This window comes from Stegodyphus dumicola, chromosome 2, assembly GCF_044657685.1.
Source record: "Stegodyphus dumicola isolate Sdum_Otavi_A_Nest chromosome 2, ASM4465768v1".
Classification (NCBI taxonomy): Eukaryota; Metazoa; Arthropoda; class Arachnida; order Araneae; family Eresidae; genus Stegodyphus; species Stegodyphus dumicola.
The window spans coordinates 118,864,061-119,152,418 of NC_140769.1; the positions used below are offsets into that span (position 1 = coordinate 118,864,061).

At 33.9% G+C, this 288,358-nt stretch overlaps 1 protein-coding gene across 2 annotated transcripts; it reads right to left on the reverse strand.

The window, feature by feature from the left end:
* Positions 1–2,676: 2,676 nt before the first annotated feature.
* On the reverse strand, positions 2,677–203,573 carry Vdup1 (arrestin family protein Vdup1). Of its 2 annotated transcripts, XR_004757158.2 has the most exons (7): positions 203,266–203,573; positions 94,975–95,106; positions 40,932–41,170; positions 30,345–30,527; positions 16,370–16,555; positions 6,579–7,040; positions 2,677–3,318 (listed from the first exon to the last, which is right to left on the reverse strand). XR_004757158.2 is itself a non-coding variant. In XM_035352386.2 (6 exons), exons 1-6 carry the CDS (start codon positions 203,384–203,386, stop codon positions 6,867–6,869), a joined length of 1,035 nt encoding a protein of 344 aa, XP_035208277.1. In that variant the 5' UTR covers positions 203,387–203,573; the 3' UTR covers positions 2,677–6,866. The 2 variants fall into 2 exon arrangements, 1 of the variants encoding a protein (XP_035208277.1); XM_035352386.2 differs by having other exon boundaries at positions 2,677–7,040.
* Positions 203,574–288,358: the final 84,785 nt, after the last annotated feature.

Consider the following 288,358-nt stretch of genomic DNA (forward strand, 5'->3'; position numbering starts at 1 on the left):
ACTTGAAATCAATACTGATGATTCCCTGAGCGATCAATATATGGTCTTCGAAATGACAGATTCTTGTCTTCAGTATGGAAGAGGGGCCTTGGTATCGAGAAATATTCTAAGAGTCAACAGGCTGTGTAAGAAGATTAAAGTCAATATGATGAGGCTTGGTGAGAGAATTAGTGTTGTAAATAACAGCGAACAATTGAATTGGTGCAGTAAACGATTTTGGAATGTTGCTTCAGGTGAGAATAGATTGTGATCTGCTGATACAGAGAAAGACTCAAAATGTAATCTCATGGTGGACGCTCGAATTGGAAAAGGTTAAAAAACGTATCCGTGCATATAGGAGAAGCTCACAGGTGATTAGATTAGATGATAATACTAGATATTTATGAAAGATAAAGTACAAAAGAGAATTGGCTATTTATAAACATTTTATTAGGAAGACCAAGAGCGTACATAAAGAGAATTATTTTTTAAGAAATGTTGTTTATTATGATGGTCTTTATAAGACGGCAATAGGAAAGTGAAATTTACAGCTGAAGGTGAAAAGACCTGATGGAATGGTGATGAGCAAGATATTAATACTGTGTACGTTAAAGAGGTGCTTAATTTGGGTGAACCAGAAGATATACATATTTTTGAAGATGATGTTTTGAAATGTAGAGAGAATGACTTACCATTCACATATGATGAAGGTAAGAGGGTAATATTGGGTTTGAGGAATATGGCTGTTGCAGGTCCGGATTGCATACATTCTGTTTTGATTAAGAGATTATTCTTCTATTACCCAGACTTTTTTGTTTGCCTATATAATGTCTGTCTTAAGTTTACTCTTTTCCCAGATTGTTGGAAAATCGGTCGAATTGTTTTGATCCCTAAGCCTAATGGAAAGCATAGACCCATTATGCTTTTGAATATTTTGGGTAAGGTCCTAGACAAATTGGTAACTAGTAATAGAATTTTACACTTTATTGTTAATAAATGACCACTTAGTGAGTTTCAGTATGGATTTACCTTTAGAAGAAGCACGGAGTATCCACTTTACTGGGTTGTTGGATATGTCAAGCGTTTTAGGGGTGAACAACACGCTTTGATTTTTCTTGACATTTCGGCTGCATTTGACTCTGTTGATTGGTCTTCCTTGTTGGATAGTTGAATTGATTAAAAAATACCTAGAACTCTGTTGATTGGTCTTCCTTGTTGCATAGTTGAATTGATTAAAAAATACCTAGAAATTTGTTTTGTTTATTTGTCTATTTAAAAGTTATTTTAGTAATAGAAAAATTGTTTTTAATTGCTTTGAGGATAAGAGTAAAGTATAATATTTATAAGTATAATATTTATAAGGGTTAAGTGTTATTCTCAGTTAGGGCATCACTGACTTTTCATTTTGAATGGACTCTACATATTTCTGTGTAGTACTGGTAGGATATGTATATACAGTCAAATACCGAAAATCAGCCAACTCCTGAAATCCGCGTTGCCTCTCAGAATATAAACATTCAGTTTATAGGTTCCGGAAACCGCAACATTGAGTATGAAATATTGAAGAAAAAAATACTTACCGAATAAATGACGTCATAATTGCCGAATAATAATGAGTCAAAACGGGAATACCAAATTATTGATATAGAAAAGCTAAAAAAAAGATAAAATAAATAAGATAAGTTTTTTTTCCTTCTAACATGCATCGAAGTAAAAAAACAGACGATTCACTCAACTCTTTGTTCAAGTTCACGATTCACGTTGTATTTTCGGAACTTTGTTATTTCATTTCACGAGATTGTTTAGTGCCGCCTTTTTTTTAATCCGGATATTTTGTTTATAAATTAAGGATATTTTTAATTTCAGCCTTTTTTAATCCAATGACAGATAAGAAACGCACTCGTGATTTTACTGCTTGCAACGTTGAAAAACGTAAACACGTTGCATTGACGGTAACGCAAAAAGTGCAGAAGATGGAAGCAGGTGCTACTCCTGGATTTATAGCAGAATGGTATGGAATTGCAACACAATTGTGTATGATATACGGAAAAATAAAGAAAAGATGTTGAAATTTTACAGCAACAGTGATTCTAACACTGGAATCCGAAACTGGAAATCTTTGCATGGGGCGAAATCGGCAAACCTCGATGCTGTGTACATATAATACAATGAATAATATAATCAATTTATATATGTAATAATAATTTAATGCATATAATAAATTATTGCAATAATGTATATAATAATTTAATTAAAGGTATCTAACACACCTTATTCATTTTAGTCCGAATATTATGCTTTATCTTTTCTGTCCTGAAATCCCACAACCTCTGGTCCCAAGCTTTGCGGATTTCTGGAATTCTACTGTATATATATTAAATCTTTCAGCCTGCTAGTATTTTCATCGTTTTAAGCAAATTCTGCTTGAAAATGCTGTTGTAATTTTATGTCTGTAAATTCTACAAAATCTATGAAGGTAATTTTATACTGAAAGAAATTTCATTATAGCATTAAAATACAAGTACTTTAATGTTCAAGAATATCATGTTCAAGAATGTCATTTTTATGTAGTAGCATGGAAGAGGGGGAACCCTTGGCTTTCAAACGTTTCCTGGCATCATAGTTCCTCCTAATTTATTATTTTTTAAATATATTTTTAATGTTACTTTCTGCACAATTGAAAACAATTATAAAATATTTTTATTATTTATAAGCCATTTTATTAACAGACTATTAGACTTATGCAAGAGAACAAGAAGAGAGTAAAAATACATATTCCTACAGACAAAACATGTTCACAAAACTTTAACAACACTGGTTTAGATGTAGCAACACTTTAAAAATTGTCAAAAATCAACAGTTATTTAGAGCCAATTTAAAAGTAAAATTATATTCCCTTTTTAAATTTAAATTGGCAAAAATTAATATAAAATTTTTAACAATTTTTAGAGGTTATTGTATGCAGTTAGTATCATTAAAGCAATAACATAATTTTCAATTTTGCAAAATTTCAAAGTTAAAGCTATTAAATAAAATTTTGCTAAAAACAGTAATGTTTTAAAATAAAAGAATGCAGTTTGAATTTTTAAACAGAAAACAATATAATCGTACAAAAATTAGTTGTGATATCATACAAAATATACTACAAATAGTAGAAACTGGAATGTGACATTAGTAAATTTTTCTTTTAAACTATCTTTTCTTCTAAAAATACTTATAAACTCCAATAAATTTCCAGTAGGATTACAGACACTTGATATCCTTTCTGTGTAATAGTATCCACCGGGATCACAAGAGTCCTTGACTGATCTTTATTTTTGCAACCTTTTTTGTAATATGCTATCAAATAATAATAATAATAATAATAAAAAGACAATAATTCATGTTTTGGCATTTTGAAATTCAATGAAATCAGCTTTATAGAAATTATACTTTTTATACGATCTCCAGTCTTTGTACTTATATTAAAAAAATAAAACTCAATAAGTTTGGATTCCTGTGCAACAAAAATTGATCGAGGTATTTAATTTCAAAATTTGTGATATTTAACATCACTTCCAACTTGCCTTGAGGGTTTAATTAACACATTTATTAGAATAATTCAGGGTAGAATTTTTTTTCTTTCTTTAATGATATTCTTTTGTGATTTACTAGTGTGCAACATTTTTAAATTTATAATTTTGTTAGAACTAATATTTAATTAGTTAATTATAAAATAAACAAAACTAACAAAATTATAAAAATATTCAGATGCTAGATGTAGTAATTTTTTTTTAATGTTCAGTACTTTTCATGACAATATGAATAGAAATGCTCATTAATTAACTTAACGCATTAATTACTCGGTACCCCAAAATCAATGAAATTGCCGATTTTTAAATTTTTTGCTGAAAAAGTACCTTAATGCACTTACTACACTGAAGAGGAATTTTGAAATGATCTGACGATAATAAATGCTATAAAAAGGTTTTTAAAATTTTGACACCGCTTTAAATGCCACACCCCCCTCAGTGTTTATTTTTTTTACTTCTTATTTTTTTCAGTAGCTTACTAAAAATAAATGTAAATGAAAAGGAGTGTAATTAAATATGACTCCAACTATCAAAAAACTCTATTTACTGATATATATATATACGTATATACTGATATACGTTTATACTGAATTATTTAAATACAAATTAAAGTTGGAAAAAACATTTTTTTCACCTTTAAACTGACAAGTTTATATATTTATACTGAGCTCAGCAAATAATTTTATATGTATTATCAGTCAACAAAAATGCCATGTTTATTCAAAAGTTGAAATTATCTGTGATTAGATACGAACAGAAAGAGGTGGTGTAATGAAAGTGATCAGATTTCTGACCGTAGCATTATTGAAATAGTGGTGGAACAAACATTAAACTTTTTAATTAATTAAAATACACATAAATTAATTTAAAATGCAATTTATATACGAGAACAAATGGCTAAAATAAGAGAAGAAATCACATAAGCTGCTGAGTGGTTTTAAATAAAATGTTTTATGTCCGTTAAAATTTCAAATTTTGCTTTTTAAAAAATGAATAAAACGAAAAATTAATATTATTAATAATGATTATAAGCGTTTTAGAAAATATATTATAATTAATTCATGCATTAAAATTGTTTTGAGCGTGTTTTAAAAAACAAAAACAGGTAAAGAAAAATTCTACTTGCATTTTATGATATTTTTGCAATATTTCTAGCCAGATAAGGTTTTAAACAAAAGCTTGTAATTTATATTCATATTAATCAATTGAGCAGTATTAAGTTTTATTATATATATATGTATTGAAATTCAGTAATAAAATTTTTAAGAAATTGGAAATGATTTAATGACCGTCTAGACAGTTTACATTCTTTAAACTGCGATTTCTCAGTTTGCAATTTTTTAATATATCCTTTTACTTAAAATCCTAAAACTTATTCAGATATGGACCAAATTATTTAATAATTTTACTGCTTATTTAAAATTATATACTTAATAGAATCAAGGATGGGATTTGAAAAATAGTGAAAAGAAAAATTATTGGAAGTAAAAATGTTACTGAAATCATATTTTTATAAAGTTTTTATATAAAAATGTGCTTTTTATTTTTTTTCTCAGAAACTAATTCATTAATTGAAAAATCGATCCGTAAAGTTATGAAGAACACTATTATAAATACAATATAATAATTTGAAGCAAAAATATTGAAAATTGTGGAAGAAGAAAGAATTTTTAATTGTTGAATTTAAAAAAAAATTTTTTTTTCAGCTTAAAACCATTTTTTCTCAAACCATTTAATATTATTCATAAAAAGCAGATGAAAGTGCTTAAATAAAAAAAATCATTCAAAAGGTACAGAGTCCCCTTAAGAACAGAAAGTTTTTTCTCAACTCTTATTCTATTTTTAATTACCTACAAATGCAAACATTTCGCTTTTCTATTTGTGTACGGCCTCTAAATACAGTCAAGAACTTTAATATATTATATACAGGAATTGAAATTTGTAGTACAGGAATTGAACGTTTTGTATTTTATTCTTTATAATGCGTATAAAATTTGCCTAAATGTAAGTTAAAGGACTGTGGGAACACATAAAATATTAGGTTTCAAAAGTTTTACGAAACTGATCATTTTGAATTTAAAAATTTCAGAACTAACATACTTCTGTTATTTGAAAAACTTTTTGTAATTGGATATATAGGTAGGTCTATACCAACAGTTGCGAAATAAAGACCGGGAAATAAAAGAGACATGCATGTCAGTTATGAAAAAACCTGCAAAGGGCAATGTTTTCATTAAGTGAGAAAGCACTCTTGAAGACACAGTATTGTACGTTAATAGTGTCTACAACTTCTGATATTTCCATCAGATCAAGAATACTCTTTTAGGAAAAGGAGAAAGGGGAAGAATGATTTTTGCAAAGTTGGGCTGAATAATGAGAGTTTGATACAACTGAATCTTTGACTTTCTTTCATGATATATATGGAAGACCAACGAATGTGCCTGCAATTATGTAAGACCCGGATATTCTGTTTAATACCATCAACAAATGGAGTTCTCATGGAGTCAAACTGACAATTCGCTAGGGAACTACATGAAAAATACTATTCTTTATAGGTAATTCTAAGGTCTAATTAATTCTTTATAGGTATTTCTAAGGTCGATATTTTCTTGAGATTACTGTTTATGCGTTCTATTAAAAAACCAAATGCCCTCGAATGCAACTGTAATTAAATAATGTATATAACAATTGTTTGTAGAATTTCCTGTGATTTTATATCTTTGTGGGTGAACTCTGTTACGTACAATGCCTATGCACCAAAATTTGCACTTTTCTAAATGCTTACTGCCTTTTGAATAATCTCATATTCAGCTATTATGTTATATTAAAACATCGACATTTATTTTTATGTTAATAATGTTTCCCTGATACTAATTTAAGTAACAGAAAAATGTTATAGCTATTATAACATCTTTCATTTGAAATAAAATTAACAAAGTGCCTTAATCATTTGGTATTTCAAATGATAAAAGCTTTCCATGAAATTGAGGAATAATATCCAATTCACAGTGAATATCATATGCATACCTTGTTCGATATTAGTTCAAAAATTCCAGTTCGGTCGGAGGATTTCCCGAAGTATATAATAATTTAATTTTCTTTGATATTTTGTTGACTTTTAAAAAACGATTGAAAACTGCCACATCTTAAAGCAAGTATACCCTTACTGTTACAATGGCTGTGGCATTATTTCAAATATGAGTTCTTGAAGCAAGCTGTCCATAAAAAAAGTTATACAATTAGCGCAATGCAAGCATTTGTTTAGAGAAAACTTGAGTGGCAGCACTTGCGTAACATGAGTCGCATATTACTACATTATTTGATCTTTCCAGAGTTCAACCATGGGCGGAAGATTGGTAGCGTGGAGGGATAGCTTGTTCCTTTTCGTCTTTGTAGAGTTCCATCATTGTTTCGGATAGGATACGTGGCAATCATTATTGGCAACTGTAATTTAAGGATCCTGTCCATTCCTTTTGGCTCGAGAAAAAACTACAAGAAAGAAGAAGAAATTATGATGCATACTCGAATTGACATAACTTTAAAATTCATAGACATTTAGATGCAGATTATAAGTTCTTACTCATATTTTGCAAGCGATGATTTTCATTGCTTTTATTTAAGTATGAAAAAAAAAAAACTTTAATTTTGCTTTGAAAGTAGCTAATTACCAGTATAAAATTTACGTAGACATATAGATACAAACTTATAGAATACAATACATAGTTATATATAATAGACAAGTAGCTACAAAGTTAAACTAAATTAGATTATATTCACTTTTAAATTGTGCGATAAATATCTATATATTTAGTTTTGCTTATCAACGTCATTACCGCCTTAAGCGACCGGCAACACGGGCAGTTGCCTGGGATGCCATCAAGAATCTCCAAAAAATAGTGGAAATAATAAATACAAAATTTTTTCCAGTCTGACGTTTTTAACACCTTTGTCTAAGTATCACTTGTGTTCAGTTTCTGACACTCTGAGCTATAGAATTTCTTAATGCTGACTTTATTTTCAGATATTCACTTTTCGCTTAAAAAAATAGGTGTTCACACATTTTTAGAACGATTTCGCGACCGTTTAATTAAAGTTTAAAATGTAATGAGTATTTTTTTTAACTCTTCGATTTCATAAACTTTTTTCTCTACTGTAAGTCTGAACCGTGATTTTCATGATAGAAGGGCTTTTCATAAAATCTCCAGGGGTATTGATTTCTATCTCTTTCCCATCACTTATCAGAGTCCATAAATTGTGGTGTGTTTGCGTTTAGAAAGATCTCTTTTCATGAGATCGAAGGCACTATAGTCCATAGGTGAAATATCAGGCGACTTCACGCGAATACGTTGAAAAAGTATATATGCAATTGGAGAGTGGTATTAAGTAAAAATTACGGCTTTTTATTTCCTAGAAAGAAAACAGTTACTTTATCGTAATTATCAGAATTTTGAAGTGAAGTTATAATTACGATAAAAAATCAAATATTAAATCAGCTCCAGCAAAAATATCAAATATTAATCAGTTATAATTACGATAAAAAATCAAATATTGAATCAGCTCAATAAAAAAAATCAAATATTAATCAGTTATAATTAGGATAAAAAATGAAATATTAAATCAGCTCGACTTTTTCATGTCGAGCTGTCACCTAATGATTATTATAGGAATAAGCAATGCTTTTTTTAAATTTTTTCTCCAGCTTACAACGACCACTCGCCTCTTCCAAACAAAGATTGATAATGTGCTACAATGTAGAGAAGCATTTCAAAATGTTTTTTTGAGAACACTCTGCAAACTTAATGTCTGTATGATGTATATCACTTCCATCCACTATCAGCCGGTGTTCGGGAAGGAGAACCATGGCCCACTTCATCTCCCTTTATCTTCCCTTATTCCTTTATTATCCGCTTCGGCACTTTTCTTTAATCCAGGGAAAAACTCATTTACAACACAACTCCAATTATTCGAATCACTTTCAGAATTTTTAAGAATCAGCTGAAGAAAAGAAGGAAAAGGAGAAAAAGGAAAAAGAAGTTCAAGAAAAGGAATGGGAAGAGACACCAGATGAGAATGACGTGTCCCTTGAGGAATTAAGAAACATTCTTTTGAAAATGATGTTCAGAAGTTAGCGCTGAGGATACAGCAGAAAGGATAGTGTGTGATTCATCAGACCATGGGTCTCAAATTCTAAATGATGAACTTGTTGAAAGTATGAGAGAAGAAAGTGTCGAGGAAGAAGATCACTGAAGTTGAAGCAAACGCAGGACCATCAGCTAGTGATGCGTTTGCCGGCCTTAAAACTGAGATGAAGTGGATGGAACGTCAGCCCGAGTGTGACCACATGCACCTTCTCATTGTCGAGCGGATGCGTGACTGGGCTGCCTGAAAATGGATTATGACTGTCAAACAGCTTACTTTGACCGAGATGTTCAGCAAGCAATGACTTTCAACACTTGTACTGTACAGTACCTTATATAACATGTAGGTAAAACTTTTGCCTCTTCATTTTAATTAATTAAAACCTGTTTTTCTTTAAAAACGGGTTTGTTTTCTTTCATTTTCAACATACAGTGATTAATTAAGTGTTCGTAGACCCGCTCTTCGGGAAAAATCCAATTATCCGAATTTTTTATAATCCGAATGGTGTTCGGCCCAATTAATTCAGATAATTGGAGTTCTGTATTTCTAATCAAAGAACTTGTTTCCGTTGCCTGTATAGGAGTGCTTTTGTTAAACATAAGATAAACTTAATCTGCCACTCTGAGCTCAATTTCGGACAAAGAGATTTACCAACAGTGTCTAGTAAGGACTAGGAAATACCCAACATCCCCAGGAAATCCTACTCTAACTAGCCGAAATTTCTGCTAAACCCGTTTCATTAAAGCACCGCATAACTGAAAGATAAATGAATGAACTACAAACAGTTTTTATCACCCACTAACACTTTATTCTGGATCTGAAGAATGTCTTTTTCCAGTTTGGGTTTTATAAGCGACGGAGATGAGTTTTATAAACAGTGGTTTTTCTATTGATTTGTATACAGGGTGTTCCGTAAATGTTGCGATAAACTTCTGGGGGAGGTAGGGCACATCATAAGGATTAAGAATTGCATAGGAACCCATGCCCGGAAATGTCAGGGGTAAGTGGTAACAGAGGTAGAAGATGGGAAAAGAAACAAGAGTGATTAATTTTAAACATTTATTGGACATGAATACAAATAGTGTACGGCAGCTTGAATGTGACAACAGATGCTCGAAGTTTGCACCATCAGACCCTAAGCATGCCTGACACCGACACACCATTTATTGGCGGAGATATTCAAACACACCGGGAGTTTCTTTGATTGTAGTAGCTGCGCAGGCGAGTCTTGCCACGAAATCCATTTCAGACACAACTGTATCGTGATATACGATACTTTGATGGCTTCCCACAAAAAGAAATCAAGGCTCGATAAATTCGGTGAGCGTGGAGGCTAGGGAACTGGTCCATCACGCCCAATCCATCGATGCGGGAAATTATCTGTTCAAATGGGTTCGGGCATCCAATTCAAAATGAGTCCAATTCTTAATGATCCGTAGTCGCACAAATTTTGATGCAGACCTGCAAACAAACTGTGGTATGGTTGATGTCTGTCGGAGAAGCGTTCTCGATAAATGCGTGCAGCAGTTCGTCTATTACCCTCAGCTATTCCATACACTAAGTGCATGTCTGCAAGCTCCCGGTTCGTATACTGTTCCATGCTCTTCATATAGTACCTACCACTCGAATGAGGCAATCCTCACTCTCCACTTTCTCCTGTACAGCACTCCCTGGCGGCGTACAGTGACGTTTCTGGGCTTGGGTTCCTATTGCAATTCTTAATTCTTATGATGTGCCCTACCTCTTCCAGAAGTTTGTAGCAACATTTACGGTACACCCTGAATATGTGTTTTGGTTCCTGGAAATTTGAACGTAATTAAGCGGCTGAATTTATTAACCAGTGAATTTAACATTTTCTTCCTCTGAAAAATTTACTGCGTCAAGTTGGCGGAAACTATAATGTTTTCTTCTAAAACCATTTCATCTTTTATTATACGTGCAAAGTTTTTAGTTCTTTTGTTTATGCAAATCCAATAAACTGCATTTTCCTTATTTCTATGCCGAATTCTATATTAATAACCTCCGGAAAGAAGTAATAAGGGGCTTTCTTCACTTTCTAAAAAATGTCTAAAGCATCCGTACTCATTTACAAGAAACGAAACAAGAAACGAAAATAACAGCTAATATTGTAACAAAATTACAAATAGAATGAAACTGAAGATTTCGAGAAGGAGACTGAACTAACATATTTCATCAATCTAAACATACCGATGCGAGAATTCACTTTTATTCATAAAGAAACAACCAACACCTATTAACGACTAATCGTGACATCTATCTAGGAGAAGGCTGCGGCGGATAACCCTCCCTTGGGACAGTGACTACTCGAGGGTGGTTGCAAAGAGCCATATACACCTCTCAAAATGCTTTTATAAATAAACGAAATTCATAAAAACCAAAGGAGATATTATTTCCCAATTTTATTATTGAAGAAAGTCTTTTTGGATTTTCTTTTGCTGGACAAATTTGAACGCAGTATATGGGTCTTGGCGACATTTATTATGGCCAAGAAGAAAAGTTGTCTAAAAGGGATTATACCGCACGTACATTTTACATAATTTTTTCAAGATGTGGTGTAATATTTTCGCATAACAGTGTAATGTTGCGCGCTTCCAACCTGCACACAACAATAGTGGTGACTGCTAAGAACTGGAAAGTCTTGAGAAGGGTTTAAATCCCTTTTTATTCAACTTTAGAAGTTACAAATGCGTGCTCTTGACGCTCACAAACTACGCCGACCCGGCGGTAAAATAAAAATAAGAAACTAAGAAAAGAATAGTAACAAGTGACTAACTACGAGGCTCTCTAAACGTAACTAACCTCACCGCGTTCTAAAATACCGCTGATAATTCAGCAAACTTCTGAATATTACGTTGAAAGATTAACAATCTGCCGAGGCAAGCACACAGGCCGAAACGCGTGGTTCTTCAATTTCTAACTAGCCACCTCCACGCTCGTGAAGCAAGAAAGCACACTTTCGAACTCGTTTCCCTTCTATTTAACTCAGATTACTTCCGCTGACAATTTGAATCCTTGCGCGTTCTACTAAAATTTACATACTCTGGCATTGGCAATTCCAGGGGAAAGTAAGGCTTGACAGGGAAGATAGTTTAAACTTAAAATAAATGTTAGTTAAAATAAACATAAACCCTACTACAGAATCAGAAAATATAATTTTCTTGAACTTTATATCGTCTATTATCTGCGTTTTATAGTGAAGAACAGAGCTGTAATTCTTTACAAATTTAGTGTTATAACCATTGTTTTCAATGCTTTAATTAACTATGCCTGTGCTCTGTGCAAGAATTTGTATTTAGACTCCTTAAAATCAGGTTTGAATATAATAAAACAAATATCTTACAATACAACAAATACATACACGATTTTTAATAAGATTTATCTTAATTACACTTTTCTGGCTTTCATTCGAGTGAATTCATTAATAACATCATAATAATTAATATTTTAACGATGTTGTATTCTATTGAAATAATAGAAAGACAGGATAATCATTCTTGTTACATTTGAAGCTTTTCTCAGCTGATCTTGTTTTATTGCAAAAAACGTGCAGTATTATAATATTTATAGTTAAAACATATTCTTTTCTGTAACATTAAATGCAAGTGAAATTGTTTTGATAACATCTAGTTCAGTGCCAGCTTCTTCCACAATTAATCTAAATTTGTTAATGCTTTGCTGACATTGATTCTCAAGCGCTAACGAAATATTTATATTTAACTGGTAAAGTTACCAAATTTTATAAATTATCATTTTTTCATGGTAATTTCTAAAATTTGGTAAATTTACCAGTTACATGACATCAATATGCTTTTTTAAATTTAATCTGTATATTATTTTCTTTTACTATTATATATTTATTTTCTTTATTACTATAGCCGCTATGGGGAAAGAAAAGAAAATTAAAAGCAGAGGACATACCATTTTAATGCTGAATGGGACGAACAATTTTCTCTCATTTAAAGAAAAATATGTGTGTCTATTATGAAATTAAAGAGTAGCGATTGCTTAATGTTACATGAAGAAATATTTCATCACTGTTTCGCTGCCCGTCGAACACCTGCATTTCTGTAATATGTCCTTCTAGTAAAAAAAAAGGTTTCCGATTCCTGCTTTTCAGTATTACAACTTGTAATTATAATCACTTTCCAGTTTAGCCATTTCTTTAAAAAATAGGTTTTTCCTCCTTTTTTATACTTTTCAAATAGTTTTAAAATTTATACATGTAAGATATAATCAAATACGATGGCTATGTTAAGAAATAATTGGCAACCTCAAAATTAACTACTCCAAATTTAGTTCTTCCCCCCTAAATTCATCTGTTCTCCCAAATTCGAGATCTTTCCAGATTACATAACACTGCTTGACAAAGGTTAACCAGTCACGGCTTCGGCAAACAACACTGCGCCGCTATGATTCCCTACCTGAAATGACATCGTATCTTTTTTCTTGTTATATCAAAATTTATTCTATTCAACGATGACTGAAAAGTAATTCGTCTTGATATGCGTAAAAATAAAGAAGGGGATTCTTCAATTCCATTTTGTTAGCTGCTTCATCAAGCCTTCACTTTCAGCAGCCACTATTGTCTTCGAATGCCAGAAATTAAAGTACCTAAGTGAGTGGTACTGATTCAGGACCACGCACTTAAAATATTACATCTAAATAGAGTCAACAAAGATGTGTACCTGCTGCCTCAACTCCAGTGGAAATTGTGTTGACTCCGGAATCAAGAGTAACGATCTTCTCGTGATTAAAAAGTGTACCGTCGAAAATTATTTCCATCAGCAAAATCATTGTGCCTAAAGTGCAAATATTTAAAGTCAAAAGAAATCCATTCTTATAAATTAATCTAGCGTAGTGAAAGGGAATTAATGTGTACGAAGATTCCGAGTTTATTTCAACAACACAATGATTTTGAGGTCATCGCTCTTTCTGTAAATAATTTATTAGTACAGCGATACCATCATGCAATTTATGCGTCAGCAATCTTGTCCATTAAAAGTTAGTTCAAAGTTGCTTTTCTCGTCCAAGATGAATTGCAAGATGGGAATGATTTTTCTTGCACGATTTATTCATCAACTTCTGTCATATGGATTTTTTTTTTCGCAAAGGGTTTTATTGAGTGCAGCTAAAAATATCATATTGAAATTGCTAATTATTATTTATTATATTGAAAATTTGAATACATATTGTTGTTTCTTCTTGTATTAGATTAAAAGTATAGTATTGTTTTACGAAAAATGGTATTAGAAATTTTAATTCTAATAATTTAGTAAAGTATGTAAAGGATTGTTAGATTTTTAATTATTTTCAGGGAAGGCTATTAAGATAAATAATTATATTTTTGATTTTGTGTTGAAAATTTTGAATAAGAATTTTATAATTATTTAAAAAATGAAGTGGATATAAAAAATAAATGAAATTATTATAGATAAATAATATGACTGTATGGTAAATGCATTAAAATTTATGGGTGACTGTATGTTAAGTATAGAGTATGTTGAGGGAGTACTGGTTCCGAAACAGAGGTTGTTCCTTTTACCCTCTTCATATAAAATAAAGTTGAAGGCTCTCATTTTATGATTGAATGTAATTTATATATATATTATTATTATAATACTTTTTTTTATTATGGAATGTATTAGTGCAGTTTACAAAGGCCAGTTACCTTATGCAAGAGAAGGATGTCTTTTCAAGCAACTGCCTAAACATCCCTGAGTCACTAGTTGAGAAGAACACGCTGGTTAGTTCAAGAGGATAGCCTTATTGATGAAAATGTTTGTTTAGAAGCACTGTGAGGCCTTCCAATTTGGTAAAACCAGGAATTGCAAATGAAAAGATAATAACGGTGAAACCATAATTTCTGAAAATGTTACTCCTATTATATTTATGGTGTTAAAATATCATTTATCGATATGGAAATTAGTATCAAATATTTACGTGTTACATTAAATTATAAATAATGATTAAGTAAAAGGTTTGATTTGTGATACTCTGTGATAATAAGAATCTTCCGTGAAGAATTATAATTATGTCAACTCTCAACCAAAAATACATTTGGACTAAAATTCTGAAAAATATAAAAGCACTCTAAAATTTAAATTTATTAAAAAAATTGATATTAAAAATTTATATAGTTATTTAATTAATTATAGTGATCAAAATTTTATGATTTACGTTTTTCCTCATTTGCTAGTGCTTTTAACGCTTTTTCTTTAAAAAGGCTACTCTGTCGCTACGCCCTTTTTCTCCTTGGAGGGGCAGGCTATGTAAGATATAAATAAAATACGATGGCTAAATAAAATACGATATAATAAAATACGATGGTTAAGAAATAATTAGCAACCACAAAATTAACTATTCTAAATTTCGTGTTCTCTTTCCTAAATTCATCTGTTTGCCCAAAATCAAAATCTATCAAAATTACATAACACTGCTTGAAAAAAGGCAACTAAAACTAAAATTAATCAATCACGGCTTGGCTTTACTTACGCACCTACGTAGTATAAACACTGGCCGCAAGCAATGACGTCCCCTTTTTTTCCTGACTTCTGCCACCTAAACAACGTTGCGCCGCTATGCTTCCCTGCCTGAAATGACGTCGTATCTTTTTTTATCCTGTTACATAAAAATGTATTGTACTCATTGATGATTAAAAAGTAATTTGTCTTATAAAGAGATGATTTGATATCTGTAAAAATAAAGATGGTGATTCTTTAATTCAGTTTTATTAGCTGCTTCACCTTCAGCCACCACTGTCTTCGAAGGCCAGAAGTTCAAGTACCGGATTCACGACTACGCACTAAAACCATTACATGTATATTAAGGTAATTTTTGTTGTATACTTTTCAAACAAAAAATAATTCGATCTGAAAAGAAAATGTATAAAAATATTTAAATATGAATGAAATCAGTTTATTCCTTCCGAGCAACAAATAATTCGTAAATAGATTTTTTGTTGCCAAACCAGGGGAAAAAAAATCGTTTGACACTTCAGGTATGCGTATGACGTCATGATTTCAATTTAATATAATATAACAAATATTTTCAATAGCAATAAATGAATTAGCGTGACAATAACATATCGTATCAATTATCCTAATCTGAAACAAAAAAGTTGCCAATTGCAGCTGTTTATTTAAAATGCTGACATTAAAGAAAAATTTTCGACGTGCAAATGAAGTCACATGCACCAGCGAGCAAGATTGTTTGCTACTCGGAAAAATGAGTGCGAAAATTACCGTTTCCAAAGTTTTTAATTAATATTTCGGGTGATTAAAAGTCGTACGAAAATGGGAATGATCGAAATGGCTCGGGGATACCACTTTCGAAACTCAATTCCCCGTGTTCCGGAGGAGATGATGTCACAAACAAATAAACAGACAGACGCGTACAGATTTTAATAGTATAGATAATAAGTTTATAATAATTTACAAAATTAAAAATAATAATTTATAATAATAAGAAATTTAAAATTTATGCATACTGAGATAATTTTGAACATTAGTACAATATCATGTACTATGTTTAGTATTTTATCACCATATTCCTAAGAATGCTTGCTTTCATGGATAAATAGAACAGTAGAAACTGGAATAAACTTCTAATTATGAAGTTTATCAGGATTTATAATCAGTGTCTAATTTCATATTACTTACGTAGACATCGTATTGTATTTTAATAAGATGACATCCCCGAAGATTGGTCGGAGGAATGGGAGGGATATAGAGCATTTCATTCTTCCAATGATCTGTAGTTCCAGGATCTATTCGACCCTTCTGAAGGGATGCCAGCTCCCTTGTTTCGGACTGTACAATCTTGCTTTTGGCCGTATACTGAATTGTCTGAAATTAAAGATAGATGAATTGGTTAAATGGCAGGGAAATACAATATTTATGCTTCATAACATCGTTGAAAATTAAACTGTTTTTAAGAGATTTAAAAAAGTTGCTGAAAATTTTCTCAGTAGTACTTTCCTATTATTGAGAAAGTTAAAATAATTCACATATTAAGAATACAGTTTGTAAACATCTGAATTTCAATGCTATTTCCTTCTGTCCAGTCATAGTTCCAAACGTAAATTTCCACTTGTAAATTCTAAAACTGCGGCTAATACTACTTAAATAATTCAGCGTTATTCAGATTGCGCAACAGTTTGAAATAGATGAGCTTAGCAGACAAATAACAATACTTGCGAAGAAAAGAAAGGTTTGATTAAGTTCTTTATATATATAAGCGGCTAAAATGTGTGTCGCCGATAGTTTATTGTTGCCACTCGGCAAAATGAGCGCGGAAATTAACGTTTCCGCAGTTTTTAATTAATATCTCGGCTGATTAAAGTCGTACGAAGATGAGAACGGTATCGATGGATTCGGAGAATATTTTGGAATCCGAGGATACGCGTCTTGAATTTCAACTCGGCGCAGTTCCGTAGATATTCGAGAAAAAAGAATTTGGCAAGTAACCAAATTCCTCTAATAGGTAAAACCCAAGAAAGAAAGCGGAAAATGTTCGGAAAACGTACGGGAAAATTAGTTTTTAATTAATATCTCGGCTAATTAAAGTCTCAAGAAGACGCGAATGGTCAAAATGGCGTGCCGCGGACCTGCGGAATCCAACGGTGTGCTTCGCTAAGCCCGGGAGCCAGCCGTTTCGGAGGAGATGATGTCACTTTACCCCATGCTGTTACTTCACACAATGCGGCTTAAGTGTTTGTTGTCGCCGATAGTTTATTGGTTGCTTGCGTAACTGTACTAGCCAATGGGATGAAGTTGCCACGGCGCAGTGTTGCCGTTTCAATTGAGACGTAGACAATTTCCTGTAAAACTTGCCTTTGCTATGACCATCAATAAGTCTCAGGGTCAAACGCTTAAGCGTGTTGGCATTTTTTTACCTGAGCCTGCATTTGGACACGGTCAACTTTATGTCTCCTGTTCAAGAGTTCGTGAAAGAACTCTAAATTAAACGTGAACTAACGCAAAATTAAAAATAATTTATGGTCCTCTGCAAGGCGAGCTTAGAAATGATGGAAAGATCTACACAAGAAATGTCGTGTACAAAGAGATCTTTGACATGTGAATTAAAATTTTATTATTTAAATCACCTTTATTTATTGAGTTAGCAGTGTCTCTTAAGAAATGTACCGCCAGTGGTTTCCTTCCTTGCACTCACTTTAAACAATTAAGCAAGTAGAAGGGGGAAACCCCGTGGGGCAGTAAGCAAAGGGGCTTCCTCGCCGCCTACCCTGGGTTTACATACAATAATTACATACCCTGGGTTTACATACAATAATTAATTACAGTTTAAACTAGCAGACACCTTTGCACAAATCATTTTAATTACAATTTGTAATATCTAGAAAACCGGTCATTTCGTATGACATCCGAGTTTTCTAGTTAGTTATAATTTGAAAGTATTGTTTAAAAACATTGCATTTAAACGAAAAGTAAACTACACTCCAAGGCTTTAAGTCAAACCCAACTAGTTTTTATCTAGCGCTTAGTTTTTAAAGATACGTTTCAAGGTTCGAGTGAATAAAGGTCTAGAACACGGATTCTGAACTGGTGGTACGCAAGAGAAAAATAGGTGGTACGCAAAGAAGGAAATTAGTTTTAATTATTAAATTCAAAAATTAAAATCCCAACATTCTGATTGAGTTTTTTCTCTAACACTCCTAAATTTATGCGGTTTGAGCTTTGTTCAAGAGCAGTGGTGGTACTAAAGATTTTCAATTTTTGTTTAGATGATACGCGTTAGACCAAAGGTTGAGAAACGCTGGTCTAGAAAATCTTCCCTGATATTGTACTTTGAATACAAAGGCACAGAAAAGTTCCGGCAAAAGTTTGGAGAACTTAAGTTATTATTCGCTCCGCACCCTTAATTTGTACCCTACAAGCATATCTTCATTATAACCTAGATTTGTTTTAATTTTATTTTCCTCTCCTCTCCTAAAGGTAGCGAGCTTGGAAAAAAATAAGAATGGAAAGCTGCGCTATATTTAGGATTACAAATAGTAAAATTTTAAAAAATAATATGAGGAACTAAATCTATTAACAAATTTGAAAATTACATTTGTCCGATCATTCAGCGCAACACTTATGAATCATAATTAGACTATTAAATACCGACAAGGCCACTTGTTGCCCTAAAAATTTTGGATGAAGATAGGTACAGTTACAGAGAGTTATATGAATACATATATGTAAAATAAAATTTCTAATAGCTTAATACAAAGACTTTATTTTCTAATTTGATCCTTCCCTTTTTTCATTCTATTATTAAAATATTTATAATACATTTTTCTGAAGTTCACCATTTAAAAATTAATCTCCATTATATGATTGTTAGCCCAAAAGAGGTTGCAAATTGTTAAAACCAAATATTATCGCCCAGTATTATTTTTAAAGAACTAAATAATGAAGAATTTTCATGAATGTTTTTAGCAGTGTAAAGAAACGACACCACCTAGAACCATCAAATTTTGAATACTTGAACTTGTGCACCTGGAAGCCTGAATTTTGAGTTTGTTTTATTACCTCTATTTCATACTTTGAAAAACTATAACGGATTTCTGATTAACAAACTCAACGATTTGAAAACGAGCAATGGCAACACTGCGCGCAAAAACCGAAAAGAACAAGTCCTTCTAACACGCTTACGTATAGGGCACTCTAGGATTACTCATCAGCACCTGCTAAAAGGGGAGAATGCCCTCAATCTGTGCAAACTGTAACCCTATCAGTGTGACTGTATTATCTGTGATCCATATTTTAAATGCCTGTGCAAATCTTCAATCTCTTAGGTTGAAACGTTTTGGTTCTTTCAACCCATCTCTATTTCAGTTAACTAGAATACACCCTTATTTCAATTTGTGTCACTTTTTAAAAGCTACAGGTTTTCATTATAAACGGTAAAATTTTAAATGAAAGTTATATTTTTAATCCAAAGTAAAGCGCTTTTAACCTTGTACAATTTTTATTATTATACTAAGGATATTTGTACAATTTTTATTATTATACTAAGGATATTTGATTTTCTTCTCTACATTATTCTTTCAGACTTAATGGCAGTCTTTAGAATTCTTCGACTCCAGCTTCTATTATCATCGCATGCCTATGTACTTTGGCGCATCAAGCAGGTTATGCGTCATAAAACACCACCATTTTTATTGTTACGTAAGTTTGTGGGAGTATGTTAGGATCAACATTTAAACGAAATTCGTTTAACATGCATAGTAAGACAGAAAATTAATTTAAATAGATTTGGTAGGCTTCTATTTTTGGTCTGTGCTTCACGCTAATTTGCATTTCAATGCTGTTGACTCTAGTGTTTTCTCACGTCTCATTTGGTGATTTCTGTGCTTCAGTAAGGTATAAGGCGATTGGATTAAAAGTTTTTGCTCTAGTTATTCTGAGTTATGGAAACACATATTTTAAAACAACGTTCCTATAATTTGATGATGTGTTAGTGTTACTGCATCGATTTAATGCTATTAAATGATAAAAGTACGATGAAACCAGCATATTTATTCTGCTCAAACCGAGGACGATCTCTCAGACCCACGACGTCCATCTCCAGTGGATCCCATAACATCCCACCCATCATATTAATGGTAATGAGATCGCTGATAAACTGGCAAAACAGGGTAGTGAAAATGAAACGGTCACTGGCTCCTCACTTACTTACCAAGAACTTTATTCGAAGGAAAGATAATATGGCGTATTCCACCTGCGCACCAATGGTACACAGGAACATTCCCTGGCTCCCTACTGGAAATCAAATGTGACCGTGGCTCCCAGACTGCTCTAGTTAGGCTAGCAAGAAGCCACCTTAAATGTCTTTCCTTTGATTAGTGGCAGAAAAATTCACCTCGCTTGTAAAAAATGGTGTGACCATTCAGCTTCACCGGATTACATACTGGATTGCATCGAACTTTCTAAAGGAGACTTGACATCCGATCCCCTCACTGTTATTGATTTTTTGGCGGTTAAGAACCTCCTGGAGCACCAACAATGACTTATGTCAGATCCTTCGAGGATAAGCAACAACAGCAAATGATAGAAACATTCGGATATCTCTGCAATTAAACATCAGCTATCCAAATTGAATTGACAGTGGTAAATTTCACGAAATCGATTTCCGTATTAAAAAAGGTGACTGTTTTAAGTAACCATTTATTCTGAAACAGTATATTATTTATTTTAGCAAAATTTTTTGAAACATTCATTATTTCATTTCGCCAATCAAAAAAATTTTTTTAGCAAAACGCAAAATTGTAAAGCCGATAATAAACACATATAATTATTACTTTCCTCAAAATCGGTAATAGACACATATAATTATTAATTTTTTCTCAATATAATCCGCAGGTAACGAACGCATTTTCTGCTTCACGTTCTTTTTAAGCAGCTGATTTAATTCAGAACATGTTTTTTTCCCCGAGGCATTAAAACATTTACGAAGCTGACTTTTCCATATAAGCACAAAGTCAGAAGCAGGTGATAGAAACAAGCTTGAAATAATCTAGAGGGCTAAAATATAGCTGTTTTATAGGTCTATGACCTGACTTTATATTTATTAAGTTACGAAACTGGGTTCCAAATCGTTTTGCTCATCACATCTGTATGGTAATTCTCAAGTTTTGTCAGAAGCATCGTCAGTTGTCCAACAAGTTTTAAGAAAATTGGGCAAGGGAACGCTTGGATAATAATTTTTGGATAATCGAAGGCCTTTTGCATTTAAAATTGGCATAACACTTATAAAGTATTTCTTCCGCCTTCTTCGCATGCCTTCGTGGTGTGATGGTCTGCACGCTCAGCACTCAATTGAGAGGTTCGTGGTTCGATTCCCGGCAAAGGCGTAGCAAATTTTTCATTTCTCCTGCTTCCAAAAAATCCTAATGACTCTACAGTGGCGCCCTGCTCACCAGCGGGCGAGCGGTAAAATCGCTGAACACTGGTAGTTCGGTCCGAGGTTCGAATCTCGCGAACGGGCTGGTTGCATGGGCGCTTTCGTGGTTTTCCCCATGTGTAACGTGTATACGAACCAGTTTCCCTTAGAAAGTTCTCCACGAAGGCATAAATGCCCTCCCCTTAGGCAGATAGTCCTAGTGTGCTTTGCCGTATTCTCAATACACACATAGACACACACTACAGTGGCGCCCGAACTAAAAACGGGTGTTAGGTAACGATTCTCATCACCACGATTTGGCGATCGGGTCCCTTAAAAACCCCAATAGCCCTTTAAAAGGGGGAGTATATAAGATATTTCTCTCGCCTTCTTCGCATGCCTTCGTGGTGTGATGGTCTGCATGCTCAGCGCGTAATTGAGAGGTCTGTGATTCGATTCCCGGCGAAGGCGTTGGAAAATTTTCATTTCTTCACTTCCAAAAAATCCTAATGACTCTACACACTTAGTAGAAAATATTTAGCAGATTTTTTTCTTTTCTTTAATATGAACTTGCAGTATGTTTTGAAAATATAAATGCATTATAAAATTCCTGGTATTTTAATATAAATAAATTTTAAATACCATTTATTTTGGGCAGATAAAACAACATAAAATTGTTTGACGTAATTAACATGCCAGCGAAATCGATAACACTGTCTGTTGTATTTATTTTAAACCTCTGTCTTCAACAGAGCAATATGTTATTAAAAAATATGCTAAACTTAGCTCAGTTTTTGTATTAAAACATGTCAAACATTTCGGGCTGTCTTTAATTTAAGGAATGTTTTTGCTTGCTAAAAGTAAATGTTATTCATTCATTGTTTATGACGTCAGCGTGACACACGAAGGAAGGATGTTAGGAAAGAAACTGTCACCTTTAGGCAACAAAGCATAGGAAAAGAATTTGACGTCACAGGCTAAAAATTCCTCTAAGAACAGTTAAAATTTTGAAGCGCATTTTAATTTTAATAAAAAGACATACTATTTTAATATTTTATCTTACAGTGATTATAAATGCAAACAATTTTTGTTTTTCATTAAAAAAAAACCTTTTTAAAAACGAAATAGAATCCTTTTTTCGCTCCTAACGTTTCTAAAGAAAAGGTAAAAAGAACACTTTTTTAAGATATTCGTGTTTAAAAAGAAACTGAAGGTGAAGGTGATATGTGTTAGGAACAAATATATGTCTTTTAGCGCTGTCATCATACACCAATTAGTATCATTAACACATAATACGCACTAATCCGTTTTTGTGTGTGTTTTTGCATAAATGTCGGTTTACAATTTCAGAAGAATTTAAAAAAAAGAACAGTTAAAAATATCGTCGAGAAACCAATCATGATTAGCAATGGAAGACTTATTATTATTTTTTCCCCTTGACATAAGATTTAAGGCCTTAAATACAAAATGTTTACATTTGACCGCTTACGTAAAGTAAAGCGACAAAGATTACTGTAAACATTGAAGATTTTTAATCTAATGTAGGCGTTTAAAGCATTGCGACGTAAAATTTATTTGTGACAGAGAGTTTTAAATTGCAGAAATTTATTTATCACAGAGCTAAGAACTGGAATCTGAATTTAAAGCGTGGACTTTTCTATAAACAGAAGTGAAAATGGGATGACAGAAAGATTACAGCTCGTTTCTTAACGAAAGAAAATCTGATATAATAGCAATACATTTTTCTAAAAGTGTTATTAAAAGCTAAAGAATACGTATCTTCGTCAGTATCAGCAGCTACTTACTCGGCAAGAGTGGCTTGAAAAGAATGAGCATTAATGACACAAAAGACATAAAAACAGAAAAAAAAAAAAAAAAAAAAAAAAAAACATTTTGCATTTAGAAGTATCAGGAAATTGTGCATGAGGAACATGCTATGTAATCCTCATGTCAATCCTTGTAATTTTTATATTTAAATAACACAAATAATGAAGAAAGAAGTTTCTTTGATATTTACTAAACCTCAAAGCTTTAAAAAATATTTATTGAATAATTTATTCTATTTATTATATTAGACAGTATCTTAATAGACAATTCTATTATTTTTGAGGTGCGGTACGACTAGTATTACGATTTACTTCAGAAATCAAGAAGTAGACGTCTTCGACTTCTATTGTAACCAGTCTTGGATTATAGTCTTCAAATCTTTCTTCTAATCTAAGTTTCTTTGTGGTTCAGAGCAATCGCCTTCCAGCAGTCTCTCTATTGACTGTTAAATTGCCCCGATCATCGACTCATGGCAAACTGACTTCATATCTATCATCATAATTTTTTTCTCAAGATCCTACGAAAGTGATCCAATACAGGCATTTCCAATTCTACACTATCTTTTATTTCACTGGGATCAATTTTACCTAAAGCATCTGATTTCCACCAATTTTCTAAATTATTTCTGTGAATTAACAAACTGGATATCAAAGATGAAGCACTTTGAGATGAAGTTGTTTATCTTGCCTATAATAGTCCAGCCCAGTAGTGCTGTACCAAGGATGGATAACAGCACCAGATTGCAAGTGGAAAACATTCCCAATATAAAGAATTTCCAGCACAGTCAGCTCCTTTCAAAAGTTATATAGGTAGTGAGTGTTTTCCTATATCAGTAATACTGATGCTTTTATCCTGTAATTCAACCATTAAAGGTCCTTCTTGAACACTAGGAATGAACTCACAAATAATTTGCTGGTCCAGAACTTGGATTTCACAGTTCTTCTTTAAAATTACTTACCAATAGTTCGTAGCATTTATGTTGCTTTTTACAGCTAATACCACCAAACACAACATGTGTTAAATTTAAATTTCGTTGAGTAGTCGTCCCCATTTGGTTCATAGTAGATTTAAGAATATACGACCGATGTGATCCAGTACCAAATAAAGCTTTTACAGTTTTTTTCCCCCACCTACTTCAAAAAAATTCTGTTTGGCTTTGGTTAGATATAGCGTTACATTTTCATGAATGTGAGGAGTCTCTGAATTAATTTCCTTATCAAAATTAGACACTTCAGGATATATATAGGATATACAAAGTCCACTGTTTTTATTTTCCGAATTATACATCTTAAATTAGCCTTGCAAATTTTCGAATCATTCCTGATTTTGAAACATACAAAATAAGTTTTATTTTCCCTTCAAATATCCTTTCCTCCCGTCAAAAGGCATTTTCCCCCCTTTAAAACAGTCTTAAGAACAAGTCGATTTGCCACAGTATATATAAGCAGGTTTCATTGCTCTAGTACCTGATAATACTAGATCATTAGCCGTCGGAACAGATTATGTTATTTTTATTTGAAACTTCATTTGACTTGAAACTAGCTTGGATAAAGAAGTTCGTTCTTCAGCTTCCACTTAAAAAACAATTATAACTGGGAAAGTTTATCACAACAGGAGATTTTTCATCTCTATTTATCACTGGATTACGCAACCAGTCCTTTAAATAATTTTCGAATTTGACCATCAGGAATAACATGGCGGCATACCTATCAGTAGTTACGCCAATCGAATCTAAAGACCACCTCAAATGGGACTCCATTCTATCATACAGCTGCATGATTTTCATATTCGTTTTGGGTTCATAGCTATTTTACTACCAATGCTATCAGTTCGAAAACATAGTACACAGCAAGTAGTTCTTCGCGGCCAAACCTTGTTTTCAGGCTGTCAAATGTTTTTGTATATCAGGAGCTGGCAGATAGTTATCTGCAGTTTCTCAGGCTCTACTACTAACTATAATGCACTGAATGAGAATACTGAAATTTATCTTCATAGTCAACTCCAAAATGTGAGCAAATCTTAACACTTGTCAGTTAAATTTAACCAGTTCTGTTTTTGGAAGCTTTAATTTTGTTTTGTCACCTGTTTCGACGCCAATGGTTCGCAAAAATTTGAAAGTTTATCAAGACATGCTTTATTACGAATACGAGCTACATGTAAATATCCTTGTATTCAAAACTAAATCTTCAGATTTGGCGTCTATTAAAGTAGTAAAAATTTTATCATCCAATTCAGCCAAATCTGTAGGAGTCCGCTCCAAAAAAGAAAATTTAATTTCAATTTTCTCACGTTCTGCTTCATTTAAAGACGCTAGTAACTAATTGTATCGCTTCCTGAATGTTGCTTTAAAATGCGTTCTTTTTTTTCCATGTTAAATCAAATCTTATATTAAAGTACATTCAGATTGGAGAAAACAAGGTTTCTTTCTCATTCCATCTGTTTTCATGAGAGGAAGAAATTAAAAAAAAAAAAAAACATTTAGTAATTAGATATTATTTTTGAGGGAAATTTTAAGTTACAAAAGTAATAAAGTTCTTAAAATTATTGAAGCGTTCAATGAAAATATTTTAAAATAAATTTGCAATGCAGATCGCCGAATAACATTGGAATCAACGTAGGAAACCGTCATTAATAGCTTTAAATAGCTTTCTTCAGCATTATTTTTATTCTTCTTCAAAAGAAGTACTAACATTTTGTTTCTTTGCAAATGATTTTCTATCATAATCTAAGACATGAGTTTTAATTAAATACTTACTTCGACAGAATATAATATGTTACTTTTAACAACTTCTCCATAAAGTGTTTATTCTAATATTCTAAAAAAATTAAGAGGCAATTTATTTAAATAATTTTATGTACAAAATATTTATTTATTTTGATAATGGATGAATGGTTTTCAAGTAATTAATTATTCTAACGAAGGAAATAGCGCCTACAACTTTCTATTGCTCAGTTTGTTCGTTAGTTGACTATTAATCTTCTAAAGTATTTCTCGTGTTCTCAACAGCTACAAAAAATCTTGATAATAAAACTGACTGTTTTTCACTCGATTTGTTTTATAAAAATACTGCTAGGGCGAAGGTACTTTTAATTATTCTTCATACCAAAATCTGCATCTGCATTTCATTACGGTGAAGAATGCCTTTCAAAGGAAAAGTATTTAAGGCTACGCTTTGTTATGGTAATTTCGATTAGCCGAAAGCGTATGCGATGAAAGAAGCAGGTAAGCAAAACAGGCACCTCTCTGTCTTCTTTAATGACATTTTATACAAAATGCTTTGCTGTAATCTCATACATAATACATGAGGACGAAAAATTGCGATTTCTCTCTATAAGTCCTGGCAGATGAGATCATTTTAGATCTTATTAATTTGAAGACTAGAATTTTATTTATCACCTTTATTAACCAGCTATAAAATTGATATTCATAAGAGTTGTATGCATGAACATATGATTTGTTAAATAAATATTGCTGTTGCTATAAAAAATATGGAACAAAGTTGTTAATTTGTTCATATATTTGAAAGAAATTTCATGTACTTACAGCTGAAAACTGAATCTAATCTTGTGTTTTTGCAAGCGATTGCAGTAGCAACTAGCACCTATGAATATTACCTTTTCTGCGTCTCTGGCTCCGGATCTTTTGACCTGATCTATACTTCTTTTCCCTTGGAATACTTAGTAAACACAAAAAAGGAATTTTTCATAATTTCGAGATCTGCATAATATTTTATTTACCGTATTTACAATAATAATTCTACTTTCTGGAATTAAAATTCCTTTCTTTGATAACTAAAACAAAGAGTTGAAAAAGTACCCCTGAATATTGAGTCTAATAATAAATTTAATTTATTAAATGAAAATAATGATGCTAATGTTGAAAGTGCTAGTAATACTACACCTAGCCAACAGGCAGTGCAGCAGAAGCCGACGAACAGCCAAGAAAAGGTTATCCCCCCAATAATGGTGAATCCGGGAAAACTTACGCATGAGGAATTCTTAAAAGACTTATCACTTAAGACTGAAGCCAAATTCCTCGGAAAAGTGAATGGGGAATTGTTGAAAATCCTACTACGGACTTCTGATGACCACAGAATACTGAGTGCTCTGTTTCAGGCGAAAATGATTGAACACTATGTCATAAATTCAAATTACGCCAGACCAATAAAAGTAGTTTTTAGAGATTTATCCTCCACTACTACGACTGATGACATAGCCAATGCATTAGCAGCTAAAGGTTTCGCCATAGGTAAAGTGACTTAACTCACTAGACGCAGAACGAAAGCCCCTATATGCCTTTAATTCTCGTGTAAATAATGAAAAATGATATCTCTGATAAAATCTTCTATGTATCTGATTTATTACTGTTTGCTGTGAAGGTGGAAAAGTACGCGTCCAAGAATCAGGTGCCACAGTGCTATAATTGCCAAAAGTAGCACCATTCTTCGGAGAACTGCTTCTTTAAAGTAAAAGAAGCAGCTAAACCAAAGTGTGTAATGTGTTCTTTAGAACACAAGGCGATGGATTGTCCCAACAAAGGAAGAATAGAAGAACCCAAGTCTTGTAACTGCCTAAAAAAATCATGTCGCGTCATATCGGGGTGCGGAAAGCTCCAAAAAAATAAAATTAGTCAGCAGATTAAACACAGTACTGTAAAAAGTGGAACCACCTTCGCAGATGTGGCGAAAAATCAGGCTTAACACTCTAGTAATAAACCTAATGGTCAACTCCCTAGTTCGGCTACTGCTGCACAAAATCAGCCAGTGAAGGCAAATATTCAATTTAATGTATCTGATATTAGCAATGCGTTCAAAAATCTGAATGTTTCAAATGTAAATAATCCTAAGCAAAGCTCTTGTGCAAATAATTCCACTAGTTCTCCACAGGAGAAAAATCAATATTCTGAATTTATAAGTTTTATTAAGAATGTCACTGATTTCAACAATATTTTTGGAATTAACAAAATTAGAATTATGAATAATGTCTTCAAAGCGTACATGCCCAAAATGAAAGAGTTAACTGATCCAGGTGATAAAATGTTTCTATTTTTTTGAAATAATTAATGAAATCAATAATTTAACTGAGTAATCAAAGCACGCCCTTTTCAATCACAGCATGGAAATTGTTAACGTAAATTTAAATTGTAATTCATTGTAATTCACCTTCAGTTAAAATCTGTGTTTTGCCAATATTATTTTGAATTTTAAATATCTCCCCACTTATTTTTGTTTTTATCTTCACTTATTAGATGTTTAGGCCACCCATTATTCCATCCCATGATCTTTTTACTTTAAAATACATTTTAGTTAACTTTACATTTACTCTTATGCTTATTACAATATATCCCCTCCCCACCAATACCTGATTTGCAAGTAGATGCACTTCCTTTACAGGATTTCCATTGGACAAGCTAACCAGTAGCTCCACCCCCTGCACTGAGGTATCGACTTAGGAGGAGTAACTAACTCGTACATATACGAAGATTTATTCACAGCACTTTAACGAGATTTCATCTCATCTATGGACATTTTCCACGTTATGGTAGAAAAGTAATGCATTTTTCTAACGAGCTCTACACAGGATGTGGCCTTTTGGCCCGGGCGCCTGTCAACAAGTGTTTCCAACACCTGAGTCTTCTTTGATAACTAAAATTATGAATCATGCATATAAGAGAGGTATTCAATAGAAAATTAGTCGAAGGTTCTGAAACAACAATGATTTAAAGTTTCTCAAAATTATTTACCATTATTATTTAGATATTTATCGCCATCGAGTCATCAAACGTTAAACAGCGTTTTCATAAACGTCCTTAAGTTGCTCTTGGAACCGTTTCCGAACACTCTCCTTTTCGTTATCATCTGGCTGGAATAGTTTTTCCCGCGCAACATTCTTTAGCACACCATCCGAAATTATAGGATGAAATGTCTGGACTGTAAGGCAGAATATGATGGTTAAGACTTCCAAATCGTATTTCTGATCTATCGTTCTATACCATTTCACATACCATTTTGGAATAGATTGTTACATAAAACACAAAAGTGCTGTTAGAACGACTTCAATCATCGCAATGAAGTCAGTATCTTCTCCTAACATTATGGATTAATCTTAATTCTGTGTTCCATGAATTTGAATCAGGTATCACCTTCTTGTCCAAGAGAATTAATGCACATTCAACAGAATTAATACACACAATAGAATTAATACACATCTGCTGTGTATAATAATTCTCTAACAAAATTAATGCATCCAACAAAATTAATACAGAATGAATATATTTGATTACCACTATCACTCACAAAGCAAACTCTAAAACACAAGTCATCTAACTCTTTGAACAAGCAGTCTTTGTAATTACTCAGAATTAACTGCTGATTGACTGCTGGCTGTCGGAACCCTATATAAACGGTATTGTGAGAGTTTCTGAAAGCTTCGAGAATATTGGTTTCTAGACATTAGAAAATGAGTTTATCCAAAATTTACGAAAATTGCTCGGCTGGCGAAAGATTGCGAAATCTTGCCATGGCCCGTTAGAAGAGTTTTTGACTACATCTAAGTTTCTATTTGAACTATTTTTACAATTTAAACACTGTTGGATTCAAAATCGAAAGATCTAAATTTTCAAACAAGAGATAAGCATTTACATACAAAATGCGTAGCCAGGAAATTACACAAAAATAAACTCTAAAATTATTACCTAAAAACGTAATGAATAAACAAGCAAATAAATAAAAATAATGTAAATTATTTTAACACACAAAAATAGTACAGTAAAAAGGATTTAAGTATAGACGGATACTAAATATAATCTGAGATAAGACTGACCACAAGATTCAAAAGTTTTGTTATCTGATATGATTTCATTAAAAATGGAAGCACAATTTGAAACTTTATTTTCCAAAGATATATGCTTTAACTTACTTCTGTGAGGATGGCTTTAGTCTTTTTTATAGTCACTCTACTTCCGTTGTCTATAGTTGCAAAAATGCAGATGCTTTCTCCAGGTACATAACCTCCTCTATCTAGTCTGACTCTACAGGATACGGGACCAGAATTTAGGCAAGGTATACCTAGGGTGTCTTCTATTTCACAGTGGAAAGGTTGCTGTTGAAGAAACAAGAAACTAGTAAAATTAATTGTGACAGTCTCATACAGGCACATCAGCAGACATTAAACACAATATTGTTACGAATCCATTAAAAATTGCTGACGTTATCCAAGCCTTTTAATTATACTTAAACTCTTTGTTCCTTTAAATCATCGAAGATCTTTCTGCCATTTTTTTTCAGGACAAAATTTGGTAAAATATTTAGGCTATTTATTTGACAACAGTGTTCCTGCAGCAGGTAAATCACGATCTTTACCTTCCTGAAGAATGCATTTGGTAAACAGAATCTTCTGTTTCCTTCCATCCGCTAAACCAGCCACTTATAGTTATAAAATAATTTTCCCCAATTTTTAGAGCTAATTCATCAGCTTTTTGCCATTTCATCAGCTTTTTACAATGAACCGATGACTTCCACATCGCTTTTATGTTCTTCAAAATCCCGCATAAGAAGGATTGACATATTTAATATAAAAGCATCATTCTGTTGATTTATTTTTGAGAGTTGGTCGCAGCGGTTCCACAAGTCGATTTTATTCCGTGGCCTCAGATTATTATGCTCTTTGCTAAAACTTCATTACAAAAATAACTAAATAAAAAAAGTAGTTTTTTCTAGAATAGAATATTCACAAAGATGTAAAGCTCAAAACAAGCGAAGAGAAATTTTAGCGCGAAAATACAAATGAATTTAGAATGCCGTTTTATTAAACTGGTTAGTCCCGTCTAGTTTCTTAAAATTCAGAAAATATGTTTATCTGTACATGGTTGGCTTGAATAAAAATCAAACTGTTTAGTGGCTTAATCCCTTGCTTGATGATATATCTGTACCATTTGGCAATTTCTATATCCTATTTTTGAACTTATTCCTGAATTTTGTCTTACGGAATTGTCTTACGGAATGAACTTATTCCGGAATTTTACTTCAATTTTAAAAATTCATTCTGTAATATTTTAATCACTTTAAGCGGCGCCTATCGGAGGCGTTTTTCGAGTAAAATTTAATAAATGAGTCTATTTGAAGCTCGATTTAATATAGCTTGAGAGCAATCGACCGAGGCGAGAGCTGTACTTTAGTGTTTTGCCGTGAAGCTCTCTTCACCATTATAGCCTGAAGCTGTATAAACATGTCTTTCGAACTGTCCTGTGTAACAGCGCTTACTGGCGAATAAAAGGTGTTTTGATTCTTCATCAAGTGTTATCATCAATTACTCCAAATTCACGAGTCCGTAGAACGCAACAACTGGTGTCAGACGTGGAATTTGTGAGTGAATTCCAGTGACTCGCCTACAGGAAAAGCCAAGGCGGAAGAAATGAAGACTTTGATGGACTTGTCAGCAGCTGTAAAGGCCGGACAAGCAGAGACAAAAGGCAGACATGAGTAGATGAAAGCTGAGATGAAGAGCGAAACAAAGTCGGGTAAGGAAGAATTAAAAGCCGGACAAGAAAAACTGCAAGAACAACACCAACAGGTGGAAGTGGAACGATGTGGAAGAAAGATTGAAGAAAATTGAGAAAGTTCCGGAAAGAAGTATATATTTTGAAAGAAAACTAGACTCAGCCCAAGAACAAGCCTGAAGATTTTAAGTTTCCAGTTCCTTTTCATACGGTAATGAAACCAAACACATACGATGCAAAATCATGATGGAGTGTATATAAGACCTAGTTTTCGATCCTGGCGGAAACTAACAAGTGGGACTCCCACGTGAAGACCTCGCGGTTGGCTGCATCACTCTGCGGCGATGCTGCAGACATTTTAGGAGTTTTATAAGAAGACCAGATTTAAAACTTCAGAGCCTCTCGAATGCGCTGGAACTGAGATTCGGGGGAAATGTGTAAAGAACTGTGTCCTCCTACAGTTGAAAACTTGTTAGCAGAAAATCCCGGAAAGTCTTCAAGAACTGGCAACTGACATTAAGAATTGGCGCATCAAGCACATCCGGGACTGTCCACCTGATGTTCGCAAAAATCTCCCATGATCTACGCCATGAAGTTCGAGACAGCTCAAGAAGCAATTCGAAAAGATTGTCATCCTATTAGAGCGGATCAAATAGAAGATCAAAATTTTGATGTCGCAAAATTGAGAGAAGAAATAATAGAGATTCGGGAGATAATAAGAAGGCGGAACTCAAGTAACATAGAAAAGAAAACAATCAAGTGCTGGAACTGAGGACTGGAAGAACATCTCCCCACGAACTATGATGTAAACCAAGACCGGGAGAGAGCTCCTGTGAAACCAAACCAGAGAAACTAAAATGCGACAATCTCACGGGATGGAGGGTGCAGGCAGAGATGCCCTTTGAAAGCTCTACAGATCTCTTCAATAAGCGGCGGAGATAACAGACTGTTCGTCGAAGGATACGTGAACAAGCGTCCTTGTAAGATGATCATCGATACGGGAGCAAATGTAACCATCGTTAGAACAGATGTAGCTCGGGAACTGAACGAAATTTTGCGCTGGACTCCGCCTTGTGTGGCTTTACGGACAGTGATTTGGGATAAGCGCCCAACCGCAGGTAAAATTAACATCACCATTACCTTCGGAAATGAGACCTACCAGCACTTGGCTTTCGTCGCTAACACTGCGGACGAATTAATACTCGGACTGAACTTCTTGCGGAAGCAAGATTTTAGACTGAACTTGAAACATGGTGAGATGCACTCTGCAAAGGAAAATATAGTTGTGTTTGAAATGAAAAATACCATTCCTTCAGCTCACCAAATAACAATAAAAACAGGTGTCACCATCCCTCCGACCCGGAATTATTAATAGCCGGCTCCACAGAAAACAGAAATAGCTTTAAATTTGGAATAATTGAATACCCCGAAAATAATCCAAGAGATTTATTAGTGGCCTTGACATTAGTAGACCTTTCAAGAAACTTCATCTTTGTGAGAGTGGCGAATATTAACCACAGACCGAAAACCAACCAGAAGGGTGAAGTGCTAGCAACATACGCTCCAGTCACGTGCGTTTACAAAGCTTCACCTGCAATTCGACTGAAGCAATTGGGGAATTACTGGAAGAATTTCTGTAGAGTGCAAACGTAACCAACGAACAAAGACGTTAGCAGAGAAAACAAAGAATTTGAAGACCTGTTTTCTAGAATATCCAAATATCTTGGCAGCACAAAACTGACGCAATATCGAATTCATACGGGGTATCACTCTCCAATCAAGCAACATCTCATACGTCTGCCATTCGAAAAACAGGAAGAAGTTGGAAATCTTCAAAAAAAGATGCAAGAAAACTGACATTATCGAACCATCCACAAGCCTATTGGCATCTCCTATAGTTCTCGTCCGGAAAAAAGTGGTGTCGACAAGATTTTGTGTCTACTACCGGAGACTAAATAATATCATTAAGAAAGACATTTACCCTCTTCCTAGGATTGATGATACTCTTAAGTACCCTATCTCGACACAAGTGGTTTTTCACTCCGGACCTCAAGAGCGAATATACTAGCAAATGAAAATTCACAAAGATGATAGACAGAAAACTGCGTTCACTATCGGTAAAGGACTCTGGCAGTTTAAAGTTATGCCATTTAGACTCTATAAAGCCCCTGCAACATTTGAACGCCTGATGGAGACAGTGCTTCGTAGCCTATCGTACGATTCTTGTCTGGTCTACCTAGATGACATCATTTTAGTAAGCCGTAGTGTCGGGGAACATCTAGAAAATATCAAGAAGGTTTTGCAGAAATTGAAAGACACCAGTGTCAAGTTGAGTCCGAAGAAATGCAAGTTGTTTCGCAGGGAAGTCACCTAACTGGGGCACATCATCTCCGTCGAAGGTTTCCGCACAGATTCTGAGAAAGTGTCGGCAGTTAAGGACTCGGAACAGCCTATGGATATCCATCGAGTATGGAGCTTCCTGTGACTCTGATCCTATTACAGAAGATTCATGAAGGGATTCTACAACATCGTATGACCTCTGCATAAATTAAGAGAAAGTACACAAAAATTTGTGTGGACTGAGGAGTGCGAAACATCCTTTAATCAGTTGAAAGCGGCATTAACATCATATCCCCGGACTGAGATCGCATATCCCCAGACTGAGAGACATTAACCTAGATGACATCATTTCATGTTAGACCAAGATGCGAGCTACGAAAGTGTGAGAGCTGTCCTTTCCCAAATGATTGATGGTTAAGACAGAGTAAAACCCTATTGGAGTAAATGCTTGTCTAAACCGGAGAGGAATATTGCGTTACCGTAAAGAATTGCTCGCTATAGTAAAAGCCATAGAACGTTTCGATTATTATCTTGTAGAGGTTACTTTAAGTTTCTAATAGTTATTTTAAGTTTAAACATGGTTTACTGTCTATTCTGGTTTCCCATCTACTATTCCCTACCAAAATGAGTTTCTAGTATCGCGTTTTATGCAAATGAGTTAGAAGGAGTATTTAAGGAAGGTTCATATTACTTTGAGAGAAAGAGAGCGTAGGAGTTCTTAGTGGCACGTGTTAGTTATCCAGCTACTTCGTTCTCAAATCTGCTACGCTCAGCCGTGTACGTGCCTGCTGATAATCGCCAGCTAGGTTACATTAAGGGTCAACTGCGTTACGTATTTTTGTCTAGCTTCGGCTAGGTCTGTTTAGCATCAGATTAGTTTCTTATTTTCTTATCTTGAGTTAAAAGCCCGAGTGGAGGCTTTCCTGTAAGCCCGATAAGGGACTATCTGTTATTATTTCATGGAGTGAATAAAAGAGCATTTTAAACCTTCCCTAGACTTGGTTATTATACAACAGTGAACGCAACTATAAGTCGCTCCACAGTTCATTAGGTTCCTTTACGTTATATATAAACAAAGTAACGAGGAACATTATAATCTCTATGGCAGAAAATTCTTATTGAGGACCGATCATGCTTCCCTAACCTGGCTATTGCATTTCAAAATTCCTGAAGGACAAAGAGCCAGATGGATTCAAAGACTCCAGGAATATGTCTTTGAGATAAAACATCGTAAAGGCTCCTCTCACGGAAATGCGGATGCTTTATCCAGGAAGCCTTGTCCTGCACATTGTAGGCATTGTTCAAGAGCCGAGGCTAAGTACGGGTTGGCGAATCCTAGTATCCGGCAAATAACATCTTCAACATCAGCCGATCTAGATCCGTGGAGTAATGAAAACGTTACAGAAGATCAATCGGCGGATCCTGATATTAAGCCACTAATAGACCTGAAGGAATCATCCGGTTTAAAATCCAAGTAGCAGGACATTTCCATCTTCAGTACTACAGAGTACTGAGCACTGTGGGACTCCCTCGACTTCCGAAATGGAGTCTTAAATCGACTATGGGAAAGTGACGCTGGAACTAATAAGAAATGGCAGCTGCTGCTTCCTCGAAATTTAATACTCTGTAGAGACATTACGATTTATTTTTGGAGGCCGGAGAGATGGAAAATTAGCAAGGCCTTCGCCAGGAATCGAACCACGGACCTCTGAAATACCGGCTCAGTGTGCTGACCACTACACCACGAAGGCACGCTAGGAAGGCGGGACAAATAGTCGATGTTGATTGAAGGAAATACACAGCAGCCTAACAGGAAGGTATTTCGGCTATTTGAGGATCCCAAACAAGGTTCGAGAGCGCTTCTTTTGGAGGTCGACGAGAATCGATGTTGAGAAGTGATGCCATCTTGCGATGCTTGCGTAGCTAAGAAAGGCCCGAACGGAAGTAACCGGGGAAGGCTTCAGCAATACAACGTACGAGCGCCTTTCCAGCGAATTGCTCTCGGCATATTTGGAGCTTTGTCGCGGACCACAGATGTAAGCAAATACATCCTCCTTGTCGCGGATTTTTTTACGAAGTGGCCCAAAGCGTACCCAATTCCAGGGCAAAAGACTGTCACGACAGCTGAAGTTCTGTTACAGTTCTGTTCAATCTTAAGTTATAACACCAGTAACAGGAAAAGATATCCGCCAGTCGCTTTTTGAAACAAATCCAAGTCCATCACGGGATACACTTCTGCAAGTGACAAGTGAAAAGTGACGGAGGACGCGGGCACTGTCCCTTTACCATTAGGTTAATCGGTATAGCACCGCGTCCACCCCTGTCTAGAGACAACAACAAAAAGAGGAGATCTACACATGAGAGCCCCCCGCGGCGCCGAAGCCCAACGTCGGATCCAGGCCCCGTGCCGTTCGCTACCCAAAGAGCTACTGGGAATTTATTAAAATCAAATAAAAAATTACATGTCTAAACAAGGGTAATAATTACAAAAGAAATAATAAACATAAATATTATATGAGATAATATTAAATATGCTTAAGTTAGCCAGATATAATAAGAAATGGTTGAAATAGTAAGTAACTATATGATAATAATTAAATACAATAAATATGGAATTATGAACAAATATGGAATACAAGAAGAATTATAATAACATAAAGGTTTTAACATGGGGGAACGGCACCAAGAAGGCATGAACGTTACAAATAGCATTAGAAGTATTGAAGTACCAAGGACATTAAAGGTTGGAAATTAACATTCCAACTGGGTAGGCGGTTTTGTTAAAATGCAATATATAAAAGATACACATCACTATAAGTACAATATAGATGGTATATACCGACGGCATACTTTCAACTCCAACAGTGCAATAGAGATAATAAATTAAAAATACAATGCAGGTAATGTGTGCACTAGAACAAAAGTTTCAATGTATAAACATAGTGAGGATATATTTAAAATTGTAAGTACAAGACCATGTTGATGTAATATATTCTGTCGTTTACAATAATTAAGCAATATATATACTATTATTTACACAGAGATTTAAAGCATATATATTTAGTGCAGATACAGATAGTATTGCAGGTGGTACCAATACAATAAATACTTGCAGTGAATATGCGGTGAACAAATACAACACTTATGTAGGTAAGTACCAGAATGATGAATATACAGATATGTATGCATTATCAATAAAATACACAAAAATAATAGGCGTATACATATGTAAACAATACGTATACAGGGAATATACCTATTATATTAATAAGTACATTGCAGAGAAAAATTGTGGTACACATAAAGATATATATGCTAAAAGATCGGAGGTGTTTGTTTTCCTGGTTGATACACATAAAAGAATACATAGACTGCAGTTAAATACATTATACATAAAAATAACAATAAGAAATATATAGAAAAATATATAATACGAAATCAGAAGGATACCAGAAATATATATAATGTAATATTCATACCATACTTTAAATAATAATAAGTGTATACAGTACGATAGTCATACGAGACTTTAAATACCCAAGACTGGGAATACACACATATAAACTTAATACCCAAAAATTGTGCATAAAAATACCAAAAAGATATATAAGACAATAATAATACTATATATTGAATATCCTGAAGTATACACTATACAATATGCATACCCTACATTAAATGCCTAGGACTATGAGTGCGTGCCTATAACTTATTCCCCATACCATTACAATATAGAGACAAGAGGTGTAAAGAAAGAAATATATATAATACAATATTCATACCATACAGTAAATAACAATCAGTGTGCAAACTTTACATTAAATGCCAACACTAAGAATGCACACATTAAGCTTAATACCAATAAGTTTTGCATAAAAATGCCAGAAATATATGTAATACAATATTAATGCCATACATTGAATATCATGAGGGATATACGAAACAATATACATACTATGCATTAAATGCCGAGGACTATGTGTGCATACATATAACTTAATCCCCATACTGCGACGAAATGGTTACGATGTAGATACGAGAAGTACAAACAAAGAAATATGTATAAGAAAAGATTCATACTAGATAGTAAATAACAATCAGTATTCATACAATACATTAAATACCAACGCTGGGAATGCACACATATATATTTAATACCCATAAGTTGTACATAAAAATGCCAGAAATATATGTAATACAATATTAATACCATACATTGAATATCATGAAGGATATACTATACAATATACATACCATACATTAAATGCCGAGGACTTGGAGTGCATACGTATAACTTAATCCCCATTACTGCGATTGAATACGTTGCAATGTAGATACGAGAAGTGAAAACAAAGAAATATGTATAATGCAATATTCATGCAATACAGTAGATAACAATCAGTATTCATACCATACATTAAATACCCAACACTGGGAATGCACACATATAAACTTAATACCCACAAGTTCTGCATAAAAAGGCCAGAGATATATGTAATGCAATATTAATGCCATACATTAATACCATGCATTGAATATTATGAAGGATATACTATACAATATACATACCATACATTAAATGTCAAGGACTATAAGTGCATACGTATAACTTAATTGCCATACTACAATTACCTAAACAAAGACTTACAGGTCTTTTGTTGAAGCAATTCAATAAGTCCATTTGTTTAGTGATAAGTATAGGGAATATATACAAAATATGCCGATATAATGTTGGCAGTAAGATTATAAATACAATTAAACATAATCAATGATATAAGGGTATGGTGAAGTTACAATAAAATTGTGTCAAAGAAATTCTTACATTACAATATAAATACATTACAATATAAATTTAAAGAAAGCATGTGAAAGGGAGAATCATATACAAATGAACAGTTTAAGACCACTGCTATACCTCGAAAACATAAAGATTATGCAGTTTGGCATAGATCAACACCATAGTCGAAAAGAAGAGACATTATGGAAGATATCTTTTTGACCAGGTGAGGTTGTTTCACCATAAATTTGGCAAATGCCTGTACATTAGATGATGGCATCTTAATATGATGAGCACGAGTGAGTTCACACGAGGTAAGATAATGTTCGGGAGTTCCCGTCTCCTCACAGACGCATAAGTCTGTATTTGTTGTACGGTGTCTGTGAAAGTAGACAGGGAACGGCCCATGGCCAGAGATGAATCATGTAAGGTGAGGATTGGTAATCTGACGAGCCGGATCTACGTAAGAAAGATGGTAATAAGTTCTTCTGCCCATCGTAGCAGAGTCCCATTCAGCCTGCCACTTGGACACAGTTTGTAAGAAGATTGCATGTTTTATGTAGGAATATGGCCATTTTATTTGTACTGATTCAGCTTGAAAATTGGCTGCAGCTTCTTTTGCAAGAAAATCTGCAAGTTCGTTACCGGCATTGCCAGAATGGCCTTTAGTCCAGATTAAATATGTGGGCGGGCAGTCATGATCATGCAAAAGTTGTTGTATCCTATGTATAAGAGAAGAGTAATGGCGAGGATTAAGAAGTGCGAAGAGGGCTGACAGGCTATCTGTAAAAATATTGACAGAAGACGCTTGTAACGTTGTGGCATAAGCAATAGCTTGTTGAAGGGCCAAGCATTCTGCTTGGAAAACACTGTTATTGGAATGCATATGGCCCTTCCAATGAAAGATGGGGACGTTATCCGCATAAGTAGCGTAAGCACAGCCTGTAGAATTATCAAGTTTTGATCCATCTGTGAAGATATTAATGGTGGTTGCTGGAGGTTGACATTCTCCTTTCAAGAAGACTGATAAACCTTTCCCAAAGGTTGATGGATGTATAGTAAGTGGATGCGCTGGGGTATCAAAAGAACAGGCGAATGAAGAATATCATCCAAATAAGACGGCTTGCTGAAGTTGTTTAACTTTAGTGATTGTAGATTCTTGCAATGCTTTAAGATGCAAAGGAATGACGCCAGCGAGTACACATAAAGCGTGATTAGAAGTAGTACAATATGCCCTTGTCATGGCAAGGGCAAAATGACGTTGAATAGACTGCAGAAGGCGTACTTTGCGTGCTTGCATTGGTTCAACCCAGACCGCTGTAGCATAGGTAATAATTTTTTCTATGACGGTCTGGTATAGAATTTTCAAAATAAACGGATTTAAACCCCAGGTAGATCCTTGCATTTGACGAAGGCGTTTAGCAATGGTAAGAGCTCGCGTTTTAAGGTGAAGAATATGTGGGATCCATTTTAGCTTTTCGTCGAAGAGAAGGCCATTTCATAAATGGACTTTACCGTAACATTTGCAAGCAATAAACTATTAATGTTGTTTTCTCTAATTAGAATGCTGTGAAAATAAATATTTGTATGCTCCTAATTTTATTTATATTAAATTAGTTAAATTACACCGATTATTTAAGATTATTTTTTATCGCTTAGTATTATCTATCATTTGGCTTATGCTATCAAAATATTCATAAACAAATGTGAACACATTAAGCGGCGTCATCTGTATATCAGTAGTTTAGTGAAGCTATAAAAAAAGATACGGTTGATTGATTAGCAAACAAAGTCGGAAAAAAGGTGCTTTGAAAAATTTATATTATCATTTGCTACAGGAAAAAATGCAAATGAACAGAAGCTGGCTATTTTATGGATCGGAATTTCTTACCATTAACAAAGGTGGTTCCAAGTTTAAATCTATGGGATTCATAACGATGAACACTTGTTGATTTTTATGTGTAAGCCCAGACGGTTCCTTCAAAGCTGTCTTGCAATAATATTGAACCCAGCCGTGCTTTCCAAGGAAAGTTGAAGGTAATCCTAGTGGCAAACCTAACTTGAATGGAAAAGAATGTACACCGGGAGACAGGATGATCATGCGATCCGATTCAACAGTTCTCTCAGATCCTGAAATAAATGGCATAATATTAACAACTGTCAAACATAATTTCGGAAATATCCATTAAAAACCCAAGTTCAGATTATTATCATGATTTTAAACACTTAGCTTGTTCATTTAGCTTGTATGCGTAAAAAAATGAATTTCAACATATTCATATACGGCATTGCTTTAAAGATGCAACAACAAGGCTTCAGATTTCCTTAACACATATCACTCACATATGCTGAACACTTTAAGATGCTAAGCTCTATAAATTTGGATGCTTGACTGAAATGGAGAAAAGTAAAAGTAAGAAAAGTTTGGTGGGTACGTGATTGATATGGAATAGAATCCATTTGCATTAGGAAAAAACGTGACCACATAGCTAAATATGACTAAAATTTTCCAGGCGAAACGTTCGGAATGAAAATGCCATCTCGTATATTGTTTTCAGAACAATTCCAAAGAAATATCATCTATAAGGATTTCGTACAGAATTCCTTCAAATGTAGTTTGTTTGAAGGAAAGTGTATTATAAGAATGGGCTTTAATCAACAAGTTTTCAGGATTGATTGCTCAGGAATTTATACTTCAGCAACAATATTAGGATAAGGTAGAGATATATTGCATTATTAGTTTTCAGTGACAGTGCTTCAAGCATTCTTATTTTCTGCAAAATGAAAAATAATGGAAAAATATTATCATAAAGCTTTACTCAGCCTATAATCAGAAGTTTAACTTTGCAAAAGGTAATAGAAGCCAAAAATCTGTTTTTTAGTAAATAGAAAATATAACTGTGGATATTTATATAGTTTTAAAACATAAAGATTAAGAATGGTTTAATTGTAGGTGATCTGGGGTTAATAAATACGTACAAGAGTTAAATCTTAAAATCTTAAATGTACATTTTTGTCTCTTAAAATCACCTTTTCAGCTATTCAAGGAATTACGATTTTCTGTTGTGTGTTCGGACTTATCTCACTTGTCTAACAGTGACCTCAGAACAAGCTCACGAAATCCTTCGGAGCAAGGAGTGCAAGAATGCGCTTGTTGTTGGTAAGAGCCTTGAGCACCATGCAGTGACTAAAATTTTCGTCCTGCCCCCCAAGGTGAGAGCACTTCGAGGAGGAACGGGTGCTAAGGTCTCCCACCTCTCTTTCCCTACCATCAACCTCTCGAGAGGACTTTCGGCTGGACGTAAGTTTAGAGTTTAGAGCACACCCTTGCCGCACAGACACTATACATTTACAAACATCTATGCCAAGATTCGAACCCGGGCCCTTCGGTACGGAAGTCAGGGTCGCTAACCACTATTCCGGTTGGGCGGCCTTTACGATTTTCTTTTTATGTTAACAATGTCTTGCACCCAAGAAGTTGATTTTTCACATGAGTAAAACATTTTGTAAGTTATTAATTGTCGTTCTAGCGATTAAGTTCTTTCCTCTTTTCAATATGCATGTGAAATATTTCAGAAAATCTGAATGCGAGTAAAAAATCTTAAATGTATATGTCTGTCGCCTAAAATCACCTTTTCAGCAATACAATGAATTAAGATTTTGTTTGAGTGTTAGCATTATCTTGTATCCAAGAAGCTGAATTTTTAATAAGTTCACATTTTTAAAATTGCTCGAAGTTAATAATTCTCGTTCTTGCGATTAAGTTTAATGCGATTAAGTTCGCTTCTGTTTTCAATATGCATATAAAGTATTTCAGGAAATCTGAATTCTTATCATATATGAATGAAGCAATACAGGTTAATCTTTAGATTATGGTAACTTGGTGATTTTTTGGCGAAAATTTGGCGACCAACCCTGCTACAGCAACCTGCTAGCTTTTTTTTGGACGCCATTTTGTTTTCACGAAGTAAAGGCTTTTTTTTTTTTTTTTTTTAACTCAACATTTTTTTTCTAACAATCTGCTAGCCGAATTACACTTATGCTAGAATTTTTATGGAACAAAAGTGCTTAATCATGACGAAGATTAGGTGCGAAATTGGGAGAAAGTGCAGAATCGCCCACTGCTTGCCGCATTTTTAAGAATTGCACATACACGGTATCCATGTACACGTCGACCTATTTTCACTTAAAAAAAATATCCCAGAATTGCACAAAAATGGCACTGCGCACACTCTTGACTTTATCCATGTACACTGCTAAAGTCCTAGCTAGTAACCTTTATCGCCTTACCAAAATGTCGCAAAACTACCTGTTACCATATTCCAAAAATTAGTCACAATACATGTTAAATAATATTTGTTTTACTTAAACAACAAGCTAACAACAAGCTAATTATTTAAACAGCATGTGTTTTATTTAAACGGCATGTGCGAGCTAATTTTATGTCGAAGTTATTGCAAAATGAAAGATTATGGAAGTAAACATAATGAAAACGAAAATCATACAAGTAACTAAATGAAATGTTTTATATTTAGATTGCTCAACTAATTAATCAAACTGGTAATGAGAATAATTTTAATTCGACTTAAAATACACAGAGCACACAGCATTTGAACACAGAGCTTGCTTCCATGGGCCATGACGAATATTTTTTGCTAAATTGTTGTTGCTGTGATTACTCTCGCTTGTCTAATATTCCACCAAGACCACGAAACTCCTCGTGGCAAGGAGGCACGATTGCGTTTGTCGTTGGCAAGAGCCATGGGCACCATACGGGTAAGAGTACAACTTTACTCAGTTCCACCCCCCCCCAATTTTGAAGGAGAGCACCTCGGGGGGCGAAGGTGTCACGCCCCTCCTCCCCCACCACCAGCCTCTCGACAGGACATTCGGCTCGCTGCATATTTAGACGACAAGTGGACATGCCGTTCAATAATGTCTTTACAGTAGTAATCATAGATCATGGAGCCATTTTATAGCAGCTGTATCTCAATGCAATCGTTATTCAGGATGTCACTTCACGCCCCGTAATAATACCTTTCCGAAATAACTTTTCTGTTGCTCTTTTTATCCGTTTCACGCCAGATGAATTGAAATCAGGAATCTGACTGGACACTAAATATAGTTCTAATAAAGTTAACGAAATTAGTTCTAATCTAGTAAAGTTAATGAGAGGCCCAGGATTTGTGTTAAGCCTTCATTGGAGAACAAGACGTATGTCTGATTCTGCATCATCCAGCCTGATACCATTGCAAATTCCTTCTAATATGCTCTCTGGTAAGTGCCAGATGAACGATTTATAGTATTCGATTATACAGCCCCTACTTAATTCAAAAATCAAATGACAGCTGCACATGATATTTTAGTTCTTGTGTGCTGCAACGAAACGGACCTGAAAATGTCATGAATGATTAAGTAACACTGATTTAGAATTTATGGCAAATGCAGTTCTTCAATGGTATGATATTCGTTTTCCCCGAATAAAAGTTATCACGTGAACCCTCGCAGAATTGGAAATTTTTGATATTCAACGTGCCATCTGAAGCGCAGATTCGTGCAAATCGCAATAAATCGATTAGTCAATCTCAGCGATGATAACTTTCCAAAAGGACGTTTATTCTTAAGTTTTACATATGCCTTTGTTTCATTAGAACGAAATTATAAATAAAGCTTTCTAATAGAGTTCAAAATAGAATGAAAACAGCTAAGTTTTACTCCAACTGACTTGATTTAGTTTTAGAATTAAAGTGTAAGAGAACTATCTGGCTAAAGGGGGGAGATGCCTTCATAGAAAACATCTTAAGAACAGTCCTCCATAAAGGTTTAAAGAAAAAATGGCAACTATTCGTTTTACAAGTGGGAGAAATTACGAAATGATCATGCAGTCAACTCGTTTGGCCTTCGGAAATATTACGATCATTATACTTCATTTAATTAAATCTACATGAAATAAGGAGAAATTACAACTTGAAATAAAAATAAAATAGGATTTGTGCTCTGAAAGGTTAGCGAACAAAATTGTATTAACTCTTAACAATCACAGTCACAATAATATGACTCTTCTGCAATGCAGTCTCAGGTGACTAACATAAATTATTTTCACGCTGAAGGTACAATCAGTCTGAAAGAATGATCAGTTTGCTTATTAATTAATCAAGATATTAAATGCTGATAACTTAAATGTGAGTTTATAAGGTATTTTCTCCCTTCTACCCGCATCCCTTCGTGGTTTTAATTGAAGCATATTCTACGCGTATTCGGAGGTCCCAGATTTGAGTCCCGGCGAGGACATTGCACATTTTCACGCCTGCAGCATAGAAAAAACTAAGAACTCTACAAATGGTACCCGAACTAAAAGGGGGTGGATCATAATTTGTCATTCCCAGGATCTGGCAATTGGGTCACCTCATCCCCAGTCAGCCTTTAAAAGGGGAATCATATAATGTATTTTCTTCCGCATGCCTTTGTTGTGTAACTGAAAGCACACACGACGCATATTTGAGAGGTCCAGGATTCGAGTCCCATCGAGGGCATTATTCATCTCCTGTTTCAAAATAACCTTATGACTCTACAAGTAGGTATTAAATAAGAATGTCATTTTCCTTGTTGATATGAAGTTTCAAGTATAGTGAACACTTTGGCAAATACTACGCTTTGGGTTGAGAAACTGCTTTATGTTGATCAAGTCAAGATTAGTTAAAAATTTCAACAGCTCTCGTATTTAGAAATTTCTCTAATAAGGAACAAACTTAGTGCATATTTACGATTGAGATCCATGATAGTAGTAATATTTAAGAGGAAAAAGAGACAGACAGGTAGACAAGTCTTGTAAATGGTGCTAAAGCGACACATCAAGTACATCGTATATACCACAACCTGTTAAACAACATATACAGCATGACTTAAAGGAATATAAAACAAGTAAAGACAAGTTTTGTTTTCGAAAACGAAGGTGACTGATCTCACTGTTCTCAAAATTTGAAGTTAACGATCTCACGAGAAAACAGCTGGAATAATAAGAAACTATCCCATGGCTGTTGCTGCCCACGTGCGAGCTTTAAAAACCGGATTACCTCGCATAAAAAGTGCATTCGCCCACAAGCAGACCTTGTGCTTCAGTTGTGTTTTGGTAAAATGTGCCATCAGGCTTCAAATGGTTGTTGCGACGCTATCACTTTTGTTGCGACGCTGAAACATCTTCTTTCGGCAGGAAACCCTTATAAATTGACAGGAAAACAATGTGGGAGAATTTTAATGAGAACGGTAGAAGAATATTAAGAAAACAAAAATCTGATGTGTACACCACATGACATCCTTGTACGGAATATTAAATTACACGCACTTTTTCTTGCATTTCATTTAAACTTTATTGGTTTGAATTAAATCTACTTTGTCGATAGCCCATAAAGTACAACAGAATAAATGCACTCTTTAAAATTCACTATACTTGTTTACCATTGCGATACTCTGGCGCTAAGTTCACTTAACAGCGTTGCATTTCGTTCATATTGTAACTTAGAATGTACAAAATTCATTTGAAGAATTATCTAATTTCTACCACATGTTCTATTCAAATACCATAAATAAATCTACAACGATGTATAAAAGAAATTAAGCAAACAAAACAAAAAAGAAACAGTTTTTCACAGACGGTTCAGTATTTCTCATTCAATTAATTCAGTTCTCACTTCGCGCCAGGGAAAAAATACATAAAAACTCAAAATATATATATTAAAAATTATGAAGTAAATTTTAAACACTTATTTCCTCGAATAAATTACAGAATGGATTAAGCATGATTTAATTCGCAATAATAAAAGAAAGCGTTATCTTTGTTGTTGCGAAGCTTAGTTTCTTTAGATTGGCAACAAATCCGCTATTCTGCCAATTTTCAAATGTAAACAAACACCGCTGCCATGACAAAAATAATTAGCTTTAGCCGCATTTAAACTACTTTTAAATTGCTGATAACTCTGCAAATATTGCATGCAGATTTACTAAAGGCATAAAAACCTGAACCGAAAGATAAGAACAACATAATTCAATCATTTTTAAAGCAAAAATTTAATAATTTACAAACATATAAGAGTAAAGAAACTGAGATCACTGAACCGGGTAACAGAGTGGATATATATATATATATATTTATATACTTTAGGTGCGGCAACTGGAACCAAACTACGAGGTGCACATCTGCATGTTATAGCAGTCCTATAAACAGAATTTCAACGTTCTGAGGCTACTCGTTATTGTGTTATGCGAGATACGTACATACGTACGTATGGACAGACGCCACGAAAAATTCTCATTAGAATTCATTTTAAATCAGTTTTATAATTTTTTGGGGGGAAAAGAGTTTTATTCTGTCCTAACGTACAAATGTCATGCAAAAACATCGTTAAATTGCATTCGATAGTGGTCAAAATTGATATTTTCTTTGAAATATGATGCCTGAAACTTTTCAAGATTACAATTCTTCCTTTTTACTTCGTACAAGGAAGTAAAAAGGCAAATGAAAAACAAAGTGCAAATAAAAATAGAAAACTACATCTGAGAATACACGAACCTGCTTTCAGAAAAGGACACTGTAGATCCAATAACTCAAATTCTTATAAAACGAGATTTTAATAACTGCTTAGTTCTCAGAGATTCAAGATAACTTTAAAATACTGATGAAAATTCAAAATTGAATCACTCTTAATCCTTTAACGACTAGCTCCTGTTATATTCGGCATAAATTAAACCGGAGGGGGATTAAAAAAAGAAAAGAACAAGAAGAAGAGAGGGACTGAGTAAGAAAAGTCTACTAATGAATGACCTTGATTAGGAAAGATGTCATGAAAATGAATAATATATGAAAACAGCACATCGAAGAAAAATAAGCCCAAGGGCAAATTGCACACAGGCTGAATATACCACCTGAAAGCGGCTGACGGGAAAAAATTAAAAAAAAGTTACTACATATTTGTCCAAAAATACGTAAACAGTAATAATAAGGATGAAAAAAAAAAAAAAAAAAAAACTCAAATTTATACTAATTATTTTTGTCTGACATATAAAGGCTCAAAAAATCTGCAAGAAATGTTTGTTGGTTACATTTTACAATTCAAACCTATTGTTACGGTTTTTGTATTTAGTTTGCTATTTTTAGTAGAATTGCTTTTAAACTGTTTCATTTCCCCGTGCAATGTTGCACGCTACAAGTTTTAAGAGAAAGCTACGCTGAAAAAGTAAAAATACAGGAGCACGCGCATTTAATAAATAGATATCTCGTAATATTGCTATCCAGAAAATAATACTGCTTTTGCTATCCAGAAAGTACCAGAATGTTCTCATGCATCATTAAAAAGCTTATAAAAGCCAGATTATAACATCTCAGTTCAGTTGTTTACTTAGTTCTTGTTGTTGATTGTAACGAATTTGAGGGGAGATCGGGTTAGCTATCTCTGCTTTGAGCTGTGTTCTATTTAACGTTTTAGTAGTTTAAAATATGACTACTGTGAGATATTGCACGAATATCTCTGAGGAAATTTCATAATTTTGTTTTATTTCTTGAAATAATAATAAATTTTATTAACTTTTTATCGACTCGTGCATTCAATCCATTGCGAAGCGGTACGCACGCAACAAATATTGACAATTATTATAAGCATTAAATTTTCAGACTACCATTTATTCAATCCCTTCTAATATATCGATATAACCGCTAAAATGCTTACGGAAACTAAAAATAAAGATAAAATAATAAAAATCTCAAATCTTTCAGATTTTATATTACGCCCAAAGGGGCGCATTTTAAACATTTTGTGTGATATCTTCTTTGTTAAATATCATGTTCTTAGCACGTAAACCTTAAAATTCAATTCAAGAGAAATATCACAAAAATATAAAAAAGAGCATACCTTTAGAATTTCTGATACATAGTCTCACACGCCGGAGATAAAAATATTTTTTTTTTCCGTGCAATGTTGCCATTGCTCGCTTTGAAATCGTTGAGTTTGTTAATCAAAAATTAGTTAAAGTTTTACAAAATATGAAATAGATAATAAAACATATTCAAAATTCCAAATTTAGACTTCCAGATGCCCATACTCGTGTGGAGGACTACGCTATTCAAAATTTGGTGTCTCTAGGTACTGCTATTTTTCCACAGTGCAAGAAATATACATACATTCATGCAGGTTCTTCATTATTTAATTTTCTTAAAATATAATGCAGGGCTCTAATATTTGGTGGCAGCAATTTGAAAAGTGAATCGCCGTTTGTAGTGAATCAACGCAAAACGAAATTAATAGCCCTTTGGGCTAAAAAAAAAGAAAAAATTCTCCAGAGGGACAAAACCTGAGACTAAATAATGACAAACTGTTCTCTTTTTTTTTATATATTTTCTACGTTTTTCTGTGGTACAACAACAACAACAAATACATATTTGTTTAATTCATAGTTTATAGATTTCTTTATATCTTACTACAGTTTTCAACCTCATAGCATTTCATTTTTTATAATGTTTGCAACTTTTAAGAAAAATTACTTGAAAGTTGGTATTTTTCTTTTGAAAAATATAAATAAAAATTAACCAAATTTGTATATTCAAATTACTGGAAAAGATTTATATCATTCAGCAAATAAATGAGCTGCAGTTGTATATTTTCAGCAGCAACGTTTGTTTTTGGTAATGAAAATAATGTAAAGCTTGACTGCAAAGCATTAAAATCTTGATATTTTCTTCAAATTCTTATCATTTAATGCTAATTTATAGATGGGAGATGTATTCACGGACGGATGCGGCCCGCCGGCCTTCAGTTTCAGACCACTGGTGTAAAAGTTAATGTGAGACAGGAGAGGAAAAAAAAAAAAAAAAAAAACAATGTTATAAATCATAAGCAAAATTTTTACCTGCATTTTTGACTTTTATTTCTTATATAATTATTATTTCTGACATTGAAAAGCTTAGTATGGTCATGACTCAGTTATATGTCCTCCTCTTTTCTATCAGCTATTTCGGGGTGGAAACTTTCTCCTATGACGTAGGCAGTAAGAACAACCAATCCTTTCCAGGTACAAGAGCATTGATGAAACCAGATAATCTCAGTAATTCCGTCAGTAAAACGTTCATATCCTAAAGGCATATCTTCCAGACGTATTATAAAGATGTAATGAAGAATTATATGAAAGGATCATGAAATTTAGACATGATTCTTTATATAGACTGCTTATATAGTATATATATGCTCATACATATACTACTCATGTCATACATATACTCAAAATAAATTAACAGTAATTTAAAAAGCCTATGACATGCGCTAAAGCTGCAAAGTAATAAAGCAATAATTCACAAAAATTTATAAATAAGGAAACTTTCCATATACCATCTCCAAAGAACACAATTTCAATTTAAAACCAGGAATGAAAAATATTTTTAGTCAGAATTTTAATTAGTATTTTAAATTAGTATTTTCAATACCTCTTTGCTTAAAAACATAAATTCTGATAAAAAAATCTTTAATAATATGAACTAATGTTAAATGAACTAATGTTTTTATTTGGATCGAGTATTAATTGTTACCTATGATTTGGATATAGCAAATAATTTGATGCTTACTTGGAGTAAGATGAAATTTTCATAATTTAATTCATAATAAAATCATAATTTAATTGTTAATTGATGGTAGATTGGTTTACCCCCTTGATAAGTCGATTAGTCTGCAATCAATGACATTAGCTACTTTTTCAATAGTTAAAATTTTTATTTTTGGTTTTGGTATTTTTGCGATTAAAGATTTCTCTTAGCAGAATTTTATGTTTTTAAACAAGAAGGTATTGAAAATATTAATTTAAAATATTAATTAAATTTCTGTTTTCATTCGTGGTTTAAAATTGAATTTGTGTTCCTTGGAGATGGTATATGGACAGTTTTCTTATTTTAAATTATTATGAATTATATATACTATATACATTAATAGCAGAATGAAGTTTTCAAACTGAAACGTAGTTCTTGTGTTTCAATTAACTGTAATATATTTCTTTTAAAACAGAAAAATTATTAAAATAGAATTTTTTTAAAAATAGAATCGAATGCTGAGGCTAGGAATATAATAGAGTAATCGATTTTAGAATCGAATGCTGAGGTGTCTGTTCACACGAATAGTTTCATTCACCTTTTTATAGATATCTTCTGTGTAACTTCAGATGAAAAAAGGGCTTGAAGAAGACGGGAATCATCACTTGCTCGTTCACGTCCTTTTCCTAAACTTTCTTGCCAAATCCACTATTTTTTACTCTATTTGGCCCAAAAAGGGCGTTAACCCAAATGGGCTTTTAAGTCTCGAAACAGGATTTCGCATTGAATCACTATAAACGGCATAACACGTTTTAGATCGTTGCCACGAAATATTATTTTTAAAGAAATTAAATAACGAAGAGTCGGCATGAACGTATGTATGTTTCTCGCATTATGACAAAACGACGGGACATACAGCCATCAAATTTTGAATAACGTAGTTCTCCAATTGAACATACCATCTAGAAAACCGAGTTTTTTTCGAATTTGCTTTATTATCTATTTCGTCATATTTCGTCAAACTTAAATGAATTTTCCATCAACAAACTCAACGATTTGAAAGCGAGCAGTGGCAACACTGCACGGAATAAAATATTTACCTCCAGCGGCCGAGACTGTCTATCGGAAATTCTAAAGATGCACTAATTTTAAATATTTTGTAATTTTGCCGTTGAATTTAATTTTATGTGACGTAAGTGCAAAGAACGTGATGTTTAATAAATAATGTTAACATATAAAACTTTAATAAAAAAAAAGACAAAAAAAGTTCCGTAAGCCATCTTACTAAACAAGCTGAGCACTGATATAAAGACTGAGAAAAGACAGAAAAACAGAAAAAAAAAAAAAAAAAAAAAAGACGCATATATATATAACCTACTTGACAGACGTACATCTTTACAGACTTCTTACTACATCTTTATATCTATATCTCCAGATCGCGCAAAAAATATTTAAAAACAGCATATCTTTAGAATTTCCGATAGACAGTCTTGCGCGCTGGAGATAAAAATGTTTTACTTCCTACTGTGTTGCCACTGTTCACTTTGAAATTATTGAGTTTTTTTAATAAAAAATTTGTTAAAGTTTTATAAAATATGAAATAGACAACAAAACAAATTCCAAATTCGGGCTTACAAATGCCTATGTTCAGATGCAGGTCTATGTTCTTCAAAATTTGATGACTCTAGGTACCGTTCTTCTTTTTATACTGCGAGAAACACACATACATTCATGTAGATTCTTTATTAATCTAGTTTCTTAGAATATAATACATGGCAATAAATAACATTTGGTGGCAACAATTAGAAAAGTAATACAGCCATTTATAGGGTTCGATTAAATGCCAGCGGCTCCTTAAACTAAAGAGAGAGCCCGCCGTCCATTTTTGATCTTTTTAGCTTTGTCATTAAGCATAATTTTAAATAATGTAAAATTTAAATAATACATAATGTGAAATGCTGTTTCGAGACTAATAGATCTTCTGGGCTAAAAATGTATGCCAACATTTAGCACTACATCTTTGGTGTTGAATTGTATGTGGCGTAGGTGCGATGACAATTATGTTTAATGACAAGGCTAAAAAGATAAAAAAAAATGGACGGTGGGCTCTCTCTTTAATTTAAGGAGTCGCTGGCGTTTAATTCCTAGGATTACTAATGGGAGGGTGAGGCTGTTATAGAAAAAATAAAACAAGCGAATGATTTTACACTCACATACATTTTATTTTTTATTTATCACATTTATTCATTCAAAAAGACCCTACGTAAAGTTAGTCGATAATATGATAAATAAGATATATAATTTAAGATGTCTGCAGTTATATTCCTGATAAATGTTAAACCCGTAGAGTCACTTGGTTATTTTGAAGCAGGCGAAATGAAAAATACGTATTGTCCTCGCTGGGACTTAAACCCTGGACCTCTCGAATACGCGTGGAGTAAGCTTCCAATTACACCACGAAGGCATGTGGAAAGGAGAGAGAGAAACCTTATCAATCTATAAATGGACTGCCAAGTGTAAGCTTCCAGTTACATCACGAAGGCATGTGGAAAGGAGAGAGAGAAACCTTATCAATCTATAAATGGACTGCCAAGTGTACTTGGATAGTTACTTGGAACCACAATTGAGATTAAAATTAATCTTCAAAAATCAGGGCCTTCCATTGTGTTTGACGTCTGCATTAAAATCTTCCATCTTAATAATAGGAACATATAATTCTTTTTTACAGTATTGCAGCTTTTCCAATAACTACAGTAAACTCTTCATCGATCAATAAAGTATTCTCAGAATATTTAATCAATGCACTAAATAAGAACATTTTCAAATCTCCTGAATTAACAGTTCGATGATATGCGGTTGATAGAATAAATCTTGACTTTCCATTAACAATTACATCAACTGTACAAATATCGCTTGCTTCTGAATCCTGAATTATTTTACGCTACCTTAACAATAAATTCTATTGATACACAGTCTGCTACACTCATTCGATTGCTATGAATCGAAGCAGCACTTGCTTGGCGAAATAAAATAAAATACAGCAACCACCACCCGAACACATTGACTGTCTCCCAGACGACTTTGCCACTCACACGCGGTTGCGCATGCGCACGGAACTTCTCCAAAATTTCGCTAATGGATACACAGGAAATCAATGAAGATTTAGATGATGTCTGAATTATTGCTTTGGGTCTTTTAGGTCATTGTTGAAGTTCATTATTTTTATTAACAGGTTGTCCTTTATTAATTAAACTTTTACCCAAAAGAGTAGATTTAACAGATTTGATAGATTTTCCTTGACTTTCTGAGGCCAAATCATCATAAAGCAAAAGTCCAGCTATCAGGACCTGGAACTTTATAGAAGGTTTACGATTCATGTTATTTGGGATTTTAGAACAAAGTTTAAAATTTCTGGCGTGTTTTAATCCACAGTTATAGCAGCAGAGTTAGGATATCCATTTCGTCATATATTCTGAACTTTTGTGGCCCTAACCACACTTGACATACCTCGGAACAAGTTACACTCATCGGAGGAGGTGTAGAAATGCTGGAAATTGTGGCATTGGGCCATGCCATCCTTGAATTTATATGGTTCAGCATCAACTCCAAAATACTTGAGATTTTTTAATTCGTAAATGCCCTCAGTCCAAGACACATTAGCTAACTGCACCTGAAAGAGAGTTATCAGTACTCTCGTTTTATCTGTACATAAGATTTAGTTTAATAATATTCAGTCCTAGGACAATTAGTTCGCTTTTAATGCCATCTGTAGGACAATCCGAATTTAATCCTCTTACTACAACCTTTACTGCTCTTATTGCTTTCGGATGCAGTATGTAATGATGGATGCTATTCAGTTCGAAATATCTGGAAATGTCTCTATGGGCATCATCAGAATCAGAGGATTTAAGAACTCACCAGAAATTCCGAAAATATTCCAGAACATTCAGGTCCTCTCGTACATTTTTCACAAAAATCGTTAAATTTAAACGGCGGTATAACCATGATTGGTTTCATTCTAGGCTTATATTCTGCGTTCTTCTGAGGGGCATTATTGAGATCAACATTTTCGGAATCATGTGCCACATTCATATCAGAAATGGATCATATGTTACCTATTAGAAATCATACTATATATCACCGATTAGAAATGGAAATATCAACATTATTCTACAACATTTTGCTCCTTGGAGCGGTCTTCTGCGGGAAAGTAAAGCCGTCTTGCAAGCACGTGGCGTTATACTTGAGCGCGATTTTTAGTCCTAAATTTTTTTCTTTTCCCCCTTTTTTGCGAGTTTAATCAGCCGAAGTACTGAGGGTTACACGTATGACTTTCATCACAGCTATTTTTCAGAAAAACAGACATTCATAAAATTATTACAAGAAAAAGTAGAATCCGATTGCTAATTTCCCGAATTACTACAGCTAACATTAGGTTGGTATCACATATCCATGTATTTCAGATGTACAACTGTTTCAAATGATTAAAAAAATCATTTGTAACAGTTGTTAATTTACCATTTAAAGAAAGATGTACGACATTTCCAATCCTCCTTCATTAACCATCATTTGTACTGGAGATCTAGTTTTCCCTTTACGTGATAACCCCAAACGATCCACGATCTAAAACCATCCAAAACATTGCAAAACGACCACAAAATATTTCAAAGCGATCCGCGGATTGGCGGTTTCATATCGTGTGACAAAGCAGAAAAGTTGTTCTAAGGAGTTTTTCTTTCGAAATGGTTTAAATGTGTGATATGACCTTTAGAATTATTACCAGAAACATTAGAAACCAAACCAAAAGCGTTTCCCGAATTACTTCAACTAACATTTTTAGAATTATCACAAGAAACATTAAAATCCGGACTACAAACATTTTACGAATTACTGCAACTAGCACCATTAGATTCACTACCAGCATCTACGTTAACAACACTATCTGACTTATTACCACAATTCATCGTCAGCATATAATACAATAACAAGAGACTGGAAGTTATGGAACTTAAAAAACATGCAGTATCATTTCATGATGTCGATGTTCTTCTTCTTCACTTTGATAAGATGAATGTTTTCAATTAAGATGCGTTCAATTAAGTGAAGTATATTCGGATCACCTTAAACTGTGCTTATATATTCATCCATATACACTGCTGGCCATTAAAATTGCAACACCATGAAGGAAAGCAAATATAAAAAAGATATTTATTGTACGTAAACATTATGACGTGACGATAAAATGACTAATTTGTAAGCAGTTTGGGGGTTTACAGGGATGCGAAATTAGTAGAAACAGCTGCCAACCTCTGGCAGCTAAAACGGCCCTTACCCCGTTAGGCATGAAGTCGAATTGGGCTTGGATGATAGAAACGGGCAACTCATTCCATGCTGCTTCAAGTCTGTGCCACACTTCTTCAACTGTGTTAGCTGGAGAGGGGTGGGGACAGTCTCTCAGCAGCCCATAACCAGATGTTTTCATTGCGTGATAGATCTGGATCGTGCATGCCAGGGCAGCAGTCAAATATCCTGTGTATCGAGGAAGCTATGTCCTATGTTTACTGTAATCAGGTCCCCTGTGGAAATGGGCGCTGCCAAAACCAACAAGCTCTATAATGAACATAACTTCTTGCAGTGTAAATAATCTGTAACCATATGTTAATGCTATGTCCTATGTGTCGAAGTATGTTGTAACAGTATGATGTTCTATGTCTTATTTGTTATTAGTACTATGTCCTATGTATACCTTAATCAGGTCCCCTGTGGAAGGGGCGGTACGCCAGAGAGGTAGTGCATGGGGGCTATAGCATTTTTGTCAATGGCGAAGGTGTGGTGCCACCTGTACTTGTTCCTGTCCTTTCCTGTGTATCGAGGAAGGTCAGAACATGACGTGCAACATGTGGTCTTGCATTATTTTGTTGGGAAGGCAGCATTTGGCAGACCTCAAAGATAGGACACAATTACTGGACGTCAGAAATGTACCGATCTGCATTCAAATTACTGTCGATCTGAAATAGAAATGTGCGTGTCGTATCCTCTATAGCTGCCAAAAACATCACACCAGGTGCAGGGCCCCTATGCTGATATCGAATGCAAATAGGCAACGTGCGGTCTCCTCGGAGTCTCTAGAGACGTATATGGCCATAAGAATACTGCATGCAAAATCGATAGAAGACATTATGCCACTCCTGTATCCAACTTTGTCGTTCGGTGCAATAGAGTTGCCGCCTCTCTCTATGATGCAATGTCGAGGGAAGCCGAAGTAATGGTCGCCGTGCTGATAGTTCACGCTGCTGCAAATGTCGATGCACAGCACGAGCAGATAGTGGGCTTGCTACAAACATGCCCATTTCCTAATTAATGGTCCGTGACTTGTACGGTTTTGCAGGTCTTATCTCACAATATGCCTGTCCTCTCGGGCGTTAGTAATGGGAGAGCATTGAGATCCTGCATGCCATTCAGTATGACCCTCAGCAACCCATTGCTTCCATATGCACATGGTAGTGGTTGGATGTCGACCAGTGTGACGAGCGATATCACGGAACGACAATACACACTCTCGATAGGCAACGATCTTGTCTCTATCGAATTCCGACACTTGCTGGCAAGCATTTCTTCTTATTGTTCGAGGCATAACACGATGTTATGAACAACCTCCGAACTTACAAACTGCTTTCTGCATGAGAAATCCGCTTCACAACTTTCCTTTTATTCAGTGCTTCAGATGTCGTTTCTCCCTCCTGCGTCGTCTAAATGCAATGAAATACTAATTATTTGCATATCCCAACCTCTTCGTCCTTCCAGTTGATTCTGACGTTAGTCAGATAGATCATTACTTCCTGGTGTTGCAATTTTAATGGCCTGCAGTGTACTTGCGAAATTGAAGGCAGTAATCCATAGAGGTCTCCATAGGGGACTATAGGATAATCCATAGAGTAAAATCAATAGCATTAACAAAGTCCGTTTTGTCGTACTTATCTATCGCTAATAATGATTTAAATAGCTCGTCATTATTCCCTTCCGATTTAATTTTATAATCACTCATCCTAGGGAGATTATTTCACAGTCATCATTGCTAGCTATTGAAGCACATAGCAGGAAACCTTGTTTCCGCATAGCCACATCAGGACGACGCACAATCTTGTCTTCTACTATACGGTAACATGACACTTACCCTAATCAACAGTCATTAGGCGCAAGAGGGAATGTAATTTTCCTCTCAAAAACAAAATATGATTCTCATTCGTTTTGATAATTCTGTAATATTTGAATTCCGTCCATTAAACATGAGCACGTTAATCAAGATTTAACACATGAAAAATTTATTACCGTTTAGAAAATTTCTTTTTCGTGCATTTGTAATTCAAACGAGAACAGTTATTATTCTCTAAAACATTTTCTTGCAGAGTTCTAAAACAGAAACAAGATATTCCAAAAAAGTACATTTACCGCGACAGTTAATTCTAGGACAATTTTAACACAAAAGACTCAAATGAAGTCTTATAACCATACGATCGCATTCTTCAATAAAGAACTTGAAGAATGTGCATCAAAAGAACTCAGACATATTTTCTGCGAAGAAGAAAAAAGTAAAAAATGCGTTGCGTGCTAAGCATCACAAAAGAAAAATTGACTTTTGGGAATTTTTCCCCCTACTCGTCAAAAGCCCTAACACTGAAGTTCAACTTGGCCAACATAATAGGAAAAATTTTTATTTTTCTTCCCTATTTACAGGGGAGCAAATCTAGGGTAAATTTTCTTGTCAAGATTCCATATATTCCTTGTTTTCACCTCAGTCGTAAGACGGCTCTTCAGGGTATGTCAAAGCCAGAAGCCCGTTTCTAAGAAATTAAGAAAGAAGGTAGACTTGACGTATATAGCTTTTCTATTCAACTCCTCGTGTTTCTATGTTGCTATTTAAGAACCTTTGAGTGGATATTGAAGCTATTTTTTTCTCCAATAAATATAAATATAAGTAGGGTGGCTGTTTCTTTGAAGTTTATTTCTTTTGAAATTTAAGGAGATGGGAAGATGTTTGAGTGAGAATAAATGTTTCAAAGCGTAACTTTATGAGTTATTTTTCACCAGTTGCTTTTAATATTTCTAACATTTTGTTCTTAAGATTTGGGAAACTTCTTTGATGCACAGTTACACACATTTAGTTCAGATAATATAATATTATATATTATGTAATCTAAACAATAATATATATAAACAGTATTAATATAGTAATGTAAACAGTACAGTAAATTAACAGTACAAATCTAATAGTACTCTATAGTTACAGTACTATTAGATTTGTACTGTCTAATATTGACTGTTTGATTTGTCTGTACAAATCTAATAGTACTGTATAGTTAATATAGTAATCTAAACAATCTACTGTTTAGTTAATATAGTTACTGTATTGTTTAGTTAATATAGCAATCTAAACAGTATTAATATATTATAAATCTAATATTCAGTTTAGATATCATAATTACTAATTCAGAAGTCAAACAACAAAAATCAGCGTTATATTTACAAAATTTTCACAGGACTAGTTTCGATGGTTTTACCGAACCACCATCCTCAGCTGCAAAAACGCTCAGCTGGCGGTTTTGCAGCTAAGGATGGCGGTTCGGTAAAACCATCGAAACTAGTCCTGTGAAACTTTTGTAAATATAACGCTGATTTTTGTTGTTTGACATCTGATTTAGTATTTATTCGGCGTGTTATTGTGTCTTAATTATATGATAATTAATTGAAGCCATAAGTAATGTTATACTAAAAGTACGAGAAAATTTACCCGCGTTTCCCCTAAGCATAGAAACTGTTATCAATGAGTATTTTTAGAATTTAGTTTTACTGAATCAGCGTTTCTTAAACTGTGGGTGGCGGGACCTGCAAGACGGGTCGCCAAAAATTTAGCAGTTTTAATATTTCTTTAACTTATAACTTTACAATTACCAAATATTTTCACACAATGTATCTGAAAATAGATAAAGATAAGACAATTCAGACAAAGATAAGAGAATTCAAGCAAAGATAAGGCAATTCAGATAAGACAGTTCAGACAAAGAAAAACTTTTGGACGCATTCTTTTTATAATTGAAACTTTCATATTACTTGCTTTAAACGTCACGCTGTCATTTCGTCTGTTACTTATTTAAAATTTTCCCATTATCTTATGCCTTAAAGGCCCACCAGCGTCCGAGCGGTAGAGTCGCTGAACTCTGGTAGTTCGGTCCGAAGTTCGAATTCCGCGAACGGGCTGGCTGCGTGGGCGTTTTCGTGGTTTTCCCCGTGTGTTACGTGTATACGAGCCAGTTTCCCTTAGAAAGTCCTCCACGAAGGCATCCCTCCCCTTAGGCAGATAGCCCTCGTGTGCTTTGCCATAATTAAATACACCACACCACATCCCCTCGACGTTTTCATTCATGATGTATTTGCAGCGATGTTTTCGGCGGATACCATTATTTACTTATATACAAAATTCGCAACAATACTTGCCGGTCAGAGGAAAGGCCTTATTAAAAATAGTATATATAGCGTAATTTTCCCTTCTAATTTTCAAGCGGGAAAATTAGCATGAAAACGGGAAAAATAAGTAATTAAATGCGATATACATGTTTATGTTTGAAGCAGAAAATCCAGTTAGTGTCAATAATAATTTTTATTGATTTTTTACTGATATGATAATTTTTTCTTAATAATTACACTTACTGGTAACTATTAATAATTATGAACGAAGTTTGGTTAATGTGTTCATTTAAGAATAATAGGTTTAAACTCCAAACTCTAACGTAATTTTAATATCATTAAAGTGCATGAAATTATTTACATGGACAATTTTATCAGCAGTGAAATTTGATAAATGTTATACAATAATGATTACTGTTATTTGTAAGATACTTTCATTATTTATTACATCAAGCAATTTACATTAGAAACAAATACCTTAAAGGGACAAAAAGTTTAATTACAAATTACAATAAAAATACGGTATTGTTTGTTACATTTCTAACAAGCAGCAAATTGCAAATAAATTACATTACAAATACAACATTATTATATTTTCAGCATTTTATTAATTTTGGAAGGAAGAGCTTCTGTGGTATTTCAAGTTACAAAGGGTTTTTTAAAGTTTCTCACTTGCATAGACCTGAGTTGCAATTACTTGTACAGTTGCATTATTAAAATCTTTGACCACCTAAATGGAAATTCTTACAAGACATTCTCTTAGACTTATTTCAGTCATCAAGAGCTGAATCAAAAGCTTTCTTGCAGATAGTAAAATCTTTCATCCTGTAGAGTTCGTTTAAAATGCCGTGTCTTGCACCTACTTTATGTAAGTTTTCATTTTACTTAGAAATTATGACAGCTATAATACGCTTTTCTACCTCTGGTATCCTTATCCGAACCATTTCTCCTGCATTCGTAGTCAAAAAGTTTAGCTTCAAAAGCCGTATAATTTTTTCCGCTATCTTTCTAGCAGACTGTTTAGCAAAGCGTCGAGTTTATTGATATTTTCCGAGACTTAATTGCCCAAGAAGGGTTTTCCTTGTTTTCTTCACAATATTCCACTTCAACATCAACGAAACTTTTGCACTTCTCTTTCCCTTATCAGTGTTTTTCTATTTCAAAATTACTTTTATCCGATGCTCTTATTTCTGTTTTGGACTAGACTTGTAACAGTTATTTACCTTCGTGTCTCCAATCGTTTGGATTATTTGATTATGACAAAGTATTTGGAGGGTATCTGCCTAAGATGGAGAACGCCTTCGTGGAGGATTTTCTAAAGGAAACTCTCTCGTATGCACATTACAGATGCAGAAAACTAAAAAACGCTCATGCAGCCATCCCGTTCGTCTAGTATCGAACCCAGGTTGAACTGCCAGTGTTCATTGACTTTACCACTCTGCTGCCTGGTGGGTCAATCTTCAGTCCAATGCACTTCCATACTGTCATTATTTATTTCACATATATCCGTATTTTCAGCTGAGATTAATGTCTGAAGCTAAGAATCATTATTAGACGGGTTCCATCAGGACGTCAATCATCCATGAAGCAATTAAGTAAATCTGAAATTATTGATCTTGTATTGTTGTTACGTTTTTCTTTTCTGACACCAGTTGTTACGTTATTTTCTTCTTTCACGTTCGTACAGGGTTCGTGTGGATTTGGAGTGGATAACGACGACACTTGATGAAGTATCGAAACACACTTTATTGGCCGGTATTTAATCAGGACAACTCCAAAATCTCGTTTACAGTCGTCGAACTGTTATAAACACGCTGACACGTTCAGCGACACAGCCTTCACACTGTCAGGCAATAACGGTGGAGACAGCTTCACTGCAAAGCACGCGAGTATAGCTCTCAATTCTGCTTGTTCGTTTTCGGAACTCCACGTACTCTCGAGACTCTCCACGCGATGCACTCGACGATACACAAGAGTATAGCTCTCGACTCAGCACAGTCTAAGACAAAACTCGACGATGCACTAATTCGCGATGCACTAAAAGACTCGATGCACTCGACGACCAACTCGGCGCTAGACTTCGAGACACTCGCTCAATGACTGACTATCAGCTCGCTAGACGAGGCACACACACTGGCTGAGGACCAGCAGAGTTTATATAGCTTTCGGCTTGTGTTCGAGAACATTCTGGGCTCAACTGGTAAGAATTCGTTCCAGAAGATTTTCCAACCGTCCATGGTATATAATGCCAATTTTGTCACCAAATGGGCGATTTCTCGCCAAATGTGGCAACCCTGCTTTCATTTGCGATTTTATGGCAACCCTAAAACTGCTTTGCGGGGAAGCCATCTTACCGCGCCTGTACATTTCGTAAACAATATGTTCCATCTATGACCAGCTCCTTAGACCAGCACAAAAGTGATCCTTTCTGGCTACCAGATAGTTTTTTCATGATTTGCTGTAATTAAATGGCAAAAATAAGAATAAAATAAAATGAAAAGTGAAACGGACATTTATAGCGAACCGATGCAAAATGCTGTTTATATGGAAAATGCGCTTCTGTGCCTAACGCTCCTTTGGGCCAATACATAAAAGAGCTAGCTATTTTCTTTTTTAGGGTTAACTTTATTTTCTGTTTATTTTTCCGCTAATAAATTTACTAATTCAGTTAATATTTTTCCATTTAATTTCATTTCCGATGAAATTCAACGGTATCTTTAATGGATTTTGTTCATTACTGTTTTTTTACCTTGTCTAAATTGGCTCTGGTAAAAGCAAGTAAATAGAAGTTTATGATTCGTTTAATAGGAAATTTAACACCCAAAGCAAGAAACCAAAATCTGGATAGCTTTTATGTCTGGTTTTGTTTTTAACTTCACTACGTGAGGTAATTAAGCGAGCTGTTGAGAAACAATTTTGTCGTTTAGTGTTTCTTAATCCATACAATATCCTCTCCATTAAAATACGAAATCTAAACTAAGTTAGATAGGCTTCTTTTTCAGATAAAGGCAATTCTAAGCAGAATTTAAAATGTTGCGTCTATAAATATTTCAGCGTGTGTAATATTTTGTATTTATTTCTCTAATATTTAATACTTTAAGTGCTTCTGGCTAAAAAAGGCATTTTCTTCGTTAAAAATCTTTTCTCTCATAAGGGGAAAAATAAAACCGTTGAAACTTTCGGAAACTAACCTCACTCCATCATAATATTTAATGTAAAGGATCCTAATATCCTAATATTTAATAAGCAGTAATTTTTAATGTAAAGGATTTTTAAACTTTAAATATCTGAGCTGTAATTTTATAGCAATGCGTAAGGATGTTTTAGGGATTAGTGGGTTAGAAACTTAACCATATTATACCAAATCTTGGATAACCTTTTTCCCTGAATGACTGAAGATCAGTAACATTTTCAGGCTCATAAATAAGCCATATTGATGCATCCGAACTCTTGAGTGGAGCTAAGTAATTATATAGTGATATTTTATTCTTCAGTGCATGAAATAATTTCAGTTACTGAAATGAGATAGTTATACATCTTTAATACTATAGACTAGTTTTAAAGGCCTTGCAGAGAATGTTATATATAATTTAAACATGAATAATTGAATAGTTATATTATAATATGATACGAAATGCTGATTTTTCGAAAACCTACATTATCTCAATAACATCGGCATATAAAAAAATACTTAAATAGCATAAAGCACTAACAAAATATCAAACAAAATAAGCTTAGATTGTTTCATCACTAAAAAATATATTCCAGTCTATAAAAACAAAGTTTTTCTTTATGTTGAAGGCACTGAACTGCTAGACATTTATAGTAATAATATCAGGCATTTTCCTGTTATATTCGTGCTGATTACGAACTAACAATATACGAAAATCTTAGACTGAAATACTCACAATAGGTTGATTGTTACCTTGTGCTCAACACTGAAATTGCAGAAATAATTTTACAGGTATCTTTTACGTTTGCATAAAATAATATATCAGTTTGCTCTCAAGATAATACAGAAACTAGGAAAATCGAGCAATTTCTAAACTGAAGAAACCAAATCCATTATTTTATAGACAAAATGAAAAGCAAAACTTTTATTGCAGGTTTCATAAATAATTGACTAAAGAATATGCAATAGATTACTTTCAGTACATAATCTTAGCAACTTACATGAATAAGTTTTGAATTAAGTTTTGTTTTTGAAATAAAGATTTATTAAAATGAAGGTTCCCTCCCCCCCCGTCTTGTAGAAAGAACTGGCTGCACGAGCGGTTTTATAACTACGAGTATATTAATAACACGTAACATATTATGTGAAAATTTAAATTATTGTAAGTGCAATTAAATACGAGTCTGTTTCCTTTAGAAAATTCATCCACAAGTAATCTTGACCATCAGGCAGAGAGTCTGAATATGTCTTGCTATAATGAATTAATTAATTTAGTTAGATGCTTATCAGTTTGTCCGATAATTGTCATTAAAAATGTAATATTGGCGAAATAAATTTGAGTTTAATGCATTACCCCCAGATTTTTCACATTTATTTTTAATTCGATATTTTTGATATTGGTCTTAAAACGCTTTTTAAAATAACACTTTTATTTACAAGAAAAAACTCTCATAAAGGCAACAGGAAATCTATTTCAAAAAAGGTTATTTTTGAATTAATTCTTCCAAAAAAGTTTCAAAACAAAAGAAAAAAAAAAATGCAAAATGTGTTTAAAAAAAATATTAAGAAACTGCATACAGAATAATTGTCTCTGATAGAAAAAAAATCTTAAGAAAACAAACATGATCTTAACAATAAAACAGGAAATGTATACATACAAAGGTAGTGTAATGAAGTTATGATTGTTAATTATGACATTGCAAGAAACAAGAAACTGTTTTCTAGTAAGATTTTCATTTAGCGATAGGGAAGTTTTGTTGAAAACAGTTTAGCATATAGCTTTCAACAAAATTTCATTACAATTCTCACCCTAGCATTCATGATGATTCATATGATTAAAAGGACGAATTAAGTTTAATTAACGCTTACTTATGAACAAATGTTTTAAATTCGTTATTTTTTATTTTACATATTCTTCATTTTTAGTTCTTATATGAAATAAAGGAAATATTGTAATCGCGAAAAATTTCTGGTATCATATCCCAACGAAAATATCCATTTTGACCGCTCTCAAATCCATTTGAAACATATTTTTCGCGTGACATCTCCACGTCCGGACAGAATAAAGGGTTCTTTTCTCTGTAAAGGATTGTAAAATGGATTCAGAACAGATTTTTTCGTGACGTCTGTACGTTCGAACGTATGTACATATAAACCTCGCATAATTTAGAAACGAGTAGCCGTAAAACAACGAAATTTTCTGTAGCGGATTGGCTATAACACGTAGTAGCGCATCTTCCTTTTTCGCTGCAATCGGCCGAACCAAACGTATATATGTAATGATAGGACAAATTACATTCGATGACGCGATATGAATGATTTGAGTATGAATGCGGCACAAACTTGCATTATTAAAATTTTCGGTGAAACAGGACTTTTTCACATGATTCAAAGTGAACATAGAATACCAAAACGGTGTAGATTTCTTCATAATTAAAACTGGCCAAATAAAGTTTTCCAGATATGAATGATGAACTTGCAGATACTATTTTAAAGAAATCCAACTGAGAAATAAATGTTCTATTGAGGCTAGTAGCACCTAATCCAATCCTGTAACCACTAAAAATGTAATAAAAGCACAATTTTAGAAGCACTTATGTAAGAACACTGAGACGTAGATGCGTAGAAATGCTGAATGTGATGATACTTGATGCTTATAACGCCCATCCATTTCGAAGAAGAAACAGTCAAGCCGGATTAAATTCCATATTTATTGAAATTCTCATTTGTGGCTACAATTCATTTGGCTCTCCAATCGTGCCTATTTCCAGAACATTTACAAATTTGATACAATTGCGATAGAAGTGAACGTAGGGGATTGGAGCGTCTTAAAAGGATGAAAGCGTAAGCGAGAAGATAGAGAGTATCGCAGTAGTAATGTAGAGGAAGAAGGGGAGGGAGTCAAAAGGTTTTGATTTACAATTACTTAGATTGGGCAAGAGATATATGCGTTAAGGATTGTGTAAGATTGCATGATTAATTTGAATGCCGTAGTTTAGACTTATGGCGCTACTTTTAGACAGAGAGAGAAAGTTTCCAAATTAAATAAAATTAAAAGAGGTTATAGCCAATTAAAATTTAGAAGTTTGCTTTTATAATTTTTATCTTTACATATATGTTTATATATAATTTATTTACTAGTAGATTATTGAATATTGGAAACAAAAAGTAGTCGTTAAGTAATGAAAATAAAGTAGTTAAGTTAAAAATAACGTAATTAGAAATCGTACAAATAATTGGAAAATTACTAGAGGAAAATAAAGCTTTAAGTTAAAAATAAAGTAATTAAAAATTGTATAAATAATTGTAAAATTATCAGAGGAAAATAAAGTAGTTAAGTTAGAATTCTATAAACTGAAAAACAAAGTTAGATTCTATAAGTTGGAAAATAAAGCAGTTAAGTTAGAATTCTTAATTAAGTTAGAATTCTTAATTTAGAGTTCTTAATTAAGTTAGAATTCTATAAATTGGAAAATAAAGTAGTTAAGTTAGAATTCTATTGTAATAAACTTACACATTAACATATTTAAAATTGAATTACGTAATACGAGAGCGTAGGGAAAAATGAAAAACCGGAAGTGCAACCAACAAACTAAGTAATTATTGCTATTGACGGGAAATTAGTCGACTTTTCAAGCGGAACAAACTAATTTCCGAGCAATTAACAAGAATTAATAGAAGCGAAAATATTTCGTCTTTTACTCAAGTAAGAATCAAGACTAAAAAAGCTGTTCAGTAAGAATGAGTTTAAAATTACACAAATTGCTAATTAAGAATTACTAATAATAGTACAGAGAAAACAATTGGTTGTTCTAATTTACTTGAAATACAATATGAGAATCGAAACTTATATTTAAATTAGAATAAGCTGAATATTTATAAAAGTATTGCTAATTATTATTATTATTATTATTAATTGATTGAATGAATATCTATTGCATTCAACAAAAGCAATATTGCATTGAATTCACATTGGCATTCATTCAATAATGTAGGATTTTTGCTTTCCTTTTAGCAAAATACTTTTTCCCGATTTTTTACTTTACTGCAAATATTTTCCACTACTTTTTTTTTTATCCAAAATTATAATTAGCAGTGTCCAAAAACGTTTTAGCAAATACACGTTAAGCAGAGATTCAAGGTTGAAAAAGTAAAAATATTTTTCATTTTTGAATTTGTTTTGTTTTCGAAGTTCATGCTTATTATATAACGGAGCAATTAGCAGTCAATTCTTACTTTTGTCTTAAAAGTGAAAAACTGCATTTCCGATCGTCTTATTACTTCTTTTAAAGATAAATTTGTTTTGATTTTGCAAGATTGAGGACGATGAGCCTTTTTGATTAAATGACTCCTTTTCGACCAGTATCACTTCTTTTGTACTACTAATGGCTCCAGAAAGTTTTTCGGTAGCGTCTTATTTCACTTCCCTAATAAAAGAAAGTTTCGAATGGCCATTAATGAAAGGTCTTGCAAAATGAAGATATATTAAAAACAAAGAACGCAAGGACAGCAGTTTCATCAAGTTTCTAAATGTAGAATGGCGAAGGCAGACATCGTATCAGGTTAAAAGCAAATCTAGGTAGATAGCTGTGTTTGCTTTTATTCTCGTTCTTCGAATTAGAGTTGAATGGTGTAAAGAACGAATGAAGGTCAATTTTTGTGCAAACAACGGTCAGTTTAAAAATAAATGTTGATGCCAAGGATTGTACAGTGTTTTTTTACCCAGTATTAAGAATACAGTAAAAAAAAAAAAAAAAAAAAAAAAAAAAAAAGCCTTGGCTTTTTTAACGCCAATTTATTTGCCAAAAAAATAATATGCTTTCATATTTTATATAATGCACAAAGGGGTCGTTTTTCTAACGTTTTGTGTGTTACCCATCATGTGTTACATCTAACGTTTTGTGTGTTCTTAGCACTTAAACTATAACATTCAGTTCAACACAATATCATAAAATAGTTTAAAAAGAGCATATCCTAACATTTTTGATGCACAGTCTCGCGCGCTGGAGATAAAAATGTTTATTTTCCCGTACAGTTATGCCACTGCTCACTTTAATTTAAAAAAAAAAGTTTTTTAAAAAACAAACTTTTTTTAAAAATTAAAAAAGTTTATTAATAAAAATTGTTAAATTTTTACAAAATATGAAATAGATGCTGAAACAAATGTCAAATTCCAAATTTGGGCTTCCAGATGCCCATACTCGAGTGGAGGACTACGATATTCAGAATTTGATATACCGTTGTTTTTTCATAGTGAGAGAAACATGGATACATTCATGCAGATTCTTCATTATTTATTTCTTTTAAATGTAATGAGGAGCTCTAATATTTGGTGGCAACAATTTGAACCGTGTGTAAATACGCATATACATTCTTTGTCGCGTTCGCTAATAATTTTAAAACTCAATATTCAAATCAAATAATAAATTTCGCTTACCCGTCAGACGCAGCAAGGATTCTCGCCTTTTGTCATTTTATCCAATTCTTATTGACGACACAAGAAATACATTTACAATAAAGAAGCATATATAAACTTAGTTCGCAATTCGCACTTAATGTAATTTCTTGTTACATCACTCACAATCATCAAAGTTCTGAAGTCCTCAAAGGAATTCAGGCGCACACAGCGCCATCTGGTTCAAATACAGTTTCTACACCGTGAAACGCCGTTTACAGTGAGCCAACACAAAATATCAAAACGAAATTAATAGCCCTTCTGCCCCAAAGCCCCCAATAATGTTAGTATTAGTCGTTGTATATACTCTTAAGTTATATTTTGTAAATAATTTTGCAGATGAAATTATACCGAAATAAAGTGTAAAGTTTTACCGTTTAGAATATGTTTGATATAAAAGACCCACGAATTCCCACGAATTTTTTAAATCCGGGGGGGGGGGTACCTCTCTCGAAAATCAACCTTCCACTGTTCCGGAGGAGATAATGCCACAAAGAAACAAACAAATAAACTGTAAGATCTATCTCAGCTTTTCCACATCCACTAACTTAGATCCTACAATGAACCTGGCGAATTCTCGCACAGGCGTGAAATAAATACCAGCACAGAAGAAGGGTGTAAAATAACCCTTTATTAACTCAAACTAAAATAACAGACAGCAGGGACTTCGTGCGTTACAAAAACACCGTTCACTTGTGGCGGTAACTAAACGTAGACTACAGAAATCTAACCGGCGTGATATTAAACTGATGAGGCCAAGGGACCTACTCAAGTGACCGCAAAATAACAACGAAACGTGCGCTAGGCTAGCGAAACACGCTCTGAATAAACTGAGATAATCACACGTTTAAATAGCACTTCACTTAACTTTAAATTTACATCCTGGAGAGAGAATGTGAGGGGAAGTTTGAGAAGTTCAGAACAAGGAAAACTTAAAATAAATCTGTTATGCAAATTAAGAAAAACACTACAAAACAAGTAGACAGACGCGCACAGATTTTTAGCAGTATAAATTGACCAAAAGAACGATTTTTCTACAGTTATTATACCCTGCCATATTTAGTAACGTTGTAATCAATCGGTGTGGCATAAAATCTTTAATTTATTTAAGGGAAAAGTAAAATTTTGTAAGCATAACATTTAGAGCCGTTTTAAAACATAAATATCTTAATAACACTTCTGTAATTTACACTGGAAGCCCGATTATTAATGGAACATTTAGTTTTGAGTCATCACTTCCATGCAATGACTTTTATAAACATTCTGACCATTTATTGTAATCAGAAAAATAAGCTATAGTGTTATGTAGCAAGTAACAATTTGTGCATGTATTTCTCTCTAATTCATCTACAGATTATCGTTTACAGACTAATGGTGCAATATAAAAGAAAAGCGAACAGAAAGATTTCATTCACTGAAGTTATTTACTACCTTATTTTAATAAGAGTTTTGGCTTAACTTTCATCATGAGACTAAATCCATTGATGCAGTATGTTTAAATGCATTATGATTGTCTATTTACCAGACATTTGAATAACAACTTTATAAATTTTTAACAAATTGGTGATTCATTTATGCAAGATGATTGTATATCTGAGGGTAGCACGGAAAGCTTTTAAATCTACGAACCTGGAATGAATCACGGTATCTCCCTGTCGCTGTATTACGTGATTCTATGACGTGTAGTAGAACTATGAAAAATGAAATTTGGATTTTCCCTATAATATATTGTTTTCCGCATCCAGGATTCGATAGGGGGCAACCCCCGGCGTTCTAGCTAGGACCTGTACTTAGACAGATTCGGATCCTGGGGCACATAATCAGTCTTCACAGTGACTAGAAACATCGATTCTTCGGTGGTAAGATCAGACTCGGCAGGAACCGTACTGGTATTGACTTATCGGCCTCTTGGTTGTGGGGATGTTACATGGATATCGAAGTTTGGTTATCCCTTGGGGGTTTGGATCTCTTTGGTCAACACTGGGGAACAGTCTTTGACCTTTCTCTTTGTAGGTGACTGCTACCGCCGGTCGACACTGACTTATATTCTATAAACGTGGACTGCGTGCAATTTGTTTTCCTGAGTTGATCGAAGAGTTTATGCCTAATTGGATCGCCTCTAGGAGTTTGGGGCATCAATAACCACGTTAAGGGCTTCAAATAGCCCAGGTCTGGAAGTCCCTTCTCCCTAGTGTATTGTACTGTACTGTATTGTATCGGTATGTAACGAATGTACTTAGCGAATGGTATTGGTATTTGAACAGAAAAATGGAATTAACGCGAAAATATTTTCAACTGATGAATGATTTTTTTATACATTTATCGCCACAAATATCTACGAACGAATACGTTCTGTATTTTAGACTGAAGCTCTATCAGGACTTTTAGTTCTAATGAGTTCCGTCATGGATGACGAAAGCTGAGTTACGAACAATGTGACGGTCGTCATGTAACTGAGACAATATAGAAATATAGGGAGTGTGCATTGCTTAATTATAGGAAACAAGCGAGTAACATAAGCAGAAATTTCGACTTCACTGGATATTGATATAAGATGTATTCACACGATCTTGCTCGTCATCTGGTTGATCGAAAGCTTTGTTTCATACGGATCCTCCACGAAACGTCCGTGGCACAAAAAGAAATGCACGCCAAATAGCTTACAAAATGTTAGAAAGATTTCATCAAAGACGTCCACTTTAGAGTATGACATCGCAATAAATGATGAAATTTTAGTATACTTTCATGAACCCCAGAACAAACGGTCACATTCAATGCAGTGAGTCTTTCATGAATGTCTCCCAACAAAAGTCAAGCGGGATGTAGTATTGACAAACAAATGGTGCTCTGTTTTTCTGTCGGGCAAGCACTGCTGCGATAGTACTGCTAGAGAAGTGTCGTATTATTACTGTCAAATGGTACACAGCAGACTGTTTACCTATAGTAATGTGAAAAATTTGGGAAAACGTTCAAATCATTGTTCTTTTCAATAATGCTCCAAGAAATCCCGCAGAAATAGCAGGGCTATTTTCCGTGGCCCAGGCATAAAAAAGTAGATACTCGTTTGGCTTACGACCCTGAATTTGCTCCTAATAATTGTCGTTTATTTTCAAAGAAATCAAAGAACACTTTGCTGGGAATTCATTTCCGAATCCCGACGCAGCATTTGCTTCCTTTATTTAGTTCATTGCGAATATGCCACCTAACATGTAGGAGTAATGCTTTAAGGAATGTTTTAAGAGGCTGCGACTTGTATGAATTGCAACGGGAGACATAAAATATATTAAGCAGAAGGTTCGCAAGAAATAAGTTTACCACTTTAGAGGGCTCTAGAATGCCAAATGAGATAAAATTTGAACTAAAGGTAATTCGAATAATTCGCCTAGCATTTATTAAATAAAGTGCAGTACGAAATTCCGCTGATAGGTGGCGTTGTAATACGCATAAAAATTTAATGATTTATAAATTTAAGTTATACAGAAAAGTAGCATTATTATAATTGCTTATATATCTCCCATTCATGCTCAACAATGTGCTCTGATCGCAGAACCATATTTGCTAACCGGAGTGAGTCAGCAGGAATGTCGAAAACATGGTGAGTGAGTGCACCGCTATGGTGGCTTCCGACCACGGACATGAACCAAACGGAATTATATACCATCACGGCGGGGAAGACTCCAGAGTAATAAGGTTGAATATTATAAACTAATAACAGTTTTTACATATTGTTAGCTGCAAGGCACTAAGCGTTATTCTGGTTATCTGCTTTAAGTTCTGAACTTTTGAAACATTATAATATTATCCACGGTTGTTTCTGCTTAGGCAGTGTCCTGAGATTTTCTCTATTTTATCAAGGGCTATTCTGTTTTTGAGTGTGTTAGTCGTCCACATTGCCCAGGCACAGTCCGCTGGTTTCTTGGATTTGCCACAGATGCGGGCCTTTCACGGTAGATATTGTCCTTCAGGAAACCCCACAACCAAACGTCGCAGGGGGTGATATCCGGCGAACGAGGATGCCATGCTGCTGTAAAACGCCGGCTGATCATCCGTTCATCTGAAAAATGCTGACTTAGTAATTGCTTTACATGGCGATCAGTATGAAGAGGTGCGACATCCTGCATGAAAATGATGCGCTGAAATTTATATCCATGTTAATAAAGATGTGGGATTACAAAATCCCTCAGCATATCGCGATGCCATTGTCCAGTGACAGAACTGGTTTGGATTCCATTTGCAGTTCCCTCTTAAAAAAACGTCCAATGGTAAAGGTGTAAGGTTTTAAGTTAAACTAACCAAGTTTCTTTTTATTTTAAGTTACCCTTTCCTGTAAACTCTTATTTCAACTTCCCTTCAGAATGAGCGCACGGTTCAGCTTTATGCTAATTTGTTTTGGAGCCAAGTTTTGTATTTAAGGTTAGTGAGAAACTTCTCAAGTGTGACAGAGCTTTTAGTCTCAGACCATGTCGGCTCGGGGGATGTTCGCCAGAATAGTAGTATTTAAATTCTTACGCCTTAGTGCTATTCCTCAAATACTGATGGAAGTGATTTAAGTGCGTTAGTACTTAGCAAATGCTTGCTACGCACCATAAATAGGCCAATCTCGCGTTTAAGCTCTGTGACAACAACTATTTAAATGTCTACTGAAGTTTTACTTTTAAATTGCTTGATTGTTCAAGACCCAAGCGCGATTATTATTTCTTCTGTTATCACTCCCGAGTTGGGAGTTGCTGTAAATAGTGATTTCAATAAAAGGATCTTTTACAACCTTCTTACGTTGTAATTCTTCTAGCACTCTTAAGAACATAGCTGCATTTAGCTCACTGTTCAAGTCAGGACGTTGATACTAGCACCATTATGTTTGCCAAAAGTATACACAGAATATTAAATCGTGATAAAGGTAGCTGTAAAATCACATCATACAGCCATTTTTTCAGGATGCAAGTGTTGTTCCTGGACAGCGTAAGGGCTATGCAGAAACCAGCAATCCTGCCCCAATTCGACAATTGTTGGTGTTAATTTGCCCACTGAGGCAGAAATGGGTTTCGTCAGTCCATAGAAGGTTCCAAGGCCAGGTGACGTCAATCACCCTTCGAGTAGGGAAATAAAGGGCAAAAGTTTTACGAACCTCTGAGTCCCCGTCCTGCAATTAGTACACAGGCTTGATTTTGTAAGGATAAAAATTTAAAATCTGCCGTAAGAGTTTTCGGAGGACATTGAACCTCTTCGTATCTGTTTCATACAACTGAATTATTTTTCAACTGCACACGGGTTCTGCTGATTCTGGTAGAACAATTTTACCAGCAGCAGTGTTTCTTGAAACGCAGGCATGATTAAGTAACTAATGCTCGTGCAGAATCCGCCTTCTTCTCATCCAATGAATAATGCTAACAGGCATACGCTTTAACGCAAATGCTGTTTCATATTTTCAGTTTATGCAAATAATTACCGTTTGTTTTGCATCGTTATCTACCGACGAATTTTGTACTAGATGTTTTATTTAATAAATTTCAAGCGCATTCATTTGAGTTATCTATAGTTCAAATTATATCTCATTTGGACCAAACAGAATGCATTCTAGAAGAGGAAAACTTATTTCTTGCTAATCTTTCTATATGGGTCTAAATACTTTACTTTTGTATGTCTGAAAACATTCAGTGTTACACATGTATAAAATTGCTTCATTACTAACTCAAATCATAATTTTTACTCTTATGATCATCTGTTCAGATTAAATGGAAACTACTAAACGAATATTTAAACATTAAAACTAAACTTGAAAACTATATTCAGAGAATGCATTTCGAAAAAATATGAAAGAGATATCTTACCTTGAAGAAATATAAATATTCTATGGAAATTAGAGATCATTTTGTCAAACTCCTTCGAAATTCATAGAGTATTTCTTTAAAATAAATGCGGCTTTAGAGAGGGATTTTGCGAATTTTACAAAGAATATTTATTTTTAAATTTTATGAATGAAATGAATATTTATTTATGTAAAGTTATTGAAGCAAAGGCTTAAGAATTAACCGAAGTCATACCAGGAGTAAACAGAAATCATACCGAAGCTAATCGAATGAATATTTACTCAGTTAAATATATATTCATTAAATTTGAAGCTTTATTTACTTACTAAATTAAATACCTTACTTAAAAAGTCATTCATTTAATTCGTTCACTAATTAAATCTTTTGGGTGAAGAATTTATACATTTTTTTGCATAGTAATTAATTTTATAACTGTAAGTTCTTCAGTGCTCGTTGCGAAAGAGGAAAATGGAAATTCTAAAATGAAAAGGATTTTAAGATAATTTACCCAAGATGTAATAAATGAAAAATATTAATTTAATAGCTTAATGGGTTAGTGACTTTACATTCTAATTACTTTAACGGTATCGAATAAAACTATACAAGAGGGCATTGATAGGGTTTGTAATTAGAAGTATATCGAGAGCAAGTATAAAAAAATCTGATGTGAACACCACATGGCATCCTTATACGGCCTATTAAATTATACACATTTTTCGTTGTAAAGTTGAAAATGACACCCAAAACTGAGAATTTTGAAATTGAATATTTCGTTCAATTTTTGTCGTACGGGTTTCAAATTTCTTACAATTTTATTTTGTTATAAAGCTTTTAAGCCGAATGAGTGGGATGGGTAAATACCCCCCTGATTCGGTATACATAATAATACATACATATAAATCTGGTATTGCTGAATGCAATAAAAAAGAAAGGTGCATAACTAGACGTTAAAGTATTCTTATATACAAAATTCCAACGTTCTGCAGCTAATCGTGTTTGAATTTTGCAAGATACATACGTAGGAACAGACTCAGGAAAAAATCCATTTTGATCCCTTTTAAATCCATTTTACAATGCGCATTGGAAAACAGAATCTTTATACTGCTTGTATGTACAGACGCCATGACGTAGGCAAAATGGATTTGGGAACCGTCAAAATGGATATTGTCGTTGAAATATGATTCAGGCATAGTCCAGAAGAAGGATATCAGATCGAACATTTAGAAAAGTATTCTTTACGTTTTAAGCATTCATTGAACAACCCTGAAATCATTCTAAAAGTGTGTTAACACCCTCCGTAATTCAAAATAATAATAATAACAATAATAATAATAATAACAATAATAATAATAATAACAATAATAATAATAATAACAATAATAATAATAACAACAACAATAATAATAACAATAATAATAATAATAATAAAATTATACAGTAAAAATGAAAAATATACTTTTGTTTCCGTTAAACAAGTCGCAGAATAAAGGTGTATGCTAATACTATGTTTTATTTGCTAAAACATTACTAATTGTAATTCCAATGTCAGCTATAAAAAGTGTGATGCAAGTGCTGAAGGTTTGAGTGGAATGTTAATGTAGCGTGGTGAAGATGGAAAATGTTACTGTTACGAAATGTACAGGCGGGGTAAGATGGTTTCCCCGCAAAGCAGTTTTAGGGTTGCCATAAAAAGGCTAAAGAAAGCAGGGTTGCCATATTTGGCAAGAAATCGCCCATTTGACAACATTTCGCTACAAAATTGGCGATATGCCATGGACGGATGGCGAACTTTCTGGAACGAATTCTTACCGGTTTAGCCCAGAATGTTCTCGAACGCAAGCCGAAATGTATATAAATCCTGCTGGTCCGCAGTCAGTTAATGTGTGCTTCATCGAGAGGGCGAGTCAAAGTGCCTCGTCTGGAGTGCGAGAGAGTTAGTATAGAGTGTATGTCTCGTCCAGCGAGTCAGTCCGTGAGGAGTCGATCGAGTCGAGAGTCTGGGAAGCGAGTGCCGAGTGGGTCGTCGAGTGCACCGAAGGAGTCTGTTAGTGTATCGGGGTTAGTGCATCGTCGAGAGAGCGTGTTGAGCTCCGGGAACGACTGAACCGAAGAGTTGGGAGCTGTGCTCTGTGTTGTCGAGTGCATCGCGAGTTGTAGCGTGGAGAGTCTCGAGATTACGTGGAGTTCCGAGAACGACCGAGCAGAGTCGGGTGCTGTATTCTGGTGCTTTGCAGGAAGCTGTCTCCACCGTTATTGCCTGACAGTGTGAAGGCTGTGTCGCTGATTGTTCCAGCGTGTTTATAGTAGATCTTCGACGACTGTAAAAAGTGTTATTGGAGCTGTCCTGATTAATATTGGCTAAATAAAGTGTGTTTCGATACTTCATCAAGTGTCGTCGTTATTCACTCCAAATCTACGAACCCCGTACAAACGTGAAGGAAGAAAATAACGTAACAATATCTTCTTTACTATGTTAGTAGAAGAAGTGAAAGCAGAAGCAAATTACCAATCTAGTAAATTGGAGTTGATGGCAGTGACTTTGGACAGACTGGAGGCAGTTCTTAATTGGAATAAAATTTACATTTATCACCGAGAGCCAAGCTGTTGTGCATATGAATACCACGAAGACTACGAATCCACAAAATAGTGTGTTGGGCTCAGTTTAATTTAAGAATATAATTTCGAGATAAAACATAGGCCAAATAAACAACGGTCTCATGTGGAGCTTCGAGTAGAGCCTCAGTATCCGAAGCTGACGGCACCATGACGAGCATAGCTGAAAATTCTGAAGTTTATTAGACTCCAACCGAAAACGAGCAAATACTTACAATATAACATTCTGAAGAGAACGAAAAACAATTATCGACAATTTCAAGAAGAAAAAAAAAAAAATGAGCAGAACAGAAACAAATAGTGTTTAAACGAAATACAGTGTTTTGGAAAACCATGTTGGTTTCCAAAGGTTTGTTACACTTTATAAAACCGTTAAAAGATTTTTGCTAATTCGTATGGTCATTTGGGTCATTATGTGATAATTATTTTTATGTGTTTTTTATTGTTGTGTAATTGTTTTTATTTATTTGAAGCATTTTGTGCAATGGTCTTACGTTTATTTTGCTTAATCTTGAATTTATAGCCATTTATTCTGCTTATACGTATTTTTTTCCGAAGTTATTTTTTAGAACTTTTAATTCTGAGTCCATTGGACTTGTAAAGATAGCTGTAGTAAAATCGGAGATATAGGCAAATGTTTCCACAGTGAATCCTGAAAACCATGTTTATCGCGCTGTTGGCAACATTTGGCGACGTCTCGCCAACCTGGAAACGTTTTGAAAAGTCCACGAAATGTATTGTTTCAAACCCTTCAGTGTGGTTTTTCTTCAACTTTTTCGATAAGGCCTTCTCTTTCTCGTTGGAGTCGGTGTAAAAAAGATTCTGAGCAGTCAATCAGTCGATTGAATCAACACGTGTTGTTGTGACGTAATGTTATTTGTTTGACAGTAACATCAGAACAAGGTCACGAAATTCGTCGTGGCAAGGAGTGCAAGATTGCACCCGTCGTTGGCAAGGACAGGCACACGTTGGGGAACGAGTCCGAGGGTCTCCCATCCCCTTCTTCTCCTACCACTGACCTCTCCAGAGGACTTTAGGCTCGCCGCATATTTAGAGTGCCCCCATGCTACACAGGAACTATACATTTAAAAATAGCCATGCCTTCTCAGGAAATCGAACCCGGGCCCTTCGGTACGGCAATCAGCGACCCTAACAATTATCCCCGCTGGGTGGCTGAATCAACACGTTTAGTCAATTACAGATTGTTATGCTATTCAACTTATCATTTGTTTATTACTGATTTGAACTTTGCTGTGTAAGCGATTCTGTGATCTGAAATATATTTCGGGACTTACAGGAATTTCAGTCTATCAGCTTTCGAGTGCTTAAAAGACCTAAACATTGTTATTTCGACTTGGGTTCGAACACAGGTGAAGGAGATAGCTGAATGGGAAATTCTATGGATTTCTCTGATTATAACATGTATATAATCCAGTTTACCTTATAAAAACCTCCATGAAGGCCATCCTCTACTTATACAGAATTTACTTCCTTTTGCTTTGCCTTATTCAAATAACCGTGCTAAGCCTAAGAGGAATTTTGGCTTATATGAGTTCTCTTTGAACTAATTTTAGTTGTTTCACTTATCTCGAGATGGAATAAAGTTTAATTATTTAGGGAAATCTCTACGAATTCTTATGATTCTTGAGTAATTATACACTAGCAAAGCAAAATAACTGATGGAATTTCCAATAGTGAAAAGATCTCGAAACGAAATAAAGACAGTTCCTATATCCGTTATAATGAGATAGCAAAAAGTAGTTAATATAAAACATGCATTTTCTTATTTTACATTTCCCCGTTCATTTATGTCACCCGTCCTTAAAACGTTCAAATCACAAACTGTAGTTCGCAGTTTTAATGATAATTTATAGTTCGGAGTTCAAAAGCTAATTTACTCGGAGTGGTCAAAATACTAGCTTACGTTGCATAAGAACCATCGGAATAAAAAATTCAGAGTAAAACACAGATGGGTTAAAAACGATCACTGATTGTAAGACCAAAAGCATCTGCAACAGGCATAAACTTTATCGGCATCATACATGGCATTTAACCTTTATATATTTCGTAAAATATTTCCAATCCATCTAATGCGTCTCTCTAATAGAAGTTAACAAGAAGGGTAACACAAATTCCCAGAAGAAAAAGAAAAACAAAATTATGAAAAGATTTCCTTGTCTCGATTAAGCCCCAACACCTTACTTCTGCACAAAAGAACGAGAAGCGGAGACGAAAAGAAGACACAAAAATCTAGTTTTTGGATCGCTTACTCAAACGACTCTGAGAATATTAAGGATACTTTTCTTTTATCGCTTCCATGAATAAGGAGCAAAGTAGATATTTTTGGTTTTAGTGACTACGATCACAATAAAGGGACACGCTTCGAAATGGTTCCAACAGCATAGCAAAATGTAACATAAAAAGAAATGAGACGAGCAGATACAAATTGTTTTGTCGATAACCAATTTTTACCCGATGTGCAGATTCGGAAGAAAAGTAACATTATAACTCCCAAAGCATAAATGAAAGAATAAGCGGAAAATATTAAATCCAGGAAGCTATACGACGAAACTGGGACATTACGATAGCTGTAGATGTGTTTAGCTGTTTTATCTTTGATCCGGATAACAATTTCGGAAAATGGAAGATTCCGATAACTAGTCCCAAAGCTAACAATGGATTACCACACAGATATCAAATTTATTTCAGCATAAATTAATAAAAAACTGATATAATTCGTATAATTTCTTAAAAGAATATTCATAAATTCATGTCGGTATTAAAATAGTTTCTTCTAAGCTCTCGCATATAATTGCTGCAATAAATAAGGCAAATTTAAATGTTACATACGATTGAAATCAAAATATGTATGCATATAACGAAAAATTTTGAATCTTTGTCATAGGTGAAGAAGATGATGCCCACGAAGAATTTTCTTGAACTACAGACAGCTTTTGGACTCGCAGAGATCATTTTCGTGTAAACATAATAAATAATGTGATACAGTCAAGCAATGGAAGCGCTGTGAGCTGTTCAGTAATTATGCGCATAAATTTTACGTAGTCATAGAAATACATCCGACAATAACAAGAATTTGCGGACATGATGTTAGCAGCATAAAGATATCTATTCAATTTATTTATTACATGGTTACACACCAAAAGAGAGGGATACCCCGTGAAGGATGATTTTTAAGGGAAACTGATTCATATCCACGTTACACATGGGTTAAACCATGAACACGCCTCTCTAGCCAATCCGATCTCTGGATTCGAGCCAAGGAATACCAGTGCTCAGCACGGTTATCAGCATGGTTTTCTGAAGAATGTTTTGCGCATGGTTGCCAGTTTGGCACATTTTGAAAGTTTGGCGATTTCTACTAAGGTGATTGCGATAACACGTAAGTACCGATTTATTGCAACAAAAATATAAGTTAATGAATGGACGAAACAAAAGCGAAAAATATATATTTTATTGTTAATTAGTAATGAAAAGTTAAACAAAACATAAAAAAAAGTGAAAAATGAAAAACAGAATGCAAGAAATTCTCATAAATTATTTTACTGTGGAGAGATGTTTGGTATTGTAGTTATTTAGCGCAATATGTGATATTAAATACGCTGATTGCGGATTGAACTTAAGCACAAATGAAGTGCAATAAAAAAATTTCAAAGCAGTAATCTGTTTAACACCAGTTGCAATTAGCGAAATGAATCGAATCATTTTCAAAAAGGCAAGACCAACGGTGGTCGAGCAGTGCAAAGCTCATTGTGAATTGAAATTACGGCAAGCGGACTAGCTGCAAGGAAGGTTTTGTGGTTTCCCGCAGAAATACCGTGACTACAAACCATTTATTTTAATAAGCCTTCCGTTTCTTTTAAATCCTTTCTACGATCACCATACTTTTGGAGCTCTTTTTCCCAATCAGTAAAAATATTACAAATTTTTCTTTTCCCTAAATTATTTTAGACATGTAACAAGCATAATTTGTTTTAAATCTTAACGTTATACCAGAATTTATCCCCTTTTCCTTATAATCCGGTAATACATATTTCAGACTTCTCCTCCAAGATACTTTATTTGACAAAAATCTGTGAATTCACTCTGAGATAGATTATCTATTTCCTTTTCAGAACTGAAGTAGCAAAGATTTTTTTCTACTACTTTGCAAGCAGTAAGTTCCTTTGGACTATCATATCTTTTTATACAAGTATCTCAGAAGTCAGGTTTTTTAGTTAAATAGTTTCTTGCGCAGTTTGGTGATTTCAGAAGCTTGGATGCGTAATCATGTCCAGGTCACATTATACGTTTTCATATTACCTCCAAATAAACATAAAAGTTTAGAACGAAAAATAAAATTCCATGTCTCCTAAATTTTTAGATAATCAATTTGACTGCTGTTGTTTTGATTTTTGAGGTTCTTGACAGTGATATGCAGTATGGTAAAACGTGATTCTCTACCAAAGGAGTAAGTCAACAACCTCTAGACTTAACTCAGGTATCTAGACGGTACTGAGTAAGTACATTTGCTGTAAGTTGAAATCATAAGATTTAATGGGCCCTTTCATTGAGTTTAACAAAACAGATAAACATATCATGCCAGATTATGACACGTTAGTAAAACCATATGATGAATAACAGAGGAATGTACTTGACTGTATAACAGAGTTGAGTCTACCTAACAGTTCATTTAGTTAGTTTCTTGGCCGCGTAGTAAATTATCCGTAATACTGTGGTAGATTCTTGGTACAATCTAGTTTTCCACAGCTATATTCCACTGCAGGTATCTATGCTTTGAAATCGCCACATCACGGTGGAATGATTCGCGTTTGGCCACGTCGACAAGTCACATCGGCAGGATACATAGCCTTTCTTGGATTCTACCGCGGGATTATATGCTTTACCTTTTACGGTTCAGCGCAGACGTAAAGGAGGATTGCAGATTTCCCAAGAACTGTAAGTTGGGGGGAAAATATATATATATAATGAAAGGAATCAGATTTTAATGTCACATCAGAGGATTTGTTAAGGTTTCTTATGCTCTCCCTGAGCATTGCAGGTTACCAATCTTCTCTTGCTCTTGTTGAACACAATCTTTAGAATTCCTGATAGAGTGTTAAAGGTTGCCATACTTTTTTTTAATATTCTCTATGCTATTGCTCTGAAAACTAGCCGCTCGAGGGGCCAACGGTCTAAAAGAGTTATAATGAAAAAAAGAAATAATGGAATGATTTTAATGAATCTAGCTAATGTCATTTCATAAAAATATTTAGTATTTATAATTGGATATCTTATGATTTAAATGCATTTTTATGCAAATCAATCAGACTAAAAAGTAACTGATGGAATTGATGATGGGCTAAAATATTTGTAAGATTTACGTGTATTGCTTTTCAATCATTCGGTTTGCTACACGGTAACAGAAAGATTAAATTTGAAAGTCAAATATCTTACGATTTACTGAATGGCAACACTCTGGTGCGTGGAGATAATAAGTATTTTGTTTGAGGAAGGTAGGCGAAAGCGGTTTTGGAAACGCGGGAGGTTTACATAGGTTATTCAGGTATTGTTACGGAGCCCAAAAATGTCTAGGAAAAATACCCCTGGTGTCTCAAAAGCACTGCATCGGGACAGTTCATTTATTTATTCATTCATGAAAGCATGCAATGCCATGCAAGAGTTAGTTGTATAATGTTGCAAAGAAATGCAAAGGAATAATATTTGCAAATGGTAGAGAGATAGTATCTAAACATAAGACATGGATATTACAAGATGAAAGTACAATACGAACAATTATACTAACAAGTGGTATATCAATAAGCATCAAATCATACAACTCTGAAACATCAAATATAGAGACAGATACTAAATACTAAAATATTAAAACACTGACATAAACAAAAACTGTTATCAGCGGTGCAAGCACTAATTATACGTAAGCCGTATGCATGTTATGTACTGTGTGCGATGTGTTGCGTATAAAACAAATACTGGATACATGTTATGCTAAATATACGAATTCCAAGGACATTAGTTATGATACATATTTTTGCATGAAAGATACAGTTTATACATGCGTATATGCCATTGATTCACTGTATGATTTTAATACTGTTACGAAATGCGCAGCCGCGGCAAGATAGCTTCTCCACAAAGCGGGGTTTGAGTTGCAAGGGAAAGCAGGGTTTCCATATTTGGCGAGAAATCGCCCATTTGGCGACAAAATCGGCGATATTTCATACATGGATGGATAACATTCTAGAACGAACTCTTACCGGTTTTGACCAGAATGTTCCCGAAGGCAGCCCAAAAGCTATATAAATCCTGCCTGCACGCGAAGTAGCAGTCAATTAATAGTGAGTGAGTGAGTGAGTGTCTCATAGTCTAGCAGTGAGTTGATCGTCAGTATATCGAGTTGTTCGCGAATTAGTGCCTCGTCTCGAGTTTTATCTTGAGTGTGTTGAGCTCCAAGAACGACCGAACTGAGTCGGGAGCTGTACTCTAGTGCTTAACGTCGAGTGCATCGCGAGTTGTGTAGTGGAGAGTCTCAAGTGTATGTGGAGTTCCAAGAACGAGTGAACCGAGTCGGGAGCTGTACTCTGGTGTTTTGCCGTGAAGCTGTCTCCACCGTTATAGCCTAAAGGCTGTGTCGCCGATTGCTTCAGCTTGTTTGTAGTAGTTTTTCGTCCACTATAAACGTCATTTTAGAGCTGTCCTGAGTAATACTGGCTAAACAAATTGTGCTTTCATTCTTTATCAAGTTTTTTTTTCGTCAATCACTCCAAATCCACGAACCCTCCCCCCCCCAAAAGTGTAACAACTGGACTTGTAATCTCTTCCTGTCCGGCTTTTATAGCTGCTAAGAAGTCCGTGAACTCCAGTTGCTGCGTTTTTTAACGGGTTTGTGGATTTGGAGTGATTGACGACAAAACTTAATGAAGAATGAAAACACAATCCAAATCCAGTTAATGTTTATGTAAGTGTAGAGGGCAAATTTACTGAAAAACTCCGAAAGCGTTTTCGATTAAACATCAAAAGTTTTAGAAATAAAAAGTAGCTACATATTCTTTCTCTCATTTAGAAGTATATAATATTAGACAAAAAGCGCTGTTTCAGAGATTTGAAGAAATTAAAAAATTTTGTCAGAAAATCTCATACTGGAGTTTAAAAATCCCATATTTAACAATTTTTTAAAACTTTCTGTAGAATGTCAAGAGCCAATTATTTTAATATTACGTATCTAATGAGTTGATTCAAATATATTGTTTGAGAAAAATTTAGTTCAAATTTGGAGGAATTGTTTATGAAGGATCTTTTTTTTAGGTAGTTAATTTACCACACATGGCAAAATTTCCCCAAGTTATTCACGCAGCTACTTTAGTCCGTTGCCAAGTTTTGAAATTACAACGAACTACAACTGTTCGTTGGTCTTATCAGCTCAATCTATAGTTAACGCTGGGCAATGTAAAAGATATATGTAGAAACATATATAAATATAAACTGTATTATAAGCCTAGTTTTTCTGTTTTTAACGAAGAAAAGGAAATTACGAGTTACTATAAAGCCTGATGATGTTTTTAATAACAATGTCTTTTGTTTACAGCATAATATCTTCAAAATAAATTTGCGATCTAATTTTCTTTAGTTCCCAAATATACATTTGAGGTTAATTTACATCTTTGCAGTTGACTGCTCAATTAAAATTTCATGTTCATATTTTTGATACTCAGAAATACTTACTTTTAAATGCATATAATATATAAATTATTAAAAATTTTCTCGGCAACGTTTATTGTTAACATCTACTATAGTCTTGTGTATAGGTAATTAAAATATAAATAGTTGACCAATTATCAAATTATTGGTTCAGAACTAGTCAGCTAGAAAGATCTTATTTATAGGTATTAAGGGTCGCGGGTTGGCAAAACATCCTTATTTAGAGAATGCAGTTTTTGCCACATAGTAAAAAGAGTGATGCTTGATTCGAAGTATTAACAACTGTAAAATGTTATTTATTTGTTAAACACGAATGAAAAATTTACACCAGATATTTATTATTCTCCATAAAAGGTATGGCAGAGTTATAAAAATCATGAATAAATTTCCCTTAGAACTTTCACGAAGGCATCCCTCCCCTTAGGTAGATAGCCCTCGAGGTTTTGCCATAATCACATAAACCAAACCAACAACAACATGCTGAGGTTTTTATTACATGCTTCGTTTAGTTTTGATTTATTTCATTATGGCAAAGTGCATGAAGGTTATCTTCTTATTTGAAAGATTATCTTCTTATTCTTATTCGAAAGTGCTTTTGTGTTTTTATTGGAAAGTGTTTTCCTAAGGAAAACTGAGTACACATTTCGTCTAGGAAGAACTCCAAAAATAGCGCCATTTCGCCTGAATTTTGTTCTTTATCGAACTATCAGTGTTTACTAGCCTTATCCTTTCCGCCACTGGTGATCGCTATACGCCTCAATGTAATCTGAAAGCTCTGCCGTCTTAATAGGAAAGAAGGAGCTAAGATCGAATAATTTTTTTTATTCAAATGGCTAATTTAGAAGTCAAACAACAAAAATTAGCGTTATATTTTCAAAGGACTAATTTCGATGATTTTTACCGAACCATCATCCTCAGCTGCAAAAGCGCAAATGAACAGATAAGATATAATGATTAGATAAGATAAGAAAGCTTGGACAGGAAAAAATCCTTCTACTCTAGTTAACGACCCTAATTCCAATCCATCTTTGCCTTCAGCCTTTAAAGAAATAATGTTTTAGTTCTGGTTTGATCAACAGATGGCGCCAGTAGCTTATCTCCTGTCCAAGCTTTCTTACCTTATCTTATCTAATCATTATATCTTACCTGTTCATTTGCGCTTTTGCAACTGAGAATGATGGTTCGGTAAAACCGTCGAAACTAGTCCTGTGAAAATTTGAAAATATTACGCTGATTTTTGTTGTTTGACTTCTAAATTAATATTTTCTTGGCGTGTTATTGTACTTAATTATTCAAATGGCTGTTAAAAGTCAAAGTCACTTTTTCTAAACTGTACAAAGGAAAAACAGATTGAAGGAAATAAATAAAGAATAATAATTTGACATCTGACTACAATGAGTGTCAAACAAAGCTGCGCGAAACAACACCCTGTTAAATGTAAATAAAACCATAAAAGACTCCCTTTTATTAAGTGCTTACTCCCTTACTTAATAAGATAAAAATCGAACAAGAATTATATTCAGCCCCATTTCATTTTAAAAATCACTCATCTAAGCAATTCTGCATCACCAACTTCTCTTCCGAAATCAATCTCTTGATTTTTTACCGACAGATATTGGAAAAGCACTGAAATAAATGGCTGGAAATAGTTCTGAATCATCATTTACGAACGGCTCTACATTCTCGCAATCTTCTATTTCGGAAGCATTTGGAATACGCATAGCTAAACATATTTGATATTGCATTCCTACGAGTTAATATGTGTAGAACATAGCCGATGTTATCGTTAGCTTTAACTGATGTACTAAATAGATGTGGAATTATAACTAAAGTGGTACTAATATAGATCAAACATAGCGCTAATTAAATTGAAATGTTTCATGGTATGCTTAATTTAATTGATTTTAATACAGTATGTGAGAATATATCGTTCTTAAAAACGATTTTAATTATAAGGCTTTTTATTAAAAGAAATGAAAGATATTGAAAATAAAATGAAATTTTCCTGTGGTTTTATTTAGTAGCTAAAATGTAAGAAAATGAATGAAAATAAGTAGAAATACGCAATTTTGAATCTTTCTGAAGCACAAAAATTCAGCAATCACGTAAAAATTAATTTTTGAAAAATTTGTTTTATTATTTAGTTTTTATCTTATTTTCTCGGAATAATATTGAAAGCGATTGTCTAATCAACAAAAACATATCTGAAACTTTAAAAAAATATATTCTTTTGAATTCTATTTTGATTATACTCACTCGGCTTTTGTTTACATCAGAAACTTACTAATTACAATTATTCTGTTGAAAATGTTACTTTTTTCTATTTTCAAAATCGGTTTGACTATACATAAGATTCTGTGATACGTAAAGCAAGTTTGCCACTCATTAAAAATATCAAATTTCAGTTTCTAACGAAAACTAAATTAATTTGGTAGTTATACATTATGACAACAACCTTCCCATAGTTTGGTGAATTTTACGGAAGAAAAAGAACATTATTTTATAGTAAAAAACTATATATTGCACACATTTCAACAATATATTTATTCCAAAAGACAAAACCTATTTACGAACGAGTTTTTGCTTTTGTTGTGTATTTTGTTGTGTAAATTTCGTAGCGATCGCTTTAAGAAAGAATTCGAAGCATTGTTCCTTTAGAGATTTTGCAACAAATAATGTATTATTGCAGAAAATTCACTTCTCTTTATTTTAAGAAAATCCTAGAAACACAAATCTTAAAATAGAGTTTAAGACAAAAATTATTAGTTTTCTATAAAGGCCGTTGGAACTTGGAATACAACAAGCAAAACGCATACGAAAATGGTGACATTGGAAGCTGAATATTTGTCATGCGCATGGTTGCCTTAATAACTATTATGCACGTGGTTACCATAGTTTGGTGTATTCTGAAGTTTTAGCTATTTTTAGTAAGGTGGTTGCGGTAATATGTAAGTACCAGCAATTCTGATTTTAAAAGGATTTTGTTTGACAACATACAGATGTATCTATAGCTCAGGGGCGATATCAAACACTGCCCATTTTTCTTAGTATAACACGTCTATTGTATACAAAAAGAAATATAATTGAGCATAGTTAGGTAAATCGGTGTCTTGGATTTACAAAACAGACCTAATTTCATCATTTCAACATCTTGAAGATAACTTCCATGACAATCAATATATTATTTCAATCTGCCATGGAGACTTGGGGTGATGCGACATAGAATATCCATTTTCTGACGGATTGCATTTTTAAGGAGGTTAATGTAAGACGGGCTGTAAATGAAAACTTTACGTTGCAGAATTCTTCACTGAAGAGTCTGATGCCTATGATGACAATCAATGGGTCTCATTCCATTCCTAAACTTTCATACAATAGATATATTTTTATGCGGATATTTGAAAACTCAAGTTTGTTTCTCACTTTCTCAGCGACTTTAGTAACCTTAAAATTGAAATTTGCAGGGATTGTGAATATTTTACAGGACATTCTACATCGCGTCACAGCAAATATACTTGAGAAACGGCAGCAATGCTTTGATTGTCATGGAGAACATCTTCAAGACGCTGTATTGAAGAAGTGAGGTCTGCTTTGTAAATACAAGACATAGACAGATTTACCTAACTGTGTTTATTTGTACTTATTGTTGTATACAAGTACAATAAATGCACTGTCCAGCTTGGAAAATGAGTGACGTTAAATGTCGTGCTATGTGTATCAGGGTATAAATTCAATCCCAACAGTTTGAAAGAAAAAAGGTCACATCTCATAATAGAAGGAAGTTTTTCTCGTAACAAGGGAGAATGAATAACAGAAGCATTTATAAAGGCTTAAACAACAAATACAAAGCATATTCAAATTTTTAGTACTTATGGCCTGTATTATATATATTGTTGCGTACGTTTCGTTACGAAATGAATGCACAAGTCCGATGAAAAATGAAGAAAATTTATTATTATCACAACAAATATGATTAAGTGTCCTCAAATAATCGTGCAGTATCACAATATATCACAGTAGTTATCTTTTAACTACTCAAACGTTCAATAGAACTTAATTCAAAACAGCTAAAGAAAGCTAATCCGCGAATTCGCTACAGTCAACAAGAGCAGTTTTCTAAACAACAACAAACTAAGTAACTACTACGAACTCCAAGTGCCAAGTTACACTTATGCCGAGATTATCAAGCATTCTGCTTGATGTGTTCTGACTGTCATCAGATGTTTGCTCTTTGAGCGCTGAAAAGAGAATAAGTTCGAAGTGTGAGTCCAGAAGGGAAGAAGCTAATGGCGAAGGGGCGTGACCAGTTATCACGTGGGCTGCAAGCTGACTTATCATTGGTTGCGAGTCATCTGAGAAATACCTCGCTAAAATTGCAATTAAATACAGTACAAAATATATATGAAAGTAGAAATAGTAAAATTAATTATATAAATCAGTTTTCTAAATTATTTACATATGAATATTAGTCCAAGATCAATACAAAATTGTTGGAATTCACAAATTCGATTATGGAGGCCATTGACGTTCCAGGAAACGAAACGGATAGTTGTCAGCCGTCTGGTGTAATTATCCATGAATTTGGGAGTCTGGATTTCGTTCCTGATGTGTAGTTTTTTCATCAATTAATTTCTTGCACAGAGAAGGAATTCCAGATTCCTTAATGAAGATGACCAACATACTTAGTTGTTGGAACATTTGTTTGGCCTCTGTCATCATTTTCATAGCTTCCGGAGCGAGTCCCGTAGTTAATGCCTGAGCATATGATTTATTCGTCACTATACGTTCATTGAACGTTTTAGCTTTGGGAGTCACTTTCTGCTGTGGAAATTTCTCACATCCTTTATACTTGGCTGTGTGTCCAACTTGCAAACAGTTGGCACATTTCGTTGATTCAGATTTATCCTTTGAACAATTGTTTCGTGCGTCTCAGCGCAACGAACACAACGCGGCTCGTGATTGCAGTTCGCTTGCGAGTGGTGGAACCCTTGGCAGCGATAACACTGCGAGGGTCCCGCTCTGCTCTTGTAATCCTCAACTTTGATTTTCATTCCCATAAGGAAAGATTCTTGATGGATTCTCTTATTTTTGTCATTTCTCTTAAGATTAATGAGAAAGAGGGGGAGGTTGATTACATCACCATTTCTTCGTCTTTTCAATTGGTTGACACGGATGACGTCATAAATTTGGCGACTAATTCTTCAGTAATTTGATATGTCTATGTGAGCCGGTAAATGCCGGATTAATACTTTTAAATTTTTAGATGCAGGTAGCTCAAAACAGTGGACACTCACCTTTTCATCTTTCAGAATTTTCTGGACTTGTTTAAAAATAATTGGTATTTTTACCAATATCTTGAATCAGTCCTGGATTTGCTGACCGAAATAGTCACTTTCAGAGTATAGTCTATGCTTCTTTCAGAGCGCTCTAGCTTTATTCCAGTTGAAATTGGTATCTTATAATGAAGGGCGGAAGCCGTCCGCCATTCTTGTTAGGATTTACTGATTCCGGTGGAATTTCATCTATTTTTCCATCATCAATGGGTGCTGTTTCCATGGATTCTGGTTCAGCAGTGCTGGGATCATCTACACTACGAATTGAGAGGTTTTCCTCCTTTTATAATATTTTAAAATCACGCGCGAGAATTTTCTAGTACTTTCTCGAAATCAAAAAGAGATATTTATTAAATGTTACATGCACGCGCTCTTGTATTTTCAATTTTCCGGCTTAGCTTTCTTTTAATATTCGTCCCGCGCTGCACTGCGCAGGAAATAAAACCATTTAATTTACAATTCAACTAACATAAGCTTTTTAAATACCAAATTCGTAACACTGCCCCCTTCCCAAGGACTGCACGTCCCGGGCAGTACAATCCCTGGACAGGAAGCCAAACTTACAACTAAGACATAAGTGCAATACTAAGCATTACGTTACAATAACAAACAACATGAACAATAAATGCAATATGCAATAACTAGCTTTAAACAAATCAAATGCTAAATACAAGTCAAATCATATACACATTTAGAAACAAAAAGGAACATGGTATTACACTATTTATAAATATTTACACTACGAACTATGGCCACAGTAATGAGCTAACCTGTCGTAATGAACGACTTTAGGTTTAGAGTTCGAAGACTTACGAATCCGAACCACGACGTCATTCAGCCTGTTTAGGGCTGTGTACGGGCCATCCCAAGATGACTGTAATTTCGGACAGAGTCCTTTCCGTCGAGTCGGATTCCAGAACCCCACCTTGTCTCCTTCGTGGAATTGATGTTCAGCAGCTCTTGTGTCGTAGCGGGTCTTTGCCTTCTCCGTCGCCAAGTTGACTCGCTCTCGTGCAAAATTGTGCATCACTTCAAACCGGGCCTGGAGATCTTGAATATATTCCTCAGGCGATGAAGGAGCATCCGGAGGGCGACCAAACAAGAGATCACAAGGCAGACGAAGGTCACGACCGAAGAGCATCTGTGATGGGGAATAGCCGGTAGTCTCGTGGACAGCACTGCACGCCAGTAAAAACAGTGAAAATTTCTTGTCTTGTGTCTGTTGGTTTCTGGAAACCACTAATGAGAGGTTATTAAGGATGGTCCGATTGAACCTCTCTACCATGCCGTCCGACTGGGGATGTAATGGCGTCGTTTGGGTTTTGTCAATGCCGAGTAGTTTGAAGAGTTCTTTGATTACTGCCGACGTAAAATTCCTTCCCTGATCGGAATGTAACTGAAGAGGCACTCCCGACCTGGAAATCCAATGCTGTACCATCACCTCAGCTATTGTGACAGCCTCTTGATCAGGAATAGGGTACGCTTCAGGCCACTTGGTGAAGTAATCAATGACAACGAGTATGTATTTGTTGCTATCAGCAGTTCGTGGCAGAGGTCCCAAGATGTCAAAGGGAATAAAACCATTTAATTTACAATTCAACTAACATAAGCTTTTTGGTGCTACATTGGTAGACGGTTGCACGGATTTTTGGCGATTTACGTTGGCGCAATTGTTGGCGCTATTTTTACAATCATCAGCCATCTTGAAAAACGCTGTTTATACGCATAGTAAAGTATTCGTAACTTAAAAAAAAATAAATATCGTTAAAAGTAATGGATTAATTTTTTGTTGAAAATGTCGTTTTTTAAGATGGCAGGCAAGTGTAAATAAATACATTTACTATGAGTATAAAATACTAAAGTAATGTTATTATTACTTTCATACAGCAAAAAAGAGAATAAAAACGCCGCTATAAAAACATTGTGCCAACGTTTAATTGGATTAAAATATTACTGAAATTGAATATCGAATTAAAAACCATCATACCAACATTTAAAAGACTTAGAATATTATTAAATTCAAATACTTTAAAATACGTTATATAGAATATAATTAACATTAAAACATGTGACAATAATTATCTCAGCAATTTTTGAAAATAGTGTATTAATTTTTTTTAACAAAATTTGAAGTATACAATTATAAAATAAAAGAAAAATATGTACTTACATATTTTAGAGTCATTTAACCTGTTTTTTATTGATAAGTACCACAAAAAATCGGAATCATAATTGAATCGGCTCCTTTAACCATCTTCATCTGTGATACACATTTCTAGCACTTCATTGAAGAAGCAATTAGCGAGGTTTCCTCCAAAAATTTAAAATAAATTTCCTCTGACGCTATTAACAATTTATAAATAAATCTTTGATTAGGAAAGACAGGTTGGCCAAAATAGGGTCTCAAAGGGCAATTTTTTTATTCTAATACCAATAATTTTTGGTAATTACCAATAACAACACTCATCTTCGGACATATCCATTCCATTTGAAATCTGAGGAATTCGAAGAGATTAATAATAAAATTTTAAAATGGCGCGGTAATGCACAAATATTCAGTAACCAATCAGGGAGCTGATTAAATCACGCATAGAATTAAAATTATTTAAATAATCATTCATAATAAAATCCTTTTTAAAACAAATGCAAAATTAAATTGTATTTTAATATTTAACAGCCATAAATAATGTTTAAAACATTAGATTAAATTTATAGATATTAATAAAACCAATTACTTTTTAAGTAAGGTGAAGTCATTGAGCTATGTTGTGTCATTTTAGCTATGTTGTGTCATTTTAGCTAATATGTGAACATATCGTTGCGTCGCAACACAACAGCGGGTTTTTGACGTTTGAGTATAAAATCAAAAATCAAGACTGAAACAATCGTTACAGACAACGAGTTTTATATTACACTCTTCACTATTGATGCACACCACAAAGCCACTGCGCTGCTGGACCGTAAGAATACCAAATTTCATACATATAAGGTCCTGTGTCATAAAGACTTACAAGTTGTAATTAGAAGTCTTCCAAGCTTTACTAATGTATATGAAATTCAGGATGTACTAATTGCCGAAAAACTTCAGATAAATAAGGTCATTAAAATGACTCGACGCAGAAGCCTAGAAATAGTCAAAATGCCTCTATTTCTGGTCATGCTCCTCAAAACAGAGCACTGTATTGATGAGCAAATTGACAATGACAAATTTACATACTACTTATCTAATGCATTTCACGATCTCAGTGGAATCATATAAGCGCCGAAGAGGTGTTACACAATGCTTAGATTCACCGCATTCTTTCATGCTGAGGATCAGCAAGGTGTGTGAAATGCAGGAGTGATCATGAATGGAAATCATTCCATAAACGCAAAATAGACCCCCCCCCCCCTCTTAACACACGATGTGCCAACTGTGGATATTTTCATACTTCAAGTTTCAAAGGTTGCCCTGCTTAACCTTCTTCGTGAAAACACGACCTACGAGGATCGCGCAATCAATGACAGCAAAGTAATAATCAGGAAGCAGCCAGCTACCCATGTTGACGAGCTTTCCCAAAAATTTGAGAAAGCAAAAATCGTCGTTGGAAAACTTACAGCAGCCTTTGTCAATGCTTAATGAGTTTGCTGCTCTTAGAGGTAAAAGAGTCCCAAATTTTCTTCCGTCATCAGTTCCCTCGCCGTGAACCTAAGGATGTTCTAACAGTCAAACCCTAAATGGGACTCTTTCAGGATCTGGTAAGAGCGGTTTAGTTTTTCGCCGAAAACAAGAATAACGCGCAAACCATCAAAGTATCAAACAAGCATAGGAATTTTGGTATCAAACAATCATAGAAAGCGGGGAATACCTAGTGCTCTAGATTGCTGTGAGGATGTATGCTATATGATACACCAGCAATAGTGACGGTAGAGCAAACAACTACTTTAGTGGTACCGACAGTAACAATGAATAAGAAGTGCTTAACGTAGAAATATATTCATTTTGACGAGTAACAGGAATTTTTTTCTCAGAGTGTGTGTTAAGCAGTGTTTTCATTTTAGCTACTTAACCACCTCCAAAATGAAATAAAAGTATTATAAATATTAGACAAACTATCCGCAGTTTATCTTCGAAGAGATTCTTTGTTAAAATTTGGGGATACGGTTAATAAACGTGACAATGCGATAATTCTGAACATAATTTCTCAGTTATAAAAACATTCATTAAGTATATTATGCGTAATTGATGATATAGACGAAATAATTTGCGTGATGATTTTCATATATAACAGCTAATATTTTCTATTCCCCCCTCCCCATTGTTCAGGAAACATGCTACTAAAGACAGAAAACGTCTTTACTCTGTCCCCCTCTCTCCCCACAGAAACACTATATATCTGAAAGACATAAAATGTTCCCTGTAAAAGTTAAAACAGATTTCCTTCGATCGTCATGTAAGAAACTGTGGATACAAAGAAGATTTTAAGAAAATTTTCTATTTAATGTACAGAAGTTTCTTACATGACGTTCGAATGGAATCTGTTTTAATTTCTTTCAAATCTGAATTATGTGTTAAGAAAAATTATTAAAATTTGAGGGCTCTTGATATTTATTGCATTTTTACAAAATTTTCTAAACTGGGAAAAGTATTTAAAATATTAGACGAAAATAATTTACAAGTTCTTCGCATAAAAAAATGTCTTTTATTCTAGCCTACTTTCTTGCATTCTCATAATTTTGAATGCTTTCATTCTTAATCATATTGTTTTATAGTTGTCATGATCTCTTATTTATACATAACATGGAATTAAAATATTTCCTTTTAAAGTATTACCTCCTCTTCCATTGCTTTCTCCAAGAAGTTTCATCCTGAAGTCGATATAGTTTTCTTTGTCATTATAACTGCTACCACTACCTCTGTCACTAAGTCTTACAACACCTTCTCCTACTATATGGAAATACAGGCCTGAAAAAGGAAACAGAAATTGTTAGGAATACAAAATGTTTGTATTTTATATATTTATATTTAAAATTGAATAAGATTGTTAGTATTTTATATATTTATATTTAAAATTAAATAAAAATATTTGTATTTTATATATTTATATTTAAAATTAAATAAAAAATATTTATATTTTTTATTGCAGATAATTTGATCAAATTCGAACTTAAATAAGAAGCAAAATTCTTTATATAACTATAATCTAAAGCATTTGAAGTTCCTCTTTTGTAAAATTAAATATACATTTCTGCACTTAATTGGGAAAATGTTGCCCATTTCGCACCACAGCCAGAAAAGAATAATCTTTTGTCACTGTTTTTAACGCGAAAGGAAGTTACTATATTACAATTTAATAACACAAATTTTATTTTTCCTTAAACATTTATATGCTAAATATATGATAAATTAATGAGCACCAAAATTCCTCTATTTGTAGTATCTATTACATTTTTACTGGATTGAAGTAAAACATAGTTAAATTAAACTTTAGAGCTTTTAAATCGATTTTTTAATTGAGTGAATACTTGAATGCAAGGGTATTTTTAGGAAAGAACAATCTTTAGATGTCAAACGCTTCTTTTGTTTAGAAAAGCTCTTTAAATGCTACAATTAAAGACGTAAAATAAAATTAAATAGCATTCTGAACATATTGTTGTATGCGTAGGAGTTCGTAATAGATTAAATGCACACAGAACCGATGATAGCTTAACAAAATTTATTTTACCAAAAGAAACACTTTACAGCACTGGAACTTTCCACAAAAGTGCTTGTATAGCTCTTCTCAGTATAACAGAACAGAATCAGTAATTACCACTTCAAACTACTAAGAACGTTAAATGCAACACAATGCAAAGAACGAAGCTCACACAATTTCTCAAGCCAGCTCTGAACTAAAAGCTAAGAACTGATGCTCTTTCTGGGTTTACATAGTCACCCCCCGGCTGGAAAGCGAATACGGTTAAAGTTACATATAAAGCCCGGATATGGTTACAGTTACATATAGGGATCAATTACAGTACCAGTTACATATAGGGATCAATTACAGTACCAGTTACATATAGGGATCAATTACAGTACCAGTTACATATAGGGATCAATTACAGTACCAGTTATGCAAGGAACGGACTCAAATGCTGCCAAATGGTTGCCTAGTTTGCCCACTTTTGGTGGTTCATCGCCAAATTTGGCGAAAAAAATTAGTGGCCAAACCCATCGCCAATGTCCGAAAGTATAATTTAATTTTTTAAATAAAAAAGCCAATTACGATTCTCATGTTGAACATTTTAAGAAAATACAATTTTTATTTAAACTAGCGTGAACAAAATGAGATATATGAGATCAGTAGCTTGCCTGGTTTTTGCTCATTATTACAATCATTATCTCAGTAATGATAGTTCAATAATATACGATAAAAATAAGGAAATGAAAGTTAACTTTTCAGCAGTGAAATGGTCTGTTTTATTTTAATAATTCGGAAACGCAGATTTACCATTTTAAAAAGGGAACGGATGTTTTTCGAGCTGGAATCAAGTAGGGAAGCTAGGGGTTAGTTGTAACAGGGGTAAGTAGTAACAGGCGGTGGTTTAAAACATTTTTTGTCAAAATTTTCATTAAACGTTATTATTATTCCGAGCCCTATTATATAAGCACAATCAATATCTCACCTAAACAGGTAGTGAAAGATTGTGTGCACGTGCTCCATCTCAGATAGTTAATGGGAAAAACTATTTCGTAAATTTTGATTTAGAGTAAGTTAATTCATCTTTTTTTAAATGGTTTTACCTATTTATTTTGTCTGTGAGTTAAATTTTAAAATGCTGCTTTAATGCTTTTTACTAATCGTAATATTTTTTATAAATCAACATAAATGTCCTTATCAAACGTAAAAATTGCTTGTTTATCATAAAAATGCACGCAAGACTATTTCCTCTCTCGTATACAGACAATCTTTCATAGAAGATTTTCTGAGGACAGCTCTCTTTTAATTGCAATTCAAGAAGAACACGAAAATATTGATAAGGGCAAGTATCTTTTTGCATAGAATGAGTCACCTTATATCCACACGCGAAAATTCATTGAAGAAATCCCGAAGTCATGTGTTTCTCTTCTGCATGGAGTTATTTATTTTAAATTGATGCAAGAAATTGGCTAAATGTCTGAAATTCTCCTTTAGTGATATGTAAAAAATAAAATCTGTTAATCCGTGGTTTACAACAGCCCAATTCCCAAAGCTTGTATTTGATCGAATAAAATTAATTTATTAATAAGTTTCGAAGTTCTAAAAACCATCAAAAAGTGATTTAAAAAACTAGCCCTTTTATGCTTAGTATTCGCTATTAAGAAACGTCAACAGATTTTGAATGAAAAGACTGAATGTTAACACAATGAATATGTTTAGATACTTCAAGAAAAAGATCGGAACATTTTCAGAACTTTCGATATCAAATTATTGATTTTTGGAAGACAAGAAAAGAATAAAAGCGGTGATTGGGACAAATCTTCTTTCATCAGTTGCGATATCATCAATCACCTCTATCGATGAACTATTTTCTTCTTTTCTAAGCTTTTCCTTCAAGTCTCTTCAAGGGAGGGAGGAAAGCTTTTCAATTTGTTTTTGCTGATATATTTTTAGTTCCTCAGCGGAAATTAAAAGCTTGAACAGTCTGAAGTTACGTGGATTGTATTACGGAAGAGAATTTTTGGATAACAGGAAAATCACTTTCGCTTCTGGAAAATGTCGAAAAATTCAAATTTGAAAGTGAAACTTTCAATCCCAAATTAAGTCCCATTGATACCATAGTATCTATTTATAAACGTGTCAGAGCATTGTTTCACTATAAGCTGCAACTGAGCCAAGACTTTTTATCACTAAGTTAGGAGTTTGATAGCTTTTCATTAGAAAGCAAAATTTTATTAAATATAATAGACTACATTTCTGACTATATTGACCTTTTTGCCCATTATATTTTCTCATGTGAGTTTCAATTAGATTAGAACATGTAGATTCTTAACTGTAATGGAATTTACTCAGAATAAATTTTTCGTTAAATTATCATATGCGTCCAGACTTCCGATTTCTAAAGCATTTGCAGAAATCGAAAATATTTACATATATCTGAAGGTCTTTGTATTAAACTGTAAACAAAATCTATTTAATTTTTGCTGCGTTTTTTTGCTATTTTCTCACCCATCATTATCAAAAAGTAGTTTAGGATTGTGTAATATAGATTTAGGGTTAAACACAAACGTCAATAAAAATAATAAATAAATAAATAAATAAATAAATACATAAAAAAAAACTTTTGGTTTATTTTAGTCTTATTTTCCCATGATAAACAAGGGATTTGAGAATTCCATCTTTTTAAATTAATCAAGCATAACACAGAAAAAATATATTATTTTATGAGTTCATTTTTTTATACCAGGCTTAAAATATTTTTATTTATTCTCGATGGTTTAGCTCCCATCTGTAGCTAAGTGGTAAAATCACTGAAACTGGTAGCTAGACGGGCTCATCTACAAGGGAAGAGTTTTCCCCATGTAAAAAATGTCAATAAAAGAGAGCTTCCTTTACAAAAATCCTTCATAAAGGTAACATTTTTTTTAGGCAGATAGGTCTTGTCTGTTTTATTCGTAAAAGACAAAGTGAGTTTCGTTAGTTTCGTTTATTTGATTATGGCAATCTGCGTAAAGGGAGGGATGCCTTCGTAGAGTACTTTCTAGAGAAACCGCCTTGTATACACGTGAAGCATTAGGAAAACCAACCGAGTTCCAGTTGAAATTGAGTTTTAGTTAATCGAACCAAAGCATAGCAAATCGTGTTTCTGTTTCACTGTTATCATCAGTGTTACTCTCATAATTACAATTTTTATTGCTCTTCAGATCTGGACTATGAATTATTTCTTTGTCATTCAACAGTTGAAAATGTAGCTCGCTGTTTTCTACATTTATACGTTCTGAAATATTTTGTACAATTCTTTTATATCATTTTATGCCCTGAAATGTGTTTACGAATTCGTGGTCAGTGAGTGATGCTTTCATCCTTCATATTATATCACCGACATCTTCTACCTTAATGGATAACAAGAAGTTTATGGAAACACCACAAATAAAAAACATCTATAGGTAAGAGAATTCGAAAATATTACTGATTCTCTGCACTCTTTCTACTGTTACTTACATGTTCCGAAGAATTTCTTTAAAATGATTGATTTATATGATAGGTTTTGTAAAACTTACAAATTTTTTATTCACAAACTCTACTATTTGAAAACGAGCAGTAGCAACGCTTTTTGAAATAAAGCATTTTTATTTACAACGCGCGACACTGTTGCCACTCGAAAAAATGAGTGCGAAAATTAACGCTTTCAGCGTTCTAAATTAACATTTCGGCTGACTAAAATCGTACGAAGATGGGAATAGTCAAAATGGCTTTCCACGAATTTTTGGAATCGGTAATAATGTATTTAATGTTTGGCGATACTATTTTTATTTCATCGTAAAACTTAAAAATTTTTTATTAACAAACTCTAGGATTTGAAAGCGAGCAGTGGCAACACTTGTCGAAATAAAGCAGATTTTTATTTCCAGCGTGCGAGACTGTTGCCACTCGGAAAAATGAGGGCGAAAATTAGAGAGGTTTTAATTAATATCTCTGATTTCGGCTACGTTTGTTTCGTAAAAAGTAGACATCGACCTTTTCCAGGACCCAGAAAAGAATTGTAGAAAGTTTGGTGACGATAACTATAGTAGTGACTGAGTTATTAGCGAATAAACAAACAAACTTTCTTATATATATATATAGATGAATGGTACTCATTATATTTTTATAGAAGTCCCAAAAGGAAAATTGATTAAACTTTCTACACCGTTACTCCCATGCTTTGCATTTTGTTTCTTACTTTTAAAAGAACATTACATAATTATGGTCCGCAGAAAAGTGATTGTAGCGCCTGTTTGCTTTTGCCTGTAGGCTAATTTTGTATTTATTAATGAACACGTCGTAGCACAATTCCCGTCTTTTTAAATGCTTCATTGCGCAATGAATACGTCAGTGATATAGGGCTACACTAGATCTTAATATTTTACTTTTATAACCCTAACAGGCGTGAAGCGAGTTATCACTATGTCTGAGATAACTGACAGTCTTAAGAAGGTTATATAATAACCTTTTTATTAAAGCAGAATAAAGGAAACTACGAACATAACGGCACGCTCTTGTGCTACAATAACCACAACTGGTGGCTATGCAAATAAATAGAACAGTCAAATTTAAATTAACGTTGGACAGTAATAAAAGACTATATAGTTAAATACTATATTAAAAGCTGGCTCAATAGCTTCACCGGCACGTCAGAATTAAAGTATCGACAGCGAGAGATCGCAAAGCCGAATAATTACAACTGTTAGAGCTGGCAGGAACTAGCAAAGTAGCGCGCACACGAGGCTAGAAACACCCTCTATTTCAAAAATCAAAAACCTCAGCTTAGATACTCACAACTAATTTGCATACCGGTAAGGAATACGGAAAGGAGAAATTATAGTATTGGTTAATTAAAATAAGATACCCGACAAGATAAGATAACATAAGATACAAGTAAAAGATTGAAACTTTACATACATAATTTTACCACATAATACTGCAGTTACGGAATTCATTAACAAGCTGGACGGACAATTTATAAGAGCTATAAGTGGAAAAAAGAAAACCAGTTATATTTCTTAAAGAGATCCAATTTTTGGTGTGCATTTGATTATGGTGTTAAATATAAGTTTATGACTATGTATCCTCCGATCGCCAATAGATGGCAATAGTGTTTATTTGTAAAAAGAAACTGCGATGTCATAATTATGGATATGTATCAGTTAGTCTTTGGTGTTCGTCAATAAACGTTGTATGGAATAACGCTCTCTGTTTATTACTTTAAATTCGATCCAGACTGATTTATTAGAGACTTACATACATTTTGTTGGCAAAGCACTCCAAGGCTATCTGTCTAAGGGAAGGGATGCCTTCGTGTAAGACTTTCTAAGCAAAACCGGCCGCGTATGCACGTTAGGCATGGGGAAAACCACGAAAACGCCCATAGAGCCAGGCCGTTTGCGAGATTCGAGCCTCGGACCGAACTACCAGCGTAGAGCGACTTTTACCGCTCGGCCGCTTGTGGGTCCTCTCAATCTTCGGCATCCAACAGTGTGTTATATAATATGATACAGTTAACAATATTAAAATGGGTAAAGCATTAATATAATGAAAAGAGATGATTTGAATACTAATACAGGTATTTAGACTGAAGCTTATGAAATAAAAATTAAATCTCTCCAAATGAGAAGAAATAAAAATTAAATAAAGTGAAAGGAAAATTAGAAACAAAGATTACTGTATCGGTGAAAGCTAGAATTCTCTAGCCGGCAGAGAACAATCATAGTGACCAAACTGTAGAAATTAGAAAGGTCCGTGTGATTATTTCTACATAGGCCGGTACTGAACAATATGAACTGAATTTTAAGTTTCTGATTGCCTCAATTTAAAAACAAATATAGCAGATGATCATTCTAAGTTGAAATTTGCAGTAAATAACAAATCAGTGCTCATCTTTTATGATAATCATATTCTGTTAATATTATATGATCGTCTTATTTTTATCATCAGCATCGTATTGCCCCCCTTGCGAATTAAAGCAGCACGATGCACCTTCTTACCATTAAATTTTTGCTACCTCTTTGTTTTTTAATTTAATCATTTAATTGCGTTTCTGAGGGCTGTGAAAAGATAAAATGAAATATATTTGCTTCTTCACTTTTAACATGGAGCCTCATTAAATATGTTTAGTGATTTCAGACATCTGTGGATCACAGTCTGAGAATATGATGTTTTAAGGAGTAAATTTAGGAAGATAAATCTTGAATATTTTATCACATTTTGTTGATACATTTGAAGTAAAGACAAATGTATCAACCATAAGATAAAAAAGACTTAATTTTAGTGAAATATAAACCACAAAGCCTGTGCAAGAAATTCAGTTATTACTTAATTAAAGTTACATCTAAAATGAAATAAAAATACATTTTATAAGCCCAAACTATTCTAAATCATTAACGTACCTCAGCGGAGAAAAGTGAATAAAAAAATCAAATGTCCAAATGTCGGTTCCCTTGTATGGCCTATTATATCATATACATTTTTGCTGCATTTAATTTTAAACTGATTTCCTCGAATTTCATTACAGATATATTTCTCATTCAATTAATTCAGCATCTCGGCAAAACAAAAGTACATAAAAACTCAAAGCAGCTTCATTAAAAATTGTAAAATACAAAAAACAAAATAAAGTTAAAACAGTTTAAAAAATTACGAAGAGTTTTTACGCATAAACAAATTATTCGGCTAACAAGAAGGCGTATTTTTGTGTACAAAACTGAACGTTTACTTTTGGCCCCAATCGGCAAAAAGACACAGAAGGTGCAGGAACTGAATTCACTCTTCTAGTAAGAATTTCAAATGTAAACAAATGGCAGTTCGTTAGGCTTAACTCGCCACTTAAAGCTTTTAAATGACTGATAATTCTACAACAAAGCATGCAGATTAACTAAAGGCATAAAAACTTTAACCGGAACATAAAAACTACATTATTCAATTAATTTTAAAGCCAAAAATGCACAATTTACCAACATATAAGAATAAAAATATTAAGCTCATCGAGTCAGGTAACAGAGTGGGAATATATATATATATGATTGGTGCACCTGATTGCAACGAAACACGGAGTGCACAACTATATGTTATAGTAGTCCCATATGCAAAATTTCAACATTCTTCGGTTATTAGTTTTTGAGTTATGCGAGATACATACAAACATATGTACGCACATAGACGTACAAAAAATCTCTACTGAATCCATTTTACAATCGTTTTTGGCAAAAGCTGTCCTTTTCTGTCTGTACATTGAGATGTCACGCTAAAAAACATCGTTCAAATGCTTTCGAGAGCGGTTGAAACGGATATTTTTGTTGAAAATATGATACTCTAAATTTTTCGGGATTATGATACTTCCTTTACTTCGTATAAGAATTTTTTTTGTCTAATTTATTTTATTGGTTTGCATTCCAATAAATGTTTCTAAGCGAAAATTCATTCTTTAATTATATAATGGCTTCTACTGTCCTAAACATATACCATGGAGAGGAAGAACTGGCAATAAATTGCCTTACATGAATACACCTTTTTTTATTCATTTCCCCAATGAATATCCATTTATTTCCCCAACGATGACATAGCGTTTTCAACAAGAGACAAAATATCCGTTCAGTTGCAAAATTCCATCCGCAAAGCCAAATATAATCTTATCTATACTCTTGCGGAAAATAATGTACCCCCTTTTCTACAGCCTTTTTATTTTATTTCGTCCAAAATGATACATATCTGGAGAATTGCTTAAAGATAAACGCTCAACATTTCCGGTGGAGATTTTTCTAGCATTTCCTGAATGTAATGTGGTAATGTTTCGTCTATGGAATGGAATATAATTTCTTATTTTATAAAATAAGAGACTTCGAATTTTCAGAACACGAGGGATTATATTTTCCTTTTGGTTGTCTACTTTCTTGAATGTAACTTATCTGAGAATATGGTAAACTTAGTTCGTCCATAAAATTAGAAACATTTTTAATACTCCATTATCTGCTTTCTCTTCCCCTTCCCTCAAGGAGCTATTTATATTAGATCTGGCTGGATTTACGATATCTTTCTGCATTATAGTAATGCATAACACTTTTATATTTATCTAGCCTATTTCAGTACTCAATACGAGGAAGTATTACATACATCTTATTAACAACAAAAACTATTTGCAGCATTAAAATTGTTTTAGTTCACTTAGAAGATTGAGATTATTTTAAGTATGAAAATTATTTAGAAGATTGACCTCTTTCATTCAGCTTAGCGTACCTTTCTGTATTATTCAATATTGATGATTCACTAAATGATTTAAATTCAGAGTGGAAATGATCTGAGCTTGTCTCATACACTATTTGTTTTATCATATGTTATAATTCGATCCCTGGCGAATGGGCTGGCTTCATGGTTGGTTTCCATGGCTTTTCTCAATGTGTAGCACGAATATGAACCAGTTTCTTACAGAAAAATATATCCCTTCCCTCAGACAACCTTCTAGCACTGACCCATTTCTATAATTTGACCTACTCGCTTTTAAGTAAAGCAATTCAAATTTCAGAGTGCCATCTAGACGGCATAGTAGTTAGGGAAGCCTGCAGCACCGAAGGGCCCGGGCTCGAATCCCAGCGAATGCAAGGCTTGGATGTTTGTAAATGCATAGTATCTTTGCAGTATGGAGGCACTCTAAATATATGTCAAACCGAAAGTCCTCTTGAGAGGTCGGTGGTAGGGGAAGAGACATGGAAGACCCTTGGACCTGTCCCCCCCCGAGGGCGCTCTCCATTAAAATTGGGGGCGGAACTGAACAAATTCGTATTGTCACCTGCATAATGTTTAAGGCTCTTGTCAATTACAGACGCAATCTTGCTGTCCTTGCCACGATGAAATTCGTGGGCTTGTTCTGACGTTACTGTCAGACAAGTGAGATAAGTCTCAACACAAATTTCAGTGTAGCCTTTGAAGAACAAGAGCAACAGAAATTTTTCAATTTTAGTTATTAAAATAAATATTCCTTTATATGTATAGATGTTTAAATATTGATTTATGTTACGATTATTTTTACTTTTTGCATCTTAATAAATAGAACTGAACCATCTTTGAGGGATTTTCTTCCTTTTTAGTTCCTAGCATTTTTTCCTGTTTTATTTTTGCTGAAACACGAAGGAACAACGACTCCATACAATTAATTTGTATCTAAGGAACAGAGAATGATATTCTTATCAGGCTCTATAGTTATCATATAAGCAAGAACTAACGGACAAAGACTTTGAAATTACTTTGGACATTACTTTGAAATACTTGCTCATAAGTACTCACAATAATAAAATGTGAATTAAGAGTAAAAATAACAATATGTTACGAACCGAGTAGGTAATAATTCTAAAGGTTACGATAGTGCTTAATAAAGTTTGCACTTAACTTCATCAACTGTTTAATATTCATAGGTCAAAGAGTACCTGATGGAAAAGATAAAACAAACATTTATTTACTACCCACAGAATTGAAAATTTCATGATCTATAAGTTTCTATAATCTTGAGAATACTAATACAGCAACATTTTCATCTTCCGTAAAAGAGACATATTAAATTATTTAGTTATGATTTTCTGTTATAGTAAAGACAATTTCAGATTAATGGTTGTAATGTTAATCTACTACCAATAAAAACCTAAAAAATATTTGAATAAAACTCTCGGTTTATTTTCTGACTAAATTTTAAAGACAGATAATTTAAAATAACTATAAATTTACGATTTAATTAATAACGTTTTCTTGTTATTCTGTATAAACTAATTATTTATTCATATAAACAAGACGTGACTTATAATCAGCAGTTTACAAGAAAGAGACTAACTCATCACACAGGTTGTATAGGAATCAAGATCATGATGCTAGGTAAAACAGGTTAGTAAGTCTTACATTCTTAGCATAGTGTGACAGGAAACTCAACAAACTCTTAAAGGCTAGACTAGAAGAGAAACACGCTAATGTAACAATCAAAATCGTAAAAACAACCTTGTATTTAGCGTAAGTATATTGAAACACTCAATCGATTTCGAGGGCAGCTAAAGGTCCCTCCTCATCAGAAGAAAGAAATACCTAGAGAGAAGAAAATACAGGAGTCACAGAAACACGTGGTCCTTATTAGCACTGCACGTGGTTATAACTAGATTTTTAATCAGAGTTGCACTGGCCGCCTACTTTTACTGAGCCAGGCTATCTAATCAAACATCTAACACAAAGGACAAGGAAAAATTAGCGAAGTTAAAAATAGGGAGCGAAGGGCAACTGCACCTTCACGCTCAAAATCTGAACTTCGAATAATGGAAAGCAACCACTGAACGGATTTTTATACCCTCTGGTAGTACCAAACGCGAGGAGGTAACACCATCTATCGGCAAAAATAACTGAATTAAGGTAGTAGAATTTTAAAGGCATTAGGAAGGACTGGATTGGACTCCAAATCATTAACTAAACATGCTAAATCTTTGTAAATATGAAAAGCCTCAAGAAAATCCAAATCACCTATGGAAGAAGCCTTTTGGATAATTTTTGCAGACCCAAAGTCAAAATTATGGTTAAATGTCCAACTATGATACGCAATTGAAGACTTGTTAATTTCGTCTTTTCTGACATAAGATTCATGTTTCTTGATACGAAACTTCAACGCTCTTTTTGTTTGGCCAATATATCTTAAACCACACTGGCACGATATACTTTAAATTCCCCAAGAATTCAAGACAGAAACGCAATCTTTTAGAATCGAAGGGTGAATTTTATTAATAGGGGAGAAACCGACTTGAAAATTAAATTTCTGGAGAATCCGTGCAATTTTATAGCTAACAGAAGGATAAAATGGAAGCACGAGAAGGTCATTGAGAGGATTACCCATAGCCAATCCTTCAACTTGACGAAAATATGCATTTTGGAAAACAAAGTGGGTTTGACTTAGAGAGACTTTAGTAAGCAAAACCATCTCATTAATTTCAGTATGTGTGAAGTGAAATTCCCGAAGCCTAGTTTCAAGACAATTTAGTGCTCCTTCGACCGGAACATTAGTAAACAGTGATTTGACATCAAATGAAACGAAGTGGAGAAATATTTTTAAGTTTATCAATGACTTCAACAGAATTTTTTACAGTGTGAATATTGTTAGCAAGTAGAGGAGAAAATCTGGAAACTAAATATTTGGCCAAAGGATATGAAGTAGTACCTATGTTGGAAACAATTGGTCGAAAAGGAATACCGGTTTTGTGGACTTTTGGAAGAGCATAAAGCCTAGCGCAATTAGTAATAGGTGGAATAAGTGATTTCTTCAACTGCGTTGGCAGAATAATAATAATAAAAAATTCTGTTGAAGTCATTGATAAACTTAAAAATATTTCTCCACTTCGTTCCATTATGGTTTCATTTCCTTTATGGATTTTGAGCGTGAAGGTGCAGTTGCCCCTCGCTCCCTATTTTTAACTTCACTAATTTTTCCTTGTCCTTTGTGTTAGATGTTTGATCAGATAGCCTGGCTCAGTAAAAGTAGGCGGCCAGTGTAACACTGATTAAAAATCCGTTTAGAACCACGTGCAGTGCTGATAAGGACCACGTGTTTCTGAGACACCTCCCCTTTATTTTTCTTCTTTCTAGGTATTTCTTTCTCCTGATGAGGAGGGACCTTTAGCTGCCCTCGAAATCGATTGAGTGTTTCAATATACTTACGCTAAATACAAGGTTGTTTTTACGATTTTGATTCTTATAGGCTAGTATCTATTTCTGCAGTGTTCTCACGCTTGTTACAGAGCTAGATAGGAAGGTAAACGTTCATTGGGCACTTAATCACAATTTTAACTTGATTCTGGAAAAATTATCCATAAAGCTTCTTCATTTATTGAAGTGGATTTCTCTAGAGCGTTTTACATTCATAAAAAATTTATCTTCTTTAGTTAGTGACATTAATACAACTGAGTCTTTCGGTACTCTTTAAGAATTCTAACATCTTAATTTTTTTCGCATTCCATTACTATTTTTGTTGAAAGATGGAGCTACATTCGTGTTCTCTTTTCTCCACCCATTGCGTTCAATATAAAAGCGCTGGCCCTTCCTCTCACTTTACAAACATCAAGCAGCTTTCTTGGGTCTACATTTGGGAGTGTGACCCCCACCACTTGACTTTGAACTGCACAACTTTGTGCCTTTTTCTAATTTGTTAGGACTCTTAGTATTGTTCCTGAAGTTTTTCTGCTTAGGGCATGATGGTCACTCAATTATACTATTGCTCTAGAATATTTATATTATTTATTGTACATGCATTTCGTGACTTACTTTTTTTAATAGAAACGAACCGAGCCTACCTGACGTGTCTACTTGCTCACGTTACCATGGTTATTCTCTTTTCCTACACTTGTTCATCATGGACTCAGATCTTGCATTTATCTACTTCAAGGCCCGCAGTGGGTAACAATTTAGGACAGACAGAAGACGTCGTGCAATACGTGCACGACAATCGCGGCGCATCATCGGAAGTTGGAATTGGAAACTCACTTTGCAATTTTTTTTTTGGGGGGGGAATTCCTGAAGAAGGGGGTGTTCATTCCCTTTTCCACTCTTATGAAAGAAGATGAGCGCCTGGAAGCGATCCCGAGCGTTGATTTTCCGCAGCTCAGCGTCAAAGCCGAACAGGTGGACGAGAGCGGCTCCGACAACCAAGCCAATGCACCTGCTATTTCTAGAGTGACCTAGCTTGATATCATAGATGAAAAATTCATAAATCTACAGGCTGAATATACGCATTACAAATGGCTTTGAATTTGAAGATGGCTTCGAATTTGAAGAAACATAGTGATCCAGACGACCTGATACTGCCATCGACCGAATTTGAGATCTTATAAAGCAAGTTAAGGCCAAGCTGGAGTTTAAAAGAAGGGAGTACTGAAGTTTTATAATGCATGCTTTCCTTAATGTTACTATTAAATTATCGCTCTAAACGCCAAAGTAATAGTGCCCTACATGATTTTGATAATAAGAACGAGATATTAAGATAATAAGATTACGAGGGATTTATTTTGCCTACTAAAACAGCAAAATTCCTCAAGTGCGATTGTGCAAAAAAATGACTTCGATAAATTCAGTGCCTTAAGCATTCATAATAATAACTATGTATATACCTCGAATCTAACGGCACACGCACAGCAAACTCTGGCGTAGTCGTCGCTGCCCAGAATACCTTTCGTAACGGTGAAACATGAAAGTAGTTGCCTTAGGATTCGGATCTGCTAAATTTATCAAAACTAACACAAGTTAAATTCTTATGCCGACTTAAGAAACTAAAATATCCCCTAAAGTAGGAAATGATAATAAAAATCATATAAATCTTTTTAAGATAAAACAATATAAAGAATTATATCATTTAATACAAAAATTAAAATATCTATTAAAGTACTTCATAGAAGGCTTTTTTCTCATATTTAGAGAGAAAAAATGTATCATATTTTAAAATAAAAAGGTTTTATCTGAGCACCAGGGGACTCAATTGACTAAACGTTACACTAAGGCATCTATGCTTCCCTTAATAATCCAAATTTCCCCCAGTGACGGATTTGAAAAGAAAATGAGTTAAAGGACTTGCTCCATTTCTCAATCCAGATCGAAAAAATTATCTACAATGATCAAATGCCTCGATGCCATAACTGCTAGTTGCGGCATTATTCACTGATACCTGCAGCTTAAACCCAATTTGCGTCAAATATTCACAGGAAAACAAGAGCTAACTAAGATTGTTTACGAAAAGGACAGATTAAATGATCCAAAATGCTCTAAACGTGGAGCTACACGGCATCCGGCATCATAACCATTGTTGCACCAAATTTCTAAAAAACAGTTCAAAAAACACTGCTAAATCTGGAGTCTGCTTTTCTCAAACGCTTTACGGTTAAATGTACGAGTATTACGCGTCAATCCGATCTGTCATGTTGATAGGAACAACTATTTACAAGATATTAAAATGATTAAACCAAACATAATATCAATTCTAATACAATAGTAATTCCAGCGTTGTATTCATTACTTTCTAAGTTGTAGGGTTTATATTTATTTTAACTAACATTTATTTTAAGTTTAAACTATCTTTCCTGTCAAGCCTTACTTTCCCCTGGAATTGCCAATGCCAGAGTATGTAAATTTTAGTAGAACGCGCAAGGATTCAAATTGTCAGCGGAAGTAATCTGAGTTAAATAGAAGGGAAACGAGTTCGAAAGTGTGCTTTCTTGCTTCACGAGCGTGGAGGTGGCTAGTTAGAAATTGAAGAACCACGAGTTTCGGCCTATGTGCTTGCCTCGGCAGATTGTTAATCTTTCAACGTAATATTCACAAGTTTGCTGAATTATCAGCGGTATTTTAGAACGCGGTGAGGTTAGTTACGTTTAGAGAGCCTCGTAGTTAGTCACTTGTTACTATTCATTCCTTAGTTTCTTATTTTTATTTTACAGCCGGGTCGGCGTAGTTTGTGAGCGTCAAGAGCACGCATTTGTAATTTCTAAAGTTGAATAAAAAGGGATTTAAACCCTTCTCAAGACTTTGGTCTACTTTCCAGTTCTTAGCAGTCACCACTATTGTTGCGTGCAGGTTGGAAGCGCGCAACATTACATTGGCGCCCGAACACTTGTCGAACTGAAATGGCCGAAAATTGGATGGAAGTTGCTACACAACAACAAGACATGGCAAGCCAATTGGAAGGATTTGGATACCTGGTCCAGACGATGAGAGCGTCAATTAAGCCAAACGTCAATTTCGACGGAAAACATTCGGTGACGATATTTCTAGAAGGCCTAGAAAATCACTTCCAGCTCTACCCTGTGCCTGAAGGACAAAAAGTTGCCATCGCCACATCTGCACTAAGAGGACAGGCCGCGCTATTGTGGAAGAATATAGTCAAATTTTTATTAGGGGAATTCGGAGGCCAGACATATACATTTGAAAATTTCAAAAAATCGTTATTAAAGGCCTTCCCCATAGTGAAAGATTAAGCAAGGCTAGAAGCCGAACTGTATAGTTTTTATCAACGGAATATAGAAGAGTTGACGGACTTTATTCTGCGAAAAATTAAGCTGACGGATATGCTGTATGGGAAGAAACCCGACGCGAAGATTATTGAAATAATCTTATAAAGATTGTTACCTGCTGTTCAAGACTACTTCGAAATTAGATACCCAAGCACATTGCAGGAACTCTTCGAATTGTTTCAAAATCGCAGAATAGCGGAAAAAGCTAGAGGGGTATCGTATTCTCAAAGTATCCGAAGGCAATCTTCAAATGAGCAGACCAGAAATGCAATCGCTCTTATGGGGGAAAGAGCTATCAAGCTAACTCATCGAAGCTCCAAGGTCAAGGCCCAAAAAGGAAGTTTGAAAACTAACGTCCGCGTACCCAGAAGGCAGAAGTTGAAAGGAAAGCTTTAAACGAGTAGAGGGGCCTGTGAAAGCGAGGGTCCAGACCCCGGAAGTTTTAAAAAAACCCTCAAAAAGACATTTAAATACGGTCATCGTAAAAAACTCACAGTTACCAATTATACAAGTCCTGGTTGGCGATGTACCAGTAGAAGCCCTCATCGATACAGGAGCAGAAGGTAATTTTATGAGTGATATTTTTTTAAAGAAGAACTTTAATAGGTTTCGATTATTTAAAAATAAAAACACAGAAATCATAGTAGCGCAAGGACAAACTTGTCAATGTATAGGAAAACTATCTTTAAAGATACAGGTCCAAAATGAAAGCCTTAAAGTATTAATTTTTGTAATAAAAAATTTGCAAAATCCACTTATTTTAGGTATGGAGTTTTTAAAAGCCGCGAAGGCCAAACTGAATTTTCAAGACAGTTCTATTGCGCTGGAGATGGACCGGAGGGTGGTGGAACCAGTGGAACAACCGTAAGTCGACCTTAGCCATTTGAATGACCATGAAAGTCAAGCAATCCAGCAAGTGGTGAGTACTTTTTCAAACTTGTTTTCAGAACGACTTGGTAGCTGTCAAATAGTTATGCATGAGATACAGTTAACTGCCGACAAACCCTGTAGGACTAAACCTTATCGCTATGATAAACAGAAAGAGCTAATCATAGAAGAACATATTCAGGAAATGTTAAAGAACAAAATAATAACGCCCATAAATAGTGAGTACGCGAGTCCAGTCGTACTATGTAGGAAAAAGAACGAGTTTCCTCCTTCGGATAAAAGGGCTTGGAGGTTTGCTATCTATTACAGAAAACTGAATAATATTACTAAATTCACAGTTTACCCTTTGCCGGTTATAGAGGAAATTATTAGAAAGATTAAATCTACTAGATACATGACTACTTTGGACTTAACGTCTGGCTACTATCAAATAGCTATGAGACCCGAAGACATACATAAAACCGCGTTTATAACAAAATCGGGCACTTATGCATTTTTACGCATGCCCTTTGAGTTGTGTGGGGCCCCATCAACATTCCAGAGAGCTATGGACATTGTTCTAAAGCCTGTCCTAGGAAAATCGACTTTAATCTATCTAGATGATATAATTATAACGAGTAGTACGTTGGAACAACATATTAAAGATCTAGAAGAAGTTTCTAAATTATTAAAAGAGGCCGGTCTTACAATTTACGCCTCAAAATGCAAGTTCGCAACTAAAGAACTTAAATATCTGGATTATAAAATTTCGCAAAAGGGTATAGAAACTCAAGATTCAAAAATAAAAGCAATCAAGAATTTCCCACCTCCCAACACCGCCAAGAAACTTTCTTCTTTCCTTGGGTTATGTTCTTATTATCGGTCATTCATAAAAGATTTTGCTAATATTGTTGAACCCTTGTTTGTAATTAAAAGAAAGAAAAGTAAATTCACGTGGACAGCAGAAGCAAATACCGCATTCGAAAGGTTAAAAGAAGCGCTTATCAATGCCCCTGTTTTGAAATTCCCGGAGGGGGACGAAAACCTGGAAATTTCAGCAGATGCGTCGGACTATGCTGTGGGTGCGGTTCTTACGCAAAATGGCCATCCTTTGGCATTTTTTAGTAAATTTAGTTATATCATACACAAAGGAATTATACAGCTACAGAGAGAGAAACATTAGCCGTATTAATGGCTGTACACAAATTTCGAGTTTTCGGCAAAGCGCCAGTAACAGTCCTTTCGGATCATGCAGCTGTTGGTAGACTTTACTCGAGGAAAAACCTAACGCCCAGGTTAATAAGATGGGCTTTTAAACTCCAGGAATATAATCTCATAATCAAATATAAACCGGGTAAGGAAAACAATGTAGCTGACGCACTTTCTCGTATAAAACTGGACGATGAAGGCAATGAACTTCATCGTCCAGTTTGCGCTGTGCTGACTTCAAAAATTTTAGATTCTAGAGATACAATTATTGCTGAATTGAAAGCTGATCCTGAATTTGGAAGTATCTATGCATATTTGAAAGACCCCGAAAGCTTTGTGCACACAGATATCCATGCGATAAGAAATAGAGCAGAAAACTATGAAATAATAGATAATTTATTATTTTATACGAAAACAACAAACGAAAATCTCGAGTACAAACCAGTCATCCCAGCCTCGCTTCGATTAAGCATTTTGAAAGAATTACACGACGCGAAAACAGCGGGTCATTTGGGGGTCAGAAAGACTTTAAAAAGGGTACGCGAGGCGGTATATTTCCCGCAATTATACAAAATAGTAACTGCGTATGCCAGGTCCTGCAATCAATGTCGGTTAATAAATGATATTAATTACAGCCCGGCCGGGTACTTAAATAGCTTTCGCGATACATTTCCGAATGAAATTTTAGGCATAGATCTTCTTGGTCCCTTCCCCCAGAGCGAGTTAAATAAAAATCGTTTTCTTTTAGTAATAGTAGATCATTTTTCAAAATGGACAGAAATTGTTCCACTTAAACGCGCGTCAGCCAAAACAGTCGCAGATGCATTCTTACACAGATACATTTTAAAATACGGTGCACCGATAAAAGTCATTAGCGATAACGGTAAACAATTCGTTAGTCAAATATTTGAAAACATATGCACTGGACTTGGCATACGCCATATCAAAATGGTTCCGTATAAACCACAGGCAAACATAGCAGAAAGAGTTAATAAAAACATTGTAAAAATAATTCGAAGTTATGTTAGCACAGATCACAAGCGCTGGGATGGCTACATAAATGAGTTAGCTTATGCTTTAAGAACGGCAAATCACGATACTACGGGAAAAACCCCAGCAGAATCATTTTTAGGACTGAAGTTAATTACGCTATTTGATAAATTATTCTTTGTGCAACAAAGAGAGCAAGAATTTAAACAGAAAGACGTGCAAACACTTATTGACCAGGCGGTTAAAAGCTCGGATACGGCAAGAAATAGACAAAAGTTATATTATGATAGAAAACGCCGTGAAGCAGATTTTAAAATTGGAGATAAAGTGTTGAAGCGGAAATTTTCTTTATCAAGTGCCCCAGACAATTTTACTGTAAAATTAGCTCCAAAATTTGAAGGCCCCAATGTAATTCAGGAAATCAAGGGAGTCGTATTGTACCTTAAGAACGAGAGAGGGGAAATCTGTAAAGCACGTTCCGACCAGGTGAAAAAATAATATAATCAAAATGACTTTGAAATCCTTAAAAGTTTCTTGCAGGACTCAAGCGTAAAAGAAGTAGAAGGTCCAGAAGTAACGTCCCCCGTTCCACCACCCAAGAAGCAGAGAACTGAAGAGAAAACTAGCCCTTCTACAACCCATGCGACGGTACCGGAAAGAAGAAATGAAAACTTTCAGACTCCAGCATTTAAGTAATAAAAGAAAGCAAAGCCGCCGCGTAAAGAAACCTTGGTAAAGAGGAAAACAACACTTACAACGTATCGCAGTAGAAATTCTACATCGAGGAGAACGCTTCCAGGGCCAGAGAGTCAGGTGCAAACAAGGCCGCCGTTCCCGAGAACGAAAAGACAGCAGGAGGAACGAAAAGACCACCACCAACAGAAGAAATTCAAGCATGATTCCAGACAGGAGGACGCCAAGACCAGCCGTCCAGGGGAAAAACGGAAAAGACAGCAACCCGACGACTACCACTCCAAGAGGCTAGCATGCAGAGGGCGAAAAAGAAAAAGCAACGTGGACGACACTCGGAGGACACTATGGAGAAGACTGACGTCGATGAAACCTATAACGTGGGAGCAGTTGTGCCAGAAGAGGATGTCGGAGTTCCAATCATCGAAAACTCAAAGATAAGTTAAAATCTTCTATATTTTTTTTCTTTTGTTTCGAAATGTTATGCGTAAATACGAAGTTCTATGTTTTGACGGAAGTCAATGTGTCTCGGTTGAGACTTAGTTTTGTTTTACTTTATTTAGCTAAGGCAAAAGTATTATTTTCTTTAAGTATAAAATCTAAGAACAAGCAGTTTCTGTTGGTCGAAAGACTAATTCTGTTATGTTAATGCCAAAATTTGGCCGAAGATAAAAATAACTTCGTATTCTTGTATTAATAAGAAATTTAGTTTCAGTGCCGCCAGCTTGGCGAAGAATAAGTAAAGTAAAAATTTATTTTTCTCTTATTCATTTTATGGTAAATTGTAAAAATCATATGTATTAGAATTTTGTAAATATAGGTAAATACTTGAAAGTTATGTAAAAGTAGAATTTAGTCTAGAAGCATAAAATTTTAGATGTTAAAAGTAAATGCTCAAAAGCAATGAATTCAAATTTAAGTATTAAACTGTAGGTAAAATCATGCTTTAGAGCGAAAGCCTGCATGTCTAGAGATGAATGAGGGGGAATTTAGAATGAATGTGTTTTTTAGGGTTCTCCACCTACACTTGAATTTTAAGAATGTTAAACATAGCTCATCGAGTTTCAGTATGTTGGATTAAGATGTGTCAGATTTGGTCGTTTGAATTCCAACAAATCATTGTGGTTAGGGGAAGTGTTGCAATACTAAAACACGAATATTCCCGTTTGACACCACACATGGTGGAGAGCCAGGGTAAAGTTAAATTCATGTTTGAATACTTGAATGAATGTGAATTAAGCAGTAACTAAGAAAAATAAATCGTTCAAAAACAAAAACTTATTCAGTGTCAAGAAAGTGTAAATTATAATGTATTTAGAAATATACTGATACTTATTCCTTCCAGATGCTGGAAGGAAGAGAACAGATTGATTGCTGAAGTCCAGGAAAGGTTGCTGTAAGAAGAGAGAATTAAATAAGTATCTACAGAAATTTATTCTACCTTTTGTGAGATAACAGATTTTTTTTTTATGTAAACGAGGCTCAATTTAAAATTTAGTTCAGAATTGTGGAAACTTTTCAACAGGTCGTTTCTAGGACCTGCTTCCAAGTTTACCAAATTCTGGCAGCGGCAAATGTAGGGTTTATATTTATTTTAACTAACATTTATTTTAAGTTTAAACTATCTTTCCTGTCAAGCCTTACTTTCCCCGGGAATTGCCAATGCCAGAGTATGTAAATTTTAGTAGAACGCGCAAGGATTCAAATTGTCAGCGGAAGTAATCTGAGTTAAATAGAAGGGAAACGAGTTCGAAAGTGTACTTTCTTGCTTCACGAGCGTGGAGGTGGCTAGTTAGAAATTGAAGAACCACGCGTTTCGGCCTATGTGCTTGCCTCGGCAGATTGTTAATCTTTCAACGTAATATTCAGAAGTTTGCTGAATTATCAGCGGTATTTTAGAACGCGGTGAGGTTAGTTACGTTTAGAGAGCCTCGTAGTTAGTCACTTGTTACTATTCTTTTCTTAGTTTCTTATTTTTATTTTACCGCCGGGTCGGCGTAGTTTGTGAGCGTCAAGAGCACGCATTTGTAATTTCTAAAGTTGAATAAAAAGGGATTTAAACCCTTCTCAAGACTTTGGTCTACTTTCCAGTTCTTAGCAGTCACCACTATTGTTGCGTGCAGGTTATAAGCGCGCAACATTACAAAGTCATTAATGAGTTTTCTGAAATTTTTGACAAAAATTAATTATACCTTGTTACCTCAGTCTTAAATAAATATACGCCGTTTCAAATGACCTAAACTAATATTGCCAACAAATTTTACATTGCTCTTCAAATATTTGCTAAGCTTAATGATAAATACCAATTCATCTCAGAACGAGTCAGGTAATTAAAGGGAACGCAAATCATTTATTCCTAGAAGTTGAAGAACGTAGGGATTTTACAGATGAATATAATCCTGATATACCTTTTCTACAAGAATGCGTGCTTAGTCCGCATCGTACGGTTAGAATTTGCAACTTCGACTTCTAGCGTTTCAAACGAAATCGCAGAAACCGCATCACTATCACCATTACTCCACGCACAGCGTGCTCCAAAACTTTTATACGTGCTTTTTTTATACGTACTTTTTTTTTACGTATCCCACATAACTAAACTCCTCTTATATTGACTTTTATTTACAAGCAATATCAATTGTTAACAATCGAATTATTATAGGAAGACTGTAATGCGCAACATAGCGATTGGGATAATCGATACAACTAGTATTTTTCCCTCCTTCTAGCACGCCTTCGTGTTATAATGGTTAACACACTAGGCCAGTATTCGAGAGATGCGCGGATCGAGTCCAGGCGAGGGGACGCTCATTTTTTACATCTCCCGTGTCCCACCCCCCAAAAAAAATTGCGGACTCTACAGTGGCGCCCGAACTAGAAAAGATAGTGGATGATGATTCTTCATCAACAGGATTTGGCGATTGGGTCTCCTCATCCCCAGTCGCCCTTTAAAAGGGAGATTATAAAAGGTGTTTTCTCCCTCCTTTCTGCGTGCCTTTGTTGTGTAATGGTTAGCACACTCGGCGCGTATTCGAGAGGTCTGTGCTTCGAGTCCCGACGAGGACATGGCTCATTTTTCACGTTTCCTGCTTCAAAAAGCCTGATGGCTCTATACGGATACACACCTTAAAACGTTGCTTCTAAGGCTAAACTTAAACTTGCAGTTCCTGAATTCCGAGCACACTATAGCGAGAATTCGGCTAATATTATCGATTTCTTTTTATTAAGAAATGCTGATGTACTACCTTATACTACTAGCGTCGATGGAGTCTTATCAGATCACAATCATTTTGTTAAGGATACTGATATTAGTCGCTATAATCAACAGTCAAAACAGCCTTAATCACCAACTGGTGTAATTACAGCATAGTTCTTAACAACACCCAGTACAGGATACCTATAGTAGAACAGAGAAATGAGTCGGACGAGGGTTTCCCAAACTTTTATTTTCGTGAGCTGGTTGATTTAATATTTTTTTTTTTTTTTTTTGTAACCCAGTAAAACGTTTTATGGACTTCTGTTAAATTAAATTTATTTTATTGTTCAAATATTTTTCCTTCGTTGTGAAAGCAACAAAAATGTTATATTAAAAGGAAATATGTAATTTAAATAAAGCATGAAAAATGCAAAAGATTGACCTATTTTACAGCGTACTTCAATCGGCTTCACATAATCTTCTGATTACTATTTTCTCAGACTGAGAAATATCTTTATTAGTTCTCGTTCTTTGATTTCAATATGGAGAGAAAAAGATTTTATGTTATGTTAGAAGAATTATTAATTAATCATAATGAGAATGATAATTATAAAAGCCAGAAACAAGAAAAGCTGAAATCGATAAACTTACAAAATTGGTATTTTTCTTGGAGTGAAGCCACAGAAGGAGAAGATTCAAATACTTATGAAATTACGAAAAAATCAAGACTCAAATGGAAAAAGAAAACTGAATTGAATTATCAGAGAACACCTCAATTAAAGAAAATACTGCCTAATCTAAGGCCTAACAAACAGAACAAGCTAAAAGTGGTAAAACGCGCAATGAATGTAAGGCTAAAAATGTTTCTCAGGCTTTTCATTGCAGAGAGCTACTAAATGTTTGCGGAAGTGATTGACTGCTAGCCTTTTTATGACGTCTCATCTAATGTGAGCAACCTTGCTGACGATAGAATGTTGAAGGTCATGTAGTAGTTAGTACTCTTCGAATCTCAATGCGTCATGGTTGAAAGCCTTCTTCCATACAAGACATTTAGAACTTCATTAACACATCACCTGTACAATGGTTGTGTAAGGGAAGATTAGGCGATGCACTACTGTCAATAGTGCTTATTCATGCGATATTTCAATTGTATTTATTCAACAAGAAGATACCAAGATAAACAATACAGCGAATTTTAATGATTACACCTTGAGAAAAGTTGCTAAAACAAAAGGGGAAAGAAAAATAGCATATTTTTGAAGCAATAAGAACGCGGAAAAAATTTCTTTAAATGAATTAATTGTCCTTTTCAAATCTTCATAATCTTCATAAGTGATAATGATTATAAATATCCACTTATTATTTTAATTAATATACATATGTACACATAGAAAATACTTTGTTCATATCGTGCATTTATATATGCATTTAGCAACCTGAAGTAATTCTGATGGATTATCCGAATTTATTTTTATCTTTTTTTATCAAATATGGTTTTCCTTGTGTTAGTTCAGATCTGTTCTCAAGCTACAATCATAATTTAAGTTTGCAATAGTCCCTGAAATCTCCTTTTTAGTTTGGTTACTTCCCCTTTCTATCCTAGAAACTACAATACGCTTATGAAAGTGTTTCTGAAGTGATTTATTTCATGATTAATCCCTGTTATATAATCCTTATACGAGTATAATGTTAAACGCATTTACATAATAGCAAAAGGGAAAGTAAAATTTTTTATCCATTTATATTTAAAGTGTAACTTTTAGCGAAACCAACAACTGTAAAGCGATACTATGCCACTCTTCTGAAAAAAAAAAAAAAAAAAAAAAAAACCTTTATAGTGTCGAGATTTATATTTATTTTAAATAACCAATTTAGTTTAAGTTAAGATTTTCTTTCCTATAAGCCTTCATTCCTCTAATTGTCAATGCCAGAATATTTAAATTTGGTAGTGCGCATGAAGGAATGCAAATTCTACCTAAAAGAAAGAGTTTAAAAACCGAGATTCAGTAGGAAAGTTAGAGAGAGTTAGGCTATTGCCGTCACCTTCGTTCCGTGAGCTTGTACTCTCGAAGTTATTGCGGGTTCGCGTGGCATAACTTCATTTAATAGTTGCCACTAGTTTCGACGCGGGTTTAAAAAACAAGATTTATCTGAGCCCTGTAGCTTATTTCTACTATTTATGCATATCTTCGAATTTTTAATTTCGTTCTGTGATTTCAGTTACCGCCCAAGGAAGGCGTAGTGTGTTAGCGTCGAGTTGACGCACTGTAAATTTTAATCAGTTAATAAAGGGCACTTTTAACCGTTCTCCTATGCAGTTACTACTATGACATTTCTCAGAAGTTAATCAAGTGAACCCTACAATATATATAGTAACTTTACATAAAATATGTATAGTACTTTACATTTATAATTTTATAGTAACTTTAATCTTACATCAACAGTATCATCTTCGCTTTTCCCACGCTTGCTTTGGACCAATTAATATGTAGTCTGCCGTTTTTCTCATCGCCATTCGTAATTCTATTACTGAATAAACGGCCTATTATAATTATGGAATAACAAGGCGTGCTTCTTGTGCCGGTATAGATTATATGTGTTTACGGCGACAATGCTACGCCATAAATACAGTATTTTTATCAACCGGCTATGGATGAATATGCCTTGTAACCGACTATGTTTCATCATCAATGTCAGAAACAAAATTTCATCGGATACACATCTTTGAGTTTCTAGAAAAGGGCTAATACCCAGCGAAAATGTATACTAATAAATATACAATCCCAAGACTAAAAAAGTGAAAGCACAAGACTATAGGAAAACATACGTTATGTAAAAATATCATAGTCATACATACGTGCCACTGTTACTGTTAGTAAACTGAAAATTAATGCGTCTTTGCTTATTTTATTTATTTATTTATTTATTTTTTATTGAAAATTTTAAATCCTTGTGCACCACATAGTATTACACAAGGCTTACAGAGGTAAGTAAAAAAAAATACAACAACACAACACAAAATAAAATAAACTTACAAATTCACAGATGATACGTAAGAGATAAATTTACAGAAAAAAGAGAAAGCCATTTTATGTTGGACAAAAACATGAAGAGGGGGAGGAAATGTAATATTCAAAGAGTTTAACTTAGAAATGAGTTCCTTTCGTCCTTCCTTGAGCTTTAGCAATAGAACAACAAATGTTCGACATTTTGAACTCCCCCGAAACTGCATGAACACAAGTCTGTACTAGATAATCTAAATCTCTTCAGATATGAATTGAATTTACCATGTCCAGTTAGAAATTGAGTAACTTCAAAATTGCAGAAAAAGTGTTTATTATTCAGTCTGTGAGGAATGGAAGGAAAATATAGTTTAGTCAAAGAGGCAGTAGTAGAATTCCTGTACAGTTCATTCCACGCGAGTATTGTATCATCCCTACTTTTGTTCTTGTAAAATGACTTAGGAAGTATCATTGGAGTAATTACTTGAAGATGTGTAGCTTGTTTTGCCAACCAATCAGCTCGTTCATTTCCTAGATTGCCAGTGTGGCCACGTACATGAGAAAAGATAACATCAACACCTTTATTATTAAGGTCTTTAAGAAAAGCATGGGAAGTCACAATTAATTAATTATATGAGAAGATATTCCTAAGGGAAAATAAGGATGAAAGAGAATCAGTGCGAATAAGAAATTTAGCACTTAGCGAACAGTTGTTAGATATCCACTTAATTGACTCACTAATGCACAGTAATTCGGCTTGGAAAACACTGCATTCATTGGGAATTCTAAAGAGTTTGTATTCCAGTTCAGAACCATTATGGAAAATGACATAAGCTAATCCAACTCGATTATTAATTTTACTGCCATCTGTATAACACACAACAGGGAAATTATCATCAACAAAATTGTCATAAATGATAGTTTGAATTGGCAAACGATTGGCGGGATGAGGAAGATCTTCAAAAAACACCTTGGCATCGAACATAAATTTGCTGATGGTATCTTTAAACTTTTTGTTATTCAAAACATGAAGGTCAATCGGAGGAAATCCTGAAATTGCGAAACAGGCTTCATAGCTAATTGTTCTGTAGCCACGCACAACTCTTAGTAAAATTCTTCTTTGAATTCTGCGAAGTATACGGGAATTAATCTTCTTTTCTAAAGCTGTTCCCCACACTCTAGAAGCATAGCAAATAAAGGGGACAATACCCTGCTTATAAATCATATCAATAACATTAAATTTTAAACCAAAAGTATTGCAAAAGACACCATTAAGTCCTCTAAGTATATTTTCACACTTATTGGATAAATACATAATATGATTTTTCCAACAAAACTTATGATCAAGAATAACGCCTAAATATTTAATTTCATTTACCGTCTCGAGTAAGGTATTATCCAAGTACAGTTGTTGGTTTGTATAGCTGACATGCTTTCTTTTAATTATCATAATTTTAGATTTATTAGGATTGAATTCCAATTTCTGTTCTCTGGACCAATTGGAAATAATATTAAGGGTGTTTTGAGCCGCATTAAAGAGAGTAATGGGACACTTCTCTTGAAAGCAAATTAGTAGATCATCAGCAAAAGCAATTGTTTTACAACTCGAACAATGTGAGAGTCTATTGAGTAGATCATTCATAATTAAATTCCACAATAAAGGTCCGGAAACCGAGCCTTGAGGGCAACCTCTTTCCAAAATGCGGGAGGAAGAAACGTGGCCAAGGGAGAGCAATGCAGATCTGTCATGCAGAAAATCTTTAATAAGGTGGTAAATATTACACGGAATACCAGCTTTCCTTAAAAAAACAAGTATCCCAGGCCACCAGGCGTGGTCGAAAGCACCTTTGATATTAAGAAACACTAAAACTGTGTGTAAATTTTTCTTCTTACCTTCGTCCACTATGTCTTTTAAGTACAAAAGGGCATCTTCACAACTCTTATGAGGGGTAAAAGCAAACTGTGCTTTATTTAGCAGTTTTTTATTATGCAAGAACCAGGTAATTCTATTAACAAACAGCTTTTCAAGGCATTTTCCTAAACTGGGAAGAAGACTAATGCATCTCAAGTTATCTAAATGTGGGATACGAGGACCACTATTCTTAGGGATTAAAACGACATTCGCTGTTTTCTAGCAACGAGGAAATGAACCAAGCCTCAGACAAGTATTGAAAATTTTGGAGAATAAATTTGGAAACATTCTATGAACTTGCTTCAAAATTTCGTTTGAAATAGAATCAAGACCAGGAGCTTTATTGCATTTAAGTTTTTCTATAACACTATTAATTTCTGACATAGTAAATGGAGGATCTGGATTAGCAACATAATTTAACGAAGCTTCAGCCCTAATCATTCTATGAAACGAATTATCCGTGCTAAAATGGTCCGTGGGAAAGCTTCTGTTAAGAACCTCATTAGCAGTTTCTTCAAGCGACTTTGTACAATTACCAGATGGGAGATAAATTCCACTGACTTCAATTCCTTTCATAAAATTTTTCTTTATACCATTCGTATATATTTTTTTTCCAAACATTCCTTTCATTTATACTCATTAGGAATTCTCTCCAAGACTTTAGCTTTGCATCCTGGAGCTTTAAACTGTAACTATGCCTTAAGTGAAGATATTTTTGTTTATATAACTCTCTAAGAGTAGGGTTATGATTTCGTTGAAACCTACGTCTACCTGCGTTAACTTGTTTTCTCATACAATCGATTTCAGTAGTCCACCAAGGTACCTTATGAACCCGTGACTTTTTTAGAGGCATGGAAGCCTTAGATGCGTTATAGAGAATCGAGACAAAATTTTCTAGTCGAGAGTTTAATGCATGCTTATCCGTACAGCACTCAATAAACTGCGAAAACTCATCAATCGACTGCTTACATGTATTGTAAAAAATATTCCAGTTAGCTTTCTTTACACTGAAGACAATTTTGCTGTTTTTTCTGTCATAGAGAGTGTTATTAGAAGCTACAGAAAGTTCAAACTCAGTCGCACAGTGATTAGAAAGGGATTCATAATCTGGTTGACACCAACACAAAATATCTGCAAGAAGATCAGATTCCACAACCGTAATGTCAATATAGCTTGAACCTTGAGTACTACAGAAAGTAGGACCACAGTCTTCGTTTAGAACGAACAAATTATTCATACTTAAAAATTCACAAAGTTTAACCCCTCGAGAATCTGAAACTGGACTATGCCAAATTTCAGATTTGCTGTTGGCATCCATAGCCCAAATCAATCTATTACAATTTTTTGAAGCTAATGCTACATGAATTTTATGCAGATCCAAGTCAATATTTCTATTAGATTCAAAATAATAGGAAAAAAAGATAAAATCTTGAGTATTGAGAGTAACATGAATAAACACCATATTATAATCAAGATTATTAATATCAAGCAGAGTAGACAGCTTTTGATTTCGTACAATAATAGCAGCTTTAATGGTATCACTATTAGCATCAAAGTAAACCCGGTAAGAGGAAGGCAAGTTGGGAAGAGAGCATTTATAAGAGTGAGGCTCCTGAACAAGAGCGATATCAATGTTAGAATTTTCCATATTTAAAACAAGCTGCTGAGTAGCAATTTTCGAACGATGAAGATTAAGTTGAATAATTTTAAGAACAGAAATGGGAAAGTTAGCCATAATTAATTTGAGAAATTATTCTATTCTTCATAAAAATGTGAGAAGGACAACTTTCCGAGAAAGGCTTATGCTTGATATCAACTTTCTTGCCAACATCCTTGATTTTGCTATTATAACGAATGCAATTTACACAAGCTTGGCTTTCTTGAGTTTGGCAGTGCTCACTTTTATGTTCTTCTGCACATTTGAAGCAAGCAACAGAAATTCTTTGCTTATTTGAAAAACGTTATCTCCATAAACTAAAGAGCATTATTTAGGTACAGTGAAGGGTATGTTTAGATCATGAAGATAATTTAAACGAACTTTTAAATGAACAAGCTGCATAAGTAAATAAAAAAGAAGTTTAAAGGCATTAATTGGTTTTTTTTTGTTAACCTTGCACTAAGCTGCCATTAAAATTCTACATTGCATTAATTAAATGGTGCGGAGAAATATCAAAATCTTAAGAAAGTATCGCTTCGTTTACTGACAAAGAAAAAATAATTTTTTGGAACTGACATGATAAATTAAGATATCTGAAGTCTGGATAAAGATAAAAAAGGATTACTATGATATTTCCAAAATTTGTAGATCAAGCGTTTAGAAATGTATCGACTTATTTATTTTAGAACGAAGTTATGCAAGTATAAATAGAGAAATAATCTGCATTAAAGACTGCTCATCTGAAAACATTTGTGCAAATGTATATAAAGCATATAATTTCCATTTGCCAAAAATGAATGAGTCGATTGAAGGTTTTGCATGGTAAGATGCTATTTCTCTAAAATATAATAATGCTGTGCTTCCTAGATAATGAAGTTCGAAGCTAAATCCCTTTCCCCCCCAAAAAAAAATACCCAGTAATTTTAAGTTAAAATAAGAATAAATATATTGTCCTTGCTAAGTTTCAAGACTCATGCAGTAACTAAAATTTTGAAACATTGTAAGTTCGTTTCAGGTTCGATTACCAATGGACAGCATACAGGAAACTTTTGTTGTTTTCTTCGTATGTTACAGAATCACAGATTTCATTTTTATAAAAAGTAACACGACAGGTTTTCTTTACGCAGAGATAGCCGTCCAGTGTTATGCCATAGTTAGCTAATTAACAAACTAAAAGTCGGTAGATGTTACTTTTCACATTTATTGACATTAGCATGTTCTACCCATTTGAAACCGCACATTAAATGCTGTGATTTCAGTTCATTCAAAGCAGCGCGGTTTTGAAGGAATTTATTACTTTTGCGCTTCTGTTGCCTAAACCGCGTCCTTCAAAAAGCGAAAATTCTCTACTTTGACTCAACCTTTTGTTGAATGTCTCACAAACAGCAAATCAAGCAGCTCCAAGAAGGAGTCGTGAGTAAAACTTCTTTAAGAAGGCGTTGGAAAGAAAACAGGATGTGGTGTAAGAACTCGGTTGCAGTCTTCGTATGGATCTACTACGTATATTTCAAGAGTATCAGGTTGTGAGAAATGTATAAGTACGTGATATGACAAACGAATTCAGGCGTTACTTAATAAGCATGCATAGCTATGCATTTTGTCAAGTGAACTTAGTGTGCTTTCATAAATAAATGCATAAATTTAGGTATTTTTCAGTTTTTTAATAAACAAGTTATATTTTATAAAAGTTTTAAATAGATGTTCAGTTTCTATTCAGCATAGAAATAACGAGAAATCATTACAACAACGTTATGCTAATAAACTCAGATTTAATGTTTAACTATTACGTTTTATACTTCAGTTTGGTAGACATTTTTTACTGTGATTTTCAAGTTGGACACAACTGAAATATTCAAAGACATCATTTACTAGTCTATAGTATGTCTTAAGTCTCATACATAAAATAACATGATGCCTTCATTAACATTAACTATGCAGTGTTCTTCGAGATCTGATCTTAACCTTTGAAAACGGGCTTTTTAGTGGCCGACTGTATATGAGACCGTTGAACATAGATAATTTGGTCAAGTCCAGAACGGTGAGAGCGGAATGTCTTCGAAGAGTTTTCGTCGTTTCCCATGTAAATGCTAGTTAGTTTTCATTAGAAAGTTCTTTACAAAACATCTAACTTAAAACTATAGTATCAATAAATTTTATTTCTGCTTTGTTACAAAAGATAACTCTTAGACTTCAGCGTTTCTCAAAATGAATTTGACACCCTTCACTTGTGTAATAATTTTATACAATTCTGTCTCAAGTTTGCATTCTATGATTATCGGTGGTAAAATGTTAGTCCGAACAACTTCAGATAGATGGAATCTACAGGCTTCGAAGCGCTAATAATACCTTTCCCATAGTATTACCTCAACTCAAAGCCTCGATATTCTAGAGTATCTAACTTCTCATACAAGTACCTCATTCTTCTAGCGTTGAAATTTCAATTTTATCTCTTTGCTGTTCTAGAACTATACAAAAACAATGTGCGCATCTCAAGCGATTACATAAAGTTAAACACTAAACATGAGCTATCAAATCGAACTATCAGCTTCACATGATTAAAATAATTCAAGAACCAAAACAACCAAATCCGAAGAGTTATACGTCATCTTGCTTCATTTAAACTTAGATACAGCTAAAGAAAGTTTTCTAACTAAGCTTTTAATTTTAACTAACTGGCTAGATTTTAATTATGGTTAAATTCATCTGGAGCTGTCTTATCTTTATCTGGAGCTGTGAAGCAAATTTACCACTAAATTTAAAATAGTACATTATTATCTGCGCTCATAATATGATACAAACTCAAATATAAATTACAGTTTGAAATTCTCTGCTACTCGAAGCAGAAGGTTTTAATTTTCAGTGTAGGTTTAATTTAATTTGACAAATCAAACTAAAATCAAATTAAAATCTTGGCTTTTAAAATCTTTCCCTGCTTTACGTGCTAAAACATCTGAAACTTTTTATTTGTTATAAATCTCATAGATTTTAACGCATGTTTCTCAGGAATAGAAACTATGGCTTATCACAGGGTATCTTGTGAGTCGCGACCCCCCAGGGGTCGTGGGACCTGCAGCAGGGGTTCGCCAAAAATTTCAGCACTTTTGATATTTCTTTAAATTATTATAATAATTTTACAATACCAAATATTTTTATACAATGTATCTGAAAATAGATAAAGATAAGACAATACAGACAAAGGAAAAAGGAAAAAGTTTCGACGCATTCTTTTTATAATAGAAGCGTTCATTTCATTTGCTTTGCACGTGACGCTGTCATTTCATCCTGTTACTTATTTAAAATTTTCACATTGTTCTATGTTTTAAAATTATAAATTAATGTTGACCTAAAACAGCAATAGTATATTACAGTACAAGTGAAAAAACTGACAGTTTCACACACGCATGTGTCGGATTTGCGCAATGCTTATGGGGTCCCACGAAATTTTCGTAAATATTATGGGGTTCTGGGGGTCGCGAAAAAATCTCAGTGATAAAAAGGGATCGCGATTGAAAAAGTTTAAGAAGCCTTCTTGTAAATTAAAGGTATGCATTAAAGAAGAGTTGCTTTTTACTTTCAACGCAATTTTTTTTCAGCACATTCTGTGTAAATGCGATATGTTATTTGTCTGTCCACTCATTATTACGCTTCTCTTTGAAATTCGACTAAACATAGAAATCTTGAGTTGAATTAACTTTAAGGAATCATCTTACCACAGTCGTCGCTTAGCAACGGAGATCTTCCGAACCGCAAAGGAATACGGTGTAATCCTATCACAGACCACTGAACTCAGAACTGGAAGAAGAAAAGAAAAATGAAATCCAACCAATGCCCAAATGGCGTAAAAATACGTAGAACTTGTTTCACTCCCAAAACAACACATCACTTTTGTTCAATTCTGATCGCCCACTTTGTGGAAAATTAAAGAGGGATCTTTTAATCGACGGAATCAAGCCCACATGATGTGGACTTCGATTATATTTTTCTGCATAGGTGGTCCATGAGCGACTGTTACAGATTAATTCATTGCTTAATTTTACTCAAAATTGTCGTAAGACTCTGATGTTCACTTATGCATCAAAATAAGCTACCAGCGTATCACGGACTCTGGAGACTAATAAACATATTACAAAGTATTCATTATTGCTGAAAATAAGTTTCGATCTTAATTATATAGAGCAGTCCTGTATTAAATAACAAAACATTCTTTTTAATAATATTACTACATGCTCATCTTTTTGCTAATTCTGTAAGTTGTTTTGTTGCCACTTCCAAGAAACAAAACTAAAAATAATTATTAGTGGCCAAATGACATTAAGTAAATAAAATTAAATGAAAGTACGTATAAAATACAAACTACATGTCATATGAAATCCAACATATACGGCAAATCCAAATTTATTATTAGAACATGTATTCGAGTTATATAATCCAAATCCACTGGCTGAAAAAAAAATAGCTATGCAGCATTAAATTAGATAAAAAAACTTCTATTTAAAAGCAAGATATATGCATGAGTTATTTCATCTTTTTTAGCTTTGTAAACATATTTTATCTTTGTAAGCTCTGACTTCAATCATTCTCATTATTTTAAATTGGTTTTACGACTAATGGAGTCTAGGTACGAGTCTGAGAAGAAAATGTTTATATGGTATTGAATTCTGTTTTGAATTCTGCAGACGATTTGTTTTATATTCTGCAGATGAATACTATCAACAAAATACCAGCAAATATTAAGAAGGGAATTATTTTTTTTTAATATTTAGAAATAGAATAATAGCTGTAACAACAGACAGAAGAAGAACTTACAGTACAGCCATGAAAGGTCTATTATGTTCAGAAATGAAAATTATTTTACTAAAATTTGTACCGACTGTAAAATGTATGACAGGACCGAATCTATTTACACATGCTGAAATGGTTACGGAAATTTGAAAACCTTTATGTAAATTTATTCTTTTACAAAATTTTTGAATAATAAAACGTAATGGGCAGAAGTTTTAAATACAAACTATTAATTTGTACTATAACTTTCAAAAGGAAAAGTGGGCCACGTTTTAGGTATTAGGTAATTAACTATGGTCATTAAGATGATAATTATATCAACAGCTTGTATAAGGAGTTAAAATCTTTTATATAATTATTTCTATTTGCTAAAAAATGAAGGCGTTAAAACCGGTTATGATATATTGTAATGAAGATCTGAGACATGCAGAATAAGACTGCCATTTTTTATGTTTAATAAATGTAGTGGGACAACATCCTTTTCCTCTTTTGGTCATGTAACCTAATTCAAAGTAGGCCGCTTAATAGTGACAATGTTTTCACTCACACGTGCAGAAATTCTTCTGGGTCAACAGATCTATTTGTGCAACGTTTATAAGACTCGTACTATTGTAGAAAGGAAGCGGTAAAATATATTTTAAGACATGCATTCACTGTGGAATTGATACATACAGCAATAAAAAGTACTAAAAATGTCTTAGCAGACGAATGCTTTTATAGTAGTACCACATGCATCATTTATTTGCGGAATCAAGACATTATATGTAAGCTATTAAAGGTAAGGGAGTTAATAGTTTTATTGCCAGGCATGCGCAAAAGCGAGTGGGGCATTATTATTTCAAAAGGATGAAAACTCTCGTTAAATGGTCTCGTCAAGTGTCGTAGTCGCTTCAGATGAAAGCGTTTCATAGCATACAGGATTTTATTTCAAATGAGCGAATATTCCTTTTAAAAGCCTTCTATCATACCTTTGTGGAGACTATTAATGGCAACACAGAATATGAATAATCAACTAAGGCTTCGTCAGAATTCGAACCAAGGACTTTCCAAATATCAGTTGGATATGTCAACCACTTACACCATAACAGCACGTACGAGAACGAATGTGATTACTTCTTACTTTCTACCGCCACATAAAAGGTAACTGGAAAGAGTGGGAGACCCAACTGAAAAAAATCAAAATAATGACGAGTTATCATCTATTTAAAATCTTTAAAATCGTGTGCTCTAACTAAATTATTTATTCACGAGTAACGAGCTAGAAACTGGTTTTAAGAGTAATGGACTTTTCGGAATGGGAAACGAGAAAAAAAATAATAGTACCTTCATCGAGATTCAAGCCACAGATCTTCAATTTTATTAGTTGGTTATCTTAACCATTTAAACATCGCAAGAACATAAAATTGGTTTCACGAGTAACGAGCTAGAAACTCGTTTTAAGAATAATGGATTTTTCGGAATGGAAAACAAGAAAAAAATAATCGTACCTTCATCGAGATTCAAACCACAGATCTACAATTTTATTAGCTGGGTATCTTAACCATTTCCATCGCAAGAACATAAATGAGGGAACTAGATTTCTGATAACTTAGTGAATTTAATTTTATGTAAAAATAGAGTAAAATGCACATTATTGCTTATTTTTTACGGCACACTTTTTTTTTATTTAGTTAACAAGAGTGCCAATTTAAAAAATGTAATACATATTACCAGACCTATATTTTGGATGCTCCTGTGAATGACTAAATCTTTGCCTCACACTGTAGTGAAGAGAAAAATAATAAAAGATAATATAAAAAAGTGCTTTGTAATGCATTTCATCGCTTAGAATATTCCTAAGAATGCTATTTGGAGTATTTTGCTCTATAATGGTTTTTCACCTCTTATCAGCTAAGAGCATCAAAATACTGGCAAGTGTTCTCTCTTCCTTTGGCTTAATATGACAAAGCACTGCTTAAGTGGCATTTCAGTTATTCGCCAGCAACAATATGTTGGTCTATGTTTGAGCGGAGGACAACAAAATGTTGGCAACAAAGTTCATCAAACTGTTGGCATCTCAGCATTGAAATATCAGTAGGTATAGTCATCTTATCATTTTAACGTCAGCAGGTGTAGTCGTCTCAGCATAAAAATGTTTTCAGGTGTAATCTCAAAATTTTGATAAGTATATTCACTCAGAAGTCAAAATATCGGCTTATATAGTCACATCAGCATTAAAATATATCCGTAGCTGCAGTCATCTCAGTATCAAAACATCCGCAAGTGTAGTATCTCGGCCTTAAAAAATGTCGGCAATTTGAATCAACTGAGCATCAAAATGCAGTCAGGTAAATGACCACAATGTTAAAATGTCGGCAAATGTTGCCAGAGGTTCCTGCTTTCATTATATGAAAGTTCTGTTTCGGTAGCATTTAAACCATTTGAGAAATCTTGGGTGACGTTTTGGTTCGTATAGTATAATACCTATTGCAAAGAGTTTATGAACTGATATAAAATTGTATATTAGGTCTTGAACCTCAGTAAATCAGGATTCATTTATCGGGATTCTACTTTACTAAGAAATCTTTCTATGCGAAGAAAAAAATAGCACGTTCTGGCTAAATGAATTAAGTTTTTGCTCGATAACTTTCCAGTTGTATTGTTGCGTTTTTCTTCTGACACCAGTTGTTACGTTATTTTCTTCCTTCACGTTCGTACGGGGTTTGTGTGGGTTTGAAGTGAATAACGACGACACTTGATGAAGTATCGAAACACACTTTATTGGCAAGTGTTCTCAGGACAGCTCCAAAATCCCGTTTACACAGTCGTCGAAGAACTACAATAAACACGCTGGAACAATCAGCGACACAGCCTTCAGGTTATCAGGCTATAACGGTGGAAAGACAGCTTCATTGCAAAGCACCAGAGTTCAACTCCCGACTCTGCTCGGTCGTTCTCGGAACTCCACGTATTCTCGAGATTCTCCACGCTACAACTCGCGATGCACTCGACGACACACAGAACATGGCACCCGACTTTCGGTTCAGTCGTTTCCGGAGCTCAACACGCTCTCTCAACGATGCACTAACCGCGATACACTAAGAGACTCCTTCGGTGAACTCGACGACCCACTCGGCACTCGCTGCCCGGCTGTCAACTCGATCGACTCCACAGGGATTGACTCCCAAGACGAGACACCAAATCGATACTGATTAACTCGCACTCTAGACGAGGCACTCTCTATCAGCTCGCTAGGCAAGGCATACACTAACTGACCGCGCGGACCAGCAGGGTTTATATAGCTTTCGGCTTGTGTTCGAGAACATTTTGGGCTAAACAGGTAAGAATTCGTTCCAGAAGATTCTCCATCCGTCCATGGCATATCGCCAATTTTGTCGCCAAACGGGCGATTTCTTGCCAAATGTGGCATCCTTGCCTCCCTTTGCCCTTTTATGGCAACCCTAAAACTGCTTTGCGGGGAAGCTATCTCACCGTGCCTGTACATTTCATAACAATATAAAAGTTAAATATCTTAGGCTTAACTGAATGACAACATAGTAGAGCGCGAAAAGTTAATATCATTCTATTTCCGGCAGTGGAAACACACTGCTTAGACGAATTTGTTGATTAAAATTCAAAGAGAAATATTTTAGACTGTTACCATTTTTCGAGAGCTGAAGATAAAAACATTTTGTTTTCAACGGCGTTTCTTTGTATCGCTTTCTAATCACTGAGTTTGTGTTCTAGAATTTAGAACTTTTTCATCTTCATTACCTAGCTACAGAATGGCTCATTGATATGAGATGAATCACAAGAAGAGTCCCTAAATCAACAGCCTTTTTAAAAATGCGTACCAGTTTTATCATACTGGTTTCATGTTGAGGTTAATTATTTCTTTGCAATTCAGTGGTTCATTGCAGGAACACCATTTACAATTTTGAAAAGAGACGTTTAAGAAAATTTTTCATTAGATATCTAATAAGTATTGTATGAATAATTCATTTGTTTTGGCACTATAATTGTAGATTACCTGTAATTCGAAAGTAAAGTTCGAAACAGAAAGCCTTTAAGCAGGTAGACACAATTTTCTGCCAAACAATGTTTTCGAATGAGCATTGCTTAAAAATAGATTCAAGCCAGACATACAGGTAACGCCATGCTAATATTTAAATATGAAATAATTTAATAACTACATTACTGATACTTGTTTTATCTCCAATAATTAGGCAGTATTATAACTTCAATGGTTTGTAGTATATTTGGTCTTGACGGGAGTAACATTTTGTGGTTGACCTAATCAAGGCAAAGAAAATATAAATATTTATCTGGCATTTATACAAAAGTACTTAAATAGTTTATGAGGTGGAAAGAGGTTGATAAGGTATTTTCTCCCCCCCTTTCCGCAGGCTTTCGGGGGTGTAACTGGCAGCACGCTCAACGCGTATTCTAAACGACCAGCGTTCGCATCCCGGTGAAGTCAATGTAATCATTCCAGAATTCATACTGGATGAAAGATTTATATTTTGATCTTTTAAATTCCTGGCAGCAGAAAAAAACTTCGAACCTTCTCTGCAAAGAAAACATTGAGCCAGATGAAAATAAAGCCTCATTCAGTTTCCAAATATATTATTAGGTTTAATTTTTTAAATTTTTCTTGCAATGCATTATTGCAAATGAAATGGATAAATGTAAGGTGAGTTGCCATGGTTGAAGAAAGAGAAAGATTTGTGATTTATGCAAAATTTTACATTTCCCCACGTATGTAAAATGTGAAAATACAATAATAGCAAATAACTTAAAAGATTACGTAATAGTAATATACCGTTAAAACAAATTTGTTAGAAATCTTTTTACATCCAAAGTATGGAAAAGCACGATATAAATGACCGGCTTTTTAATACGAACTTTACAATTCTAAAAATCGTGTCTTCTTTGAGAATAGTATCTCTAGAATGGAACTAAAACGAAACCTTAATGAAAATGAATACTTATACTTTACGTTATCTGTATACATAAAAAAGAAAGTATGTGTGTTTGTCATCTAATAACTCAGTCACTACTATAACTGTCGTCACCAAACTTTCTATAATTCTTTTCTGGGGCCTGAAAAGGGTCGACGTATACTTTTTTCAAAAAAAAAAAAAAAAAAAAAAAAAGCTAAAATCAGAGATATTAATTAAATTTTCGGAAAAACGATAATTTTCACCCTCATTTTTCCGAGTGGCCACAGTCTCGCAAGCTGGAGATGAAAATATTTATTTCGAAAGTTGTTGCCACTGCTCGCTTTGAAATCCTAGAGTTTGTTAATAAAATTTTTTTTAAAGTTTTACGATGAAATAAAAATAGCATTGCCAAACATTACATACATTATTCCAATTCCAAAAATTTGTACGAAGCCATTTCGGCTATTCCTTTCTTCATACGACTTTAATCAGCCGAAATATGAATTAAAAACTCTGAAAGCGTTAATTTTCTCGCATTCATTTTTCCAAGTGGCAACAGTGTCGCGCTTTGGAGATAAAAATACTTTATTGCGAAAAGTATTGCTACTGCTCGCTTTCAAATCGTAGAGTTTGTTTATTAAAAATTTGTAAATTTTACAAATTCTATACATATAAAGAATAATGTCTGTTTGTGTGTTTGTTTGTTCGCGTTATTGATTTCTGATCAATTATGATAAATTTTTTGCCACATTTAATCGACTCAAATTGAATATAGGTGAAATACTACATGGAACTTGAGTCTTTACGACCACTTGATTAGAAGACGAAAATCATTGAAAACATCATGCCATTGTTGCGTATATAATGAGAGAGAATTAGCTTATTTTTCTATCGATATTTTTTATGTGGGTTCATATCGCATCAGATGGAAAATTGTATGACTATGAATCGTATTTTTTGCATCGTTATTAGAGACGGATTATAGCGGTATCGTTTTCTCATGCATTACTCCCAATCTAACTTCACTGGCATCGGGTACTTCCGCTAGTATTTGAAAAAATGAATAGAGAAGAACCTAGAATATAATAATTAAATGAAGCATATTCTTATTCATATTGATTATTTTTTAACAACAGAAATAATAACAGCAGAAAACTAAGAAGTAGAGCTTAAAGTATTACTAACAAATAATTGTTTTGAAAACATAATTATGCTTTCAGAGTTTTTCTGTGTAACTTGCAAAACCGTATCTTTTGGAGATTTTGAAAGGAAAATACCGAGTACATATAAAAACATTGTACAGAAGTCGTTCGCACGTTTTTTAAACGATTTTGATTGTAGTTATAGGAATATTTTACATAAAAGTTTTATATTTTAAATGTTCTATTTGATAATCCTTATTCTTCACTATTTTTATACACAGTAATTTTCAAGAAAATAAATCCTTTTGTAATATTGTAAGAGTTTTTTTTATCCCATTGCCCTTGAACAGCTTTCCAAAGTCTCAGGAGTTTGGAAAAACCATTTTCTAAAAAACCTAAACAGCAAAAATGCACTGCTGATACATCAGGAGATTAAGTATGGATATGAGTGAAGTACACTCGTTTCTTGTTCCATTTTTCTTAGGAAATGAACAGTAGACGTTTATATATAACTGCTTGCTTTGCCTTGATGCAGTCCTACTGATTGATTACGCTGTGTGTTAACAGAAGTTATTTCATATTTGAAAACTGAGCATAAAATATGATTTTGATAATATGTGGAGTTACGTTTAACATTTTTCTCTAGTCTCTTTATTTTTAATTTGCCGTTATATGAAAAACCAGCAACAATCATAAATCCATTTGAAAAACTTTTTTAGATTCCTTGAACCATGTTTTTAAGAATTTTCTCCCCTTTGATAAGAATAAATCGATCTCTTTCTATTGCAATCCTTTCAGTACATCCAACATTCGTTTACTGTAACAACATTTTTCAATTTTTGTCGGGATAAATGTTTCTCATAAAGAATTCCGCAGCGCGTTCTGAGTTCGGCAAAATGTCGTGAAAAAGACGACGCTCTTTTTAAGATTCAAATCCGTATTAATCACTTTGTTTACTGCTGACACTGAGTATTTTAATGATTTTGAAACTGTCCTTTAATCCGGTGGATTTTCTTTTAAGATTAAAGATCTTACTTTTTCAGCATTCGAAACAGTCCGTTTTTTCCTGAATACGTATTTGGAACAATTTTTGCACTTGAAGCTAAATTCTGACCTTATTTTTTCCCTTTGTTGTTCGCAACATTACTTATCGTAGCATTAGATATAAAAAAACTATGACTTTCACGACGAGTTTTGACAACTAGATACGAATAATTTTCTTCGGAAAGAACTCAAACATAGCCTCCCATTCATTGCTTCTTTAAAAGCGACATTTTGCATGAAAGTAAAATCGTCAAGTAGCAGACGATAATTTATGCTTTCAAAAAAAAAAAAAAAAGGCTTCAGCTAAATAAAATTTGAGCAGAAGACTTTTTTTTTTCTTTTTACAGCAAAGCAAAATCGTCTAAAAAATGTGCGAACAGTTTGAATTTTCATTCATTGTATAAACTGGACCATGCCTTTCACCTCTGAATGAGGACAAAGGTTGCAATGCCAGTTTCTTCTGCAATGGAAATGATGATATCTCGTTCAGCGCCAGGTTTTGAACTTGATATCAATTACCGCCTTTTTTTTATTGCTGTTTAATTATGTTTATTGTTCCACTTGCATAAATTGCTTGTTCCACTTGCTTAAATTTTCAAATTCAGTAACTTTTTTCCCCTTTAAAATTCCCATTTTGCTAACCTTTAAAACTTCCGTTGCTAGGTGGTATGGGTATGTTGAGAAAGACTTTTTATATGAGGGACGTTAATGAGATCTATACTATGAGGACTTCTTGCAACTTAATGTGTGTGAATATTACAATTAAAATGCATTTACTGAGGTTACTAAATGAGTGTTTTCAAATCATATCAGAACAATCTGAGATACTTTAATTGTACGGCACGGAAAATTACTTTATTTGCATGTAAACGGTGTAGTTTTGCAAAAAATGATCTATTCGGTTCTAAATAGTATGTTTTTTTTTTTTTTTCTTAAATCACATTTAAGCGATGTGGGTTCTAAAAAATGCATAATTTGGTTATAAATATGTATTTAAACTAATAAATGTAACAAATACACTCAAAAACATTCTTCATTTGTAAAATATAAATTACTTTATAAATGAATATACCTTTACAAAGTATTAAAAACTCTCAAACAAAAGCTTGATTTTGAATTTTATAAGATAAACTAAATCATTTAAAATTAGACAATCATGCTTAATTTTTGTAAATACTTTTTGGATAGCTAATTTTCTTAACTCAAAAAGCACTCAAGAAACTTTTGGCAAAGGGTTGATTTCCTTTTAAATAGCACAATTATCGAAATATTTTTTACATTCCTCGTTCATTATTTATGTTTTCTATATTACATTTTCTTCGTATTCGGTAAATAATTGATGAGATATGATTTCATCCAGTCTTCTCTACATAAAAATTATGTACATATAACTTAAGAAAGTATGGAGAAAATCTTGCGCGTATTTGAACTGCAAAATATTTTGCGCATTTATTTGAATCTGTACTATACGTCCTAATATAAATCTGCATAATTTGACAATGCGTGTTTCTTTCTAAAGCATACACAAAGCTTATATTTAGTTTACTCCTTTTCTTACACTTTTGTTTAATGTATTTTGGAGTTAAATGTAATGGCTTCGAGGAACTTACATGAATCACATTTATATTAATTATGAAAACCGCATGAAGTTAATTAAGAATAAAACGCAATAATTTATTAGTGTTACGTACAATATTGTTGCGTTTTGTACGGGTTCGTGGATTTGGATTGATTGATGACAACACTTAATGAAGAATCAAGACAAAATTTATTCGTCAGTATTTCACAGAACAGTTCCAAAGACGCGTTACAGTCGTACAAAAACTACGATAAACACGCTAAAACAATTAGCAACACAGCCTTCAGTCTATCAGGCTATAACGTTGAAGACAGCTTCACGGCACATCACCATAGTACAGCTCACAACTGTACTATAGTGATAAGTTAATTAGTTACTCTTAAGTAACTAATGGATGAAGACTGTACTATAGTGTTAAGTTAATTAGTTAATACTTACTTATTAAGATTACTCTTAAGTTAATCTAAAAGCACTACTGCTGAACTTAACTTACTCAAGATACTCTTCAGGGTAAAACTCACGATACACTGCTATTCCGTATACAGGCAGCGTTTATATAGCCTCTGAACTGCCTTCTAGAACATTCTGGGGCAAACCGGTAAGAACTTGTTCTAGAATGCTCTCGTTCCGTCTATGGTATATCGCCGATTTTGTCGCTAAATAAATGGGCGATATCGAGCCAAATCTGGTAACCCTGCATATCTCTGCCATTTCCTGGCAACCCTAAACCCGCTTTTACTGGGAAGCTATCTTACCGCAGCTGGGCATTTCGTAATAATATATTGCATGCTCAAAATAATAAAAATAGTTGCCTTACTTTCAGATAAATTTAAGTTTAAATTTAAGTTATGAAAAAGTTATGAAAACCAACTAAAAGTGCATTAATGAAAATACAACTAAATATGTTTTTTCAACTTATATCATTACCACATTTACCAGTGAAATTTTACCCAAATTAAACGTGAACTTTGGTACAAAACTATACCATCTTAACAATGTTGTAACTATTAATGTTAGAATTTGAGTTTAATTAAACGGTTAGATACTTAAGTTGCTTTTTACTTTCTTTCCTGATTTTCTGAACCACATCACTCACTTATGTTATCACTTATGTAATTAAATCAAAATGAAAGAATTAGACGGTCGAAATTAAGGTACAAGATAATTTTACTGGGTTAGGGACAATTCTAATACACTTTGAAAGACAAAGTTGGTAGATACTTTATTCAGACCTACTATCAGAAGTTGACTTCAGCAGTTTTATACAGCTATTGTTGTTATCAAATCTGTACGTAAAACATGTTAACAAGTTAAAATTTAAAAAAAAAAAAAAAAAAAAAAAAGAAACATAGTTTTGCTATGATTCAAAAATTCAGTTTCGTGTAATTAATAGGATGTTAATTACAAATAGAAATTGTTATTTTTACTTAGATTTTTTTTAATGTGTAGAGTCATAACCTTTTTTTTTCGGAGCAGGAAACGTGAAATAACAGCATTGCCTTCTCCGGGATACAAACTCCCGCCATCTCGATTGCAGAACAGAAATGCATTCACGACGGCATCCAGTAAGAGATAAACGTTCCTTACAGGAGGTTTCAAATTAAGGTTTTGTAGATTTGATAACCAATCTGTAATATAATGAAGATTAGACCTCAGCAGCAGAATTATAAGGCAGACTATACGGCTGGAAAGGATGCATTATGTATGGAAATGATGTACGTCCTGTATAAAAATGATAGCATGCCTCTACGTAGGCAGCAACTGAGCGGTAAAATCGTTAAACACCTGGTAGTTCGATCCGGGGTTCGAATGCCTGCGAGCGGGCTGCCTGCATGGGCATTTTCGTGGTTTTCTCCATCTGTACAGTGCATAAGAGCCAGTTTCCCTTAGAAAGTCCTTCATGAAGGCATCCCTCTTCTTAGGCAGGTAGCCCTCGAGTGCTTTGTAGTAATAAATAAACCAAACCCATGCGTAGGCTTGTCAAGACTACTATTCCTTCTAATTGGCTTGGGAAACATCTAGTAATCCTGAATGGGAACAGGGAACTTACTCAAGCTATGTTCGTGTGTGCGTGGAAGAGACAACACAAATGAGAACCCTTTATTTCTCACAGTGTATAGGTACTCTCTCACTTCGGGACACAAAGATCAACACTTTTAGTCTAAAACGTGGAAAATAAGAAATAAACTAGCTTAACTATTTAAGAATTAAATTTAAATGCTTTACCGAGACTATTAACGCGAAGATTGCCTTTTGACACTGCGTATGTAGTGAGAGAAATGCAAATTCTACAGTACGTCTTACTATATCAGCAGGAACTAAGTTCTGGCATTAAAAGAAGACATGAACTGACTGAAAAACACGCGCGTGGCAGGGCAGCATGCGACACGCGACGGAGGACGTGGGCACCACCCCTCTACTAATACGGTTAATCGGTATAGCGCCACGTCCACCTTTATCTATTGCCTAAATACATAAGAACATACGGTGGCTGCAGATAGACTGTGCAGAAAATACATATATATTCAGATGCCTAAATACATGTTACGTAGGAATATGGTGTGCATGAGATGTATAAGGGGACATTCATATGAACATATGTAAGGTGACACACATTGGGTGACGTACACATACTTATGAATGTAACATAGTATATAGGTGCAGAATAAGTTACATGTTACAGGATGTTGCGAGGTATGTGATACAAGATGTTGTGGATACAGATATATGCAGATGCCAAGATAAATGATACGAGGTACAGAGTGATATAAGTGCCAGGATGCATGGTAGAAGGTGCGAAATAAGATGCATGATACAGGATTATGCAGGATATATCTTACACTGTGCAGAAGATACAAATATTAGCAGATGCCAGGATGCATGATACGTAGAATATAAGGTGCAGTAGATACGTAAGGTGACAAATATAAGGACATGCATAAGGTGGCATACACATACTTAAGAACAGAAGGTTCAAAATAGGTTACATATTAAAGGATGATACGAGATAATATGATACATATTACAGGATGATACTAGAAGTATGATATATATTACAGGATGGTACGATATACAGTGGTGTGCAAAAATTAAGGACGAGACGGTTTTTTCAATATAACTTTGTACAAAAGCTTTCCAAACCAACACATTTAATACCGTAAGATCCCCAATACGTAAGGACATGAGTAATGTAAGCAACACTTACTAAAAGAGAAATCAGAGGGATAAAAAGAAGCTTTATTGAAAAAGTAGCATGGAGCGCAATGCGACTGAAGGCCGAAACATCCCTGTGATGGGTCTCCAGTAAGAAACATCCGGTCTTTAATAGGGGATATGGTCTCCCCTGACTGCTAGGCAGGTTTCACAGCGTCTGCCCATGCTGAGAATGAGGGTGTCAATGAGTTGTTGAGGCATTGCTGCCCATTCGTCTTGCAGCGCCAATCGAAGCTCCGGAATCGTTACTGGTGGTAAGGTACAAGCTGCCAAGCGTCTGCCTAGAAAATCCCATACATGCTCGATGGGATTGAGATTGGACTAAGCCATACGTTCAATATCCTCACTCTCTAAGAGCTGTTCGGCAGCTACTGTGCGATGACATGGTGCATTGTCGTCAATGAAAAGGAAGTGCGGACCCATAGCGCCTCTAAAAAGACGCACATATGGAAGAAGAATCTCGTTACAATAACGGGTCCCGTTGACTGAACCTGCGTCGAAGATGTGAAGGTCTGTACGACTACCAAGCATGATGCCTCCCCAAACGAGAACACCGCCACCTCCATACCTGTCCCTTTCAATGATGTTCGAGGGATGATTGCGGCTTCCCCGCTCTCTCCAGATGAGTATGCGACGAGAATCGCTACTCAGACTGAATCTGCTCTCATCTGTAAAGAGTACTCGTCCCCATTCATTGTCTCTCCAATTCCGGTGTTCCCGGCACCACAGAGAATGCCTTCTCCAATGGGCTGGCCTTAGAGGTACACACCGTACAGGGCGTCGTGCAAACAGACCACCACTGTGCAGTCTTCTGGCCACGGTAAAACGAGATATCGGTCGTCCAGTCGCCTGTGTCGTGTGTCTAGCGATTTCTCCCGCTGTCTGCCGCCTGTTTCTTCTGGCCTGTAAGGCAATATACCGGTCATCTGCGGGTGTGGTTCCTCGTGGACGACCACTACTAAACCCCGGATAGCTGTTCCTGTAGTTTGAAATTGTCTCCAAAGTCGTGAAACGATGCTGTGAGCAATTCCGAACTCTGCAGCCACACTTGTCACACTGCGGCCTTCCTCCAACTTCCCAATGATTCGACCTCGGGTAAAAGCATCCAGATATCGTCTAACAGATTGATTATTCGCCATTTCTCTCTGAGGCAGCAACTCGGTGTGATTTTAACTGCTATACGGCGTGCAATCTCTTTGCCAGAAATACTGATCTTACACCGACAACACTCTTTATACTACTCAGACACTCCCCCATTACGTCTACCTGCATATCTGCGCATGTGCTACCGTACATCACCTTACTTAATCTCCTGATTGGTCTTTCTGTCCGCTCTGCCTCTTCGTTCAGCTGATATGCTAATTTTTCGACTTCGTCCTTAATTTTTGCACACCAGTGTATTTGTTGAAACATACAGGGTTACATTTTACAACCTAGGTTGCGTATTGCAGGATGTTGCAAGATATATGATACAAGGTGTGGAAGATACTAATGTAGTAGACAGATACCAAGATACATGATACATAATACATATTAAAGAATGATACGAGATATATGAAACATATTACAGGATGATACGAGATATTTGTTAAAACATACAGGGTTACATTTTACAACTTCGGTTATGTACTGCAGGATGTTACAAGATATATGATACAAGGTGCAGAACATACTAATATAGGCAGATACCAAAATACATGATACAGGAAGGCTGTTCTCTTCTCTTGACTAGAAAACACTTCTTATATACCTATACAGTTTGCAAACTCATTAACATAAAAACTGTACACCCGCTTATTTTGGCCGGAAGTGGAAAATAAGAGAGGATAGCAAAGTTTTAAAATAAAATAATTGTTAGCAAAACTTAAAATTCTTATTGGCTGATTAAAAACAATGTTTTATATGCCCATTAAATTCGAAAATTGGCATAATTAGGATTAAAATAAATGTTTTTTTTATACTGGCGTCATAAGTAAAATGACTGCTTTTGGAATTAATTTTGACTCATGTATGAATTTACTTTGCTGTAATTTTCATTCATGTGCGAATTTATTTTACTGAAATATTTAACCTTTTCCTTTACTCTTTAATAACTTGCTATTTATAATCATGTAGAAGTAAAAGCCAACTGAAAAGAAAGGTGATTTAAGATTAAAAAGGAAATAAATACAATGCGTTACAATTCTCTAGGTAATACTGGTAATCAAAATTTCCATATTCTTACAGTTCTCAGAAATGCAATTTTTTGTATGCAATAAATCACCTTTTCTCCCAATTACTAAGACATAGGGTATTGTTAAGTGAGAACAAAAATGCTTCCTTTGAGGCTTCAAACTATGAGCTGTTTTTCAAGGGCATATACAGCATCATAATAAGTTGAGTGTCCTTGTAACGAAAGGAAAAGTATGCTGCACTGAAAATGCATTTTTATTTTAAACTGGTGATTGAAATCCAGTTTCGTTCAAAACCTAGCATAAAAGGAATACTGTCTTTTCCCTTGTTGAGGAGAATACTTCATATTTTATTTTCCAATACAAAGTATACATTTATTATGAATGAAATGTTCCATGATTTATCTCTTAATTCTTACGTTATAATTAAACTCTAGCATTCGAAGCAAACATCCACATTTTAAGAAAGAAAAATTAAATAGCTGCTTCAGTTCTGAAATGGAAATGAAGTTTAAAATCTGAATGCATGAAACAAAAACAATATTTGGCGTTAAGAAGTTGCACGTAAAATAAACTTTTTTTATTCCATGCCTACCATAACAATACTTAAATTATTAATGCTATTGTTAGAATAAATTAGTGCCACTTTTGCATAATGAAACTCGGCAACGTCAGAAACAAACGAGCGCCAAACGATATATTGGCGAAAGAGGATTCTACCTAGTATGTTTTTTTTTAAATGCAAGAAGTTTTGTATGCCTGAAGTTATTTAAATGATTATCTTGTAAGTTTTCTATTTCAACACTTCGAATTATATATTTGTTGTTGATTTGTATTCTATTTGTGTCAAGCAAACACTATAACTTGTTAAACAAAGATTTCATAATTATCCTTTCTTATAATACTTTAATAAATCTGTGCTAAATACAGGATAGTGTACTCAAAAGCCTTAACTATGTTAAATGCACTACATATCAGATATAAACTAAATATTTGTCTTTCAGCGACATTTTAGTGGTGAAGTGACGTTCTAGTTGTTGCACGATGTTCATCGAATGTTTAGAAATGTTCATCTGTAGGATCTGGGGTCTCTTACGGTGGATAATGTTCTGTTCAACGCTCCTGACTCTAATGCTTGGTTAAGTGGCACAGCTGAATTAGCTTTTCGTGTTATATGACCATTAAAGTAACAATTAATCGCTAGTGATAATTAAAAAAGAGCATTAAGTGAATAAATTCGGAGGAACGAACCAACTACTGTATTTTTGAAAGAAGTATTGTTGCGAAAGCCCAGCTGCGGTGAGACAGCTTTCCCGCAGTTTGCCAGAAAGTGCCAGGGAAAGGCAGTGTTGCTAGATTTGGAGCGAAATTGTCCATTTAGCGATATTTGGCGACAAAATTGGCGATGCAGAGAGAGCATTCAATCGTCAATTTAAAATCTGTAAAAAATTCCATAAAAAAAATTTACAAATCCACGAACCCGTAGAACGCAATAATATTAAGTAATTTTGGAGCATTAAAAAAGGATTATGGTTTGGCTTATAAGTCTTTTATATATCCTTTCAGTACACTTTAAACCATGTCATCTGGAATAAAGTTTCATATTAAATGAATGAAATTATACGGTTTGCAGATAAATTCTGTTCGATTTTTAAGGCCTATTCAAAGGGATTAAATAAGTGCATAACTTAATAGCACTAACACTGAAGAAGATGAACTTCATTAAGAAACGATAATATGTTTTATCATATAAATTACAATTTCAATTACTTTTTCTGAGTTTTTTAACTGTTTTAATAAGTCGACCCTTCTTTTCTATGCTCTGAAACTTCCGCACCTCTTTATCAAATGCCTGGAAATCGCCCATTTTTAATCAGTGTGACCAATTATTTTTCTCATATTCTATTGATATAATACATGCATTGTAGGTGATGCTTGAGAAAAACATAGAATTATAAGTTATTTTTTTAATAACGGAACTACAGGCATTGTGTACTCAAATATTGATCTTACAGTGATTCAGACATGTCCTTTCAAATACATAATTTCTCAAAACGAGATACTGAAATTTATAAGAATAATTTTTAAGAGAGAAGGAGAATTTTCTAAGTACCTATAGTACCAATCGATTAAAGATTTTAACATTAAAACATTTATTACTCAATTATAAAATAAATAAAACAGTATCTTTGTATAAAAATGTCGCAGATATTTACTCCCAAAAATGGTTAACTTAGCGCCTTTTACCCGTTAACTTATTTCCAACAAATTTTCACCACATCTATGGAGAAATTACAAAATAAATGTTACTCGGTTTGGTGATTAATGTTTCCCTATTGGGTAAAACAACATTTAATTAATCTTGCAGCTGTCCGAATTAAAATACTAATCACTGACATTTCTATCAAATTTGCACGTAAATATATAGAATAATTTTATTTAATTTATCAAGGTATAGAGAACAATTTATCCTTTGGAAATTTTGCTCTACGCTGATTGGATTTTACATTTACAATTCTTCCACTTCCAGTGTTGAAATAATTGCCATGAATTTTTTTGTCTCAGTTCAAGGAGCATTGTAATTAGAACTGTATGTCGAGAATCAGTATTTAAGGAAATAAACCCATAACCCCATTTTTCAAACTTTTTACATTAATTAGAATAACTAAAAATTCCTTTTAAATTTCTCACAAAAAAAGTTAAATTAAAAATACTACTATTAAGAAAGAATATCAGCAAAATGATATTAAGTGATAAAGGAACTTTTCATAAATTGAATTGCATGTTATGAGTGTGATCACTTTTTCCATCTAATCTCAACGAAAAATATAGTTCTTAATTTCTATTTTGAAAATATAGGACGTGACCCTCTGATTTAATATTTATTCAGTTACATATCCTTACAATATTTTTCGTCCTTATGCATGTTATAATTTTGTAGATGATAAAATCAATTACTTAGATCATTTACACCAATAACTTAGATTACCAATTACTAAAACCAATTATCTTAGTCAAAGCAAGGATGTTAAAGAGATGTAGCTACGCACACAAATAGATGGATGGAACCACAGTTAGTTGGATGTTTACCACATATATGTTTCCTTCAAGAATAATTTCTTAGGATATATTATCAGGTTCTGTGTTCCTCCTTACTTGCTTTGGGAACATTAACTGTGACTCGGAACAGGGAGCTTACTAAAGCTTTGTTCAATAAATTTGGGAAGTAGAGAATACACGCAGGAAGGGTATACGAAACCCTTTATTTTTCTCTCTTTAAAATGATTTCCGGACTTCGGAATACAGAGACCAACCACTTGTGGTCTGAACGTAAGAATATAAAAATATTAACTAAACTCTAACTAAACTAACTTTGAAATAATCAAACAAGGGCCTAACTCCAAGATTGGCCGTATATTAACAAAAAGCCGTATGTAGTACAGAGAACTGCTAACATTACGATACGTTTAAAATTATCAAGAGGATTAAAACTCTGGCCTTGAAGGCAACCAGCAACCGAGTAAAAAACTATGGCAAGCGGCCTGCTTCTAATAGCTCCTTCCACTCTCTTTCTTGGCAAGAAGCCACAACTTAAGTACTTGCCGTTAGCAAGACAAATTTGCATAAATAAGTTAAAGCTTTTAATTCTGGCCTGAAGTAGTAAATAAGAAGTGATAGTAAAGATTGAAAATAAAATAAACGTTAGTAAAACTTAGGATCCTTACAATATATAATTTTGATTTGCATATTGTATTATCTGAGAATTGCTTGGCGCCAGAGAGGAATGTTGGCTAATGGCGCATGCGCCGCCGGAATTGGCGTTGTAATGTATTATGTGAAAAACTTGATTTTGTGGTACATTGGAAGTTGCGATTTATATGTTACGCTGTAAGGTGGAACCTAGCGCCTGAGTGTCGCTATGGAAAATAAATGTATTTAAACTGTGTAATATGTGTGGAGTTATTTTATTATGATATACAGCTATCGACAGGAAATAGAATAAGTCATTTCAAGTTTTATGGCTGATCAGAGCCGGAACAGCTAATGAAGTTTTGAGACTGTGATATTACTTTCGGTTTGTGAAATGAAGAATTATATAGGATTCTTCAAGACTGAAGTTCTGTAGAAACAAAAGGGTAAGTACCCTCCTCCTTTTTGAAGCTCTTTTTTTGTTTATTGACTTTTGCTAATTAAAATGTCACTAAAGGAGATATTAGCGAAAAAACGTACATTAAAAACACAGTTAACAAAGTTAAAACAAAAGGTTGCGGACGAAAATGTCTAAGGAAGTGATTTGGAAGTACTAAAGAATAAATTTAAAGTGTTTGAGACAGAAATAAATTCTAATTTCGATTCTTTGTTCGGGTTATGTACGGAAGAAAGTATTGATGCTTATGTAAAAGAGAAAGAAGAGATTGACGATATTCTCTTAGCTGTAAGTCGAATTAAACCGTAAATTAGCTAAACTTTCCAAAGAAATTAAGTCGGAACTTTCGGTTTGCACGAATACTGAGAACAATGTTAAATTACCCAAAATTAATTTGCCAACGTTTTCGGGTAACTTACATAAGTGGCTTTCATTTAAAGATATCTTTTTAGCCAGTGTTGATTCAAATCCTAATTTAACAGATGCAGTCAAATTACAGTGCTAAAAATCTGCCCTAAGAGGAGATGCTTATCGTATTGTGCAGTCAATATCCATAGTTGACTCTAATTATAAATTAGCCTTTTCATTACTAGAAGAAAGGTTCTATAATCACCGCGAACAAGTGTATGCTCATCTGAGACGATTTATGAATATGCATCCTATGCAAAATGAGTCTGCGTCAGCAATATTAAACTTAATTGACATTACAAATGAATGCGTGAGATCATTAGAAGTTTTAAATCAGAGTGTTAACGGTTTTTCTTCCAATGTATTTGCATACATTTTAGGGCAAAAAATAGATCCTAACACCAAAATATGGTGGGAAAGAAAATTATAGAAAGAGAATTTGCCTAATTTAACAGATCTTATAGAATTTCTTAAAGATCATGCAAGAACTCTCAACGCTTCAAATAGTGTGACTAGCACAAAAGAGGTTACACATAGAGTTACCGCTGTCATTTCTAACGCAAATGAAAAACATATTCAGAATTCGTGTAGGTTATGTAATTTGAGCAATCACAAGCTTTTTAATTGTCCTAAATTTCAGAAATTAAGTGTAAAAGAAAGGGTAGAATTTGTGAAAAAACAGAATTTATGTTTTTGTTGTTTTAATTTGCACAGTGTGAGAAATTACCGTTCTAATTACTTGTGCAAGAAGTGTAAGAAAAAACATAGCTTTCTCTTATGTTATCAAAACGAAAATAATTCCGTTGGCACCACATAGAAAGAGCAGACACTTCAGATCAGGAGTTGGGTGATCAAAACAGCCATGCGTTAAATGTACACGCACCTGCATTTCAAGCTAGAACTCAAAACGAAACCTTTTACAGCCGCTACGGGTACTAATAGTGGGAAAAACGTGATTTTATCTACTGCCTTTGTATTCATTGAGACTAATGATGGAACTTTAATTAAGGTGAAAGCGTTATGTGATAGTGGAAGTGTTTCTTGTTTTTGTACCACTGAATTAGCGGATATACTTAATTTAAAAAGTTAAAAGACAAATATTTCGGTTTGCAGTATATCAAGTATTTCAACTACGATAAAAAGAAAAGCAGTTGCCCTTATCTGTAATCAGGAACAAACGTATAAAAGGAAATTAGAGGATTTGGTAATTCCAAAAATAGCAGGTTTAACTCCCGCAAAGTTTATCGATGTTAGTAACCTTGTGATTCCTGAGAAGGTGAATGTAGCGAATCCGAAATTTTATAAACCAGAGAAAGTAAACCTGTTGCTCGTCGCGGAAGTTTTTTATGATATGTTACGAGCTGGTAAAATCTATGTTCCTAACACAGGCTTGATATTACAAAATAGTGTGTTTGGATATATAATTAGTGGAAATGTAAATGATTCACGGAGAAATAATTTATCGTATTGTGGGTTAATAAATGATAATTCAGAGAGTGAATTGAAAATGTTTTTCGAACTAGAATCATTAGGCATTAAAGATGATACTTATTGTCATGAGGATGACAAAGCATTGGAAATATTTAATAAGACAGTTTGTTTTAAAGTTGGTCGCTACGAGGTTACTTTACCTTGGAAAAGGGACTGGAGGGAATTAGCTGATAATTACCGAGTAGCGGAAAATAGATTAAAAACTCTTGCAAAGCGAATGAATTATGACAAAACACTGTTTTATGCATATAGGGAAATATTAGATGATTATCTCAAGCAAGGCATCATTGAAAGAGTGTCAGATGGAAATATACCTATAGGTAAACCAGTATTTTACCTACCACACCAACCGGTATTTATAGAAACCAGTGCTTCAACGAAGACTAGAATAGTGTTTGATGGCAGCTCACATGAGATCGGGCAGCTACCATATAACGATTGTCTATAGACAGGGACAAATTTAAATCCTAATATGTTCCATCTGATAATTAATTTCCGATTAAATAAAGTTGCAATTTCGGCGGATGTAGAAAAAACATTTTTGGCAGATTGATTTGGCAGAAAAGGATCAAGACGCAGTGCGATTCCTGTTTGTGGAAAACACACAATTAAATGATCTAAAACTAGCTACATATAGATTCAAGCGCGTAAATTTTGGGATTAAGTCAAGTCCGTTTTTGTTGGCTGCAACAATTAAAGAACACATTAGAAAATATCGAGATGAGCAGCCAGATGTATTTGAAATATTGAATTCTTGTGTTTATGTTGATGATTTTATTACTGGACAGGACAGTACAGATGAGGCTCTAAGCTTATCGAGTAAAGCTAAACAAATTATGAGTGCAGCAAATATGAACTTGCGTAAATGCGTATCCAATGAACCTGAGCTGATGAGAAAATGGGAAAAAGAAGATTTCGAGATCCACCCACATAAAATCAATGACTCAAACGAGACACTTAAGACCTTGGGAATATCTTGGGATACTAATGAAGACAGTCTGAGTATAGACACAGTCAGTTTGATGGAATTCCTTAAGAATAAGCGTAATACAAAACGGTTCATCTTGAAAACTGCCGGGAAGATTTTTGATCCCTTTGGGTTAATAACTCCATTTACTGTTAGACTTAAATTCTTGCTACAAGAACTTTGGGTTCGAAAATTGACATGGGATGATGAACTACCTACAGATATCTGTCAAGAGTGGGCAAAGTGGTGCTGTGAGTGTCATCATCTAAGTAAAATTGCAGTTCCAAGATTCATTTTGAATCCCGAAGTCGATTCCATAGAGATCCATTGCTTTTCAGATGCCAGTCAGAGGGCGTATGGTACTGTTGTCTACGTAAAACTGCGTAAGCAAGAAGAAATTTCTGTGAGTTTAGTCGCAGCAAAATGTCGTGTTGCACCTGTGAAAAGAATTACGTTACCTCGTCTTGAATTACTTGGTGCATTACTAGCTGCGCATTTAGGTTCTGGAGTGACAAAATTGCTCGATCAAAAGAAATCCTCGAGAATATTTTATTGGACTGATGCCAAAATAGTGCTATGCTGCATTAAAGGTACCAGTACCAAATGGAAATCTTTCATCGCCAACAGAGTTAACGAGATTAGGAAGTTAACACAGCCGACAGAGTGGTTCTATTGTTCAACAAAAGAGAACCCAGCAGATGTTATAACGCGTGGTGTTCCAATTGACTTTCTTGTGAACTGTTCCAAATGGTGGTCATGCTGTGACTTTCTAACATGCTCATAGATTTCTCATCAGGACTTATCAATTGAGGTAGTTGAAGAAGTGTGTCCAAATGAACTTAAAAAGGACAATGAACTGCATAACGATTCTAACTTAGTTTTAATTGCATGTAATGAACCAAACCTCTTTAATGATATTCTTAATTTGTCTTCTAATTATACTAAACTTAATCGTATTGTAAGTTTCATTTTCAGGTTTATCCATAATCTTAAGAACCCTCAGGTAAGGAGGTACGGAGTACTTACTTTAGAAGAGATAAAAAATGCTGAGGTGTATATTTTATTAGAGGCCCAGAAAAGTGAGTTCCTAGAAGAAATAAATCAATTAAAAAGAGGTAAGTGTGTAAACCTCAAAAGTAAATTAGCATCACTGAATGTGTTTCTTGATAACATGGGGATAATTAGAGTGGGCGGACGATTGTCCTATTCGGACCTACCCGCTAATAGTAAACACCCTATAGTTTTACCTAGTAAACATAGTTTAACTACTATTATTTTAGAGCATTTTCATTTGAAGTACTTTCATTTAGGATCACAATCACTCTTACATCAAGTAAGACAAAGTTTCTGGCCACTCAATGGCAGAAATAATTGTAGAAAGATCATCTACAGATGTGTGACATGTTTTAAGAACAAACCCATCACAGTTCAACAAATAATGGCCGAGTTGCCCAAAGAGCGTGTCACACCATCATACTCATTTAACATAACTGGTGTTGATTTCTGCGGCCCGTTTGCAATAAAGTTTAAGAATCAACGTAAGGGAGTTTTGAAAAAAATTTATGTCGTAGTATATGTATATATGAGTACAAAAGCCATACACTTAGACTTTGTGACAGACCAAACTAGCCAATTTTTTATTTCGAGCTTAAAAGTTTTTTCTCTAGAAGGGGAAAATGTACTGGAATAATGAGTGATAATTCTAAAACCTTTATTGGTACTAATGTAGAACTAAAAAAAATGCAAAAGTTGGTTGAGTGTCCAGATGAGAATTTAGCGAGTTTTTATACCACTGAAGGTATCGAGTGGAAATTTATTCCTCCAAAGTCGCCAAATTTCGGCGGAATTTGGGAGGCCGGGGTTAAATCACAGTTTGGCTTATAAGTCATTTGAAGAGAGTTATTGTTAATCAGTGTTTAACTTTAGAAGAATTTTTAACTGTTTTAACTGAAATTGAAGGAGTATTGAACTCAAGACCTCTTACTCCAATTTCAGCTGATTACAATAATTTTGAAACTTTGACCCCAGGTCACTTTTTGGTTTATAGACCTATCACAACTCTAGCCGAGCCAGATTTATCCAACATAAATGAGAACAGACTTTCTAAATGGCAAAGAATCACTAAGTATACAAAAAAAATTTGGAAATTATGGAAACGTGATTATCTTAATAATTTAAAAGAACGTCACAAGTGGAAATTTTTAAAGGATGACGTTCAGTTGGGAACTCTTGTATTAATAAAAGATGAAAATTTGCCTTCAACCAAATGGTTAGTGGGGAGAATAGCTGAGGTTTTTCATGGTAGGAATAACAAAATAAGAGTAGTAACTGTAAGATTGCCTAATCAGCATTTGCTGAAATGAAATGTTCGAGATATATGTATACTTCCTGTAGAATGATGGTTTATTTCTATTATAAACTGGTATTTGTTGCAATGATTTGAATGTATATTTTTCAATATTGTGATTTGTTATTGTGAAGTAATTTATTGTAGTGCCTTTATATTTACATTTATTTAAATAATAGTTTTGAAATTGTGAATTTTAACGCCGGGAGTGTTTTGTATTAGCTGAGAAATGCTTGGCGCCAGAGAGGAATGTTGGCTAATGGCGCATGCGCCGCCGGAATTGGTGTTGATATGTATTCTGTGAAAAACTTGATTTTGTGGTACATTGCGAGTTGCGATTTATATGTTACGCTGTAAGGTGGAACCTAGCGCCTGAGTTTCGCTATGGAAAATAAATGTATTTAAACTGTGTAATGTGTGTGGAGTTATTTTATTATGATATACAGCTATCGACAGGAAATAGAATAAGTCATTCGGCGCATGCGCCATTAGCTAACATTCCTCTCTGGCGCCAAGCATTTCTCAGCTAATAAAAAACACATATGGGTAATTGCTATGGGTACGACAAGCACCCCACAATTCTCTTATATATTCTTATCACAGATGATCACTCCAATATATATCACACACAATCATAGACGCTTACAATAGATATTACACACAATCTCCAATATATATTATATATTGGATATATATTACACAATATATATGTAATATATACTCTCCAATATATATTACACACAATCACAGACTCTTATCAATCCAATATACACTTTTATCACATTTTTAACTAGAGGTAAAATCGCTGAACAATGTTTGTTCGACCTGGGTTTGATTTCAGCTGAACGGGCTGGCTGCATGGGCGCTTTCTTGGTTTTTTCCATGTGTAACGTGTATGTGGGACTGTTTCCATTAGAAAGCCCTCCCCGAAGGCCTCCTTCCTCTTAGGAAGACAGCCCTCGAGCCATAATCAAATAAACCAAACTAAACAGCATTATAAAAAAACAATAAATACAGCAAAACGGCGAGACACGCATTAGCAAGCGAAGTAATAGTAGCAAAAGCTAATGCGCACTTCGTCAAGGCTTATATTCCGATCCCGAAGAAAAAGAAAGTTGGCCAAGAACTCTACGCAATGCAGACAACATAAATGCGGTTAGTCTTTTTAAGTGACGTAGTTTAGATTACAGGAAGGGGACGCAGCAAATTAAAATGAGTAATTTTGCGTTTCATATTTTTCTTGACATTAATGCGGTTAGTTAATTAAGTGACGTCGTTTAGATTACAGGAAGGGACGTTTTGTAAGTCAGATTAAAATGAGTAAAATTGAGTTTCATATTTTTTATAAATCTTACACACACACACACACACACACACATATATATATATTAAATAATAACGAAGGTATTTATTATCTCACGAAACAACTTCTTGGGATCTATTGATACAGTCAATTGCTGATTAATCACACGCGGATTAACCGGGCCCTGTAAATGTAAAAAAAAAAAAAAAAAAATGTTCGAGTTTATTTATTACGGGATGATAGGAAAACTGCAATCATGTACGGTCTAAAACAAAACTTTCTACGGAAGGTAAAAGAAGGAAAATACATGCATGGGACTGTAGCAGTGATAGCTGTTAGATGATGATATAATTTTTTTTTGTATTCTTTTTTCCACAACAGTACGTAATTTATCGAACTGTTGTATTTGAAGAATGTACGGTAAAAAACAAAAAGTTCTAACTGAAATTATTATGCGATTTTGAACTCAATGAGGTTACTTATGTTTTCTTGCAAACACTACTTTTTAATGTTATGCATATCTCAGTTTCTTCCATTTCCGAGGATGTTTTCTTTTTTTTTTTTTTTTTTTTCCTAAGTCCAGGTTACACAGATTGATAGTTCAAGTAAATTGTTAATATCACTTTTCTGCCAATTATAATAAGGATTATTCTTGTTTCCTGTTTAATTTAACTGTCCTCGAACCAACCACGATTTTGAGCTAGACATCGACACCGCTTACCCCAATAAATGCCGAATCTACTGTATTCCCTAATGAAATGGCACCATTGCGTGTCAAATGATAATTTTTCGGTACGAAAGACTACAATAGTTATTTCTTCATTGTAGCTGAATGGGCGGTTGCAAATTTCATTCGTATTTTGGCCGTAATTAAAAAATGCACTGCGGTTTTTTACGTTCACTGCGAGGTTTTTCACGTTTCCTGCTTCAAAAAAAAAAAAAAAAAAAAAAAAAAAATCCTAATGACTCTACAGTGGCGCCCGAACTAAAAGGTGGTGGATGACGATTCTCCACCGCCAGGATTTGGCGAATGGGTCCCCTAATCCCTAGTCGTCCTTTAAAAGGGGGAGTATATAAAGTATTTCTCCCGCCTTCTTAGCATGCCCTCATAGCTTAGTAGTCAGCACGTTCGGCGCGTATTCAAGAGGCCCGTGGTTCGAATCACGGCGGGGGCATTGCTCATTTTTCCTGTCTCCTGCTTCGAAACAACATAATCTCTCTACAAGTTTCTCTCAATACATGAAAGTTTATAAATTCGATTAATCCTAGTTGTGAGAGAAAGGAAATCACTTCAAAAAGTCGGGAAAATTCAATCTAAGAGTGTTTTTCTGTAATGTCTTTTCATTTTAAGAAATAATCAAACATGAACATTTTAAATTAAAAAATATTTTTTCCCAAATTTTTGCAAAAATATTTTTGTATATTCCAATAAATTAGATCTTTCTTGATTTTAAATATCGGCACACGCTTTCTCTCTTAAGTTTTCATTATATTTTTATTCAAATTAGTTTATTAAATGCTGTTAATGCATTTTAAAAAAGGCTTAACATATTTCTGTTTAATTTAATTTCAACAATTTCATTGCATAATTTCAGAGCCAGTATAATCCACTATTAATCCATTGGATTTTTGCTACTTTAAAATTTCTGCATTATAAAAGACAGACCTCTGAAAATAATTTTAAATAAATGTTTAATGAATTTAAGAAATTAGTAGGAAAAACCAAACTTGATGGACATTTTTCGACAGCCGTAAGAATAAATATTTGAACCAATTCTATGCAAATTTACTTATTGCTTCTGATTTACTAAGTTCTGGAGATCGGAGAAATATTCCGATTAGATGTTTTGATGGAATGTTTTTCTCGATTGAACGCCCCAAATGAATGGCTGCGGAATAACTCGGGAACTTTTCCGGTCACACGGTTTACTTCTTGAAATTAATCATATTAGTTTCTGAAAAGCGAAATCAGATCTATAATTAGCGCATTTCATTCGGCATCAAAGAGCAGAAGGAAAAATCACCAAAATGATTAATTAAAACTGGTGCAGCTTCAAGAAAATCATATCAGCTAAGCAATTATCTTGCAGTTTTTCCGCGAAGAAATTAGAATTAATAAGATTACTTTATTTTATGGCATATTCTTTTTCTTAGATTTAATTTGCTTACAAATGGAATACAGTTGAAATGAACCAATCTTTTCCTGTTTTTTTGCCATGCAGTGTGAATTGAAGGTGAATATTATTAGGCGTTGTAATTAATGATAATTTAAGTGCATAAAAGCTCTTTAAAATTCTAGACATCCATTTACAACTCTAAAATTATATGCGATAACGGTTGTCATTGAAATAGCCAGAAGAAAAGGTGGCTGGATATGAAATAAAACTTCTGAGAAATCTGCCGGACTGCTCAAGATTTTGATATATGAGATATACAAAGCTTAATACTTTAATTTTCATTTGAGGAGAGCAAATATTAACGATAAATTAGTATAACCTTTACTTACTTCATTATTTATTATAGTTTCTCCTAATTTCAAACTACTTTGCATTCTAAGAAAAATCTTCACCATCGTCTCTCTTTACCATTATCAAACATTCGATTCCAAGCTTTGTACGTATGGTAATGTATTCCTTTGATTAGTTTCAGTATTTGTTTACATTTAAACGCAGACATTTGCTGAGATATAAAGCAAAATTGAAAGTAATGGGCTCATTTATATCTCGTTGTTGGGATGAAAATCGCTCAGAATAAGCATTTGATGTAAAATAACTTAGAATACTCAGAACTGTAATATGCCATGAGTTTCATTAGTTCAAATATCCCATTCGAAATAATTTATTTGGAAAATTTTATAAAGTTCTTCTGAATGACTGAAAATTATTCGTTCACTGGAATATTTTCATGTACTTTAAATGTTTATTCTTCAAATAATTTACATATGCATTAAAAATTAAAATTAAAACGACATTTGAGGACGTCCTGGTTTACAAAACGATTTACTAAAAGCTAAAATGTTTTCCAACATAGTACATGAGATTGATACAAATTACATTTCATGAGAAGCACATGCCACATAAAGTATTTCATGACAGTTCATAACTCAACATTTTTAAGTCAAAGGTATTCAAGCAAAAATTACATTTCTCCATTTTGTATGTTGGTTTTTATGATTTCAGTTTCAGTATGAGTTGTATAAAATATAAACTTACATATATTAAACTGAAATCATACTTTTTCCCGAAAGGAACTTAGGAAAAAAAAGACAGGGAGAGAGACTAAAAAATTCCTTTTCGATTTATCGATTCTTATCAACATTTCTTAGTTAATATATAATATTAAAAATAATATTTCTTAATTAATATGTGAGATTGTATTAAAACATTTAATACGTTAAAAATTTAAAATGTTTCTTAATTAATAATAATATTTCTTAATTAATATGCAAGATTGAATTAAAACTTATAGTATGTTAAAAAAATTTAAAACTTTTTGATTAACAATAACATTTCTAAATTAATATATAAGATTATATTAACATTTTTAATATGTTAAAAGATTTTAAAATGTTTTTAATTAATAATAATATTTTTTATTATTAATTAAATACCATTGTATTAAAACTTGTACTGCCTTAAAAGCTTTTAAAATCTGCTTACATTTCTTATATTATGTATGTATTAATAATATATAAGATTGTATTAAAACTTTACTGTCTTAAAAGATTTTAAAATGTGCTTACAATTCTTATATTATGTATCAAATAATTTTTTGAAAAGAATTATTTTAATGTTAACAAGAATTTAGTTTCCTTCTATGTAGTTAACTGAGAGAATATGTTAGACATGTTTTAATTCAGATTAAATTCAAAAAAATCTTTAGATTATAGAGCTAGTTTGATATATTCAGAATTCGGAAAAGTTTCAATTGAAAAATAAGGATTCACATCTAAACATAAGAATGGAGGAAATGATAAAATGAGATTGTTATGCATAAGATATTTTTTAGAATTTGCTGAATACGTATGCTTGTATATGTATAACTTGCTGAATATTTAGTACGTCATGTAGTGCATAACTGACGAGGTACTAAAAATATTACTGTATTTATATTAAAAATGGTAAAAAATATAAAATGTTTTTTGGATTTATTTATTTATGTTATTTTAATGCCGGCTTATATCTCTGCAGCTTTATAAAAAATACATATAATATTTTAATAGGTTAATTTTAGTTTAGTAATAAATTGACTTTCCTGTTTGAGTGATGAATTATAGTTCAAGAGTTTGCAATTTTATCATATGACAAAACAACTTTATTTATAATCCAGGTGAAAAAGTGCTGGTTTTATTTTTTGAAACGAAGTAGAGAAATTTTGAATTCAGTTTCATTTCTTATTAATGAAAGTTCTTCCGAAAACCCTATTATACGAGGGTAAGTTGAAAAATAAGTTTTCCCTGTCGACTGTGGTCAGAGTTGTGTATGAAAGTCAAAAAATAGAATGAGACATTAAAGATATGACATACCTTTATTTTTCCACATAGGTACCAAGTACATTGAGACATTTGTCATATCGCTTGATAAGCTTCAAAAAGCCCTCCAGGAAAAATTCAGGGCTTTGCATATGCTTGTGTGTCGAGGTCAATTGTCGGGGCACCCATCGTGCTGACACTTTTCTGTATCGAAGAATGTCGTGGATGATGTTTTGAGCTCGCTCATGTGAGATTCCAAGTTCTTCCGCTACTTCATCGATGGTGATACGCCGGTTCGCTCTAATCATGTCATCCACCTTCCTGACATTTGCATCTGTAGTGGCCGTGCGCGTCCGTCCAGCTCTCGGTATGTCCTCCACTTGCTGACGTCCATCACTGAATGTGCGACACCATCTCCGCACCATTTTCTTCGACATCACACCTGGCCCATAGACTTGCGGTTATGAATTTCTGTTCCTGATACTCCACGTGCCCATTCATAGCGGATAACTGCTCTCACTTCCTCCTTTGACCACGAACAAAACGCACCTTCTCTCCATACCTACCGGGGCTCAAATGAGAGGCTGGTCTCCGCTTTGCGCAGGCACTGCAACAGCGCCATCTGCTTGATTTGCAGCGACCTCTACCCAATGGTGTATCGGTGACTTGCGCGTTTCCTGCTGTGTCGTCTTTCACCCATAGCCGTTCAACGCTTCTTCCATATGCAAAGCGTGAATTTTTCTTGGAGTATATGCTTGTGTGTCGAGGTCAATTGTCGGGGCACCCATCGTGCTGACACATTTCTGTATCGAAGAATGTCGTGGATGATGTTTTGAGCTCGCTCATGTGAGATTCCAAGTTATTCTGCTACTTCATCGATGGTGATACGCCGGTTCGCTCTAATCATGTCATCCGCCTTTCTGACATTTGCATCTGTAGTGGCCGTGCGCGTCCGTCCAGCTCTCGGTATGTCCTCCACTTGCTGACGTCCATCACTGAATGTGCGACACCATCTCCGCACCATTTTCTTCGACATCACACCTGGCCCATAGACTTGCGGTTATGAATTTCTGTTCCTGATACTCCACGTGCCCATTCATAGCGGATAACCGCTCTCACTTCCTCCTTTGATTACGAACAAAACGCACCTTCTCTCCATACCTACCGGGGTTCAAATGAGAGGCTGGTCTCCGCTTTGCGCAGGCACTGCAACAGCGCCATCTGCTTGATTTGCAGCGACCTCTACCCAATGGTGTATCGGTGACTTGCGCGTTTTCCTGCTGTGTCGTCTTTCGCCCATAGCCGTTCAACGCTTCTTCCATATGCAAAGCGTGAATTTTTCTTGGAGGACTTTTTGAAGCTTATCAACCCTGCTAAAAATGCCCCGTAGAAACCCATAAAACGGGTACCCGTACAGCTCTGTGGGTACCCGTAGGCCAAATCCCCGTAAAAACCCACAGACAGAAACCCGTACAACTGTACGGTACCCGTAGGCCAAATCCCCGTAAAAACCCATAGAAAGAAACCCGTACGGTTGTACGGGTACCCGTAGGCCAAATCCCCGTAAAAACCCATAGAAAGAAACCCGTACGGTTGTACGGGTACCCGTAGGCCAAATACCTGTAAAAACCCATACAAAGAAACCTGTACGTTTGTACGGGTACCCATAGGCCGAATACCCGTAAAAACCCATAGAAAGAAACCTGCACGGCTGTATAGGTACCTGTAGGCGAAATACCCGTAAAAAACCTGTAAACGGAAACCCGTACGACTATACGGTTACGAGTAGGCCAAATCTCTGTAGAACTGTAGGCACTATAAACAAAATCCCAGTAAAAACCCATAACCAAAAATCAAAACTTTATATGCATATCCATTGGCCAAATTTCCATTAAAAAAATGGATATTCCGTAGGTCTATGCCTTGTAAAAACCAGTAAACAAAAGCATGTACACGTATACAGGCACCCATACGCCAAATCCTGTAAAAACCACTACACAAAAATCCACAGACCAATAAAGGTACCTCTTGGAAAAATTGCTGCACAAAACCCATAAACAGAACCAATAGCATTATACCATAGTGGAGTATCCATACATAGAATCGTACATAGAACGGGTATCCATATACAGAATCCCTATAAAAAACAATACACAAAAATAGAACTGTAAATCAAATTTCCATAAAAACATAAATCAGCAGAAGTACATAATTAGCACTGATGAAATGTACAGAACTAAATTGCGGAGAAAGCATGTAAAGTAATTTTAAATAAAACTCAATGCGATTAAATAAAAATTTTAAAATATCTAGAAGCCTATGAGACCGTCCTTCTTAATGCACGTCAATATCTATAAACATATTACAAAATATTTTTATAAATTCTCTTTACAAAATTTTAAACTACCTTTATATAATTCTGAAAATAAAATGAATAGAAAGATAATAACCAAAGTCATGATTCACAACCATCGAATGATATATGTACATATATATATGTAAGAAAAATAAGGAATATGCAAAAGATTAAATTAGCAGCGTAAAATTAATTTTCCTTCTCTATTCTAAAAACAGTAATCTTTCTGCACTGCATCATTTGGAGATTAATTCATGTCATATGACTCTTACATAATTTGATGTTGTAAAAGAAACTAAAACTCAAACAGCCAATAGTAATTTTACAGCAGTATTAACTATCAAAGACGAGTAAAAATGCATCAAGAACCAAAATTAACTCGGTCTGAATTAAGATTTCACCCTTAACGTAACGCATTTGCTTTTTACGCTTTGTATTAGCTGGATTGCAGTCTGTCTGCTCCTTGTTTCTTACTACACATTTATCAAAAATGTTAATTTTTGGAATAGGCATAAATAATGTGCCAACTTGTTTGTGGCTGCAACATATTTGCTGAAAGAAAAGTTGAATTAAATCTACCTCGACTGCCAAATTTCTTATTCATTGTGGAATGGAGTTTCAACATCTCTAAGCCATCAAAATTCTTGCTGTTCATTACGGATTCAGCTGCTTGTATTCAACTACAGAATCTATTACATATATATATAACATCATTTCATTTGATGGTTGCGAATCATTACTTTGACCGTATATATATTATTGATTTCATTATAAATATATACATATAGTACTGTACCTCACTGCATATATTTGTATTTCAGTTCTTTAATTGGGAAATTAAACAATTGTATTTAATCACATCAGCTTGTTTAACAATTTGATACCTAATGAGAAATGTATTGCCAAAGGATGGTACTTTCTAACATCTGCTTAAATTTTAAGTTACCTACAATGCACTAAACCAAATTAAAAAACAAAACTAGAAGAAACCCAAATTTTCAGGAAGAGAAACATTATTAACAAGCAAGCAAAAAGAATACGGGACTTGCAAATTAGAAACTTGACATAGAGTTCAAATTTAGCATACTTGCTATCCCCTTAAAACTCGCTTACCGATGATAGTAACACCCTGCAGCTTATTATGACATGCATACACATAGATGTTTTGCGTGGAAGAAAGGATGAATCCAAGAATATAATGTAGTGAAGAAATAATAATATACAAACACTCTGTCGACCCCTTATTACAATACTTTGAATGTTACTTGTATCTCTCAAAAGATAAATGAAACATGAAGATAACATATAATAAACTTAATAGTACCCAAAATACAATAAATTATATTGTAACAAAATGAATTTAAAAAAATTTACAAGTTTAAACAAATACCAATTCTCAACGCACAGTTCGGGAATTAAGAAAATATCTCATAGCGTATAATGTTTTATTCCGTATCTCACTTTTAGTGCTATATAATCTTCCACAGATTTTATATAAATAAAATCTATAACATAATGGGTATTTATAGTATATGTAGTTCTTGATGTAAAAAAGATAAACTTTCGTACTGTAAAAATTCCATCTATGTGAATAAGTATGAATATACTCATATACACATAATTATACTAAATAACTAATTTAATGAAACTAAATTCCTATAGAAAAATGGGGAAAGTGTAGAATCGCCCACTGCTTGGCGTGATTTTAAGAACTGCACATACTCGGTATCCATGTACACATCGACCTATTTTCACTTAAAAAAAACATCTCAGAATTGCACAAAAATGCCATTGTGCACTCCTTTGACTTTATTCATGTACACATCAACCTATTTTCACTCTAAAAGTCAAAAGAAAATTGACAAAAATCCAATTCCTTTTACTTTTGTACAAAGTGCCAAATAAATAAGTGGGCGATTCTGCACTTTACCCGAAAAAATATATAAAAATATTATTTACCTATATATATTAATAATTTATTATTACACAAGGTTTTTCATATATCATCTCAAGGGAACATAAATTTAATTAAAGCGATGCATTATTGGAATAAATTTGAGTCAGTGTTTTAGGTGCAAGTTATTTAGATTTCTATTGTAGAAAGAACACTTGAAATAATGTATAGAAATATTATTTTGAACCATAAAAATTCTCAATAGTAAAATTTAAAGTACTGAAAAGGTAGCTATTGTTTTTGACAGTAGATTGATTATATAATATAAAAATACCTCATGCTGAGCATTTTCTGAAATTACAATGCTAAATGAAATTGATATAGTGCAGTATTTAGCAATAATAACTTTTTGTAAACAAATGTGGCTATATTCGCTTAATTGTAATGACAGTAATTTTAACTGCATTTGTATAAGGCTGTACAGAAGATTTATTTATATGGGTTTTCATCCGCAGAGAACAACCGGATTCCCTGTGGAACTGATTCCGAAAATAATGTTTAAATATTACTCTAACTATATTTGAAAGCAATGCTATAACAGTGCCCTTATAAGACTCGTGATCCATAAAGCTTTGGTTTTAATTGTCTGGTAAAATCTTTCAATTACTTCTGCAAAATTCATACCCACGTAAAAATTACTACACTGAAGTCAATTGATTATTCAGCAAAACTTTCCTAAAACAATCAACTCCACAATTCGAGATAATGCCAGTTTCCTGTAGCCTGACAAAATTATGAGTGATTTTTTAAGTCCTGTTATTTAATTATTGTCCTGACAAATGTGCCATTATCAGAGGTGGTCATTTAAGAAAATAACCACTATATGAGGTTTCAACTAAATGTAATTTTTTTCAAATAAATAATTCACTTTTTATACTCCCAAGACTAGTATATTTAATATTACATAAATCTTATTCACAAATATACTTCTATTTCAAAAGCAATTTATGAAAAACACATTTGAAATTTTCTTCATCAAACTAATAATAATGAAAATTAAAGTATGCATAAAAATGATTATATGTGTTTTAACAAAATAGCACAAAATATTTAATATAAAAATGTGGTTCTAGTCTCATACTTGTAAAGAAAAATAGACCAAACAGAAAAAACAATGTAAGCTACTATGATCATCTACATTTTCACATAATTTTAGTAGTGGAAAAAAGATTCCTTAAGCTTGTATGTCTTGTCTACCCCATTCAATAAGTAATAAACACATTAAATATTTCAAAGTTTATTTCATTAATAAAACTTACCTTTTTTGCTCGCGAAATATAATTAGTACATTTTTTAAAACGTAAAAAAACATTCTTTTTGCTCGGCCACATCACATTAGTCGAAAAATTCAAAATTGAATCATGCAAGATCATTTTTAAGTAAGGTATGCTCAAATTTATTAGTACATAATATTCAAATGATAAAGCATCTACATGAACAAGCTTTAAAAAAGTATTTCTAAACTGTAATCAAAAAAATAAATTTTCCAAAATACAGTTTCAGTAGAATGCAAAAACTACATTTCTGCATCTGCACACTCAAACAAATTATCAAGCCTGAAATTATCACTTTTCAGTCTTTAAGCACATTGTTTTTCAGGATAAAAGTAAAGATGGAAAATCAATTTCACGCTCAGAAACTCCATTTCACAACTAGTCAGCTATCAGCAACGTTCTCTCAAACATTAGACACGATTACACGTGCATGGCTTTAGTGGTATATTCATAGTCAGTGCTGGTATTTTATTATTTATTACTAATTTCTAAAGAGTAAAACATAGTAAAATTTGTAATACAGTAAATCCTAGTAAATAATATATTGCATTACTACAACCACGAAGAAAATAACACCACCATCACACAACAATAACTAGAGCGGCGCCATATTGCTTGTTTGGGAAACTTCTGAGAGTGGGAGAGGGAGGGGGAATTTTTTTCTTCACGTCTGCGTTAACAGGGAGAAAAGTTTTGCGATTGTGAATGAACTTGTTCGCGTTAAAGAGATGTTGGTTGATACCGGTGTTTATTTGTAATATCAGAAATGTAAGTGCTTATGTGTGTGTATTCAGAGAACCAACTCGTAGCAAAAACCACTTCCCTAAGACGACCGCCTCTGAAAGAAACCAGTATTTCTGAAAACATAAGTATACTTTGGTATTGAATATTCCCTCTGTAAGGCGACCATTCACAAAGAAAATTCTGCAAGTGTGGTCGCCTTAGAGAGATTCATTCCGTAGATGCAATCTCCCTAAGACGACCACCTCTAAAAGATAAACGTATCTCTGAGAACGTATCTATTGGTATTGAGCATCACCTCTCTAAGGCGACCACTTGCAAAGATGAATTTTTATTTGCGGCTGGTCGCCTTGGAGAGACCTCGTTGTGTGTGGTGTATATGATTACTGTTATTGTTTCCGAATAAAAAAAATTAAATAAAAAAATAGCATATTTAGTAAAAACCCTCTCTAAAACGACCACCTGCGTTTACAGGTTACTCTGGTGGTCTTAAAGAGATCATATTTTTATTCTGTTAATTTTATTGTTTACAAGATGTATATTAACGTCAGATAAAAAAATAGCACAAACCCATATAAACCAACAGAAGATTTATTATTATATTGATACCAATAAGAAAACCAGCAAAAGTCAATATAAACCTATACAAACCAGTACAAAGTTTTGCCATTGAATGTTGGTTGTATGGGTGTCAATTGATACCAGTAAGAAAAACCCACAGAGATCAATAGAAACCAGTAAAAGTCAATAGAGACCATCAAAAAATCTATAGGTACCAGTAGAAAGTTTTACTGGTTTCTATGGGTCATTTTGAAACCAATAAAAAAAACCCACAGAGACCAACAGAAACCAGTAAAAGTCAATAAAAACCCATAAAATCTTATGGGTACCCATAAAAAGTTTTACTGGTTTCTATGGGGCATTTTTAGTAGGGAAGCGATATGACAAATGTCTCAACGTACTCGTGCGAGAATAATAAAATAAAGGTATGTCATATCTTTAATGTCTCGTTCTATTTTTTGACTTTCATACACAACTCTGACCACAGTCGACAGGGGAAACTTATTTTTCAACTTACCCTCGTATATAATATTATTGAATGTAAGGAATTTTCAGGCATGTAAAGAAAATAAAAACGTTTTTTTAATTCTTAAACAATATGCATGTTTTAAAGTGCCTACAGTTAAAAAGAAGTCCGAATTATTATCTCTTGAAGTCACGCAAATTTTAAACGTCGTGCTGTGATTCAAAGCTGTAGTTTGCCTATCGCGTTTTCAGAGTAGTTGTAGTTATGTGACATTATAAGCATTTAACAATGGTTCTCTTCGATTCGGACCACTAATCGTGAAAATGATTGCCCGTTTGGTTAAAGCAATTATCTATCAGAGTTTCTTTCTCCTCTACCATGATCTGCGCAGACCCAAATGCTGTCACGCATTGGTGACTGCGAAATCTATTACCAGAAAAAGTGGTGGGAAAACTGAGTATTATTTGTATGTTTTTTAAACTTTGGCTTGCGGAAAAATATACGTTTATCTCCGGAACAAACCATCTATCACTCGAAATATTGGGAGATATAATTAGGCATGGCAAGTTTGCTTCACACGTGAACGTTATTTTGTTCAAGGTTGCTACGTGAAACAGTGTAGCATGGAGGCAAAATATCTGCTTTTGTTTTTATGTAAGATTTTATTTAAACTTATTACACTAACAGCAATAAAACTCCAACTCAATTCCCTAATTTGATATTACTTATTGATATTGTTGCAGACAGATAACCTTTTCCTGAATTGCCTTAGACCTTGTTCAGGATTATTAATCTGGTGTTAGATCATGTTTTTGAGTGAAATACGATTCCCAGTTTTGATTATAAAAATTAATTTTCCCAAGTTTCAGTATCTATGTTATTTAGAAAACAGTAAATATTCTGAATTCTTTCAAAAACAGTAATCTTTTAAATGCATAGTTCCTAACTAACAATTTAATGGAAGATGAATCAAAAACCTTAACTTTCAAGTGGTAGTTAAATTAGCCAAATCACGTGGATAATAAAAGTGTAGGGCGTATGTAAACTCAATGGGAGGGTAATGTGCGGGCCGTTATGTAATCGCAATGTAAGGGCTGAAGAATTTTCTAAGACTTCGTTGAGACATTTTCAAAATTAAAGTAGGGTCGAAATAAATAATTAAGAAATACATAATCGTGTGCACACGGATTCGTAACGGATTGAATGCACACAGAAACGATGATAGTTTCATAAAATTTAATTTTCCAAACGAAACACTTTAGAGTTCTGGAACTTACCACAAAGGTATTCGCACAACTCTTCTCAGTATGACAGAGCACAATCAGTAGTTACCTCTTCAAACGAATAAGAACGTTCAAGCAATGCAAAGCGCATCTAAGGAGCGAAGCTAACACAGAGATATCTCAGTACTCCGAACTCAGAAGTAAAAATTGAAAGCTGATTCTCTCTCCAGTCTTATACAGTTTCCACCCCGGCAGTAGAGAAATTTTCAAGTACCTTCCATTTCTCGAACTTACTGGAAGGCCTACTCAGTTTAAGTTATATATAAAGGCTGGATACGGTTCCAGTTACATATAGCGATCAATTACAGTACCAATTGCAATTATACAGGAACCGGACCAAAATGTCACTATAATAATCACCAAGTACTTCGATTTTTGGTGATTTTTTACCAAATTTGCGGACAAAAATTAGTCTCCTAACCCACTGCCAGTTTGGCGATATCCATTTAGCTAGATAGCCATTTACCGTCAATGTTAAATAAACTTGCCTCCGTAATCTTATTGTTCCGCAGAGCTTTCCATTCTTGACGCATTTCATGTTACATTATACAAGACATACTAAGATTTTACATACAATTTCAACCACATTATTTACATATATACAAAATTTGTAGCAATGTTTGTTGTTTCTACACCTCTCAGTTTTTAAGCAGTTACAATTTGTAAGCAAAGTAAAAAAAGGGGGAGGATAATGCATAAAGTAAAAAAGGAGGGTACTAGATTTCACGTTGTATAGAAGTTAAGATAAAAAAAAAAAAAAAATTAAACTTTCGTTTCGCGCACTGACATCGTTTACCAAATTCCATGAGTCATAAATGCATAGTAGTGTAATGTAACTTGAGAAAGAAACTTTGTAAAGCGTAATCTCCACTTTAAGTATGAAAACAAATGCATGTTACATTAAGAGATTTAGAAAAGTCACATGACGAGTAAATAACATTTGAAAAGGTCAGAAAAGTTAACACAAATAAACTGATTAAAAACAATGGAAGCATAGAATGCATAATTATTACTTCGTAGAGCCACTAGGTATTTTTTTAAAGTAGGTGAGATGAAAAATGAACAATTTTCTCGCCGGTACTCGAACCACGGACTCTCGAATACGCGCCGAGTATGCTGACCACTACACTACGAAGGCATGCTGAGAAGGCGGAAGAAATACCTTATTCTGGATACTTAATCTGGAAAAAAGTTCGATTCTTTATAAAAAGCAGTGGAGTTTTCCTTTATTTGTTCCGTTAGTATTAGAACTTTCAATGTTTAATCTAATTGAAAAGACGAATCTTAGAGCCAGTCTTTTTAAAGTATGCTACGTTGCATGTTATTGATGTTTAGGCACGCTTGCTTTCCAGACAGATGTTGCCTTAAATTATATCAAATGTGTGTTGACAACATCATTAATATTAGCTTATAGACCATTGGATTCAATGGATTGAAATGTTTAAACCTGTAATGCGTAAGTAAATAAAATCCAAATGTATTTTAAAAGTGCTGCATAGACCAATTTAATAGATATGTGCGCAGAACGGCTAATCTAGACAAATATTTTTTTGTTGAAATTATAATAAATCTCTGTCATTCAGGAAATAAAACTAATTACAATTTTAATAAATGTATAATCTAATAAAAAATGCGAAAAAAAATCTTTAATCTTGTAAATTTTTGTTATTCAAACGATTTTAATGTTTTGAATCCTTGAAAATTTATTGATATACAAACTAAAATTAGGGCTTTAAGTGTATAAATGTGAAATACATGAGAATAATGCTGCTCAGAAGCTTTCTGAAATTTACCTAGATTGCTTTTCATGCTTATTATCAGAGAAAGTTTCTGAAAATGCTGTAAATATAAAATCATTGAACATCTACAAGGATTTTCCCTGCTTTATAACCCTTAGATATAACCTCACCGTCTATCAAAAATTTCCGAATCTGAAGGGGCATCTGGTACAGCAAAGATGCATTTCAGAATAAATTATTCATCAAAATATAATTTTATGTGAATAACTGACAAGATAGCGTTCTTAACTTGCAGTTAATATCGAATTCGCACTATTGGAAAAGGAAGTGACAAAAGTTTTAAGCTCATCATTTTATAAAATTTTTACAGCTTTATCTAGACTCTAATGTATCCATTATATGTGTTTTATTAATTTTATTTTTAAATGTATTACTTCAACGAATACTTTACTGCGAAATATAATCGGTGGTTTTCTTAATTTACTTTTTTCACAAACATAATTGCCATGTAATTAAAATTCGCGGTCCTTACAGTAAAACTGTCAATCATTTGTGAAAGGATTTATATTCGGTGAAAATGAGACTATGATTCAGATATGGGCAAGTGTTTAACCGGAAATTTTATCATTTAGTATTATGAAAATCTGATGGGGACACCACATGACCTCCTTGTATGGCCTATTACATTATACACATTTCTCGCCTCATTCCATTTAAATTTGTTTCCTCGAACGTAATTGGAGATATATTTCTCATTCAATTACTTCAATTCTCACTTCGCGTCAATGCATAAAATCTCCAAATAGCTTTTCATTAAAAATTGAAAAATATGGAAAAACATAAAACACCAAATACAATTAAAACAATTAAAGAAACTAATTTTTACAATTAAAATTAGAGTTTCCACGCAAAAACAAGCAATTCGGTTAGCGAGCATAAACGCTGATTTACTGAGTTTCAAATGAAAGCAAATAGCGATTCGTTAGGCTTAACTCGCCACTTAAAGTTTAAAACTGTTGATAATTCTGCAACAGCTGCATGCAGATTAACTAAAGGTATAAAAACCTTAAACATAAAAATAACATAATTCAATCATTTTTAAAGTTAAAAATGCGCAATTTACTGCCATATAAGAATAAAAAAACTGAGTTCACCGAGCTGAGTGACAGTGCTCTGTTTCTTTCTCTGTCTCTCTCTCTCTATATATATACTTTTGGTGCGGGCGATTATAATCAAAAAGGGAGGTGCATAACTACATGTTATAGCAGTCCTATATACAAAATTTCAACGTTATGAGGATACTCGTTTCTGAGTTATGCAAGATACACACAAATATGTACGTACGTACGTAGAGATGTCATGAATATATCTCTTCTGAATCCATTTTAAAATCCGGTTTGGAAAAAGAGTCCTTTATTCTGTGCCTACGTAGTCACTCAAAAACATCGTTAAACTACATTCGATAGCGATTCAAATGGATATTTTAACCGAAATTTTCGCGACTGCAATGTTTTCTTTACTTCGTACAAGGAAGTAAAAATAGCGAGCCTTGAATAAAATAGTATTTTTAGGTATAAATTACTTTATCAAGAAAAGCGAATTCTAGCATAAAAACACTTCTAGCAATTAACAATTTAATCAGACATATAATGTTGTTTTAAGTTTTCCGCTCTTCTTTTAATTTCATATGCTAATTTTGGAGTGATGATTCTTAAAACTGCTTTAAATGACTATCGATGACCCTTGATCATAAAACGTTTGAGTCTTGACAGAAAATATTTGTTTACATACGTAGTTTGGTTAAGACGTAATCGGTATTCCTCAAGTAAGATTCTCAAGTTTGTCAAATTTGTCCGAATTAGCAATATTGAAAAATCCGTAGATTTCTTCACGAATGCGCTGTTTTCTTAAATCAGTACAATATATTGAGTCATATAAAAAAGTCTTTTTTGGTACATTTTTTGTACATTTTTTAACAAAAATTTTTTTATTGAAAATTAATTTTAATCAAGTACATATTGACGATTATTATGTATGATCTTTTGCCATTTTTCGGGTAGCTTCATAATTCCATCGGTGTAGTCGAAAAACATGGGCGAGTGATTTCAGCGGCTTCTTCGGTCGGCCAACTTTTTTACCATCAAGAGTTTTGCAGAGACCGAAGAAAATGGTAGTCAGACGGTGCAAGGTTCGGATTATATGTTAGATGCGTCAAAACTTCCCAACCAAGTTCCGTCAATTTGTTCCGAGTCATCAAAGATGTGTGTGGGCCGCGCATTGCCATGATGGAACTCAATTCCATTTCTTTTGGTCAATTCTGGTCGCTCTTTTTGTATTGCTTGGTTCAGACGATCGAGTTGTGCACAGTACAGAACCGAATCGATGGTTTTACCAGGTTGCAACCTATGTGGCACCCAAACATTGAGCTTCTTTTTGTAGCCTGCTCTTTTCAAATGATTCCAAACTGTCGTGTGGTTGATGTTTAGTGCGTCTGCTATTTTTATGACAGCTGAGTGCCGGTCCTGCTCCACCAGTTGCAAAATTTCAGCGACTTTTTCAGTGACTTTGATATCGAAATTTGAGGAACGGAATCGAGAAAACCACTCCTGGATTTTTCGTTCACTCACAGCATTCTAACCGTACAATTCACAAATTTTTCGACATGTTTTTTCAGCCTTTTCACCTTTTTTACAGGAAATAAAAAACGTCACATAAAGTATTTCTTCAGATATTTAATTCATTTTCAAATCAGTAGAAAATTTTACACAAGCAACGAATTAAAAAACTATTTTCACAAACAATGGAAGCTGAATGTCACTTTTTAAGCACATGTTCATTTGACACAATCGGCTGCGTGTTGCCGGATATATTGGCATCAACACTCTCTAGTGGCAAAAAAATCAATTTTTCTTGAAAATGAATGGCCCATGCCAAAACTTTTCCACTTTTCAAAAATCGCCAGATCTTCCTAACGAAGGATGATATACCACATTCAAAACTTTACTTTGATTTGAACAAAACTAGAAGTTATGAAATAGTTCAGAAGTTGACAAATTCAACTCCATTATAAATTCAAATTAATTTTATTACAGGAGGCATGCAAAGATAAATATAATGTAAGAAATATAAATATTGCCCTAGTTTGCCTTAGCGAGCCTCAGTTTGCCTGAGCTTGCTGTGGTTAATAGGAAAGGAAGATATTTTCCGCTTTTTAGTTTTTATTACAATAGGGCTTAATCAGTTCAGTGACTTTTCAGTATGAATATTTTGGGCATTTACTATGGTCGCAAAGTTATAACTTCCAGGTGACCAGTTTCGGTCAAAACTTAATGATGCCAATAATTCTGACCATTTCACTCGCAATGTGCCGTGAGCAATAACACAACATTTGTCATCATTCAAATGACTGAAAGTCTTACACGAAGGTTAAGGAAGTATTAGTAATGTGTCTTCCTTCTAGCTGACTTGAGCAAATTTAAACTAATGTCTATTATTTTGTCTTACAACATCTTTATGGGCGTTTAAAAATCAGTTATGTGTTATATTTATTTCTCACATTTTTACTCTTCGAATGTATGTACATAGTTGGCAATTAAAACCAGAATATTAGCCAATTTTGTGCAGAATGTTAACCAGAATTTAGCTACTTTTAGAATTGGCCAGCTGGCGAAGCCACACAGGCCGAAAAATAAAATTTTTTACTTCCTTAGCTGGCTGTTCTGTTTTAGGTTCTCAAAAGAGCAATATAATTTCTAAGATTCATATTACGTCCCTTGAACTTTCTTAATACTCATAATATATGCCGAAAAATTGGAACATTATTCACATACATTCTGATTGTTTTAAGTTAAATAATTTAAAAATGTTTAGATAGCGAAAGAGATATGAGTTGTAAGTAATATTTAATACTAACCACTACGCGGCCAGCCTTCGTCTGGCTTTTAAATGTACCTTAAAAATGCCCAAAGGGAACACCAAACATTAAATTTAAAACCTACACAGAATTTTACTCTGTAGAACAAATTTATCAAAAATAAAAAATTCAACAAAAATGTATTACATATTAAAAAAGTTACAATGAAATAAGCAGTATCCCTTAATACAAATATTAATTATCCTGATAAATAAATTAACCAACTTCCCGCTGCAAAATGCTAAGAATTCAGATGATATAAAGGAAGTTAAGAACTTTGTTTCCTAAAAAAACCATGCAAAACTTTTTATATAATTAAAATTATATATAATTAAAACATAATATAAAAAATTACTATGAAATAAGCAATAAATCTCATATTTTCAAAAGAAAACAGTCAGCAGTCCAGTGTCCAAAGCAATGAATGAAAAACCGTTGCCAAAAAGATAAAATAAAAAACATTCTGATCTGAATTTTGAAAAACTCGCTTCAAGATTCACTGGCTCTTGCCTAGGTGCACCTATGTACCAAAGTTCGCAGCCCTGGGTCTATTAGCTTACGTGCAGCACGAAAGAAAGACACACACAAACAGACTCTTACTTTTACTGCATGTAGAGATACATTAAGCAGTTAGTAGTAGAACTAATATTGCTTTAACAAATAAATAAGAAAACTAGTTTTCATAGTTATTAGTTTGATTGTGTTAGTGTTAGATTCATGGTTTTGGTGTTTTGATGTTCAATGAATCCATAGGGAAATGATGCACTAGGATGCTTGTTTCTTGGGTTTTCGAATAAGTATAGATTTTACAGAACTCGTAAAAGTGGATGTATTTAAACTTCGTAGATATCTATTTCTAAAGGAGGAATTCATCTCATAATATTTATTACTTTTATTCAGAGAAGGCTCGCTCTTATTACGTATTTTTTATATGCTATGACTTCTCTTGAGCTAACTGTAATACAGATCTTCGGTAAGTATTCATTCTAATACTCGTATAATGGTTAAGATACTTTTATTTTCCACAGGAGAAACCAACGCTACTTGTGATATTTCTTGCGTATAAATATGTGGGAAAGGGGCCATGGTCTGTAATATATTTGTTATATAGGGTGTCCGAATCAAATGTACACTGCTCAAAAAAAAAAAAAAAAAAAAAAAAAAAAAAAAAAATGGGACAGTCCTATATCTCCCGATCTACTGGGCCGATTGACAAAATTCAAATTGCGTTCTTCAATGTCTCGAAAGCGCGACTTAGGATATATATTAGATTTATATATAGCAATATTCTAACATAGGTATTTTGACACAAAATCGGACTTTTTCTCAAATAACATACCAATGTTTTTACATATTTCGATTCTAAGACTCAAATTACGCCTAAATATGAAATTTTGTAAAATTTGGAGCGAAATTTACGGAGAAATTCACAAATTTATGTTGGCACTTTTTTGTCAGTTTGCGCCAAGAATACTTCACTTAGCGAACTTCTTAATATATGGCAACCTAGTTTCTTTTCCCGTGAGAGGAAAAAAAGTCACCATCGTTCCTTTTTTCCAAATAATATTCTTTATATTATATTTTTAATTATAACTTATTATTTTAAGTAATTTTTTCTTTTTCGAATTTCATTTTAATTGTTTAAGTTGCACGTTTTTTTTCGAATAACTGTTTTAAAAATTTCTATTTACCTATTCGAACTGCGTAAATAAAGGTGCAGCGTTTATTTTTTTTCAAATAGTTCTCTTTATATATATTTTTCGTCATAGTTATTATTTTAGGTAATTTTTAAATTTTTATACTTTTATTTTAATTGTTCGTGTTGCATTGTCTCTTCAGATAATTGTTTTAAAATTTTCTATTTATTCCTTCGAACTGAGCATTTTAAATATATTTATTAATATCAATTTTCCAGAATTTTATTTTATTTATTGGAACTGCGTTTCTTTCGGAAGAATACTTTGTAACCCAGACTATGATGAGTTTGGAAACTGCATACTATATTAAAAGAGAAAATACAGTAAAGCACAGTTTTACACGACTTTCAATGTTCCGTTCAGAAAAGATATATATAAATAAGAGAGATGTATAACCGACATTTTAACTTAGGATGACTTGCATACACTGCTTTAAACAGTTTTATCATTGTGGCCATTGCTTTACACAATTTTATCCTACATTTGGTTTCTTAAAATGTTATTCATATTTTAGTCAAATATTTTATTTTTGAAATCGCAAGAATCAAATATCATAACATTGAAAAGTTTTAAATTAAAAAAATACAAATACTAAATTTTACGAAAAAATTTATTTTTCTTCTCTTTTTCTTTAAGCATTCTGAAAGTATATTAAAAAGATCCAACTTTTCGAAACATTTTGGTATTTCTGACAATCATTTTAAATAAAGTTATCGCCTTCCATTTCATAAAGGCCCACAAACGGCCGAGCGGTAAAGACGCTGATCACAGGTAGTTCGGTCCGAGGTTCGAATCCCGCGAACAGACTGGTTGCATGGGTGTTTTCGTGGTTTTCCCGATGTGTAACGTGTATACGAGCCAGTTTCCCTTAGAAAGTCCTCCACGAAGGCATCCCTCCCTTTAGGCAGATAGCCCTCGTGTGCTTTGCCATAATTAAATAATCCAATCCAATCCAATCCTTAATTAAATATAATTGATTTGTAACTTCTACTAGAACTGACGTTAAGAATTGAAGTGCAAATAAATAATATCCTGTGCAATCTTGATTAATATAAAATTAAAAATATTTGCACAGAAAAATATTTGCATTCAGACAGAAAGTTTTTTGAAATATTTGCAATTACTTTATAAGAAGGATTTATTAATAACCGTAATAATTACTTATTATATTACTGATGATTAGAAATCAGTTCTTGACAATTACATTCTAAATTAGAATTTTAAGAATAATTAGAATTTTAAATTAGAATAATGAAAATACGCTACGCACAAAAATACATTTTAGGATAAAAAATGAGTTGATTTTTTATGTTATAAAACTTCTTGAATTCATTTAATAAACATCGTATCCTCGTTGTTAATTGAATTCAGAATGTTGGGTGTCGTTTATATAATTATTCTTACTTGTCCACGGAATCTGCTGACTTATCCAGCGATTAAGTAGCTGCAGATCATTTCTACATAACCATTGAATTTCCATTAATTCAGTCTCTAGAGGGTTGTATATTTATATCATAATTTGACTTTTATAAAAATAATTATTCTAAATCTTATATTTCTATAAAATTATACTGTGCTTTAAAAATATGGATGATAGTACCAGCCGCTCTTTCAGCCACTTGAAAAGCATCATTTTGTTTAGAAATAAATTGTGCAGTTAATGTCATAAAATTCAAATAAACATCAAACGAAAATTCTCAGTTTTAGACAATTCGATTTAAACGAAGTAAAGTAGCAGACGATAAAACGCCGAAGGTAAAAATTTACTCTTACAAAAATTTACTCTTATTAAAACAAAAAAAAAAAAAAAAAAAAAAAAAAAAAAACTGAAATGTTTCAGATTTTAAATTACGTCCAAAGGGGCGTTTTTTAACGTTTTGTGGGTTACCTTTGTTTACCAAATATCATGTTATTCGCACTTAGACCATAAAATTCATTTCAACAGCAATATCGCAAAATAGTTTTAAAACGAGCATATCTTTAGAATTTCCGATACAGAGACTCACGCGCTGGAGATAAAAATGTTTTTTCTGCATAACGTTGCCATTGCTCGCTTTGAAATCCTTGAGTTTGTTAATCAAAAATTCGTCAAAGTTTTAAAAAATAGGAAATCGATCATAAAACAAATTTCAAATTTGGTCTTCCACATGCTCATATTCGTTGGAGGATTACGTTATTAAAAATTCGATGACTCTATGTACCGTTGTTTTATCACAATACGAGAAATATACATACATTTATGCAGATTTTTCATTATTTAATTTCTTCACATATAATGCAGGACTCTAACATTTTGTGGCAACAGTTTGAAAAGTGAACCGACATTTATGAGTCCGACGCAAAATGCCAAAACGAAAGTAATAGTCCTTCGGGACTCAAATCCCTTTGGACTAAAAAAAGAGATAGAGAGAAATTAAAAAAAAAAAAAAAAAAAAAAAAATTAACAAATTTATTTAAAAAATAGCTTTTCATATAGTATTAATAAATATTTATTACGCATCATTGAGGGAAAAAATGTCATATAATTAATTCTCCGTAAAATTTTACTTGAAATTTAAGGTTAAAAATAGCTGTGGCAATACAGTGTAACAAAAATCCATAGACCACATTTGGCGTTATTATCGCTCAAAAAAAAGATGCCAAATTTCAAAACGCAAAAATATGTAAATTTGTATATATCTTAGAAAATTTTGAATAAAAAAGTCTAATTTTTTGCAGATATGCTTAAAAATATACCTACTTTAAGATGATGATAAAAGTTTTATAGGTTATAATTCAAAATTTTTTTCGAAAAATTTATAAAAATTATTTAAAAATAGAAATTAAAAAAATAAAACACAAAAAATGGGTAAATTTTATTTGGAATGAACCTAAATTTCGAAATGTGAGAGAAAAAATCAAAAAAGTTTAATAAAAAAAGAGATATAAATAAATATTTGCCAAATTCAATTAACATTGAGGAGCTAAAATTTTGAGAGCTAATATTTCAAAAACTACTAGTACGATTTTTACAAAACTTGGTATTCTGGCATAATTTGAGTCGTAGAATCGAAATATGTAAAAAAAATTGGTATGTTATTTCAGAAAAAGTCCGATTTTGTGTCAAAATACCTATGTTAGAATAGTGCTATATATAAATCTAATATATATCCTAAGTCGCGCTTTCGAGACATGAAGAACGCAATTTGAATTTCATAAATCGCCCCAGTAGAACGGGAGATATAGCACTGTCCCATTTTTTTTTTTTTTTTTTTTTTGAGCAGTGTACCTAATTTGGAGAGGTCGCTCTACTTAACACAGAATTTAAAAGCATAAGAAAACTGTAAAATTAGGTACGAATATTCACAAAGCTTTTAGTAAACAATCAGTACAATTCCACGTGAGTTCCCTTAATAGCCCAGAGAATGTCGATAGTCCAGTTCCAGCCATGTCCGCTGTAGGATTTCCTTAGTCACAACAGCAATAGCCGTGGTTTTGGAGGCACGGAAGTCTTCAATGTCACTGATGTTCCCTGAGAAGACTTTGTCTTTCCCGTAGCCTCAAAAGAAGAAATCGAAAGGAGTCTCCTTGAGAGATCTTGGTGGCCAGGCAATTGGGCCACTATGTCCTATTCATCAGTTAGGGAAAGTTGTACCTAAAAATGCCGGAACATGCTTGCCCCAGTGAGGAGGGGCTCCATCTCGTTGGAAGATAACAGTAATAAGTAAATGCTGCATTTGGGGTATTGCATAAATTTGTAACATGTCCAGGTAAATGTTTGCCGTCACAGATGTATCAGCAAAGAAAAATGGTCCTATGACTGTACTATGCGACAGAGCACACCAGACATTGATTTTCGAGTCCTCCGTTCCAATTCGTGTAGTGAATGAGGATTTTCTGAGCCACAAATTCTGCAGTTGTACTTATCAACGTTGTTGCTAACATGAAACAAGTGTATATGGAAACACGTGTGATGTAACGACGATCATCTCTGGATCTTTTCCGTACATTTTCCGTTTTGAGAAACGTTTTGTGCCACTTATTTACGCTTTAGCCTGGGGTGGATTTCTTTTACAAACTGTTTGAAACATTCTTTGCACTTTTACTATGGATTTGTGTCCTGCATACCAAAGAACAATTTGTGCCTTTTTCTCGCGGTGACGCCATTTTTCCGTTTGTCAATTCAGCAAAAGCGCAGGTACATCAGACGCGAGAAAAAAAATATTGTCGCCGAACTCTACGAATTTAGCTCCCACCTGTGGCCAATATCGTCCTCGTAGGGCTAAAACTTTGTTTTTAATCGACTGTTCAAAAAAGATACATTCTATTTGGACACCTTGTATATAAATTAATATAGGATTTGGAATCATCAGCAAAAGCTCATGGACTCGTCTCGCTGGACCTACCGTATTTGCCGGCGTATAAGACGCATTTTTTTTACTTTGAAAATAGGCCTGTCTTATATGTCGAAACTCAGTTTTTGATTACATTAATTTCGGAAAATTTCCTCTATTCGGAGTTATGTGATTCTCCTGTTATGCGGAGTTCTTTTCTTGTTTCCTTGTGGAGTGTGGGAATATTACAGAAATAAAAGATGTTAAACATAAACTCAAAGAATTGAAAACTCAGTTAGCTGTAATTCCAGGAGGCCTAACTAGTCAGCTTGAAACTTTATATATCTGCATTAATAAACCATTTAAGGAATTTATGAAAGAGAAGTGGAACAGCTGGATGCAGCCTTCAAATTTTGAGGTTACACTATCAGGAAGAAGGAAGAGACCTGGCATTTCGCAAGTTTGTGAATGGGTCAAACGTTCGTGGGATGCTGTGAAAACAGATACGGTGGTTAAATCATCTAATAAGTGTGGCATTAGTAATGCACTGGATGGTTGTATGAGGACCCAGATGCTGATTTAGAAGAGGCTTCAAATAACTCGTCTTTTAGCTCTGGAGATACGTGTCTGGGTTTTGAGGAAGAAGATTAAAAGGTCTTCTTTCCAAGGTGGATTAGGCATCTGCAGAAAGTATTACTTTGTATTTGTATTATTTTATATTTAAAATAAATTCATAGTGTTAGCCTTCAAAAATGTACACAGAAAAGGCAGTCGTCTTATAGGCCAGCGTGTCTTATACGCTGGCAATGCGTTACATCATCCCAATCATTTTGCCTGGAAGATCATTTTGCCTTTAGGGAAGAATTAACTACATTTTACGTGCGACTCTGAAGTAAGATCGGGCTAAGATGATCTGACTGATAACTCTGAAGCAAAATCAGAGAATTAGATAACAATTGATTTTCTGCCAATAACTGCTGTAGCCGTTGCCTTGGCAGAGATATGTGATGACGCACTGTCATGGTAGTAAAAGATTTCCTTTATCTGCTTTAGTTTAGCGCAATTTTTCTATTATCAGTTGACTCCGTTGTGTTTGGTATTATACATTAAGGGTAATCAATCATCAACGGTCCTTTGATATTTCAGAAAATACGAGCGATAGCATTAGCTGATGATCTCAGCGTAAGATACATTTGGCTTGATGGAAAGAAGATATTTTCAATGATGTCTTGTTTACTCTTATACTTCTACCACGAAGCCTCCGAAATGCTCACATGATTTATTTTCTTTGGTTTCGTTAACTGTTTGGTGCCCTTGGTTTGACCGTTAACCATTTGGTACCTCTGTTTTTTGTTTTGGTTTTTTTTCATAATGAGATTTTTTTTGAAGTTGATTCTTCACTGCCAAAAGAAATAATCACAACCTAAGAGTATACATGCTTTACTTTCGTCGATTATCTGACAGAAAATTTTTATCCAATCTGGAAATCATTTCATCTATGGCTGAAGTGGATAGAGAAAAAAGCCATGGAAGATCATCACAGGAAGTTCTTTCATGGCGAATTTCTGTTGCCTAGTTGGCAATTCAATAATACACTGGGGTACTTCCTACCTACGTCTCACACAAATCCTTATTAATGCTCTGTATCCACAAGTATTTCAAAAATAAATATTTACCACAGTGCTAAGCTCAATTTAATCCATTTTTGGAATTTGGGCTGATATAATACTGAATTTGCTATTAAAAAAAACTAAACTACAAAATAAAATTTATCCAAAAGGTTTAAAAAACTATTAAAACATTGGGTAGAAGTTCCATTTAAATCTGGTGATTTTTCACGAATATGTTTATTTTTCATCGTATGCGCATCGAAATGAAAAGAGCTACTATGATAACATTTCTAACTATATATCCATGAAAATAATATATAAGTACACTCTTTTCCGAACACAAGGAATGCGTAGCGTATTTTTGCTTAGAAAGTCCTCCACGAAGGCATCCCTTTCCCTAGACAGATAGCCCTCGAGTGCTTCGTCGTAATTAAATAAACCAACTAACCAAACCAAACGAGTATAAGGAAATAATCAAGCCTCGGAATTACAACGAAACTTCTTGTAGCGACCAGTATATAGGGATCAGTACATTTGAGAATGTAAATAAACAAGTTTATTGAACATCACATCTCAAATACAATGTTATCACATCTCTAAGATACAATCACTTCAGGAGAAGATCAACATTGTATGGAACTGCAGATGGTCGTTTTGAAGAAGTTTTACGGCATTTCTTCGAATTCCATAGGTCCCTTTCAGAATAATGAAATACTGAAGTAACATAATTAAAATATTGTTTTCTTACAACTCTCAAAAGGCACATTTGGTAGTGTAAACAACAACAGGTAATAACGAATTGATATATAATTGTAGAGTCATTATGTTACTTTTTAAGCAAGAGAACATGAAACATGAGCAATGGTCTCGCAGGGACTCGAGCCTGAACCTCTCGAAAACGCGCCGAATGTGCTACTGTTACACCACGAAGGCATGCAGAAAAGAGGGTGAAAATACCTTAAGTACTTTCCCTTTCAAAGAGCAACTGGGGATTAGGGGATCTAATCGCTAAATCCTGGTGGTGAAGCATCATTATCCACCACCTTTTAGTTCGGGTGCAACTGTAGAGTCATTATAATTTTTGTAATGGCACGAGAAAACGAAAAATGATCAATACCCTCGCCGGGAGTCGAACTTGGACCTATCAAATACGCGCCGAGTGTGCTACCACTACACCATGAATGCATGCAGAAAGGAGAGAGAAAATACCTTATAATATAAGCTTATCGCAATGCTATATCCAGAAAATAAGTTTTGTAGAATATATGAGATTTGTTAGCGCTGTTTTGGAAAAATTACAAACTAATAGATAATTCTATCAGAAGAAGATATATTACGTATGACATAGTTACTAGGTGAGCGGAACACAATGCAAGATAGGTCAAGGACAAGAATGAAGCACATAAATGATAAAACTCGCTCATACATTTCATGATGAATAGAATGTCAAAGGGATCACCGAAATGAATTCCCTAATATCGCTGTTCTCAACTTCGGAGGAGCGTAATTTTCATATCAAAACGGAATTTGACAGGATGGATAAGAATCACAAGTCAATAAAGCACTTCAGTATTTCATTATCTCGAGTTTCGTAACAACATTTTAACGTTTTAGTAACAAAATCTTTTGTACTCCGATTCTAATTCATAGTTCATTTGCATAATGAGAATTTCGTGCTCTATTTCATTTAAATGTTTGATATTAAAATGGATTTTTACATTTCTAATTATAAATTTATTCATATGGCTTGAAATTGGAGTTACTGATACTTATAAATATACCTCATATCCCTTCCAGGAAATCTCGCGGAATTTATAAAAATTTAATATAAATCATTTAAACAAAGATATTTTTGAAATTTGGCAGGAACGACCAGCCGTCTTAAAATGTACAAGAGAAAGAAATTAAAATATCTATCATTGTTAATAGTTACCATTTTTATCTTTCTCCCTTGTTAAAATATACTTAGCTTCTCTATACTACTGAATTCAATATAACTGAAATCTTGAATATTCATCAAAATATTCCAGCTAAACATTCGCGGTTTTAATGCTAATCCTCATTTTCTTAGAAAGTGAAATTTCCAAAAATTGCTTATTACATAAATTCGTTAATTTTTTTCTTTCTAATTATTTTAAAATAAAATGCGCAAAATGCAAGATGAAATTAAGGTAAATCAACGCATGCACAGAAGCACAATATTGTATTCTAAACATGGGAGACTATTTTTCTCTTAAAACTCACTGAAATTATTCAGTTGAAATCAGTATCAGTAAGGAAATTCAGTCTTAATAATACTCAAGTTGACTTAAAATATTTGCATGTATTAATATAACTTGATTTATGTAATTTGTGCTCTCTTGGAGAAAATAAATAAAAAAAAATTCATTACAGGAAAGATTTAAAAAATAAGCTGTTCTTAATTAATAACAAGACTAATTAACATATGAAGAAATTGTATATAAAATAATATGCAAATACTGAGGCTGTTCACACATTTTTTAGACGATGTATATTGTATTCACAAAACTAAATTACATAAAATTCTTGTGTTTTATATATTCTATTTGACATCCCTTATTCTGAACTATCTTTCGACACCGCATTTTCCAGGATAATAACACCTTATGAAGTGGCAGAAGAGATATTCCATCCCATTCCTCCCGAACAGCTTTCCAGAGTCCTATTAGGGTTTTGGGACAACGTTTGGATAATGCAGTTTTTAAAAGTCCGAAAGCACAAAAATCCGTAGGTGACAGACACATCGGAAGATTTAGTAGGGATATCAGTGAAGGGTATGGCCTTGATACCAGTTTTTTGTTCCATTTCCTTTAGGAAATTTACAGTGGATTTTGATGTGTGACTGCTAGCTTTGTCCTGATGGAGTCTCACAGATTGATGGCACTGTGGGTAAAGCGATGGTATTCCATTCAGAAAAATTGGCGATAAAATATGTTCCTGATAATATTTGGAGTTAATCTTGACATTTTCTTTGCACTCTCTTCATTTTTAACTTGCCATTATAAGAAAAACCAGCAACAATCATGAATCCCTTAGAAAAACTTTCCTTCGATTCTTTGAACCATGTTCTTAAATTTTTTTTCCCCTTTTATGATTATAAATGGCTCTTTTTTATTACAATCATTTAAATACAGCCATGCTTCATCTATTGGGACAATTGTTTTCCATTTTTCTTTGGATAAGTGTTTCTCATATAGAATTCTGCAGCGTGTCCTGCGTTGAGCTATATGCTTTGGAAGAAGACGATGCACATTGCGATTTTTCGCTTTCTTAAGATTTAAATCAACGTTTATCATTTTGTTTACAGTGGACACCGAGCATTTTAATGATTTTGCAACTGTCCTTTGACTAGGGGGATTTTCGTTTAGCATTAAACAACATACCTTTGCAATAGTCGAAGATGTCCGTTTTTCCTTGGATACTTGTTTGGAATTTTTGTCCCACTTGCGGCTCCAATTTGACGTTTGTTTCCTTTCTTGTTGATGATATTACCTATCGACGCATTAGATATCACAAAACCATGACTCTCACATCTTTTTTGGATAACGGGGTATGCATATTTCTCTTCGGATAGAGCGTAAATGTAGCCTTCGAACCACTGCTTTGTTAAATTCGCCATTCTGAATAAAAACAAAACTTTCAAGCCTCAGACGATAATTTTGACTTTTAAAAACATAGTACACTTGCAATTACTTCTTTTGCAGCAAAAGAGTTTTTATTATCGCTTACCAAAATCGTCTAAAAATGTGCGAACAGCCTCTGTAATAATCGCAAAATAATTTATCATCTTTTATAGTCTTTCATTTCATACAAAAGTATCTAATTAAAAAAATATGAATTAATTTCAGAACTTATTATTTGACTTTCTTCATGGTGGAAATGATAAATCTAATAACGTTATATATTTTTGTAATAAATTTCGAAATATAAAGACAATTCTGAATTCTAAATAAATATAATACTTGCCATTTTTCGTTAACATTATATTAATTAATCTTTTCTTATCTATTATGGCAACAAAGTACTTTTAGGGTTGATGTTGAAAGTCGGCGTGATAGAAGAAATGGCTTAGTTTGTTACTTATCAGTGTAAGTTACATTTAGTTAATAAAGCGCATTAAATAATAAGCTATCATTTTACTAAAACTTCAAACTAAATAGTCTCAAAACTTTTAAATAAAAGTTTCGTATCTCGAAGCCCAAATACAGTACGTTTCTTCAGTGTTGCATAATATTAACGAACTCTGAAGCACTTTAAACATTTCTCTTCTTGGAAGTTTAATGTGAATGGCACCTGCCACTGTGCATTTAATCTGAAATGCCTGTGTAATTAGTGGCTTTCAGTTTATGGCGTCTAAAGTAATTCGCGTTACTGATTTCCTTCTCCAATGCATACGTGTACAGAAACTACAAAATATCTCTAGACTTCTAATTAATAGCCAAGTGCTCTCAAAGTTGTGTCTAAATATTTGTAGATTGATATATAAAGCATAATGTGTAATTTTTAATTCCTCTGTAAAAATATAACGGTTTAGGTATTTTTTCCACCTTTTAAGTTGTAGGGTTTATATTTATTTTAACTAACATTTATTTTAAGCTATCTTTCCTGTTAAGCGTTTACGTTCCCCTAGAATTGCCAATGCTAGAGTATGTAATTTGTAGTAGAGCGCGCAGTATATTCAAATTTAACAGATGTGTGTATTTAATTATGGCAAAGCACACTAGGGCTATCTGCCTAAGGGGAGGGATGCCTTTGTGGAGGACTTTAAGGGAAACTGGCTCGTATACACGTTACACATGGGGAAAACCATGAAAACGCCCATGCAGCCAGCCCGTTCGGCGGGATTCAAACCTCGGACCGAACTACCAGTGTTCAGCGACTTTACCGCTCGGCCGCTGGTGGGCCAAATTTAGCCGAAGTAAGTTGAGTTTAAATAGAAGTAAAACGAGATTGTAGGTGTGCTTCTTGAATCGCGAACGTGAAGGTTGCTAGGTAGAGATTTAAGAACCGCGCGTTTCGGCCTGTGTGCCTATCTCGGCAGTTTTTTCCTGAATCTTTCAACTGCTTAATTAGTAAGCTCGCCGAATCTCAGCGGTATTTTAGAACGCGGTTAGATTAGTTTAAGATCTCAGAGTCTCGTGGATAGTTATCTCGCTATTTTATTCATCCAGTCATTATTGTTCAGTTTTACTTTCTGTTTCAGTTAAACCGCCGGGTTGGCGTAGTTTGTGAGCGTCAAGTGGACGCAGCTGTTATTTTTAAAGTTAAATAAAAAGGGCTTTAAACCCTTCTTACGTGTCTGTGTAAATTTACACTTAGTAGCAGTCACTACTACAGTTACTGACAAGTTGGGGCCACACAATACCACAAAGTCTTTATCTATCTCTTTTCTTGTGGAAACCATGCGTGTTTTTGTTCTCTCTGTTTGTTTTACAAAGTTGTAGGTAATGTATTGCTGCTAATGATCGCCATTTTGAACTTCTATAATTTCAGTACGTGAAACATCAATAAAAGGCTGCATTCTAACAAGAATACCGGCCATTTTCATTTAGAAAGTTCATCTGGAAGGCTCTCTGCTCCCGACAGATAAGAGATTTTGCCGTAATTAAAATAACCTTATGCAACAATAGCTAAAAGGCTAAAGCTGGGAATCATCCCAGTTTCTATTTCCCTCACTGAAAGTGTTAATTGCGGACGGTACTGGTTAGGGGTACTGCCATACCAAAAGGCACGGGATCGAATGCCGGAGAAGGCGCGGTTGTAACTGTCCGTTCCTTCACAGGAGGCAAAGGTCGCCTTCGTAGTGTAACAGTAGCACACTCGACGCGTCGTTGAGGGATCCAGGTTCAAGTCCCGGCTAGGGCATTGCTCATTTTCCACTTCTCCAGCATTAAAATTACCTAATGACTCGAACTAAAAAGTGACAGTGATTTCCGAACTAAAAAGTGGTTGGATGGTGATTATTCTTCTCCACCAAGATTTGGCGATTGGGTCTCCCAATCCGTAGTCGCCCTTTAAAAGGGGGAATATATAAGGTATTTTCTACCTCATTTCTGCATGCCTTTGTTGTGTAAAAGTAGTACACTCGGGGCGTATTCGAGAGGTTCAGGTTCAAGTCTCGGCGAGGGCACTGATTGCTCATTTTTTCTTTTTTCACATGACTCCTGCTTCAAAATAATCTAAAGACTCTAGAGTGTGATCTTTACTTTTTGAGTGATTTAAAAACAATAACCGTCTATCTCAATAATTAAATCTTTATTACATTTTTAACTAATATAATACATTGCTAATTTTTATAAATATCGGTATTTGAATTTATTGTAATCAGTACATGGTGTTTCTAATGCCATATAATTACGTACCTGGGGCAGAATTTTTTTTCCGGTCAAGGCGAATTTAGATTATAAATGAGTATAAATATTACCGAATTTGAACGATAATGAGCATAATATAAGTAAATAATATATTAAGAAAGGGATTACTTACATTGATAAATTCTTAGACTCAGTGAAAAGTACTATACTTTAAATACATACAAAATCTTTTATAAATCATCTTCAAGACCATTCTTCATGGCATTTACATTACTCGGCAGAAGAGATCACAAGTAACTTGTATTATTAATGGCTAACACATTAATCCTTTTCCTCATGAATTCCAAAAGGAAAAATTAATGGTCTTAGACATAGTATGTTCGACGTCAGCGGAGCGTTCCATATTATTACATTGATTAGCATATCAGTTGAATGTATTACGTTGCCAATAATTAATTTTAAACGCCTCAATAGAGCATAAAGCTCAGGGGTTAATAATTATCTATTACGAAGCAGCTTTACAATAGCATCTGCCTTTTTATTAAAAAAATTCGAATTGTCTAATTTCGAATTCTTTTGGAAAACTCAGGTTATCTGCTATAAAAACAAAATATTTTTTAGTAGTCTCAGTAGATATCTAATGTTTTCATTATAATTCTAATCTAGGATTTTTGGTGTGAAAGTTTCAAGTATGCATTTTCTTAAACGTAATTTGATACATGAGGGGAAAAAATGGATTACAAAACAGTCACATATTTCAAAATGCACTTTTTCGTATTTTCTTGGTAAAATAACTGAACTGGATAGCGGTGTCTAATTTCATTTATTGTTGTTGTTGTTGTCTTGTCCATATTACATGGGACAAATGGTTGCCAAAGCCTAAGAGAGGTTTGACTTCTATTTTCCACTATTATTTTGACACTATTATTCTATTTTGCGTTTTTTACTTATCCAATTTTGAGGGAGAGCAAAACGGGGGGATTCGGGGGTCTCTCACCCCTCTCCCCTTTCACAAATCCACACTAGAGGACTTTCGGCTGGCCGCATATTTAGAGTGCCGCCATGCCGCAACAACACTATGCATTTAGAAATTTCCATGTCTTCTCCGGGATTCGAGCCCAAGCCTTTCAGTACTGTAGTAGGCTCCCCTAACCACTATACCATCTGGGCGACCCTAATTTTATTTCAAACTTGTGTATAAACATTTATTAAAAAATTAGAAAATTTATACTCGAACATAGTATATTAAATACGAATACGATGTCTATGGATTGTGTAAGACGTGAAATATCTATTCCGCTGCATGGAGTATAAAAATCTGAAACTAAAAAATAATTTTTGTGTAATTTGCAGCCTAGGTATTCAGCAGCAAACGTTCAAAAACTATGTAAATTCAGATAATCGTTGATATTTTCATTCCGGTTTCAATTTCGGTGAAATACTATGGTAGTTACTCTGGTATTTCGTACTTTAGAAAAGGAAGAATAGTCAGGATCGCTTAAAATGTCTCTTTTGTAAGCACCAACACTGCTGTGAATTTAGCATTTTAATGTACTAGCTCAATATAATGAATACAATAATCTAACTCATGGCAATTTATTACTAAAACTATGCATTTATTCATTTTAATAAACACGGGAATTAATTAAGGATTTATACAGACGCCTTTCTACAAAATACATTGGATGCCATTTGTTTTCGGATGTTTACGTGTTTGAAAAAATATTTTACTAAATATAGATGTTAAAAAGTATTTATAGTTTTATTTACATAAAGTTATGTTTATATATTTCAAAATAGGTTTCCTAGCAAAATGTATTTCTAACACCTAAATTAAAATAATTTAGGTGTTAGAAAACAAACTCGAACATACCTGCATAAAAACATTAGATGAATGATTGCCAAGAAAAGTACTATTTTAGCCAAAAGATAACCAATAAAATATTAAATATTCTGTCATTTGTATATTTGTTTTAAATGTTTATTATGTGTTTAATAATATTTTTAAGTGTCCAAATATAAGCTTATTTTCAGCACTTTTTCAATAAATTATTTATTTTGAGAAGTGATTTCAATATATGTTTTGAAAATAAAGCAAAGCTTCGAGAGGTAAACAACATTAAATGTGAAAAACAATTTGAAATCATTTCTTTAGTGGGTGTTTTTCTTAAATAAATTTCAGAAACACAAGTTTTTGATAACACATTTGAGCCACTTAATATGCTAATGAAATTTCTATAATTCGATCAAATCCCATTAAAGCTTCTCCAAATTATATCCTTATATTTACAGGAACAGTACATTATAAATACGTCATTCATTTGATAGTGGATACGAGAATTGAGCGCAGAGCCAATTAAATTAGGTCATTTCTACACTGATCCAGAACTAAAAGAGATGGAAAGCAGTGCTAAATTGTGTAGGCAGACAAGGGTGGAGAATATGAGGCTCGTTCTAAAGGGAAACTGGTTTCAGTGTTGACATCGACTTATTTATACCAAACCAATGATTACTGCTTCATGATGATGCTCATTTTCAATTATTTGCATCAGCACTGCAATACTACTCCTCGTTGAATTGCAATGTTATAAGTCTTCGTTGAATTGCAATGTTATAAATCCTCGTTGAATTGCAATTTTATAACTCCTCTTTGAATTGCATGCTTTTCTGATTAAAATACTTGAGATACCATACTTCGAATTCCAAGCATCATTTCTGCCGCATATAAACAAAGGTCTGTACGATTGAGGGGTGTGTCTTAGAATTACAAAAATGAAGCTAGTAGCAGCATATGACAGATTTAGTGGCTGGAATAGCTGTTTTGGAAGTCTTAGCTATCACCTGATATATTTCACAGGCATTTGTCTTAAAGGTAAAGAACAGAATCTTGCGAAAGCATAGTGATTCTGCTGTGATTGCAGCAAGGCCTGATTAAGACCAACTAAGGATCTAGGGGCAACGTCTCTTAAGGGGCTCGAGTTCCTTCATTGACAGAAGGTTAGTGCCTTGTGGGCTTATGTGGTAACTAAGCAACGTACCTTAAGAGGCTCAAGTTCCTTCATTGACAGAAGACTCGTGCCTTGTGGGCTTATGTGGTATGTAGGCAACTTCTCTTAAGAGGCTCAAGTTCCTTCATTGACAGAAAGCTCGTGCCTTTTTGGCTTATGTGGTAACTAGGCAACGTCCCTTAATGTCTGTAAATGAAGGAGCTTGAGCGTTCAAGATCCTTCATTGACAGAAGGCTGTGTCTTGTGGGCTTATGTGGTAACTAGGCAACGTCTTTTAAGAGACTAAAGTTCCTTCATTGACAGCAGGCTCGTGCCTTGTGGACTTATGTGGTAACTAGGCCCTAGAAGTTCAAGAAGCATAACTAATCAACTATCACTTAACAAACCATATAGGTAAGTGTTGGTTGATGTATTTAATTATGGCAAAGCACATAAGGGTTATCTGCCCAAGGGAAGGGATGCCTTCGTGGAGGACTTCTTTCTAAGGGAAACTTGCTCTTATACACGTTATACAGCAAACTATATAGGGATTACTTAAAAACAGATCGTAAGTCCTGGTTGCTGATTGGCACCATTCTGAAAAATTAAAAAGAAGCGCTCTCATCAGTAGCAGAATAGGTATCAACAACTCGAAAGCTTATCTCAGGAAAACAAATAGTGTAGGATTACTGTCAAAATATTACCACATCAATGCTTTCGATGACTTTGACAATGCATTTTGAGATAATGAAGAAAATGAAGCCTCATAATCAGATTCTGATACTGATTCAGAAATATATTGTTCTAAGGTTAATACAATTCTGTTATAGCAATTATAGCAATTTATAAATTGTGTATCCTTTGATAAATAGGTACTATTGTTGCAAGTCAACAACTTTGTTATAGTAATTTTATGCTACAGGAAACTTCAAAGCTTTCAACATTCAACACCGGTGAAAATCGTTTATTAGTATCACTGTAAATTTAAGCAAAATAGAGACATAGCAAAACAAATGACTATAATCATTAGTTTTAATCATAATATTTAATCCAAAATGCTGCAAAAGTTAACATTCAAGTACACTGAGATTTATTAAGCAAAAAAAAGATGACAAATGGATAACGCTAAAGGTGCATATAGTATCTGAACAACATTGAGCAGATTCCTAAAGAATAACTTTTGGAAAACAAGCGTAATTTATGATATGTAATCACTAATGGGAAACAGGAATATCAGGCTAATATAATTTACATCAAATCATCGTCAGAGTGATTAGTAATTACACATGCTTAATCACTAGTCATTTTCGCGTTGCTCTCCTTTCTCAAAATGAAAACAGTTTCTCAAAATGAAGATATTATAAAATATTAAAAACTTATCTTAAGGATCTTAAAATGTAGCAGCGTGTCTTGATTTTATCTAGCGGAATGTACAATATTGTACATTTATTGTAGAATGCACAATGCAAAAGTGCACAGTGTTATTGTAGTCTAAATTTGCTCTGTTACTTGGAACGTTGTGGATATTTACGCATAATTTTGTGATATTCGGCGGTGTGATACGCTTTAATATTTGAGATTTTGAAGTTTGGCTTTTCACAGGTTTTTTTATAGCTGTTGGGAAATACGAGTATAAATTCAAAACCTGTTCAGCAAGTAAATGAATAACAGATATAAGGCATTATCATAGCACAGAAATTTTACGGAAGTTTAAACTTAAGCTTATTAACACTTAATTATACCGCAAGCATAGAAGTCTCCTGATTCTATTTATCTACGGAAATCCAATTAGATAAATGCTTTAATATGGAATATCTGTACGATATTCTTAAATAGGTTAGCCAGGAAAACATGCATTTCCATAAAGCTTATTTTACTGCATTTCTAAAAGAGCATTAAATATCTAAGCCAAAATAATTTTGAAATAGCCGTGGCAGCTATAATGGAAAGTATTTCTTTACCATGCTCATTAAATATTGTAGCCTATCTGCTTGTTGCAAAAGCAGTTTTTGATATACATGGATATAAAGCACATATGTTCATTAAATAAACGAATACAAAATCATTAGTTTATGAAGTTTTGTCTGCGGATTCATATGAGAAATAGCTGCATCTAAATCCCTGATAATTTTAAAACATAGGATGATAAAAGCATAAGAGTATAGTATTTTAATTAAAAAAAAAATAAAGCTTCGTAAAAACTCCCCGCGAATAGAAAATATAATTTTATTATTATGCAGTTATCCGAGTACTGAATAATAAAGACTACAAATACATCTGGCTCCAAAATTTATTCTTTAGAAATGAATTGTGTATTTGCAAGGGATTATATGTTTAAAGTTGCAAAATAAACTAAAAGAGTTTCTACAGAGACATAAATATATATGTCCTTTCCAATTTAATATTTAAAGCACTTATAAATTTTAGAGCTTTCTTTAAATTAAGAAAGCTATCAAAAAATTAAATGCATTACTTTACCGAGAATTTGAACTCATTATTTTTCGCAAATATCAGTGTTGTCTACTATATTTAAGACTACGCTTCGCTCAAAATAATTTTGCTTTATGAGAGGAATTAGAGAATGATACTTATGATGATATAGATTAAAGTCAATATCCTCCCCGGTATAGCTGTTAGCGCTGATGGTTGTTGTATCATTAGGTCCGGGCTCGAATCCAGACGAAGATTTGGAAGTTTCTAAGTGTACAGTGTCTGTGTGGCATGAGCGAACTTCAAATACTGGCGAGCCGAATGTCCTCCTTAAAAGTTCGTATAATGGGAAGAGGAGTGAGAGTTCTCTGATCGGTTACACGGGATGTTCTCCATCAAACCTGGGACACAATTTCCCCACTATTCCGGGTCTAATATCGATTACCTCCTGTAATGCACCTTGAGCAGCGCTTATGGTGACCAGACGGCTAAATGATGATAAGATATGATCGATTACCGACAAATGCATTAAGTTGCAAGTGGTTGGCCATTTGAAACAACAACGCCAAGATTAATGTCAATACAGGTTTTATTTTTTAAATGCATTAATATTAACCAATGTTATTGGTTGGTACAAAATATTAAAAAAAATTAATTAAATTTAAACACATTGTCCTATTTCTTTCAGTGAATAGTAATGTCATTTCTGAACTAACAATTTCTGAATAGTCGAGATTAAAAATAGTTTACTGAAATAGTTAGAATTTTGAATCTAATAAAATTAATTTAATTAATTCGAATTATAATGGATGATGTATTTATTAACAAGCGACAATAAATCGCGTTGTGAAAAATCCCAATTACAACAAATTGCCATAATGAATATTTGTCTACTGATTATCTACTTCCGTGGTACCAGTTTTAGAGGACTCCATTCGTAACTATGTTTTACCGGCGAAAGAGTAATATTTCCACTAACTTTCGCTCAATGAATTATAAATAGGAGTAACTTCTCACAGAAAGTCTGTCACGAAAGCATTATGAATATGTGTCACTCCCACATGTTCAGCTGTAATATGAAATATGTAAGAGTAACATATGTAATAGATAAAAGTTGTAATATGTAATATGCTATAGTTATAATATGTAATAGCTGTAATATAAAAGTATCATACGTTAGAAAGTTCTTCACGATTATTTCTCCTGATAGAGAAAGCTTTATTTTTTACTAAATGGAGTTTTATATTAATCTGTAACATAATAATTTTTACATTTATTTTAACAGAAGTTTAGCATCGTTTTTTTGTAAAGCATTTCAGGGCAGATCGGTGATGCTAAATATAACTGAACTACCAGTATAGTTACCTGTAATGCAGTTTAAGTGTTTAGCAAGAAAAACTGCCTTCAGCTCCATGCTACTAAACTTGTAGAGACATTAGGTTAATTGAAAGCAGGAGAGATGAAAATTGAGCAACGCCCTCGCCGGGAATCGAAACACGAACCTCTGGAATACGCGCCCAGCGTGTAGAACACTACACTACGAAGGCATGCTAAGAAATCAGAAGAAATACCTTATAAACTAAAATTTAAATAAGGCTCCATTATATTTTTAAAATTAAAACTTAGATTATAAGATTGGTTTCACAGCCCAAATTTTCATGCGGAGTGCAGTCTACATAGGAATGAAAACACATTTTATTTTTCCAGATATAAGGCAAAGAATATCCATCTAAGCCATTAGTCACGTATGGAATATTATAAATGACTCAGAAAACTTAAGAATGGAAATAACTAAAAACAAAAATCCATTTACTATATGGAATAATATTAATAGATGTATGTACTGAGAAATGTATCTACAACCAAATATTCTAAGAATAGATTATATTAACCATCTAAAATCATAATTAGACTAGCAAAATGTACGAGTACGAGGGTGCGAGTGGTTTAAACATAAGGAACTGCTGAAAGGAAATAACACTTCGAAACAAATTTAATAAAGCAAAGAACAATAAAAAATTTGAGCTAATAATGATGTAATACGAGACAGAGAATGTTATTTGCAGTATGAACTCCTTTACTGTAGCCAAAATAGTATAGTCTCCTGAAGCTGTAATGAGTATACGTGAAGCTGTATACCTGAAGCTGTAATAAGTAAATGAAATTTTTTTCTGCTAACTGGAAGATATATGAATTACTCGTATTATAAAGTATAACAGCAAAAAACAGAGCTTTTATGCTTTGTATCAGAGAAATACATGTATCTTCCAGCAAAACAGAATTCGGATTATAAAAACAGTAATTCTGAACTATTTCAGCCCCATGTACACCTTTCACCAATGCTATAAGATCATTTCCCCCTCCTCCTTTTCAAAACTCGATAGATACATACATAAATTCCTTCAAATTTAGATTATTTTTAAACTCATTTTATAAATTAAACAACAACTTAAAAAAAAATTCTGAAAGCTTTCAGGTTTTGCATTTTAGATTTTAACGTTTTGTGGGTTACCTTTGTTTACCAAATATCATGTTATTCGCACTTAGACCATAAAATTCATTTCAACAGCAATTCACAAAAAAATTTTAAAATGAGCATAACTTTAGAATTTCCGATACACAGTCTTGCGCGCTGGAGATAAAAAAGTTTTTTTCCCTTTTCCGTACAGCGTTGCCATTGCTTTTTTTTAAAACGTTGAGTTTGTTAATCAAAAGTTCGTTAATGTTCTATAAAATATGAAATAGATAATAAAACAAATTACAAATTACACATTTGTGCTTCCAGATGCCCATATTCGGGTGGAAACGTACGTTATTCAAAACTGGATGGCTCTAGGTACCGTTGTTTTATCACAATAAAAGCTGTTTTATCACAGAAACATACATACATTCATGCAGATTCTTCATTATTTAATTTCTTTAAATATGATACAGGGCTCTAATATTTCGGGGCAAAAATTAAAAAAGTAAACCGACATTTATAGTGAATCAACGCAAAATGCCAAAACGAAATTATTGCTGGACTTATTGCTTTCTGGACAAATTGCCCCTTTGGACTAAAAAACATAGAAAACGTTGACAAATACCAAAACTTTAATAAAAGTTGTGTTTCATATCCATAAACAATAACTATATACTTAACTAATAAATAAAAGACCGACCGCATCCCTCCCCGAAACTATAAAATCCGCCCCTATAGTTGAGAACATCTGATATAAGAGTTAAAATTGTAGAGGCCCAAAGAACCTCAAAAAAGCAGAATTGTATAATTTCAATAAGTACTACAGACACGAATTTACATTTTAATAATACTAAAGAAAAAAATCTGATGTGTACACCACATGACTTCCTTGTACGGAGTATTAAATTATACGCATTTTTTCTTGCATTTCCTTTAAACTTATTGGATTGAATTAAATCTACTTCGCCGACAGCCCATAAACCACAATAGAATAAATGCACTCTTTAAAATTCCCTCTATTTGTTTACCATAGCGACACTATGGCACTAGGTTCACTTAACAGTATTATATTTCGTTCATATTATAACTCAAAATGCACAAAATTTATATCATTTAAAGAATTATCTAATTGTTGCCACATGTTCTATTCAAATACTATAGTAATGTATAAAAGAAATTAAGGAAACAAAACAAAAAAGAAACAGTTTTCACAGACGATTGAATATTTCACATTCAATTAATTCAGTTCTCACTTCGCGACAAGGCAAATATACATAAAAACTCAAAATATCTGTATTAAAAATTACGAAGTAAATCTTAAACACTTATTTCGTCGAAAACATTACAGAAAGGATTAAGCATGATTTAATTCGCAATAATAAATGAAGGCGTTATCTTTGTTGTTCCGAAGCTACGTTTCTCTAGATTGGCAACAAATCCACTACTCTGCTGTTTCAAATGTAAACAAGGAATGGCCGCCATTAAAAAAATTGTTAGGCTTAGCGGCACTTAAACAACTTTAAAATTGTTGATAATTCTAAAAATATTGCATACAGATTTACTAAAGGCATAAAAATATACAATTTACAAACATATAAGACTAAAGAAACTGAGATCACTGAGCCGGGTAACAGAGTAGATATATATATAAATATATTTATATACGTTTGGCTCGGCCGATCGAAACCAAAATACGAGGTGCACATCTACATGTTATAGTAGTCTTATATACAAAATTTCAACGTTCTCAGGCTACTCGTTTTTGAGTTATGCGAGATACGTACGTACATACGTTCGTACAGACGCCAAGAAAAATTCTCTTCAGAATTCATTTTAAAGCAGTTTTATAATTTTTTTTGGAGGAAAAGAGTCTTTTATTCTGTCCTTACGTACAGATATCACACAAATACATCGTTAAATTGCATTCGAAAGCTGTCAAAATGGATATTTTCGTTGAAATATGCTGCCTGAAACTTTTCGCGATTACAATACTTCCTTTTTACTTCGTACAAGGAAGTAAAAAATCTGAAAGCTTTTAGATTTTACATTACATCCAAAGACACTTTTCTTTAACGTTTTGTGTGTTTTGTTTATTTATAAAATATCATGTTCTTGAAACTTAAACCATAAAATTGAATTCAACAGCAATATCGCAAAATAATTTCAGGATGAGCAAAGCTTTAGAATTTCCAATATACAGTCTCGCGCGTTGGAGATAAAAATGTTTCTTTTTCCTTTCCCTCCCCCGTACAATGTTGCATTATTCGCTTTGAAATCTTTGAGTTTATTAATCAAAAATTCCTTCAAGTGTTACAAAATATGAAATCATTAATAAAACAAATTTCAAATTCCAAATTTTGGCTTCCAGATGACGATATTGTGTAGAAGATTATGTTATTCAAAATTGGATGGCTCTCGCTACCGTTGTTTTATCCTAGTGCGAGAAAAATACATTTAAGGAGATTCTTTATTATTTAATTTCTTTAAATATAACACAGGGCGATAAATCTGGTGACAACAATATGAAAAGTGATCCAGCATTTATAGTGAACCAACGCAAAATGCCAAAACGAAATTAATAGTCCTTCAGAGAAATTGGCCCTTTGGACTAAAAATGAAATACTACTTTTTCGCAAAATCAAAAGCCATGATTTTTAATGAAACGTGAAATTTATGCATTTGATATATACAGTAATATAAGTATTTTTAAATGACTTAAGAATAAGTATGGGAATCATGCGATTAAATTTAATGACTCAAAACATATGCAGATAAATATAGCATTCTTGTTGACTTGTTCAGTCTAATTTTATTCATTTGTTTCTTTATTTCTAACACCTAAGTAATAACAAATTCAGAAGCAATATCTCGTACTTCGAATCTCATGAAACTTGAAAAGGATCTGATATTCGACAACTCGAATCTTCGAGCATTTTCTGTCTTATTCAAATTTTTCAAATCTTAATTAAAAAAATCCTTACATGTTTTAAGTCAAAATTTTAGAAAGCTTAATTTTGTTGATGTCCAGGAAAATCATTGCCGCAGTTTGCTTGCCATGCAGAAAAGAATGCGATCACTGCAATTTCAGTTGGCCTTGATCTCGGGGGAAGGACTTGTGCTCCACGCCCTTAATTTTCGGAAGAAAATTTAGCATTGCAAGTTCGATGGTTTTCTATGGTTAACTCCTCAGTTTCTATGTTATCCTCCTCAGCCTCCCTACACTTACTCTGATTTTAAAACAATTTTAGAAAATATAAAACAACCGAATTACTAAAATATTTTTTCTATTGTATTAAGGAAACGAACCTCAGGTATCTAGAGTTTTAATTATAAATTTAATTTATATCTTTTCAGTAAATATTGACGAATTAAAGAAATATACTGTTAAATTTGTTTTCTATAAAACGCAGATTTCAAATTTTGCTTAAATTTTAAACAAGAGGTTACTTTTTTTAGTTTAAAGAGGTAATTTGCCCAGAAGGACTATTAATTTCGTTTTGGCATTTTGCGTCGATTCACTTTTCAAATTAACTAAATATTATAGCCATGCATTATATTTAAAGAAATTGAATAATGAAGCATCTGCATGAATGTTTCTCGCATTGTGATAAAAACCACGAAACCAAAATTTACCATCCAATTTCGAATAACGTAAACCTCCTGCGAATTTGGGCATCTGGAAACTCAAATTTGAAATTTGGAAATTGTTTTATTATCGATTTCATATTTTGTAAAACTTTAACGAATTTTTGATTAACAAACTCAACGATTTAAAAGCGAGCAATGGCAACGTTGTACAGAATAAATATTTTTATCTCCAGCGCGCGAGTCTGTGTGTCGGAAATTCTAAACATATGCTCATTTTAAAATTCTTTTGTGATAGAGCTCTTGAACTGAATTTTATGGTTTAAGTGCGAAGAACATAAGTTTAATTAATAAAGGTAACACACAAAATGTTAAAAAAAATGTTCCTTTGGACGCAATTTAAAATCTGAAACCTTTCAGATTTTTTTTTTTTTTTCTTTGATATGAAGGAATTGAAATAATATTTCAGAATACAGATTTGAGAAAATTTAAGATTTCTGTCCAGTTGTAATATTAATATGCAACAATATATGTAATAAATAACAGTTATAATGTATAATATGCAGCATTTGTAATATGTAACATGCAACAATTGTAGTACGTAATATGTAACAGTTGTAATATACAACAATATCATACGCTAGAAAGTATTTCAGGAAGGTATTTCTCCACATAAAAAAGTGCCTTCCTCACGCTTTTAATCAACTTTATGTGTTACTAAATGATTGTAGTTTTATAGCAATTTATAATATAATCATTTTTCTATTTATAAATAGAAACAGAAAAAAAATATTAACAGAAGTTTGGATCGTTGTTTGTAAAGCGTTACAGGATAGGTCGGTGATGCTAACTGTAACAGAACTCTCATTTCTGTATTAAGTAGTTTTTCTGGATTTATGTCTCATCTGAGTTCAGTATAGATTTATGTTCTTCTAAGATGCAAAAAGAGGTTTCATTAATTTAAAATACATTCCTCTGTTGTTATAAATTAATATTTAAATTTTTTAGACACAAAATTACCTGCATGTTCGAAGTGAATGGCAGTTTTTGAGAAATTTTACCAACTTTTTAAAAACGTCCTTCGAATTTTATATTTCATATACAAGGGAAAATGATTTCAGTAATAAAACCACTATTGATCAAAAAACTAATCAGTTTTAGTATTAAATGGCAATATGATTTCTTTCACACACCCTCCGTTTTGTATAGTTTGTTATTTACTTATTTGTTTTTGGCATAAAAGTGCAAGTTATATATACTGGCAGGATAAATTATTATACGCTTACCAAAGGTTAAAATAAATTACATCCCTTATTATCAGAGATGTTACAGACACTAATAGTATAGCGTTTATTTACCGATACAGAATACTGAAAAATTCAAGGTAGTGATTTAGAAGGATTTTTTTCAAATCCAGCATTTAGATAATTTAAAATTTTTGTTGGTTAATGTCTAATAGAAGTATATACATTTTGTGCTAATTAATTTAAGATAACTTTTTATAGCCAAGTGTTCAATAATTTATTCGGATATTCATAAACGCACATAATTCAGCAAACGCCAATTTTTAAATGTACAAAGCAACTTAAAATTTCATTTTGTTTTCTTCAGTTTCACTTTTTTCGATTCTCCACATCTCTAAATATTGTTATAAGAATTTTAAACCCCCAAAACAACGAATTTTACGAATCTTTTGTGTAAGAATAGAGGATAATAAAAAAGAAAAAAAATGTTTATTTGATATAAATTGTTTTTTATACAACAAAGTCTGAAAATTTATTTTAATGAAACAAATTAAAAATATAGTTATTAAAAACATATATATGCAAATTTATTAAAAAAATACAAATAAATTTTAATAAATAAAATACACAATTTAGACTCTTGAATCTTATGTTTCATTATCTCAATATAATTTAACAAAAATTATTTCAAAAATAAGTCAAAACTTTTACAGTTTTCCAGGCGAGTTTATCTAGATAAACATTAAACGTGGATCTCTGCATTTCCTCCAGAAAATAGAGGAAAAATAACGAAAACTAGTTTGTTTTGTCCATAAAAGCACACTTGCAGTGTGGCACTCATGGCAGTTACTAAGCGATACTGGTGACATAGGGGCTACTAAAATTACAGTTAAGTTCATTTTTGTGCATTTCTAAAACACGAAAAAATTTAAATTTCTATAAATGTTGAATTAAAATGTTTGTGTTTCTTTGAGATTGAAACTTCTTTAGCTTAGAATTCGAATGGTAACGAAATAGTAACGATGCAAGCTTTAGAATTTGAAACTTAATTCGCATTTTGAGAAATATAAGAACTCTAATCTTTAATGATTCTATTCCTAATGCTAGTAGAACAAGACGTCTGTTTATCTGGCAAATATTCCAAGCAATGCTTGTAATCAAAATGTGCTTTTAATACAAATTAAATTTTATTACCTCAATATATGAACAGTTTTGTCTGAAGTCATAGCGTTGCTTTTGCATCTGAAATTATGATATTTTATTGTTACGTGTAATAAAATGCTGAATGTTAAATAAAAAAATATTCTTAATAGATTGATTCCTTTTTGAAATAAAATAATACAATCAAGCACCTTCTCTTCCTCTTCTATTTAGCTTCCAGTTATTAATTTATTCAGTAAAAGTAGTAAAGTGGAAAGACAAATTCCAAGGCATGTGTAACCTTATTAAACCCTTCAGATTTACCAGAACTGGTAGTTACAAAAAAAATTAAGATGAAGATTAAAATATTTTATTTATCATCTAGACAGACTTCGCAATACAAGCAGTAATAAGAGCTTTAAAATTTTTGCCATACTGATTTTTTGAACAACTTTAAAGAATTTTGCTATTTAGTTATTTTTTCTTCATTAATGAATGATTTAAAAATGACTTTATTTATTTATAAATTTATTAACTCAAATGGCTGTAGCCTAGAAGGGCTATTAGTCTCAAAACGGCATTTTGCATGAATGTCTGAATCACTTTTCAAATTGTTGCCACCAAATATTATCGCCCTGTGTTATATTTAAAGAAACTAAATAATGAAGAATCTACATGAATGTATGTATGTTTCTCGCAATTTTAAAGACGTAACTGCACCTGCAGGCCTCAAATTTTGAATAACGTAGTCTTCCACTCGAACGTGGGCACCTGGAAGCCCGAATTTGGAATTTGTTTTATTATCTATTTCATATTTTATAAAACCTTAATGAATTTCTCATTAAAAAACTCAACAATTTCAAAGTGCGCAGTGGCAACACTGTAGGAAATTTAAAAAAAATTATATCCAGTGCGCGAGACTGACTATCGGAAGTTCTGAAGATACGCTGTTTTTAAATATTTTTAGCACAATGTGGCGTTAGCCCAAATGCTCTCGAAACGTGTATGTGTCTGTAAGTGGAAAAAAAAAAAAAAAAAAAAAAAAAAAAAAAAAAAAAGCCCTTTTGGAATAATTTAAATCTGAAAGCTTTCAGACTTTTTTACTTTTTATTCATTTGTTCTAAAATTTAGTTTTTACTTAGCGTATGTGCTAGAATTCAAAGAAGGGGGAAACTATACTCAGTTGCTATTGCATATATTGCAGATCAGTCTTATTTTCATTTATCTTAACCGAAGCAGAAAGTGTTACTCACATTTGCAAACGATTTTGATCTTCGGTGAAGGAGACCGTGTTAGGGTTGTCATGTTTAATAAGGATATTAATTTATAAACACAATCACTTCCAAAAAGGACGTTTTAAAGAGGTTTCCGCCACGAGGGGCTTCATTTTATGTATTTTAATATCTCCTCCTTACGTAACTAAGAATCAGTCACGTCAGAATTAAGCCACCTAATAAATTTTATGCATTAACTTTCTAAGTAAGAACCCATTTATGGTAAAATAAAGGTAAATTTATAATAGCTTAACGTTGCTCAATGAGTACGGGTTTGAATCCCAAAGAAAACATGGATGTTTGTAAGCATATAGTGTCTGTACGGCAAAGGGACTTTCAAAATGCATGACAAGCCAAACGTCCTGTCGAAAAGTTGGTAGTAGGACAAGAGAGGATGCTTGGATCGCCCCCACAGGGCGTTCTCCCTCAAAATTCAAACGAAGCTGCGTAGTTGGTGCGACGAGACTATACTTCCACGGTTAATGGTTAAGTTCTGGTGTCCCGCCCACTTACTGCAACCTATACTTGTTATATTTCCAGTTAACAATATTCTGTTTTTATTGCATGATAACACTAAGGAAATTTCGCCTCATCTATAAAGGATTAAATATTAAATATTATATATATATATGAACTGTAATAGAAATATTACTATTTTCTTGGCTTGCATATAGCTAAAATTAGTACAAAAATTCATTTGTATACTCTCCATAAAAATCAATAGTATGTATTTACTCTCTTTTTATACGAGTATGTTTTTACTCTCTTTTTATCTCATACTTGCTCTCTTTTTTTTCATCTTCCGTACCTTTAGATTAAAATAGTTTCGTAGTTATTAGTATACAATTCTTACTTACATAACCATATAGCTATATTTTTGTAACACAGTAAATTATTTTTCTTTCTAGATCAGTTAATGTGTCGCTTCCCTCTTAAAGACTATACACTGTTTTATAGTTTTTTGCTGAATTGTGAGTAATTAAAATGGTAAATTACATATGTTCCCAATAAATAACTTTTGTATTATACATAAACATGAGATGCATGTATGTTTTTGTATACATTAAAACTTGCTTTCTGTACTACTATATAAATAAAAAAAAATGTAATCATATATGCTACCACTCACCTTCATACTATATCCTTAGATAAAACTAACTTCGTAATTATAGTATATAATCTTCATTTTTATAAGAAATTGGAAATATGAGTAATTTTTATAATACAATTAAAAAAAAAACCTTCTGGGTCAGCCCCTTTAATTATTTTCCTATTGTTAATGATACAACACTTGTTTTTTAGTTTATTAGGAGAATTATAAATAACTGAAGTACTAATAATTAATTACGCACGTTTTATAAGTATTATATGAAAACAGAACAGCATCATGTTTTTTCACTTTTAAACTTGTGGCACGTTTTGTAAATTTCACTATTATAAAACTTAGTTAATTCATAATATAAGACGAAATGATTAGAAGATAAATTCATTTTCATATTAAAGACACGCTTTATGAAATCACGAACTTACCAGTCACAGCGGTGTCTTCGTCCAAATCCACGAGAACTCGGCCCGTTAGAAAGGAACCAGGAAAGTAGAGCAAACTTTCGTTATCTAACAAGATTAAAAACTTTCTTAATTTCTTCGCCATAGCTGCGTAGTCCGAAGATAACTGGCAAGGATTAAATCTTCAATTAATCCAAATGGGATAACTTGTCACAACATCAATCTACGGATGCCATCCAGCAATCACGGACAGCAGCTGTCGCACGAAAGTAAATGAAAACTGCATCGCTGATCAGTTAAGGTATGGTTGTAGGTGGGCTTACTTCATTCGAATGACCTCGACTCCCTTCGACAACCGGTCCTTCAGACATGACGTCACATAAGTTTCTTTTCTTTTGCTGTTTGTTTTTATTTGTTTGTTCTTTCTCTTTACTGTTGGCCAACTTATGCCTACTTGCGCGTGACGTAACTGTTTTGAGTCTCATGGCTCGACTTCTGCCACAGGCACGTTATTCGAAGCTAAAAGTTCTTAACGGGACTTTACCTGGTCGTGGGAATGTTAACGACTCTTGTTTCGGGTCATAACAGTTTCTCTTCGTATCAACGGATGCCTGCACTTTCATTTAGCCACTAATTTCAGCCCCGGGCGAAAAAAGAAACGCATGACATCATTTTACTGTGGAATCTCGCAAATTTAGCATCCGAATTAAGATTCGTTAAACACAGCAATGCTTCTTTCGAACATGCAAGAAAGAAGCATGGCATCTTGAACATTGTAGCTTTGTAAAAGTAGCATTTTGTTGTAGGATAATCTTAGTTATTTCATTAAAATATTGTTACGAATTTGGTATTTAAAAAGCTAATGTTAGTTCAATTATAAATTAAATGGTTTTATTTCTCGCGCAGTGCAGCGCGTGACGAATATTAAAAGAAAGCTAAGCCGGAAAAAATTAAAAATACAAGAGCGCGTGCGTTAAATAAATAAATATCTCTTTTTGATTTCGAGAAAGTGCTGGAAAATTCTAGCGCGTGATTTTAAAATCTTATAAAAGGAGGAAAACATCTCAGTTTGTAGTAGTTGCTTAATTTATTGTTGTTTAGAAAACTGCTCTTGTTGATTGTAGCGAATTCGCGGATTAGCGTTCTTTAGCTGTTTTGAATTACGTTCTAATGGACATTTGAGTAGTTAAAAGATAACTTCTGTGAGATATTGTAATACTGCATGATAATTTGAGAAAATTTAAGCATTTTTGTTGTGATAATAATAAATTTTTGTTCATTTTTCATCGGACTTGTGCATTCATTTAGTAACGAATCCGTACGCACGCAACAATTTTTGGTGTCAGGAGTGGGGTTTGAATGCCAATAACAAGAGCGATGGAAGAGCAGTTAAGGCAATTGATAACAGCCTTTGCCTCGTTTAAAGAAGAAATGAAAGAAGAGATGAAATCAAGCCAAGGAAAGATGGAAGGGGCCGTCAACTCCGTTAAGGAAGAAATGAAATTGGGCCAGGAATCCGTTAAGGAAGAGATGAAATCTCTTAAAAATGAGATGAAAGCAGGTCAGGACGAAATGAAAAGAGAAATTACCTGCGTAATAGAAAATAAATTTGAGGCTATGGAAGGCAGAATAGACGCGGTTGAAACTAAAGTCAGACAAATAGAAGAAAGAGTTTCTTCGGTAAAAGAACAAGTAGAAGAAAGAATTTCTTCTGTAAAAGAACATATAGAAGAGAGAGTTTCTGCCGTCGAACAACAAATTGATGATAGGGTTTCTGCTGCCGTCGCCAAAGAAGTTGACAGCCTAAAGAAGTGCATAGCGACGGTAGGAAACAATTCTGAAAGTTTCAAATTTTTATCGATGCCTGCTCGTTCCGTTCTGAAACTATCTACATATGATGGGAAGACCTCCTGGCAGGTGTATAGGACACAATTTTCTATCTTGCGGATGCGAATGGATGGGATTCCCAAGCTAAGGCCTGTCATCTCGCCGCTTCTCAGAGCAGACGCAGCGGATATCCTGAAGACGCTTCCCGAAAATCAAAGGCTAGATTTCGAAGCTCTATCCGGCGCTTTGGAGCTGCGCTTCGGCGAGAAATGTTTAAAAGACTACAGCAGGCTCCAATTAAAATCTCGTCAACAGAAGCTCACCGAAACGCTTCAGGAGCTCGCCACGGATGTTGAAAGGCTGTCACATCACGCCTTTTCGGAGTTCCCGACAGAAACAAGGGAAATCCTGTCCCTGCAATATTTCATCGATGGCATCCGGGACCCTGAAATACAGAAAGCTCTGCGAATGGCGGATGTTAAAGATCTGAAAAGCGCTTTAGTGTATGCCATGAAATTTAAGGCAGCCCAGCAAGCCACCCGTCGAGACCGCCATCCTGTCAGAGCTGCTCAAGTCCAGGAGCCAAGGGATCAAGTCACTGCTCGTCTAGACGATTTAACTAGACAACTGAACGCCTTGAGACAGAATATTGGTGACAAGAAACCGACCGTAAAGTGCTGGAACTGCGGTGCTGAAGGACACATCCGACGAAACTGCAGAACACCCCAGGGCACGGATGCTAAGACCGCTCATAACAAACAGCAGGGAAACTAATTAGTGGCCATTTCGCGGGGCGGAGGTTGCCAGATCATGAAAAGCCCCAGTTTAAAGCGCTTCAGATTTCTGCAGTGAGAGGCGGCAGTAATGGACTTTTCATAATAGGACATATTAATGGAGTTCCCTGCAATATGACGATAGATACAGGAGCCAACGTTACCATCATCCGAAAAGATTTGGCTCAACAACTGGGAAGCAAACTTATCTGGACGCCGCCCTGCGTTACCCTACAGACTGTGTCCGGTGAGAAGATCAACATCGATGGAAAAGTAAATGCTAACATCACGTTTGGAAGTGCCGCTTACCATCACACGGCATATGTAGCAGACATCACTGATTCTTGCATACTCGGATTGGACTTTCTAAGGAAATACAATTTTTCCTTGGACTTTAAAAATAACGAATTGCATTCTACATCTGAGGACATAGCGTTATTTGGAGTCAATGATGAAGTTAAATCTGTCCATAAAATCATAGCACAAGACAATATCACAATACCGGCAAGAACAGAAATTTTACTTCCTGGATCCATAGCCGAAAACAGAAATTTCCGCTACGGCATCATAGAATATCCCAATAACTGTAATAGCCCAAAAGGAGTACTAGTAGCCTCAACACTCGTCGACCTATCCAGAACGGTTATCCCGGTGAGAGTCGCCAATGTAACTGAGAAGGGGAGAATTATTAAGAAAGGTGAAGTGGTTGCAGCATGTACTCCAGTAACCACCGTTGAAAGAAAGAGTAACATCCAAGAATCCGTGTCCTTAGAGAGAATTACATCGGAGTTATTGCAGAATGCGCAATTAAACGATAAAGAGAGGAATGCTGCCGATCGCGTCATTAAAGATCTTCAAGTTGTTTTCTCCCGCTCGTCTTCTGACGTGGGTCGAACTAGTTTGACACAACATAGAATAGATACCGGCGATCATCCCCCGATCAAGCAACATCCAAGACGTCTACCGTTTGCTAAACAGGAAGAGGTGCGAACACTGTTAAAAGATATGGAAGAAAGCGATGTCATCGAGCCTTCAGTAAGTCCATGGGCATCTCCCATCGTCCTAATCAGAAAGAAAGACGGCTCAACAAGATTTTGCGTCGACTATCGCCGGTTGAATGAGGTTACGAAGAAAGACAGTTACCCTCTTCCTAGAATTGACGACATTCTAGACACTCTTTCTGGCAGCAAGTGGTTCTCAACACTTGATTTAAAGAGTGGGTATTGACAGGTAGAAATACAGCCTGAAGACCGAGAAAAGACGGCATTTACTACGGGACAAGGGCTTTGGCAATTCAAGGTGATGCCGTTTGGACTGTGTAATGCGCCGGCAACATTCGAACGTCTTATTGAAACTGTTTTGAAAGGCCTTTCCTACGAAGCCTGCCTCATATACCTGGACGACATCATCATCGTCGGAAAGAGCTTTGAAGAACATTTAGAAAATCTTAGGAAGGTGCTTCAGAAACTGAAAGAAGCCAATCTGAAGCTGAGTCCCGCTAAATGCAAATTGTTCCGAAAGGAAGTGACTTACCTGGGACATGTCATCTCTGCAGAAGGTGTGCGCACGGATCCTGAAAAGGTATCAGCCGTTAAATCCTGGAAACGTCCCGAAAATGTCCATCAGCTGAGAAGCTTCCTAGGTCTTTGCACCTACTATAGGAAATTCGTGAAGGACTTTTCTTCCATCGCAAGACCCCTACACAAGCTGACAGAGAGCAACCAAAAGTTCTTGTGGACAAAAGAATGCGAGGATGCATTTAACAACTTAAAGGAGGCTTTAACATCTGCTCAAATCCTGACGTATCCTCAGCTTGACCGACCATTTATTCTCGACACCGACGCAAGTAATGAAATTGTTGGTGCTGTTTTGTCCCAAGAAATAGACGGCCAAGAACGTGTAGTGGCATACTGAAGCAAGTGCCTGTCTAAACCGGAGAGGAATTATTGTGTCACCAGGAAAGAGTTGCTCGCCATAGTCAAAGCTGTAGAACAGTTCCATCACTATCTATACGGCAGAAAATTCCTGCTCCGCACCGATCATGCATCATTGACCTGGCTTTTAAATTTCAAGAATCCTGAGGGTCAAATAGCCAGGTGGATACAGAGACTCCAAGAATATGACATCACTATCCGTCATCGTAAGGGATCATCACACGGAAACGCCGACGCCCTGTCTAGAAGACCTTGCCAAGAAAGCTGCCGATATTGTTCCAGGGTGGAAGCGAAATACGAGCTGCTGACTCCGGTCGCAAGACAAATTACAACATCAACATCGGCTGATCGAGAACCGTGGAGTGATGATGAAGTCAGGAAAGACCAGCTGGAAGGCCGCGACATTAAACCCATAATTGATTTAATGGAGTCATCAAACAGAAAACCTACATGGCAGCACATTTCTATCTGTAGTCCTACAACCAAACAATATTGGGCACCAAACAATATTGGGCACTGGGATTTACTTCACATTCGAAACGGCGTCTTATACCGGAAATTCGAATCGGATGATGGGAAGACGTTCCGATGACAGCTGATACTTCCAAGATCCCGCATTCCTGATGTCCTTAAAGAACTACATAACAGCCCTACGGGAGGTCACTTTGGAATAATGAAGACCTTACAGAGAGTTCGTGAGCGCTTTTACTGGAATAATGCAAAGGATGACGTGCAAAAGTGTTGCCGATCTTGCGATGCCTGTGCAGGTCGGAAAGGACCAAAGAGACGCAGCCGAGGCAAGCTGCAACGTTACAACGTAGTGGCGCCTTTTGAACGTATCGCCTTTGACATCCTGGGACCTCTGCCACGAACTGCTGATGGCAACAAATACATACTCGTTGTCGTTGATTACTTCACCAAGTGGCCTGAAGCTTATCCCATTCCTGATCAAGAGGCTGTCACAGTAACTGAGGTAATGATACAGCACTGGATTTCCAGGTTCGGAGTGCCTCTTCAGTTACATTCCGATCAGGGAAGGAATTTTGCCTCGGCAGTAATCAAAGAACTATGCAAACTACTCGGCATTGACAATACTCAAATGACGCCATTGCATCCCCAGTCGGACGGCATGGTAGAGAGGTTCAATCGAACCATCCTTAATAACCTCTCATTAGTGGTTTCCAGAAACCAACAGGACTGGGACAAGAAATTACCACTCTTTTTACTGGCTTACCGCAGTGCTGTCCACGAGACTACCGGCTATTTTCCATCACAGATGCTCTTCGGTCGTGACCTTCGTCTGCCTTGTGATCTATTGTTTGGCCGCCCTCTGGATGCTCCTTCATCGTCTGAGGGATATATTCAAGATCTCCAGTCCCGGTTTGAAGTGATGCACAACTTTGCACGAGAGCGAGTCAACTTGGCGACGGGGAAGATGAAGACGCGCTACGACACAAGAGCTACTGAACATCAGTTCCACGATGGAGACAAGGTGTGGTTGTGGAATCCGACTCGACGGAAAGGACTTTGTCCGAAATTACAGTCACCTTGGGATGGCCCGTATACAGTCCTAAAAAGGCTGAATGACGTCGTGGTTCGGATTCGTAAGTCTTCGAACTCTAAACCTAAAGTCGTTCATTACGACAGGTTAGCTCATTACTATGGCCATAGTACGTAATGTAAATATTTGTAAATAGTATAAGACCATGGTCCTTTTTGTTTTTAAATGTGTATTTGATTTGATTTGTATTTAGTATTTGATTTGTATTTGATAGCATTTGATTTGTTTAAGTTAGTTATTGCATTTATTGTTCATGTTGTTTGATATTGTAATGTAATTTTTATGCCTCAGTTGCATTTATGCCACAGTTGTAAGTTTAGCTTCCTGTCCAGGGATTGTACTGCCCGGGACGTGCATTCCTTGGGAAGGGGGCAGTGTTACGAATTTGGTATTTAAAAAGCTAATGTTAGTTCAATTATAAATTAAATGGTTTTATTTCTCGCGCAGTGCAGCGCGTGACGAATATTAAAAGAAAGCTAAGCCGGAAAAATTAAAAATACAAGAGCGCGTGCGTTAAATAAATAAATATCTCTTTTTGATTTCGAGAAAGTGCTGGAAAATTCTAGCGCGTGATTTTAAAATTTTATAAAAGGAGGAAAACATCTCAGTTTGTAGTAGTTGCTTAATTTATTGTTGTTTAGAAAACTGCTCTTGTTGATTGTAGCGAATTCGCGGATTAGCGTTCTTTAGCTGTTTTGAATTACGTTCTAATGGACATTTGAGTAGTTAAAAGATAACTACTGTGAGATATTGTAATACTGCATGATAATTTGAGAAAATTTAAGCATTTTTGTTGTGATAATAATAAATTTTTGTTCATTTTTCATCGGACTTTTGCATTCATTTAGTAACGAATCCGTACGCACGCAACAATATGAATGATTGCTTTGTGTATATTATGTCTACCAAATCCAAGTTCAATCATCTATGTGTACCATATACCTATCCTGTACAGTTGCAAATTTTTTCATATTTTTTTTTCTTTCGTAAGATTTGAGTCTCCCTTCAAAGGTTAAGCTTGATTTCTCGTCAGTGTAGTGGGCTTAACTTTAAAGCTGTTAGCACAGTAGACACATTAAATCGAAAAATTATACATGTACACGGAACACTCAAATATAATGAAGAATTTATGAATAAAACGTTATTTATTGAATACATTGAAACAGCTTGTAAAATGTTTTTCGATGTAGTTTCGCCCCTCCCCCACTGTAATACACGAGTTCTGACGGCCAGGTGTTTAGTTTCGCTTACCCATCCTTGTGGTTCTGCGTGCTGATTCATCCTTGGACAACACCAATAATCTTCTCATTAAGATCTGGATTTCTTCCTTCCTATAAATTCTTTAAGTCGATCGAAAAAGATCAAAATCTAATGGTGGTAAATCTGGACTATTTGAGAATGAGATAGCACATCCCATTTGTACTATGTGACTGTAACTAATTTCTTTTTTTTTAATCCCCTCTTTACACATCAAAAGATGGAGAGAGAACCCACCTGATGTTCCCCTTGTAGAATTTAATACGATCTTTAACAAATGTTACCACCTAGTAACATTACAGCAGTCAGCTTGTCTTCATGGAATGAGATTCTAGGCCGGCAAACATGTGGTTTATTTTGGTCTCTCACATCTTTACAAACTTTGTACCAATCATACTTCTCTAGATCGAGAGACCTCCAGCCTGAGCCTCGAATTTTTAAGCCTGTCATTAATCTGAGATGGAAAGACATCTTTTTGATCACCCATCTAATGATGATTATATGCGCAACATTGTCTTCAACATCCCGTTCCGACATATTTTTGCATCCTGGATGTTGAAAAGAGAAGTAAACTCTACAGTTGACATTTCAAATAAGTATACGTTTTCTCAATGAGTCATAATTATTCTGAACGTTTTACAAGAACGTTGCATAAAAAATTCTTGTCATTGGTTAAACTTTGATCGTATTTGTCAGGGAGAGAAAACTAGCTCTATCATTAGTAATAAAAATAAATTCAATAAATTTATTTTATTTAAGGATTATTTTATAATTTCTAATTTAAAATTTCGGAAACCTAAGAAGTTTTTAAAACTCTGTATAAATGAATAAGTATTACTGATTCATGGAAAATTCGCATTTGAGCGAAATAAACCCATTTATGGGTATCAATAAAGAAAAGCATTTTATATCCATACAAAATTAATATTAATGGAATAATAAGAGGTTAATTAAGAATTTTATTCAGTGTCAAAAATAACGCAGAGCTTTTAAAGGATGACATTGCATTACATTTCGTAGTTTCAAATTTATTCAGAAATGCTTCAGACATGTTTTGATACACAAATGCTCAGTACGTTTTCTTTCTTCATTACTACATATGTAATTTTATAAAATAAATCTATTAAAAGATGAGATATACAAGAAATCTTTTCTCATGAAAAGGCATATATACTCATGAAATTTCAGGCAAAATAATGCTGCATCAAAGGAAAAACTAAATTTTGTGAGCTAAAATTTAGAAACCAGTTACTTTTCAAAAATATTAAATTATTAGATTCATTACGCAAATGCACAGTATCCTATTTTTTCTTTCAGGAGTGACAACATATGCAAATCGTATTTGAGTTGTGAGGTTAAATTAAGATACCAATTAGCATTAAATTCCCATTTAACAAACTTTTAAGCTAAGACAGTTAAACGAGAGATATTAGAATAAAGATTTATCGAAGAGGTTTTGAACTTCAGGAGTAAAAGAAATCTCACGTAGCCAAAGCAATGCTGTACTAGAGATGGAGAAGAAATGTTTTTTAAATAAAAAAATTGCATTGCGAACAATGATGCATAGCTTGACGTATAGTCATAATGATGGAACTATGTGTTGAAGTTTCATGAAGACCATGCACACTCCAAAGTACATGTGAGAGCAGTATTATTTTAAGTTTTTTGACGCTGAATGTTCCTGTACGTTGTTCGTCCTCATCCATCCATGAAAGCCATGTGTCATTTGAAGACTTAAAATGAAGAAAAAATAACATCGCTATATGCTCAACTCCAACTTCTGAATTCTGTGCTCAACTCCAACTTCTGAATTCTGTATAAAAATTTAAGTCGTAACGCTGTCTGAGACTTGTCTGTACCATTACCATGAAATGACCCTGAGCATACTATGCACTTTGTTAAGGCACAGACTGATAGAAAAGCGAAATTTGAACTGCGGAAAGCCAAACTGAATTCTAGGGATTCTCCTGTACCTGTCTTAAGACCGCTTTCCTTTTTCGACCTTTCTGCACTGCGTAAAAATCTCATTCTCATTATTTTTGAAACAGACCGTGTATAGGCGAAACTTACAAAGGTGATAAACATATCCCCACGGTTTCAAGTGAACAGTTAATCTCCGTTAAACCCATATCGTCCAAGCAACCCTTTCTGAAATATAAGATAAAATATTGTCGCGCGCTTGTGTTTATGTTGAATGAGTACAATTTGTTTCCCTAATATGGCAACGGAAGAGATGATTCTCACAATGAAAGTTCACAAGGAGAATTCTTTGCGATTCGAAGTTCAGAAGACAACGTATTGAATATGTGTCGCTAGAATGTAAAGACTGCAGTATATCTGAGTTACATTTCTCCCATTTTATCAAGCAAATCAACACGATATTATTTTAGAAGAAATTAGATACTCATATTCTTATTGATTATTTACTAAATTATTATTGATTTATTTACTAAAGTAAAAATATATAATAATTTTTTTTATGAAACTGTAAGTTTAATTATAGATTACTAGATATTTTTGCAGAAAAATTAAGTTTAATAATTTTTTTTTCATATGCGTCACTTTTAATCAATTAAAGAAGAAAACAATTTCTCGATAAAATACGCAATAGCCTTTAATATACTCACGACGTGTAGAGAAATATATTATAAAATACGAAATAATATTTCCCTCACTGTATTTTGTCTTGGTTATAATTAAAAATATGTATTTAGTTGCTATAGGTATAAGGTATTTCTCCCTCTTTCCAGCATGCCTTCGTGGTGTAACTGTAGCCCATTCGACGCGTATTCTAGAGGTCCATGTTCGAGTTCCCTCGTGGGCATTGCTCATTTTTAATGTCTCCTGCTTCAAAAGAACTTAATGACCCTACAGTAGCGCACGAACTGAAAAAGGTGGTGGATGATGATTCCTCACTACCAGGATTTAGCGACTAGGTCCTCTAATCCCAGTCGCCCTTTAAAAGGTGGAGTATATAAGGTATTTTCTCCCTCTTTTCCGCATGCCTTTGTGGTGTAAGCACACTCGGTGTGTATTCAAGAGGTCCAGGTTCGAGTCCCGGCGAGGACATTGCTACTTTTTCATGTACTCCTGCTTCAAAGTAAACTAATAACATACATGTTTTGAATATTTTTTAAAATCAGTTATTACAGAATGCCACATACGAACATAAAGTAATTTCTGAATTGTCCAAGACTTTTATTTATCATATGGAAACATACCCGTGACCCTGACCCATGGGTTATGCTCGCGGCTCGTAGGAGTTCAAACTTCATTTTTTTAGGGGTATAAAAAATAAGTGAAGCATCATTTTACATCCAAACGAGTACGGTAAGCCAGAATTGAAAAATCTGATGTGTACACCACATGACTTCCTTGTACGGAATATTAAATTATACGCATTTTTTGCTGTATTTCGTTCAAACTTATTTCCCCGAATTTCATCAACGATATATTTCACATAAAAAAAATAAAAATCTCAAAATGTCTTTATTAAAATTTTTAATTAATTTTTTTATTAATTTAAACAATTTTTACAATTAAAATTAGGATTTCTACGCACAAACAAGCAATTCGGCCAGCTGGCATGAAGGCGGACTTTTCGGTGCACAAAACTGAAAGTTTACTTTTGGTCCCACTAGGTTAAAAGACACTAAAGGTGCAAAAAATGATTTCGTTCACTATTCTGCTAATTTTCAACAAATATTGCTGCCATGGTGGGAAAAAAGTAGGCTTAATCTCACTTAAACAACTTTTAAATTATTGATAGTTCTACAACTGTTGCATGCAGATTAACTAAAGGCATAAAAATCTTAAACAGAAGATAAGAACTACATAATTCAATAATTTGTAAGGCAAAAAATAGACAATTTACAAATATATGAGACTAAGAAAAACTAGCTGACGAAACCGAGCGTGGGTATATAATATATACTTTTGGTGCAGTTGATTGCAAATAAAAAGGGAGATGCACAACTACATGTTATACCAGTCATGTATACAAAATTTCAACGTTCTGAAGCTATTCATTATGGAGTTATGCTAGATACATACATACGTACCTATAAACGTCACATGAAAGATCTCTTCTGAATCCATTTTAAATCCGCTTTGAGAACAAGGGTCCTTTATTCTGTTCTTATGTACAGATGTCACACAAAAACATCGTTAAATTGAATTGGATATTTTCGTTGAAAATGATATTCGAAAATTTTCGCGATTACGATACTTCCTTTAGTTCGTACAAGGAAGTAAAAATATCTGCTTGTGATCCAAAAGCAGTGCATTAAATTCAACTGATATAATGGTGAAATTTTTATTTAATAACATACGTAATTTTAATTTAACATCAGCTATCCAAAAGCATGTAACTTACTGGAGCCATTTAGATCGTGATAAAGATCTAAATGGCGTGATAATAGATCGTTAGTTCCACTCTATTTAATTCCATTTCATTAAAACTAGAAATCAGTGAATAGCATTTAAAACCTAAACGGTTTATTAGAAGCAGAATTAAGTTGATCTAAGAGTGCCATGTTAGAGCATGTCGATGAAATCTTACCATAAATCAATCGGCTTTTCGAAAGAATTTTGATTTTTATAAACTCTTTGGTTGTCAAATCAGAATGAATAATTTGTTTGACCTTTAAATTCTATGAAGTCAAAAGATAAACAGGAAAATAAATATTAACTAAGTTAACTGGAGCAAATAAGTCAAGTAATAAATCCACGAGACACTGCGAATTAGTCGTGACGGAAGGGGTATACATTTTTAACTGTAATGTTTGTCAATTAATTTCCATATTAATAATTGAAAAACTTAATTTCCGGGGAAATTACGTCAACATTTAATATTTCATGGGATATGAAACGATATTTAATTTCCCTTTAAAATGCCTTAGCAAATAGCTTCCTTTTCACTTACTACCGTTTGAAAGACATAAATAGGTAAGAATCTATCAAATTATCGTTTAGATGTGTGCTATAAAAACGTTTACTTCAATTTTACCAAAGCGTAAGACATTTAGACCATTTAATTGTTTGCACAGCAGAGTAAAATTCATGCAAATGATGTCAGCTTTTATGCAGATAAAACTTTTGTTGGTTGTTTATGAGAGGATTTCAAAACCGCAGAACTACCTAACTTGTGAAGCTAACATTCACGTTATTATGATAATAATGTTTGCAGCCATTTAAAATTACAAACAGAGTTTAGTTCAAAATTAGACAGTAAAATTCAGTTGTCTTTTCACATAACTTTAAGTTTCGAATAAACTTTATGTCAGAAAGGTTTAAATACTCTAAACAGCACTACAGATTGCAAAGGTGTCACAATAAATTTCTTTGTGAAACTCTTATATGACTTGACTTATGACTTACTTTTTTCTGGTCATTAACAACTAAAGAGTTTTCGCCAGTAGATCGCATTAAAGTGCACTAGGCAAAGATATTACCAAATAAATGGTACTAGGGAAGTACCAACACCCGTGGGCGAAGAAAATTCAGCTGCGTGAGCAGGCATATCTTAATATTTACGAAAGTAGGCGTTCATCATAAATATTCTGCAGTGATAAGCAATGGCATTAAATTGAAGCATGCAGGCAGGTGCAGTGAGTTATATGATTTGTGAAACTCAGGTATCTTTATATATATAAGCGGCTTATGTGCTTGTCGCCGATAGTTTATTGTTGCCACTCGAAAAAATGAGCGCGGAAATTACGTTTTCGCAGTTTTTAAATAATATCTCGGCCGATTAAAGTCGTACGAAAATGAGAACGGTACCGATGGATTCGGAGAATTTTTTGGAACTCGAGGATACGCGTCTCGAATTTCAACTCGGCGCCGTTCTGTAGATATTTGAGAAAAAAGAATTTGGCACGTAGCTAAATTCCTCTAATAGGGAAAACCCAAGAAAGAAAGTGGAAAATGTAGGGTAAACGTAGGGAAAAATTAGTTTTTAATTAATATCTCGGCTAATTAAAGTCCCACGAAGACGCGAATGGTCAAAATGGCGTGCCACGTACCTGCGGAATCCAACGATGTGCTTCGCTAAGCTCGGAAGCCGAAATCAGCCAATATGCGGTCAGGTCGTAAATTTACAACCCCTTTTTTCACGGGGGGATCTGAAAAGGAGGGATAATCTTGCTCGAGATCTTGAGAAAATGTGGGGGTTGTTTAAACATCTAACTTCTCTACATTCAGTTTTATACAGATGAAAATACAAATTGAATTCTTCGAATGAATGCAATTTTGAACAATGAAAATCTATTATTGAACATTAAACTGTAAGGTAAATAACATCTTTTTTTAAAAGCCATAGGAGTAGAACGACAGATATTTGTTACATCAAAGAATTTGTAGTAAATATTGAGTTTTTCATTTCGAATACTATGTTACATGTATGCGAAGTAGCTGAGTATCTGAGAAAATAATCATAACTCAAATGGCTTTCAACCTTTTCACGTCTAAGGACTGTTTTTCAATTACATTGTGGTCGCTGCTTTTTGCTTAATTTTCTAATGTCATATGAACAATAATTGTTCAAACATCAGGAAAAATATCTTTATTATACGATGTTCATTACGATACATATATTTACGTAATATCAATATAATTGGTTAGTTAGGTTTCGGACATATATAATTAATTTTTATATTTTGTATTTTTTGTATTATATTCAGTACGGTATACGTATCTGAAGTTTAATTTTACTTGTTCTCCTTTTGGGTTACGTGAGAAAGAATTGTTAGTTCCTTCATAGGGATTAAATTATATACAATCAATTAAGATCCGCCTTTTCCTTTCTTTTAACAATTATATTTATATACTGTTTTATAAGTATACATAAAATATAGCAGTTTTTTAAGCTACATATTTATATATTGTCTGGTCTGGTTTGTTTGATTATAGCAAAGCATTCGAAGGCTATTTGCCTAAGAGTAAAGATGTCTCGTGGAGAATTTTCTAAGCAAAACTGACTCGTATGCACGTTACACACGGGGAAAACCACGAAAACGCCAATACAGCCATCCCGTTCACAGGGATTCGAACCCCGCATCGACCTACCAGGTTACCGCCCAGCCGGCTAGTGAGCCACACACACACACACACACATCCACACATATACATTAAATCATATTTACATGTGGTTTATAAAGAAAGCGTATTAATATATAAAGCGTAAAGAGTTAGAAAATAAATTACGGAATTACTTCGCTTCGTAGACTTTTTGTAAGTTTCACTATATAAGAATATAAAGAGAATCTCAATGCTAGTTTTATTTCCAAGCCGTTTATGTACACTGCTAAAAAAAAAAAAAAAAAAAAAAAAAAAAAAAAAAAGGACAGTCCTATATCTCCCGATCTACTGGGCCGATTGACAAAATTCAAATTGCGTTCTTCATGTCTCGAAAGCGCAACTTAGGATATATATTAGATTTATATATAGCACTATTCTAACATGGGTATTTTGACACAAAATCGGACTTTTTCTGAAATAACATACCAATTTTTTTACATATTTCGATTCTACGACTCAAATTACGCCTAAATATGAAATTTTCTAAAATTTGGGGTGAAATTTACGGAGAAATTCACAAATTTATGTTGGCACTTTTTTGTCAGTTTGCGCCAAGAATAGTTCACTTGGCGAACTTCTTAATATATAGCAACCTAGTTTCCTTTCTCGTGAGAGGAAAAAAAGTCACCATCGTTCTTTTTTTCCAAATAATATCCTTTATATTATATTTTTAATTATAACTTATTGCTTTAAGTAATTTTTTCTTTTTAAATTCTTATACTTTTATTTTAATTGTTTGTGTTGCATTATCTCTTCAGATAATTGTTTTCAAATTTTCTATTATTCCTTCGAATTGAGCATTTTAAATATATTTATTAATAAAAATTTTCCAGAATTTGATTTTATTTATTTGAATTGCGTTTCTTTCGGAGGAATACTTTGTAACCCAGACTACGATGCGTTTGAAAATTGCATATATCAAAAGAGAAAATACAGTAAAGCACAGTTAACACGCCTCTCAATGTTCCGTTCAGAAAAGATATATATATAAATAAGAGAGACGTTTAACTTAGGATTGCGACATTTTAACTTAGGATGACTTGCATACACTGCTTTAAACAGTTTTATCATTGTGCACATTGCTTTACACAATTTTATCTTACATTTGGCTTCTTAAATGTTATTCATATTTTAGTCAAATATTTTATTTTTGAAATCGTAAGAATCAAATATCATAAGATTAAAAAGTTTTAAATTAAAAAAAAAAAAAAAAAATACAAATACTAAATTTTACCCCAAAATTTATTTTTTCTTCTCTTTTTCTTCAGGCATTCTACTTTATTCTTCCTCTTTTTCTTTAGGCATTCCGCACGTATATTAAAAAGCATCCAAATTTTCGAAATATCTTGATGTTTCTGACAATCATTTTAAATAAAGTTATCGCCTTCCATTTCATAAAGGCCCACAAACGGCCGAGCGGTAAAGTAGCTGAACATTGGTATTTCACTCCGGGGTTCGAATCCCGGTAAACGGGCTGGTTGCATGGGCGTTTTCGTGGATTTTCTCATGTGTACCGTGTATGCCAGCTGGTTTCCCTTAGAAAGTTCTTCACAAAGGCATCCTTCCTTTTAGGCAGATAGCCCTGCTTTGACGTAACTTAATAATCCAATTCAATCCATTTCATCAATATTTGGTCAGAGCCTTTATCAGTCTTTAGAGGCTAAACATTTTGAAGGTATGAGATGAAAGGAAAGACTGATTTCATCAAGAGGTTTTGGTTTATTTAATTATGACAAAGCACACTAGGGCTATCGGCCTAAGGGGAGGGATGCCTTCGTGGAGGACTTTCTAAGGAAAACTGGCTCGCATACACGTTACACATGGGGCAAACCACGAAAACGCCCATGCAGCCAGCCCGTTCGCGGGATTCGGACCTCGGACAGAATTACCAGCGTTCAGCGACTTTATCACTCGGCCGCTGTTTCACCAGGAGGAAAAAGAAAAACATCTTTAGGTGACATCCACATACATCACTGGATAAACTCCTGAATCTTCAAATAATTCGAATGAGAAAATCATGGGATTCTCCTTTTATGATACAATATGATGTTCTATAACGTAGAACAACCATATAGTGTAAAACCAGTCGCTCTTCACTTTAATCTGCAATGATATCGTTTTTGTCTTTTCTGTTAACAATTGATGTTGATGGTATTTGCTGGTATACACGTCCAAGTGTTTTTTCTTTGAACACCTAAATTCTTTGAAGTATCCTGAAAGTATATTCAAAAGCGTCCAACTTTTAGAAACATCTTGGTATGTCTGACAGCCAAATTTCCCTGCAAATTTTTGCTTATTTTTCTCCCTAATTTTCTTCTTTCCTTCTACAGTTATTTTCAGTGCACACACAAGAAAATTAAGATTTTTCGATTGCTAGACTTCCATAAATTTTGCATTCTTGTCAATTTTTTAAAATATCAATTACATGAATTGCGTTTCAGCTGAAGACAGCTTATCATTTTCTAGTCATTTTAAATATAAATAAAGTTTAAAGCGAAGTCCAAAGGATAAATATTTTAATTAAAAGATTTTTGCTAAATGACAAAGAAATAAAACAGTCCAGCAAGGTTTATTCTGTACCACCGAGTAACCCGATTCTTATATAGGCTGAAACAATCTAAATCATATTAAAGATCATGTTTTTTTTTTTATACAATCTATAACGCGAGAGAAAAATTAGCTTCTTAAAACATTCTTTCTAAGAGAATTAATATAAAAGATTATATTTATATATATATTTTTAAAGCTGGGACTTGAACCAAACTGTCAAAATTTTAAAATTTAATTTGCATGGTGGTTATAATTAAAGTTCCACTTTGAATGGTCATAAAAGGAAAACTACCGAACCAAATGTTATTAAACTTGGGAATCGTGTAAAGGAGATTATGGGAATTTATTTTCAGCGGAAAAAAAAAAAGTTCAAAAACTCACCACCAGGGGAAAAATGGCGCTGTATATAAGATTGTTAAATGAAATAAAACACGAAAACATCTGTTTAAAATGTGTTTAATATTTTCCGAAACGTGTTACAAAGCATGTTCAATGTAGCGTAAAGCATTTTCCGAAAGCAAGTTAAATCTTGTTAATGCATTCTCAACAGCAGCTCTTAGCATATCAGGAGGAATGTTACGGACATGTCAGTGTATCACATTTTTCATTTCTGCCAAATTGTTTAGATTATGACCATAAACAGTGCTTTTGAGAAAACTCCATAGCTAAAAGTCACAGAGGTTGAGGTCTGGTGGGAAGAGGGTAAGTGTTGGCCTATAAGACGTTCTTTCGCGAAATGTTGCCTATGTAACTGTGCAACACACGTGAGGTGGGGCCCAGCCCTGCATAAAAATCGGAGTATCTAAAATGCCACGTTACTGCAGTTCATGTATCACGAAACATTTTAACATTGACTCTAAGTTAGCTGCAATCACAGTGGTCCAGCTGTCGACTGCTCTTTAGAGAAAAATGGTTCAGTTATAAAACTAGCTGTCATTCAACACTAAACGGTGTGGAATGACTACTATGCAGTAGGAGAATGCAATGGAACTAGATAGATAACATGAGGGATTTCTTTGGCCCAAATCGATTAAAAGCGTTTTGAATCAGTATCTTCATGTTTTAGGGCCGAATTCAGGCTTCAAAAATTACAAATTAGCGATCTGTAAGAAAACGATTTCCAGATTGTACGCACTTGTGCGAGTTATTTGCGATCTCACATTTTCTAATCGCTAATTCGTGGTTTTCACGGACGAATTTCTCACTTACACGGATGGCGCACTCAACGTTTATCGAATTTAAAGCCTTTAAATGGTAATTTGCTTACTTCGGAATTTCTTAAGGGTATACAACATATTAAACCCGTGTAACAAAAGGTTAAGTTAGATTCCGACCCATATTTCGTTTAAAAATATTGCATACAGCGCCATTTCCCCCTGGTGGGGAGGTTTGGAACTTCCATTTTTTCGCGGAAAATAAATTCCGATGATCTCCTTTACACGATTACCAGGTTTGATAACATTTGATCCAGTAGTTTTCGTTTTATGACCGTTTCAATGTGGAACTTTAATTATAACCACTCCGTACATTATTAAATTTTCATTTGAAGCTATGCGTTATATGTATACCATACTTAAATTTTTCGCTTTTATGAAAAAATAAAGAATCGAAACAAATATACTTAGGATAATGGACCAAAACTGAAAAAATTTCCCCTCCCTTCGAAAATAAAATATTGAAATTCGACCTTCAATTTATTGGGTTATCGAAATATTTAATTTGACTTATCTTCTAAGTCCTAGTTCCGATAACAATTCCGTCAAAAATTCCGAATTACTTAAGCTGAAGTAAAAGATTTAGTATATATTCACTGTATGTTAATAAAGTAATCAGAGTGTAAAAAAATAGATTATAGAATTTACGCTGATGCAACTTTTTATCTGACTGCAAACATGTAATGGAAGAGAAGGCTTGTAGAGATCTGTTTTTGATATGCCTCTAAAAGTAGATGTCATACTTCTTTTGTCTCTTCAATATCAAAAAACTTTCCTTTGAGAGGCAACTTTAGTTTTTGGGAAAGAAAAAAAATCACAAGAAGACAAATTTGAAAAACATGCAGGGCGATTGAGTACACATACTTATTTTCGGAACACAAGCGATTCTCCGACTGGTTATTGAATAATGAAAAGATGCATTATCATGCAATACAAAACATTTGGAATACGTTGTCTGACTGAAAACGTAAGATTAAGAGTCATCTGCTTAATTCACAGCCATTTACAAGTCAACTACTAGGGCAATTGCAGAATCGTTTTGATTCTGAGCTTGTAAGACAAACCTTATATCACTGGATTTAAACACTTCTTTAATCTTCCGAGAACGTTCCTTCTTTAGCTCATATTCCAATAATATTAAGTGAATAAAATTATTGCAAAAGAAATTGAATATTCATTTGCACTACGGCTTGATAGTTTACTAACGAGTTAACAAAACTTAAATTCTGCTTTTTGTGTCTAAGAATACAACAATATTTTAAATATTTACAAATTAAATTGGAGATTTAATTGGAGCCTCACCAGTTGCCTAGCATTTGAAGATTGTTAAATACTAATTGTTTGTTGCGAAGTCTAACCCAGGCTTGCATGGTTGGTTTTCGTAGTTTTTTAGGTTCTCTTTACAAAGATTTTCTATGAAAGCATCTTAATCAAATAGCTCCCATGTTCTTTCTATGTTCAAATAACCAACTAGCCTATTTTAAGCGCGATTTCCAAGTGAAGTTACTAGCAAAACCCGAATACTCATTAAAAATCATGTAGCTTGCCAATCGGGAGTAACATGAAAGATACGGCGCCAATAATTGAATTGCTGTTACGGTACGCTGTTTCTAAATTTAGATGGTCATTCCTTAATTAAATAGCCCACCAGCGGCCGAGCGGTAAAGACGCTGATCACTGGTAGTTCGGTCCGAGGTTCGAATCCCGCGAACGGGCTGGCTGCATGGGCGTTTTCGTGGTTTTCCCCATGTGTAACGTGTATACGAGCCAGTTTACCTTAGAAAGTCCTCCACGAAGGCATCCCTGTCTTTAGGCAGATAGCCCTCGTGTGCTTTGCCATAATTAAATAATCCTATCCAATCCTTAATTAAATACAATTGATTTGTAACTTCTACTAGAGCTGACGGTAAAAATTGAAGTGCAAATAAATAATATCGTGTGCAATCTTGATTAATATAAAATTAAAAATTTTGCATACAAAAATATTTGCATTCAGACAGAAAGTTTTTATAAATATTTGCAATTAATTTATAAGAAGGATTTATTAAAAACCTTAATAATTACTTATTATATTACTGATGATTAGGATTCAGTTCTTGACAATTACATTCTAAATTAGAATTTTAAGGATATAATGAAAATACGCTACGCACAAAAATACATTTTAGGATAAAAAATGAGTTGATTTTTTATGTTTAAAAACTTCTTAAATTCATTTAATAAACATCGTATCCTCGTTGTTAATTGAATCCAGAATATTGTGTGTTCCTTTATATAATTATTCTTACTTTTCCACTGAAGCTGCTGACTTATCCAGCCATTAAGTAGCTGCAGATCATTTCTACATAACCATTGAACTTCCACTAATTCAGTCTCTAGAGGATTGTATGTTTATATCATAATTTGACCTATATAAATGATTATTCTAAATCTTATGTTTCTATAAAAAATATACTGTGCTTTAAAAATATGGATGATAGTATCTGCCGCTCTTTCAGCCACTTCAAAAGCAACAGTTTGTTTAGAAATAAATTATGCAGTTAATGTCATAAAATATTTTCATAAATTAAAGTAAACTTTAAACGAAAATTCTCAGTTTTAGACAATGCGATTTACTAAGTAAAGTAGCAGACGATAAAACGCCGAAGGTAAAAATTTACTCTTAGAAAAATGTACTCTTATTTTTTTTTTAAAAAAAGGGAGAAAGAGAGAAATTTAAAAAAATTGTTAAAAATTTGAATATCATCTATAATTTTTAAAAATAGCTTTTCATATAGTATTAGTAAATATTTTTTACGCCTTATTGAGGGAAAAAATTTTATATAATTAATTCTCCGTAAAATTTTACTTGAAATTCAAGGTTAAGAATAGCTGTGGCAATTCAGTGTAACAAAAATCCATAGACCACATTTGGCGTTATTATCGCTCAAAAAAAAGATGCCAGATTTCAAAACGCGAAAATATGTAAATTCGTGTATATCTTAAAAAAATTTGAATAAAAAATTCTAATTTTTTGCAGATATGCTTAAAAATACACCTACTTTATGCTGATGGTAAGACTTTTATAGGTCATAATTCAAAATTTTTTTCGAAAAATTTATAAAAATTATTTAAAAATAGAAATTTTAAAAATAAAACACAAAAATGGGTAAATTTTATTTGGAATAAACCTAAATTTCGAAATGGGAGAGAAAAAATCAAAAAAGTTTAATAAAAAAAAGAGATATTAATAAATATTTGCCAAATTCAATTAACATTGAGGAGCTAATATTTTAAAAACTAGTCGTACGACTTTTACAAAACTTGGTATTCTGGCATAATTTGAGTCGTAGAATCGAAATATGGAAAAAAATTGGTATGTTATTTCAGAAAAAGTCCGATTTTGTGTCAAAATACCTATGTTACAATAGTGCTATATATAAATCGAATATATATCCTAAGTCGGGCTTTCGAGACATGAAAAACGCAGTTTGAATTTTGTCAATCGGCCCAGTAGAACGGGAGATATAGCACTGTCCCATTTTTTTTTTTTTTTTTTTTTTGAACAGTGTACCTTATTTTTTATGCCTTGAATTATATTTAGAGAATTATTTCACCTGATTATATCTGAAAATGCAGTATTTTTAATGAAGAATTTAAGGATAAGAAGAGAATTAAGGCCTTTTCTAATTATTCTTGAAGCATTTAAATTATAAAAAAAAGGCGCATTAATACGAATCACTGAACTAAGGTGCTCGATAGAGGACAGATTAATTAGCTACTAAATTTTGATTTTCATTGAGTAAAAATGAATTCATCTGCATTCTATAAGAAAGCAAACATTCAAAGAATGTTTTTCTATTCTTGCAGTTATAATATTTTTCTTAAATATTCAGCTAATTCATATTCAAATATTCCAAACCATTATAATTAATAATAAATCGATATAGTAAATAAATCATTAGAATTAATTAAATTGAATTTTAACTTCAAAACTCTTCGCATCATATATAATGTCTCCATTCTAGTACCATGCACGTCCTTGTATACATTACTGACCTACAGTGAAGAATAGAGAACTATGTAGCTCAAATTTTTATTCCTGATGTGCTGATACTGAATAAGACCTAAAAACACTTTTCTTTTACAATATATCTCCGCTTATGATCCCTAACGCACCTGCTTCTTTTTCCCTTCGCAATTAACGTCAAGGTCCACCTCTTGATCGCATTCAGGGCGCAACTCGGGAGCCAGCCGTTTCGGAGAAGATGATGTTACTTCTCCCCATATATATATATGAGGTTTAAGTGTCTGTTTGTCGCGAATAGTTTATTGGTTGCTTGCGTAACTGTACTAGCCAATGAGGTGAAGTTGCCGGGGCACAGGGTTGCCGTTTCAATTGAGACGTAGACAATTTCCTGTAAAACTTGCCTTTGCTATGACCATCATTAAGTCTCAGGACCAAATGCTTAAGCGTGTTGTCATTTTTTTACCTGAGCCTGCATTTGGACACGGTCAACTTTATGTCGCTTGTTCAAGAGTTCGTGAAAGAACGGACATAAAATTAAAAATAATGGATGGTTCTCTGCAAGGCGAGCTTAAAAATGATGGAAAGATCTACGCAAGAAACGTTGTGTGCAAAGAGATCTTTGACATGTGAATTAACATTTTATTATTTAAATCACATTTATTTATTAAGTTATCGGTGGTTCTTAAGAAATGTACCGCCAGTGGTTTCCTTCATGGCACTCTACTTTAAGCAATTAAGCAATTAGAAGGGGGAAACCCCGTGGGGCAGTAAGCAAAGGGGCATCCTCGCCGCCTGTCCTGGGTAATTCAGTTGAATTAGCAGACATCTTTGCACAAATCATTTTAATTACAATTTTTAATATCTAGAACAGCGGTCATTTCAAATGACCGCCGGGATTTCTAGTTATTTATACCTGAGTAATGTACTCAGTTTATACATTACCCAGGTGTTATTAATGCTTGAGTGATGTATTAAAATAAAGGCACGAAAAATGAGCGATTCAAAGAGGAAGTGTTTTGAATAGTTTAAAGATTAATAAATCTTCACGAATTTTAGGGTTTTATACTTAAAACTAGAATAGTAGGACATTATTTCCAGCAATCTGAAGTTGCGTGGAATTTAATTAAAAAATTAATAAGAAAATTCGGTAGTCTTTTAGTGAGAATTTAAGTTTCAAGTAAATTTTATGTGAGAAAGTTTAAATGCTTTAAACAGCATTACAGGTTGCAATGATGTCACATTATTTTTCTTTATCAAGTGTAAGTAAAATATTAAAATTAAAGAAAAATGAGTGCTTCAAAAATGTTTTAAATAGTTTAAAGGACAGAATATCTTTACAAATATGAGTATTTTATACTAAAGAATGGGGATATTTTAGACGCTGTTGTGTATTTATCTAATGCTAAATGAACTGAGTCGACAGTGTAGAAAGAACACTAACAAATGCATTAACGATAATTTACCAATTAAGCACTAATACAGAAAGTGTTCATACATTTTTGTAACGATTTTGGTTTTCTTTTTGAATTTAAATATTAATTTTAAAATACAAACGTGACTGCCATAAAATTGAAATAAAGTTTAGTTATCGTCTGCAGCATTAAAAATATTCTTTGCTTTAAAATGTCGCTGAAAAGCAAACAATGGATCGAAGACTATGTTTTTGCGCTGTCGAATAGAAATGATTTTATTCAATTATTAAAAAAAGATGTGAAAAGCGTGATTTAAATATTTTTACGTGTAAAATAAGTGACATAATTAGTATGAAAGGAAAGAAACGTCAAAGTTTACATCTGACTGGGAAAAAACAAAAACAAAAAGGCGTACCCAAGACAGCTAAACTGAGTAAAAAAAAAAATAAAAATAAGGACAGTTCTTAGATTTATATATATCATTGTTCTAACATAGGTATTTTGGCACAAAAGCGAACGTTTTTCTGAGATAACATACCAATGTTTTTTCCATATTTCGATTCTACGACTCAAATTATGCCTACATATTAAATTCTGTAAAATTTGGAGCGAAAATAACGGAGAAATTCAAAAATTTATGTTGGCGTACTTTTTTTTAGTTTGCTCCAAGAATAATTCGCTTGGCGAACTTCTTAATATATGTTAACCAATTTTCCTTTCCCTTCCATTATGCCGGAGCGGAAAAGAAGGCACATCGTTCGTACCTTTTTACATTGTGCATGAGCAGGAAAAAAGTCATATCTTTCCTAATTTTAAATAATTTTAGCAAAGTATGTAAACCACATTTGATGTTTAATCGCTTTCAACAAATATGCGAAGTTTCAAAACGCGCTAATATTTAATATCATGTACATCTTCGGAAATTTTGAGTAAAAACTGTAATTCTTTGCAGATATGTTTAGAAATACGTCTACTTTAAGATAATGGTAAAAATTTTATGGGTTGTAAATCAAAATTTGTTTCCAAAAATTTATAGAAATTATTTAAGAATACGAATTTAAAAAATAAATCGTAAAAAATGGGTGAATTTTATTTGGAATGAACCTGAACTTCGAAATGTGAAAGGAAGAATCAAATAAGTTTAATAATAAAAAAGAAAGATTAATAAATATATACCAAACTCACTTAATATTGGAGCTAAAATTTTGAAAGCTAATTTTTTAAAACAACTCGTGCGATTTTTACAAAACTTGGTAGTTTGGGGTAATTTAAGTCGTAGAATGGAAATATAGTAAGAAATTGCTATGTTATGTCAGAAAAAGTCCTATTTTGTGTCAAAATATCTATATTTGAACAATGCTATATATAAATCTAATACATATCCTGAGGCGCGCTTTCGAGAAATGAAAAATTCAAGTTGAATTTCGTCAATCGGCCCAGTAGAACGGGAGATATAGAACTGTCCCATTTTTTTTTAGCCGTCTACATTTAGCTCTCTTGCAACACCGGATTGACTTATACCAGCTTGCAACAATCTCCAGCACATTTCATCGTGCAAATGGTGTCTTCGCCTCATGCTTTCTGCTTTGGCTCTCTCGGTTTACTTGGAACTATTGCTGCTTGCGAGCTGGCGCATAATTCCGACCCACCACTTTTTAAGGCGCTGTGGTGTGACTGAGAGATTGAGTTTTATGTTAATTTTGGTTGTCTATTTTGTATTTGACGATGTATCCTCATATGTAATCTGCATGTTTTAATTTCCCTTTTTACAATCGTACATTTTCTTTTAACGTTTGTTGCTGATGTTTTCAGCACTAGTGTATTTACTGCGCATGCCCGTTAAAGCAAAGCAAGCTTTATCATATTTAATAAAACCTTTTTCCCCATAGAAACTTAAAAAATCTAAATATATATTTAATTAATGTTTTTTAAATGTCCCTAAGTCTCGTTTTTAGCTTCACATCAAACTTCTAGAAAAAATATTTGCTTGTATAGATAGAACATTCTGTTGCATGGAATTTTGAAAAACGCTCAGAAATAAGGATTTGACAGCTTTAAATTAAATATATAGTATTCTGTCAATCTTAATGTGGAAAAAACGCTTCTAGCGTACTAAAAAACAATAAAAATTGCGCTAAATTCATTGGTAGACAAATATTCTTTCCTTGGTATCTGTAAAAGGATAGCATGCCATTCCTCCACTTTCTCCCATTGTGGAAGGGAAGCAGAGAAGGGGAAAAGTTTTCTCTCCCTCCATGTTTCTTAGACTGAAATATTTTACATTTTTTTAGCATGCACTGTGTCTTTACAGTGGAGAATGGGCAGAGAGAAATTCATTTCGTTTTGAATTTGTGACTTAAAATTGATGATTCAGTGCATAACTAAGATTAGACGTAATAAAAGAACGAATCTGTGTGTCTTTCGTTCGTGCTGCGCGTAAGCTAATACCCCCAGGGCTAGGAAATTTGGTATATAGGTACATCTAGACAAGAGCCAGTGCACCTCGAAGCGATTTTTTTTTAAAATTCGAATTAGATTTTTTTTTTTAAATTTTATCCTTTCGATTTTATCGCATCATTTTGAATAGTTTCATTCTTTTAGAAATGTGGTTTTGGCAACAGTTTTTCATTCATTGCTTTGGATACTGGACTGCTGACTGTTTTCTCTTGTGAAAATATGAGATTTATTGCTTATTTGATTGTAATTTTTCTATATCATGTTTTAATCATATATAATTTTAATTATATAAAAAGTTTTGCATGATTTGTTCTTAACTTCCTTTATACGATTTGAATTCTTAAGATTTTGCAAAGGGAAGTTGGTTATTTTATTTATTAGGATAATTAATATTTGTATTAAGGGACATTGCTTATTTCATTGTAATTTTATTATATGTAATACATTTTTTAAATTTGTGTACTTTTGTTTGATAATGTTGTTCTGCAGAGTAAAATTCTTCTCAGTTTTTAAATTTAACGTTTGGTGTTCCATTTAGGCATTTTTCCGATACATTTAAAAGCTAGATGAAGGCTGGCCGCGTAGCTGCTAGTAATCAAATAAATTATCGCATGCGCTGAGATGACGTTTCTGGTAATATACATTTCCTTTTGCTTTTCTGAGAAGAATACAAGGGCACCTCTCTTGAAATGGGTATAAAGAAATAAGAATAGAAGATGATTTTACTACTTCATTTGGTACAACCATCCTTTGCGAAGAGTTAGGAGATCCCAGTTTGAAATAACTTACAGGTCAGTATACGCTTTGAAATAGTTCTTACCTCCAATAACTTTAATTTTACCTTAGGTGACTGATGAGACCCGGAAGAAACGTAGGATTTTGCTATTTCATGTTAATTTTAAAACTAAAACTCCAATAATTGCCTCGAATAAAAATTTATTTTATTTTATTTATTTATCGAGAAGATGGACACAAAAAGCGTTTGCATTGGATAATAGCAATTGAATTTTGCTATCATTCTTTCAAGGTTTTTAATATTTGTTGTGGAATAATAATTAATACAGATGTATTATTCAACATTACTCACATGTAATTTTGCAGTAAAGTTCCGAGTAGCTATAGTAGCATGGTATGAGAAATAAATGAAATGCTTTCAGTGAGTTTAAACAATTAAGCTCAATAAGTGTCGTATTGTTTGTTCTTCTGCATCTGTTGTTTTGAAGTAACATTATGCTTTTGTGTCCGCTGTTGACTACATTATGTTTTAAAAGCTACTGCATTTTTCAGTTACTTTAAAATTTATTTTACTCATTACAGTGTATTTAAAGTACTTATTATTTATAACCAGTTGAAAAAAAACATAAAGTTGTAGAGACATTAGGTTATTTTGAAGCAGGAGAGATGAAAAATGAAGAATGCCCTCGCCAGGACTCGAAACACGGACCTCTCAAACAAAGAACGTCTATGTAAAGGAGGGAAGGCTCTATAGACGTAATGTAAATCAGTTTGTCTTCTACGCCGCTAGAAAGAAGACGGACAATTCGCTAAGGGATTTGGCGACAGAACCTGTTGGCGAGAATTTCCCGCTTTGGGATGTACCGGACCTGGCCGAGATTTTCTTCCTCCGCCACGTGTACATGGAATTGAAGAACACGGGTTAAGATGAATAAGAAAACTAGGTGAAGTTTCACTTTCACTGGCTGTTGAACTTGCATTATCCACATCGCAGTTTGATGTCTGATTGTACATCCGTCAAATATGGAGGGAAAAAATGAAGTCACACAGCTTTAAACTCTTGATAAACGTGACCGTCGAACCTGTTCGAACTTCGACATCAGCTTCGAGCTTTGGCGCTTTTTGGCGACATATATTTCACGCATGCGCAGCTGTTTCCTTTTTCGTTCGAAGGGATCCACCCCTGCTGGGAAGTTTTCCTTCGCCGTGCTGACCACTACACCACAAAGGCATGCTAAGAAGGCGGGAGAAATACCTTATAAAGTAACGTTCTCAATTACCAAAAGCAAGAAACTAATTTTTGATAGGCTTTGCCGTAGATCATTGCAATCGATAAGTCGTAACGATCGATACAATAATAATGATATGGAGCTATTATGTATCTGTATCTTTGTGATAAATTTTGATCAAGGTTTGATAGAAGACCATGAGAAAGGAATTCATATCTTACACAATCTATTCCCAGTAAATTTAATTAATTTCCATCAGTTATTTAACTAATACCGATTACCGACAACGTTTATTAATTTTTGAGTAATAAAAACATGGAATTTAATTTACTCGATTTCAGTTGGATTATAATGATATATAAATTTGGAGAAATTATTTCAAAGCAAAAAGTCAGTTTTTATAGTTAACGGAATTAAATCTATGTTTCAGAAAAATTATTTGCTTCATTCGCAAACTTTTTTTAGTAGTACATATTTCTTTCATGTCTATTATTTCACTATGGAAAATTCTTTCAACTATCATTCATATTTTAAAATGTCATTTTATTAAATATATATTCCAAATAATATTTATTCCAGGAATTTTATTGGAAAAAAATTAGTTCTTAGTTTGTTTTTATTTGCTTTGGAGCCATTTTCAAATGCTCATGTGAAAGTTTATGTTTATTTATTTTTATCATAAGTTTGAACTTAAGTAGCTTAATTCTTTGAAATCTAAAAATTTTTCATAAATAGTAGCTTAATTCTTTGAAATCTAAAAATTTTTCATAAATATTCGGATAAATTTACTTTCTTTAGAAAATATTTTTATAGTTTACTTGTATGTGTAGTACGTATTTATGCACTCTGCATGCAACATATACACGAAGGACTGAATACCACTCCTTGAATGACCAGTTTCTGTCAAAATTTCATTGATTTCAAATTGAAATCCATTGCAGTTCATAGATATTATGGGTTATTTGTTTTTAACTATTTTTAACCGTCTATATTGTAATCTTCAGTTTATATATCAAAGAGCGCAATTAAGCCTCTTTCCTAACGCATTGTCTGGCAATTTTCATTGTTAAAAACATTTGAAGTTTTTATAAAAAATGCTTATAGATGGTCGTGTTGTAGGGATTTTAAGTTTTACTAACGTTTATTTTACTTTAAAACTTTGCTATCCTCTCTTATTTTCCATTTCCGGCCATAATAAATGCGAACAGATTTGGTTATGCAAATTCTGCTTGCAAACTGTCAAGTACTTAAGACATGGCTTTTAGGCAAAAGAGGGAGTTAGAGATTGACTTCTCGTTGCCTTACCACGCACGCGCTTTTCAGTCAGTTCCTGTCTGCTTTTAAAGCCAGAACTTACCTTCTCTTTGACACTTGAAAACGTATTATAGTTTTCCGCATTCTGCTCACTACATAGGTAGAGTTAAAAGGCCAATCTTCGCATACTATTCTTTGTAAAATATCTGAGTTTAGCTCTTACTTAATTAAGTTAGTTTTACTTGTTAAGTTGTTAAGTGTCAGACCATAAGTGTCGGTCTATGTATCCCGAAGTCTGGGATCGGCTGCACGCTGTAAGAAATATAGGGTAATTTTAACCCTTCGCATTTGCACTGTATCTTCTACACTCGCACAAACATAAGTTTTGAGTAAACTCTCTGTTCCTACTGAGGACTCCGGTGATATTTGCAAAGGCTGTTAGAAGAATCAGAAGTCCTGACAGGGTGAGTGAGATTACTATGGGCTGTTAGATAAGATTTCAGTGGAGCTGTACTTTTGGCTTCGAGATCTTCTGTAATTCTTCTTCGTGATCTTTTCTTACATAATTCAAACCATTTTTCGCGGAAATTCAGCTCCTCTTCCTCATAGAATTCAACAATTACTTGGATAACGTTTCTTTGTGATCTTTTCCTCGTGGAATTTAACTATTTTTCATTATCTGAATTCCTTCATAAAAATGCATAGGAATACGCGAGATAAACCATTGCGCTCTTCTAGTTTGTTTTGATGAGATAACCGAGGTTGAACGTACTGGTTTCTTGAGTCTTCTGGGTCTTTTCCACTTTAATTTGAAAGCACTGAAAAGGGCCATGAAAGGGCGGCACCTCGGCTGGTGCTGAAAAGCATTCCAGCTTCTACTTCCCAGCGAGACTTCAGTGATTGGCAGAGTTGCTTGAAACGCTATGTTGATGTAGAATTGATGACATATTTTGAAAATTATAAAGTCGATGTGCCAAAATTGTGAATAAAGTTTGAAAGAAATCAGTCCTACTACCTTCCGGACAAACCCTGTAGTGTATTTTGCATGAAAGCATGTCTCCCCTTTAGCAAAATATATAAAGATTCAGAGAATTAAATGGGCAGGACGCCTGGGCAGAATGAATGAAAATCGAGTAACTAAAAATATCTTTTCGGCCAGACCATTTGGCACCCGAAAAAGAGGGAGACCTAAACTTAGGTGGCTCGACTGTTTGAAAACAGACTTAAGAATTTAAAAAATAACCAATTGGATGTCCATGGCCAGGGATAGAAGAGCTTGGAATTCGATTCTGAGGAAGACAAAGGCCCATCCTGGGCTGTCTGGCCATTGAAGAAGAAGAAGCATGTCTCCCCTTGTAGAGACAGAGAATCCTTTTGGTCGACTGGTAGTTTGATTGCAGCATTGAACTGAAAGATATTTATTTAAATATAGGAGATGAGTTTAATATCATGACAATATTATTAACGAAATCAACAGTAAATTAATAAACAATAATTAAATGCATAGAGGCATCATTTAAATATTTTGAAAACGTATGTTCATGCTATTTGTCTTCATTGTATGAAGATCTTGCTAATAACTAGAGTCTTTCCGTTGAAAGCTTCAGAGCGTTCTGTTATACTTGCACTGCATGGTACATTTTGCAGACTGAACTGGTAATGCCCTAATTTTTAAACCGTATTTTATGGCCTCTGATTCAGTTCGTTTAACTCCTCTGGCATTATTGAATACGTTATTGCTTCTGAATGTCAAAACATGCCGTCTTACACGTCTTAAATGCTTGACTTGTATAGCGTCGGCTTTTAGATTGTGACTTGTTAGGAGCCTCATAAACGGATTTCATATTTTTGTGTGGCCCACTGCACTTTAGATTGTTCCCTATTTTCATTAAAATTTGGTAGAGCTTCCTTATGCTTCTAGTTTCACTCGAATTGTATTTCATTTTCTTTCTTGTAATTTTATTCTAAAACAAAAGAAATTACTTAATTAAAAAAAATTGAATGGATGGTGCGTACATAAATGAAACAATTCGCTCGCGTTATATTTATGTAGACAGATTTCTTTTGTGTCATTTAGACGTAATAAAAATATTCACACAAGACCAGTACTGTCAAATATAACCTATAACTATGGAAATAAGAAAAATATGTATGTTAGCAATGGAAAAACTTACGAAAGTAGTCCTATTGCATGTCAGGGATATGATAGCAAATGATAGCATCGCTCTAGCAAATGAGGACTTAAATGTTTAGTAGCTATGTGTCTTAACGACAGAGAGAGATATTTAGAGGAGGAAATTCAGCCTTAAATCAGATGTCCAGTCAATTCTAGACATCAGCTGCCTAAAATATTACATAGCTCTCAAACAATACTGAAAAAGATAGATAGGGCAGAGCAGGTATTCTTATTGTGGGATTTATTATAATTGATGAACGAATAAAGCTGCAAATATTAGAAGCATGTAATGCAACCAGTTAACTTTTCTGTCGTGAGACAATCCTACCTCATACACATCTGTCTCGAGGCTCAACTGATTTTTGAGATTTTATATGTATGGATAGTAATGTGACGTTACAGCATACTGAGACTGTTTATTATCACAGGAAAGTAATGATATCATTCAAATAGAGTTACCTTATCCATCTCCCTTTTTAAATCTTAATTAACAGATGACGGTACTCTGTAAAGCCATCTTGAAACTCATCCACTCACACAAACAACTGTTCAATAATTTATCACGGAGACGACAAAAGAATGGACAGTATTATCGTACGAATCGGTCTGCAATCTAATTCGAAGTACAAACGCAAAATATAAAATATGAAACAAAATTATTAAACTTAATTGGATTCAATTGGCAATAAATAGACCTTTAAATTCATAAATTTTAATTAAACGTATCCCCGCTTTAAAGACACGCTTTGTTACGTCACTCTTTGTTACGCAGCATGTTACGTCACTCTTTCCCTGCAATTCCTCTACACTGCGAAATCTATAACCCAATCGCCGTTCAGTATTAACACAAAGACTTCCCGGCTGTAAATAATTGCTGTCAGTACGCATCACTTTTTTTCGCCTGCTGCTGCTTGAGTAATCCCATTTCGCTCGCTTATTTTCCCTTTTCAATCCCTTTAAAATTGTTTAGCATCCCTTATATGGTACTAACTTATGTAAAAATGTATTTCTGAAGAATGTTTTCATGTTCAAAACAAAAATGACATTTATTTTAACGATTAAGCCAGTAGGATTTTCCCTCCAGTCATCTTCGTAGCAGTTTTCTTCGACCATGACTCGAAGAGTGAATTGAATTCATCTTTCGTAAAAAACTACAGCGTCGGATGTACATGCACAGTAAACTATATTTTTGGGGTGATCAATATACCTTATTGAATATTACTATGTACGTTTTGTCATTCCTCTCGAAGCTTGGCAACTAGTGCAGTATAATCGCTTCTGATTTTGACGTAAATATAGTACAGGTTACCTCACATGTTCACAAAACTCATGAATCTCACGAACGCAGTTTCAGTTTGTTTTCCAAATCATGCCGTCATACTATCGTTTGATATGGATCTGTTTGATAGCACTATTTGAATCTTCCTTTCTCTCGGCCTTCTTCAGACATTACGAGGTGTTTTTGAATTCATACAACTTAATACTACAGCCAACTTAGACACAACTTCAGACATTACGAGGTGTTTTTGAATTCATACAACTTAATACTACAGCCAACTTAGAAAGGCTGTAATTCACACATGCTTGATAATGTCGCACTGGTCTCTGTATCAATAGACGCTAAATTGCTTTTATAATATGCTTAATGGAATAAAATACTGAAGGAATTTCTAAGGGAAACTAGCTCGTACACACGTTGCCTATGGAGAACACAATGAAAACGCCCATGCAGCCGAGTCCGTTAACCTGGAATTGAGGTCAGGTTGGGAGTACCAGTTTTCATCGACTTTACCGCTCGACCGCTGGTGGGCTTTGTGTTTTGTCGATTAGCCCGTAATATAGTACATAAGGTCTCAAAGGTCTCAAGGAGTGTTCGGAGAACGGCTTTGGCCAATCTTAAGATGTGATATACGTGATTTGGTGATTTTACAAGACTTAAAATCATCGACGATAGTTCATTAGGCCTTTTTTAGTTCAAATGTTTGGATACAAATTTGGTATTTCAGTGTCTGCAATATACGAAATAACTTATTAAACGCAAATAAGTAAAAAAAAAAAAAAAAATCTGAAAGGTTTCAGATTTTAAATTACGTCCAAAGGGGCGTTTTTTTAACGTTTTGTGTGTTACCTTTATTTATTAAATATCGTGTTCTTCGCACTTAAACCATAGAATTCACTTCAATGGCAATGTTGCAAAATAATTTTAAAATGAGCTTATCTTTAGAATTTCCGATATACATTTCCGCGGGCGCTGGAAATAAAAAGGTTCCGCCCCCCGTAGAGTGTTGCCATTGCTCGCTTTCAAATCGTTGAGTTTGTTACTCAAAAATTCGTTCAAGTTTTACAAAATATGAAATCGATAATAAAACAAATTCCAAATTTCCGGTTGAGTCTTCCGCATGCCCATATTCGTAGGAGGATTACGTCATTCAAAATTCGATGGCTCTATGTACCGTTGTTTTATCACAATGCGAGAAATAGACATACATTTATGCAGATTTTTCACTATTTTATTTCTTCAAATATAATGCAGGACTCTAACATATAGTGGCAACAGTTTGAAAAGTGAAACTGACATTTACAGTGATTCAACTCAAAATCACAAAACGAAAACAATAGTCCTTCAGGGACAAAGCCCCTTTGGACTAATAAGATCTTACTCCTCGCCGAAACAAATTGATTCTGGTATCTAACGAAGGTATTTCCTGCTCTAGATCAGATTTCCCAAACTTTCCAAACTCTTGGACTATCGTTACGCAAATCTGAATTCATAGGCAGTTACAGCATAATCAAATCTATTACGGCTTACTGAACACATGATGAACGTACCAGTCGGATTCTCCGAATACAAAAGGTTTCAACGGTTTCTACAATACAACAATGATTAAATATTTTTTATAATTATAAAATAAAATTTCATATGTAACTCATTATATATGGTTTCGGAATCATTCTTTTAAGCTGGACTAGCGAACTTGCAGGTACGTCCAGTAAAAGTACGTTAGCATTAACACCGAATTGAACCTTTTCGATGTCGCTGTAACGCAGCTGTCATCAATGCTCATTTTTTACTCATAAATATAATATTCATTAGAAAAACAACTGTACAAACTTTATTATATGGGTGGTACATTTTCTGCATTTAAATTTTGTTATGTGTGTTGTATAGCTATTACTATATTAACAAAAAGTAACTCAGCTTAAATATTGTAGAATCATTTATATTTTTTTGGATGAGGAGATATGAAATTTCCTCACAAAGTTCGAATTCCAGATCCTCTAACTGCTAGCCAGATGTGCTTTCCAGGTTACACCCCGAGGGTAAGCGATAAGAATGGAGAAAACACTTTCGAAATCACCACTTGTAATTATGAAAACATTGTTTCGGGCAGTTTCATTTAACTACTGTCGAAGCACTGTTGTTACACCGTTAATGTCGTAGTGTTTCACGTCCAAGTCGTAATATGAGGTCGTGGGTTAACCGCTTGCCTGATTATCCCGAGTTATCTCGGGTTCGTATATATTGCAGTTAATTATTATCCCGAGAAAACTCGGGTGGAGCAGAATTTGTTAGTACGATTTCTTTTATCGCGGTTTTACTCGGTCTGGAGGAAATGAAAGGAAATATTCAGCTTTGATTGGCAGTTTGCCAAATTTTGTTGGTTGCGCTTTGATTGGCAGCTTGCCAAATTTTGTTGGTTGCGCGGTTCTTTTGGAGGGACTGGTCGCGTGTTTCCCCATTGTATAGTTTACGTTGGCTTGTGGATTAGTAACGTATAAAGAAGGATGCATGCTTTGTGGAAAAAATAAAATAATGTCGATGATGCAAGATAGCGAAAGCGATGATTTTTCAGATAGTGATTATGAAGGGGTGGAGAAGAAAAAAATATCAAATCCAACGAGACAGTGTACTCTGTGCTATTCCAGCAGTAAGCCAGTAAGAAAAGAGACCAGATACCAGTGTAGAACGTCAGGTATCACTTTGTGTTGTCCCTTGTTTCAAAAACAATCATACAAAGATTAAAATTTAACTATTTTCGTTTGTCCGAGATAACTCGGGATAGTAAACTAATATTAAAAATAAATGCTTTTACACCTTCAAAAAATTAAAAATTCAACTTAAAACCTACATATTTTGATTTGTTTCGTTTTGTTGTACTTAATAATAAAATAAAAAAAATGTGATGATTTTTTGCAATTTTTTTCAAAGAAATTTATAAGGGAAGCGGTTAATTTTTACGCTGAATTATTATCACACTATTTTGTGCTTATTTTAAACTACCCAGGCCTTTTCCTTGAATATTTACAATATGCTTATTTTACGTGTCACAAGACCTGCACTCAAATGTTGTTGTCTTGTTCATGTTACATTGAACAATGGTTGCCAGAGACTACTCCGAAGAGTGTTTGGGCTTCTAATTTCCACCCCAATTTTAAGGGAGAGCACCCGGGGGTCTCCCACCTTTCTTCCCTTCACCAGTCTACACGAGAGGACTTTCGGATCGCCGCATATTTAAAGTGCCGCCATGCCGCTCCGACACTATACATTTACAGACATCCATGTCTTCTACGGGATTCGAACCCTAGCCCTTCGGTACCGTAGCACGCTACCCTAACCGGCATACCGTATGGGCGACAACATTAAATAATGAAGTCTAAAAGTGATCATAAATAATGCATAATTATTTTAAATAATTTTAATTCTTTACTTTTCTTCTTTTTCTTATAGTCACATAAAACTAACGGCAGTGGCCAGGCTCAACCGAACACCATTAATAAGCAACCCTAACATGTTTTAAAATAAGCGGCCTAAATCCATTTATTATTAAAACATATTTTATCCATTATTTTTACTGTGCTACTTTTCTCGTCATTTCAGTGTTTCGAGAAGTAGCTTTTGTTCAGTTTTCCTACATTTGCGTCATTCCATTGCAAAACTATAGTTGAAAATCCGACTGTACTGAAGTTATGTAAAAATATACTTTACGACGTTTTGTAATATAATGAAAAATTCATTTTATCCGTCTGCGGGTACAAAAGTTAATCATACATCTAAATATGACTGGATCATATTTGAATTGCCTAAAGTTATACAGAAAGTTATTTCGAAACTGTTTCCTAAGAAATTTCTTAGCAGATGAAAATATTTCTTAAATATTTATAAATATCTGCGAAATGCATTGTCAGTATGCTTATTTAAACACCGCATTGTTCCTTCTAATATGACAATATATTAAATATTCTGCAATGTTTAGAAATACATTAGTTGTTTACTCAAGTTTTCTCATTGTATTGAATTAAGGAAATAAAATGGAAACTTTTTTAGTAGTGGTATAGGCATCTTCTTGCTTGATTGATTCATGACTAAAAAGATGGCGACAGTAATAATTTATTTTCATTTGAGGAACAGCAAAGACTTATTCTTTTCAATAGAATTTATTACTAAGAAAAAGAACTTCTGTGCAAGCTCCCTTTGAACTTAAAGGTTTTTTAGAAAGTGAACAGTGCAATTACATTAACGAATCGTATTAACCCATTAACCGCCAAAACTAAAAGGAATGTTTCTTTTCCCATGAAAATAATATCAAATATTAAATTAAGCATTTATAACATAAATTTAGATTGAAAATTAAAAAAATACTCTTACCTTTGGAAAAAGCGAGTGTTGCGTTCGCGCAACGTCAGTGGAATACGACTACGGATGTTTAGTGAGTAGGATTGTACTTGTGTGAAGTTTTGTTTTTGAATGGAGCGCAGGATTACTTTTTAGCTGTATAACGTTTTATAAATCAATAAATCACTTTACTTGTAATTAATTTAATATTAAAATATACATTGTATTTCTTTTACAAATACAGATTATTTCAATTGAAAGATTCAAGCATGAAAATCTTGATTACGATCATGATGTAAAGCTTCATTACATACTTTCCATCTATAAACAATCTGGCTATGGTACTTTTTACAACAAAAAATTTTGTTATCAACGGACTTTACGATAAAAAGTCTACCATCTCCATGCAATGGGTTTTGAATGCTGAATTTACTAGGTCTTCCTGTTGCTGATCTATTTCTGGCTAATTCTACACTCTCAATAGGAGTTTGCAAAAGGAATAATGCATTTTCGCGTGTGAAATCTAAAAGATACTGTATATTTCCAGTAGTAAAAAGGGGTGATATTTAGTAAGTTTAGATACGGTCTCATATAATTGATCAGTATTGTCAATTTGACTATTGTCAAATGCAAGTTCTGCTTCATATTCCTGTTCTGCAAACGTGATATTGATTCTCGTACAACAGGAACAGAACTGTCCTTATCAAAAGACCAATACATTTTTTTCTTGAGGTAAAGAATGAAATCCTGTAAGCAATAATATTCCAATAAATCTTCTCATATAGGCTTCAGATGTAATAAATTCTGGGCCTTTTTTTTTTTTTTTTTTAGTTGAGCGTATATATTTGTCTGTTCAACGAGAAGAGAGTAAATGTCTAAACCAAAACGAAAATCGAAAATCTGTGCACTACTTTTACTTTGTATTTTGTCTTTTATAATTTCTCTTCTATCTCTTTCCTCATGTTCTTCCTGAGACATAACTAATAGTTCCTTTTCTATCCACATCAAGATTTCAGTCTTCTGCTTTTTAAACTTTTTAGTATGACTATAATTGCTTTTAGAAGGCTGAAACTTACTTCTTTCGTGAATTTCAACTTCTCCAGCAGAATCATTTGGTAAAATATCATTATCATTGTTTAAAACATTGCCATTCCTTTTTTTCTTCGTCACTAGTTTCTGCAATTTCTGGGGGAACAACAACAATATCAGTTTCATTCTGGTCATTATTAACATTATCATCATAGGTTTCTTCATCAAAAAATCTTTGAAGGGCTTCTCCTAATGTAAGATACCTCGTTCTAAGCATTTTTAAACAACCAGAACATGAACCAGAATATGGAAAGGAATGAGTGAAAAAAGAGATTGACTACCCGTTTCCTGCTGACGTTGCGTCAGCGCAACACCTGTTTTTCCTTCCTTCCCAACACAAATATAAACATCTTACTGATGTAATGTTCTGATAAACGGTGACCTTGACTAAAAATAGATCACTCATAAAGACGGCGATTCTTTCGTTAAATATTTTCATCAAAAATACTCGGTCGAAAAATTTGCTTAAATTTTGCTTAAAGTATGAGATTAATTACTATAAACAAAATGATTGTTGAAGGCAAATATTTTTTTACAGAAATAATCTTCATAATATTCCCTACATAAAATCATCTGCTGGTATAAAATATCTTACGTAGTTATATTTATATACGTATTTATTTTGACCGTTGCGTCAACGCAACACCAGCGGCTAATGGGTTAATTATAATGTCTTCTTACGACAGCAAATCTCTAATAATAATAATAAATAAATAAATAAAAATCTGAAAGGTTTCATATTTTAAATTACGTCCAAAGGGATTTTTTTAACATTTTATCTGTTACCTTTATTTATTAAATATCACGTTCTTCGCACTTAAACCATAAAATTTAGTTCAAAAGCGATATCGCAAAAGAGTTTTAAATTGAGCATAACTTTAGAATTTCCGATGCAGAGTCTCGCGCGCTGGTGATAAAAATGTGTGTGTGTGTGATTATGGCAAAGCCTCGAGGGCTATCTGCCTAAGAGGAGGGATGCCTTCGTGGAGGACTTTCCAAAGGAAACTGGCTCGTATACACTTTACACATGAGGAAAACCACGAAAACGCCCATGCAGCTAGCCCGTTCGCGGGATTCGAACCTCGGACCGAACTACCAGTGTTCAGCGACTTTACCGCTCGGCCGCTAGAGATAAAAATATTTTCTCTGTACAACGTTGCCATGGCTCGCTTTGAAATCGTTGATTTTGTTAATCAAAAATTTGTTAAATTTTTACAAAATATGAAATCGATAATAAAACAAATTCCAAATTTCAAATTTGGGCTTCCACATGACCATATTCGCAGTAAGATTACGTCACACAAAATTCGATGGCTGTATGTACAATGCGAGAAATATTCATACATTTATGCAGATTTTTCATTATTTAATTTCTTCAAATATAATGCAGGACTCTAACATTTGGTAGTAACAGTTTGAAAAGTGGAATGGACATTTATAGAGAACCAACGCAAAATCGCAAAATGGAAACAACAGTCCTTTAGAAACAAAAAAACAAAAAAAAAAAAAAAAAAAAAAAAAAGAAAGGTTTCAGATTTTAAATTACGTCCAAAGGGGTGTTTTTTAACGTTTTGTGTGTTACCTTTATTTATTAAATATCATGTTCTTTGCATTGAAACCATGAAATTCAGTTCAACAGCAATGTCGCAAAATAATTTTAAAATGAGAATCTTTAAAATTTTAGATACACAATTCCGCGCACTGAAGATAAAAAGGTTTTTCCTCACAGTAGAGTGTTGCCATTGCTCGCTTTTAAATCGTTGAGTTTTTTAATAAAAAATTTGTTAAAGTTTTACAAAATATGAAATCGGTAATAATAAATTCCAAATTCGGGCTTTAAGATGCCCATATTCGGAGTAATATTACGTCATTCAAAATTAGATAGCTTTAGGTACCGTTGTTTTATCACAATGCGAGAAACATACATACATTTATGCAGATTCTTCATTATTTAATTTTTTCAAATATAATACAGAGCGTTAGTATTTGGTAGCAACAATTTAAAAAGTGATACAGCCTTTTAAAGATTTCAAGGCAAAATCGTAAAATCGCAAAACGAAAACAATACAGGCCTTCAGGGACAAAGCCCCTTTGTACTAATAACTAATATTAATTAATATCAGTTTAATAACTTAAGTTAGACAGAGATGTAGAATCATTCGTTGGCACAAAAATTAATTAATCTTACGGATTTTCCATGTACGTAAGAAATTTTACTGAAATTGTACCTGACATTATAGTATTTTTCTTTTATAATGCAAACTGGAATGCTTGAAAGAATCGAGGCACTGCCGGAAAAATAAGGTTATAGAAACAAGTCTATTTAACAGTGAGTAAATGGCTATCCGCTAAATTGGCGAGATATCGCCAAGGTGGCGATGGTTTTCTTGAACTAAAATCTGTGTCCAAATTTAGAAAGAAATTCGCCAAAAGTCTCCAAAATTGGCGACTGCTTTGAGATATTTTGATTTATTCCCTGTATAACTATAATTGATATTGTAATTGAATAACTGTAATTTATCCCTATGTGCAGCTGTAACCGTATTCGGCAATTATATGCAACTTTAACCTTATATGCCTCCCAGTAATTGATGGTACTAAAGAAATGGAAGGTACTGCAGGTTTCTCGGCTGCCAGAGTAAAGCTGTGGATGATCGGAGAGAGGAGCTCTCAGTTTCTCGACGATGGAGTATTGAGATATCTTCGTGTGACCTTTGTTCTTTAGATGTGCTTTGCATTTCTTTCGGTTTAATGTTCTTAGTAGTTTGAAGTGTAACTAATTATTGTGCTCTGTCATGCTGAGAACAGCTAAACCAGTACATTCGTCGAAAGTTCGAAGACTGTAAACTGTTCCTTTTTGGTATATAAATTTTATCAAGCTGTCATCGGTTCGGTGTGCATTCAGTCTATTACGAACATGTACGCACTCAACAATACATTTGAGCGATAATAGTTTAGATTTTCCCTTTGATTAAAAGTTTCCTAAATATAGGTATTTTGATTGGATGTTTGACTAGTTTTTAAATATTTAGCTTTCAATAAACTATCTATAACATTTTGAGTGTAAAGAGATGGCGTAAATTTATGTTAGCAAATACATTTTTATGACTTTATTATAGAAGTTTTGAGTACTTTTGGTGCTGTGTTTGAGTTAAACGTACTAATGTTTAAAAAAAACATATCTATATTTTTATCTGCTTCTGAGTATAATTTAAACAGCGCACTTCGAAATTCGGTCATCTAGGCGGGTATGCCTGAAGCCGGCCTAGCATGCACACGTGATATATTGAAAGCAAGTATTTGTATTGCTTCAAAAAAGACAAAGAAAATGCGAAGAATAAAAAAAATAGTCTCCACAGCCAATTACATTTGAGAGTTCAGCCTGCTCTCGCAGTGGAACAGAGACTTCATTATAGCCGTTTTGTCAAACAATGATTGTGGTAATCATCATAGTGACCAGACACGCATTATTTTGCCTTTTGTACACTGCAAAACAAAAAACAAACAAACAAACAAAAAAAAAAAAAAAAAAAAAAAAAAGGACAGTTCTATATCTTCCGTTCTACTGGGCCGATTGACGAAATTCAAGCTGAGTTTTTCAGGTCTGGAAAGCGCGACTTAGGATATGTATTAGATTTATATATAGCGTTGTTCTAATATAGGTATTTTGACACAAAATCTGACTTTTTTGAAGTAACATACCAATTTTTTTTTCATATTTCGATTCTACGACTCAAGTTATGCTAAACTGTCAAGTGTTGTAAAAATCTCACGAGTAGTTTTTAAAAAATTAGCTCTCAAAATTTTAGCTCCTCAATGTTAATTGAATTTGGTATATAATTATTAATGTCTTTTTTTTTACTAAACGTATTTGATTCCTTCCACCAGAATTCGAAATTTAGGCATAAACAAATATAATTCGCACATTTTTTTTATGATTTATTTTTAAAATTTGTAGTTTTAAATATTTTTTTATAAAATTCTCGAAAAAAAAATTGTATTATAAGCTTTAAAATTTTTAACATCGTCGTAAAGTAAATGTATTTCTAGGCACACCTGCAAAAAATGAGAGTTTTTTTTATTTAAAATTTTCTAAGATATACGTGAATTTACATTATTGGAGGATTTTGAAATTTGGCATCTTTTTGACCGATAATATTGTCAAGCGATAATACGCACTTTGTTATAATTATTTGAAAGTATGAACTATGACTTTTTTCCCGGCCGTCTACAATGAAAAAAGGAAAATGAAAATAGGTTGCTATAAGTTAAGTTCGCCAAGTAAATTATTCTTGGCGAAAACTGAAAAAAAAAACACGCCAAGATAAAATTTTGAAATTCTTCGTAAATTTCGCACCAAATTCTACAAAATTTAATATTTAGGCATAATTTGAGTCGAAATATGGAAAACAATTGGCATGTCATTTCAGAAAACTCCGATTTTGGGTCAAAATACCTATGTTAGAATGATGCTACATGTAAATCTAATAGCTATCCTAAGTCGCGCTTTCGAAACATGAAAAGTGCAATTTGAATTTCGTCAATTGGTCCAGTAGAACGGGGCATATAGAAGCTTTTTTTTTTTTTCTGCGCAGTGTGCATAATATTTTGCTTTTTAATGTTCGGGAAAATTACATGTTTTCATTAGTTTGGTAAATGATTTGAAAGCATTATCAATTAGGGGTTGCATTTTAATTTTGATGCTACATCCTGCAGCTCTTGATATGCAGTTTGCACTACCCTCGTCACTGCAACTCTTGCAGTTCATTTAACAGTACTATCATTGCTAGTACCCTAAACTAAGAGATTCAAACATGCGTTGATAACACGGGAATGTTTCTATCCAAGCAAGAAATTATTTAATTTTACATACACTTGAATCTACAAAAATATAACCTTTAATAACAAAAGAAAAAAAGCACCCTATGAAAACTGTTTCAGTAACGATATTTACATAAGAATTTCGTATGTAAGTCTAAACATTCGATGTGTGGAATATCATATGCATCGATTTGCTGATACATTAGGAAACAGAGCGGGGCTATTGAGCTTTCCATTAGCATCGCTTGGTTGAACAGCTTGGATTATAGAAAGATCCTTCCTCTTATCTATTTGCATATGACCTAAGTAAGGATTAAAAAATCGATTTTCATCCATTAACTACTTCCAGATGTTATTATAATTTGGATTCGTGATATGTGTTTTTAAAAGGCACTATCGTTTTATGTACAAGGGTAATTTATGCTTATATAAATCATGCTGGATATCTTGAGTGACTTTTCTGCATTTGCGTGTAATGTTGCATTGTAAATAAGCCAAATCAGTTTGAAGAAAAAAAAAAAGGTTTAATAGTATCAGTAGCGATGATTTTAACTTTTAATGCTTAAAAATGTATATTATCAGACTGAAAGTAAAGTTCAAAGGAATTATCTGCCTCTTGGTGTCCTATTATTAGCTTTTTTTTGTTAAAGTATTATAATTAGTGTTACAAGGTAGAATTCAAAAAGCAAAATGCTATTATGTATTTTGTATTTGCATCAGCAATCAGAGCTATTTATATTTTCAGGCTGTTGCTTTTAATTGTCTGTTAAGGAGTCTGTCTGTAACCACTCTTTTCATTTCCAGGTCAAAGTTAATAAATGACTGAACATGTTGAAGACTTATTATTTATTTTTGGATTCAAGGCGATATTTAAAATTTTCAGTGGATATTTTAGTACACGAGACTTTCGCAAAAGCTAACTTTTTAAAAATAATTGGTACTTTTCCATTTCGCCGGCTCAAATCCCACCAAGCAGACTTTATTGGCGACTACATAAAGTATACACATAAAAAATGTTAACAAATGTTAGTTCTAGGAAGTGCTTATTTTAAAGGCATAAACATTTTAATATCTTTTAAAATTTTGTAAGAAGCTAATAAATAAAAATAATAAATTTGTAAAAGAACAATAAATTTGTAAAAGGATATTAATTTAAGAAGTTGCTATGCTTTCATGGTTAAACATCCTGATTCGCCGGTTCATATCACGTGACCCCAAGTAATCTCATCTCACGTAAACTGCGCTACAAAAATCTAATTCTCTCAGTAAATATCTTAATTAATGTCAAGTTAAATTTTAATTTGGAATACAAGTTTAAATGCAAGAATTATTTCAATTTGTACGAATAGCTTACTCAGAAATTATGTAAAACCGCAGTGCTTTACTTCGCTAGTGCATTCTCATTAAAATTGATGAATTTAATCATTAACTTTGCCTTTTCTATATTTTCGCCTTCGGGTTAGCAGTGTGATTGCATCATAATTGACTTAATTACCGCGAATGGCCTGAGGGCATAAAATTGAACTATCTGGTAAAACTTCTATGTAATTCTACACCAGTATTGAAAGAAACAATTAATCTGATAAGAAACGGCTGCGACTTGTTTTGAAAATGAGGCGTAAAAGGTTACCAGGGAGGATATTCCGTTTGGCCCCAGTTGTACCATTATTGGCGACTTTATCGCCTGCGCCGTCAAAACGGAAAAGTATCAAATAATTTTATGTTATCTGTTGCTTTTTTTATTAATACTCGTATATAGATTGAAATAATTATGTAAATTTCATCACTGATTTGATTTGAACAATTTAATTTTAATATTATTGATTAATATTGGAAAAGTTGTAGATATGTCACAAAATTGTTGTTTAAAATATAGTTACTTTTCATTCTTTAAATATAGAATTTTATATGCATTAGCGATACGACTGCATACAATTTAAATATTTTGCATGAAACAAAATTCTTGCATTACCTGCGCGAACATACTTCATAAATGTGATGAATTCTCTGAATAAATTGCTGCTGTTGAAAACATTTACATAGGCACATTTGAAATAGAAATAAGACATTTTAGGGTTATTCACCAGAAATGTAAATCAGTTAGTATTTAAGCAGAGATTTTTGAAATGAAACAGAGAGAGTGTTTTCGTCACCGAGGGCCATGTTACTAAGTTTCGCCAGCTCTGAAGATAGCAGATCTTCGGAATTACGTTATTGCTGCCAAAATTTAATTTTTACGTCGATTAAGCAGGAGGCAACTGAAAATTAAAGTTACATTGTGTAATCTTTAATTAAAGTTAATAAAGTTAATTAAAGTAATTAAAGTTACATTGTAAATCTTTGGCAACTAAGTTAATTAGTAAGTAACTAAGTTGATTAGTAAGTTTTAAATTCTGAATTTGCTGTTACTTTAAGTTATAAAGTATTTCTTTCACCTTCTTGGCGTGGCTTTGTGGTGTAGTGGTTCTGCACGCTGGGTCGGTATTCCAGAGATCCATGGTTCTATTCCCGGCGAAGTCAGTTGCTAATTTTTCATCTTGCCTGCTTGCAAATTAACCTAATGTCTCTACAAAGTTACATCGACAGAAGCGGCGGCAGATTTTGTAAGCACGAGACATGCGTTTTATGTTTAAGTTCTGATTTAATAAAAAGGTTATTTTAACTTTTTCAAGACTCTGTTGTTAACTGCAGACACACAGCGATAATTAGGCCCAAGTCTGTTCGGAGTCTGATGCTAGTTCATGCTGCCAAAAAAGGCTAAACTCTACACATTTAATGGATAGTAATATCTAGTTGGAATTCTGGAGTATGCATCATACAAAAAGTAATATTTAATTAATTGTTTTCAATATTTGGTTTAAATGTTGCTGTCATTCAGAAAATTAAGAATATATACAATATCTTCAATTTAAAAATACTTTTATTTAATTCAGACACTCAAGAATATCATGACAAAATTAATAAGTTTCGACACTATTAACTATGTGCAATATTAACAGACCGATAGACTTAAGAGGGCTCATACACCTTAAACCCCTTATGATCTTCGAATATGTGACTGCTGCAAGAATTGGGATAATTTATTTATTTTAAAAGCAATTACTTCCAACCTTTCACAGCTGACTACATAATACAGCTGCTTTAGAAACTAGCAACCAGAAAGTTTGTGTTGCCACAAATATTTTTGTAACTTTATCTGCTTTGTGACAAAAGTTTTTGTCATGTTTCCACCTTGCGCGCATGATATTTTAAAAATGGCTAATGATACATACTTAAAATTTAATGGAATTCTTTATATGGGCACTATTTTCTAACTGAACCAAAAATTTGATGAATATTGTAGTATTAAAAAAATTTAAGCATGAAAACATTACAGATTTTTTTAATAAAATACATTTTATAAACTCAACTCCAAATAAAATAAAAAATTAACATGAAATTTATAGAATTTTAGATTCGCAGTACTTTCAAAATGTTATGAAAGCTATATATTAAATATGAAATTAAATTATACAACAGAATGTTTTAAACTGTGCGCGAAAGGTGGAAACTTGACGAAAAATTTTGTCACAGAACGGATTAAATTATAAAAGTATTTGTGGCAACACAAACTTTCGGATTACTATTTCTGCAAAGCAGCTATATTATGTAGTCAGCTCTAAAAATTTGGAAGTAATTGCTTTTAAAATAAATAAGTTATCCCAATTCTTGCAACAGTCACATATTCGAAGATCTTCTGGGTTTTATGGTGTATGAGTCACTTTGAGAGTGTTGTACGATTTCTGGCCTTACTTTGGCAACGATGTCTTGTGTTTCGTTTACAACTGCTTACGTGATTCGCTTCTTCAAGTGATCAAAATTATAAATTTTTTCTCTGTTAAAGTCATTCGTGAAAAGCCCTAGAGGATGAAGTCTAAAAGGTAAAATTAGAATTTCCTGGTGGCGATAGCGGCAGTATGTGTTTACCTTGAAGACATTAGACCGGCCTGCTGATGTTGATGAAGCCCACCTCTAAGAACTTGCTGAAGAAGATCAATATGCAACCACTCGAGAGCTTGCTAAGGAGTTAGACGTTAGTGCCATGTCCATTAGTCACGTTATGCATCGCGTAAACTGGGCGTACAAGTTAAATCGCTGGGTGCCACATGAGCTGACTTAAGCAGATAAGGACAGACGTGTTCGGGCCAGCACTAATCTGCTCGTATATCAAGGAAAGGACAAAATTCTCGACCGAATCATTACTTGTGATAAAAAGTGGATTTACTTCAACAGCACAGACGAAAAGGGGATTGATCTGCGCCCGCTGAGCTTGTCCGCAGCGTCTCTACCGAATCGACCAAATTCTCGACCGAATCATTACTTGTGATAAAAAGTGGATTTACTTCAACAACACAGGAGAAAAGGGGATTGATCTGCGCCCGGTGAGCTTGTCCGCAGCGTCGCAAAGCACAATTTGACTAACAAAAAAGATCATGCTTTGTGGAGGTCACCGTGGTCACCGTTAATCGGGTGGGATTGCCGTGGTATTATTATCCACAAAGAGTATCTGGAAAAAGGTAAAACCCTCGACAGTAAGATGTACAGCGAAATGCTAGTACATGTTCAAGCTGGTATCAAGAAAAAACGTTGAACTGAGTTCCAGCGCAAAAGGACAATGTTCCCTCAAGATAATGAAAGACCACATGTGTCTGCATTCACCGGGTGCATTTTGTACGGACTCGAGTGGGATCTTGCATGTAGACCTGCCACGACATCGCTCCTTCGCATTTCTACCTTTTTTCACGCCTTTAGCTACATCTTGCTGGCGCTGTCTCCCATTCTGCACAGGACGTCCGAAATGAGGTTGATCTGTTTTTGGACTCGCGGCCACTAAGTTTCTGGGCCGAAGGCTTTGGAAAACTAGCAAAATGTGTCTCAATATCATAGATTTGGGTGCTGATTACTATCCGCACTAAACGTTCTACTTTCATCATTTTTTCCTAACTTTATTAAGAATTCTTTTGGCGGAAAACTTTCGTTACGACAAGACATTTATAAGACAGTAATCTAAAAAGGATCAAACATGAAAAATAACAAAGTAAATTATTGTTAATTTGGTAACTACTTTTTATTATCAAACATGAAAAATAACAAATTAGCTACCAAAATAATTCTTTGACCCTCAAATCTGTTCTAGATTCAATTCTATTCTGCTTAAAATTACAGATATTTCTAAGAAATCCTGTATTAAACAAACTGGTAACAAACAATATTCAATTATATATTTTTATCATATATAATGGAATTTTCTTTTTCACTTAAAAACCTGAATACATAAATCGAATTGCAAATGAATTGTGAACTAAGATTAATTATTAGCAAATTACTGACTTACCGATAAGATGTAAAACCTGTAAGCTAGATGTTTAGATGTACTCTAAACCTGTAAGCATACACATAGGGATAATACGCCATCTAGAAACTATTCCGAATAAACAAGTAAACATATTATTCAGCCATCAGTGTACATTTGCAGTTATCTACCTTACATCTTATCTACCTACATCTTCATATCTACCTACATCTTATCGGTAAACATGAAAAATCGTGTGACAATCGTAAACACGATATCGTGTTTAAGGGGCCAACTACATTAAAACTTTGATAGCTTCGGCTATATCTCTTTAGTTAAGTTTAGTTTAGTTCTTAATATCTTAAGTTCAAAGCCCGAGTATTCGGCTTTATTGTAAAACTCCAAGACGGAGTTCTGTTACCTTTTATCTGAATAATAAAGGGTTATTTTACCCTTTTTGCGTGTTGTTTGATCTACACGAACTCAAGCGATTATTCGCTTATCAGTTCTTAAGGTTCTTCATGTTCTACAGTAACTGAGAATTACACTGCGCGGATTCCCACAAAGTTATTAAATTTAAACGTTGTAATAGTTTTCAAAATATTCTATACATAGAAAAATAAGTAATTATGCTCATGTATTTATTTCTGGACATTAAAGATGTCGCAAAAGAATCCACGATAAAGTAGTAGAAGGAAATAAAATGCGATCAAACTGATACAAAACATTAAACTAAAAAAATTGCTAGTCATTTTTAATCTATATACCAGATAATTTCTTCTTAAACCGATATTATTTTTTCCTTTTTAATTAAATCATTGTGCGATTTGTATGACATTGATCCTGAAGTAAATATTTACCCGTCGTATCTACTAATTTTCACAAACGCACTAATATACTAAAAAAGTGAAACTATGTAGGTACAAATACCACATACTTTAAAATATGATATACTGAAATTTTTGTAAGATTGATTTTCCCTTTAGGTTAGCGATCAGAGATCCTATTATTCTGTGCGCCTATTAATTTATTGCCTTGAATTCTCCTCCTTTTTCTCTAATATTTTATCATATATGGTACATGACCTCCATTATGCAATAAATAATGCCGTCCGGTAGGAATCGTTTATTCCTCGGCTCAAGGACACGAAATTGAAAGGGGAAATCAAGTTCGTGTTAGGAGAATTTAGAGCAATTCATCTTCCTCCCTGAACTCACTGAAAGAGAAGAGAAGATAGCCTTCACTTCGAAGTTTGTGAACGTAATAAAATATCGCACTTCTTCATTATGTTTTAGAGAGTATGTATATTCTAAGGCAATAGAGAAAGGGTTTAGAACTGATGGAACAATAAATGGGTTGCAGAAACTATTTATAAAATACGATTGTAGAAAGCATATGCTAATATCCTTATTTGAAAAATATATATGTAATAAATTCAGGAGCAGGAATTTGGATGGCGTAGAAGTGTTGATCCATAATGACTAGGAAATTGAAGGCGAAGGCAGATTAAATCTTCAGTTTTATTTTTAGCAACATATTCCGACTATACGCAAGTCGGCATATTAAATGTGTCTGTTCCAAAAAGCTTACATTTTTGATAACTTTATACCAAAAATGCAGCAGCAGACAGACAGCAGTCTAACTAGGCCAAAGCGTAAAAAACAAGTGCGTTATTTTCAGGGTGAAATCTTAATTCAGATTGAGTCAGTTTTGGTTCTCAAAGCATTTTGATTGAATAGTTAATAGTGCTGTAAAATTATTATTGACTGCTTTAGTTCAATTTACATCACCAGAATTACGTAAGAGTCATATGATATAGATTTTTCTCGAAATGACGCAGTGCAAATAGATGTTGCTATTTTAGGAATAGAGAAGGGAAATTAATTTACGTTGCCAATTTAATGTTTTACATATTCTTTATTTTTCTTACATATTACCCGACTTATATAACTTATGCTAGTTAAAACCTGTAAGATATGTCCTGGATGTCTATCTTCATATCTTTTCTCATACTTCTTGCTTCACTAATGTACTAATGCTTTGCTCGCCCGGCCACTTGTTTTTGAGAGGGGGGAAGATGTAAAATATAAAAAATAGGACGGCTTTGCTCTATGCGAACAATCAACCTTTAATTAACTTTCTGCAATTTCAGGATCTTCCCCCTAGACCAGTACTTTCGAGAATATTCCAGCCTATTATGTAACCGCTTCTATAAATACAGAATTCGTGCCGTTTGGAGTCAGAAGCTCTCTCCCTCTGCTGTTATGATCTATGCTGAGGCGCTTCTCATCTTTCTTCCCTGTGTGAGAATAGTTATGACGTCAGAAGCCTAAATTTCATCGTATTTAGTTCAAAACACTATTTAATATGTAATTAGGAGAATTTCATCTAAAAGAAAAAATTATCGGCCATTTGAATTGAATAAAGATGTGCAGTTAAAAGCAAAATCCTTCTGTGTCATCATTCTGCTGTATTCCACTCAGCCAAACAACACCTGGACTCTGATACCAAGCTTCGTCACTCATGTGCTCAACTGCCAAAATATTGCATATATATACTATATACTTCCTACAATGTAAGTTAAGTTCATTTTTAAGTTTTTTATAATCCCCAGTGGTTATTTTTGAATTATTTTAAATGCAATCTTAATTCAGGAGACTGGAATAATCTAGCACGGCATTCATATGATGGTCTGAAATTAAAAAAATGAGAAGCTCCTGAAGCCAAAACTAGTATTTATGATTACGATTATGAAATGGTTATGAACAAAATTATCATTAGGATTATGACAATGTTAGGCTTATGAATAAGAATGTTATGGAAATGAAATTTTAGGCTTATGAACAAGAGAGCCACAAAGAAATTACCATTTGGTGTTGGTGTTGGTGTATTTAACTATGGCAAAGCACACAAGGGCTATCTGCCTAAGAGGAGGGTTGCCTTTCGTGGAGGACTTTCTAAGGGAAACTGGCTGGTATACACGTTACACATGGGGAAAACCACGAAAACACCCATGCAGCCAGCCCGTTCGCGGGATTCGAACCTCGGACCGAACTACCAGTGTTCAGCACTTCACCGCTCGGCCGCTGGTGGGCCAAATTACCATTTGAAAAGCCACCAAATGATTGGAACTTCTACATGAAATATGCAATTAACACTCTACATCTTCGCTGAAAATTATCATTATCATAAAAATTATTTTCAAACTACGGAGCTGACATGTGCCATGTCCTGGAATATGCTATTCTCGTATTTACAAAATAGAAGCAGTAAATGAAAAATCTACCAATATTAGCGATTAAATACGAAATATTGTGTATGACAATTTTTGACTCGTTGGTGAAAAGGAATTTAAATATATAATATAATAAGATTTTATTAATAGTCACTATAAAAATAATCTAGTTAACATAAGAATAATGTTTCCTCAAGGTCTGTTCTTAAGTGATAAACATATCATTATAGGTAAATACTGTAATGCTCGTTTTTGACACTCAAAGACGGATGCTCCAACAAAACGTACGAAAATTCTGGATATTTAAAGAAGAAAAGCGTACATTTTAAATTATTTTTATTTTAAAGAAGAAAAATGTAGATATGCCAGGTCCAGTAGCAGACTGGGGGCTGGTGATGGAGGGCGAGAACAACTGATGTCTAACACATGTAAGCTCCCAGGGACAACAAGAGAGTCGTCCCGGGAGTTTATATATTTTAAGCACAAGATCTTGCAAAGCTATTTTTTTTAAGTTTGTAATAGTAGCTTTCGTAGTACAGAGTGGCATCCCTGACATTCACATAGAATTATAAAACATAGCATATAAACTATACTTAGCTTACAATATTATAAACTTAGTTTACACACTATAAACTATACTTAGCTTACAATATACATATACAACAAGGACTCACAGCACATACATACACATAATACAGGCTATAAAAGTAAACACATAGAAAAAAAGAATTAAAGGAAAGTAGTTGACTACAGGGATGTGTTTACGTAAAATTTATGAATTTGAAGATCTATTGCCATTTGATTTCAATTAAGTTTAATAATTTTGTTTCATATTTTACATACATATATATATATGAGTCTGATCTTGGGTAATTGCAATTCAATAACACATTTAATGAAACATTAATATATATGTATAACATCGTTCAATGTGGGATTCTATCCCCATGGCTTAAAATTTTTTCTCGCGCGCTATCTAATTTTTAGATGTTTACTGCACGAGTGATAGAACTCTAGCCATTTTATTTTTTGAAAGAGAGATGAATGATGTTGTGTTAATAGATGAAAGATGTGATATTAAAAAGTTTTATATGTATTAATAGATGAATGACGTTATAGATGTATTAATGTTTCATTAAATGTGTTTTATTTGACATGAATTGTGATAGCCCAAGACCAGAAACCTCCCCACACATAAATATATATATATATATATATATATATATATATATATATATACAGTGCTGGCCATTAAAATTGCAACACCGTGAGGGAAAACAGATACAAAAAAGATATTTATTGTAGGTAAACAGTATGGCATGAAGACAAAATGATTAAATTTACAAGCAGTTTGGGGGGTTTACAGGGGGGCGAAATTAGTAGAAACAGCTACCACCCCTGGCAGCTAAAACGAACGTTACCCGGTTAGGCATGGAGTCGAACTGGGCTTAACTGACAGAGACGGGCGACTCATTTCATGCTGCTACAAGTCTATGCCACACATTATCAACCGTATTAGCTTTAGAGACGTGGCGGGCCAGTCTCTCAGAAACACATAATCAGATGGTTTCAGTGGGTGATAGATCTGGAGACTGTGCAGGCTAGGGAAGCCATCGCATACCCTGGGTATCGAGGAAGGGTAAAACACGACATGCAGCATGTGGTTTTGCATTATATTGTCGGAAGATGGAATTTTGCAGGCCTTGAAGATAGTGCAGAACCACTGGAAGTAAGATATCAGAAATGTACTGATCTGCGCTCTAATTACCGTGGATCCGAATTAGAAACGTGTGTGTCCTGTACCCAATGGCTTCCCAAACAATCATACCAGGTGTAGAGCCCCTATGCCGATATCAAATGCAAGCAGGCCACGTGCGGTTTCGTCGATGCCTCCAGAAACGTATACGGCCATCAGATTACTGCACGCAGAACCGGGACTCGACTGAAAAGACGATATTGTGCAACTCCTGTATCCAGCTTTCTCGTTCGCCGCACCAGAATCGGCGTCTCTCTCTGTGCTGATTGTCAAGGGAATCCGAAGTAATGGTCGCCGTACTGATAGTCCCCGCTGCTGCAAATGTCGACACACCGTACGACCCGGTACTGGACGTGCTGCAAACATGCCCATTTCCTGACTAATGGTCCATGATGGGGTTGTACGGTTTTGCAGGTCTGACCTCAGAATATGTCTGTCCTCTTGGGCGTTAGTCTCAGGAGGGCGCTGAGATCCTGTACGCCTGTACGCCGTTCAATAGGATCCTAAGCCCATTGCTTCCATATTCACATGCTAGTGGTTGGATGTCGACCAGTGCGACGGGCGGTATCACAGAACAATATTCTGCACTTTCGATGCGCAACTATTCTGCTTCTATAGAATTCCGACATTTGTTGGTAAGCATTTATTCTTCTTTATCGAGGCATAACACGATATTTTGAGCAAACTCCGACCTTACAAAACGCTTTCCAAATGAGAAATCCATTGCATAGCTTTTCTTTTATGCACTGCTTTAGATGTCGTTGCTACCTCCTGCGTCGTCTAAATGCGGTGAAATACTAATCATTTGCATATCGCAATCTCTTCTTTCTTTTATGTGATTTCGACGTTCGTCAGATCATTTCTTCCTAATATTGAAATTTTAATGGCCGACAGTGTATGTATAACATAGCTAGGCAATTGCTAGTATATTGCAAGAGTTTCGCTAGTGAACTGAGCATTATTCTTAATATAAGAATTTAACATGAAATTTTTAAATTTGGTGATATGTGATAATTATCATTTAATATCTGATGGAAAGAACGGAATTACATTTTCGTTTGTACTGACATATATCATCTACGTTCAAAAAACGTTTTAAACTCTAATGAATATTATTACTAAGCAGGATATTAAATAAGAGTATTATTAAAATTTTTTACAGGTACCAATTTTGTATTAAGTTAGGTTTGCTTGTTGTTTTGATAATACGTTTGCTTGTTGTTTTGATAATACGTTTGCTTGTTTTCTCTTATTGTAAATTATTTGTAATTTTACATTAATGTCACGTAGCAACTTTAAAATAAAAAAAAAAAAATGACTGTAGTCAAAGAAGACTTTATAAATGAAGCTTGAATACGATTAATGATGCTACATGCATGAACTTGGAATTCCAGAGGTAAACGCTTATTTACATGCATTTCACTAGGAAAATTTATTTCCATTACTTGAGAAACCTATTACTTTTAATTCGAACATACCGAAGAGGTTAAGACAACTGTGGTACAGTGTATGGATGAATAATTTCAGAAGGATTAGATCATCTTTAATTAATTAGATGCTTCTGTAATGCAGGCCCACCAGCGGCCGAGCGGTAAAGACGCTGAACACTGGTAGTTCGGTCTGAGGTTCGAATCCCGCAAACGGGCTGGCTGCATGGGCGTTTTCGTGGTTTTCCCCATGTGTAACGTGTATACGAGCCAGTTTCCCTTAGAAAGTCCTCCACGAAAGGCATCCCTCCCCTTAGGCAGATAGCCCTCGTGTGCTTTGCCATAACTGAATAATCCAAATCCTGAATAATGCAACGGATAAATTATAGGTGTAAAATAATTAATTAATTTTAGTCATTTGAGCTTTAGAGGATTTTTTTATTAGTTTATTATTTAGTTTTACAAACTTCGATCTTTTCAAAATTTTATACTCAGCATATATGAAAGCTCTTTTCCATTTATTTTTTGATTTATTGATATTATGAAGAAAAGAGTTACTGTGAAATGTATCGCAGACCTACAAGAGCGTTGAGAAAGGTAATCAAAAATAAATAACGAATAATACAAAATTACCGTACATTCCGGCGCATAACGCTCACTTTCAATACAAAAAATATAATTGAAATTTATAGATGTAAGGTATAAAAACAATAATTTTAAAAATTAGGAATGAGCATAAAATATTAGATTTCTATGCGTACTTAAATGAACTTTATCTAAAAGAAATGACACACCTCATAAATTAAAAAAAAACACTATCAGATAACATAAAAAGTTCATCATCTACGTCTTCCATTATATCTTCAGTCACATGATCGAATTCTGTTTCATTTTCATTATCACTGTTACTCCGATCCATAAATAAATCAACATTGTCATCCGTTCCATCTTTCGCCAACACCAAACACCCTTGCTACAGCACGATTTCCATCTTCTTTCGAAAAATGACTGGCTTGGCATTTGAAACGAGCACTGTGTTTGTTTCTTTTCGGGGGGCCATATTTGCTACTAAAAGGAAAACTAGATCATTTGTATTTCAACAAAAGCAAATGCGATTTTCTAAAGCCCTCGATTTTCACTTCAAGATTACGGTTTCAAATGACTACAGAATGAGAAATATTTAATTCTACGAATTCATTCAGGTTGGAAGTGCATTCTTACTCCAAATTATATCCCTCTTTTTCGAAACACTTCAAAAGAAAATAAAATTCTTTTGGAAAGCTACACTGAATAAAACCTACCCTCTTTGCAGGAATATCTATACGCTATTGAAGAGTTGTTAATTTCGCCTTTTCTGACATAAGTCTTCAATAGCGTATCATAGTTGGACATTTAACGATAATTTTGACTTTGAGTCTGCAAAAATTATCCAAAAGGCTTCTTCCATAGGTGAATTGGATTTTCTTGAGGCTTTTCATATTCACAAAGATTTAGCAGGTTTAGTTAATGATTTGAAATCCAATCCAGTCCTTCCTAATGCCTTTAAAATTCTACTATCTTAATTCAGTTATTTTTGTCGATAGATGGCGTTACCTCCTCGCGTTTGGTACTACCAGAGGGTATAAAAATCCGTTCAGTGGTTGCTTTCCATTATTCGATGTTCAGATTTTGAGCGTGAAGGTGCATTTGTTATCGCTCCTTATTTTTAACTTCGCTAATTTTTCTTGTCCTTTGTGTTACATGTTTGATCAAATAGCCTGGCTCAGTAAAAGTAGGCGGCCATTGTAACTCTGATCAAAAATCCGGTTATAAGCACGTGCAGTGCTGATAAGGATCACGTGTTTCTGAGACTCCTTCCCCCTTTATTTTCTTCTTTCTAGGTATTTCTTTCTCCTGATGAGGAGGGATCTTTGGCTGCCCTCGAAATCGACTGAGTGTTTCTACATACTTACGATAAATACAAGGTTGTTTTTTACGATTTTGATATATCACATAATTACCTCGCAAACTAATGTTCATGTTAGAAGCTTTTTTAACCAGTAGAATGAATGTTCATAAATCTCTTTAAAATTTAAGCAAGAAAAGCTTATGAAACAGAAATATTAAAAGAGCTGAAAAGAATAAGGGAAATGTAACTAAATGAAACTATAAAATCAATACAATGCATATAATTTAATTAAAAGCACATAATTATTTTCTAAAAAAAGCTCGCGTTGAATATCATATTGTTACGAAATGTCAAGGCGTCGTAAGACAGCTTCCCCGCAAAGCAATTTTAGAGTTGCCATAAAAATGGCAAGGGAGGGCAGGGTAGCCACATTTGGCGAGAAATCGCCCATTTGGCGACAAAATTGGCGATATACCATGGATGGATGGAGAACGTTCTAGAACAAATTCTTACCGGTATAGCCCAGAATGTTCTTGAACACAAGCCGAAAGCTATATAAACCCTGCTGGTCCTCAGCCAGTGTGTGTGCCTCGTCTAGCGAGCTGATAGTCAGTCGTTGAGCGAGTGTCTTGAAGTCTAGCGCCGAGTTGGTCATCGAGTGCATTGATAGTCTTTTAGTGTATCGCGAATTAGTCCATAGTCGAGTTTTGTCTTAGACTGTGCTGAGTCGAAAGCTATATTCTTGTGTATCGTCGAGTGCATCGCGAGTTGTAGCATGGAGAGTCTCGAGAGCACGTGGAGTTCCGAGAACGACCAAAGAGAGTCGGGAGCTGTACTCTGGTGCTTTGTAGTGAAGCTGTCTTCACCGTTATTGCCTGACACTGTGAAGGCTGTGTCGCTGAACGTGTCAGCGTGTTTATAACTGTTCGACGACTGTAAAAGTGATTTTGGAGCTATCTGATTAATATTGCTAAATAAAGTATGTTTCGATACTTCATCAAGTGTCGTCGTTATTCACTCCAACTCTACGAACTCCGTACGAACGTGAAGGAAGAAAAAAACGTAACAATATTTAATCCTTAACAAGTAAAGTAAGCTTATACGAAATCATAAAGGAAGTTAATAAAGGATGTCCTATTATATTCGAAGATTTGTATATTTTGTAATTAAACTGTAAAATAAAAATTCTGTAAATGTTCTGGTCAACATTTTATATTAGATTGTAAAAAAATTCCTTTTGCATTGACTTTAAGCCAGAGTTAATTATAAAATTATCAGTTTTATTCTGCATTAATTCGTTTTTTACTGTTCTTACCAAACATTTTTTAGTACGACTTTCTGTGATTTTGTTTTGCTGAAAGCCACACTGTAAGAAAATTCGTACCAGTGGCAGTCCCCATCCTGTCACAATTTCATGCCAATACAGAAGCAGTTCGTATCGTAACGTAAAATGAACTCCCAAACTTTACTCATGGCACCCATAGTGACTTCAGTTATGTTGCTGTGATAGCGCTATTTTGAATCCACCTTCTTTGGTTAGGGCAAAATTTACAATTAGTTCTGGCTTATTAACATGTAAAAATACCATGTTTATTTGACTTTTATTTGTATTTCTTTCATTTCATTTGCATATTGATTTTTATTTCAATTATTTTTCTATTTAAGTGTTTGTTCTCTATGAATGCTATAATTATTTTTATTTATTATTGAAATTAATTGTTTATCAACGCATTGGAAAATTATTTCACATTTCTGAACTTCTTTAAGATTTAAATTCAAATTTTATAAATTGATTAGAAAATTTAAAATTGGATTGAGTATTTTGTTCAGAGATGAGAAATGGCAAAACGCGATCTTCATGAGCTATTGATGGTTGTATACGGAAGATTCCAATTCCCCTTGAAAAGTCGGGATCTTCCTACAAAATCAGCAATGAGTCCCTGTTTTAATTCTTCAATTATGCATTTTAATATTTTAATCAACAATTCCAGTTTATTTAATTACAAATTCCAGTTTTCAATTTCCACAATAGTACACATTTACTATCTAAATTTCGCTTTTCACTATCTAAACATCTAAAATTCACTATCTAAAATTCACATTTCCTAGGAGATAATTTTGTCGTTTACGTATTTTCTATTAAATTATATCTACCTGTTCATCTATTTATCTATAAATATGATTTATTGCGAGATAACTTACTCTTAGAACAGCTTGATTAGGGAATAAATCAATTGACTTTTTAATCACGCCCGATCGGCCGAGATGTCTGTTGCGTTAGATCAAGGCTTCTTAAACGTTTTTCAGACGCACCCCTTTTTATGACTGAGATTGTTTTCGCGATTCAGGGCCCCATAATATTTACGAAAAATTTGTGGCACCCCATAAGCATTGTGTAAATCCGACACACGCGTGAGTGAATCTATCAATTTTTGCACTTGTACTGTATATACTATTTCAGTTTTAGTTCATTAATTTAAATTTCTAATTTTAACACATAGAACAATGTGAAAATTTTAAATAAGTAACAGATGAAATGACAGCGCAACGTGCAAAGCAAGTAAAATTAACGTTTATATTATAAAAATAATGAGTCGAAACGCTTTCGTTTTTTCTTTGCCTGTATTGTCTTATCTTCATCTACTTTCAGATACATTGTGTAAAAATATTTGGTAATTTTAAAATTGTTATAACATAAAAGTTTTAAGAAATATCAAAACTGCTAAAACTTTTGTCGATCCCCTGCTGCAGGTCCAGCGATCCCTATGGGGGTCAACATCCACAGTTTCCCAATCTGTGGCGTAGATTACTGAAAACTGCGTTGTAGTGGATGATCGGATGGAATTCTGGAAGACTTAAGACAAGTTAAACATAGTTTATTTTTGGACGACGGCTTCCTAAAGCACATATATATCTTTATTACAACACTAGCGGTGCTATACGGGCCCCACTATATTAAATATGCAGTTTACATTTTACGTAAAGAAGAATAGAAGCTAAGCGACACGTTTTCAGCAATAAAGACAAGGTAGTGAAAGAGGAAAGAGTTGCGGTACTATTTTACTTTAATAAGCTTGGGAAAGTTTTTGTTTTAATCCTGAGAAGTCATTGGGCAAAAAATTTCGCATTGCGCTTATTGCAGGGAAAGCATGATGCAACATGTGCAACATGGAGCCTTGAACATGGGATGTATACAATTAAATTTAAAAATATAAAGGATCATTCTGATTAAGTTTAATTAATAATAAATTTTTCTTCATATTTTTATATCTTACAGTCATATGTCAGTTAATTTTTTATTAACTTGATCATTTTCCACATTTAAAATTTAAAACTACTTTTGTATTGCAATATTTGAGTTAAGGAATGCTTGCATAGATACGCTTGGAGCACAGACGAGTGATGATTCATAAAATCTCATTGTATATTGTCAAATTCATAAAATCTCATTGTACTGTTCATCCTATGTGAATGAAATTATTCGTTTTATTTACTGCCTTAGATTGAAAACGTCGGATATTAGTAAAAACAATATATATGTGAGTCCGCGAAGAAAGTAATATTTGATGAAATTGTTTGCTTAAAGAATTGTGTGTCAATCTCTAAGTACGTTTCACACAAAGAATCAATGATTTAAGTTCAACCGCCTAGAATTCCTTTCAAGATTTGATATAGTAAATCCTTTATCTTAATATTTATAGTTCTGTGTAGACACGAAGTAATGTAGGATAAGATAACAAAGGAATTCATTTAATCCTTCATACGAATCCGTAAGAAGAAAACCGTGATAAATTTTTCCAATTTGTTTCCCAAAGTAGTATCATCTATTATCGCCTCTAGCCTGGATCGAAGAAAATTTCTTTCTTTCTTTTCCGTTAATTAAGGAGAGTACAAATGCTTGCAAGTTTGCTAAACTGGCACGAATTCAAAAGAATTTTCTTATTAACATTCAAAATCTCCGCAATAAACCAATTTTCGGAAACTACGTATTTCTGTTCTTGAGTGTGAAACAAATACACGCTCTTTCAGTTATTGAATTACTTATACGGAAATGTTTCACCTCATATATTTGTGCAACAAAAATATTAAAGATTTGCATTTACGTGGTAAATTTTCTTACCATATTAATTTATACTTTTTATATAATAATAACAATACTAGTATGCGATAGCCTGTAATCATACAGAAAATGTTCATATTTGATTTCCTTAGAATTTATCCTCAGTTCTGGTTTCGTCCCATAAATTTGGTTAAAATATTCCACGTGTTTAAGTTTAATGTTATAAGGTATTTCTCCCGCCTTCCTAGGGTGCCTTCGTGGTGTAGTGGTTCTGCACGCTGGGCGGGTATTTTAGAGATCCGTGGTTCGATTCCCGGTGAATGCGAGTGCTCATTTTTCATCTTGCCTCCTTCCAAAAAGTACCCAATGTCTCTACAATGTTAATATTCGATTTTATATTTTAATAAATTCAGCTTAATTTTTCTTTTCCGAAAGGAAAATGTTTTTATTTGTGATTCTATTTTGTAAAGTCTTCTTTTAATACATATTGTTACGAAATGCCCCGTTGCGATAAGATAGCTTACCTGCAAAGCGGGTTTAGGGTTGCCAGAATGTGGCAAGGAAAATCACGGTTGCCAGATTTTGTGCGATATTACCCATTTGGCAATAAAACTGGCGATATGCCATAGACGCAGCGAGAACATTCTAGAATGAATTTTCACCGCTTTCCACAGAATGTTCTAGAATGCAGATCCAAAGCTATATACACCTTCCCCGTTAGCAGAGTAGCATATATACTCAACAATATTAAATTAATTTCAGCCAATAGCAGCATGCCGATAGCAGTTGTTGTCTTCTCAGTTGCTTTCAACTTATCATCACACTGATTTCAAAATAAATGTTTTGCCTACTTCTTATATATTATTGAAGTAAGTATAAACTATTCTCTACAAATATTTTTGTTGAATTGGATGAAATTATATGACATTGAATAATTAATCACAAAGCTTAAAAACAAAAATTGTAATCATATTTAGAAATGAGCAATTTATCAATATATAAGATATTCCTCCCACCTTCCTCTCGTGCCTTCTTGGTGTAGTGGTTCTGCACACTGGGCCGGTATTCCAGAGGTCCGTGGTTCGATTGTCGGCGAAGGCGGTTGCTAATTTTTCAACTTTCTGGCTTTTCCAATTAAACCTAGTGTCTCTACAGTGGCGCCCGAACAAAAAAGGATGTTGAATGAGGTTTCTTCACACCCAGGATTTGGCGATTGGGTTGATCCCCAGAAAGTCGCCCTTTAAAAGGAGGAGTATATAAGGTATTTGATATTTCTCCCACCTTCCTAGCGTGCCTTCTTGGTGTAGTGGTTCTGCACACTGGGCTGGTATGCCAGAGGTCCGTGGTTGGATTCCCGGCGAAGGCGGTTGCTAATTTTTCATCTCTCTGGCTTTTCCAATTAACCTAATGTCTCTACATTATAAAATACCATATTTGTATCAAATAATTAAGCCAGGTTTAAGAAAACAAATTAAAGAACTGTACTGTCGTAGACAGATAAACACATATTCACAGCTACAAAAATATTCATTATTGTAAGTCCTTAGTTACCAAATTATGATACTAAGTTCCCAATAAACATAAAAATAATAATTTATTCTAACCTTGGAATTAAAATCATTAATAAATATTTACATATTAAATACTTAGTTTTACATAATCATCAATATATGCGAGAAGGAGGTGTAGAGTACTTACATGGCCAGTTTTTGGTATTTTGGATTACGAAAATCGAAAATCCTTTTCTTCTACATGCTAATAATTCTAATGCTTTTCTTCTACATAGATACGCTTGGAGCACAGACGAGTGATGATGAAACAATTCATAAAATCTCTTGTACTGTTCATCCTATGTGAATGAAATTATTCGTTTTATTTACTGCCTTAGATTGAAAACGTCGGATATTAGTAAAAACAATATATATGTGAGTCCGCGAAGAAAGTAATATTTGATGAAATTGTTTGCTTTGTAACGTTGCGCGCCTCCAACTTGCACGCAACCAAGAGGTGACTGTGAAAACTATATAAAAGATAGAGTCTTGTGAAGGCTTTAAGTCCCTTTTTATTCAACGTAATAAATTACAATTGCGTGCTCTTGACGCTCACAGACTGCGCCAACTCGGCGGTCAAATAGAAATAATAACCTGAAAAGAAACTAAAGACAAGACTCTAACTACGAGGCTCTCTAAAATAACTAACTCACCGCGTTCTACAATACCGCTGCTAATTCAGCAGACTTGAAGCTCACTTGAACGATTAACACTACTTCCCGCCAAGCACATAGGCCGAAACGCGGGGTTCTTCAATTTCTCGCTAACTACCTCCGCGCTCGTGAAGTAAGAATATCACACCCCGAACTCGTTTCCTTCCTATTTAAATCATAATACTTCCGCTGATAATTTGAATCCTTGCGCGTTCTACTCAAATTTACATATTCTGGCATTGGCAGTTCCAGGGGAAAGTAAGGCTTGACAGGAAAGATAGTTTAAACTTAAAATAAATGTTAGTTAAAATAAATATAAACCCTACATTTGCCGCTGCCAGAATTTGGAAAACTTGGAAGCAGGTCCTACAAACGACCTGTTGTAAGTTTCTCTAATTCTGAACTAACTGGCGAGAACCTCGTTTACACAAAAAAAATCTTATGTAACAAATTGTATACTAAAATTCTGTTGATCGTTATAAAGCTCTCTTCTTACAGCAACTTATCCTGGACTTCATCAATCAATCTTGGTCTTTCCTTCCAGCATCTGGAAGGAATAAGTATCAGTATCTTTCTAAATACATTATAATTTACACTTTCTTGACACAATAAATTTTTGTTTTTAAACGGTTCGTTTTTCTTAGTTATTGCTTACTTCACATTCATTCAATTTTTCAAGCATTAATTTAACTTTACCCTGGCTCTCCACCATGTGTGGTGTCAAACGGGAATATTCGTGTTTTAGTCTTACAACACTTCCCCTAACCACCATGATTTGTTAGAATTCAACGACCAAATAGACACACCTTACTCGACATTCTACAACTCAATGAGCTACTTTAATATTTTTAAAAATTCAAATGTAGGTGGAGAACCCTACAAAACACATTCATTCTAACTTCCCCCTCATTCATCTTTAAACATGCATGCTTTCGCTCTAAAGCATGACTTTATCTACAATTTAATACTTCATTGATAATTTTGACTTCATTGATTTTAAGCATTAACTTTTAGCATCTACAATTTTATGCTTCTAGACTAAATTCTACTTTTACATAACATTCAAGTATTTACGTACATTTGCAAAATTTTAATACATATGATTTTTACAATTTACCATAAAATGAATAAGAGAAAATAAATTTTTACTTTACTCAATCTTCGCCAAGCTGGCGGCACTGAAACTAAAATTCTTATTAATACAAGAATACGAAGTTATTTTTATCTTCGGCCAAATTTTGGCTTTAACATAACAGAATTAGTCTTTCGACCAACAGAAAATGCTTGTTTTTAGCTTTTACACTTAAAGAAAATAATACTTTTGCCTTAGCTAAATAAAGTAAAACAAAACTAAGTCTCAACCGAGACATATTGACTTTCGTCAAAACATAGAACTTCGTACTTATGCATAACATTTCGGAACAAAAGAGAAAAAAAATTTATAGAAGGTTTTAACTTATCTTTGAGTTTTCGATGCTTGAAACTCCGTCATTCGTTTTTGGCAATATTGCTCCCAAGTTAGAGGTTTCATGGATGTTAATCTTCTCCTTACTGCCCTCCGAGTGTCGTCCACATTACTTTTTCTTTTGCGTCCTCTACATGCTGGCCTCTTGGCGGAGTAATCGTCTGGTTGTTGGCATTTCCGTTTTTCCCTGGGACGGCTGCTCTTCACGTCCTCCGGTCTGGAGTCCTTCTTGAATTTCTTCTGTTCCTCGTATTTTTGTGCCTCCTGTTGCCGTTTCAGTTTCCGGAACGGCGGCCTTGCTGGCATCTGACTCTGTGGCCGTGTGCGCGTTCTCCTTGATCTGTAATTTCTCCTGCTATCCTTTGTAGGTGGTGTTTTTCTCTTTACCACGGTTTCTTTACCCGGTTCATCTGTATTTTTGTTTTTCTTAAACGCTGGAGTTTGAAAATTATTTTTTCTTTTTGATACCGACGTCCGGGTTGTAGAAGGGCTATGTCTCTCTTCAGTTCTCTGTTTCTTGGGTGGTGGAATAGTTGTTGTTGTCTCTGGATCTTCTACTTCGTTTAGACTTGAGTCCTGCAAGAAACTTTTAAGGATTTCAAAATCATTTGGATTATAGTATTTTTTCACCTGGTCGGAACTTGCTTTACAGATTTCCCCTCTCTCGTTCTTAAGATATAATACTACTCCTTTGATTTCCTGAATTACATAGGGGCCTTCAAACTTTGGAGCTAGCTTTGCCGTAAAATTGTCTGGGGCACTTGATAAAGAAAATTTCCGCTTCAATACTTTATCCCCAACTTTAAAATCTGCTTCACGGCGTTTTCTATCATAATATATTTTCTGCCTATTTCTTGCCGTATCCGAGCTTTTAAGCGCTTGATCAATCAGCTTTTGCACATCTTTTTGTTTAAACTCCTGCTCTCTTTGTTGCACAAGGAATAATTTATCTAAAGGCGTAATTAACTTTCTGCCTAAAAATAATTCTGCTGGAGTTTTTCCCTTGGTATCATGATTTGCCGTTCTTAAAGCATAAGCTAATTCATTTATGTAGCCATCCCAGCGCTTGTGATGTGTGCTCACGTAACTGAGAATTATTTTTACTATGTTTTTATTAACTCTTTCTGCTATGTTAGCCTGTGGTCTATACGGAACCATTTTGATATGGAGTATGCCAAGTCCATTGCATATGTTTTCAAATATTTGACTAATGAATTGTTTTCCGTTATCGCTAATGACTTTTATCGGTGCACCGTATTTTAAAATGTATCTGTGTAAGAATGCATCTGCGACTGTTTTGGCTGACGCGCGTTTAAGTGGAACAATTTCTGTCCATTTTGAAAAATGATCTACTATTACTAAAAGAAAACGATTTTTATTTAACTCGCTCTGGGGGAAGGGACCAAGAAGATCTATGCCTAAAATTTCATTCGGAAATGTAGCGCGAATGCTATTTAAGTACCCGGCCGGGCTGTAATTAATATCATTTATTAATTGACATTGATTGCAGGACCTGACATACGCCGTTAATATTTTGTATAATTGCGGGAAATATACCGCCTCGCGTACCCTTTTTAAAGTCTTTCTGACCCCTAAATGGCCCGCTGTTTTCGCGTCGTGTAATTCCTTCAAAAGGCTTAATCGAAGCGAGGCTGGGATGACTGGTTTATACTCAAGATTTTCGTTTGTTGTTTTCGTATAGAATAATAAATTATCTGTTATTTCATAGTTTTTTGCTCTATTTCTTATCGCATCGATATCTGTATGCTCAAAGCTTTCGGGGTCTTTCAAATAAGCATAGATATTTCCAAGTTGAGGATCAGCTTTCAGTTCAGTAATAACCGTATCTCTAGAATCTAAAATTTTTGAAGTCAACACAGCGCATTTAAGTTCATTTCCTTCATCGTCCAGTTTTATACGAGAAAGTGCGTCAGCTACATTGTTTTCCTTACCCGGTTTATATTTTATTGTGATATTATATTCTTGGAGTTTTAAAGCCCATCTTATTAATCTGGGCGTTAGGTTTTTCCCCGAGTAAAGTCTACCAACAGCCGCATGATCCGAAAAGACTGTTACTGGCGATTTGCCGAAATAAACTCGAAATTTGTGTACAGCCATTAATACGGCTAATGTTTCTCTTTCTGTAGCTGTATAATTCCTTTGTGTCTGATTCAACGTTTTACTAAAAAATGCCAGAGGATGGTTATTTTGCATAAGAATCGCACCCACCGCATAGTCTGACGCATCTGCTGCATTTTCCAGGTTTTCGTCCCTCTCCGGGAATTTTAAAACAGGGGCATTAATGAGCGCTTCTTTTAATCTTTCAAATGCTGTGTTAGCTTCCGCTGTCCACGTAAATTTTCCCCTTTTTCTTTTGATTACTAAGAGTGGTTCAACAATATTAGCGAAATGTTTTATGAAAGATCGATAGTAAGAACATAACCCAAGGAAAGAAGAAAGTTTCTTGGCGGTGTTGGGAGGTGGGAAATTCTTAATAGCTTTTATTTTTGAATCTTGCGTTTCTATACCCTTTTGCGAAATTTTATAACCGAGATATTTAAGTTCTTTAGTTGCGAACTTGCATTTTGAGGCGTTAATTGTAAGACCGGCCTCTTTTAATAATTTAAAAACTTGTTCTAGATCATTAATGTGTTGTTCCAACGTACTACTCGTTATAATTATATCATCTAGATAAATTAAAGTTGACTTTCCTAAGACAGGCTTTAGAACAATGTCCATAGCTCTCTGGAATGTTGATGGGGCCCCACACAACCCAAAAGGCATGCGTAAAAATGCATAAGTGCCCGATTTTGTTATAAACGCGGTTTTATGTATATCTTCGGGTCTCATAGCTATTTGATAGTAGCCAGACGTTAAGTCCAAAGTAGACTTATATCTTGTCGATTTGATCTGTCTAATGATCTCGTCTATAACCGGCAAAGGGTAAACTGGAAATTTGGTAATACTATTTAGTTTTCTGTAATCAATAGCAAACCTCCAAGCCCCTTTATCCGAATGAGGAAACTCGTCCTTTTTCCTACATAGTACGACTGGACTCGCGTACTCACTATTTATGGGCGTTATTATTTTATTCTTTAACATCTCCTGAATATGTTCTTCGATGATTACGTCTTTTTGTTTGTCATACCGATAAGGTTTAGTCCTACAAGGTTTTTCGGCATTTAATTGAATCTTGTGCGTAACTATTTGGCAGTTTCCTGGTTTTTCTGAAAATAAATGAGAAAAATTACTCACCTTTTGCTGTATTGCTTTACTTTCATGGTCATTCAGATGGCTAAGGTCCAATTGCGGTGTCTCCACAGGTTCCACCACCCTCTGGTCCATCTCCAACACCACGGAACTATCTTGAAAATTTAATTTGGCCCTCGCGGCCCTTAAAAACTCCATACCTAAAATAAGAGAGTTTTGCAGATCTTTCACCACAAAAATTAATACTTTGAGACTTTCCTCTTTTACCTGTAAGTTTAATGATAATTTCCCGATGCAGTGACATGTTTTTCCTTGCGCCGCTATAATTTCCGTATTTTTGGTTTTAAATAATCGTACCCTATAAAAATTCTTTTTGAAGAAATTTTCACTCATAAAATTTCCTTCTGCTCCTGTATCGATGAGGGCTTCTACTGGTACATCGCCAACCAGGACTTGTATAATTGGTAGCTGTGAGTTTTTTACGATGACCGTATTTAAATGTCTATTTGAGGGTCTTTTTAAAACTTCTGGGGTCTGGACCCTCCCTTTCACAGGCCCCTCTACTCGTTTAAAGCTTTCCTTTCAATCTGTGTCTTCTGGGTACGCGGATGTTTATTTTCAAATTTTCTTTTTGGGCCTTGACCTTCGAGTTTCGATGCGTTAGCTTGATAGCTCTTTCTCCCATAAGAGCGATTTCCATTTCTGGTTTCCTCCTTTGAAAATTTCCTTCGGGTACTTTGAGAATATGTTTGCCCTCTCGCTTTTTCCGCTATTCTGCGATTTTGAAACTTCACCGCCAATTCGAAGAGTTCCTGCAATGTGCTTGAGTTTCTAATTTCAAAGTAGTCTTGAACAGCGGGTAACAATCTTGGTAATATTATTTCGATTATCTCCGCATCGGGTTTCTTCCCATACAGCATATCCGTTAGCTTGATTTTTCGTAGAATAAAGTCCGTCAATTCTGCTATATCCCGTTGATAGAAACTATATAGTTCGGCTTCCAGCCGTGCGCGATCTTTCACTATGGGGAAGGCCTTTACTAACGATTTTTTGAAATTTTCAAATGTATATGTCTGGCTTCCAAATTCCCCTAATAAAAATTTGCCTATATTTTTCCACCATAGCGCGGCCTGTCCTCTTAGTGCTGATGTGGCGATGGCAACTTTTTGTCTTTCAGGAACAGGGTAGAGCTGAAAGTGGTTTTCTAGACCTTCTAGAAATACCACCACCGAATTTTTTCCGTCTAAATGGACGTTTGGCTTGATTGACGCTCTCAAAGTCTGGACCAGGTATCCAAATCCTTCTAACTGGCTTGTCATTTCTTGGTGTTGTCCAGCGGCTTCCATCCAATTTTCGGCCATTTCAGTTCGATAAGTGTTCGGGCGCCAATGTAACGTTGCGCGCCTCCAACTTGCACGCAACCAAGAGGTGACTGTGAAAACTGTATAAAAGATAGAGTCTTGTGAAGAGTTTAAGTCCCTTTTTATTCAACGTAATAAATTACAATTGCGTGCTCTTGACGCTCACAGACTGCGCCAACTCGGCGGTCAAATAAAAATAATAACCTGAAAAGAAACTAAAGACAAGACTCTAACTACGAGGCTCTCTAAAATAACTAACTCACCGCGTTTTACAATACCGCTGCTAATTCAGCAGACTTGAAGCTCACTTGAACGATTAACACTACTTCCCGCCAAGCACATAGGCCGCAACGCGGGGTTCTTCAATTTCTCGCTAACTACCTCCGCGCTCGTGAAGTAAGAATATCACACCCCGAACTCGTTTCCTTCCTATTTAAATCATAATACTTCCGCTGATAATTTGAATCCTTGCGCGTTCTACTCAAATTTACATATTCTGGCATTGGCAGTTCCAGGGGAAAGTAAGGCTTGACAGGAAAGATAGTTTAAACTTAAAATAAATGTTAGTTAAAATAAATATAAACCCTACAGCTTAAAGAATTGTGTGTCAATCTCTAAGTACGTTTGACACAAAGAATCAATGCTTTAAGTTCAACCGCCTAGAATTCCTTTCAAGTTTCGTTAGTATCTGTATATCACGCCGTAAGCCTGAACATCACACACGGTTGCTTCATAGTTTGTCACAAATAGTCACAGAATCTGAGCTTCGATGAAATTTCTTGAATTAGGAAGAAGACACTCCGAAAGGACTTACGGAGTAAGTCGCTGCAAATAGGAACTTTTACGTAACTCATCTCATGTCAATCAGAAGACGAGTTTAAGATTGCGAAGATTCTCTGGAAACAGTCTGCCTTCAGATGTCAGTAATCTGGATCACTTATCACTGTAAAAGAAGGATCTTTATCACTCAGCCTTTCTTAATTGCCTGCAAAACTGGAACCTTTACTTCATTCCGTCGGACAGAAGCCTTTACCAGCCAGACATTTCTTAAATATCTGTAAAACTGAACGCTTCCAGGAGAAAAAAAAAATGTCAAAACCTATTGACGTGACATATAGACTGATTTGTCAAAATCCTACTGACAGCTAGAATAGATGAAATAAAGTTTTAAAAAAAGGATGAATAAAAATCATCTATCAAACTCAGAAATCTCAAGAAGGAAAGAAATTTCGAACTTGAAAAACTCCAATTAGTTAGGAATTCAGAAACTTAAGATTTTAGAAAATGAGTTCTCAAATGGAAAACACTTCTTTGTTTGACACTAACCTTTAGAAATGGAAATACAATGATGTCTTTGTTTAATCTTCAAAACAATGATGTGATTTAGAACATCTGATTGATATTGATATTTCTTAAAATACCTAAAAAGCAATTAACGTTTTTTTAAAATACCTGAAACAAAATGCGTAGTGTATTTTAATTGACGATTACCCAATGATGTAGCAAAATTAATCGCAAGACAATCAGAAGAGGTATCTCAAAATTACTAACATATAAAGGATATGCTGCAGGAAACCTTTAAACTTAATTCTGATAAATTTAGACAATGGTCAACTTCAGAAGAACCCTAATAACATTTGGAGAGACTTATTTTTCGAAGGATGTCTTTTAGAATTAAAACTGAACACTTTCGAGTATTTGAAAGACTTTATAATAGCTGATATAATCAAAATCAAGCCCACCAAAATACAAAGATCATTTTATTTATAACTGGAGTAACCAGAATTCAGCTAGTAAACGAGCGGATAAATGGGAAGCATAATGAAACGAAGGAAATACCGCGAAGAAGAATTTTACCTCCTCCAATTAAAAAGAAGGTTTGTGAGAGCAGAAACTAAATCTACGAGACTAGTATTGGGAAAATCCATCTATATCTTCTCAGCCATCCACCATCCAACTGCCTAACCCTCGTTGATGCCAATGCAGTTGGCCAGCCAAAGACTAATCGGTCAAGTTAAAGGAAACTCCATCCCGGAATTGAACTGTGGCAGAGCCATATCGACTATCATAACCAGACTTAGGATGAATCACTTAAAAGGGATGAGGATTTCTGCAGACGGACAGCGTAGTTACACCAACATTTGTCCTCATTGCCCAGATGACATCTCACTGTCACGCCATCACATCTTCAGTTGTCCAGCAGTCCAGGCCAGACTGTTTAACATCGGCATTGAAGACCCAGTGGACCTATTTTATACTGATAGAGCTGCCGAGGTTGCAAAAGCTGTCTTTGACAGCTTCGGAGCTATTTAATTGCACTTTGTCATAGACACGACATCATCATCAATCCATCTATAAATCCTAAACTGTTACTGGAGACAAAACAAGAACATCCAACTTGAATTCGGTAATCTTGGTTTTATGAATGCCTTAAGTGCAACAATCTACTAGAGAATAGTGAATCAGCTTGATTTGAAAGCAGTCAGCTGAACTCCTTATCATCCATTCAAGTTGCTGTCTTTAAATTAAAGATAAATGGAATCAAGAGAACGGCGTGTACTGACAGTACAGTGAGCCATTCCATTGCAGGATAACGTTTGAAGAACAAGGAGTAAACTTTCACAAGACGCTTATGACGATGATGTTTGCCAAATGGACATCGATTCAAGGTAGGTGTTTATATCACCATTGTAAATATCAAGCTAAAAGGAAGGACTTTTAAAACTAAGCTAATTGTTTTCCCAGAAGGCAAAGTTAGCTGTAAGATCCTAAGAGCAGATTTTCTTCAAAAACCTGGGATCTTTCAAAACTTAAAAGGACGCAACTAGTTCTTTCTCAGTTAACCTTATAAGACGTTTGAAATTCATCACCTCTTCAATCTGTTCGTAGAGACAAGAACGTACCCAAAAATATTCGCTGATTCCTCGTGAGACGAAGTCGGAACCAGAGGGGGAACTTGTAACAAATTAAAAAAAAACTTGAATTTTCTCCTCTTGTTTTGAAGTTGAACTCGCCGGACGGACTTTCTCTTCTTGCCTTAAGTTTTAAAATAAAGGCCTTATTTAACTGAAACATTTAGCGATCGTTAGTAGTGATACGTCATCAGTTGAGATTGATTTTGCTGTTTTGGTATTCAATTGAAACACAAAGATCACTGTGAGCTCGCGATCGATCATTCTGGTAGCGATCACTCCGAACCCATCATTGAGCGGCGAAAAACGAACGAATCAATATGACGGCTGTGTTATTTGTGCTTTCACGAGGACAGAATTCAAGTGAGATCTACTGAGTGAGCAGAAATTTATATCAAAGTATAGGGTGTATAAGGATCCTAGCAAGGGAAGCCGACTCATCATCTGTGTTGTAACCAAATTAAGGGCACTTGTTGCTAGTGGACATTGATTTAGCGTTGTGTTGTTTACATTTGTGCTGATGGACTGCGACCTAATTCCGAGAAATATGCGGGGATGCACTGCATCAAATTATTCATATCGTTCCAGAAATAACTTTAATATGTTCTGTCTCTCGAGAAATGAAGAAATAGGAAGAAAATGGGTAATTAATTCTTCTTCATGGAAATGGATTCCGAGCACAAGACCGTGCGCTTTTGAAGTAAGTTCAGCTTCGTATGTTTTCATAATTGTTGAAAAAATAAGTGTTCATGTTTCAGCGAAATGTGTAATATAATTTAAGTATTGCTAATTAATACAAATTGATTTATATGTACAAAATGAATATCAGAATATATCTGTATAGTCAATACACAGGTACCGACGGCGATAAGTAGATGCTGATGTGATCTTTTTTTCATTGTTATTATCGCGAACGGATAAAGTTTAAAGAATTATATTTTACATATGATATCAATTTTGTGCGTGATTATAACTATGAGGTGCCTTTTCTTAATTTAAATTTTAATGCGGAATGCATGGTTTAAAATCGTATGATATTTTTTGACCCTATTATATTGTTGCCAAATCTGTCAGTTGGCCCCCAATGTAAAAAATTAAAAAAAAAAAAAAAAAAAATGTAAACATCGGATAATATGATTGAAATTATGCATTATATAATGTTTCCCTTAAAGTAACATAAATATATCGTATTTATATTCATTTTAAAGAAGGTAAGCATCAATTTAGGTATTTAACAAATAATTTTGATCGTATTTTAGACATCATGTAGACTATATTTCCAGTTCTTTCATTTAACTGCAATTTCTGTCAATTTATTTCCAATGTATTAACATAAAATATGGGTACAACTCTGATATACGCCCTAATTTTACCAAATATGGCGATATGTGTTCTGAGCTGGTTTCTGGCGCGATTGCGTGTTGTATGGCAACCCTGTTGACGTTGAAAAATCTTTCGCTGGAGCTCGTTGGTTCGCGTCATGCTCTGTGTCTGAGAAGATAGAGGAGGGGAAAGATAAAATGGTGGAAGTTGTTGAATTGAAGTTCGGGAAAAGGAAATATCATCGTGGCCATCCTGTTGAGGGGCGGTGGGTATTTGGAGGTGTCGAAAGAGGGACTGGGAGATTATTTTTAGTGCCTGTGCATGATAGAATTAGGGATCTGAGATTTTATTTATTTGTGAACCATAGTATGAATTTTCTGGATAGTGTGTCTGGCTGTCATATAAATGCGATAATGATTACGTGGCGGCATGAAATTGGTATTTCTGCTATTCGAAAAAGCATTAATTCATGGTAAGTGCATTTTATTTTATCCTTGTTCTTATTTTGTAGAATATTATGTTCATTGTTTTTTTAGTATGAATTTCTGTCGTTATTGTTGTTTTTTTGACTTGTTTGAAATTTATTTTAGTTTATTTTGTTGATTAGTGCGTAGTGTCTAGATTGTGAAATTCGTAGATGTTGTTTAAAGTTGAAACAGAACGCTGTGTACATGGTATTCTTTGAAATTTATTGTTCTTATGTTAATTTATTAAAGCGAGGTGTGCGTAGTTAGTAGATTCGTTTGTTGCCTAGATTGTGCCATTCGTAGATATTTTTTAAGTTAAAACGTATCGCTGTGTACATGGATTCTTGTCAAATATTTTTGGCTAGAAATTTTACGTTTTTGTTATCTAAATTTTTTGTTTCGGATTTTTAGCTTAAGTTGTGTGTTCAAAACGTGATTTTTGCATGTGCGAAAACCTCGTTTTTGGAGACACTTTAAGCTTAAAGTTCGAAATGTTGACAAAAAATTTAGATAGTAATATGGCAGCGTGGATTTTCCCACCAAAATTGTTTGGCGAGAAATTTGGCGACTTGAGGGTGCATATCAGAGTGGTTCCAAAATATGTTTTAAAATGCTGTACAACAGCGGCGCCCAACCTTATGCTCGCCGATCGTTTTGTATGTGCTCGTCAGCCCGATAGGCACTATGAACAAAAAATATTTCAAAAATAACCATTAATTTACATTTCTTACATGTTAAAATAGGGTAAGCATTTATAGTCATATGAGATATCTTGCAAGACGTTATAAAATAATTGATTGCTGTCTGATGAACTTGATAGCGAACATGGAATCTTATTGCTTCATTCCGATGTTAGATGGCTCAGCAGGGAAAAATACTTCAACGATTTGTAGATCTTCTTTCTCCAATAAAGCAGTTTTTGGAATGCGGAAGCGAAAGTTATAAGGAATTGGACGATAATAATTGGTTATCCGATCTGTACTTTCTCATGGATAAAACAGCTAAACCGAACAAACTGAACGAAGATCTCCAGGGAAAAGAAAAAGCCCTTTTTCAATTGACTAGGACTTTAACTGCTTTTCAGATAAAGTTAAATTTGTGGATAAATCATATGATAAAAAAACATTTCAACCATTTTCAGAATTTATCAAGCCATATTAATAATCACAAGGTAATTGAAACAGAGAAATACTCGGAAAACCTAAATGCACTGAAAAATAATTTTGAACTCCGCTTCTCTGATTTCCATAAAGTTCAACCAATATTATTATTCATCTCAAACCCATTTGCCGAAATTAATATTTCAGATGTAGCACGTAAGATTGGAAATATGTTTAACAAAAAAGTTGATATTTTGTAAATGTGCTCGCGATAGGCCAGAGGTTGTGCACCACTGCTGTACAAACTTAGTCACTCATGCTTAATTTAATTCAGACAATTTTTTCTTAATGTGTAATTAAAATAATTTAATAATATATGTTACTGTAATTTACTACTTGTGATTTTAATGTTTTCAGAAATTTTCTAAATAAAGTTTATTTTTGTGTGACCTTGCATCAGAGGCGCCAATAATAAATCTGTTTTGGCATTCACTGCTAAAGTTTTTAATGAAAAACGTATTACTGGTGTAAAAGAATGAAAAAATGATATTTACTTTCTAATCAGTGTCTCATGATATTGCAATAACTTAAAAGGCTTCTTATTATTTCTTAGGTTGCACAACCTGTTTTCATATTTTCTTGTCATCTTTATGTTTTACTCTTATATGTTATCATATAAATATAAAAGGTATGTTTCTAATTCAAAATTCTTCCTTTCATAGCAGTGTTATGTACCATGTTGTGATATATGTTGGCGTTTATTATATAGTTATGAACATTAATCATTATAGAGTTTTATGTATTTATTAAATATATGTAATTTACATCATTGTGTATTATATAATTTTCCTTTTAGAATATATTACATTGCATTTTTTGAGTTGTTAATAGAACTAGGTACATTTCTCTTTTCTTTTGCTTTAAAAGGTCTTTTAAATCACTTTTTTCTGTATGCATGTAAAACTTACTTGACCTATATTTTTCACATGTATGTGAATGGAATGTATCTTTTAGGTTAGCTGTTTTCATAAAGCAATTAAAATAAAATGATACCCGTTGAAGACTTTTCATGGATAAAACTTTGAAACAGTAGCGTTGAAAGCCAAAGAGGGCACACTAAACCTGACTCCAACCCTAAAGAACAGGTAAGAGGAGTCAGCGTGCACATCTAGTAGCCCTATCGTAGGTTATTTCGGAAACCAAGGCAACTTCTGACCACGTGGTAAACAGCATCGCGCATCAAGTCACCTCTGGCAACCCCTACGAGTTCGACTATAGGGAAGTATTTCAAATGAATACGAAAAATCACTCGTTTTCAAAAGTGATCGCTAATGCTGGATGCAACGATCGCTGTTTCAATTGAATGAGGCCTTTTAAACTCTGCCCGTTGCAAGGAGGAAAATCTGATCTATCTGTTTGCAATTGTCTTATGTTATGTTTCAATAGTAAATGCTTAAAAATTCCTTGTCCGGTCTTTATTATGAAGGAAGGAAACTGGCGTTCATTTTGCACATATATTATGGTACATGTATAGAGTTATCAAATAGATTCAGCTCAGTGTATTTCGAATCTTCTTAGTTTTTCATCGGAAGTGGAAGCTCAGCTCTCACTGGTGTTCTTCCATGTATGCTTCGATTTCTTGAGACTTCTTGGTTTCAAGAAATTTCCTAAAATGGGTTACTTCTTTCAGTTCTTCAGGATAGTTCTAAACTTGTGATGATGGTCCTACAGCATGGTATTGTCATTGAATAAGCATACTGCTCTCTTTTGAGCTTAAAAGAGGTATTACTGTGCGGTTGTAGCATGGATATCTCTCTCTTTTTCAGAATGTTCTTGATGTCTGTGAAGGGTTTTAATCCATTCGTCGTCCAATTAATCGTCCTGAATGTAAACTACGCAAAGACTCTTCCAAACTTAGCTGAATTTTCTTTAATTGACTTCAGAACATTTCTTATAGATCAGACTGATGTCTTCCATAGTTCTGAATCGGTTATTCTAGAACATTTTATCATATCAGATGAAGCTGTCATCTTCTGAAGAGTGCTCAGCCGGATTTTTGTGTTTTCAATGGAGCAAAGATGTTGAAAATGGTAAGCAAGCACTGTATTTTTAGGAGTAAATTTAAAACATTTAGATTTGGCTTTAGATACGTCGGGTGCTGAAAAACAAACAATAGTATAGCTTTAGTGTTAAGTCTTTGAGAGATGTTTTTTAACTTAGGATTCAAAGATAAGTGTCACACATTCTCTGAATATTGATTGGTGACTAAGATGATTTTTACAGAACAGGCAGATTTAAAAATACTCTGCTTTCTTAAAGGTCTGATATTCTTTCAGTAGTTTCTAATAATGCTTTCCGACTCAGATATCCACTTGAATTTGCTGCAAAGGGAAGTATTATTCTCCTTTTCAGGACTATACCTTTTTACTTCTATCAGGTATGTTTTGTCGGCATCTTTTACCCGATTAGTTCAATTTCTTTGCATTTGAGGTTTGTAATGCGGCGTAAAATTTACTATCCGGGATAGTTTTTTTTTTTTTTTTTTTTTTTTTTGCTGGGCGTTCATTATGCGCACCTGCTTTTTGTTATGCTAGGCCACGCTAGAATGTATACAATAACTTTTGCTATTGTATACATTGTAGCGTGTTTTAAGCAAGAAAGAAGATCTATACTTAATTGTAATTACATATTTTGCATTTAGTTTTATACCCACATGTCTAGTATTCTTTCTTTGTGCGTTTTGCGAGACTTTTGCATTAAAGATTGAGCGAAGCTATGTTTTAAAAATAGCATTGCAAAATATGATCTCCTCTGTAAAAATATTTCCTTTTGAGTACTTTGGAATAAAAGTTATAAGAGTTATGAATAACGGCAGTACTAAGGAATAATAACTTACTGTATTGGAAGTGTGAAAATGTTCTACCAGTAGAAGTTTCGATTGTGTGAATTACGTCATATCTGCAGTTGCGATGATAATAATCTTTGAACAACATTTTCCTTTAATAGTAGAGAATATTTAGTTAGAATTATTCTCACCTTTAAAGGTTTAAATTGGCGAGCGGAAAGAAGCAATTTTAAACGTTGTTTGCTGTACTAAGTTTGATAAAGGTAGTTCTACATGCTTAGCTTGTAGAACTGCCTACAAGCTGAGCATGTAGAACTTGTTATTAGTTAATGAATAGAGTTAACGACTACACATCCTAAAGTATGTTTCGTAAATTTCCAGTGGGAAACTGTAATTGTCAACAATGTCCTGGATATTCATTTGTGGTTTTACTGCATTTTGCAATCTGGAGATACAATAAATCAGTGGGTTTCAATAATTTATGCTTCCATATTTTTTCCTTTTTTAAATTTTGCACGTTTATGCTTAAGAAACCAATGATTGGAATATCTGATTCGTTACCTTTCAAGGTATTTCTCCCGCCTTCTTTGCGTTCCTTCGTGGTGTAGTGGTCTGCACGCTTGGCGCGTATTCAAGAGGTCCGTGGTTCGATTCCCGGCGAAGGCGTTGCTCAGTTTTCAATCTTTCTTGCTTCCAAAAAATCCTAATGTCTCTACAACCTTTCTAGTAATAATTTTCCTTTATGTTTTTTCCTATTTGCTTCTCATGTTGAATCGTGTAGGAAATTTATTGTAAATAGTCCTGAACTCTCATAGTTTGCAACATAAAAAAGGTGTTTGTGCAGTACTCTGATTTGCTTCATACTTAAGTATGATGATGATAAGAAGGATTGTTTATACATGGATCAAAAACATCTCTATTTTGCTTAGACGTGATCAACAACAAGGTTTCAAGATTAACTTTATTTTTTTCGCGCAACAAACTTCATTTTAAATTTATAAATATATGCTGGAAAAGTCTATGAATAGTAAAACGTCATTCTATCGTTTTTTCCACACACTGTTCATCAATAATGGAAATAGACGTTGGAAGAAATTGTGTTCAAAACATATATCTAAACTTGAATTCACAGCAATTAAAAAAAAATCTGAATGCCTTCAAATTTTATATTACGCTCAAAGGGTCATTTTTTAACGTTTTCTGTGTTACCTTTATTTATTAAACATAATGTTCTTCACACTTAAGCATAAAACTCAATTCAACGGCAATATCACAAAATATTTATAAGAGTATATCTTTAGAATTTCCAATACACAATATCGCGTGCTGGAGATAATTTTTTTAATCCGCTAGTGTTGCCATTGCTCTCTTGGAAATCGTTGAGTTTCTGAATCATAACCTCATAAATTAAACCTCATAAATTCCTTACAAAATATGAAACAGATAATGAAACAAATTCCAAATTCCAAATTTGGGCTTCCAGAGGCCCATATTCATGTGAATCAGTTATTTGTTAATTAATCGTTATTCAAAATTTAATGGCTCTAGGTACCGTTGTTTTATCATTAAGCGAGAAACATACATACATTTATGCAGATTCTTCATTATTTAATCTCATTAAATATAATACAGAGCTCTAACATTTGGTGGCAACAATTTAAAAAGTGATTCGCCGTTTATAGCGAATCAACGCAAAATGCCAAAACGGAATTAATAGCCCTTCTGGGCATATTGCCTCTTTGGGCTAAAAATGACTATACAGAAATATTTCTTTGTTGCAACATTGAAAGACAGTAATATTGAAAAAAACGAAATAACTTGTTTCTGATGGTGGTTCAGTTTTTGAAAATATAAAAAAATGAATATAGACTATCTAGTAGAGAGATTATATAGACTATCCATAAAAATATTAAATAAAAATACCCATTTCTCCTGCAGAAACACATATTTTCTTATTTCTTTCTGCAAATTAGAAGAACTACTACTATAATATGTGTATAAAAATATAAACTCTTATTAATACCTTACCCAAAGCGTACTGTTAAGGCTTGCTGCTTTAAGGACTTACTATTCAGATACTTCAACTTAAATTTAATGCTTTTGATTGGCTTTGCGTTTATAGCGAGGTGTTCTCCAAATGTAGGAAATCTCTTAAGGATCTTTCAAATTTCCCTTTAGTACATGACTGGTGCTCGAGAGTTTGTCCTTGTGTGCCCTACTTTTTTTTTTTCCGTAGAAACCAGCAGACATGCATATTGTGTTCTGATAATGAGCACTCGAGGAGTCTTTTCTATAAACAAGGGTAGAATGTGTTTAAGACCTGCACCAAGAGTACAGCTTCTCAGGCATCACCTGATCATATTTTATTTTCTCTTGATTTTACCTCGGACGAAGTGTTTTACAGAACCTCTTCTATTATTAGACGTTTTGGACGTTTTTAGACTAGATACTCATGGATTTGGTTTAAGAGGGTTAGAACACTTAGAGGATTAGAAACAACAACAGTAGGGATGCTGTGCATTTTGTGAGAAAGAAACCAGCTATTTCAGTCTTTGGTTGCAAAAAAATCTTAGTTTTCGTTTAAAGAAAAATAGCGTATTACAACTGGGAATATCAGTTTTGAAAAATGTGTCGTGAGAAAGTTTCAATATGCTGCTTATGATTGGCTTGGTTAATTGATTAAATGGAAAGACATGAAGACTATTTGTCAACCATAAAAAAAATGTTTATGGAATATTTTGCCGTAATAGAAGCAAAAATTTATCAGAGCAATGTTTCTTATTTTCACGTAGCACTTTTAAAACAGTTATTGATATTAATATTTGGATTATGCCACTCACCCTGCTGCTTTCGGAGAGATTGCTTACGTAGTTCTTCAACTGTTCAACATCTTGTGGAATTATCATTTGAAATTTGTTCTATTGCTAAAAGTAACCCAAAAATGTTAACTTTGCTGCTGTTAAATCCAGTAGCTAAATTATAAACATATCTGTTATATTTCTTGAATCAGTTTCAAACAAATATTCCATCCAAAATTGCTCCTCCGTTGTTAGTATACTTTGGACACTGCTACTAAACTTTTAAGGAAGGTTTTGACATGCAGTTTACTGTAAACCACTTTCTGGTTTTAAGAACCACTTTTAAGTAAGATGTAAACATCTATTAATCGCATTAACTTTTAAAAATTAAATATCCTATGTAGTTTGCAATCGTACTTATGTTGGTTTATTTAGAGAGCTTTCGTTTAAAATGTCTTCGAGTGAATTCTTCAGAACTTTAGAGGGTGAGAATGTTGAAAAATAAAGCACTAAACGAGGAACTGACTTTTTTATTCCTCGCAGTTCATATTAAATAACTAGATTTTTATTTTTTTTCCCGCTCATTTTTTCTAGGTGGTATATTTTTTTTTCTCTTTATCCGCTTTAAGAAATTTTCAGCACCCCTTTTTATAGACTTTTTTCGCCTTAGACAGGGTGTTTTCATTCTTCTTGATTTCCAATTTACCTTTTTGGATCTACTTTTCTGAAAACTTCTTTCAAACTTCTTGACGAAAGTTCCTGTTCTATATGAAAGTTTATCCAGGCACTACGATGTTTTCCGAAGAATTTTCTTTACATTTTATGACATGCTTTGTATCATATGCATGTTTTAGTTTGTAATCTCTTTTACTATCCATGCATTTAATTAGTTTTAAGAAAAACCATGAAAAGTACAAAATTATCTCATTTATTAATATGTTTTCAAATTCTCCAAAGGGGCTTCATATCTTACTTAATATTAAAGGATCTGGTCTCCTTAGGAAGCATACAATTAGACCAGACCTCTAAGGACAGCTAGTGGACTTTATAAATACCGCAGACACAGGGAACATTTTTATAATTCCAAATAAAGTTTAACCGACGGCATCAACTGTTTACAGAAGCCATCACTTTTGGCTTAAAATCAAAAGTAATGGGTAAACTTGAAATAAAGGAAGTTTAAGTATAGCCTAACGGCTTCACAGTTTAACTAGCGCGCAAGTTGGCTCTGACCGAAGCAGGCGTAAACATGTCTAATGGCAAGAATAACTCAACGCCGCATAATTCTAATCGCTAGAGGAACAGTGTTAGCAACGTGGCCTTCACGCAGGCAAAACAAGCTCTAATTTCACCTTGCAAAACCTTTCTTTAAATACAGGGTGTCTATAATTAAAGAGCCCTATTTCAAAGCTGCCTACAAGCGAAACCACTGATCAGAAAATTGAGAAATTTTGTAGCGGACTTGATGAAAGGATGAGAATGTCTTTTAGCGAAAAAATATTTAGTTACAAATAGCATCACTAGAGAGTATTATATTAATAAATTATACATTTATCCACATCTTTATAGTAGTTTTACAATTTTACAAATTTTATGACAAGAAAATATGTTCAATATGATGGCTACTGTTTTCATCTACCATCTGAAATCGTAAGATGACATGCTCCACAGTTCACCGAAGAGTGTGCTAGGAAATGTTCAGCACATGGCGTGAAATGCTTGGTGACGCTATTTGTAACTAACTGTTTTTTCTCTGAAGGACATTCTTATCTCTTCAATCAAGTCTACCACAATATTTTACGCTTTACTGGTTACTGGCTTTGCTTGTAAGCAGCTTTGAAATAGGGTTCTTTAAGTATAGACACCCTGTACTTCATTCTACCTAATTTGAGTATCGCGCGCTGGGAATTTACATTCTGACAGGGAAATCAAACGAGGCTTGATAGAAAAGAAATTTAACTTCAAATAACGGATTAGAAAATTAAAATGAAACTTATTACATTTTGTAACAATAACTTTTTGTTGTCTTCCAAGTGTAATTTCATTTTTAGTGAAAAAAATTCAAAATTTATACAAAATATTTCAGTTTCTCATGATTTATTCTGTCTCAGAGAGTACATTAGACAATACATTAGTTTACTTCAGCGAAAACGTTGCCCAGTCAATGGAAGAAAGTGGAACTTTACATTCAGCAGTGATGAAATGAGTTTGAATACGAAATTAGATGAAGAGAAATGTTCAACTGAATAAGTTACATTATAAATGACACATACAGATTTTTGACACACCATTTAGAATTCTTGACTACCGCTCTAGAAAAATAACGTAAAGGGCAAATAACGTACAAGTCGAAACATATTCAAGACAACGCGTACACATTTATATTATTTTCTGTCGTCGAAAAAAGTTTACTTTTTAAATTTATTTTGTATGCCGATATTGATAACATATTTTGTGTGTCAATATGCCAGTATATTTCTTGGATTTTTCTGTATATCAATATGAACAGCCTCGTTAATAGAGGTCTTTGGTTTCTTTCTGTTTGCCAATTGAGATAAATTAAATTGAAATAACTGATAGCAATCTTTGTTAGTTGCATTCAGATGTAATCTAGAAATCATTTCACGATCCAAAGTTTTATATTGTTTTTAAGCTCTTATAAGTTGCGAAAGTTGAATATATGTTGTAAGTTTCCTATCACATACCAAGAAGAAGTTACATTTGGGTTAACGCTGACTTTCGAAGTAAATTTACCATACAATTATCATTTATAATACTGAAATTAAAACTAAAATTTCATTTCATTTATTATGATTTTATTTGAAAGTTTGATCTCATATTTATTACTTAAAGAATGTTCTTCCTCCTTACCGCGTGCCTTCATGGTAATTAAAAGCACATTCGGCTAGCAGTTGGAAGATCCGGAATTAGAATTCTGGCGAGGGCACCGCTGATTGTTCGTGTTTCCCACTCCGGTACAAACCTAATGACTCTAAGATTGCATTAATTCAGTTCTGGAAGTATATCAGGGCTGACCTCTCAATCTGTCTGTCATCTCTGGCGTTAGTAATGGGAATGCGTTGAGATCTGCATACCGTTCAGTATGACTCTTAGCAATCCATTGATTTCATATTCTCATGACTGTGGTTGGATGTCGGCCAGTGCGACCGGTGATATCATGGAACGATAATCTACACTTTCGATAGGCAAAACTTACTTTCCAGGTATACCATTGGACCACGTGACCCAGTAGCTCCTCCCAGGACTCCAAAGACCTTCTTCCACCTTCCATCTTCGTCCATTTGAGCACCAATCATTACAGTCATTACAGTAGCATGCGACATCTTAGATATGCTTCTTATTACTTTAATTGCTATTATGTTATTGTACTTCGACACCTCAAGATATCGACGCTGAAGTGACTAACTGGACGCTATGTATATGCGCAAGGCTCAACACTGCAAATTCACGAGATTTATTCTCATTTAAGAACTATGCCATGTTATGGTAGGGAAGTTATGCCATTCCGTACGATGTTATACGCAGGATGCGGCTTTTAGCCCAGGAGCCTGATTTAACTTGCTTCGCACCTGAGCCTTCTGGAAATATGACTGATGATTTCCAGAAACTATTGATCTTCATCATGTGTCATTTCTAAACAGTTTTAACAGCCTTTTATAGAAATGCTATCGATAGATACTCTTTGTGGTATATAAAATGGACTGCTTAAAGGTACTTTTTAAACTCATCCGTTTATTTTTTGAATATCCAAAGTAACATTTGGAGTATAAAATTCTAACATATTGTTACGAATTTGGTATTTAAAAAGCTAATGTTAGTTCAATTATAAATTAAATGGTTTTATTTCTCGCGCAGTGCAGCGCGTGACGAATATTAAAAGAAAGCTAAGCAGGAAAATTGAAAATACAAGAGCGTGTGCATTAAATAAATAAATATCTCTTTTTGATTTCGAGAAAGTACTGGAAAATTCTAGCGCGTGATTTTAAAATCTTATAAAAGGAGGAAAACATCTCAGTTCGCAGTAGTTGCTTAGTTTGTTGTTGTTTAGAAAACTGCTCTTGTTGATTGTAGCGAATTCGCGGATTAGCGTTCTTTAGCTGTTTTGAATTACGTTCTATTGGGCATTTGAGTAGTTAGAAGATAACTACTGTGAGATATTGTAATACTGCACGATTATTTGAGAAAATTTAAGCATTTTTGTTGTGATAATAATAAATTTTTGTTCATTTTTCATCGGACTTGTGCATTTATTTCATAACGAACCCGTACGCACGCAACAATTTTTGGTGTCAGAAGTGGGATTTGAATGCCAATAACAAGAGCGATGGAGGAGCAATTAAGGCAGTTGATCTCAGCCTTTGCCTCGTTGAAAGAAGATATGAAATCTAATCAGGAAAGGATTGAAGCGGGACAAGAATCCGTTAAGGAAGAGATGAAGGCCATTCAAGCTGGTCAATTAACTTTTAAAGACGAAATAAAAGCCGTACAAGTAAAGATTGAAGAAAATCAATGCGAAATGAAAAGAGAAATTTCCTGCACAATAGAAACCAAATTCGATGCTATGGAAGGCAGAATAGATGTGGTTGAAAATAAAGTTGGGCAAATTGAAGAAAAAGTTTCTTCCGTAAAAGTTCAAATTGAAGAAAGAGTTTCTTCGGTGAAAGAAGAAATAGAAGAAAGATTTTTTTCTGTAAAAGACCATATAGAAGAGCGAGTTTCTGCCGT

What these genes read in the sequence shown, in the direction of transcription:
- Vdup1 (XM_035352386.2), bottom strand. Translation starts at nt 203,386, where the DNA reads ATGGCGAAGAAATTAAGAAAGTTTTTAATCTTGTTAGATAACGAAAGT. An exon ending in CTAAAGCCATCCTCACAGAA is followed by an intron (nt 16,556 to 30,344) that starts GTAAGTTAAAGC and finishes CTTTAATTTCAG; the next exon opens with ACAATTCAGTATACGGCCAA. An exon ending in AAATACAATACGATGTCTAC is followed by an intron (nt 7,041 to 16,369) that starts GTAAGTAATATG and finishes TCTTTCTTGTAG; the next exon opens with TTTTTTCTCGAGCCAAAAGG.